This window comes from Panthera leo, chromosome E2, assembly GCF_018350215.1.
Source record: "Panthera leo isolate Ple1 chromosome E2, P.leo_Ple1_pat1.1, whole genome shotgun sequence".
NCBI classification, from domain to species: Eukaryota; Metazoa; Chordata; class Mammalia; order Carnivora; family Felidae; genus Panthera; species Panthera leo.
In genome coordinates, this window is record NC_056693.1 from 42402325 (window position 1) to 42613977 (window position 211653).

Below are 211653 nucleotides of genomic sequence, written 5' to 3' on the forward strand. Positions count from 1 at the left end.
ATCCTCTCTCTCTCTCTCTCTCTCTGCCTCACCTCCCCCACTTCTCCCTCTTCTCTCTTTCAAAATATAAACATTTTTAAACTTTATTTATTTTGAGAAAGAGAGAGATGAGAGAGCACGAGTGGGGGAAGGGCAGAGAGAGAGGGAGAGAGATTCCCAAGCAGGCTCCAAACAGCACAGAGCCCAATGCAGGGCTCAAACCCACAAACCCTGAGATCATGACCTGAGCCAAAGTCAGATGCTTAACCGAGCCTCTCAGGTGCCCCAATAAATAAGCATTTTTTAAAAAATGAAAAAAATAAAACTAAAAAAGGGGCACCAAGCTGCCTCAGTCAGTGGGGTATAAGTTTGAGCCCCTCATTGGGTGCAGAGATTACTTAAAAATAAAACCAATCAATCAATCAATAAAACTTAACAAGACCTTAAAACACTTTTATAAAGTGACTTCTCCACAGCATCTTATTGGCCAGAATCCAAGTCAGGCCAGATCCAAGTATACTAAGGGAGATGGCACCGGGTGAAGCTCTCTTTCAAATAACTCTTAGTCACTGTCACAGATCAAGTTCTCTAGAAAGTTTCGCTTGCAAGGTATTTATTAAAAAGTGCCCTTGGGATTAAATGTATTGCTAGCAAGGCCCGTGGGTGGTTCAGTCGGTTAGGCATCTGATCCTTGATTTTGGCTGAGGTCAAGATCTCATAGTCTGTGAGATTGAGCCCTGAGTTCAGTCTCCATGCTGGGCGTGGAGCCTGCTTAAGATTCTCTCTCTCGGGTGCCTGGCTGACTCAGTCTGTTGGCTCAGGTCATGATCTCACGAAAACCCCCGTCGGGCTCTGTGCTGGCAGGGTAGAGCCTGCTTGGAATTCTCTTTCCCTCTCTGCCCCTCTCTGACTTACTCTCATTCATGCACACTCTCTAGGTCTCTCTCAAAATAAATAAACACTAAAAAAAAAAAAAAAAAAAAAAAAGATTCTCTCTCTTCCTCTCCCTCTGCCCCTCCCCTCTCAAAAATAATTAACTAATTACTTATTTATTTAAAAAACCCAAAATGTGTTGATGGGAGAGGAAAAAAGTAGAATTGGGTAGAGGGAGAAGTCAAGCTACACTGCAGCCCAACAACAGCTTGAGGTGACTCCACAGAGAGCCCTGGAGCTCATGTGGCCCATCAGGATTGCTCTGCTGGGCCTTTATACTCCCATCACCAGTTATTGTTTTTTTGTTGTTGCTGTTTGTTTGTTTGTTAAAGTTTATTTATTTTGAGGAAGGAAGGGGCAGAGAGAGGGGGAAAGAGAGAACCTCAAGCAGGCTCCACAATGTCAGCACAGAGGCCCACCAGGGACTTGATCCCATGACCCTGGGATCATGACCTGAGCTGACATCAAGTCAGACACTTAACTGACTGAGCCACCCAGGCACCCCTCCCATCTCCAGTCATTGGATGTAAGCTGCCCAGAAAGGAAGACTTGAAGGTAGCTCTCTATAGCTCAGGGAACCCCAGAAAGGGGTGAGAGCAATCCCAGCTGCTAGGTAGCAGACCTTCAGTGAAGAGGGATCTAGGTGGCTCATCTGTGTCCATCTCAATCACCAACACTACTTAAGCTTCAAGGCATCCTGGGAGCTCCCCTGGGGCAGAAGGAGCAAGCTTTCCTAGCATCAGGTGGGCTAGGGAAGCTACTAACTGTGGGGCACCTTTGAGGAGGCTAGGTCTGGTCTCCAGGTCAGGCATTGGTGTGGAGCAGTCATTCTCCCAGCAGTTCTCAGAGGCCTCTGAGCCCATGTTTAGTGAAAGAGCATGAATTTGCCTGGCTGAGAATGGGGAAAGAAGCAAGTTAGACAGCGGAGGTTAACCAGGGCTAGAACAGTCTGAAGCTGAGCTCCTTGCCTATTCACTCAGAAGTATCATCTAGAAGAAGAGAATTATTGTCTGCTTTATTAATTGCTCCGTTTGTGTTCCTAGAGGAAAGGCAGTCTGATGAGGAGGCTGTGGGCTAGTAATTCTGTCTGCCTACTTGCAAGACAAGTCAGGGAAACCCTGACTGTCAGGATGGTTTAGAGCTTGGGAAATTTGGGAAAGAACCCAAGAACAGTGCATGGTATCAAGGCATCATCAACATGGAGCAAAAAGGAGAGAAGGTAAAAGAGGATGCATTTGGATTCAAGAGTCAATAATGAGCCAGAAGTGAATGTTGAATTATTCAACCTCCTTTATTGATCCATTGATCTCTATCTGCAGGTCTTGGTTTATTCTTGGTTGGCATTTCCTGTGTCTGAGACACTGAGAAGAAAAATGGGGGGAGGAAGGATTTTTAAGACTCAGGAAGAGAGAAGAGGCAGTGCCAAAGAGAAATTTGACCAGCAACAAATATCAAGAATCTTAAAATACCCATACTTTTTGATATAGGGGTTCTGCTTCTGGATATTGACCCTAAAATCACTATCAAAAACATTAAGAAAAATCCTTAAGCACCACAATGTTCACAGAAGCCTATTTTATAACAGTAAATAATGGGAAACAACCTGAATAAATGCCCAACAATAGGAGATCAGCCAGGATGTCATTAGTTTTATATAATTACATGGGAAAATACTTATGCCATAGGTTAGGTAATAAAGGCCATTCAAAACTGTACCATAGAACATCATAACTATGTGCAGGGCACCTGGGTGGCTCAGTTGGTTTCGTTAGGTGTCTGACTCTTTTTTTTTTTAATGTTTATTTATTTTTGAGATAGAGAGAGATAGAGCATGAACGGAAGAGGGTCAGAGAGAGAGGGAGACACAGAATCCGAAGCAGGCTCCAGGCTCTGAGCTGTCAGCACAGAGCCCAACGTAGGGCTCGAACTCACAGACTGCGAGATCATGACCTGAGCTGGAGTTGGAAGCTCAACCGACTGAGCCACCCAGGAGCCCCAAGGTGTCCGACTCTTGATATGGGTTCAGGTCCTGATCTCGTCATGAGATCAAGGCTCGAGTTGGGCTCCGCACTGATTCTCTCTCTCCCTCTCTCTCTGCCCCTCCCCTGCTCACGCTCCCTGTCTCGCTCTCAAAATAAATAACTAAAAAAAAAACCAAAAAAACCAGCATAGTTATGTGAAGAAACACAGCTGGAGAAAGGCCAAAGAAAATATACTTAAATGCATGTTTAATTATTAAAAAAATTAAAAAAATTTTTTTTTTTTTTGAGAGAGAGAGGCAGACAGACAGAACATGAGCAGGGGACGGGCAGAGAGAGAGGGAGACACAGAATCTGAAGCAGGCTCCAGGCTCTGAGCTGTCAGCACAGAGCTCGATGCAGGGCTCGAACTTGAGAACCGTGAGATCATGACCTGAGCCGAAGTCGGACGCTTAACTGACTGAGCCACCCAGGCACCCTACTGTATATTTAATTATAATTAAATTACTGTTTTGAGGTGGTAAGACTATCTTCTTTTCCTATATTCCTATATTTCCTCAGTTTTCTACAAAAAATATGCACGAGTTTTAAATAATTAAAAAAATGTAAGGGTGAGGCAAAAGACACTCATATGAAGACTGCACAGTAGTAAAACGAACACAAATTAGTGGGGAGCCAAATCCTCCCAGGATGCTACTATGTCCTAGGTGTACTGGCCATCTCCTTGATGCATCATCGTATGGCCCAAATGATAGAGTAAGGGACACTGTGGAGTGGTCTATGGAGGACAATCAAAGGCCCCTGAACTTATATTCAAAGAAAAAATGTGAGTTATTGCAGCAGAGAAAGGGGAGGAAGTCATGCTAGATAGAGGGTATATACAGTAAAAGCAAAGGCACTGAGGCATGTGGGAAATGTAACAGGTCAGTATGGCTGGATTGCCACATACCACAGGGAGAAATGATGAGAGATGGGATTGGAAAGGAAAGGGAGTCATGAATGCTGGGCTGACAGTCCTTGCCTCTCTGCCATAGGCAAATGAGAGACTTGAGGGAGGGGCTCGGGGGAGGGGTGGTGCGGTTAGAGCTCACCACTGCCATTCTCTAGTCCCCTAGTCTCGTCTGTTTCCCATCACCCGCCAGAAACTTGGGAGAGCAGGGGAGGAGAAGGGGAGCAGTCCCAAACAGCCCTCCAAGACTGGTCAGCTAGGCCTCCTGACCCCAGCCTGGCCCTCTTCCCAGTACACAAGGCTCGGTCCCCATCCTCAGGCACCCAGACAAACCCCTACGCCTCCCATGACAAAGAGGCTCCTTAGGCCCGGGCAAGATTTGCAAACGTCAAACTTGTAATTATAAGGATGAAATCATCTGGTTCCTTTTAAGCAAACGGGTTTATTGATCCCAACACTGAAGAAATGCTATTCTGGGGAAACTTACTCCTCTCAGTTTTCCTCTCCCAGTGGGATGGCTGAGCTGGTGGGGGAGGGTGGCAGGGGAGCTAAGAAGGGGAAGAACCTCCTGGGAGGGGAAATTCTTAAGGACCTAGGGGAGAGTTTTATGGTGTACTTAAATTATATCTCAAAAAAAAATTCTTTAGGGCCCAGAAAACTGCCTCAATTAGGCAGATGACACACTCACCCCAGACTTAGGCACATCTCCATCCCCAGACTAGAAGCTAGGTAGAGCTGGGGCTTTAGGAACTGTGCCAACCATTAATTTCCCTTCTCTCTCACCCCCATCAAGTCTCATTTGTGACTCCAGATCCTATTTGTTTCAAGATGGCACAATATTTCCCTAGTAACTGAAGGGAAACTGTTTCCTTAGAAAAAAATACACTAGAGGCTCAGGGGTGTGGGAAGACCCCACCCTCTCTTTGAGGAGACGCAGATGTGGGGAGCTGCTGACACCATACCTAGATAAAGCCATACTTTCTGCTGGACTTAGGGAGAAAGGATGTCTAGGCCTTGACCTTCCAAGCCAAGGAAAGACAAACAATTGGGCTCAGGGGCAGGAATGTAAAACCATCAAGGGCAAGGAACTGATTCTGCCATAAGGCCCATGATAGGATTCCTTCATTCTACCTGTTGGGGACCCTTTGGAGCATGGCAGGGTGCTTGAGAAGGAAGGGCCTTGGCCGCAACTCTGCATGAGCTGGCAGTTCAGCTAGAGAGACAAGCAGAGCTTTTGGCATCTTCACCAGCAGATGCCTTAGGCTGGAATAGTTAAGAGCACAGACCTGGGATTGCCAGCACCCCTCTGCCCCCTCCCCCCCGTGCCTCAGTTTTTCTTCATCTGTAGAATAGAGTCAATAATACCAAACTTGCAGGATTATAGTAAGGAGTAAATGAAGATGATATACCCCAATGCCATTTTGTTATCTCTGATGGGTCAAGGTCTTGTCATTGTCCTGTGGTCACTTATTTACATTTTCAGACTTTCTATTTCTTCATCTGTCAGATTGGGACAAGAAGACTTGTCTTGGAAAGTGGTTCTCTGAATGAACTTTGAGATAAGGGTCATAAAAACACCTAGCTCACAGCTTCGCAGTTGGGTCGAACAATTGAGGGTTCCCATCCCCTGCTCAGTGTTACTATGCATTTTCTGTCCACCCATTCAAGATTGGTCAGGGAGTCCTATAGGAGCAGCTGCTCCAGGAAGACAGGGAAGAAGAGGCCCTAGGCTGGCTGAATCCTCAGGAAAGGAAGACTCCAAGCAGCAGGGCTTCAGAGAGAATTCAGCTAGGTTTGGGGAGTGGGAAGGGTGTTTCTAGGCAAAGAACAGATACACACAGTCCACAGTTGGATCCTATTAGAGCTGGTTCTTAGCAAACATCTCCATGGGGTAGTGCCTGGACCAATCCATACCGAGCTGGACAGAAACACAGAGTTAAACATACCTAAATTTCACATGGGTGAAATTTGCCTTTATTAATTTCCTTTAATGTAACTTTTTTAAATAAGTGAAAATTTTTTTCACAAGAAAAAAAGGCATACAGAGGTCAGCCGAGGAGATGGCCTCCTTCAGCCTGCGGCTTGTTTCCCAGGCGTCCTGGCTGGTTGGATGCCAGACAATGCCGAGTGGGTTATCCTGTGGCCTGGAGTTGCCAAAGGCTGTCTGTGGTGCTGCTGTTCTGGATCTGCCTCGCAGGCTTTCTCATCCCTTTCCCTCAAGACATCACTCCCTACCCCCATGAGGCTGACAATTTGTGTACTCTGTCCTGCTCTGTACTCCCACCCTCCGCCAAGATCAGCTGTAGGTCTATGAGCCCTACCTGGACCCATTGTGGAGTAAGAGTGCTGCCTTGTGGATCATTCTTTAGAGACAGAAATGGAAAGTTTTATACTAAAGTATACCTAAATGACTATGATGGCGCTGAATGGTGCAACATGGGATATACTCTTTTCCTACCGTAGAGGCTGACCCCCAAAACTCTGCTCCCCTGACCACTGGCCTTCAGACAGTCCTGTTGACTGGTACCAAAGTCATCGTTTGCCTCTCATTTAGACAATGGCTGCATTGTCCTAGCGTCCGAAGGTCTTTGCTGGACTGGAAAGACTTAAAGCAGAGGCGGCAGATGGATGAAAGCTTCTGTTTCTTGTGGCTTAATTCTACTTCTACCTTGGTGCCTTGGAGTGGATGCTGCCTCAACCACCTCTCAACATAAGATGCAGATGTTTTAAGGCTGGTTTTGTCTACACTTTTCCTATGATGATTTGGAGCTCCCCCTCCAGTTTCACCAGAACCTTTAGGCAGCAAAATAAAAATGGCAACCTTGGGGCACCTGGGTGGCTCAGTTGGTTAAGTGTCTGACTCTTGATTTCAGCTCAGGTCATGATCTCATGGTTTGTGAGATTAAGCCCCTGAGTCAGCCTCTGCGCTGACAGCGAGGAGCCTGCTTGGAGTTCTCTCTCTGCCCCTCCCGAGCTCTCTCTTTCTTTCCCTTTCAAAACAATAAACATTTTTAAAAATGGCATCTTTTGCCAGCTGTAGCTGATACAAACTGCTCAGTAGGCCCACAATGCACTTTCACTCCTTCCTTTTGGAGAAACTGCTCTTCCCTTCTTTCAACTCATCAGGGTCTATCTGAAGCTGCCCATTCCAGGCCTCTAACAGTCCTGATGGGAAAGCCCATGTAATAAGCTGACCAATGTCATCATGTCAGCCTGGACATGGTGATTTGGTAGAGGGGAGAGTATGTGACTCAGACTGGGCCAAAGTCCTTCCCAGAAATATGACTTAGAAATGGAGAAGTAGCTGCTCCCATCCTTTGCCAGGAAATGAATGGCATTGAAGAGAGCATGAGAAAGTTAAACAGTGACAAGAAATGGAGAAATAGAAAAGAAAAAGAGACTATCTATCCCTCTCTTTGATTTATTTACTTAAAATAAAACGGTCCCTTTGTACCTTTAAGTTTACTTGAATTGGGTTTTTGTCACTTGCAACTGAAAGAGACTTGAGGGAAGAATCTGAGATAGATGGAGGCCCATCTGTATCTATACCCTTTCTATTTGTGCACACTCATATATTCACACAGGTTTGCTGTGGGCCAGGGAAGCATGCCCTTGGAAAGAGTTGATTCTATGTTTGCTATTCAGAAAGTGTGTTTGTTAAAACCACTAACCTACAGGTTCCACTCTACTGAAAACTCCCTTCCTGACCTTGGGAAATTGATTAATCTCTGGACCTCAGTTAGGGTGACCTACCATCCTTGTTTGCCAGGGACAGAGTGGTCTCCTAGGACATGGAACTTTCATTGTTAAAACCAGGATCGTGTCTGGAAAAGCTGGACAGTTGGTTACCCTAGCTCACTTCCATATCTGTAAAACTGAGATTAAACTAGACAGGGTTAGGAAATTCTGCCCCACCCTGCATTCAGGTCTACATTGCCAATTGCCCTCAACACTTATTCTTGCGAGTTTTAAATTTGCAATATGGCCAGCTACTATCAATCAGAGTTGGCACCTATTTGCCATCTTTTTTTCCCCTTTATTTATTTTGAGAGAGAGAGAGAGAGAGAGAGAGAGAATCCCAAGCAGGTTCCAGGCTGACAGCTTGAAGCCCAAACTCACCAACTTTAAGATCGTTACCTGAGCAGAAATCAAGAGTCGGACGCTTAACTGACTGAGCCACTCAGGCACCCTGTATTTGCAATCTCTGCACTGAATTTTTGGCTAGCTGGAATTTTAAGGATCAGAATTTATCGAGGACCAACTCTGAGTCAGGCTCTGCTATAAATCCCATGTAAGACTCTCTCCAGCTTGGGCTAAATAACTTGCCTATAACTTGTGAATCTTTTTTAGGGCTTGACTGCACATTTGCGTAAATATATGGGCTGGCCTTAGGTTATATAATTCAACTTTTCTTCTTTAGAAACTTAAATTTACTGGGTGCTCATTATGTGTTAGACCTACATAAAGACTCTCAACGCCAACACTGAGAGCTTGTGAGTGTCTGCATTTTGCGAACAGGCAAACTGAGGCTTAGCATCCAGTGCTTGTGTAAGGTTTGTGTAAGCAGTGGAGTGAAATCCCAGCTAAGGCCTGACTCCCACCAGCTCAGACCTTTCCACCATGATGCGGATTCAGCGAGATTCTCTGCTTTGTTTCCACCTTTAATCTTTGATAGGCACAGCCTACACCCCTCCCTGTCGGTTTTCGGACACAAAGTCCCCAAGGACTTAAGTTTCCTCACTCACGTTCAGGTGACAATCTGGGGTCACTCCAAGCAGCTGAGAAGCCCCAAAGTTTCATACAGTCGACAGAAAGGAACCGCGCGAGCGGCTCCCTCTCTCCAAGGTCCGGGCAGATGTCCGCAGAGCAGTTCCACACAGAGGAAACCGCGGGCCCGCAAGGGTGAGAAGGCCGCACCTCTGGCTCGCTGCAGTCCAGCCGCCCCGCAAGCGGGTGGGCGGCGCATGCGCGGCTCCGGTCGCAGAGTTGTGAATGGTGCGTTTTGTTTGCCGGAGTTTGGGGCGGGCGGGCGCACGAGGAGGAGGGGTGGGGCCGACCGGGGCGGGGCGGACGGGCGGGCTTGCGAGGTGGGCGGCGAGAGGAAGTGGCGGCGGCGGCGGCCAGGGGCGGCGAGTGCTGGGTCGGCGCGGGCGGTAGGCAACGGCTAAGGCGGCGGCGGCGTGGGCTGGGCTCGAGCGGGCGGCGGCACCTCAGACTCCCGGGAGCTGGAGCCCACGCGGGCGGGCGCCTGAAACAAAGGGAAGCGAGAGTCAGGGCGCCGCGGGTGGGCGGTCAGTCGGTCAGCGCGGAGCCGGCCAGCGGGTGCCGCGCAAGTCCGGAGCCCGGCCGGCCGGCGCGGCCTCAGGGCGGGAAGATGCCGCGCGTCGTGCCTGACCAGAGAAGCAAGTTCGAGAACGAGGAGTTCTTCAGGAAGCTGAGCCGCGAATGCGAGGTGAGGCAGACAGGCGGCGCGGAGGCCGCGGCGCGCCCCGAGTGGGCCCGGGCAGAGAAAAGTTTGGGTGGCGCGCCCGCAGAGGGGCAATCTCGCCCGGGCAGCCGCCTGCCCGCAGACTCTGCTTGTCCTTATCTGCGCCGCGCGGGGCGGGCGGGCGCGTAGGCGGCGGTCGCGGATTTGGCTCCTGATTTCGGGTCGTCTCTGCCTTGCAGATTAAGTACACGGGCTTCAGGGACCGGCCCCACGAGGAGCGCCAGGCGCGCTTCCAGAACGCCTGCCGCGACGGCCGCTCGGAAATCGTAAGTCGGCGGGGCAAGGGAACGGGGGGCTCAGGGCGCGGGGACCGAGGCGCGCGCGGGTCACTTGTTGCGCGGGGGCCGCCGCGGCCCAGGCCGGTTCCGGACGGCGCCGCGGACGCCGCGGCTCCCGGAACTGAGCGGGCGCCGTCTCACTTCCTACTCGGGATTCAAAATGAGAAACAAGACACTGGCGGGCCGCGTCCTCGCGGGGAGACGCTTCCCTGTGGCCCTCTGCGGGTCGGTTATGTTTCCCAGGCACGACTCGACAGTTTGCCGCGTGTGGAACTCACACCGGAGCCCAACTGTACAAGGAAAGCTCATTGTACAGGCTGTGACACTGATAAAGGGTTTGGCGTGTTTGTACGGAAGAAAACACCCATTCGGAAAAAGAATAAGGCTTCATTCAAAGATCTGATTCCTGGACGATAGTTTGTTTCTAAGACGCGGGATTTGTTGGTAAATCTGTAGGTGAAGCTGTTTCACTCCCATTATAGCTTACAATAAATCTTTATGCCAGTTATCTATTGTCTTAGTAGAGGGGGAAAAGCCCTAAAGAATGAGCCATCTTAGAATGAATGTTAAGCCTCGGGAGAATCAGAAAGAAACCATTGTCTTTCTTCAAACCTGAAAAACATACCCTGTTTAGTGCTGGAGTTCCCAAAGAATTGCATGGATTTGCGAAACCCACAGTTGATTTGAGGCCATGTTTTAGGTGGTAGATTTAGTGCTTCGCGTCCACCAAACCTTCAAGTGTCTCATGTTTTGGGTTGTCCTATTGGAGGTGCTAATGAGGAGGCAGTGAAGAAGCCAAAGAGTAAGTAGGAAGAAGCTAAAAAAAAGAGATAGATAATTAATTAAAAAAATTAAAAAGTTGAAATACTGTGTAATGGAATCCAGTTATCTACTCTGAACTGGACCCATTTGCATTTGCAGAGACTTGAAGCCAGGGTGCAGTTTGAATTCGGGTTAACAATAGGAAGACATGTTGAAACATTAACTTCTCCCCTCTCCTTTAGACGATATACTTTATTGAGATACAATTCACATGCCATGAAATTCACCATTTTCATCACCTAAATCAACTTTGTTTTTAAAGAATATTTAAAATGAATATTTTGCTATTTAAAATGAAGGCTTTTTCGAATTCTGTTACAGGTAATGTGAAAGGTACTGGCTAAATTTATTAGGAGCTCTAGAATATTTGGTCATTAGTCAATGTTATGAAAGAAAATCTCTAGCTTTTAGCCCACTTCCAAGTTTCTTGAGTAGTTATAATAATTATGTGATTAAAATGCCTAAGACATATTTTCGGTTTTGGCACTGAGTAGTAGAAGAATCATTCATTAGTTGGTCCGGTGATTGTATCATCCTTTGTCTGGGTTTCCTTTTGCAAAAGGTGGATGGTATACCTAACCAGTGGATTTCCTGGAGTTAATTGATGTAAGTGTGAAAGATAAGGCACAAAGTACTGTCATGATTTTTTAGAGCTGAGGGGTTTTTTTTTTTTTTTGGAAACCTAGTGAAGCATAGCTATTAGGGTGTTTTCTGTCATATCAGAGACTTTGCTGTATTTAATTATGAATTGGGAGTATAATTTAACCCACAGTATATCTGAATTGCTGTATTGTAGTATTATAAATAGTTGCTTGTATTTACCATATATTTCTTCCAGGGATAAATCAGACAAACATTCTAGGCCTTCTTCTCTTCCAAATATCTGGTCTGCAAATTTTAATAAGTTCTTAATATCTGACAAGTATTAAAAGTTAAAGGGTAGATTGAATTCTGTATAAGATGTACACTTAAGGTAGCATGCATGTCTTAATTCATTGAATAATGTAACTATTTGTATTTGGGAAGGAATTTCACATTCCCCCTCTGTATAGTTCCCCCCCGCCCCAGCCTTAATTCAGTATTCTCCACGTTTAAGTAATGAGGTCCCTAGCTCCTAGAGGGTGGAGACCACATTAATTCTGTGGTGTATGCATTAATATACTCCCCCCTAAACAGGTACTTGGCATAATGCCTTTTGTATCATTGGTACTTGATTAATTGAATTTAGAGGTTACCTAATATAATGTCTAAAATTTATTTTTTTTATTTAGGAAATGTGTGGCTTTTATTTATTTGGTTGTGGAAAGTAGGTGTGGAAAAGGCATTATTTTGCCTGTGTTTTGACAGCAGCTATGTATAGTATATAGGCATAGTTTCCAAAACTATTACCAACCTTCCCTCTCCTCTTATTCTTTTAATTTTGAACATTTCCTTAGTGTGTCACTGAAGTTAATGAATTTATTTTGTATTTAGATAGATGTGATTATAACTATAAAACTTACTAGACTCCATATCATAGCATGAATAAAAATGATTATGGGTGAGGGGTAGAATCTGTTGGGTAAAGTCTGATTTATTCCTGGTAAGTTCTTATTGTGGTAAGAGTGTTGGAGAAGTCTTCAACGCCAATGATTAATAAAAGAGAAGAATACTTAGGACAGGTATGGTGACTACTCTGACAGCAGTAAAAATTATATTTTTAATCCTGATGATGGCAGGATAAAGGTATGTTGGATCAACACAAGGGGTGTTATTTTCTAATTTGTGAAATCTGTAAAATAATCGCCGGGACAACCTGGAAATCTTATATATAGTCAGTGATAACATTGTAGCATTTTTATGTTTTTGAACCAATTTTCCCAGTTATGTGTGCATAGATATTCCATTAAAAAAGAGTTCTGTGGTCAAATAAATTCGTGAAATGCTATTCTAGAATGATCTGTTTTTTACCACTTCTCTCTGAAAGAGGGATCTTGATGAGATAATGGGCATGAAGTGATGAAGCAGGAAATCTCTTCTGAGGTTGGTCTTCAGACAGGAGGTGAGGTAATAAGATCTGTAGACTGTCTTTACTTAGCACTGAGCTGATTTGGGGTACACTGCGGGTGGAAGGATTTGTTTACTAGGTGAATACTAAAGAAACACGCCTGGAGATTTGGACACAAGGCATTCATTGATGGGCTGCATCGCTTATCTGCCTGCCACCACTCCACTCTGAGAATTTATTATCTGAGGCTGAAAAAGTTAGCTCTCTTATCCGGTTCCAAATGATTTCTCTTAGGTTATTTAGTAAATACTTAAATAGCATTTACTTGGTACTATTGTAAGTATTTTACAAATATTAATTACTGGAGAAACCGAGGTACAGCTAAGTCACTTACTTCAGCCTAGGCAGTTTGCCTTCTAGAGTCTGCTTTTCTTTTGAACCCTAGGTTCGTTTCACTCCATTTGATTGTTTTTTTAAACTTGGTTTTATTAATGGGGGAAGATTTTTATTTTAAGGTTAATGTTGTAATATTGTTGTTTGTTCAGTCCCTATTCACATAAAATATTTGCCACAAGAAAGAGTATCCAGATGATTAGGGAAATACTATCAAAAATATCTGTAGAGATTTAGTAATTATGTTGACAGTTGTACCTGAAATACCAATAATAGAAATAGGGAATAAATTTTTACCTCTAAAGAATCTAAGCTATAAATTCTCAGGGGTACTAGCAGGTAGCTGACTCAGCCAGTGGCTTTAAACATATTACCCCAGATGTGAACCCCTTGCTTTTTCAGATGAAGATTCCTTGATGGGAAACACAAAGTATGTTGTAGAACTTTAATTAGTAAAATAAAACAAAAACGTTCTCTCGTTTCAACAAAGAAAGAAGAGTTTACATTGAGATGATTAAAAATGTTTGTTTTTTTTTCAAAATGTTTTTTACTTATTTCTTTCTCTCTGAATTTCCCTTGGGAAGAGGGACGCCGTTATTTCCATTTTTTACTTGGAGGAAATATAAATCGCTTAGGGGCTACACAGAATACTTTATTGAAATGGTTTTAGATTGTTCCATATGTTGAACCATGCATCCAAATCTTATTATAAATATTAGATGAGTGCTCGTTTGTATAGTCATATCCAGTTCTCCTAAAATTAAATTTTAGAAAATGCATATTTTTTAAATCACCTAAGGTTGTAGCCAGATGAGAAGTTCATCACATCATATGCTAATGTATTTATCCGAAGAGACAGTCGCGAGCATTTTTAACCTGAGCTTTAAAGCATAGTGTTTCATTGAGCAAGGGAAATCAAGAGAAATTAAAATGTCTCCATTTATACAACTTTAAATTGTGGTATGCTTTAAAATTCAAAATGTTTAGATCTTCAGTGTTTTTCACATTTAAAAATAGAAGTTTTTAAATTCAAGGAGATGGCTTCTGGTTAGACATTAGCAATGCAAGATCCTAACGTCAGCAAAAAATGACCTGAAAGAAAGTATTGATTCCATGTCTGATTTTATATTTAAGCAGCCAATGGCAAATGTCCTCAAAATGGAATCAGATGTTTGTAACTTAATACTTAAGAAAAATGATGAGTGTGTGTTTTTTACTTTTAAGTATTCTCGGTGCTGCCTGGCTTAAGACAGAAACTGATGTAAAAATAAATGACTGCCTGCATAATTTATGTAATGTCCTGCTCCTGATCCTGTTTGTATTGATTTTTCTAAAAGGCTTTTGTGGCCACAGGAACCAATCTATCTCTCCAGTTTTTTCCGGCCAGCTGGCAGGGAGAACAACGACAGACACCTAGCCGGGAGTATGTGGACTTAGAAAGAGAAGCAGGCAAGGTAGGAAACATTTCTTTGCAATTTGAAATACTGTGGATTGTTGTATTAGAGATTATCGGAAGATTTACAGTTTAATGAAGAGATCACAGGTGTGATTATATAGGCATATGGTTAGATTTGTTTTCATGTTATAAGAATGTAGTACAATTTTAAAAATTGCTGTCAAATTTTTTATGTGATTTTATAACTAATTTCATGTACATGATATTCATCATAGAAACTTCTAGCCCTTAAAGATGAGTAGTGTGCTTTCTTACGTGTAACATATAACACTTAATTCCTTTAAAAGTGTTAACAGGAATTTTTTGTTTTACTAACCTAGGTGACTACCATGCTATAAAAAAATAAAAAGAAGAGAAAAATGGGAAAAGCCATAAAATGTAATAATATTTAGAAATACCTCATGGGTAACTTTCTACTTCTGTTACTACTTCAAATTTAATTTTGATAAGAACAGTGAAAACTTTAACCTGGAAATAATGTTTTTATTTTGAGGAAAAGCTGGGAAAATAAATCAATGCCTTAAATTTTTTATGGTGGAAGTTTAGTTTGAAGCTGTAAAATGTGTAAGCTGAGAGCTCTATTAAATTCTGGTTTAAATGTATGACATTTTGTTGAAATTTTATTGAATAATATCTCGGATTGCTTCATCTTTTTATGTAGAAGTTGACTCTTATTGAAATAAAATATTTAAAGAGAAATATTTTTTGGCTTCATTTTATACTCAGTATTTCTTGGATTTCCTTTACAGTGTGTTTCCATACCTGTTTTTATCAACTTGCTCAATTTTTTAAGTGTCGTCATGAATAGCATATCCTGTCACTTTATTTGCAAAACACAATACATATTGTAATTCAAAGATCTTTGTATTAGCTTGTATTAGGAAAAAGATTTCTGGTTTTGTGTATGTATAATGAAGAATTTTTTTGTTTTAATCTTATGAAATAAGGTTTGATTTTTTTGTGGGTGATGAACCAACTAGTCTTTGGAAAGTGAGAGGGAAAATAGATTACAGAATTTTTAGAATGAGTAATAAGTAATTTGCTTTCCTATGTATTAGCTTGCTTGCTTGCAAGATTACAAGCATATGATCCAAGTTTTACTATCTTGTAATTCTTGTATATAAGGAAGAAGTTGGGAAGTCATTGTAGGATTATTGCTTTTTTGGTCTGTTTTTGTGTGTGTAAGTGTAACTCAATGAAGAAGTTATTTTTTTCTTGTTCAAAACACTTTTTTTAAAAAAAAAATTTTTTTTAACGTTTTTTATTTATTTTTGAGACAGAGAGAGACAGAGCATGAACGGGAGAGGGGCAGAGAGAGAGGGAGACACAGAATCGGAAGCAGGCTCCAGGCTCTGAGCCATCAGCCCAGAGCCCGACGCGGGGCTCGAACTCACCGCGAGATCGTGACCTGAGCTGAAGTCGGACGCTTAACCGACTGAGCCACCCAGGCGCCCCTCAAAACGCTTTTTTTAATGCTAATTTATTTTGAGAGAGAGACAGAACACAAGCAGGGGAGGGGCAGAGAGAGAGAGGGAGAGAGAAAATCCCAAGCAGGCTCCACACTCAGTGTGGAGCCCGATGTTGGGCTCAATCTCAGGACTGTGTGATCATGACCTGAGCCGAAATCAAGAGTCAGGCACTTAACTGACTGGGCCACTCAGGTACCCCCAAAACACTTTTTTTTTTTTTTTTTTTTTTAAATTTTTTTTTTCAATGTTTTTTATTTATTTTTGGGACAGAGAGAGAGCATGAACGGGGGAGGGGCAGAGAGAGAGGGAGACACAGAATCGGAAACAGGCTCCAGGCTCCGAGCCATCAGCCCAGAGCCTGACGCGGGGCTCGAACTCACAGACCGCGAGATCGTGACCTGGCTGAAGTCGGACGCTTAACCGACTGCGCCACCCAGGCGCCCCCCAAAACACTTTTTTAATGTTTGTTTAACATGGTAGCTCAGATACTACAGATGGAAACCAAAAAAAGCTTTTTATTCACCTTTGATGCTAAACTTCAGAATGGACATCTCACAGTTACCCAAGTCTTCCTGTATTTAATAACTAATAAATGGGTGTTAACTCTACTAGAAAGTATGTTTGCTTAAATTAATTTAATGGTAACTGTTTACCAGATTGAAGTCCACATTCTTGGACTTAAGCCATTGATATGTTTTCAGTTACATGACCAATAGTAACAAAAATGTCGTATGGCTATTGTAGCATTTGGGGGATGTGTTTTCAGATATACCTGGAAAATTGATAGAACTGATGCAAGTTATCAGGAAACTTATATTTTATTAACATTTGTTTTAGAAGTTTTTTTCTGTTAAAGGGCACATATCAAATATTTTCAATTTTGCAAGCATATGGACTCTATTGCAGCTGCTCAAGTCAGTTGTTATAGTGGAAAAGGAGCCATAGACAATATGTAAACAAATGAGTGTGGCTGTATCCCAAGAGTAGTAACAGTGGCAAATTCAGTATCTTTCCCACAGATTTAAATCTATAAATGTTTATACGTAGATCATGTACTTTTTAAATATACTTTTCAACACCTGTAGTGTACCAATAGAATCCAGAAGGAAAAAACATGTTAAGGCACAAAAAACAAAAGTAAGAAACTACTACTATATTGCTCCATTCCAGTGGGATAAAGTATACCAGTGAATTTAGAGAAAAGATACTGACCCATGTTTTCTCAACCATGGAGCTCAAACTATGGGGTCTCTTATTTTTCTTATTCCTTTTTTATGGTCTCCTGATAACCATTAGCTTTTAAATCTGTCCCCATAGGATTAGGACTAGGACTAGAAGCAAAGAAAAATGGAAGTAATTTCCCCCCATGTTAATTATTTGCCTCTGCTTTTTATATTGGACCGCAGATCAGTGTCTTCTACAAATTCTCAGCCTAGTCACCTCCTCAAGCAGCTTAGTTCTCTTCCCATTCACACCCAACTTTGAGAAAACTATGGTCAAGGCTTTGGAGTTAGGCATACTTGAGGAGTTAAGTCCTGGCTTCATTTAGAAATGTGTATCTTTGCACAATTTATTTAACCTTTATGGTCCTCAATTATAACATGAGGTTAATGCGTACTTCCCAAGGTTGCCCTAGTGATTAAATAAAATAGTGTATATAAAGTACTTAGCCCGGTACCTGACAGAGGAGTTCATTCATTCAGAATGTACTTGTTTTACATCTGTTGTGTATACTAGGCACTGTCCTAGGCGCTTAAGATGCATCAGTGAACAAAATAAAGATCCTGCCCTGGGTGTTGTTTTATGGAAGGAGTGGAGAATAGACAGTATACGTAATAAGTAAGTTATATAATATGTCACAAAGTGGTAAGTGCTCTGGAAAAAAAGGAAAAGTCAAATAGAATAAGGATGATCAATGAGAATGTTAAATGGAATGATCTGGATAAAGAAAGTCATATATTTGAGCAGAGACCTGAAGGAGGTTAGGGAATGATGAGCCATGCAGGTATCAGGGGAAAGATATTCAAGACAGAGGAGACACCCACTGTAAGGGTCGTAGAGTGGGAGCATGTGTTTGATAAACAGCAGACAACCCAGTGTGCCCGGAGTAGACTGTGCAAGGAGGAGAGTAATAGGAGATGAGGTCAGGGAGATAACAAGGAGTCAGTTTATGTGACCTTGAAACAACATGGACTTTTATTCTGAATGAAATGGGGGAGCAGTTTCAGGTTTTTGAGCAGATGAACAATGGGATCTGCCTTAGGTTTTGAAAGGATCTAAGTTAATAGACTGTAGAGGACCAGGAGTGAGGCAGGGAGACCATCTTGGCTGTTGCAGTGATCTTGGCGAGAGGCTAGAGTAGCAGCAGTGGAGGTGGTGAGAAGTGATCATAGTCTGAATGTATGTGTGATGTGAGAGTCAAGAAGGACTCCAGCGTTTTTGGCAAGAGCAACTGGGAGTATGGGATTGCTGCCATCTGAGATAGGAAAGGCTGTGGGTGGAGCAATTTTGGGGAGCAGTTTAGGACATGTGTGTTTGTGGTGGTCACTTGTTAATGCACTTATTTTCTTACCGCCCACCCTTTACTTACTAAGTTATGGCACAGCTTTTTCATAAGTGACCCTTCATTTGCTTATCCCAAGGATTCAGTGATCTGTTAAAAACAATCAGCTTTAGCGATGTATACTTTCCATACAATAGAATGCACCCCTTTTAATTGTATATATAGATTTGAGTTTTGACAAACGTATACATCCATGCCAACACTATCCACATTCGAGATAGAGTTTCAGTCACTGGCTCAGGCCGGGGGCTGTGCAGTCTCTGAAGATGACTGGAGCTGAGGCATCCACTTTCAAGCTCACTCACGTGACTGTTAGTAGGTGGCTTCACTTCCCTGTCATGTGTGCCTCTCCATAGAGAGAAAAAGAATGAAGTCACCCTGCTTTTTATGACCTGTTCTCCAGTTGTATCTTATTCTGTTCATTAGAAGGGAGTCACTAAGTCTAGCCCACACTCAGCAGGGAAGGAGGAGTATTTATTCATGTACATGGGTGTGAATACCAGGAGACTGGGATCATTGGGGCTATCTTAGAGGCTGGCTACCCCAATAATTTACTTTAATTTCGTGAATTCTGAAAATATTAGAATGTTAATAGGAAATGGAAGCTATGTATTTTCTTTGATTTGAAACACGGCTTTCTTAGAAGAGATTTAAAATAATATAGTATAATATAGTATACACTATATATACCATACTGATATGCTATAATGAAAAGAGCTGATTTAAGTCAAAAGATAACCGTAACTTTTTTACCAGTTAATGGGAACCAAAATGTCTGTCCTATTCATATACCTTATGTCAGGATTAAATGAGGTACCAGAATATGTGAAAATGCTTTTAAAATTGTAAAGCACTATGTAAAATGAGGCTATCTGATGATTTTGTAGGGTGAAATTATGGATAATTTAATTATGGAGTTTCAGTGCTATCCTGTGCCTTAGGTAAGCTTCACTTGTAGCTGTACAGTTTTGGAACACCACATTTTTCCCAAGTGGTCCATCCTGGTGTATTATAAACCCAGATAGCGAAAATGTTTGTAATTCTTCCTTAATCTAAACTGCTTTTCTCTAATTTCAGTTTAAGAAGACAAAGGAAAGCAACCAATCAGAATTTAAGTTATTCTTAGTTAAATTTTTGTATGCCAAGCAAATTCCAATTCCTCTGATCTTTCCTCTTAAGACCCATTTTCAATTACTCTTTATTTCAAACAAATGCAAATGATTATGGTTCACCGTAAGTTATTAGTCTTGAATGGTCAGATTAATGGTTTTTCATGCATTCTGTATTTTGTAAAGCCTCATTGGGGTTTCAAGTTAATTATTGTATATGCTTACTACATGATCCTAGTTTTTGAGTAGAAAGATAAAGGGTATGAAAAATATTTTATAGGAGCGCCTGGGTGGCTCAGTCGGTTAAGCGTCCGACTTCAGCTCAGGTCACGATCTCGCGGTCCGTGAGTTCGAGCCCCGCGTCGGGCTCTGGGCTGATGGCTCAGAGCCTGGAGCCTGCTTCCGATTCTGTGTCTCCCTCTCTCTCTGACCCTCCCCGTTCATGCTCTGTCTCTCTCTGTCACAAAAATAAATAAACATTAAAAAAAAAAATTAAAAAAAAAAAAGAAAAATATTTTATAAACTGAAAAAAAAATGAACTTTACAGCGCTACTGTTTGTTTTCTATGGAAATTGAATATACTATCTAGTGTTACTACACTCACCCAATACAGTTGTTGTATTTCTATTTATAACTTCTGATTTTATTTGATAGTCAAATAACATTACTAGCAGACATTGAGAAGTAGTTATGAAGTATGTCATTAGAGCAGATGCTTTAAGAAATTTTGGTTCTCTTTTTTCTCCTCTGAACTTTTGTACTTAAAACAAAAATCTTTTATCTTTCATTTTCATGAGCATAAGTAAAACAAAATTTAACAGCATTTGATTTAATGAATGAGGACAGATTCTTCTTTTAAATGCTTTTTCCAAAGTTCTGTGATTCTGCTGCTTCTGGAGTATTTTGCTTACTTGCCTGCAAGATCTTTGTCCCAAAATAAATATTGTGTCTGTTTATATACCATCCACAATTTGGCAGGGTTTAGAGGACTCCTTGATGTTAGCTTTGAGAAATCCCTATTCAAGCTCAACAAGTTCCTTCTCCTCCTCAGGCAGCCCAGTCACTCCAAATAAAAGATAGCTGTGGTAAAGCTTTGGAATGTGATTTTCCCCAAGAGAAATTTACACAACTTTTTCAACTAGTTTGTCAAATCCAGATTTTAAGTATGTATTTCTATTTAATTAAAACATGAAGTATATTTTCTAGCATTTAGTTATCAGGAATTTAGTGCATCGGAATAAGTAATCTGTTTTAAAGCTGACTTCCAGGGCGCCTGAGTGGCTCAACTGGTTAAGCGTCTGACTTCTTCAGCTCAGGTCATGATCTCTCGGCTTGTGAGTTTGAGCCCCGCATCCAGCTCTGTGCTGACAGCTAAGAGCCTGGAGCCTGCTTCGGATTCTGTGTCTCCCCCTCTCTCTGCCCGTCCCATGCTCATGCTCTGTTTCTCTCTGTCTCTCAATAATAAATAAACGTTAAAAAATTCTTTTCTAAAAAGCTGACTTCCATGTAATTATTTTTATTATTTTATGTTTTTCATCATAAGTATACCCTTTAATCCCCATCATCTATTTCACCCATTCCCCTCACCCTCTCCCCTCTGATAACCATCAGTTTGTTTTCTATAGTTAAGAGTTTGTTTCTTGGTTTGTCTGGTTTTTTAAAGTATATTTTAAGCATACTATAATATTTTAATAACTGAATTATAAAATTTAGAATTGACAGCCTTATGCTTATATTTTTAAAGACAAGTTTTCATTTTAATAATTTTTAAATCTAGGAGAGTTGACTGACTTCATGCATAAACAAGATGGTTTAAAAATTAGGATGTCTGGGGCACCTGGGTGGCTCAGTCAGTTAAGCGTCCAAGTCTTCATTTCAGCTCAGGTCATGATCTCACAGTTTGTGGGATCGAGCCTCCCATCGAGTTCTGCACTGACAGTGTAGAGCCTGCTTGGGATTCTCTGCCTCTCTCTCTGACCCTTCCCCTCTCATGCTCTTTTTCTCTCTCTTTTTCTCTCAAAGTAAATAAATACATTTCAAAAAAAAAATTTAAATTTAGGATGTCCTAGTACCTTCCAGTTAGAGTTACATTAATTTGCATATATGGTAAATGTTCCTCCAGAGTATTTGAAGATTGTATATTCTCTTTCTCTTCTCTTGAATTGTATCATTTGCATGGATTTACCTTTAGTGTAAGGGTAAAATTTTAGTTGTGGCCTTATCTGAATTATATATTCCAAGTTAAAGAAGACAGTAGGTCTGAGGGGACCTCTGTAGGCTGCTACATCCTAATTTTTCTGCTCATTTTCTTTCATAATTTTTTTTTCAAATATTTCTATTTATGAGACAAAATTTACCTACCTTAAGTGTACAATTCAGTAAAGAAATGTATACAGTCAGTGGTGTAACCACCACCACAATCAAGATGTAGAACATTTCCATAACCTCAAAAAGTTTCCTCATGTCCTTTTGCAGTCAATCCTCTCACCCCCTGGACCAGGCAATCACTGATCTGCTTTCTATTACTATAGTTTTGTCTTTTCTAGAATTTCATATAAACGTAGTCACACAGTATATAGACTTTTGTGTCTAGCTGTCACTTAGCAACATGCTTTTGAAATTCATCCATGTTGTGTGTATAGTAGTAGTCCATTTCTTTTTATTACTGAGTAGTATTCCATTGTGTGGATATGCTACATTTTGTTTATCCAGTAATATTCGTCTGTGTGTGTGTATGTGTGTACACACACACCACATCTTTTTTATCCATTCATCATCGATACACACACCACATCTTTATCCATTCATCAGTTGATTGACATTTGAGCTCTTTCCATACTTTGGCTATCACCAGTAGTGCTACTATAAACATTGGGGTGCATGTGCCCCTTCAAATCCGCATTTTTGTATCCTTTGGATAAATACCTAGTAGTGCAATTGCTGGGTCATAGGGTAGTTCTATTTTTAATATTTTGAGGAACCGCCATACAATTTTCCAAAGTGGCTGCACCAGTTGGCATTCCTACCAGCACTGCACAATGGTTCCTCTTTCTCCGTGTCCTCGCCAACATCTGTTGTTGCCTCAGTGTTCATTTTAGTCATTCTGACAGGTGTGAGGTAGTATCTCATTGTGCTTTTGATTTGTATTTCATTGATGATGAGTGATGTTGAGCATCTTTTCATATGTCAGTTGGCCATTTGGATGTCTTTAGAAAAGTGTCTATTCATGTCTTTTTCCCATTTCTCCACTGGATTGTTTTTTGGGTATTGAATTTGATAAGTTCTTTATAGATTTTGGATACTAACCCTTTATCTGGTATGTCATTTGCAAATATCTTCTCCTATTTCTTCAGTTGCCTTTTAGTTTTGCTGATTGTTTTCTTTGCTGTGCAGAAGCTTTTTATCTTGATGAGGTTCCAATAGTTCATTTTTGCTTTTGTTTCCCTTGCCTGCCACATTTTTTTAAATGTGTGAGAACACTCATGAGTTGGGGTAGGAGCAGAGAGAGAGGAGTGAGAGAATCCTAAGCAGGCGGGGCTTGATCCCACAAACCTGTGAGATCATGACCTGAACTGAAATCAAGAGTTGGACTCTCAACTGACTCAGCTACCCAGGCACCCCTACACCGCATCTTCTTTATCTGTTTGTCAATTGATGGACATTTCGGCCATTTCCATAATTTGGCTATTGTAGGTAATGCTGCTATAAACATCAGAGTTCATGTACTCCTTTGAATTAATATTTTTGTGTTATTTGGGTAAATACCTAGTAGTGAAATTGCTGGATCTTAGGGTAGTTCTATTTTTAACTTTTTGAAAAACCTCGGTACTATTTTCCAGAGTGACTACATGAGTTTGCATTCCCACCAACAGTGCAAGAGGGTTCACCTTTCTCCACATCCTCACCAATACTTGTTGTTTCTTGTGTTTATTTTATTTTATTTTTTAATGTTTATTCAGTTTTTTTAGAGAGAGTGTGTGCGCGTGCGTGCAAGCAGGGGAGAGACAGAGAAAGAGGGAGGGAGACACCGAATCCAAAGCTGGCTCCAGGCTTTGAGCTGTCAGCCCAAAGCCTGATGCCAGGCTGGAACTCACAGACCTTGAGATAATGACCTGAGCTGAAGTTGGACCCAGGTGCCCCATTGTGTTGTTGGTTTTAGCAGAGGGGAGGTGGATGGGGGGGGATTGGTTAAATTGGTGATGGGGATTAAGGAGGGCATTTGTTGTGATGAGAACCAGGTATTTTATGGAAGTGTTGAATCATATTGTACAACTGAAAGTAATAACACACTGTATGCTAACAAACTGAAATTAAAATTAAAACTTAAAAAAAAAAAAAAAAGAATTATGGGGCACCTGGATGGCTCAGTCAGTTAAGGGTCTGACTCTTGATTTTGGCTCAGGTCATGATCTCACAGTTCATGAGATTGAGCTCTGCGCTGATGATGCAGAGCCTGCTTGGGATTCTCTCTCTCTCTGTATCCCTTCAGTTCTCTCTCTCTCTCTCTCTCTCTCTCTCTCTCTCAAAATAAATAAATAAACTTAAAGTATGCCAGGAGCTGTTTTAATTGATACATAAATAACATACACTGATACTTGCATAATTTCCATTTTACTGGTAAGAAAACATTTGTAAGTTTTAATACTTGTAGCTTGAGCAAGCTCAGAGACTTTTTATTTCTTTGATAACACTTCTCAGATACTTAGTTTTCTACAGAGGATTAGAAGCCATAGCCTGGCTAACAAGTTCTTCATGTTATAGACTGTGCTATGGTAAGGAGTTTAATTAATGTTACTTTCTTTTATGAAAGTATACAATATGAACAGTTGGAAATTATTATCCATCATAAACTTTTCACTTTGAAAATTGATATGTACTTAGGAACCAAGAATTTAAAATAACACTTAAAATGTGCCTTCTGCTAGTGTAACTGTGCTTTTAGGACTCATACTGTCCTATACTGTGTGTCCTGAGAAGGAGAGGGCCAAGTCTGGGAATGTTTGCCAGGTTGTTTTTGTGGATGAAAACCTTTCTTCCACAAATACAACCAATACGGAGCCCTTTTGTGTTTTAAAATTTCAGATGTTAAATAAATAAATAAATAAAATTTCAGATGTAAAGTCAGGTTGATCTTCAGATTAAAACAAAAGGATAGCTCAGAACATGTGACTTCAACATTTCCATTAGGAAAATATAGGTGTTTTTCAAGCAAACAAAATATTCTACACATATTAAACCGTAATTTTTAATAAATGTCTGGCCTCACTTACAAAATATTGCTTTAAAAATAATGGCCCTTTGAGGTGCCTGGGTGGCTCAGTCGGTTGAGCGTCCAACTTTGGCTCGGGTCATGATCTCACGGTTCGTGAGTTCGAGCCCCACATCGGTCTCTGTGCTGACAGCTCAGAGCCTGGAGCCTGCTTCAGATTCCGTGTCTCCCTCTCTCTCTGCCCCTCCCCTGCTTATACTCTGTTTCTCTCTCACTCTCTCTCTCTCTCAAAAATAAATAAACATTAAAATTTTTTTAAAAAAATCAATGGCCCTTTGGGAGAACCCTCCGCATTTTTTGAGGGTATTGCTTATTCATGGCAGCCTTTCAGTCCTTGCTGTTCCTTTGCTATCCAGAACATTTCTGGGCCATTTTTAAAAATTGAAGTAAAACGCACATAACAAAATTTGCCATCTTACCCATTTTAAAGTATACGATTCATTGGTTTTTAATATATTCGTCACATCCATCCTTCCCCCATCTAATTCTGGAATATTTTCAGAACTTGAGACCGTTTTAAATACGTTTTGAAAATCTGTAGACCAGTTTTATGGTGATCATTGCCAGGCCCTGTGGTAGACGATTTACATTATCATGGATTCTCTGAAACCTGCACTATGTAGTGAAGTCTTCTGTTGGATTTTAGAACACATTTGGTGATAGCTAGGTTTTACAGCTAAGGAGCCTGGGGCCCAGAGAGGTCAGAAAAATCTTCAGAAATCATGTAATCTACTTCCTAGGGAGAGCCAGGATCCAGACTCAAGTTTTGTTTTGTTTTTTTTTTCCCCAGAATCTGTGTTGTTTGCAACACACCACACTGTTGCTAATAAATAATCATTAGGTAAGTTGCCAGGAATTCCACATACCACCTCATATTATTTTAGCCTACTAAGTTACTCTTTCCATTACACTGGATAATCACTGATATTTTAATGTGGTCTTTTTACATCTCATTTTGATGTCTTCAAAACAACCTTATCCCTCATCTTTTTCTTTTTAACCTTTTAACTTTACTTGACTTGTTTTTCTAACTTGTAGGGCAAGTGATGTTCCATATGACAATTGAGCTGCTAGATAACTGCACATAATTCTTCCATGTTAATAGTATGTTAATAATAATAATGTTAGTAAAAGTAGTTCTGATGTTTTAAAAAGTAATTGTCACAGAGTTGACCGGGGAATGGGCTACAGTAAACAGCATCTACCTCTTTTATTACTTTTTTTTCCTAAGAAGCAAATAATTCTGTCATTTAATTTTAGAAGGTTTTCACTTGAAATTGTACCTCTTTAGTACAGTTCAAGACTGTCTTAAACATGCATTGTTTACTTTGAATCATAGAATGAAGATAGCAGAACTAGTAAGATATTTTGGGGTGGGGGGAAGTATTCATATATATTCTGTAGTCATATAAAGAGTTCATAATATTAACTGTTGTAAATGCTGTGGAGTTAAGCATTAAATTGACTGTCCAGCCTCTTATTTATTCTTTAGGAAAATTGTCTGTTTTCACACTTCCTGAAATACTTTGAAAACATTAATAATGCAGTTCATTAATGCCACTGTGGTTTAAGTGAATATATAGAGTTAGGAGTTCTGAGTGCCAACTTCTGCCTCCTAACTAACTTTGCAACCTTCTGCAAATGAATTATTTAATATCTCTCACTTTTATGTATGTATGTGTGTAATCTCTGCACTCAGTGTGGGGCTCAAACTCATAACCCCAAGATCAAGAGTCACATGCTCTACTGAGCTAGCCAGACGCACCAATATCTCTCACTTTTAATTTCTTTGTTTTAAAATTTTACCTGTTGGATGGTTATAAAGGTCAGATAGGACTTGGAAAAGTTTTGAAAGCTGTAGAGAATTTATATGAACTTAAGGTGGCAACTTGAGTGAAAAAGTGTTAGGAAAAGAGAATTAAGAAATGAAGGAAGGTATATAGAGCTGTTTGGGACTGGGGTGAGGATTTCTTTAAGTAAAGTGAGTTCAAAGTAGAGGCATGGAGGCGCACCTGGGTGGCTCTGTCGATTGACCATCCAACTCTTTTTTTTTTTTTTTTCCAAAAATTTTTTATGTTTTTATTTTATTTTTGAGAGAGAGAGAGACAGACAGACAGTGTGAGCAGGGGAAGGGCAGGGAGAGAGGGAGACACAGAATCTGAAGCAGGCTCCAGGCTCCGAGCTGACAGCACAGAACCTGACTCGGGGCTAGAACTCACGAACCGTGAGATCATGATCTGAGCTGATGTCGTTGCTTAACCACCTGAGCCACCCAGGTGCCCCTGACCATCCAACTCTTGATTTCAGCTGAGGTCATGATCCCAGGGTCATGGGAGTCGCCCCCATGCTGAGCCTGGAGCCTGCTTGGGATTCTCTCTCTCCTTCTGTTCCTCTCCCATGTCACTCGTGTGCACATGCATACGTGCTTTTTCTCTCTCAAAATGAAGGAAAAGAAAAAAACAAAGTAGAGGCATGGAGTTGCAGAGTCTAGAAATAGCATTCGTGGTCTTAGCAGTGTTCAAGTTTTTGGTGGTTTGTGATGCTTAGGCTAATGTTACTTTTTTATGCAGTAAGAAAGCAGGTATTTTAAATATATACCTCCATGAAGAAAAAAATTATGTAAGAATATAATCATATTATAAATTTCTAAGTTTTAGATTAGACTAGACATGTTTTCTCCTTAATCTCAGAGTATGAGTATTATTGGGATGTAAGAATCTTTTCAGATTGCTCACCAAAAGGAATGGCTTTTCCAGACGTTGGACCATCAGTGTTTCTAGGTGGAACATTCTTCTGAAAAATGACGTTTAGAGGAAATTTTCAACACTTGACATTAACTTTGTGTGGCATGGTACAATAAAACCAGTGTAATGTTTCAGCATGCTTTTTCTGCTGTAGAGTTTACTGCAGTGTGATTTTTAAGTACCGTAAAATACCTTACAAGAGGTTCCAAATTAGGTGGGCTAGTTCTACATATAATTCTATATAGTTTTTTAAATATGTTCATTAATGCATTTTTCCCTTAAATGCCAGTCATCTTTGCATTTGTTAAGTTTATCTTACAAATAAAAGAGTGGATAAAAATGTATGTACAGTTTTAGAAATAACAAAACGAGTGTCCATGTACTTGTTACTAAAGATAACAGTATATCTACACTAGAACTGTGATGTCTAGCATGGTAGCCACTGGCCACATGTGACTATTGAGCACTTGAAATGTGATTGGTCTGATTGACATTTGCTGTTTGTGAAAGAGTACGCACTGGATTTTGAAAACTTGGTACAAAAAAAAGAATGTAAGATTTCTCAATTTTTATATTATGTATTGAAATAATGTTTTAGATACATTTGGTTAAATAACAGTATTATAATTAATTTCGCCTGTTTCTTTTTAATTTTTTTTTTTAATGTTTATTTATTTTTGAGACAGAGAGAGACAGAACATGAACGGGGGAGGGTCAGAGAGAGAGGGAGACACAGAATGTGAAACAGGCTCCAGGCTCTGAGCAGTCAGCACTGAGCCCGACGCAGGGCTTGAACTCACAGACCGCGAGATCATGACCTGAGCCGAAGTCGGACGCTTAACCGACTGAGCCACCCAGGCGCCCCTCTTTTTAATTTTTTGAATATGTCCTAGAAAGTTTACATTTACCTCTGTGACTTGCATTTGTGGTTCCCGCTATATTTCTATTGGACACTGATGCCTTAGAAAACTCCACAGTCCTCTACCCCTCTTCACAAAAACAAAACAAAAACAACACAAAAAACAACCCACTATCCTGACTGATATATTTATTCCCTTGCTTTCCTTTGTCATTTTATTCTTATGCACATGTTTCTAGACAATGCATTGTTTAGTTTTGAAACTGAACATAGCAAGCACAGACTTCATGGCAGTATCAGTGAAAGACTGTAATGTAGTTTTTAACGTGAAAGCTCCTAGGAGATAAGCTGAACAGAGTCTCAGAGTCAAGTCTGGATTTTCAGCTTCTTTGCAAATTTGAAAAGCCCGTCTGGGGAAGTTTGTGAGCAGAGTCATGAGTAGGTTGTAGAAAACCTAAGGCTCACACTGGAATTGGGATGTGTGCATAATGTGAGCCAATATTCACAGCATGCTAGAGATCCGGAGGAAATAATGGTCAGAGGGAGTGGGCTACTCTGTATTTTCTGATTCTGTTTTTTGATTCTACCTCCTTTTCACAGGAGTTTCTCCATAAATCTTTTCATTTTATAAAACTGAAACTGGAAACCCATTAAATAATAACTTCCCATTCTTTTTTCCCCAAGCCCTTGGCATCCACCATTCTTTTTTTTTTTTTTTTTTTTAAGTTTTATTTATTTATTTTGAGAGAGAGAGAGAGCGAGCAAGCGCATGAGCAGGGGAGATGTGGAGAGAGGGAGAGAGAGAATCCCAAGCAGGCTCCACACCGTCCACGCAGAGCCCAACACGGGGTTTGGATTCACAAACTGAGATCTTGACCTGAGCCAAAAATGAGTCAGATGCTTAACTGACTGAGCCACCCAGGCACCCCTGGCATCTACCATTCTACTTTTTATGATATTGACTAAGTACCTCATGTAAGTGAAATCATATAGTATTTGTCTTTTTATTACTGGCTTATTTCACTTAGTATAATGTTCTGAAGATTCATCCGTCGTGTAGCATATTGTAAAATTTTCTTAAAAGGCTCAATAATACTACTTTGTATGTTTTATACCACATTTTGCTTATCCATTCGTCAGTGGACACTTGGATGGTTTCCATGTTTTAGATGTTGTGAATTATGCTGCAATGAACATAAATATACATATATGTCTTTGAGATCCTTGCTTTCAGTTCTTCTGAATGTTTACCCAGAATTGGAATTGCTGGATCATAATTTTTAAAAATGTTTTTTTAATGTTTATTTTTGAGAGAGAGAGAGACAGAGCGTGAGCAGGGGAGAGGCAGAGAGGGAGAAGGAGACACAGAATCCGAAGCAGGCTCCAGGCTCTGAGGTGTCAGCACAGAGCCCTGACACAAGGCTCGAACGCATGAACCATGAGATCATGACCCGAGCTGAAGTTGGATGCCTAACCAACTGTGCCACCCAGGTGCCCCTCTGGATAATAATTTTTTTTTTTAATTTTTTTTTTTTAACGTTTATTTATTTTTGAGACAGAGAGAGACCGAGCATGAACGGGGGAGGGTCAGAGAGAGGGAGACACAGAATCTGAAACAGGCTCCAGGCCCTGAGCTGTTAGCACAGAACCCGACGCGGGGCTCGAACTCACGGACCATGAGATCATGACCCGAGCCGAAGTCGGCCGCTCAACCGACTGAGCCACCCAGGCGCCCCATGGATCATAATTTTTTGAGGAACCACCATACTGTTTTCCACCGCAGATGAATGTTCTTTCTGTGTTCCCACCAGCACTGCACCAGGGTTCCAGTTTCTCATTCTTAACCAACACATGCTTTCTATTTTTGTGACAGTAACCATGCTAATGTGGGGTAGTATCTGTCATTATAGTTTTGATTTGTGTTTCCCTAATGATTAGTGATGTTGAGCATCTTTTCATGTACTGATTGGCTATTTGTGTATCTTCAGAGAAATGCCTGTTCAGGTTCTTTGCCCATTTTTTAATTGAATTTTTTGTTGTTGAGTTTTAGGAATTCTCTATATTAATTTTGGATATGAATCCCTTAACATATATATCTTTTGCACATACTTTCTTCCATTCTGTGGGTTGCCTTTTTACTCTGTTGATAGTGTCTTTAGATGCACAAAAGTTTTTAATGTTCATTGAGTCCTGTCTGTGTTTTTTTTGTTATCTGTGTCTTTGGTGTCATCTGCAAGAAATCATTGTCAGATCCAGTGTCATGAAGCTTTTATGCTATGTTTACTTCTAAAAGTTTTATAATTTCAGGTCTTACATTTAAGGGTTTGATCTGTTTTGAGTTAGTTTTTGTATATAGTGTTAGGTAAGGGTCCAGCTTCATTCTTTGCATGTGGATATCCATTTTCCCAGCACCGTTTGTTGAAAAAGACTGTTCTTTCCCTGTTGGATGGTCTTGACACTCTTGTCAGAGATCATCTGACCATATACAAGATGGTTTATTCCTTGGCTTTCTATTCTATTCCATCAGTCTGTATGTTTGTCTTTGTGTCAGAACTATACTTTTTTTGATTATACTGTAGCTTTGTAGTAAATTTTGAAATCAGGAACTATGAGTCCTCACATTTTTTTCTTTTTCAAGATTGTTTTGGCTATCCATGGTCCCTTGAGATTCCATGTAAATTTTAAGATGGGTTTTTCTGTTTGGTTAACGCCTGCATTTATTGAATATGTACACACATACAATCTCAGTTCCAGGTACATTCTGAATTAAATTGTATTATGATTTCTCTTTTGAATTATAAGGAGTAGATGGTAAATTAAATTAAATCACTACAGAAGAAGCTATTTTTTACAGTTACATCCAACCCAATTATGATTCAGAGGCAAGTGAAATTGAATGACTGTCTTGGTGATTATCCAACAGGTAAGCAGTTGACTGCATTTATGAACAGGGAGGAGCATGTGGCTAAAGGAAGATGAGTCAGAACCGAGTATCTTCCAAAGGAATCTGTTAAATAGACTACAGAAACAATTGAAATTAAAAGGCAGGGTACATACTTCATTAGCAGAATATCTTGTTTTCCTTGGTGTCTGTGCCATCCTGGTATTACTGCATATCTGTTGATTCATTGGTGAGAACATTTGTTCAGTTCTCTCAAAAAAAAAAAAAAAAAAAAGGCTTTTTTCCCTTGGAAAGAAATCGCTGTGTAAAACATTGGTGGTAATGTGCATGCACGCAGTCAGTATGTTTGTGGTGCTCTATGTGTCTCATGTTTTATGAATGTTTATGTCTTAACTAATTTTTACTCTCACCTGTGAAAGAGGTATTATTTAGCTCTGATTTTATATGTAAGGAATCTAAGGCTTATTAGCAAACTTAAATTTGTCTCAGACACACTGATAAAGCTAGAATTTAAATCCAGGTTTTATCTGATTCCAAAGCACATTTTATCACTCTTCCTATTATAGTGATAATATTCCTTTTCTTTTACCAATATTTACAGTTGGACCCCCTCGATGGCTCAGTGTGTAGAGCTTGTGCCTCTTTGTTTTTGTTTTTGTTTTGTTTTTTATGTTTGTTTATTTTTGAGAGAGAGAGTGCTCGAGCCCATGAGCGGGGGAGGGCAAAGACAGGGAGAAAAAATCTCAAGCAGGCTCCACACTGTCAGCTCAGAGCCTGACATCACGCTCAAACTCACAAACTGAGATCATGACCTGAGCCGAAATCAAGAAATAAAGAGTTGCACACTCAACCAACTGAGCCACCCAGGCACCCCTGTAGAGCACATGCTTCTTGATCTCGGGGTCATGAGTGCAAGCCCCACATTGGGCATAGAGCTTACTTAAAAAATAAATACATTAATTCATTAAAAATAAATAAAAATAATTACAGTTGATTTTCATTATATGGTAGTTATCTTCTATAGTGGCTGCAGACACTGAATTAATACTAAACAGCTGCTTGCCGGGATGTTACAGAGTTAGGTTCCGGCAAGCCCCGGGTCATAACATTTTCCTCGATCAATACATAAACTTGTTTTATGTGTGTTTCTGTTTAAGGAAAACTTGTTTAATATATATTGTTTATTCATTAACACTGAACAATGGTAAAATGTTAGGCATCTAGGTCACTTATAATCTTTTGCCATTTTGAAAAAAAAAAAAAACCTTACAGGTGAACATCCTTATAATCAAATATTTTGTGTACATCTTTGATTAAACTTTAGGATATAGTCATAGGGCATGACATTATTTGATCAAAGGAAAATTCACACTGCTAAAAAAAAATGCCTTCCCAAAATTGTTAACCAGTTTATACTCCTGACAATATAGTAGAACCTGGTTTCTCGTCTTGTAGACTTGAAGTTCTTTCTTATTTTTTACATTTGTTTAGAAATAGATACAGTTATCTTGTTTTAATTTCATAGATTTGGTTATCGTTAGTGAATTTTTTTCAGGTCTTTGGCCATTTTATTTATTTTCTTTTAAACTTATTTTTTTCATATGGTTAGCCATTTTTCCTATTTCCACTAGTTAAATAAAATATCCTTTTACCATTGATTTGAAATGTTGCCTTTTTCATTTATTAAATACTTGGTTTCATTTCTGATTTTTTCTTTATTCTAGTAAGTTTCTTCTGACTTCCGTAGCACTGGTACCTATGTACTGGTTGCATTGTTACATATTTTAATATCTGAAAGGGCAGAAAAATACTTTCTAATATTTTCTTGGATAGTCTGATTCTTTTTTATGAACTATAGACTTCTCAAATTCCAGAAAACATTATTTTGAGATTTCATTGGAATTTTGTTAGAATAAGGATTACTTTGGGATAAATTGGCATTTGTAGTCTTATCATTAGAGAATATCACACCTCACCAGTTATTAAAATCATTTTCTTTGTTTCAGAAATTAGCTATTTTCTTTTTATAAAGTCTACATGTTCCTTCTTAAATTCACTCTTAGTAGTTGATACTTTTATTGATATTTTAAAATAAGGTGTTTTTTTTCCATCTTATTTTCTAAAGAGTTACTATTGTAATATAGGAAAGTTGTTGGTTTTTGCATATTATTTTTATCAGCAGCCACTTTATTTTTTTTTTTTTTAATTAATTTATTTATTCTGAGAGAGACAGAGACAGCACGAGTTGGGGAGAGGCAGAGAGAGAGAGAGAAGAGAGAATCCCAAGCAGGCTCTGAGCCTCCAGCACAAGGCCCAGCGCGGGGCTTCAACTCAGGAAACCTCAAGATCATGACCTGAGCTGAAACCAAGAGTCAGATGCTTAACTGGCTGAGCCACCCAGGTGCCCCATCCAGCCACTTTATTGAATTCATTAATTCACTTGGTTTTTTAGTTGAATATTCTGGATTTTTCAGGTAGATAATCTTCAGTCTTATTTATGTACAAGTTTGCTAGAACTGTAGTCTTTCTAAATTTTTATTTATTTATTTATTTAGAGAGCACAAGCAGGAGAAAGGGGCAGAGAGAGAGAATCTTTAAGCAAACTCCATGTGGAGCCTGATGAGGGGGCTTGATCCGAAGACCCTGGGATCATGACCTGAGCCAAAATCAAGAGTTAGCTCAACCTTCTGAGCCACCCAGGTGCCCCAGAACTGTAGTCTGGGAACATTGGAAAGCTGAGTTTTACTATCATTGGTACATTCCGTTAACCTTAAGAGTTAAGTGAGTCCTACTTAATGTAAGGGGTGAATTCAGTTTTGATTCTTACAGTTCTTTATTTATGTAGTCAGCTCTTCCTCCTTAAAGACTTTAAGTTGACTGGTGTTGGAATCTTTTTTGGATGGTAGGATGTACATCTTTTTTAAATGCCTGGTATATTCACACTGCCCTGGATAATCATACCCTGCACAAAATGATAGGTAGTAAACGTTTGTTGAATAGGTGGATCTTTTCATATTGAAATTAGAGAGAAGCTACAAGAAACCATTTCTAATTCCAGCTCTGTTTCTGCTCTTCTATTAATCATTGTTTAAATATTTACCGAATACCTAAGGGGCTGATCATTCCCTCTTACTATTTTCTCTAATAACTCCATTTCTAGATTTTCGTTAACAAGTGTTTTAAGTTCTAGCAGTTTATTATAGAGAAGTGAACTATTCTTTCTGATTGAAATGGTTTTTTTGACAATAAAGTTTTCTCTTTGTTTTTGGCAATAGCTTTGACACTTAGTTTCTGTCTCTAGATGTATCTTTTTCTATTTTCTCTTTTTCTTTTTTATTTTTCCTTTGAGAGAGAGAGAGCACTAGTGAGCAAGGGGCAGAGAGGGAGAGAGAGATTCCCACAAGGGGCAGAGAGAGAGAGAGAGAGAGAAGTGGGCCTCAACCAGGGCTCCTGTTTTACCCAAAGTGGGGCTTGAGCTCACCTGATACGGGGCTCAAGCTCACCCAGTGTGGGGAGTTTCTGTTTATATTGATTTTGTGGCTTAGTACTGGTGTGGTGGGAGTCTTCTTTGCAAATCTACCGTTTTTCTATTTTAATTATCTTGAAATTATTTTCTTTAGAACTTCTCAGAAGAGACCACTCTTTCTGCTGTCCTGTTGTACCCTCAATTTCTATTCTTAGTGCAGCTACCCAGGAGCTAGAAACACTAAATAAACTTCTATAAATATATAGTATTTTAGAAGGGCAATTGAGGATGCCACTGCTTATTCCAAATTTAGATATTCTCAGAATAAGTAGAGTCCAGACTCTCAGAGATAGCACTGTTTGTACAGGTTGATAAATGAGAAGTTGACTAGGTTCTCTTATATGTCTCTTATGTCTTTCCTTTGACATTTATGTGGCAAAACACAGAATAATTTTTAGCCATTTAGGAAGTTTGGTCAATTTAAGTGAAGACTTTATCATCTTTCTGGCTCTCTGCTACAAAGATCTTGGTGCCTATGAGGGAAGAGGAAGAATGAAGTTTTTACTGTCATGATTGAATCTTTTTGCCTTGTACAGTCTTGAGAATGTGGTGAAAGTAGTGGACTCACAAAAAAAAAAATGCACATGGTCTCAGTCAAACACACACATTTTTACATAGAATTTCAAGGTGTTTCTGGTCTTTTTGAAACTTCCATAAACCCAAACTCCTGTAGGTTCTCTGAACTCCAGACTAAGAACTCCTACCTTAAATAAAAGCAATCCTAAAAGTTATGAGTGACCTAAGATCCTGTAAGATAATACTTAGGTATCTAATGCATCCAACAAAGGGGAAATTTTTCCGTGGGGTCCTATAACTTAACCTTTAACCACTAGGTTCCTTATGTGTTTTTCTTTCTCTTCACTGGCTGTTTATAGCTTGCTCTGATGGGTTCTTTTCTTTTATCCAGCACCTAGACATTGGATGTCCTCAGAGTTCTTCCTGGCCCCTTTTCTTTTCTCCTTCTACTTATTGCTTGGCCAATATCTGCCTCTCCCTTGGATTTAAATACCACTGTATTGTTGATGGCTGCTAGATTTATATCACCGACCCATATCTTCTCAGAGTGCTAGTATCCGATATGCAACTGCAAAGTTATTATAAGTATTTTTATAATTGTTTTATTGAGATAAAATTCATATACCATAAAATTCATGCTTTAAGAATGTACAATTCAGGGATTTTTAGTATATTCGCAGAATTATGCAACCATTACCACTGTCTAATTCCAAAACATTTTCATCATCCAGAAAGAAACCCTGTACCTATTAGCAATCACTTATCCCTCCCCCCACTTCCCTCGCCATCAGCCCCTGGCAACCACTAATCTCCTTTCTGTCTCTCTCTGTAATTGCACATTTGTATGTGCCAATGTATATTCACATCTCAAATAAATGGATTCATGTAATATGTGGCCCTTTTCTGATTTCTTTCACTTAGCATAATGTTTTCAAAATTGAACAGGGGCGCCTGGGTGGCTCAGTCGGTTAAGCGTCCGACTTCGGCTCGGGTCATGATCTCACGGTTCGTGAGTTCGAGCCCCGCGTCGGGTTCTGTGCTGACAGCTCAGAGCCTGGAGCCTGTTTCAGATTCTGTGTCTCCCTCTCTCTCTGACCCTCCCCCATTCATGCTCTGTCTCTCTCTGTCTCAAAAGTAAATGTTAAAAAAAAAAAAATTATTTATTTATTTATTTTTTAAATTGAATATTGTAGCATGGGGCACCTGGGTGGTTCAGTCAGTTAGGTGGCCGACTTTGGCTCAGGTCATGATCTTGCGGTCCGTGAGTTCGAGCCTGCATCAGGCTCTGTGCTGACAGCTAGAGCCTGGAGCCTGCTTTGGATTCTGTGACTCCCTCTCTGTCTGCCCCTCTCCCACTCATGCTCTGTCTCTCTTGCTCTCAAAACTAAATAAACATAAAAAAAAATTTTTTTTAAAAACAATATTGTAGCATGTATCAATACTTTATTCCTTTTTGTGGGTGAATTGTATCCCAGTATGTGGATAATGCCAAGCTGACAGTGCATACCTGTTTTTGCTGAAGCTCTTCTGCTACAGTGATGCGGTATTTAAAGCTACAGAAGGTGACAGTAAGGTCATATTATGCATAATTTGGATTGAATGTAATGTCACACCTGATATTTAGAGATTGATTTTATTGAAAATTACATAATACTATTACCTTATTTCCAGAAGAATACAATGTGAGGCTGTAGTCATTTTGAACTTTCTGTGAAGTCTCACATTGCCTGCTACTTTACTTTTGGAAAAATAAGCAGGCTATTTTGTTGTTTCTGTGTGTGATTAGCTGAATCTGTTTAATACTTTTTTTAAAAGTTTATTTATTTAATCTCTATACCCAACATGGGGCTTGAACTCATGACCCCAAAATCAAGAATACATGCTTTTCCAACTGAGCCAACCAGGCACCCCTGAATTGATTGTTTTTTACTTTTAAAGACTTTATAGAATACATTTCGTATAAAATATTTAATTGTTCTAGGACAATAGATTTAATCCCTAGGTCACATTCTAATACATTTTCTTTTCACAGTTTGAAATAAGTCCTCATTATCTTCAGTGAAAAATATCTTAGTGTTTAAATTGTATTATTAGATTATACTACGAAATGCTGAACTGTTAAGAGACAGAATTTTATTTTCTTCATACTTTGAGGTTTGGTATTCATGAAATGTATGAAAGTGCCAAACATTTGAAGATCTAAATGTAAAACTGTATTTTTGAATGTGAACATCTAAATAAATCACCAGAGTCATCTAAATATTATTTTACATTATGATTCTAGGCACTAGCCTTGACTAAGAAATATAGTCTTTTTCCGAATCCACTTAGGACTTTCCCGAAACAGATTGGTGGTTTTCTTTGTCGTGAGAGAACATTTATAAAGAAGTAATGAATGGGCTTTTTAAAAATTCAGTAATTTCATAAGGAAAATAATTTTGATTATAGAGTTAATATGAATAAGCTAGATTATGGAATCTTTGATTCTAAATGATGTAAATCATGTGATGAAGAACATAGAATCTAATCATGAAGTTGACCTTTCTCTCCTGTTAGAAGAGGAGAATTCTGTGCATGATTAGTGTGAGAATTTAATGAGGTACTTTGATAGGTGAAATGTTACAGTCCTCACTGTGTGGCACCCTCCCATGTGAGAAAGAGTAGGTGGAGATCTTGATTAGAAGATATGTTAAGTCAAGTTACATTGATAGGCAGTGAGGAGGGCTATTGTTTTTAGGTTTTGAGGTGTTGAAAGTGAGGTTGTCTTAGTCACTTGTCTGACGAGGTGCACTTTAGTGGAGTTTTAAATTCACAATGTAGAAGAGAATGAGCACTTATCAGAACAGAAGGAAATATGTGGTTAAACGGTTTCAGCTATAACTGTAGACTACTTCCCTTGGTCCAAATGGGAGGAGAAATGGAACCTTATGTTTTGGACTTTTTTTCCCAATATAAATAGAAGTTAGTTCAGGGTGGTTTATTGGAGCCCTTAACAAGAAAAAAGGTTGTGTTTAATAGTAGAGGGGAATGACAAAAATAAGATGGCATAAATCCTGTAGGTTTTATTTTACAGGTGTCTCAGTTGTAATTTTTTGAGCATATTTGTAATTGTTGACAGTCAGTTATTCTTATTAAACCTTTCTAAAAACAAGAATGCCCCAAAATTTTTGAAGAAACTGCTGAACTGAGAAAAGAAAAAGTTGATGTTTACAGCTTTTTACTTAAAATGAAGACTGTCTTAACCAATTTTATATAATTACAAGTAATAAATAATGCTAATTTAAGCTCACAAAAGCACTTGGATTATTTAAATAAAATATATCTGGTGTAGACAAATGAAGACCTTATTTGTAAATGTATATTTGATAACCTGGAGTTTTGAAAAGTCATTGAAGTCCTGCTTCTTCTTCATTTAAGAAATCTTATTAAGGCATTAAATGATAAACATCCATGCTGATTTTTATTCTGAAGCCCATGTTTTCTTTTTGTTTTAATTTTTTTTAAGTTCACTTATTTACTTAGAGCATGCATGCAAGTCAGGGAGGGACAGAGAGGGAGAGGGAGAGAGAGAGAGAGAGAGAGAAAGAGAGAGAGAGAAAGAGAATCCCAAGCAGGCTCCATACTGTTAGTGCAGAGCCTGGTGTGGGGCTCAAACTCATGAACTGTGAGATCATAACCTGAGCCAAAATCAAGGGTCAGAGGCTTAACCAACTAAGCCACCCAGGTGCCCCTGAAGCCCATGTTAAATGAGGTAGAAAAGATCTAAAATAACAATGTTTGTTTGTTTGTTTTTTCCTAAAGTCACTATTAGGATAGTGTGATATTAGGATGGGGGAAGAGTGTGGGAATTATAATAAATTTTTTATATTTCTTACTGTTTCACAATAAAATTTTCACCTTAAGATGACAGTATTAGCACCTTTCCTTTCTTGGTGGATCCTTAATTGTTCTTGAACACAGTTATATTTTCAGGCAGTATCAGAATTTGGTGGTTGAAAATGAAACTGGTCTGAATTTTGAAATCATACCTAAAGTGTCTTTTAATCTAGAATCATTTATATTTACTTGAAAAATAATGGTGAATAAATAAATGTTGTATCAGTTAAGTTTCTTTGGTTAAAAGTAGACTAACTGGCTAACTGAAGTTAGAAAAAAAGGAAAAAAGCTGCATTACTTCATAGGAAGCAATGAGGTAGCTTATAAAACTGAAGGGAAGTATGAAGAGCCCGACTCTGGGTGGCTCCAGGTTTCCAAATAGAGGGAAACTGTGTGTGCTGTCTTTAGGGGCTGGTGAATTCCAGTTGTTTTCCATCTTTATAGCTTTTTACCCAAGGTTCAAAAATCAAGGCAAAGTACCTATTGTCCTAGCTTCAGCTTCAACTATGTCTATTTCAAGTATCATTTTATTATAGTTTTTATAAAATTTGTATCACTTTTTTTAAAAAACAATTTGAGAGAATTGTGACTAGAAATAAAATCCTGGTAAACCAGATTAACTTAACTTCTAGAATTTGGTCAGAGCTATGGTTTATATACCTTCCTATAATTCTTAATTTTATAATTGTATTCATCTTTTTCTCCCCCAAGAAAACCACAGGTTTCCTTAAAGTTTATTCTTCGTTTTTCATGTATCTGATGGCTTATCATTGGTTTTCATGTGTCTTTTCTGTGTCTTAGGTGTATTTGAAGGCTCCCATGATTCTGAATGGAGTCTGTGTTATCTGGAAAGGCTGGATTGACCTCCAGAGACTGGATGGTATGGGCTGCCTGGAGTTTGATGAGGAGCGAGCCCAGGTAGGGTGACTTCAGGCTCTACTGAACATGGTCCCTTTCTGTACCCCTAATCTTCAACTAGACATCTATTTTACCCCATCTCTAAGAGTAAGTATAAAAAGTCTCATGTTGAAGTGATGTTGAGGAATCTTTAAGATGTGCAGACTCATTTCGGTCCTGGTTTTGGGGAAAGTTTTTCCTTCAGTGGTTCTAAATTTCATTGGATTATTCCTGTCTGCTCAGTGGGGGCACTTCAAAGTCCAGTAAATGGTTCTGTTTAATATTTGTTCTTGATCTTTAGAACATTAGATCGGGTAGAAGAGTTCAAAATAAAATGTAGCGTTTCTGAAATGGAGCAGCACTTCTGGAATGACTTGGTGAGGAGTTTGGTAAATCCTCTCCCCAAAAAGCAGTGCTTAAACTGGACAAATTGTTTAAAACACACACTCGTGCACGCACGCGCACACACACACACACACACACACACACACACACACACACATATTTAAGGTCTCTGGAAATTAACCAAGGGACATGCATTGAGAGGTATTTATTCAAAAAAAGCTACTGAATTTCAATAAGGACAGTGATAACTTGTGTCAGTAGCTGCTTCCATTAGTTCCCTCAGCTCTGTGGTCCCTCAGGTTAGACAGGCAGGTGGGACAAGCCAGAGGACTGGCAACTCTACTGTCCTGTCAGAAGGAGCTGACCTTATTTAGAGCAGTGCATGAAAAAATCCATACCCAGGAATGTCATCAAAAACCATAGAGGTCTCTGTGGCAAATGTTCTGGGAAGGCTAATGATGTGGGAAGCAACAAAATGACCAACTAGGCAGAAATTTATCAGAAATCTAGGGAAAGAGTTTGCTAATGTGGGCCCTATTAAAATCACACTTATTTCTCAGTTCATGGGTTTGAACCCCGCATGAGGCTCTGTGCTGATGGCTCAGAGCCTGGAGCCTGCTTCAGATTCTGTGTCTCCCTCTGTCTCTCTCTCTGCCCCTCCCCTGCTGATGCTCTGTCTCTCTCTCCTTCAAAAATAAACGTTAAAAAATTTTTTTTTTTTTAAATCACACTTACTTCTCATGTTCTAGAAGACTATGCATATATAAAGCTGCACTGGCTCAGGAGAGGACAAAGAGGGCCCTTCCAAGCTACCAGTCTACCAGGGTAGAGTGATGAACTCCCTGTACTTTGAAAGTATCCCTCAAGCTGCACACAGATCTGGTGGCAAAAGAACGAAGTGCTGATTCAAGGTGTTTAAGCTAAACCTCTCAACAGTCATTGGCTGACTATTAAGTTATGCTGACCTAGGGCAGCCCCCTAGAAAGCTAGACTTAAAAAGAAAACAAAACAAAACTAAGCAGGGACATGCAGAGGCTACACATTACTGGAGAAGCAAACTACAGAATTAGTCCAGGTAAGTCACTAAACAGATAAAAACAGCAACAACACAGTGGAGGCAGGGGTCAGAATTCAGAGTTGCTACAAAATATTGTCTAAAATGTCCAATTTTAAACCAAAAAATTAAAGAGACATGTAAATAGACATGAAAGTATTACTGATACTCAGGGAAAAAAACAGCCAATAGACACTATCTTTGAGGGATCCCAAATGTTGCTTCTTAGTGACAAAGGCTTAAAAGCAGTTATTTATCAGTATGTTCAAAGAATTCAAGGAAGATTCTTCTTTAAAGGATTAAAGGCAAATTACAATGACAGTGACTCATCAAACAGAGCATATCAGTAGAGATCACTCAACAGCAAATTTGAGTTGGTGAAAGAAAGATGTAGTGAATATGAACATAGATTAATAGAAATTATCCAGTCTGAAGAACAAAAAGAAAAACACCAAAAACAGTCTCAGAGAGTATGGGACTCCAGCATGTGTACCAATGTGTACATGTCGTGAAAGTTCTAGGAAAAGAGAGAAAGGGGCAGAAAGTTTAAGAATTAATAGCAGATGAAAACTTCCAAATTCATTAAAAATAGTTATCTTCATATCCAAGAAATTCAATAAACTTCAAATTGTATAAACACAAAGCAATCTACAGCTAGATGTATCACAGTCAGATTTTGAAAAAACAAAGAATCTCAAGAGCAGCAATAAAACGGACTCATCACATGCAAGGGAGCCACAATAAGTTTAACAACCGACTTGTCTTTTGAAATTATGGAAACCAGAAGGTAATGGGATGGCAGTGACATTCAAAATGCTAAAAAGAACATGTAAAAATGTCCATTTATTAGTAGGTGTTGATTTCTTTTGATTGTTTTTATATTCTTTCTTTCTTTTTTTTTTTTTTTTTTTTAATATTTACTTATTTTTGAGAGAGACAGAGACAGAATGTGAGTGGGTTAGGGGCAGAGAGAGAGGGAGACACAGAATCCGAAGCAGGCACCAGGCTCTGAGCTGTCAGCACAGAGCCCGATGCGGAGCTCGAACCCACAAGCTGTGATATCATGACCTGAGCCAAAATCAAGTGTCATACGCTTAACCAACTGAGCCACCCAGGCTCCCCTATATTAATCCTCATAATAAAGTTAAAATAATGACAGGAATAAAAAAGAATCCTTTTTTGTTGTTGTTGTTTCCCTCTATTGTCTGTTTCTGTGTTCTCCATATATGGAAATGTGAGAATTTTCCTATCAAGAGATAAAAAGCCAAAACCTTTCTAGTAAAAAATTAAGGTTCATAGTTAAAATTCTTGGGATGCCTGGCTGGCTCAATCAGTAGAGCATGCAACTCTTGATCTTGGGGTCATATGTTCAAGCCCCACATTAGGTGTAGAGATTGCCTTAAAAACAAATAAGTAAGTAAATAAGTAAATTTAAAATTTTTAAATTAATTGATTTTGAGAGAGAGAGAGCGCACAAGTGGGGGGAGGGGCACAAAGAGAGAAAGAATCTCATGTGGGGCTCAAACTTATGAACCTGTGCGTGAGATCATGACCTGGGCCGAAATCAAGAGTCAGACACTTAACCGACTGAGCCACCCAGGTGCCCCCCAAATTAAAATTCTTTTTTTTTTTTTTTTTTTTTTTTTTAATTTTTTAACGTTTACTTATTTTTGATAGAGAGACACAGTGTGAGCAGAGGAGGTGCAGAGAGGGGGACATAGAATCCGAAGTAGGCTCTGAGCTATCAACACAGAGCCTGATGCCGGGCTCCCAGCTCACAGACCCCAAGATCATGACCGAAGCCAAACTTGGACCTTAACTGACTGAGCCACCCAGCTGCCCCGAAAATTAAAATTCTTAAGAAGGAATCCCTGCTACCTTGATTTCCACAGGGATAAGGAGTGACCAACTGTTTCAGAGAAATAGTAAATAATCAGCAATTTACAAGGCTGTTTCTATAAGAAGTGATACAGCAGATTGAATTTATATGAGGTAAAATTTCAGATTTAGTTGACTTTTAAAACTGAAATATTTTATTGAATGATAGATAAAAATTTTAAGTTTAACCCATAGCATTTTCCATACTTAGAATTTTCCAAGTTTTCCGGTCTATAAATTGAGCTTTATAACTACAAAGTAAGTACCACCTGTTGTGATAGCAAACTAATACAATAATTGGTCTTATATAATGTAAAAACTTTAAAGCAGGGGATTCCAAACATTCAATGTACAGTAAGCACTTTTCTATAACCTTCCCTATCCCAAAATCATCTGTACAATATGTAGTAGTTAGGATTAGGGGCTTCATTGTCATATAATTGTGTGAATCCTAATCCTACTGCTTACATCTGTTATGGACTGAATGTTTCTGTTCCCCTAAAATTAATTTGTTAAAACCTCAACACCCAATGTGACTGCATTTGGAGATAAGGTCTTTATGGGGGTAATTAAAATTATATGAGGTCATGAGAGTGGGGCCCTGATATGATAGGAGTAGTGTCCTGATAAGAGATACACAAGAGAGCTTGCTTATTCTCTCTCTCTGCTGTATGAGGACAGTATTCTCTCTCTCTCTCTCTCTCTCTCTCTCTCTCTCTTTAAATTGGGAAAATTTTAATTCTACTCAAGGGGATGAGGACAATATTCTCTAACAGATGCTGAGATAAGGCACCTGGTAAGCTAAGACAGTAAAGAGTATGGTCACAATTCATTTTAATTAAAGTTTGTTGAGTGTTTCAGCTGAAATATTTTCACAGGTATTTTCTCCGTTCAGAGTACCTTTGACAAATGTTGGCAAGGATATGAAACAACAGTTGGTATATTGGTTATGTAAAATTGACACAACATTTGAAAAACTGGCAATACATGCTAAAACTGCAAATTACATATACCTGTGATCCAGCAATTCTACTCTTAAGTTTCATGGTATGCAAGAGGAATAAATACATATATTCATCAAAATATATGTACTGGACATTTATGGCAGCATTATTAGTAATATCCAGAAACTGCAAACTGCCCAAATGCCCATTAACAGTAGAATGGGTAAATTGCTTATCCACACAAAGAAATACAGTGATAATGAAAATCTACAACTAGCACACCAGTATGGGTGGATTTCATAAATATATTGAGTGTACCCAAAAAGCACATGTTGTATGAATCCCTTCATATGAAAGTACAGAAATGGGCAAAACTGATAATATGTGTTGTTAGCAATAAGGATAGTGGTTTATCCTTGAGAGAGGAGAGGAGGTTAGTTATTGGAATGGAGCTGAAGGAAACTCCCAAGGTGTTATTACTGCTCTCTTTCTTCCAATGGATTCTAGTTACATGGAAAGTTCAGTTTGTGGAAATTCATTGAGCTGTAATTTAGGACAGTGCTGTCCGGTATAATTCAAATGTGAACCACATAATGTAATTTAAGTTTTTCTAGAAGCCACATTAAAAAAGATAAAAAGAAGCAATTGTATTTAATTTTTATATTGTATTTTGTTTGACCCGGTATATCTAAAATATCATACTTGAACATAAAATTAATATAAAAAATTTATTGAGATGTCCCACATTTTTTTTCTTTGAAACAAGTTCTTGAAATTTGGTGTGTATTTCAAGTGTTCACTGGCCACATGTGGTTCCCATATTGGACAGTAAAGCCTTACTGTAAGTGTACTTTTTTGTATGTATAATATAATACAATAAAATGTTTTAAAAGCTCCCCGCAAATTAATATCATTCTTAGTATAATTATAGAAACAAATCACATTTGCTCATTGTATTTTCATCTTTCTATTTATTTTCTGTAATTTGTAGGGATAAAATTCAACATCCTCTTTATGCATTTGGTTTTCAATAATTGTAACTCTTTAAAAGCTTAAAAATCAAATTTTGGGGGGCATCAGTGTGGCTTAGTTGGTGAACCCTCCAATTCTTGGTTTCGGCTCAGGTCATGATCTCACTGTTCGAAGGATCGAACCCGGCATTGTTCTCCACACTGACAGCACAAAGCTTGCTTGGGATTCTCTCCCCTGCCCCCGTGCGTGCATGCGTGTGCATGTGTGTGTGAGTGTGTGCACAAAATAAATAAACTGTTTTTAAAAAGTCAAATTTTTGGCATTTCACCTTTGGATACTTTAATCAGAGATTTCCAACTAATTTTGAGCAAAGCATAACTATGAGGACTCATTTACCTTAAAAAAAGTTCAGTGCCATTGTAGGAACTATTTTGATTTAGAGTAGTTCTTCAAAAGCTCAAAGTGTGGGGGTACTGTCTTGATGTATTTTTTATATTCGGCATCAGCTTTGTCACATTTTATAGTTCAGTTACTTCGTAGATAAATATATTTCTAATTTATGCAACTATAAACTAAGTGATTGGCAGACCAGTTATGAGTTATATGTGCCACAACTAGTTTCTAATACATTTCTAAACTTTTTTTTTAATGTTTTTATTTATTTTTGAGAGACAGAAAGAGAGCACAAGCGGGGAAGGGGAAGAGAGAGAGGGAGACACAGAATCTGAAGCAGGCTCCAGGCTCTGAACTGTTAGCACAGAGCCCGACGCGGGGCTCGAACTCACAAACCGTGAGATCATGATCTGAGCTGAGGTTGGATACTTAACCGACTGAGCCACCCAGGCACCCCCTAATAAATTTCTATTTCATAGTTTTTAGAAATTCACTGAGAATGTTATTCTTTATACAGTGTGCTCCACCAGCATCTATATTTGTATTATCAGTATAAGAGCCAATAGTTTTATCTTCACTGTTGTACTTTTTTACTTTGCATGTTTCAGCTTCAATGTAGTACCCTTTCAGAAGTTTAATTTTGGTTCTATGATCAGGTTAGAAAGACTGAACCATTATTTGAATTAACAGATACTCTATACCTGATGACACTGATGTAAAACTGGTGTCCTTTAGTTATTTGCAAGGTTTTTGTTAATGATATCAGCATATGAATAGCTTTGCTTTTTACATGTGCATGATAATGTGAATTGAATCATTTGTCATTTGTCAGTGAATTAAATCACTTGATTTAAATGAAGTTATTTGCAGGGTGGTGTTAAATGTACCGTTTGCAGCTGCACGTGTTAAATTGTCGCCCTTGAAGTATATATTGAAGCTTCTTCAGCAGTTTTATTTCTTTTGGCTTTCATGTGATCAGTGATACCATTCTGGTCCCCACAGAGAATAGTAAATGTCGTTATTTTGTGCAAATTACATCTTCATCATCAACTTTCTTGGAAATGAATTAACTTTTCATTAAACATGCACTTCCAGTTTTTAAATTCATAATTGCAGAAAGGTATTACCAAACCATAAAATAAGTATCATTGTAGATTTAGGCAGTACAATAAAGACAAAATCACCGTAGCAAGAATGGTCAGAATATTCTATGTATTCTCTATGAGAGAACTGCAAAGCCTTTATTTGCCACATGGGTTTCACATGCACCCACCTTTTATGATGACCCCACCTGGCTACTTTGTGCAGATCATGGTTAAGACCACGGAGTAACAAACTAGTATAACATGGAGCTGGTGGGGACCAAAGTATTGAAAGCTGCTCCCACTACCATCTGAGATTGGATAGAGTTAGTTGTCCCTAGCTCATTTGACCACACTTTATGGATGAGTATGTAGTTTTATCAGGAGTTGCCCTTTATGCTGCCCTTGAAGCGGATAGGTGTTAGTTAAGGTTGCAACAGGAAAGGATCAAGACAATGCTGGTAATTGCCAGTTGTCTTTCAAATTAAAGTACAAACTCTTATCTCTGCACATATGTTTCACACCTTGCTAGAAAAGACCAAAACAGAAGCTGGAATTAGAAAGCAGAGGGCTACCAAATCCCTCCTGGCTTCTTTTACTACAACTATTAGTAATAATATTATTTTTTCTTTTAATGAAATAAAAATCTGACCATTGCTAGAATACACATTAATGGCTGTTAACTTCCTTAGGGAATTAGATCACATCTCCTGTCATGTGCTCTCATTTCATCATGTAATATTCCTTTACTGTACTTAATCACAGTTGACATATATTTTTTTTGGTAATTATTTGTTCATCATCTACTTGCCCCACTAGACCAGAAACTGTGAGGAAAAGCACCATTTGTTTCTCATATTGTATTCATGGTACCTTAACACAGTGACTTGGACATATTAAAAACTCAAACATTTGTGGAATAAATGAAAACGTGAATGAATGCACAGGACAGAAGGAGTATCCTGTTACCAGATGTGTCCCAGTTGATCATTAGCTAAATAATAGAAAACCCTTGGCAGTTGGAAACAGCGTTCTTTTGCAGGTACCTCTAGCTTATATGGTACATTCTGAGAATACAGTAGGAACGTGTAATGATATTTAGTCAGATGTGTAAATTTGATATGTCTGTAAATGCTTGTAAGATACCAGCACTTATTGAAGATTGTCAAGTATGCTTAAGCACATTTTATATGTTACCTCATTTAATCTTCACAGTAATCTTGTGAAGTATTATTACTGTGCCCATTTTACATGTGAGTTTGCAGAAGCTTACAGAAATGAAATGCCTTCCTCCGGGTCATAAAGCTAGTAAATGTATCGTAAGAATGGAAATTTGATTACATCTTTCAATTTTGTTTAGGTTATAGACATTGTGTCAGTGAAAATTGTAAGTATTAAACAGCCTTACTAATAGTGACAAATAAAAGATTTCTCACAGAGAACAAGATACCAAGCAGTGTAGGTATAGTCCAGGTCTGGTGTAGCACTTAATTATATTACAGGGGCTCTGGGTCTTTTCATCTTCCTGCTGTGCTATGCTCAGTGTGTGACTGCATCCCCACTATTATGTTTGCATGATGACTACTGTATCTCTAGGCATTGCATCAGTTCATAGGAAGGAGAAAAATTGAAATACCTCTTAAAGGACTTTCTTAGAACCCCAGTTAGGTGACTTATCCTTCTGTCTCATTGGTTTGAATTGAGTTACTGGCCACCCCTTGCTGCAATGAATCTAGGAAGGTGAATATTGATGACTTTTTTGGTATTTTTATCTTTTAGTTTCTTCAAGTGTACCATCAGAAATCCTCGTATTGAGAAGTGTGTGACTGCAAAAGTTGAGCATCCAGTGCTATGTACCATGAGGAAGCTTTTTTAAGTTGGGGGTGTTTTGGTCAGATTGTGCCTAAGGCATGCTCTGATGGCTGGGTGGTAGACTGGGGATGACAGAATGGAAGCAGGAAGAGACTGTTTAGGAGACCTTTGTAGTAATTTTAGTAAGAGATCTTAGAAGCCCAAACTGGAAAAATGTAGGAAATAAAAGGAGACTAAGATTCCAAAAATATTTAGGAGGTCGGGTGGTTAGGACTTGGTGATTGATTGGCTCTGTGGAGAAAAGAGGAGAGCAAAGAGTCAAAGGTGTCTCAGGTTTCTGTCAGAAATGAATGAGGGATGCCATGAATGGAGACTAGAGAAGAATAAAGGAGAAAGTTTCAATCGGTTGCCCCTTTAGACACGATAAGTTTGAGGTATCTGGGTTTTCTTCATGTGCAGATCTTTATTAATTGGGAAAATTCAGATAAATTTGTTATATGTTACAAATATTTTTCCTTGGTGACATCCTTTGGACTTTTATTTACTTTCTGTTTTTCAGCAGTTTCAAACATTTTTATCATTAATTCTGTTAATATTCTCTTTTCTATTTCTGGCTTTAGTGTCCTAATTTGAGGGCCTGGCCTGTCTTAATAGCAAATTATAGAAGTATATACCAAATTTTTTTCTTGATCTTCTGTGGTTTAAGTATTGACTTGTACAGGATTTTATTTTGGTGAATAGATGAGGTAAGGAAAGGAAAGATCATGAACACAGTTACTGTTTCCAAAGTGTGATGTAAAACATGAACAAACTGAAGTTTTCTTTTAAAAGTAGCTTCAGTGTTAGCTTTTTTAAATGGTTTTGATATTTGAAGATATACTCTGCTGTTCATTTCCTCCAAAAAACAACAGATTAAAAATTTTTATTATAGGGGCGCCTGGGTGGCGCAGTCGGTTAAGCGTCCGACTTCAGCCAGGTCACGATCTCGCGGTCTGTGAGTTCGAGCCCTGCGTCAGGCTCTGGGCTGATGGCTCGGAGCCTGGAGCCTGTTTCCGATTCTGTGTCTCCCTCTCTCTCTGCCCCTCCCCCGTTCATGCTCTGTCTCTCTCTGTCCCAAAAATAAATAAAAAACGTTGAAAAAAAAAATTAAAAAAAAAATTTTTTTTTATTATAGATCAAAATTGAAATATCCCTTTCATGTATTCTGACAGCAGGAGGATGCATTAGCACAACAGGCCTTTGAAGAGGCCCGGAGAAGGACGCGTGAATTTGAAGACAGAGACAGGTCTCATCGGGAGGAAATGGAGGTGAGAGTTTCACAGCTGCTGGCAGTAACTGGTTAGTACTTTCCCCCAAACTCTCAGGCTCTCTTTGTCATGTTTGTGTATAATGTTTTTAAATAGTTTAATTTTGTCTTTCATTTTTCAAAAGTTGTACTGTGTCTTTGTATTTATTAAATGTAATTGCTATAAAGAAACTTGGTCTTAATTTTAAGGTTGTACATGAATTCCTCATTCATTGATCCTCATAAAAATCATTTACTGTCATGTATATATTCTCTTAATTCATTGATCCAAATATCTTACCTCTTTTTTGTCTCAATTATTTGTCAGGTTATTTGTAAAAATTACCTTATGTTATCCTAGAATACATACTAACTCTTCGGGAATAATATTACTTTACATTTTTTTATGAATGTCTTGATTTTGTAACTAATTTTTAGCCATTTGTGTATTCTCCTTACTAAAGGGAAAATTTAATATTTTCAAACTACTCAAAGAATTGAATTAAGTAGCCCACTTTTAACTTTTTTATGGTACAGATATAGAAATCTACACAAAAGAAATATGTAGCTTACTTATTACAAGGCTAACACCCTAATCACTACCATCCAGATCAAAAATATCAAACGTTCACAGCTCTCCCAGCAGCACCCCCTCCACATATGTATCTAATTATGACCTTGTCCCTCCCCTCAAAAGTACTCATTACTTCAGTTTTTATAGCAATCACTGCCTTGTGTCTCTTTTACTCCTGTCACTTCAGTCTTCAACGAAAGACTGAGGTTTAGTCTTAAGCATTATTTAAATTTGATATGACTTTTAATTTACATGGATTTTTTTCTATATAAAATTGTACCCTGCTTTAAGCAGACTTTAATTATGATACTACTATTTAAAGTATCTATACATTGTTCAAAAATCCAATTTCTATAAAAAGTATACTCAAACAAAAACAATCAAGATGAGAACTAATGTGTTTGAAAAAGAATATTGTCAAATGTTAACATCCTATGCTTCAAGTTTATAAGCTTACTTACTGATGTATGCATTTCACACAAAAAGAAATAGGAAGTTAGCACACATTCACCTTTGATAATCAAAAGAAATAGAATTAAAATATATTACATGAACTAAATAGAATAATTTCTGGGCATTAAAAAGAGTTCTACAGATTGGTTGCTCAACAAAATAAAGGTACTTAATACTTAGCACTTCTGAACTGTGCACTTAAAAATGGCTAAGATGGTAATTTTTATGTTCTATGTATTTTAGCACATTAAAAAAATGTTTTAATCAGTGTTACATACAGAAAATTTGTGGGGTTTCCATACACAAAATTATATGTGCACTGTTATTTAAATTAACATGAAAATTTAATGTTAAACATTATGCAATGCATTTGTTTTTGGTTTTTTTGAAGCTTTTCAATTCCTGTGATCAGACTTCCCATGCCATTTTCTTTTGGAGTGCTTGTATCTGTAATAGTAAGAAGGTTTTAAACATATAATATGCATTTACCTTATACTTCTGAACTTTTTTGCTCATACTGTTTATTCCGTGCCTAGTAATATACCTTTCTACTCATTCATTAAAACCCAACTTAAATGTTATCTGTCGGTCTCTTCTTTAGCCTTCTTAATTATAACTGGCCCTTCCACTTTGTAGAATCCAGAGCACTTACTTCTGTTATTGTTCTTACTGAACAATATGTTGAAACAATTAAAAAGTGTCTTCTACTGTATTGTAGATTCCCAATGAGATGGGGCCCTGATATTTTAACCCTCACATTACCCATTACAGTGGTTTTTTTTGTACATTGTGTTTAGTTGTCAAATGGAGATCTTCAGAAAACAGTTTCTATCCTGCCTGTCTGAAAACTAGAGTTACAGGATAGCGTAGAAGTTAGTTGAAGTCGAATAATACATGTTAATGATCTCTGGAAAGATTTTAAATGTTTATAATTTGTTGGTTTATATTAGGTAAGTACTAAGTAATGAACCCCAACTATGTTGTGCAGGATTCTGCATTAGGGACTGGGAAATATATAGATGAAAATGCACGGTTTCTGTCCTTCAGCAACTGTCAGTCTTGAGGGAAAATAGATACATAAACACACAATTGGAGACTACTTTAGCAGCAGGCATTCATAATGGAGGTTCAGAAGGGGAACAGTGGCACTGTAGAGGAATGAGTGTTTATGTCTGCCTCTGTCTGGGGAATTCACAGGGGAATACCCTTGCAGGGGTTTGAAGGAAGAGTGGGAGTTTGCTCACTGGACAAGCTAGGGAAAGCATCCGGGGCAGAAAGAGCAGTGTATGCAAAGGCATTAAAGTAGTAAGAGATCTTGTCATGTCTGAGAACATGATTGGTCAGTCTTTCTGGAATAAGCCAATATGTCTTTAAATGACTGTAAGAAAAAAAATGTTTTATAAAAGGTGCTCTTCGGCTAGGGGCACCTGGGTGGCGTAGTCGGTTACGCGTCCGACTCTTGATCTCGGCTCAGGTCATGATCTCACAGTTCTTGAGTTCGAGCCCCACGTCGGGCTCTGTGCTGACAGCTTGGAGCCTGGAACCTGGTTCGGATTCTGTCTCCCCCTCTCTCTGCCCCTCCTCCCCCCCACGCGCGCACACACACACACACACACACACACACAATACACACTCTCTCTGTCTCTCTGTCTCTGTCTCAAAAATAAATAAACATTTTTAAGAAGTGCTGTTCAGGTACACTATATATGAAGAATAATTATTTGAGGGGTGCCTAGGTGGTTCAATCGGTTAAGCATCCGACTTTGACTTGGGTCATGGTCTCACATGCATGAATTTGATCCCCTCATCAGACTGCTCTGACAGTGTGTAGCCTGCTTGGGATTCTCTCTTTCTCCCTCTCTCTCTGTGCCCCTTACCTACTCGCACACTCTCTCTCAAAATAAACAAACTTTAAAAAACATAAGTGAAGGGGCGCCTGGGTTACTCAGTTAAGCGACCAACTTTGGCTCAGGTCATGATCTCAAGGTTCTCGAGTTCGAGCCCCATGTCGGGTTCTGTGCTGACAGCTCAGAGCCTGGAGCCTCCTTCAGATTCTGTGACTCCCTCTCTCCCTTACCCTTCCCTGCTCATGCTCTGTCTCTCTTTCTCTCTCAAAAATAAATAAACATTAAAAAAAATTTTTTTTTAAACATAAGTGAAGAATATTTGATAATTAATGGAACAGTTATTTAGGAAGTTTTTGTATATATTTTGCTTTAAATAAAATTCTAGATTAGTTAATACTAAGGGTTGTCTTTTCTTAAATGCTAGTTTGATTATTCTTATAAATAATGCTACTTGAAGGGGTGCCTGGGTGGCTCAGTTGGTTACACATCCGACTCTTGATCGCAGGGTCGTGGGTTCAAGTCCCACCTTGGGTTTCACACTGGGCATGGAGCCTACTTAAAAAATGAATAAATAAAAAATAACGCTACTTGAAGAAAATCATTCTGGTGTATGAATTTTATATGTATGTGTTTATATTTGTGTATGAATAAAAACATATTCTGTTGACAGAGGTATTAAATAACTTGTTGCTTGGATAGATTGTTTTTTAGTTGGTTTTATGTCTGTGATTTGAGAACATGGACTTTGTAATCAGGCCTAGTTGAGATTCCTGTTCATTGCTGGCCAATCTCTCTTAAGCTTGTTTTCTCATAGAAAGAAATCATTGTGAGAATTAAATGGGGGAAATGCTTGTAAAAGCACTTAGTATGGTGGTTGGCTTGTGTATGCCTACAGTAAATAATAGCTCTACAGTACTTCTTTAGCACTAAGAGCTTGACAACTGTGCTGGTTCCAGTTAATTGAATGATCTGGCGAAGAACATCCTTTTAGCTCTCTAAAAGTATATCAGGGCACTTTCCCTGCATTATGACCTGGAGCATAGCAAAAATGGTTAGATTGTCATCAATGATTTAAGATCCTGTAGTCTCTTATGGCAAAAATTAAACCATCCGTTCTTGTAGAGAACTTTCATCTACAAAGCTGGACTGAAATCTGTCTCCAGAGCTTGCAGTACTGGCAGTCACTTAGGGGAGTTTTGGGTATGTGTGTCTTTTGGTACTTTGTGCATATGTATTTAAAAAAAAAAAAATCCATAACAGATTCCTAGTATCAGCTTGTTTCCTTACAGTTTACCTTCTTTTTCCTAAAAGGAGAACATTAGGGAAAATTACTGTTTCCCCCTTTTAATTTGAACATCCATAGGGGACATTATGCCGTGTAGTCTAAAATTCTTATTACAGTTGAAACTGATACTGAGAAAAATTGACTTGCTCTTTCAAGTAGTTGGTTAATGGAAGGAGGAGTGAAGACTTAAACCAGATTCCTAACCAGAAGGTCTCTACAAATACAGCCTACCACTGGGAAATTAATTTCCACATCACCCATAAAGATGATTAAGTTGAAAAATAAAACCTGCCAGGAGAGGTTACAAACCATTTTGTCTGGAAAAGAAAAGGCTGAGGCAAAAAAAGAATAATAATAGTTCCAGTGGGTGGTCCTGATGCCTGACTAGAGGCAAGGGCCAAGGAGCAGTGGTAACTCGTGGGTGGCAGTAACCCAGTAAATGGTCCTTGGAAGTTTGAGATCCTGGCAGTACAGAGGCTTAGGGATGTCCCAGCCCTGTTTGGATAACCTCTGAGGCGTCTAGCCCTGCAGTGCTAAATTTGTAATGGTGGTGCTCATGAACATTTAATATATGTCTAAGGTTAAGATTACAAAGGGTTTCGCTATGTGTTAGTGTCTTTTAACCTGTATTCAGTTATAAAACTCCTTGGGCAGGTTTCTCTTTTACTGTCTGTAAAATTTAGAAAGTTTTCTTTTTTTTTTTTTTTTAAGTTTATTTATTTTTGAGAGAGAAGGAGCACACATGAGTGGAAGGAGGGAGAGAGAGAGCGAGAGGGGGGGGGGGGATATCCCAAGCAGGCTCCACATTGAGCCCAGCATGGGGCTCAAACCCACAAACCGTGAGATCATGATGTCAGTCAAAATCAAGAGTTGGACACTTAACCAACTGAGCCACCCAGGTGCCCCTAGAAATTTTTCAATCCATCATTCATGGTAGGATTTAGTATTTTCTTTTTCTGGTTTTCTGGAAAAAGATATTTTAGTAGTATGATATTTTCTTGTTCCTTTTTTTTTTTTTTTTAATGTTTATTTATTTTGAGAGAGAGAGACAGAGTGCAAGCAGGGGAGGGGCAGAGAAAGAGGGAGACACAGAATCCGAAGCAGGCTCCAGGCTCTGAGCTGTTAGCACAGATCCCGACGCGGGGCTTGAACTCACGAACTGTGAGATTGTGACCGAGCTGAAGTCGGACGCTTAACCCACTGAGCCACCCAGGTGCCCCAGTATATGATATTTTCTTTACCTTTCAGAGGTCATAGCAGATTATTACTAATTTGGCAAATGAAAAACTATAGTAAAATGAAGAAACATTGTTTATGTTAGTAACCTTATCCAAATACTGTTAAATCTTTGGTGTACAATAAAATGGTATGCAAAAGGTACATAACATCTTTTACCGTTTGGGTATTTTTAAAAAAAGAGTACATACACATATTTGCTTGAATATATACATAGTCTCTCTTTAGTAGGATATGTAGGCAACTAATTGAAAACTGGGGGCCACATGGGAGGGTGATTCCTTTTCACTGTTTATCTTGTATACCTTTTGAATTTTGTATCATGTGCATCTATTACCTCTTTAGGAAAGAAAGGGTTTTTTTTTGGGGGGGGGAGGTGTTGTTTTTAGTGTTAACACAAAATGATGCAACTAGAAGAGTCTAGAACTTGCTATATGTATTCTCTGGCATATGGGTTTTTTCTAAAAATGTGAAATCCTTCCTTCATTTGAAATTTTATAGAGAACCCCAAATAATAGATAAAAGAGGCATTGTTCTGGATGAAATGGGGGTAGGGATTATTCTGTTTTCCTTCTGTAGTCCCAGGGTGTTTTCATGGAACCCAGTAGCTTGCAGAATATAACTTCAAAACCTTTGATGTAGTAGAATGAGCATGAGGTTTGTAATAGATTGCTCTGATTTTGAATCCTGGCTCCACTATTTGTTGCCTTGTGACATTAGAAAAGTTACTTATCCTTGTGAGTCTCATCTGTAAAACAGCTAACGTCCTACTTCCCAGTTTGCTGCCTAGCTCAGTATCTGACATTTAAAATGGGCTCACTTCCTCACTTTGGTTCACAGTGTTTCTGGAGTAGCAGTAAAAGCAGGCATATCCTGTCTTTAAACTGTGAAAGTCAGATCTTTTGCCGAGCTATTTTATATTCTGGTGTTGGTTGTTTGGTTTTTAACAGTAGTAAAGGGCTTTAAACTTTTCTGGGTTCTGTTGGAGGTCAAGATAGCAGTTACCTTGATTGAGTAGTGACTAGGGGGTTGTGGGGGGAGCACAAGAGGAACTTCCCAAGTTTGGGTAATACTGTATTTCTTGATCTGGGTGCTAGTTACATGGGTGTGTTCACTTAGTGGGAAATTCATCAAGTTACATATTTATGATCTGTGCACTCTCTTGTATTTTAATAAAAATTAGATGTTAAAAAAAGAAAAAATAATCACAGGCATTTCTTCTGTGAAATGCCTCTCATTCCTGTCTGTTGCCACATGAAAGGAGGCAAGTACTTTGTTATCTGAGAATCCTTCCATGATTTGAAAATGTTGATGTGTTACTGATGACGGTTCTCTTCAGGTCACATATCTGTACAGCTGGAATTCAAATGCCTTACTTTGGGATTTTTGTGAAATAAGATTGAGATTCATAAAGGACAGAATTAGTGCTTTGGTCATAAATAAATTGGAAAGATGCCTCCATTATCTGTTTGGTAGCAGCTCGTGTATACTCCCTGTCTAGAGACTGCCTTCAAGTTGATTGGCCTCTTAACTTTCTAAAGCTGTTGGTTCTTAATTTGGCTGCATGGTGACAGGGTGCTGAAAGATTTTCTCTGTCGTTATGTAGAAAATGCTTTCATCTGGTTGGTTTATAAAGTGTTAGCAAATAAATTCTTGTCTTTAATGTCAGAGAATGAGTAAATAATTATTGCTTATTTTACTATAGGCAGTTTTAATACAATTCAAATCACAGGAGAATTTTAGGTGGAAACTATTTGGAAATAAAAACAGGCAAAAGGCTTTATGTGGTTTTTATATTTGTTTTGTATGTTTTTGGAGCCTTCGATTCTGTGTGGTCCAAGAAGAAAAATCTCAGCCACTATTTTAAATTCCCACAGACTTGAGTGTTCAAATCACTTTAACTGCACCAACACTCTTTTTTGTGTGAGGACAAACTAACATAAAAATCTGTCTACCCTAGGCCTTCCTGACGTGTCTTCTGGTAAAGGCAGTAAGTAGGTGAGAGTAAAGTGGGAATATGAACTCAGACTGAGAATGAGAATCAGAAGGGGATTGACAAGGAGGAAGAGGGTGCTAGATCAGTGGTCTCCCACACTGAGACAGAAAGACAGTCTTGGTTTGCTCTCTAGCATAGGAGATGCAAAACTCCGTTAAGATTTATTTTGTTCCAACCTTATTTATTTCTTAAAAATTACTCTTATCTGCAGGATATACAGGGTTGTTGTGTTTTTTTTTAACATTGCAAATGTTCCTATAGATAAATTGGGAAGTGATGAGCAGCTTTGTTGTGATAATGACAGCGTGAGTACTTACTGCATGCCAGGCAGTATACACCACAATATTTGTTTTACACTTGGTTCTTAAAGCACTCTTACAAGGTGTGTCTCCATTTTGAGGAACTGAGGCTGAAAGAGAATAAGAAACTTGTCTAAGATCACATAGCTAAAGTGGCAGAGCCATCCCAGTCCACGCTCAGAAATGTAGATTATTTCTACTATCTCTTTTATATTGAACACTTTATTTGTAAAGTTTTCCTAAAGTTGTATACTTTATAAGAAGTATATATACACATATGTATATGTATACATACATACTTTAAGTAGGCTTCACCCCACCATGGAGCTAAACATGGGTCTTGAACTCGTGACCCTGAGATCAAGACCTGAGCTGAGAGGGGCACCTGGGTGGCTCAGTCAGTTGGGCATCCAACTTCAGCTCAGGTCATGATCTCACGATTTGTGGGTTTGAGCTCCACATTGGGCTGTGTGCTGACAGCTCAGAACCTGGAGCCTGCTGCGGATTCTGTCTCCCTTTCCCTCTGCCCCTCCCCTGCTCATACTCTGTCTCTCAAAAATAAACTTTTTTTTCCTTAATTAAAAAAATAAATAAGTTGGGGCGCCTGGGTGGCTCAGTCAGCTAAGTGTCCAATTCTAGGTTTCAGCTCAGGTCATGATCTCCTGGTTCGTGAGTTCGAGCTCCACATCAGGTTCCGTGCCGATAGTGTGGAGCCTGCTTGGGATTCTCTCTTTCTCTCTCTGCCCCTCCTCCACTTGCTCTCTCTGTCTCTCTCTCTCAAAAAAATAAATAAACTTAAAAAATAAAAGACCTGAGTTGAGATTAACAGTCAGATGCTTAACGAACTGAGCCACCCAGGCACCCCAGAACTATATTTTTTTACATGCCCATTAGATCAGCTCTTGCATTCTCCTTACCTGACAAGTGTTTATGATTGTCTGCTGACTTGGTTTTTACCTTTTTAATGAGTTTGGAGAAAGTACACTCCCTTCTGTCATATTACTAGCACTTAAAATTTCTCCTTTATGTCTCATCCAGCTTTAGCAGTTGGAAGAAATAGCCATGACTTAGGTTGACATTAATGCTGATTGTGAGTTTAAAGTTCTGACTGCCACCAGCTAACTGTGAAATCTTGGGGAATCACTTAACCTTCCTGGTCATAGGCTTACCATCTGTCAGATAAGAGTTGAACTAAAAATCTCTGACATACTTTGACACTTTAAAATTCTGTGATTCTGTGTTCTGACGTTGAGTCAAGTGTCAGACATATAAAATAGTAAGCACAGTGTGTGAACACAGTATATACTCAGTAAGTTGAAGCTATTTTGAAATATTAGGGCATTTTCTCACGAGTTTTCAGGATTTTGATGATCTTGATAATAAAAGAGTGGAAATCATGCAAGAAGTTTTATTCATTTTTATTTGGGTATCCCTGCTCTTGGCTACTTCTGCACAGCCCTGGCCAGTAGGGAAAACTCCAGTGCCTGGTGACTATTCTTTTTCTCTACATTTTGGACTCATCTCATGACTGCCTCCTCAAAACTGTTTGGGCAATAGCATGTTGAAAGAAAGAAAACAGGAGCAACTGGTAGTAGGAGGTCTGTAGTAAAGTGTCTAGATTACTTCTTTATAAATATTAAAAACATATTTGTATCCTGAACAGGCTGCTTTATATTAAAACTATTCTGAAATAGTTGTTAATAAAAAGTTAGAATCAAGTGCACATGTGGATTGACAGAGGAAAAAGAAACTAGAAATTATGGACTTGATGCTGGTAGAATAATAGAGTTCAGAGAGTTTCTTAGCCACCATCTAGTCTAACTGATTACTCATAGAATTCCTTCTAAAACATTGAGCTCTCATTACAAAACTGTCACAGTAGGGGCGCCTGGGTGGTTAAGCGTCCAATTTTGGCTCAGGTCATGATCTCATGGTTTGTGGGTTTGAGCCCCGCATCAGGCTCTGTGCTGACAGCTCAGAGCCTAAAGCCTGTTTCGGGTTCTGTGTCTCCCTCTCTCTCTGCCCCTACCCCACCCACACTCTCTCTTTCTCAAAAATAAACATTAAAAAAAAGTTTTAAAAACTACGACAATAGAAAGCACTGCTTCTCAAGGCAGTTCATCCAATTGTTGAATTCCGGTCTTATGGAAGCTATTTCACTGAACATAAATCTGTTTTTCTGTGCTTATTTCCTTCATGTGACAGCCCATACCTCTTCCCTGCGAGCATTAAATTTCATTCCAGTCTCCAGCTCTTACTCCTCTCCTGCTCTCCCGCTATTGACTTCCCCCGCTGTCTGTATTTATCTTATTTTTGCTTTTCCCTCACAGTGTCTTCCCTTACATCTTTCTGACTCCATCTTCACAATGTAAATGGAAACCGCGAACACAAATAAGTAGCAAAACAACTTTACTCCTCTCATGCCTTTACCAAAATATATTTTAAACAAACAAATCCCTGGCAACTTCTGCACAGCCATGACCAGAAAGGAGAACTCCAGCTGCTGATGACTGCTGCTGACATGCTGTCACTCATTTGAAGTCATCCCATTATTAAGATAACTACTCTTATCTCAAGACCAAAGCTGAAATATCCTTTTCACAAAGTATTATTGGTAGGTTAATAGTGATTTGTAAATATATAATTAGGATTGATTTTTCTCAGTGTTTCTTCACTGCTCAGCCCCTTTCTAACCTTCATTGACTGAAACCAGATGCTTAAATCACCATCTCTGATTTTGCAGAATCGATCCATCCTTACACTACATTTAACATTGATTCTTCATGGAAACTCAAATTGGTTTTGTTTTTGTTTTTGGTGAATATGCATTCCATTGGTTTTTCAGTCTGTACCATGCAGTGTAACTTTAACCTGACTAGTTAATTGAAAGAAATAGGCTAAAATTCAGTCAGTGAGCAGTATGCTAATAAAAAATAGTTAAAATCTCCTATCAATATTTATAAGAAGGACTACAGAAGTTAGTGTTGGGTTTTATTTGATTTGTTTGAAAGTAACAAGGAAGGTTCGTTTCTGTCTAAACAGAACCCTCTTGAGAAATGACACAGCTGGAGCTTCTGACTAAAACTTGATCATACAGTACAAGTATGATTTGTTTAGATGCTTGTTTGAAGGTCAAGGATGCTCTTTCTGTAACAACTGTTTTAGATCTTAAGAACTGAAATGAGACTGTTTCAACTTTTGGTTAGATTTTGGTTAGATTTGTTGCCAAAAACAGACAATGAAGAATCAGTTGGCGATAATAGTACAGTATTCCATTTAGCTAAAGATTGCATAGGTAATTTGAAGAAGTCTCAGCTACTGGCATATATCAGAGGTGACTCCAGAGAAGATCCAGATTAAGAATGGTGATGGCATAGACTGGGGTGAGAGAGGTGGGGGCAGTTAGAAGTGGTCACATGCAGAATATGGTTAATGTAGAGCTGTTAGAATCTAAAGGTGAGTGTGAGAGAAAGAGGTGTTAGGGTGACCTCAGGCTTTTGTGCCTGAACTACTGGTAAAATGGAGTTGCCTGTGTATAATATCATCTAACCATGGTTGCTGAAGGAAACAGGTTCTGTATACAGTCAGACATTTGTGCTCCACTGACATTTGTAGTCCCTGAAGAAAGCTTATGTAGGAAACACACATTGGAATTTGTGAAAGACACTGAGAGTTAATGTTGTATGTAAACCACAGGGGTACTAGGTTCCATAAAAACTTAATAGTGGCAGAGAGTGTCATGCAGGACCTGTTAGTTGTTAGATGTGCTCTATTAAGTAATTCGCCATCAGTTTAACTAGAAATGTTTATTCTAAAGTGAAACTTGAAAACCTCAGTGTTTATAATTGTCTAACCTCTTAGTTGTTAATACTGTTATAAAAATACTTCTGTGTATGTAAATGGATCAGGGACTGTAATTTTTTCCCTATTTTGTTTTGTTTTGAATTTTATTCAATTTATTTTATTATTTTTTTAATGTTTATTTATTTTTGAGAGAGAGCATGAGCAGGGAGGGGCAGAGAGAGGGGGATAGGATACAAAGCGGGCTCTGCATTGACAGCAGACAGTCTGATGCAGGGCTCAAACTCATAAACCATGAGATCATGACCTGAGCTGAAGTTGGGGGTTAACCAACTGAGATACCCAGGCACTCCTAGATTTTATTAAAAAAAAAATTATATTTTTAGAGAGAGCACGAGTCAGAGAGAGAATCTTTTGTAGGCTCCATGCTAAACACAGAGTCCCACACAGGGCTCAATCCCATAACCCTGGTACTATGCCCTGAGCCAATATCAAGAGTTGGACATTCAACCATCTGAGCCACCCAGGTGCCTGGCCCTTACTCAAATTTATTCATTAAGAATTGCATTTGGTTTTTTTTTTTTGGGGGGGGGGGATAGGTTATTTTTTAAGAATTGCACTTATTAAATAACAAATTTTCGTGTTGTACTCCTTTCTTTCCTCCATATTTATGCAATCATATAAAGGTATTTGTAAATACAGTCATGTCCATTATTTCTACATTGGAAAAATAGAACCTGGCCTTTCAATTTTGATGTATATAACCAAAGGAGTTAAAATTCTGTTTACTTGTACTCTTAGATTGTGACCTCTTTGAAGCAATTCTTCTTAGTGGAAGCTCTAAGAGTATCCATTTTTGCTTTTAAGCCAATTCTTTATCCATAGTAATGATTTTATTATTGGAGGTAGAGATTTTTAGTTACAGCTTGGTTGGCAGAGATGGCATTGTGTAAGATGAAATTCACTACTACATTATTCAATCATACAGTTGGTAGACTCTATACTTTTGTGTGACTATAAAATAGATAAACAGTAGCACCTATGTTATAGGTTGCTGACAGGGTTTTAATCAGTTCATCTATGAAAAGTGCTTAGAACAGTGCCCCGGATATAGTTCGTGTTCAATAAGTGTCAGCTATTATTCAAAGGGGAAGTTTGATTCTAAGGTAAATGGATGATGTGTTTAACTCTGTAGTCCAAAAACTATAAACATGGATTTGTTGTTCTTTTATACATAGTACATATTTTGATAATGTTCTTTTGAATATAATGAGATTTTTATTCTTGGTTTTTTGGAAACTTTAGCAAAATATTTAATACATAATTTAAATTGTTCTTTTTCCTCTTACATGTAAAGATGGTTGTAAACATTTTTTAAATGCTACTGTGTCTTATACTGTATTTATCTAGCACTTTGATTTTCAAAACATGTTTTGACCCCAAATTATAATTTTGTCATTGCAGGCAAGAAGACAACAAGACCCTAGTCCTGGTTCCAATTTAGGTGGTGGTGATGACCTCAAACTTCGTTAATTAGCACAGTAGATGTGCCCACCTATCTTTACATTTACATTGTTTCTAGTCAGCAGAAATAATCATTAAAAGACCAGAAACTGTGATAACTGGAGGTACCGCAGTCTATTTCTCAACCTTAGGCAGTAACAAGACATCACAAACTGCCATGGTTTTGCACTATGATTATAATACCTGCATTTCTAATTTTGTATGCATGTAGCCAGTAATTTGACATTTTTTTCTATGCAAGCTTACCTTGTTGGCATTATTTTAAATGAGTTGAAACTATCCACTTGTAAAGCTCTTTTCCTCCATTTTAATTTAAAAGTTTATGTCATTTAAAAACAAGTCAAGAAATTAAAATTTTTTCAGAGGGTTTTTCCCCCTAATTGGTTGTTCTAATTATTTTTGGAATTTTAGATGTGTTGGTTACACAGCTTCATTTTAGATAGACATTCTTGGTTATTTGTTTTGTTTCTGTGTTTTTATAGTCTATGGCATTTTAAAACTGCTGATGTGTTTGCATTATTTACAAGCTAAAGACCTAGTAGCATAGAGCTGTCTGCCACAGCCTTTTAACACAAAGTTTACAGTTGTTAAAGTTGCAGTATCCTTTTAAATGTTGATAATCAGCTCCTTTTTTTTTTCCTCCTTAAACATAAAAAATTTTAATTGGTATTAACTCTAATCTGCCCCGGATCTGTTTTACATTCTGTTCTGTAATCATGAGTTTGTGTGGAGATACTCTCCATAGATGGTAATACTCTACTGAAATGCCTAAAGAAGTCACAGGCTGGCTTCTGTTTTATTCAGGGATTTTTTTTTAAGTCAATCAGAAAAGGGATACTGGAGCTCCTTCATGTATGTAACAGCATATTAAACTGGAGACAGTGATGAATCAGCTACCAAGGTAATATTGTATTAAAATCATGTTTAAGATAGCTGCTTTTATGTGTATTTTATAATGCATGCTTTTGTAAAAACAATGCTGGGTGATGAAAGATTAGTCTTAGAGAGAAAATGTTCATCTGTGCAGAGGATACATTTTCTTCATTAATTATTCTGGGAAAAACCTCACAGGTTATATATATGGTATTTTCCAGAAGAACTATTAATAGAACCTTTTGAGATGAATTAGTATAAGAATATTTTTAAAATAGGCTCACTATCAAATTGAATGCAACTTTTTTTTTTTTTTTAATACAAGACTGGAAAAAAGTGCTAAGTCATTTGGAACCTCCTTACAAATATTTTTCATGGTCATGTTCATTAAATGTTACTACATTTCTGAATTTTTGCAAAAATATATTTTATCGTAATAGAATGGCATTATTTTAAAGAGTGAAAAACTGACATGGTCAATTCAGAAAAGGAACTGAAGTATAAATAAGGTCATCGCATTTAAAACACACACACACACACACACACACACACACACACGATTGATGAGGGAGGTGTGACTTTCATTGTATATAGGTCTTATGATTCATAAACATATCCTGTATCTCAGAATAAAAATATTTGTTATATATTTGAAGTCATGCATGGTAAGGAGTGTGTTTAAATTGTTATAAACAATAATGCATCATAACAGACCATGCTGATCTTGTGTAACTAAGTACTATGAATGAATTTGGTTGGTATTTGTTGTTGTGCAGTTCACATGTTTACACACTCAGTGCCCTAATTTCCCCTGAGGGAATCACCTTTTAAGTGGCCCTTAAAGTGGTGTTTTAAGGTTACTTTATCACAGAGCTCCTTGGTTTTTTGACTTCTGCACTTAATTTTTTTAATAACATGATGGTGATGGTACATTTTCCTCTACTGCTTCTAGCTAAGGGCTTTCATTCCACCGGTAACTAAGATCAAATGTTATTAAATGTTCATATTGCCACCCTTCTGTAAATATTCGACTCTTCCTGTCATTTAGCACAGTGCTGTTTCCATCTGTCTTAATGCTGGCATTAAGATCATAAGCCCTTTTTCTCCAGTAGTGCAGGCTTTGAAAACTTTTATTAAGTTATTGATGCAATTTGATATTTTTCCATGATCTATATTTAAGCAAAATTACATCATTGCATCATCTTTTCTAAATTCATCTCCATTAAAACTTGCCTTAAGCTGCCAGATTGCTTTTGCCACCATTAGCCATATTGTATGTTTGTATGTTTAATTTACTTTCACAATAAACTTATGTGTAGTGAAAAAAGTTCTTGGCTCTTCATTGACATCATCCAACAATTTCTGTTCTGGTGCTCATTATGACATGAAAATTGACTTAGGTTGTTTCTGAAATGTTCTTTCATCCCTTTTTTTTTTTTTTTTTTTTTTAAACCTTAACAACAGTGGCATCTAGTGGTCATTTCCACTGATTTCAAACAAAGCCTTTAATAGAACTATCACGAAGAATACAAGTGCCCAATGTATATTATGGTTTTTTAAAAATCTGGTTTGATATACCCATCCTATGAGATACAACTATGAAGTACTGACCTTGCAGGAGAGGAAGAATTTCAAAAATTACACATTCAGATTAGTACCATTATTCAAGGTAGTCATTTTAGGAATACACACTTAGTTTGATTGTGCTGGTGTTATATCAACCATACTTAGGACTTTTTTTTTTTTTTTTTAATGTTTTTTTTTGAGAGAGAGCGTGAGCCAGGGAGGGCCAGGGAGAGAGAGGGAGACACAGAATCCAAAGTGGGCTCCAAGCACCAAGCTGTCAAGCACAGAGCCCGATGTGGAGCTCATACCCACAAACTGAGATGATGATCTGAACTGAAGTCAGACACTTAACCAACTGAACCACACAGGCGCCCCAGCTTAGGACTTTTCTTGGCATTTTTTCCTACACCAGCCTTTCACTTTAGAAGCATGCCTTAAGCTTGATTCATAATGAAACAATTCATTATTCACCACCAGATTTACTGCGAATAACAAATACAAATGGTGAACTGGTACCATTAAGGAAAATTCCAAAGAATAATGAGGGTTAATTTCAAAAATTGAGCAGTAGCATCATGGTTTTAGTAAGTATATCGTCTCTAGAACTGGGTATTTGGGTACGCCAGTTTTGGGTTACTTGGGAAAATAAGTATCTTAATTGATTTATGTTTTATTTGGCAATGGGGAACATTTTCAAGTTATAAGCCCTTGTATGAATTATCCATTGCTGCATAACACATTACTCCAAATCCTAGCAGCCTAAAACAATAACCATCATCTCCGTTTCTATGGGTTAGAAATCTGAAAGAAGCAGGGGAGCCTGGGGGGCTCAGTTGGTTGAGCATCTGACTCTTGATTTTGGCTCAGGTCATGAATCTAGGGTTGTGGGATTGAGCCTCCCCACCCCCCCATGCTCAGCATAGAGCCTGTTTAGGATTTTCTATCTTTCTATATCTCTCTCTCCCTCTGCCCTTCTTTCCCACTTGTGTACTCTCAAAAAAAAAAAAAAAAAAAAAAATGCTGGAAGAAGCGAAGTTCAGTGGTCTGATCTCTGGTCTCTTCTGAGGTTAGAGTCAAGTTTTCAGCCCAGGCTACAGTCATCTCCAGGCTTGCCTGTGGCTGAAGGATCCCCTTCCAAGCCCACTCATTGTCTGGCCTCAGTTTCTGAGACACCATTGGGTGAAAGCCCTTGATTTCTTGCTAGGTTTTAGAATGGAGACCTCCTTCCGTTCCTTGCCATGTGAGTGTCTCCATAGGACAGCTCACAGCTTAGCAGCTTGATTTCCATGGAGCTAGTGATTCAACATGAAAGCCAGTCTTTAATAACCTAATCTTGGAGTGCCATATTCTATGTTAGAAGTGAGTCACTAGGTCAGGCCCACAACTCAAATGGAGGAGTATTAAGCTTCATCTCTCTTCAAATGTGGTATAGTGAGAGTTTGTGGACATATTTTTAAACCACCACAGCCACACTGCCACGTGTGTGTGTGTGTGTGTGTGTGTGTGTGTGTGTGTGTGTGTATAATTGGGTATTACAAGACAACATTGGTGTTTTGATCTCCCAAATATTTCAGTCTTGCAAGCAGATTTCAAGGCATGATTAACTCTAGATAGCAATAGTTCTCTTTCTTAGAGCACTACCACATATACATATATAGCATTCCAAAAATGTGTCTAGGCTAAAAAATTACAAATGGGGGATGGGATTGTGGATGAAAATGGTAGTTTGGCTTTTTTTTTTTTTTTTTTTTTTTTTTATGTTTTTAATTTAGACAGAGTGTGTGTGAGCAGGGGAGGGGCAGAGAGAGAGGGAGACACCAAATCTGAAGCAGACTCCATGCTCTGAGCTGTCATCACAGAGCCTGACACGGGGCTTGAACTCGTAAACTGCAAGATAATGACCTGAGCCGAAGTCAGATGCTCAACAGACTGAGCTACCCAGGGGCCCCATAGTTTGGCTTTTTAAAATATAGGATACTTTTTAAACAGTTGCTGTATTAGTTAACTCTCAGAATTAATTTCAGCAACTTAGGGTCATCAGTGGCCTTATTCAGGTTTCAGAAACATTAGGAAATGTGAGTAGAAAAGACAAAGAGAAATCTTTGATTAGAGAATATAATCTCTATCCACAGTGTCTCCAGTATGGTAGCTACTAGCCACGTGTGGCTATAGAACGGCTGAAACGGGGCTAGTACAACCAAGGAACTTATTTTTTAATGTTTATTTTTTTTTTATTTGACAAGTATTTATTGTAAGCCAACTATGTGCCAGGCAGTTTTCTAGAGATGAATAAAATGGACAAAGTTCCTCTTTAATGAAGTTTACATCTGCTGGAGCAGAGGAACAATTAGTAATTAGTTAAATGGTAAGGTGATAGATGGCTGTGAATAAACTAAAATAGCATCATGGTATAAATGGTGATTAGGTCATACAAAGGCAGAATTAGGGTAGGAAGAGAAGATGTGTCAGGAAGTAACATTTTTGCTGGGACCTAAATAAGGGAGCCAATCAGGGAAAGTTTTGAGGGAAGGGGGTTTTAAGTGGGAGAGCTAAGGTGATGCTTTATCTTGTAGCTGGAACTCCTGGATGTGTTTTTGTTTTTAATGTTTATTGAGAGAGAGGGAGTATGAGTGGGGGAGGGGCAGAGAGAATCCCAAGCACGTCCCATGCTGTCAGCACAAAGCCGGATGAAGGGCTCTATCCCACAAAGTAAGATCATGACCTGAGCCAAAACCAAGAGTCACTTATCTGACTGAGTCACTCAAGTGCCCCTGGATCTGATTTTAATTTTTTATTTAAATTTAAAAACTGAGGCAATATAAAATATTTTTTCTCTTAAAACTTTGTTTTAGGGGACTATTACACTTTAGCCTTTGAAAATTTAGTGTCTGAGTTGATATGCGCTGCTAACAATACCAGATAGCAAAGATCTAGTACCAAAAAAAATAAGATATTTCACTAATTTTTTTTTAATTTTGATTACATATAAATGATCATGCTTTTGTATGCGGGGTATATTGATATTTGATGTATTGGGCTAAAGATAGTAATTTTATCTTTTTTTAATGTGGCTACTAGGAGGTTTTTAATTGCATATATTGGTTCACATCAATATAAAAATTGTGAGATGGACATAGATCATACAACCAAAAAAAGTCAGTTTAATATAAAAAAGGAAAATGTTGAGGCTTACTATTACTGTTTTTAAAAAAAAAAATATTAAAGTATGACTACTTGCTAGGATTATTGGGGGGAAAATGAGTATCTAGTGCCTAAAACGTATCATAGTTCCCTTCGAAAACCTACAGCAAAGCTCAAAACTGACCAAAAGCGGTAACTTTTTTTTTTTAATGTTTACTTATTTTGAGAAAGAGAACTCGTGAGCACAAGTAGAGAGAGGGAGAAACAGAATCTCAAGCAGGCTTCACTCTGTCACACAGAGCTGATGTGGGGCTTGAACTCACAAACCATGAGATCATGACCTGAGCTAAGATCAACAAGAGTCAGACATGTAACCGACTGAGCCATTCAGATGCCCCCAAAAGCAGTAACATTTAAGTTACACTGCAAGCACTGACTGTTAGGTGGTACATCGAACCTGGTCTAGGAGGTCAAAAAAGGTTTCCTTTAGACTTAGACCTGAAATCTCAAGAATGGAAGACATTACATTAGCAAAGAGGTGACAAAAGTATTACAGGCAGCGAGGCATGAGTATGGTAAGTTTGAGAAACTAAGAGCAGTTGAGTATTGCTGAAACATGGAAATGAAGGAGGCTGCAGCCATGAGATAAATCTGAAAGGGTCAGTTTAGGCCAGGGGGAGGATCACAAGCAGTGCTGAATGGACCTTTAAGCCATGTTAAAACACTGAGGCTGTTCCCACAGGCAAACAGGAAACCACTAAGAGGTTGTGAGCTTGAGAGAATGGACTCTTAAAAAAGCTCATTTTGGTTGATTGGAGAGAAGACTAGAAGCACGAAGTCCTATTGATCATGTAGTGACCCAGTAGAGAGTTTAGGGGTAGCTTAGTGGGCGTGGAGACATTTCAAACCTGAGAAAATGTACAGTTCTGACAATTTTCCCAGTTTTTCTTATCAGGCTGGTTGTGTTGCCCTAAAATTCCTAAAATTTCATTAGTTGTGACAGTTTCTTATTGGCTAGGCTATTGCCCAGAGAGGAGGAAACCTTTCTTCTACCTGCTTGGTTAGTAAAATAGTAAAGTAATGTGGATTTACAAGGTCCGCCTGGTCTCCTTGGGTCTGCATTTGACCCTCAGGGGTTGGATGTGAGAGCTCCCCCTGCTGGCCCCCTGTCTCCATTCTAAACAAGTTTCCTTTTATTAATTTTCACATCCATTTTCTAAGCTGAGAAGGTCCCTGCTTGCCCAGCTTAAACTGTTGAAATACCACCTGTGCTCCCTCTTAGTGGTCCACCAGCAGCCAGTTCAATATATCTGAACATCCTCACCCTCAGTGATGGGAATGGCAGTTGCTGACATTCTCCCAAGTTGGCCTACTCCCCTGAGGCCCCTCATACTTCCGAGCCGTGTACCAGGCTCTGAACAATGGCCTCCTCCCAGATCACCATCCCAGAACTGTCACTCCCACCCCTGACAAAAACCTAGGTAGATCGCACTTAAGCCAAAGGTTTGGGGATAACACAATGAGCAAAGATAATCATTTGTTGTTGACTGACATTGTTCACAGAAACCTATCTGCCTATCACCCCGATAGGAAATTTCTTAGGGGCTTCCCTGCCCTTGTTCTTCCTGTAACTTGGATTTTCCAGACTAAAAATCTTTTTCATGTTGTCATCCATGTGGCTTTCTCTGCCTCTGTCTTTCCCACACCCCTCACGACCTGCCCCACCCCTCTTTGTTCACCAAAAATAAATCCCTCCAAGTATTTTTTTAATCTAAGAACAAGTCTTAGTCGGGTTGGATTTTATTTCAATTCAAACATTTTAGATTGACTAAGATTAATCCTCACCAATGCCAGAAGTTTTTTCTAGGTCTATTCCCATGCTATTCTAGGCCAGCCACCCAACTAACCTTTCCTAAACCTATCCTATCCACATATAATCCAAACTATCTACATCTTTTTTAAAAAAAATAGTTATTTATTTTGAGAGAGAGAGCTGGGGAGGAGCAGAGAATCCCAAGCAGGCTCCATGCCATCAGCCCATACTCTGGGCCCGAACTCACAAACTGTGAGAGCATGGCCTGAGCCAAAATTAAGAGTCAGACACTTAACCGAGCCACCAAGGTGCCTCATAGCCTATCTACATCTTTAATGTTTGCCATGCATGGTAAGAAGTAAATGTCCCCCTTAACCCTGAGCCTCTCCCTGTATTAGGTATTATTGATAATTTTTGTTTATCTTTCCAGGAATGTTCTTTTCAGTATGACCAATGTTTCTTTTATTTGTTTTTACATACTAGTACAGTTTACACCTGCCTTTTTTCTCTTACAGCTCCTTCTAAATCAGCATACAGGGATATAACGTACTTCTGATTTTTAAACGCATTCTTTTATATATATGTGTGTATATATATATATATATGTATATATATATATATATACATATATATGTATATATATATATATATACATATATATGTATATATATGTATATATTTATATCACAGTTTAGTTAGCCACTTCCCTACTGATGTACATCTCAATGACTCAGTTATATTGTTTTGGCATATGATGCTGCAATGGACATCCTTCTCCGTGTTGTTTTAATGCCAGCAGCAGTGACTTCAAGTTTTGATGGAGCCTCCCAAGTTACATTCCTACCAAGCCAGTTTGAGAATTTAGCATGTCATTCTCTACTCTGCTAAAATTCTTCCTCGAAGGGCAGTGTAATGTAAAGAACTCGGGTTCTACCGCCTAGCATCACAAGGCCATTGACTTCTCTGTGCCTCATTTTTTTCGCTTGTAAAGTGAGGTATATAATCTGACATCTCAGGGTGGTTGTGAGAATCCAGAATCTGCTTCCATGAAGATTTAGCTTTACAAGAGGTCGTGATTGCCTTGTAGTTTTTGAGTGCCCCAGGTCATGGACCAAAAGCTCAGGTTCAACAGGCTAGAGGAGCCCCTCCTCCGACCTATAGATGAGGAGAATGAAGCAAAAAGGGCACCAGAGGTTTGGTCAAGACCACACAGCATTGGCGGCAAAGCTGGCTCTGGCTAGAGTCTGAGCTGCTGCCAACGACCTCTGGATACCGGCCCCAGGAGGCTGTGTACATCTGCACTAGGTCAATGGGAGGTCTGGCCTAGCTCCTCCCTCCTCAACCCTCTACCCCACCTCCCTGCCCCTACCCAAACACTCAAGCACACTACGCACTCACTTTGAAGTCCGTGTCCTCCCTCCCCGCTGGGCCTCAGACGTTGCACCCTCAGAAGTCGCCTTTTGCGCCCAGTGAGTATCAGTAGGACATACGTGTAGACAGCAGACAGATGTCGTATAACCACGTCACATTTGTGTGTTGCCTGGCGTGCACATCTTTGTGCAGACATGTAAAACGTGTATGGTGTGGTGTGCAGATGTGGGGGTTCACGGAGTACGGGGTCCCTCGTTATGCAAGCGCCCACCCTTCCGCGTCGTACTGTCTGGCCTCCCTCACGCCACTATGCGACTTTCACAGCATTTTGCGCCTGCGCGACTCCGCCTTGGGCTCCTTCCCCCCACCCCGCGATTGAAATCTCGCCTTAGCCCCGCCCCCGTCACGCTTTACGGCTCGGCACGCCAGTTTTGCCGCAGACGCTCCGGCTACCGCCGCTGCCCCTGCCGCCGCGGCTGCTGCCGGTGAGCCGAGCTGAGCTGAGCTGAGCTGAGGTGTAGTATTGGGTTAGTGCCGCCGGCGGTCGAGGAGCAGGTAGAGAGCCACGCCGGCGGAGCCGGCGGGTTAGTCGCTGCTTTGTCTCCTCAGTTTCGGTCCCGTCTGCGTTGCTGCAGGGAGGCCGCCTCGGCCCGGCGAACTGAACCAATGCTGGATCTGGAGGTGGTGCCGGAGCGCTCTCTGGGAAACGAGCAATGGGAATTCACGCTGGGTGAGTGTGGGGTTCTACCTCAGGACTATGCTTCTTTCTTCTCTCCAGGCCCTTCCTGCCTCTGGTCTCTGCCTCTTATTCCCCTGCGCCCGCGGCTCCTCGTCTTTTCCGTCCTCACAGCTCTTTGGGTTCCAGGCACTAACTTACCTGCTCCTACCGGCCAGACCCACCCGTCTGTCGCTCAGCCTGGCCTAGATGCCCTCGCCTCAGGCCTCAGCAGGGCTCCTCCTGGGGCAGTGGTAAGGTAGTAATAATAACAATGGTGGACACGCCCCAAACACTTACCCAAGGCCAGGCCCTCCTTCCCTGTGCGTAGTTACCTCAAGTATGCCTCCTTGGGATCTGAGGGTCCATACTTTTGTTTTTCCTATTTCTATTTTGCACCCTTAATAGCTAAGAAGTTACACTCTAAAACGCCACAGTAGTCTGTCTCCCTTTGCTTTTCTGGGCTGTGAGTTGCCTTGTCGGAAGGGGAAACCTAGGCTTAGATCCCATAATCACGTGTTAGGGATCTAGTCAAGGGAGGTGAGAAGAGTTTGTATCTTAAAGGAAATTGTGACTTGTTTCTTGTTTTTAATGTGGTCGATGTGTGATTTAATCCTAAACCCAGACCTTAGCAGAGAGAGTTGAAGGTTGAATGACATAAGAGTTCAGGGAAAGTAACGTTCAGTTTGTATAAAATGCAGTTTGGCCATTTTTGGGGGTTGGGGCCAGTTTTAACTACCCCCAATGTCGCTGCTTTTATGTGTAGAAGTATGTGCATTCAGTAAGTCCACTGTGTGTTTACACTTATCCAGCACTAGGAAAAAGGGGTGTGGACCAGGTGTTGGTGCTGTTTGTGTAGATCTGAACTTTTGTCCCACTAATTTGGGCTATTGGGCTGAGTCACCTACTCCTTTGGGCTATAGCTTATCCTTGAATCTGGAATACTCATCTATGGAGATAGCATAAATGAGGAACTGGAGGATAGATGCTGGTAGGACCCTACTGTGCTCAGTGTTTCCAAGAACTAACTGAACTACAAGCCTCTGGGTTTGAGCCAGTTTTATTGAGTGGTCGTAGCCAACTTCTCTCATAACTTAAACCACACCTGCAGAGTTATTCCCCAAATTTTAGCTGGTGTGAAACACTCTGGCCTGTTGTGAAGCACCAAGAATTTGACTGGGAGGCCAGTGATATATTTACCTCCAGATCCATTCGTCATGCTGTTGCTGTTTGTCTTCTAGTTAAGAAAGAACCTCCCTCACAGCTTCTCATACCAGTACTTCATAGGGCAGAGTGAGAACCACAACCATAGCTTCAAACTGTACTTGATGGTGTGACTAGGTTGTGGATCTCTGTGGTAGTCTCTTGGCCAAAAGTTGAGGGGTGCCTGGTTGGCTCAATGAGTAGAGCATGCAACTCTTAACCTCAGGAGTTGTGAGTTCGAGCCCCATGTTGGGGCCAGAGTTTACTCGAAGTAAAATAAAGGTATTATTTGAAACCAGGATTTCAAAAAAAAAAAAAGCTGGGTGGAAGGGCAAAGTTTCTTCTGTCAACTATTTAGATACCTTAACCCTTACTCCTAACTTTGCCAGTTCCCAGAAATCAAGGGTTAGGGTAGTTCTTTCAAATTGTCTAAATAACAACAGTGAGAAGAGAATTTCTTCCTTTTTTTTTTTTTTTTTTTAATGTTTATTTATTTTGAGAGAGAGAGTGCTCAGACGAGTGGGGGAAGGGGCAGAGAGAGAAGAGAGGGAGAATTCCAAGCAGGCTCTGTGCTGTCAGCACAGAGCCCAGCACTGGGCTCGATGTCGTGAATTGTGAGATCATGACCTGAGCTGAAATCAAGAGTCAGACACTTAACTGACTGAGCCACCACCCAGGTGCCCCCAAAACAGCATTTCTGTACGGTGGGCCCAGAATTGAACTTTGAGGGAAACCTCATAGAGGCAGCTTGGCCTTGATGATTCTTTTGTGGATCTTAAAAATCCACATTTTTAAATCATGTCTGCCTGAGAGATGATGATCATTTTTAACTTCCTGAAGCTTAAAAAAAAAAAAAAAAAAAAAAGATTTTTCTCTCTCTCAGTCTTCTTCCCAGCCCTCAACACATCTAAGCTGCTGTTGTGGCTGATAGGTAGGGATAGGTCTAAGGTGGATCTATGCTTTAGAATTACATTCCTAGAGAACCAGGCAGTGCTTAACTAAAGTTACCACAGCCCTGTAAGGTAATCTTCATTTCCCAGATGAGGAGCAGGCTCAGAAAGGTAGAGATGATGAAAAGTAGGTAGCTGAACAGGGATTCCCTGCTTCCCACCACTCTGCCCTTCTGAGGATGGACTCAGCTTTGTCTCTAGGTTTCTTTTTGGAATCTCTGCAAATGCAGATGCATCAAGCCCTTGCCATCATCTGCCTGGCATCACAGTGGGGATCTACATCCAGCTTCTTGGCTGCCTTCCTGGCCTTTGTGTAATGTTGGGAGATTAGGGAAATGCCAACAACATAGGGAAAGGCAAACCTAGGCAAAGAGGACTCTCTGGTAATGCCACTGATGGCTTGACTAATGGTGAAGTAAAGGCAGTGCAAACTTGAAATGTTTTCAGTGAGACTTGGAGAATGTATTGGTGTAGAAGCATATCTCTGAATTGTTCTAGAGAGACTGAAGGCTTACTCTGTTGAAGGCAACATATGTACCCCTGCGGACTCTGCTTACTAACATCAAAAGTTGAATAAGAAATGCTCCTGTGCCCTGAAGAAGTTAATCTCATGTGGGTTAAGGGATAAAGAAATAGTTCATTTTATTAAAATGAGGGAGAGGTCATGTAGGGTGGTTTGGAAGGGGAGAAGGGACTTGACCTGATGGGATTCAGGGAGGGCTTCCTATCAAACTACAGAAGTCAATATCATTCCTGGAGCCAGTGAGCACCAGGAAAGCCCTATCAGAAATCTGTCATGGGGCACCTGGGTGGCTCAGTCGGTTAAGTGGCTGACTTTGGCTCAGGTCATGCTTTCATGGTTTGTTTTTTATTTTTGTTTTTGTTTTTTATTTTTTTTAATGCTTATTTATTTTTGAAGGAGAGAGAGATAGAGCATGAGCAGGGGAGAGGGAGAGAAAGAGGGAGACACAGAATCCGAAGCAGGCTCTAGGCTCTGAGCTGTAAGCACAGAGCCTGATGTGGGACTTGAGCTCACTAGCCATGAGAACATGACCCAACCGACTGAACCACCCAGGTGCCCCATGATCTCATCATTTTTGAGTTCAAGCCCCATATCGGGCTCTGCACTGGCAGTACAGAGCCTGCCTGGGATTCTCTCTCTTTCCCTCTCTCTCTGCCCCTCTCCCACTTGCACGCACACGCTCTCTCTCTCTCTCTGTCTTTCAGTAAACAAACAAACAAACAAACTTAAAAGTAGGAAATTCTAGGGGCGCCTGGGTGGCTCAACGGACTGAGTGTCCGACTTTGGCTCGGGTCATGATCTCACAGTTGGTGAGTTCAAGCCCCACGTCGGGCTCTGTGCGGACAGCTCAGAGCCTGGAGCCTCCTTTGGATTCTGTGTCTCCCTCTCTGTCTGCTTCTCCCCCACTTGCACTCTGTATCTCTCTCTCTCTCTCTCTCTCTCTCTCTCTCTCTCTCTCACTCTCTCTTTCAAAAATAAAGATTAAAAAAATTTTTTTCTTTTAAATAGGAAATTCTACCGCCAGATTTCTCTTCTACGGTGTCTCCATAAACATAAATCTTACAGTCAAATTCAAAACAAAACACTGGGAAAGATGGTGTGTGTAGGGAACTATAAGCAGTTTGGTATTATAATGAGAGTGTGATGTACTGGTGGAAGAAGAAAATGGGTTCTCCAAATTCCCAATTCTTTCTCGTGATAGCTGCCTGGGACACTGTCAAGGAGCTTTTGGGTCCATTGGAAAAGAGGGTATCTATTAGTGAAATGTGTTGCAGACACAGGTTTAGGAAGAAAGTTAGAGGCTAGATTTGGGGAGGTGGAGAAGGAGAAGGAATCTAGAGGTTTCTGGCTTGAGTGGTTGGGTAGATATCAGAGGTATGGAGACCCAGAATACAGAGGAGAACTCAGATTGAAAAGAAGGTGAAAAAGTCTCTTTTAATCTGTTAACTTTTTATTTGCCTTTTTTTTTTTTTTTAATGTTTATTTTTGAGAGAGAGAGAGCACACAAGCAGGGAAGGGGCAGAGAGAGAGGGAGACACTGAATCTGAAGCAGGCTTCAGGCTCTGAGCTGTCACCACAGAGCCCGATGCAGCCTCAGACTCAGGAACTGCAAGATCATGACCAGAGCCGAAGTCAAATGCTTAACCAACTGAGCCACCCAGGTGGCCCTATTTGCCTGTAGATGTCTATGTACATATATAGATATATAGATATATATATAGAAAGCAGAATAAGATATGAATCAGAAACTAGGTGGTTGGTTGGATGAGTGTATGAAGGATGGGCAGAAGGAAACATTGCCCATCATAGAGACCTGGGGAAGTTAGAGGAACAGCAAGAAAGAATGGTGTTAGTAGAGACAAGATGAGGGTGCTCAGAGTGAGACAGTGGTCACCAGGGTCTATGGTACAGGACCTACATGTCCTATAATAGCTTTTTTTCACTTAGAGTTCAGCAGATATGTAGGACCACCTACTGTTGTGCCAGGCATGGTGATTGGGTGCTAGGTGTATGACAGTGAGTAAAACAGGCAGTGTTTCTATCCTCAAGGTATAGGGGAGACTAACAGAAATAAACAGGGGGCATCTGGGTGGCTCAGTTGGTTGAGCATCTAACTTCTGCTCAGGTCATGATCTGGTTTGTGTGTTCAAGCCCCACGTTGTGCTCTGTGCTGACGGTGCGGACCCTAGAGCCTGCTTTGAGTTCTATGTCTCCCTCTCTTTCTGCCCCTCCCCTGCTCACACTCTGTCTCTCTCTCTGTCTCAAAATTAAATAAACATTAAAAATTAAAAAAAAAATAAATAGGATGGGAGGCTTCATTAGATAAGGCAGTTGGGGAAGTGAGATGTGAGTCAAGACCTGAAGAATGAGAAGGAACCAACCATGGAAAGGACATTCCAGCAGAATCTGAGCTAGCACAGAGGCCTAAGTTAGCAAAGAGCTTAACAAATGTGCTGGGAACAAAGGGAGGCATGATGAGCAGTGGAAAGAAAGATGGAGGTAGATAAGATCGAGAATATTCAGGGACTTTAGGTGGTGACATGCTGTTTGGGTTTTATAACCCCGTAGTGGGAAATCATTGAAGGGTTGTAAGCAGACAAATGATGAGATCTGTAATACATAGGATGTATATAGTTTAGAAAGCTGACATACACTCCATACCCTTTTCTGGGTCTAGGTAACTCTGTTCGGACTGGACAGTGCTCTAGTGTCTTTGTCATACATATGTTTGGTTCCCTTTAGAGGCCTTTTGTAGCCTTCCTTTATCAGCAGCTGTGTGACAACTGGTCATTGTAGCTGCTTTGTCTCCTCCAGATGGGGTTTCTCCCCAGATGACTCAAGACCTGAGGATCTGAAGATTCCAAGGCCAGGGATTTGATGTAGTTAGGTGGAGAAGAAGCCTCTCTTGAGAAACTGATTTGTGCCATGTAGGTGAGAGAAACCATGTGGCCTTCTGTTTCTCAGCACATAACCAAGCTTATCTGTCTTCTCCACATGATGTTTGCCCATTCCTTCTGGGAGAGTATAGATGCTTCTCCATTTCAGGAATGGCAAAGCTGAGTGATGCATCCAACTTGTTCATATTCTCAACAAACATTTATTAAGCTTCTACTATGTATCAAGCCCTATGTTACCAAAGGCTGGAAAGAGCCTGTGTTAAGGTGTGGTGTCCTCCAACTTTCTTCAAATTATAGAATGGACCATCAAATGAAGGCAAGTTTAGATCATTGTTTAAATGTAGATAGACCATGCATTTTTATAACCTTCTTTTTCTTTGTATGCAAGCTCTTTTCTGCACATCTGTCCGAAGATCAGAGGTAAACTGACCTTGAATGTGAGCCACTGTGTGCTTCCCTGAGGTCATACGGTGGTCCCTCTTTCTCCCTTTCTTTTATTACCTACTCCATAATCCTTCAGCTTTGCTGAATAAATATTTATTCAACAGCCACTGTGTGGTCAGCCCTGTACTGGGTACTGGGGATCCAGAGAGTGGTGAATAGCACAATACTGTCCTTGGATTCAGAAAGCTGTGAGTCTTTGGATTTTGTCTGAGACTTTGTTTTGGATTGTCTCTCTTTGAGTTTCTTCTTGTTTGAAATATAATGGACTCTGAAAACATACTTTTTGGTATTCCCTGGGAGTCCTGGGATCTTAGAGATATTGTTGGCATTTGGATTTCTTAAACTGGGTGCATACATAAATTTGTTTACAATGGGCCATGAGTTCAACAATCAGGTATTAAGATTTAGAGGATTTGTGGGTTGATAAGTAAGGATCCAGTGAAATCTTTAGTAAAATGAATTGATTCTGGTAGATGTGATGTTTTAAGTTTATTTATTTATTTTGAGAGAGAGAGAAAGTGAGCAGGTGAGGGGCAGAGAAGAGAGGGAGAGAATCCTAAGCAGGAGCCTGCAGAGCTGGAAGCAGCCTCAGTCTCATGAACCTTGGGATCATGACCTGAGCCAAAACCCAAGAGTTAGACAGTTAACCAACTGAGCCACCCAGGTGCTCCTCTAAGGGCTCATTTAAAAAGTTAAATAAAAGTAAATTGGGGCACCTGGGTGGCTCAGTCGCTTAGGTGTCTGACTTCAGCTCAGGTCATGATCTCGCAGTCCATGAGTTGGAGCCCTGCATTGGGCTGTGTGCGGACAGCTCAGAGCCTGGAGTCTGCTTTGGATTATGTGTCTCCCTCTCTCTGGTCCTCCCCCATTCTCCCAAACTCCCTCCCTCCCTGCCTCCCTCCATCTTTCTCTCTTTCTCTCTCTCTCTCTCTCAAAAATAAACATTAAAAAATTAATTATTTTAGAAATAAAAAGTTAAAAATCACACATCCAGGGGCACCTGGATGGTTCAGTCGGTAAAGCGCCTGACTCTTGGTTTTAGCTCAGGTCGTGATCTCACAGTTTGTGAGATTGAGCCCTGCATTGGATTCTGTGCTGACAGTGCAGAACCTGCTTAGAATTCTCGCTCTCTTCTCAATAAACAAAAAAAAATTTTTTAATGAGCTCTTACAAGTCATGTGCTCCTGCAGAATCTCATTTGAGAGATGAGGAGACATGCCAGAAAGAAAGAGAGGAAGGAACCTACCCTAGGTTATATGTAATTCACGGAAGAGTGAGAACCAGAACCTTGGTCTCCATATCCAGAGTCATGCAGTCAGTGCTTTTCCCACTGTTTTTTGGTTCATGCTGACTTTGCCTTCTCTGAGTCCCTTTTCTGCTTGGGATCAGCATAGTAGTTCCCATTTCCAGAAATCTTTTTTGTGTATTCACTCCCTTCCCTTATACAACCCAACTGTTCCCTTAGTACTTGCTGCTGACTTTATTCTAGCTTTTGCTGCTTACTGAACTTTTATTTACTCATATGTTTGTAGACCTTAATGGCCCCTGTTCCCACCCCAGGTTTTACTGCAGGGTCTAATGTCTAGTACAAAGATAGATGTCAGTAAATGGATAGCCCAGGTAACCACACAGTTGTTCTTGCTTTATTTCAGGAATGCCTCTGGCTCAAGCAGTAGCCATTCTTCAGAAGCACTGTCGCATCATCAAAAATGTCCAGGTTCTCTACAGTGAACAGGTGAGTGGTAGCTGATTTGTTTACTGAAATAGCATTCCTAATCGTTGAGTCACTCCAGAGGTTGATGCTCTGGGAGAGGCAGACTGGCAGGAATTGCTGGGTCAGTGTGTTTGAATGGGAGAATCTCCAGCACTGGTCAGTTACCAAGTACATTTTGACTCTGAAACTTTTGGGCTTGATAATGTAGTGCTGTCAGGTTTGGAAAGGCAATAATAACTGAACTTGTTTTTTGATGTGTTTGACTTAGCTGATCCTTAGGGACATTTCAGTGGGAAGTCACCTCAGGGACTATCTTGTCTTCTAGAGTGCTTGCCTCTTCTACTTTTGTGTTTAAAATGGTCTTTTCTGCTTTGTTGATTGCTTTCATTTGTGTTCAGAGTTGTTGCAGTGCAGAGCACTCCAGACTTGAAAAGAAACAGGTGTAGCTCATTCCTTTGGTGAGAATGAACTGATACATAAGATCATATATCAAAATATTGGCTCCAAATTAATGGACATATTTTACTCTTTTTTTTTTTATCTGACTTATGGTGGTCTCTATTAAATGTTGGTCAGTTGTGCCAGGAATTAACACCTATAATATAATGTTGCATGTGCTTACAAAGAACTTTTCTGTTTCCAGAAAGAGTGTATATGTTAGCACTAGAGAACTTTCTGAACATCAGGATTTTTTGTATTTGGTTTTATAAGCAGAGTTGGGGACTGTTTTATTATGGGCTTTTAGAAATAAGATGCTTCTTGTCTCTTTAAAAATGCAATCTCCCTTCTGAACTCTGAAATCTATGATTCTTTTGTGACACAGACCATGTGTTGCTGTGTGTAGCAACTTTTATGGTGTCCTATGTGTCACAAACCTCAGGGAATAGTTTTGAGCCTATCTAGGCTACAGGATGTTCTCACTGTCTTTTCTGATACCTTATAAGTACCATTTTGATTATTTTAGTTCCATTTGTCCCATTTAGTTTCAAATCCTAAAGCAAATGACTGTTTATTTTCGACATGAAAAAATGTTGTGGATTAGAGGAAGGTGAGATTTCTGTGAGTCTTTCCAGTTTGCCTAGTGTCAAAGTTGAGCCTCTTATCTATGTCCAGACATTACTTTCTGCAGTGCAATACCCCTCTGCCAGCCTACTGAAAGAGTTCCCATGTGAAGAGTCCTCATGAGACAGGGAATGCATAATCTCCAAGCAAGTTCTTGGATATTTTTGTGGTACCTAACACGGAACAAGGGACTTCTAGGAGTAGGACAAAGGTGCCTTGAGCCACAGTGCCAAAGTACTTCCTCGTTTATAAAGTGAAGAATGGTGACTTTTCCACTTTGTTGCACTCAGATCATCCCTAACCTACTCTGACTTTCAGTGTTAGACCATGAGGGAATTACTCATGACAATTAGCAACTATCAAAATAGGGATAATGGGTTTGCTTCTTGAGCTTTTAGGTTCCTGCACATTCATTTAAATCAGATTTGGGTACCCCAAGAGTAGATAAAATTGAACATAGGTTTTAAACTTGTAATTTTTTTAAAAGTGTTTTTAATGTTTATTTTTGAGAGAGAGACAGAGCATGAGAAGGGGAGGAGCAGAGAGAGAGGGAGACACAGACTCTGAAGCAGGCTTCAGGCTCTGAGCCGTCAGCACAAAGCCCAACACAGAGCTCGAACTCATGAACCATGAGATCATGACCTGAGCCGAAGTCGGATGTTTAACTGACTGAGCCACCCAGGTGCCTCTTAATTTTTTTTTTAACGTTTATTTATTTATTTATTTTCTAGAGAGAAAGAGAGCATGAGTGGGGGAGGGTCAGAGAGAGAGAGAGAGAGAGAGACACACACCCAGAATCCAAAGTAGGCTCTAGGCTCTGTCCGCACAGATCCCCATGTAGGGCTCGAACCATTGAACCAAGAGATCATGACCTGAGCTGAAGTTGGACGTTTAACCACCTGAGCCACCCAGGTGCCCCTTTAATTCTTTTTTTAATGTTTTTTTATTTATTTTTGAGACAGAGAGAGACAGAACAAGAGCAGGGGAGGGGCAGAGAGAGAGGGAGACACAGAATCTGAAGCAGGCTCCAGGCTCTGAGCTGTCAGCACAGAGCCCAACATGGGGCTCGAACTCACAGACTGTGACATCATGACCTGAGCTGGAGTTGGACGCGCAACTGACTGAGCCACCCAGGCGCCCCTTTAATTTTTTTTTTTTAATGTTTAGTTTTATTTTGAGAGAGCAAAGAGTGTGGATGGGGGAGGGGCAGAGAGAGAGGGAGACACAGAATCCCAAGCAGGCTTCAGGCTCTGAGCTGTCAGCACAGAGCCCAATGTGGGGCTCAAATTCAGGAGCTGCAAGATCATGACCTGAGCCGAGGTCAGATGCTTAACCACCTGAGCCACCCAGGTGCCCCGGCTTTAAATTTTTTAAACAAATTTTTAAGAATGAAGTTTATATCTTCCATCACTACTTTTGTTGTCTGTTGTCCCGACCTTTGGGTACAAATAGTTTTAGCATTAAGCTCATTTTCCCTTATGTCTTCTAAGGAGCTGGAATCAGTTGGAAAACATGGATTTTTGAGCCCAGATCTTGGTTCAGATCCTTGTTCTTCCCATTTTTTAGCTATGCAACTTTTGACAAGTTAATAACCAGTCTGGTTCTCCTTCTGTAATATGGTTATTGTTTCCTTGTAATAGAATAATCTTTTGAAGAGGATCAAGAGGAGATGGTCTCTCAGAGCTCTGAGCTCTGATATAGTGCTTCTTAAATGTGGGTCCTGTCCTCTTCTGCCTTCCTTTCCATTTCTTCCCATTTGTCTTCTTGCTTCCCATCAAGTGCAAAGAATAGTCTGGCCCCATTAAATGTTTCAGAAATATCTTCTTATCTCTAGCAAATCACACCTTGGAGGTTAAATGTGCATGTCAAGTGGGTCCCATCTTTCTTAGAGGGAAAAGTATGAATGACTAGGAGCAAACAGCTTTACTAAACTATTTCATATGGAGAACTGTGTAATTCTGGGATCACTGGAAGAGCCTGCTTAAACACCATATAGTACATGTATATTTTGACTCCAGAGATACTTAGGATTTACTAGTAAAATATTGATTGTGAGGATAATTTACTTGCTTTTGAAAATTATCTAGTTATGTCCTGAATTGTAACAGTGCCGGGAGAAAAATGATCAGATCTTGGGAGAGTGTAAGAAAATTCCAATCCTCCCATTGTTCCTACTCCAAACAAGGATCTTGAAGGATGCTAAAAGGTTGCTTCATCCTGCTTAATGCTGTGGAATAGCCCTCTTAGAAATGTGTTCTGGGTTGAGAATAAGTGACCTAAGGTCAGAGTTCATCATTCTATTATCTTGCTTGAGACCTGATGGTTTTAGACATTCATACAGACCTACTGGAAAATTACAACATTCTTTCTTCTAGTGTTTGCCAGGCATGGTGGTACCTCCTAGGCCTGCTACCTTGTGAAGATCAGTGGGGTAGGAGGGAGGAGATAGTCTTAGCTAATCCCAGAAGGCTCTGGAGAGAATTTTTCCACTGAGGCCCACACCAATGGCACCTGGCCTTCCAGCCTACAGTTCTGTCTCTGACAGCCACACTTCTTTGATTCACTGTGCCTGCCTTGGGAAGCTCTATAAAGAAACTTCTCTAAACATTTGAGAGCTTTGTGCCAGTTTCAAGGAGTGGCAGGGTTTTGGATGTTGGTGTTTTTCTTCTGTGGGGCAGCTTGGTTTAGGGCTGTGGAGTGTCTTCAGATGTCGAGTCCTTGAATTGATTGCACTGGAACAGAAGCAGGCAAGTGAGACAAATGTGACGAAACAGTGTTGTATGCTCAGTGCTATGCTTGGTGCCTTCTACCTTACTATCTAGACCTACTATCTCCGTTCCCACAACAACCCTAGAGGGAAGAGATGATGTTATTCCCATGAAGAAACTACAGCTCAGAGAAGTTTTGAGAGTCAGTTAAGGTCACCAGCTCACTCGTACCCAAGCCCAGCTCTGTTCACTGCTTTGTGCTGCTGCTCCCTTCCCCCAGGACTTAGAAGGGGCAAATGTAGAAATACGACTCCTTAGATCTTAGATTTGGGCTTTACAGAAAGAAACACATGTGATATGGGATGGTGAGGGGAAGGAAGGAAGGAAGGAGTAAGAGTATCATCTCATACATAAACATCACAAAGTATTTCTTTGTCCTGGAATATGGCCTGAAGCAGTCAAAGTATAGGATATGTTTTCTGTAGATGGTACAGACAACCTTGGGAACAAATGGACATAGGTTCAGCTGACATGCATTGAATATTACTTGCCAAGTTTGGGTCCTGACTAGACCTTTTTACATGGCCTGCGTTCCTCATTGACTGCTCTCTAGGTTTGACAGGGAAACCCATGCTGTAGATGTGGACCCTGACCCTCAAAAGAAAATGGCCTACATACTCACATAATTTTGGCCCTTTCCCCCAGGTATTATTTCTCAAAGCCTAGAAGAAGGACTCTCTTTTCAGCCAGTGTTAGGAAGCAGCAGCTTCAGGCTGGAAGTAGCAGACACTGCATTCACACAACAGTTTGTTAGTTGGGCCAGGGAGGGGCTGTCTGCACTTACATATTCTCTGTGCATTGCATTTAGACTTGTGAGTTTTTGGTAGGTGCTGTTGAGTAAGTTGTTGAGTGTTTTATTTTTGTTTTGCAGTCTCCTCTAAGCCATGACCTCATCCTTAACCTGACTCAGGACGGGATCAAACTGCTGTTTGATGCTTTCAATCAGAGGCTTAAGGTAACTGTGAATGACAACTAAAGTTTCATGTCAGGCGGATTACTACGTGCTATTGTGAGATGTTTCTGAAACTCATAAGTGGGGGTAGACTCCTGTGATTCGGTGTACGACAGTACTGGGGACTGGAAGCTGTGCCTGTTCCTCTAAAAAGAGGGAAGCTTGGGATGGGGTGGTTGGAAAGTGGCTGGGAGGGACTCCAATCATAGGCTACAGAGGTGGAGGGGAAAGAGTGTTAAAAGCTTTGGGGAATATTATGGGGAGGGGGATTCTAAGTCCTTCAACTTAAGGAAAGCAAGAGAAGAGCTAACTATTGGCACAGATTATCCCAGATCTTAACAGGTGTACTAAAAATGGGGCCTAACTGCAGAATAGGATCAAAAGACTTTAGTCAGGTTTTTGTATCTTGCTTTACTTCATTCTTAGGTCAAGCAATATGACTTGGAAGGTGAAAAACGCAACTGTTCTTCCTAAAATGCTGGAATTTACAGCTTAACACCACCAGTGATGAATTGATTCTTTAACCCCATTGAGGATATGTAAACAAACAACTTGATGGTGTATAGGGTTGTCTTAAGTTCAAGTGCAATTTACTAACACCTGTTTCACTCCAGGATGTTTTTAATACACTATTTACAAATGCCTGGGCTTCACAGATTAGTCATGTGACACCAGACTCATGCCTCAGAGTCACAAGGTTGAATGTGGCTCTGGGCATTGGCATACCAGAGTGCTTATCCTGGTTAGGTTATGGAGTAGCCTTTCCAAAAGACTTGGGTACTTCCTAGTTCTCATCATCCCATCACAAGTGAGCTCCTAAGAAGACAAGATAGAACATGTAAAAGGAATCTGTACACAGAATGGGAATTCTTCATTCATGATGGTTTTTCAAAAGCAAATGTGAACATTCTTAGCCCCACAGTTACCTTGCCTCTCCTTGTGGACTCAGTCATCCTGTCTTCACTGACCAGAAGTTTCACAGTGGGAAAAGGGAGAGAATGGTCATCAGTGTGGCTTCATTACAAATCAGGGAAAATTAATCTGGAAACACCTTTACAAAGAGTTATTTGTTTTAGCTAGGTACGTCCACTTTAGGAGACATAACCCCAGAAGATTATAAGGAAGGTAATGTTGGCAGATACGTATAGCAGGGCTTTTCATAGTAATGAAAAGCTGGAAATAACCTACATGGACAGCAAAAGGGGATGGCCAGGCAGCCCATCATAGAATCACAGCATGATGAGGACAGTATCAAATATTAAGTGAGTACTTGGTACAGATTAGGCACATCACTGAATGCTTCCCGTGCATTTCCCAACTTAACAAGCCTGTGAGCTGTACTGTTTCCCAGTGAGACAAAGGAAGGACAGAGGATGAGTGGTCTGCCAAGCTTTTAACCCTGAATTACCAGTGTGTGATAGCCACTGGAGTAGAAATGACAGCTTCTGTTGATGTATATGGGAAATAAATGTCATAAAAGCTGAAGAAAATTGTGTGAGCACACTCTGGAGAAATGTGAAGAATGAGAAGTACAATTTGAATGAGAAAGGAAGTAATTAGAACCTTCTCTTCTGCTTTCTGTGGGGTCCCTATGAAGAGGAGGGTCTGGGACCCTGCTGGAGCCTCTGGAAACTGAGGAAGTGATTCTCAGGTGCCCTTGGTCAGCATCAGGTTTGACCTGACCCATGTGCCTGCCCCTCCATCCAAGCACTTAAGAATACTCTTCTCAGGGTGCCTGGGTGTCTCAGTCGGTTAAGCATCTGACTCTTGATTTCAGCTCAGGTCGTGGTCTTACATGACTTCGAGCCCTGCGTCGGGTTCTTTCCTGGCAGCGTGGAGCCTGCTTGGCATTCTTTCTCTCTCTCCCTCTCTCTCTCTGCCCTCTCCTCCTTGTGCACTCTCTCTCAAAATAAATAAAGAAACATAAAAAAATAAAAAGAATCCACTTTTCCCTGATGCTGTCTTCTGCAGTTTCCTCATCCCCTCACTCCCTGCCTATGAGAAAGCCCTAAAGAATGAGGCTTCACAAATTTCAACCTTCACAGCTACCTGTCTTTTCCTTTCCTATCTTGGCTGCTGCCATGGCTTCTCCTCTGGGGAAATCAAGGTCTTTTCCAGCCCAGTGGGTGGTAAATCATGAAGTTCAGACTTACCCAGCTGCTTGTCCCTGTGGCCCAGCAAGCTCCATGGGCCAGATCTGCTTGTTGATTATCCTGGTGACATGAAGGACTCCAAGATGGTTGGTACTCTGGGTCTCTTGCCACAAGTGCCATCCTACATATGCCCTGTGGTTAACTCTGGTCCATTGTTTTCCCATTAGGCAGGCAGGGTTGAAACACCCATAAATGTTGGTCGGGGTTATTGGCAGGTGGGTGACAGCGACACAGAAGGAACATCCTGGAGGCCCACCGCCACAGGGTGAGTGGTGGGAAGCCCTTGGGTGGTCATTGGCCAGCTGTAGGGGTGGCAATAAGGGAGGCAGAGTGCCTGTTCCTGCTATACAAGCAAGGCTTCTGGCTAAAGGGTGAGGCTGTCTACCAGCATGGGGCCCTGGCCTTGGTGAAATGATATACCAGTTTGGCATGATATACTGCCATGCCGGAGCTTTCTGAAGGGACACTGAGTATCTTATTATGAATCACAGCTGTTCCCCTGTTCTTCCTTTAATGACCTCTCTTGGTACCTCCTTTCATGTTTTCTAGTTTCACATTGCCCTTAGCTGACTTCGTAACAGTCAGACTTGTCTGATGTTTTGAGTACCTTTCCTGTGCAAACTAATGAGCCAGACCTTAAAAAGGGCTTAACTTAGTGTGGTACTGGTGAATGGCATACACAAATAGTATAGGAAAGAGTTGATTGAAGTGCTGTGTCTGCCCAGCAGAGGGAGTTACTCTTAGCAAGTAGGATTAGAAGAGCTGCATTATAATTCAGAGGTGCCCAATTTGTGGTTCAGTGTTATGACCACTAAACAAAGTTAAAGATAAGGTCTGGCCAAGAGTAAACTAATATGTCTCATTTTCTTTGGTAGTTCCAGATGCTTCTGCATGCAGGGCCCCACAGCTCCTTCTAGGATGAGGCCCATATTGTCAGGGCAAACAGACACTGAACCAGCTCTGCTTATTCCTCTACAGTAAGGGCCAGAACTCCCAACTGGAGGGTAGTAGCTGGTTCTTCAGGCCTTGGCCAGCCATGTTTCTTGCGTAGAAGACTTCATAGTGCTCATTATTTGGCACCACTAGTAGCTGAGTGTTTTAGCAATACCTTTGTCTTTGCCCTGAGTTCTTGGCATTTAATTAAAGACTGAACCCCTTGAAACTACACAAGGGCACTGATGTTCTCCAGGTACCCTTCAATAGAGATATGTATACATATTTGAATATTGTCACACTTGTCCTAAACTAATATGACTTGTTTTCTAGCAGGATAGACCTCCCCCCATCTTTTTTGTTTTGTAAACCACAGTATTTTAAAGCTGATTTTGAAAGTGACTGGGTCTGGGGTCTTTTTAATGCAGCAAAGTGTGCAATAGCAGGAAGGGGGCTCAGTATCCAAGGTTTTGTCCATAGTTTTAACCTTTATACTATGTGAATTTGTTTCTGTGGAGGTTTCCACTGTTCTGTATGTACAGTCTTCTATATGACCCAGCAGTAGATTAGATAAAGGATCTTTGACCCACAGCCTCCATGGGCATCTGTTCAACAATCTGGATGAAGGGAAAGGAGAGGTTATGCTGTGTGGTATCAGTTTTTCCTTCAGATTTAAAATGAGAATAAAATGTAATATGCAGTGCTTCAGGAGAATTTTGGCTAGTGATAGATTTTTTTTCTTCACTATTCTATAAATGTCTTTTTTATTAAGATTTTATTTTTAAGTAATCTTTACACCCAATGAGTAGCTAGAGCTCACAACCCTGAGATCAAGAGTTGTGTATTCTATCAACTGAGCCAGCCAGGTGCCCCACTATAAGTGTCTTTTCTTTTCTTTCTTTCTTTTTTTTTTTTTTTTTTTTTTAATTTTATTTTAGAGAGATACCTTACATGAGTTGGGGAGAGGGGCAGAGGAGGATAGAGAGAGTGAATCTCAAGTAGGCTCCACATCGAGCACAGAGCCCGATGAGGGACTCAGTCCCACGACCCCGGGATTGTGACCTGAGCCAAAATCCAGAGTCGGACACTCAACTGACTGAGCCTCTCAGGCACCCCTATAAATGTCTTTTTAATCCATCTCTTTCAACTGCAGAGCATTACCAATGCTTAAAATTTGATTTTTTTTTCTTTTAGGTGATTGAAGTATATGACTTGACTAAAGTAAAGTTAAAATATTGGTAAGTTTTCTCCCCTGTTGCTCTATGTCACAGGATTGGTACAAATGGACTTTATTACCCTCATTAAGTTAATAAAGAATTCCCATTCCTAGCAGTTCCAGGATTACAACCTGGTACCATGATTTCCTCAGGCAGCCTCCAAACCTACTTAGCTTCCCAAGGAAGAGAAGGAAGTGTTGTTAAGAACATGCTCTGTGTAAAACACCTCTCATATATGTCAGTTCATTTAATCCTTACAGCAAAGCAGGACCTCAGCTTAGGGGTGGTGACGTGACTGTCTTCTGGGTCATAGCTGCCCTCCCCAAATAGGTCTGACCCCAAAGCCTCTATGCTAAAGGGAATGCCAAAGGGACCTCTATTTGGGGGCCAAAATCTACTTCTTTTTTAAAAGTTTTTTTTTTTTTTTTAATGTTTATTTTTCAGACAGAGAGAAACAGAGCATGAACGGGGGGAGGGTCAGAGAGAGGGAGACACAGAATCTGAAACAGGCTCCAGGCGGTCAGCACAGAGCCTGACACAGGACTCGAACTCGTTACCACAAGATCATGACCTGAGCCGAAGCCGGATGCCCAACCGACTGAGCCACCCAGGCGCCCCAAAATCTACTTCTTAGAATGAAAATGGGGGTGGCCTATATCATGAACTAATATTTGAGCACCCTTTATGGCAAGGTGCTGTGCTACTATCTAGAATACTCCGTTTAGTAAGCTTCCTTAACAGGCTTCCCTTTCCCTTTGTGAGGGTGTGAAAGGGTCCAATTCCTGGGGCTGGCTCGAGCAGCATTTGCCAATAGAGAAGTGGATAAAGCAAATGTGTAATAGTACTGGCCCCTTGCAGATTTCTTTTTGTCTTTTAGTTTTGTTGGAGCCTTTCTTTGTCTTTTCCCTCTTAAGAGTTAGTGGTAGGTACCTATGACCCACAATAGCACTACTAGGAATTTACCCAAGGGATACAGGAGTGCTGATGCATAGGGGCATATGTACCCCAATGTTTATAGCAGTGCTTTCAACAATAGCCAAATTATGGAAAGAGCCTAAATGTCCATTGACTGATGACTGGATAAAGGAGATGTCGTTTATATATACAATGAATACTACTTGGCAATGAGAAAGAATGAAATCATGCCATTTGTAGTAACGTGGATGGAACTGGAGGGGATTATGCTGAGTGAAATAAGTCCGTTAGAGAAGAACAGATATCATATGTTTTCACTCCTATGTGGATCTTGACAAAGTTAACAGAAGTCCATGGGAGAAAGGAAGGGGGAAAAAATAGTTACAAACAGAGGGAGGGAGGCAAACCACAAGAGACTCTCAAATACAGAGAACAAACTGAGGGTGGATGTGGGGGTTGGGGAGAGGGGGAAATGGATGATAGGCATTGAGGAGGGCACTTGTTGGGATGAGCCCTGGGTGTTGTATGTAAGCCAATTTGACAATAAATTATATTAAAAAAAAAAAAAACTACAATGAGATACCACCTCATACTTGTTTTTTTTTTTTTTTTTTAAGGTGGTAGGTAAAATTAAATAAATAACAAGAATTAGTGGTGGGTAAAATCATGAGGTCCTGGGTTAGACTGCCCTGTGTTCATCATTCTGTTACCTCTGTGACCTTGGGCAAGTCACTTAACCTCTCTAGGCTTGTTTTTCCATCAGAGAAATGAAGCCAGTACGTGGCTACTAGGTTAGGAAGATGACATGAGATACTGCTGGCAAAGCACTTGTCACCATGCCTGGTTAAAAAAAGAGGTGTTCCATGAATTATACTAATTTTTAAATTAACCTTTAAGCATTCTCCTTACATGCTCATCATCTGAAATCATGTGTTGCTCTTCATTCCCAAGCCCCTGCCCCTTGGGTTTTTCCTCTTTGCATGGGATCTGCCCCTCATCCCCAACCTACCTATTCACCTAGTCCATGGGTGCTGGCTGGTTCTTCTGCCTAGTAAGAAAGCAAGCTGCTTTGCTTGGTTATACACTATTCTCTTAAGATGTTCATCCCTTTTTAAGAAAGTTCCTTTTCAAGCCAAACTGCTAATAGGCATCCTGGGAAAACACATTCACACTCTCTATTCCTGGGGCCCTTCTTTATCCAAGTCCAAATGCCATAGGGCTGAGACTGAATTTATTTCCTTCTAAATTGTGCCTGGTGACCACACGTGTCTTGGGAGGCCCTAGAGGATCAATTCAATATGTCAGTCTCAGGAGACTTGACTTATTCTGACCCCATTAATTATCCTTCACTTAAAAGTTCTTTAATTAGGGGTGCCTGGGTGGCTCAGTCGGTTGAGCGTCCGACCTCGGCTCAGGTCGTGATCTCGTGGTCTGTGGGTTCGAGCCCCGCGTCGGGCTCTGTGCTGACAGCTCAGAGCCTGGAGCCTGTGCCTGTTTTGGATTCTGTGTCTCCGTCTCTCTCTGACCCTTCCCCATTCATGCTCTGTCTCTCTCTGTCTCAAAAATAAACATTAAAAAAAAAAAAGTTCTTTAATTAAACTTGTGTTTTGACATATTTGTAGGCTCACCTGCCTGTGTTTTAAGAATAACTCTTCCAGCCACCATCTTCAGTGATCTGAAAAGCATCTTTGTTTTTCAGTGGAGTGCATTTTAACTCTCAGGCCATAGCTCCCACCATTGAGCAGATTGACCAGTCTTTTGGTGCGACCCATCCTGGAGGTAAGCCAAGTCTTATCTGTTTCCTCTGTCACAGCCTATAATGATAAGCCTGGCAAGTGGCACCATCCCAGCCCTAGTGCCCCTTCCTACAGGAAGCCAGGTTCTGGTAGAATTTGTGGGTTGATACTTGGGTGTGAGGGAAAGCTTCTCCCTCTTGTTTTCACCCTAGTAAGTCAGTTCAAGAATCAGGCACAAGGAAGGTGTTACCAGGCTAGTGTGTGTTCTCATCTCTGGTACCATTCAACCATGTCATTTTCTCCTCCCCACTCTTACAGTGTACAACTCCGCTGAGCAGCTCTTCCACCTCAACTTCAGAGGACTGTCTTTCTCTTTTCAGTTAGACTCGTGGACTGAGGCTCCCAAGTACGAGGTTAGCCCTTCCCTTCCCACGGTATTTGTCACCCAGTACCCAGGTGATATGGGCCCAGCAGACAGTGCCACTGGGGAGGTTGGATAGGTACCCTTTTTTGGTTTCCTCATCTCTGAGGTCTTTAGGGGCCAACATGGATAGGACTGATAGCAAGAACAAAGCCTGAGCCAGCATTCCCAGGGGGAGGGCACTTCCCACTGCAGAGTGAGGATTGTCAGAGATAAATCCAGTTTGCCTTGCTTTAAAACTAAATCACTGTGTTTTTTTCAGTAACCTAGAGTTTGAGATAATTCATTCTGGATTTTCAGTTATTTATTGCTTTTAGCAAAATGTTTCATTCATCCTTAGGTAGCAGCGTCCTTAGGGTCGTGAAATGATAGATGTTTGTAAGGCTTACATTTTATTAAAGGAACCATTCCTGCATGTTTTTCTTGATGAAGGAAAGAAAAACTGAGTAAAATGAAAGATGAACTTGAATGGATGGGGTGAGTTTATTGATCTGGAGCCAGGTTTAACTGTTGTTTAGGTTTGACCTGGCCAGTTCTTGAAGACCATGAGTGCTGGAGAAATGCCAGAGCCTGGGCCATATGGCCTGCAGTGGGCTCTCAGTAAAACTTTTGTCCTGTGTTTGCAGCCCAATTTTGCCCATGGTCTAGCTTCTCTCCAGATACCCCACGGAGCAACTGTGAAACGAATGTACATCTACAGTGGAAACAGCCTACAGGATACCAAGTGCGTTTGGGGAGCACAAGTTTCATGGGCCATGGACTCCCTGGGAGGGAGGGTGAAGCCTCTGCTCATTTTGTGCCTGCCTCCAGGGCTCCCGTGATGCCCCTGAGCTGTTTCCTTGGCAATGTGTATGCTGAGAGTGTAGATGTTCTTCGAGATGGAACTGGACCCTCAGGTTTACGACTTCGGCTACTTGCTGCAGGTCAGTTACTGGCCTTGGGGTGGTGGATTATATTCATGTTGAGACGGTCTAAAATCCCACATGCTTAGAGGTAGTTGGTACAAGATAATGTAGATGCTTATGGTTAAAGCTTTCATTTAAATTTAATGAAAAAGGACAAGACACAGTTTTGTCATTAGTAAATCTTAATAAGTAACAGTAGCATTGCTTCTCCTAGCATGTATATAGCCTTCTGTGTGCTTATGTGGATTTTCAGTTGTTCCCAGGCTGTTTACTAGAGATGCATGTTATGAGCTTCGATATTGGAGTGTTCTGCCCTTTTCTACCCCTTATGCCCAGTTCTCAGGAGGCTGGCAGAAGGGACTTGAATTCTGGTTTGGCCACATCCACTGAGAGTTTTGCTGACTATGAACAAAAAAAGAGCTGCTGTCTTCAATGGCTGGTCTCTCTAGGATCCATGTCTCATTTGTGATTTCCTTGTGTGGCATGGCCAATCTCAGCTACTTTGGACCTTGGGTCATGCTTCGTATTAGTAGTACGGGGATCTCCTATGTCGAGTTTGCCTCCGTGCCTTTGGCCTGGGTGCCAGCATAGGGGCTATGCCTAGCCAGTGTTTGTTCATAAATTGGGGTCTTGCATTCGTTTCTAAGGCACTAGTTCTTAACTATGAAGAATCTGGTGTATGAACTCTGAAGTCACTCCCCTGAGCAGTTAGATAGTTCCCCACCTCCAGGTTAGAAATTTCTAAAAGTGTGGTTTTCTAGCCAAGCAGAAAACTAATGTTACACTTGAGCTATACTGTTTGAGAGAATTGAGCTGTAGCAACAAGGTCAATCTAGGGTCTTTCTTGTCAGAAGGATCACTCCTTGAAACACTGAGGTAGTCAAGGATGGCACAGTTATCCGAAGTGACAGCAGGAGGAGTCTGTTGGGAGCGGGGACTCTCCAGTTCTGACTTCCACCTTGTATAGCACACTCCCAGCAGTCACATCTCACTGCTTGCCGGATGAGTTGGGGAGACACTTTAAGTCAGGGACTCACCCAAGTTACTGTGCAATCTAGTACTCGTTGAGAGTTTCCTTTGGCAAGCGTAACTTGTCTCAGCCAACCCATTTCTCACATGTTTCCTGTGGAGTGCAGCTACAGTGATGTTTTTAAGATAAGAAGACAGTTCCATCTATCTTGGTCCTCACAATAATTTATAGGAAGATTCACTCCAGGGAATCAGAAGCTAAAATAGGCTCCTAAAAATAAAGGTACTTTTACCTGGGTAGGCTTCAGGTAGAGTGAGACGAGAGAGAAGACCCACCTGTGAAGAGTGCCTTCCTAGTAGCCCCATCTGCATATTCACACGTGTACCTGGGGACTTTGGGCTCAGAGTATAGGACTTTTGGTGGTCAGCCAGGATTGCCAAAACTGCAAGATATATAGACCGAGGTTAATGTTGACTATGGTTTTCCCAGGACCTAGTTAATTTATTTATTTATTTTTTGTAATGATTTTTTTTTTAACGTTTATTTATTTTTGAGACAGAGACAGAGCATGAACGGGGGAGGGTCAGAGAGAGGGAGACACAGAATCCGAAACAGGCTCCAGGCTCTGAGCTGTCAGCACAGAGCCTGATGCGGGGCTCGAACTCACAAACTGTGAGATCATGACCTGACCCGAAGTCGGCCACTTAACCGACTGAGCCACCCAGGCGCCCCTGGACCTAGTTAATTTAAACACAACCTTATTTGCCACTCATTGTATATGTGCTGTGACTGAAGATTCCTGGATTAGTTGAAGAACTCGGTACCAACTTATTTCAGATTGTGGATTCCTGAAGTCTTCCCTATATAACAAATGGATTATTATAAAGAGCCTTGTCAATTATAAAGTTCTGTGCAGAGTAAGGTGATGGTGGTTATCATGGACCAGGAAATTCAGTCTTCCTCAGGTTCTTGCCTTTTACAAAAGAAAAAAAAAAGTTTGTTTATTTTGAGAAAAAGAACATGAGCAGGGTAGGGGCAGAGAGGGAGAGAATCCCAAGCAGGCTCTGTGATGTCAGCGCCAAGCCCAACACAGGGCTCAGTCCCATGAACAGGGAAATCATAACCTGAGCCAAGATCAAGAGTCAGAAGCTTAACCAACTGAGCCACCCAGGTACCTCCCCCACCTTTTTTTTTTTCCCCCCCCGGTGGAGGAGACAGAAAATACTTTGTCTTTCCATCCACAGAATGGGGAAAATCTTCCTGTTAGGAGTGTCTGTTGCTATTCCACAGCTGCTGCTATGTGTGTGTTTAACTGGAACTGTTTCTGAAATGTATTAGAGTCAGGGTTTAAAGATTCTTCCCAAAGAAGAAACTCATGGCAAATCGGGTTTTCTTATCCTCCCACTTCTCTGGTTTTCGTTTTTGAGTGTTAGTGGGTCTATCAGTGTTTGTAGAATTAGGGATGAGTTAATGGATGTTTCACTCTTGGCTTTTTTATAGAGTGCTTTTTTTCTTTAGGTCCAGTCTCTGGTTGGAGGTTACCATTGAGAAGCCCCTCTTAACATAAATTCTTGTATCTTGTCAGGACCTAGAAAATGGCAAGAGATAGAACCTCATTCTATACTTCCATAGCACCTATGCTGCTGTTTATTGTACCACAGTTGTGTGGTGTGGGATTGGGATCTTCACACCATAAGCTCCAATAAGGACAGAGACTACACTTGTTTTGCCCAGCATGTTTCCTCAATATCTAACAAAGTGTCTATCCCATCGTAGTTAATAAGTAAATATTTGGTGACTGAATAAAGTTTCCAGAGCTCCACATCACTTTTGTGGGATTGAATGAGTCTCTGGGATTATTTCAAGTAGATGGTGATCTCTCATAACATCACAAGCTGTATGACTTGGTATTTCCCCTTATATGCAGTCTTGCCCCTCAGCCAGAGCTAATAATGCAGCATGCAGCAAGTGGCCTCTCTGGGAGCCCCTGGGCCTTAGGCTGCAGCATCTCAGGCCCTGGCTGGGAACCTGACCACCTCCCCCTTCTCCTCTGCAGGTTGTGGACCTGGCCTATTAGCAGATGCCAAGATGCGGGTATTTGAACGTTCAGTGTATTTTGGTGATTCCTGCCAAGATGTTCTTAGCATGCTTGGCTCTCCACACAAGGTCTTCTATAAGTCAGAAGACAAGGTAGGGGAAATGTGTTTATAAAGTCAAAAAGGCAGTCTCTCTCTTTTTTTAAGTACACACTACTCCCAACATGGGGCTCTAACTTGCACCCCCAATGTCAAGAGTCACATGCTCTACCTACTGACCGAGCCAGCTCCACTTTTCTTTTTTAATCAATATTAAGTTAATATCAAGTAAATATAAATTGTTATTTTTCCATAGTACCTGTTCTATTACAGTTGACAAAGAATTAAATTGAAAGCTCTTGTCTGATCCTGTTGATCAGATTGTCCTGCCTTTTCTTGGACACCAGGGCTTAGTCTGTAGTCAACCAAAGCTCAGTGTTATTCAGCACTAGCAGCAGGGACTCTGACAGTCTTGCTCACCTGATAGCTTAATGTTACACACAAAGCACAATTTGTAGACTTTCAGTTAATCCAAGAACTGTATTAAGGGGTTGGATTTTATTTTATTTTTTTCCTAACAGATGAAAATTCATTCTCCTTCCCCTCATAAACAAGTTCCATCCAAGTGCAATGACTACTTTTTTAACTACTTCACTCTTGGAGTGGTAAGTTCTGATTCCTGAGAGAAATGTTGGATTTCTGTGGTGGTGGACCATGCACCTGGGCATACCTTTGTGTACACGGGAGCTCGTAACCATGCCTGGCAGCAGGAAAACTAGCCCCAGCTGGCTTTGCCCAGTGCTGCCTTGCATTGGTACCCCAAAGTGGACCTTCTCTGCCACCAAGATTGCTTAGAAACACAGGTTCCCTGGTATGTCTTGGCTTCTTTATTGAGGGAAGCGTGCTGCACAGGTGGCAGCTGTGGGAGTCATCCCAATTAACCTATTTTGGGATCTGCCTGTTTGTAGAACACAGGACCCTCTTCTGGGGTCACAAAATAGGGAGACTAAAAAGTAGGGGTGTGCTTATGTATTTGCAGGGGATCACCCCAGAGGCATTGCTGTGGCCCTGTGTTCTAGATGTAGGATGCTGAACAGAGCTTGTGGCCACTGTCAGTGCTGACAGTCCTGCTAGTAGATGGGATGTGTGTGAGAGAAGTTGTGTAAACCCTGCCCTAGCAGGATACATCTCTTAGGGCAGGGTTGGCCTGGACCTTGATTCTTCTAACCTTTGAGCCTTCTAGGGCCTGAGTTCCTGAAACAGCAAAGAAAGGGTAGATTCTGGAGAGGGAGAGAGGAGATACTGGGTCTGCCTATGTGGATAAAGACCAAAGGAGCCAGGGGTAGTAGGGGCACGGCAGCAGGCTCATAAACTCTTGAGGTAGGACAGTGGCAGAGGGAATGGTGCTTTGTAAACTGAACCTCTTGAGGTCAAGGACCAGTGATGATAAGTGACAAGAAAGATGGAACAAATGGCCCAGCCCTAATAGGACTTAATGTAGGAATGGAATCAGAGGGAAATCTGGGGTCACAGGCCTGAACAGCTGTCAGAGTGTGAAACTGGGAAGGGTGTGGTGAATAGGAGAGAGTGTTCGATAGGCAGCATCAACTCCAAGTCTGAGTCCTGGTCAGAGGCTGGATTTTCATTTCCCAGGGTCACTGATTCTCACAGAGAGGGCCTAATGGAAGCCAGAAGGGTCTTGCGGTCATGGCATTCAGAGTAATTAGATGCCTTGAGCCTCTGAAAAGTCAGGTGGTCGCTAAATCTTCTTAGTGACCTTTAAGCCAAGAGTTTTTTTTTTTTTTTTTGTTTTTTGTTTTTTTTAAACGTTTATTTATTTTTGAGACAGAGAGAGACAGAGCATGAACGGGGAGGGTCAGAGAGAGGGAGACACAGAATCTGAAACAGGCTCCAGGCTCTGAGCTGTCAGCACAGAGCCCGATGCGGGCGGGGCTCGAACTCATGGACCGCGAGATCATGACCTGAGCCGAAGTCGGCCGCTTAACCAACTGAGCCACCCAGGCGCCCCTAAGCCAAGAGTTTTTAATCGAGTGCTTGTTAGGCAAGATCTCCATGATAGGTTTGAGTTCCCAAGCAGTGGCAGCTGTAGCCCACAAACCTGCTTGGCCTGCTGCTACCAGGTTTGGAATGGGAGACCCACAGATGATTGGGTCCCCCCCCTTTACTGAAAAGTCCAGTTAAGGCTGCTTGCCTCAGCTGCTCCCTTGACTGTTGTTTGGCAGAAGGCTGTTGTCCAGAGGCATCTCTATTATGAAGTGGCCGTCTCTGAGTTGGACATGTCCTTTCCCAACCTCAGTAACTTTCCCTACTTGGAAATCCTTGTTTTCTATCCCAGGATATCCTCTTTGACGCAAATACACACAAAGTGAAGAAGTTTGTCCTACACACCAATTACCCTGGGCATTATAATTTTAACATGTGAGTATACCTATACCTGCCCCTCCAAAACTGAGCTTTGAACTAAAAATCCCCAGTAAAAGAGAGCTGTGGCTTTGAATGCTCACTAATTTGTACCTAAATTCTTAGTTTTATGGGAAGCAAACATTTCTTGAGTGTTTGTTCTGTTCCTGGTACAGTGTCCAATACCTTTTATCTCTCCATTTGTACCCATTTTACAAATAGGGAAATAGGTTCAGAGAGCTTGGTATCTTATCCAAGATGATAGGGTCTTTAGACCCCAGAGCCAGGGCTTTGGGGGACAGATTCATTATGTTTTTCCTGGGTTGCAGGGTTGAGATGCACAGGGGGTCAGGCCTCTCATGGGGCCCAGCCTTTACCTATCTGACTTCTCTCTCTAGTTATCATCGCTGTGAGTTCAAGATCCCACTAGCCATAAAGAAAGGTAAGTAGTGAATATCTTCAGAGTAAAGAAACTGTTTTGGAGAGTTAGTCTCTCATGATGAGAAGAGACCGTGATCCAAACAGAAATGCTAATGGTTGGGTTTATGGAGCCTTTGCCCTTAGCCTCAGCTCCTCTGGGTTGGGCTCTTTGTTCTGGGGCTGTATTGTTCTGGTCTGTAGTCTCCTGAAGGTTCTAAAGGTCTTTTCCTTTGACCATGGGATTGATGAGTGGGGATTGGTTGTCTCTGACGGGGAGTTTCCTATACATGATTATCCAGGTGCTTCCAGGTCAGTCTTGTGACTGCTGTCCATCTGCTGGTTCACTACCCTCTTCCATTCAAGAACTCTGAAATAGCCCATCTGCCTTGCCTCTGTACTCCAACCCCAATGCACAGGGTGGCCAGGTTTGGATTCCGCCTAGGGCTGGGGTCACAGGTGTGCTGGGCCAGCTACCAACCCACCCTATGTTTCTTTTCAGAAAATGCAGATGGTCAGACAGAAACATGCACAACCTACAGCAAGGTGAGCCCATATTTTCCCACCTGATGTAGCCCCAAAATGAAGTGGGTGTGAGCCCACCAGCAGTCTGGGGCCCACATCCTATGGGCCAGCCACTGGTCACAGGCATGGTTAGGTCTCTGCTAAGCTCTTGCCACCCCCATCCCTTTTGCAGTGGGACAGTATCCAAGAGCTCCTGGGCCACCCTGTGGAGAAGCCTGTTGTCCTACACAGGTGAGCGGGAGGCTGCTGTCTCTGGTGACCCCATCCTGCTCCTCACAGCCCAGATGGGGTAGGGAAGCCTAGCAATGCCTATGGCTTAGAAATGACAGAAGTTGCTAGTGTTGCCACAGACATTATTTCCTGCCCCCACCCTGCACATTACAACAGGGCCAGCTATTCTGCATGTTTACCTGTACCAGAGAGGTTGCCCCCTGTGATAGCCCCCCTCCAGCTACCTCCAGATAGAGGGACCCTTTCACCCCTAGTTATTCAGAAAGTAAAGCACTTTTCATTGGCTTCCCTGGACTCTTTTTTCCCATCAGAGTTTCACAGGCTGCAGCCCACAGCTTTGTACTCAGTTGCCATGCTGCATGTGTCTCCTCCTTCCTAACTTCTTGCCACGCCACTCTAACTTCGTAATAACCTTCTGTGTACCACTAGACTGTGTAGGATTCAGAGCTTGAATAAGACCTGTCACCACCCTTGGGACCTCAAGGGCCTTTGTGGGAAACAGATAAAGCCATGAGAGACCAGTGGACAATAGCCCCCATCCCAAAAGGGACTGGATGCCCTGCCTGGCCTCGGCTTTTGTCTGCCCCTCTAATTCTGGCTTCCCTGGCCTCAGGTCCTCCTCCCCAAACAACACCAACCCATTTGGCTCCACATTCTGCTTTGGTCTTCAGCGGATGATCTTTGAGGTAAGCCCTGGGGGTTAAGGGGCTGGTGGCCATGCCAGGGATGGGCAAGTGATGGAGAAAGGTTGGGGAGGGCCTCACGGCTCTGCTGGGTGAGTTAATCCTTCCACAGTAACCCTGTCTGCTAAGAATCTGACCTACCCACATTCAACAGTAAGGGTTCAGAAACTATGTTGGGGAAATTTGGGATGATGGAGGCTAAAGCAGTGATCTATATCCAACAAGGTGAGAGGTGAGGCTATCCCACATATTTGAGAATGTAAATACAGTAGGAGAGGAAACGCCAGGGGGCAAGTGGGGCTCACCACAAGAGTGTTGGGTACCTTTGCATGCCATATGAAAGAATGTGCTATGGGTAATATAGAGGCCCCACTGGCTTGGGAGAGGAATGGGCTGTCCCTGTTTTCTCTTTTGGTTGCTACACCCAAATAACTTCAGTAGGCCCCAAGCAGTTCCAGAAGGACTGGATAAATAGGTATAGTGAAGTTGATGTATTCCATGAAGAGCAGGCAGTTTCTGGGCCAGAGATGAGCTCTAACATGAGTTGGGGGCGTTTAGGGATCAGCCCACCCCTGTGTGCAGGTGTTTTGTACATGGAACAATCCACTGTGCACAGGAGCTGCTTCAAATCCTTTCTCTGCAGTCACAGCTCCAGTACTAGCCTCACTGGTGGCTTTTATGGATGATTGCCTGCCCTGCCTACATCCCTTCTTCTCCTTCCCTTTGATTCCTTGTCCTCTACTCACACCAGGTCATGCAGAATAACCATATTGCCTCGGTGACCCTGTATGGCCCCCCCAGGCCTGGTGCCCACCTGAGAACAGCGGAGCTCCCCTAAGGACATCACCGCCCATGCCCCTCTGCCCTGTGGAGATGTGCATCGCATCCTATTCAGCAGGCTTCCATGTGCCACCCTGTGGGTTTTCTTGGACACCCTACCAGTGTTGAAGGGCTGTTGTGATGTTCTGAGGTGGGGCTCAGACTGGGTGCTCTGCCATGGAGTGAGAGGCCCAGATATTCCTCTGTCTGTCCTCGGCTTGCTGGTGCCAACAGAGGACACCGACTGCAAAGAGAAGCACAAACTCTGAGCCTTGATACCTGGACCCAGGAGACCTCGACTAACACATAAGGAGGCAGGGTTCTTTCTCCTCTGCCCCACACACATTGGGAAAAGGTGGGACTCTTTCTGTGGCTGAGGTCACAGGCACCGAGGACGAGGATGAGGTCCTGCCTTTGGCCCATTGTTGCCACGTGACCCTTAAGGCAAGCAGGTAGCATGTCCATAGTACTTGGTTGCAACTTTTGCACTACATCTACTTTAGTTACTTGATGAGCTGGCTGTGGCCAACGTGGCCCACCTGCCCTTCCCTGTCCCTTCCTTGCACGCGCTCCCTACCAGGCCCAGTAGGCACGCCCAACTGGTTGAAACACAACTTTTTACCATCTAGGTATGTGCCCAGGCCTTGTTCCTACCCCTCTTGGAGCCAGCCTTCAAGGTCACCTGTGCCCCCACTCTTCCCCAACATGGCTGGCAGGCTGCATGTTTCCATCCTGTTTGCCTCTTTTATTTAATGCCAAAGTTTTAGCCAAAGACATCTTCCTCCTTTTGTTGTTTCAGCATTCTGTTCTGCACTGAGGGCTGGCTCTCTTGCCCCAACCCTGGGCAGTGTCCCCTGGCCAGGCCCATTCATGGTTCAAGGCCTCTGGGGGCTCAAGGAAAGCTGGGCTGCTCAGTCTTTACATGGGTCTTACTAAGGAAAGTAGCATATGTGCTTTAAAAATAATCCTTTTGAAAAGAATTGAGAAGAGAAATGTATAATTTTATCCCATTTTTAATATTTTGGTCTAGCAACTTGTGATACATAGATGACAATTTTGTGAGTTTTTCAAATGTGTGTACATATTTTTGTAAATATGACTCTTTTGTAATTAACTCATGTACAGCCTCATCCTGTAGAGTTTAACAATGAATGTGCAGGGGACCTGCCCCAGGCTCCTAAGTGGTTCCTGGGTTACAGCCAGGCTTGTGTGGCGCTCCCATAACTTTGTGACTGACTGGTGTCTTCCTATTTGGACTGTGGCCTGGCCGGAGGACCCCCCTCCCCCCAGCCCACATTACATCCCACTGTTGGGGCAGCCAGGACTATTCCCATCCTCCTAGAATAGGGGAACCTTCCTCATGCCCTGCCCATACCCCTCCAATAAAGGCCTATGCCCTCAGCAGCGGCTTACCACGTGCTGTTGCTGGGATGTTTGTACTAAAATAAACATGGGGTGTTGATTTTTGAGAAACTGGGTGGTTGAAGAATATGGGTACTTTTATGATGGTAGCTTTATCTTAGGTTCTTTGGCTCCTCTGAGTGGGGCAGCATAGCCTCTAGTAGGAGACTGGCATTGTTGTATGGGTGAAAGTTCTGCAGTGGGGAGACTCTAGGTGGGACCATGCACTCAGCTGTCCCTGTGTGCCTCTGTCCCTAGTGTTCCAGCCAGACCAGGGCCCAGGAGGGGTTGGCTTCAGGATAGACCTCAGAAGATTTAAAGATCTGCCCAGGGCTGAAAATCTGATTTGGAGGCGCAGGTGGGAAGCCAAATGCCTGCCTGGAGGACCGAGGCCAGGCCCCCACACCTCCTCCAGCCTTGGAGTAAAAAAACAAAAAACTGCATCTGCAGCATTCTAGGGCCTCCAAACCAAGGACTAGGGTCAGATTACGTGAGCCTCTTACCACCACCCATCCCAGCTCCCCAAAACCTATTTGGTAGTAGGAGGACCAAACATGTCCCTGTTTGGCAGAGCCTGGTGCTCTATGGCCTCAGCCCTGGCTGTCTCAAAGGACTACTTTTCGAATGGTTCCAGGCCAGCAGGAGCCAAGCACAATCTTAGTTCCTTGGGGCCCCGTAGAGGCCAATTCCTGGTGAAATGGGGCTAGAGTTTGAACTCTTCAGCCTCCGGGAGAGAATTACATACACGGCAATAATTATCCTGGGTCTGAATGAAGGGGATCTTGGGGCCATGAAGTTACCTAGGAGTCCCACCGGAAAGAGCCAGCAGCAGCAGGCCAAGGACGCGCACAGGCTGGGCCATGGGGCCCGTTCAGCAGGCGCCACATAAGCCAGATGTCGGCCGCCGAGAGCCCGTGCACTACAACTAGCTCTCGGTAAAAGCAGGGGTCAAAGGTGCGCAGGTGCGGCGCCGCTGAAGGACGAGGGATGCCAAAGGTGCGGAAAGCAGGGTGAGGTTCCGGTGTGAGCCGAAGGCGCTGTAGACACATGCCCAGAAAGACGTCGTCAATGGGGAAAAGCTCAACCTGTGCACAGGCGCCGGCCAGGCGACGCAGCGTAACCCCTGAAAGCACAAAGCCACCACCACCCGCGTAGGCCGGGTAGGCGGGCAAGCCATACACAGCCTCTGGGATGTAGTATTTGCTAGCCCGCGCGCGGATTGGCCGAGCCTGCACAATCACGTCACCCGCAAGCAGGTCCTGCGCCGGGTCCCGCGGCGCCAGGAACTCCAGCAGGTTTCCCACGTGCACAAACACATCTGCGTCGCCCTTAAAAACGAAGCGCACCTCGGGACAGTAGGCCGAGGCCCAGGCCAGAAAGTGGATCTCCTTGAGCGTTAGGTTGAAGAAAGTGTCGTCAAAAGCCCAGAGCAGGATGTCCGCGTATGCACGGCTTTCGGCACGCAGCAGGGCTGGCCAGTGGGTTCGCGTGCCCTCCCCTTCGGCGTCTGTCCTGTCAGTGCCCGTGCTCCTGGGCACGCCCAGCAAGAACACGCGGCGCACGAGCGCCCCCTGCACACGGCCCTCAGCACCCCACGTCTGGCGCACGGCCTGGCGCCGCTCGAAGTCCGCCGCCACTGACTTGACGGCGATGAGCAAGTCGGGTCCACCTTCAGGTGCGCCATCTCCTCGGCATTTGTGCGGCTGATTAATGAGCAAGGGGAAGCGCCGCTGGTCCTTGGCGCGTAGGTAGCGGCCAAAGTCAAAGGGTCCCGTGGGTGTGGGCGGCTCCGGTGTGTCCCCTTCGTAGACCAGAGGGGCTGGGGCTGGGGCTGCGTCCGCGTCCGCGTCCCGTGCCTGGAAGACTCGGAGTCCCGGAGTAGGCGCTGCCTCTACCTTCCCTTGCGCTCGGGGTGCGTTGGTCGTCGGGGTCGCGCCCTCGCGCTGTGTGTAGAGCAGGAGGCCGAGGGCGGTGCCAAGGAGAAGCGTGATCGACGCGTCCCCGCGTAGGCGCAGCCTCCGCCTCATGTCCGCGTGGCTCACGCCCCCGCCCCCTGCGGAGAAACTCAGTCAGGGGCCCCTGCCGCGAAAGCCAGCGGCTGGTAGGGGCTCCCAGCCCCACTCTCCCCAGGGGGAGGGGGCTGAGGCCACAAGCCGAGGGTCTCCGCTACCAGCCATTCGTCCTCCGGCGTTTTCTTCTCCGGGCCGTGGCACCCCACCCCACCCCCACCAACACTGGGATGGGCACCCTGAAGGGGCTGGAAGTTCCTCCTAGTAGCCAATTCCCACCCCTCAACCCCGGCCCAGGACGGTTCCTCAAGGCCGGGAGCCTCGGAGCCTCGGCCCGATTCCCAACCCGCCCTTCCCGCGCTGTAGCCGAATCCCTTCCACCCCTCCCTACCCACCACGTCCTTGGGATCCCGACACTCACTCTCGTCCCTTGGGAGCGGCGCGGCCCCGGACGCCAGGGCTCCGGGGCTCAGCGCAGGGTCCCAAGGGCAGCCATGAACCGAGCCTGGGCCAAATGCAGCGTTGGCAGGAAGGGGGGCCGGGGCCGCTGCCACGTGACCCTCCAGCTGTGCGCGCCGGGACATCTGGAGCTCAGCTCCGCCCTGGCGCCTCAGGGAGCGCTGTCTCCAAGTGGGGACTAATCTCTGAGAAGAATCCCCACAGGCAACTCTCTGGGAAGGTCTGAGAAGGTGGGTTCTAGTCTCGGTGTGGGCTCAAATGCCCCAAATCTGCCTTTCCGTGAGGGCAGGAAGAAACATTAGCCTTTCTGGTTAATCTCCACACCCCCACCTCTTCGGAGTGGGACAGGGTCTTGGCTGGCAGGAGCCTGGGGCAGGCGGGTCCCAAATCCCTGAGGCCCAGCGTCTTAGACATCTACTTGGCCACTGTCCCAGACTATCTTGGAAGAGCCTCTCCTCAGCTCACCAGCAGCCCTGGTTCTACCAGGCAGGACCTATAAATTATAAATGGCCCCGGACACGTGGCTGCCTCCCTACTCCTAGTTCTATGCTCCCCCACTCCCACCCTCCAGCGCGCGCGCGCGAGCACACACACACACACACACACACACACACACACACACCAAAGACAGGTCATTCAATTCTCACAACGTTGGTAGCAGCTTTCATTGCTCATGTCTAGGTGGGGACAGTGCCTTTCAGGGAGTTAAGTGACTTGCCCAGCATCATATAAGCAGAAAGTAAGAGCACTGCCCCAGGTCTTCTGGAACTCAGTCTGGAACTCTTCCCTCTGTCCTCCTTTGCCCCCTCTCTCCATCTATCCACTAGGACACAGGACAGGGGGTCAACCCCCTCTGCTTTAACTTCACAGCAAGCACTTAAGTCTGTTTCCCCAGAGGCACCTCTTGGGCCCCCTGGTCCCTAGTGCCCCAAATCAGCATAGCCTCCTGCAGGCCTGGGCCACTGCAGGCCAGATTGGACGGACAGGGATGGTTCAGCTAGGGGATTCCTGAAGCATGCCGTGAGCAAAGGGTTTGATCCGGGACCCAGGTGGACAGAGAGTTGTTCTGGAGATTGAGGGCCCCCATCTCAGCAGGCAACCCCACCCTCCATCCAGCTGACAAAAGCTGAAACCCTGAGGTCCTCCTTCACTCTCACTCCTCATCCAGTGTCATTAGGCCTGCTATCTTTCATCCTAAACTGCTCCTGGTGTTCATCCCTTCCCTCCATCTCTGCTGCCACTGCCCTAGCCTAGACCCTCTCCTCCCCTCCCCTCTCTCCATCCTCCTCCCTCCCCATCTCCCTCCTCACCAGCCTCCCAACCTTAACTCCCCAAACCCTCTAAATGCTTCTCACTGGCCTCAGTATAAAATCCAAACTCTATAAAATGGCTCACCAGTCCCCAAGCTATCTGCCTCCCATACTCACCAACTGGTCTGGTCTCTCTACAAACCCACCCACCCCTAGATGCAGCCATTCCAAACTTCCTGTTCTTCTAACATTCCCCAAGACCTCACCTGAGGCTGGCTATGCCCAGAGTGTTGCCATTCTCTCAAACCCCCACCGTCTCCCCTATTCACACTATCTCTCCCCAGAAGCCTAACCCCTATTTTTCACATCAAAAAAACAGGTGATCTTTTATTACAGTTGCTTAATATCTGCAGTCCGACACTGAGTATGAACTGGGGGCGGGCAGTTTCATGTATCTTGTTCACCACAGTATTTACAGCACCAGGATGATAACTAGGACACAGCAAGTGCTTAATGAGCAGTTACCTGTTCAGTGAGTGAAGAGGTAAGGGCTGGCCAGAAGCCCTTCATTTGGGGTGGGCAGACTGCTGCAGCAGGTCACCCATGCACTCTGTCTCTGTGATAGTATCTGGAGCCAAATCCCCAGTGGCACCCCAGTAGGCATGGTGGGTGCTTGCCCAACTCTTGAAGAAGGCAATCAACACTGCCCAGCAGCTCCAACAGTTCGGCTAAGTGGGGTTATAAGTGTGGTCTCAGAGTCCCATGGATGGACAGAGCTCAGCAGTAGCAGCAGAAGGGACTCTAGGGTCATCCAAGTGCTCCAAACCTGGGCTGGACAACTGGCCGATCGTCCCTTTCTCTGGTACCCAGCCTAGGCCAGGCCGCCATCGGGATTCGCCAGGCCCAGCAAGTCCTCTGCCAGGCTGGTGAGCTCGTTCTCCTCTAGTGCCTCTACCAGGCGCTGCAGCGTGGCGCGGCGACCCTCGGCCTGCACGAAGCGCCGCAATAGCTGGAAGGCCTGCTCATACAGCCCGTCGCGCTCGTACTCATAGGCCAGTGAGTCGAGCGCCGGGTCCCGCAGCGCACGACAGCCTCGCTGCAAGGAGCGCCCCACTTTGCGCCACTTGAGGCCTACTGAGCGCGCGAACGTCTGTTGGTCCTGCAGGCTCAGCGGCCGGTTCACTGCGGGGGGAGCGGGAAGCAGAATGAGCTCGGGAAGCCAGGAGCGGTACCCTCCATTCCCACCCAGGTACTACCCGGCCCAGACCTTGCTCCTCCCCAAACTCCATCTTCCCAGTGACCCTGCCTGCGCCTCTGAGCGCGCCTCACCTATGGGCTGACCCTGGAACAGAAAAGTCTGGCCAGATGGCGGCGGCGGCGGCTTCTCGTCTGAGAGAGAGGCATCCAGGGACTGTGAGGGCACCGGAGCGACCTCCACGTCGCTACCCTGGCCCCCCGAGCCGCATGTCAGATTCCGGAGCGCATCCTCTAACTCAGAGAGCTCGTCGTCCCGGAGCCGGTCAGGCTAGGGAGGGCAGTGGGGGGTCGTCGGTAGGTGTGTTAGCTGCGGATCCCCGCCCCACCCCAACCTGGCCCTGGCCCTGGCCCTGGCCCAGCCGCACCTTCTGGGCGAAGATGCAACTCAAACAGCGCTCTTCATCCGTCAGCAAGGTATCCAGTCGCTCCACGCCAGCGCGCAGCTCCAGTTCCAACGGCACCGAATGCTGGGCGAGTGCTGCTGCCAAGCACCCTTGCAGCGCGGCGCGCAGCGCCCCCTCGCGGTAAGCTCGCAGGAAGCGGCTGCAGGGCTGGCGTCCGCAGAAACGCACCTGCACAATCAGCTGCGGTTCACTGCGGTGGATCTTGAGCATCTGCAGCACCTCCGGACTCCCAACACTCTCTGCGGAGGCGGACAGTCAGGCGACAGGCGGTCCCCATGCGGGGCCGTTCTCCAAGCGACCGTAGTGGGGTGAAGCCCGCGCAGACTCCCTCCCTGTTCCTAGCTCCCAGCTGGGAAACAAAACTGGCATGCACACAGCAACAACCCAAAATGAAAGCCAGAACCTATCACAGGGAGCACCGTAAGACGGAATGGGTGCCACCCCAGCCCCATCGTTGAAGCCTCAAATGAGGGTGGGCAAAAGGGACATAGGGAGAGGCTTTGCAGCACAGAGAGGGGTGTATGCCCAGGGCAGCCAAGCCTTCTGGGTGGGCACCCGTCAGGACAGTGGAGGGAGAGGTCTCAGGTCTTCAGGCTCCACCAACTGTGGCTCCCACTGCCCGGGAAGGAAGCGGATCCCCCAAACGGCTTCAGCTTCCTGTGGCCTCTGCCCCGAGAAGGGAAAGGGGGGCTCCCCCGAAAGGTAGGTACTAGGGAGGGGTCTTGGGCAAGGAGTGCTGCAGTGAGAGAGGAAAAGAAGAGAGAGATGGGCGATTAGTAGAAAGCAGAGAGCTGGCTGGTCTGGTGAGTAGAGGGCATCAAGCAGGTGGGGGGGCGTTAGTGCACATATAGGTAGATCATACACAGAGACGGGGACACATGTCTACACCCAAGGGCATACATGCATAAACAGAGAAGACAGACTTATGAAACCAAGCACCCCTCTCCCCTCCTCCCCACCCCATCATATCTTTTCCTTAACACGGTGGTTAAGCAAGGGGCCCACAGAGTTCAGGAGGTGGGGCCTCAGCCCCTGGCCCCGCCCACAAAGGCCCAAGTTCCCCTCCCTCTTCAAGTACCCCCCCCACCCACGCACCTGCCAGTGCAGTCCGCAGAGCCCTGTACACCGCTACCTTCTGCTGGGGGTGAGCGTAGGCATCAGACAGGACCACTTTATCCAGCGAGGACTCCACAAACAGGTATGCGCTGCCCACCCACTCCTCGAGCCCATTTGGCCCACTCGCCATCTTGCCTCCTGGAGACATAGACAGGCATCCAGATCACCCCAACCCAGCCCTGGAGACAAGTGTCCAGTCCTGCATGGCCCAGCTGTCCCCACCCAGCTGGCACACTTGTGAGGGGAAGTTTATCATCCCACAGGCAGCCCCTTGTGCTTCTGTCTCTGCACAGCCCAGCCCAGCTCAGCTCAGCCCAGACTTGGAGTGAGTACTGTCCATCCACTATCTTCTCAGAGAAAGCCCAGGGTCACAGTGGAAGAAAAAGAGAGATACTATACTGCAGTGGAGGCAGAGAAGTTCTGCTCCCCACCCCCCACCCCTCCCTCAGGCCAGGATGTCTCCCTTATGAAAGCTGATAGGAGACATCCTTATCCTGGGCAGTGTCCATGCCCCACAGCCAACCGAACCCATGTCCTGGTATGCCTTCAGCTTAAACTTGAGCCCCGAGTACCCCTTTGGGACCAGAGCCCCCCCCCCCCCCCCCAGTAGGTTTTCTCACCTGCATTCCTACCATACCTCCTGGCTTCACTTCCAAGGATACCTGTTAGTGTTGACCTGTGCCCAGATTCCCTTCCCCAATCCTGGCTGAACTTTGGGGCCTTCCCTCTTCTACCCATGTGCCTGTTGGGGGCGCTAACCCCACTCCCTAGCTCCAGGTGTGAGCGAGAGAAATAGGCCTGGCCAATCTTCATATTCCACTCCTCTTCCTGAAATAATTAGTTCAGAGTTGGGTATAGGATTCAGGTGAATCATAATCAACCTGCAACCTTGGCTGTACCAATAAGAAAGAGACATTAGTTTCCCTTCCCACGGGGCTGAGCTGGAAGGAAGGATAAGGACTCCTTTGCCACTGCCTGGAAAGAGCCTGGCTGAGAATAAAACTGACACAGAAGGAGACAGAGCCAAGGGATGAAGAGATGCATGCCTAACCATACTATGCCCCTGGCTCTAGCTGCACCCTGAACTTCTCAGTTATGTGACCTAAATCATTCCTTTTTTGTTTTAAAGTCCTTGGAGCTGGGCTCTTGTCTTACACAACTCAAATTGTTCTATTACAGATTCCCTCCTTGTCCAGACAGAGCCAGGGCCCCTTGGTGCTAGTATCTCCTCCATCTATCTTCTGACCAAACCCTAGCCCTAGACCGGGGGGGGGGGGGGGGGGGTAGAATTCCCATGAGGCAGCATGGTGCAGCATGATTCTTCCTCCCCACCTTCCCTGGGACAACATCTTACGCTTTTCCTAGAAACATTGGCTCAAGACCCCACCTCCTGCCTCACCAGTCACACTTCTTTATCTCTGATCATCTGTATTTATATACAGTGGGCTAGGAGGGGGTGCTGAGCCCCAGCTGTAAGCACCCAGGATGTCTTTGCTGTAGGCAGAACAGATGGGATGGCCCCAGCTGGCATCCATTTACATGAGGAACAGGGAGCCTCAGCAGTGTGTGTGTGTGGAGGGGGGGGGGGGGGGGGGGGGCCAGAGGGTCCCTTGGACTTTGTTGGTTAGGGAGTAGGAATCCTGACCTCAAAACAGAGGTTGCATTTCAGATCTGCCCCCAGATCGTAACCCGAGAGCCACAGCTGGGACAGTAACTAGCCAGGCAGGGACCCTCCAACATCACCCAGACCTGATGATGGTCCGTCCCACCCTCAGTATGAGCACAGGGGACATGCCTTTTGAGCCTCCCTCCCCCATAACCTTTTGGTAGAAAACATATTAATACTTGTGTATTTATCCAAAGCAATAGTCTGGAAATTAACAGGAAGCTAGCTAGCAGTATTTACCTCTGCAGGGGGTGGAGAAGGAGATTGGGGGGGCGGGTATTTTCATTGTATTTAGCAACATTCTAATTTATGTAAAATAGACATATTTGCTTTGTATTAAAAAGCAACATAAATTGGAAGCAAAAAAAAAAAACAAAAAAAAAAAACAACGGGGTGAGACTCTATAGGTGATAAGTGGGACCAAGAGCAGTACAAGACAAGTGACAAAAAAGTGAGGAGCCCAGGGGGAGTGGCCCAGAGGGCAGGGAACCTGCCCTGAAACGTTTCTTCTTCCATGTCTTCTTAGCCCCCTGACTTGAGGGTGCTGACCTCATGAATGTGGAAGTTGCAGTGGTGGGGGGCTGGGACCGGGCCAGAGTCTGCCCATCAGGACTGTCAGGGCGGGCGGGCCCTGGAAACCTGAAGGAAGCTGGGGGGGGGGGGGGGGGGGGAATGTTCTATCACACTCACTAGTGGACAAATGGGAGAATTCAAACAGGTTGGGCTGGAGGTCTGGAGGGTCAGATAATAGGATTGAGACGAGGACGGGGACCCTTGGCTCGAGTTATCCACTGAGGAACCTCTTCCTGCGTGTCGTTCTACAGAAGCCCCTCCTCGGGAAGCCCCGCGCGCGTCATCCACCCGCAGTCCGCCTCTCTGAGGGCGGGGCCGGGTTGGGTCAAGAAGACTCTTCACTGAGCTGAGACTGAGAGGGACACGCGGGTACCAACTAAAGAAAATAGGCCCCTACTACCAGAGGCCAACCAGGCACAGGGTTCCATTAATATAGCCTAACTGTCCTGGGGCAGCTCCACCTCCGGTTGGGTGGACAGCAAAGGCCCGCGGCCAGAGCCTCTCAAGAACTGCATCCATCCTGGCGCGTCCCCCTACTCAGCTGCCCCTCTGCCCAGCCTCCAGTTGCGCCCACCCTCGTGCTGCGGTTTCGCAAGTGCAATTGGCTAGGGCGGGAACAGGTCTCTGCTCACAGACAAAGTCAGAACGAGCCCCGCCCCGCCTTCCCACCAGTAGGAACTTGACCACCCGCCCCCCGCCGCCACCGAAAGACCCTAGCTGGGATGAGGAACGCTAGTGCCAACGTCCGTACGCTCTCTTTCGCCTGCCAGGAAACACCCCAATAGGCCACCGCCACCAGCTGGCCCGGGCAGCAGCGGGTGACAACCGCGCTGCACCCACGCTCCTGAGCCGGGATCCGCCTCTGTTCCTGCCGGCACCCGGGAAAGCCCACCCATCCTCTGCACTAACCTGGCGGCCTGGGCCCAGCCCGGATTCCCACGCCCGCCCTGCTCCACTGGACTAGGCTGCTTCCGGGTGTGCGCGGAGCGCAGGGGCGGCGCCCCAGCCGGAGCAGCCCCGTCAGCCCGGGCGTCCCGCCCCCCGTGCTCCCTGTGACTCCTTCCCTCCCACTGTCCTCAGGCGCCAGTCCACAGCCTCTGGGCAAAGCCCCCTTGGTCCGTTGAGCAGGTAAGACACTGGCGCCCAGGGTTAGACGGCGGGAAGAACTGCCCACAGCAAGAGACTTTGGGCACTTGCGGCATTTACGCGCCCAGGGGACCCCAAGGGAGAGCGCTGCCTCGCTTTCTCAGGCAGGAAACAGATCAACAAAGAGGCACCCCCTGGGCACCATAATTTTCTAGTGCCGCCTGGAGGCTTGAGCTCGATGATCTCTGACCTCTCCTACTCCTTGACACTCAGAACGGGGTGCCGGTGGGTCCAAGTTCAAGCCTGGCCGAGGGTATCTGAAGCCCTAAGGATAACGAGGCGCAAATTGCAGCAGGGACAGTTAACCTGGAGAATATGGGAAAACAGAAAACTAGCAAGTGGTGTGAAACGTGTAGGAAAACCTTCAAGCACTCTAAAATAAATTGTCAACTTCGAAGAGGATGCACACTTTCCAACAAAGGCCGCGCTCTGGGATGGGTCTGCGGAATTCCTGCTGAACCTAAATCGCCCAACCTGAGCCTGTACTGCTCCGGGATCAGGATTGAAACTTGAACCCAGGGCCCCTCAGGTCTCAAAGCCCGAAGCTTTTCTCCGCCCCTCCGGCCTTTCTCAGGAAGCACCCGGGACTTTTCCCCGGGGGGGGGGGGGGGAAGGAAGGAGCCTTCCCTCAGAGCCGGTTCAGCAGTGCCCCACCCGCGCCCCCGCTTCCTGATTGGCTGGTGGTCCCTGCCAATTAAAAGTATTCTCCAATGCTTTCGCCCTATTAACCCTATCGTCACTCTCTAGTGACTGGCACGGCTAGGACGTGGTTTCTCAATTGGGACCGGTGGAGTCAACTGGCACTTCTTAAAATTCAGATTCCTGGGTCCTACTCTTTCCAGAGAGCCTGATTTAGTATGTGGGCAGTGGGATCTGTATTGTGAACAAGTGTGCGGGTGATTCTACTGCCCCTGCCATCTGAGAAGCCCTCATTTCAAGGGCCCTTGAGGCGAGTCTTGGGCCCAGTCCTTCCCTGGAACTTAGAGTTCAGGGAAGGAAGCAGTTCTGGAAGATGTCTGGGAGACTAGTCTGGGTGGTCCGGGTGGGGAGTGTGTGTACGGGGAGGCAGAGGCGAGAGGAGCTCTTTGAGCTGGGGAGGGGGTGGGCAGGGAGGGAAGGACGATTTGTCCCAGGTCATGTACAGTGCAGCCCTCCACCTTCCCCAGGGTAAACCTTAGTAACTAGGAGAAAGACCCGATAGCATTTTCCAAATCTACATGTTCGGCTTTATCAACTTCGCACATAGGTCGTAGCTGTATTTCTTCTGGTATAGCATAAAATGCAGATTTGTTCAACAAGTGAGGATGTAGTGTGAAAGAATCTTTAAGCATCCAGGGCCAACCTCATGGTTCTGAGGCCTGTTCAGTGAGAGGCACAGGGTCTCATGCTTAGTTTAACACCTTGGTCAAATGCTCTGCTGTCACTGTCTTGAGATTATTAATATTTTCAGCAAAGAGTCCTGTATTTTCATTTTGCACTGGGTTCTGCAAATTATGTAGCAATTCCTGGGCCACAAGCATTTCTACACATAGGTTCTGGTGGTCCCCTCAACATTTTGGCTTTCTTGAGCCCAGAGACGCCCTTCTCTCCAGGCAAGAACCGCTGTTAGCACGGAGCTCCCACCCCGCCCACGGTCATGACAGAGCCTGGAGAGCAACTGCCAGAGGAGGTGCTGGCGCTTATTTTTCGCCACCTGCCCCTGCGGGACCGTGCCACTGCCTCCAGGGTCTGCAGAGCCTGGGCTGCTGCTGCTACCTGCAGCGCGGTGTGGCACGACACGATCATCAGGTGAGCGGGCCCCTCCCTCTCCCTCCTCCGCGCCGCCCTCCTGCCTTCTCCCTTTCTCCATGGAGTTGGGGGTCAGGGATATTAAAAAGCACAATCGTTACTAACATTTATTGGCCACCTATTATGTACTAACTGGTGTTCTAAGTGCCTTATGTATATTAATTTATTTAATCCCCACGAAAACCTTATGTGGTAGATAGGTAGTATTATTATGTCCATTGCACAGATAAGAAATTGAGGCAGAGATTTAATCACTTTCTACAGGTCACTCAGGTAAGGAGTAGCTGAGTCAGAATGGGAACCTGACAGTTCAGAAGCCATGCCAGGCCTCTGTAGAGACCTCGGAGAAAGCTCAGTTTCTAAAATATCATTGGCTCTCGCTGCCAGAGTTTCAACTAGTGACAGGCGTATCGCATCTTAAGTCTTCTAAAGGGATAGGGTGGGAGGTCCCCCTAGAATCAGCGTCTACTTTGGGGCAACCAGGAATGATCAGGACTGGGAGGTGTATTGTAGGGGGCAGGGTGGGGACAGTAGGGTGAGGGACAGGCATTGGCCTCTCGAGGCCAATGCCTTTTCTTCACCGTTCTAACCACAAGTTACGACTGTGAGCGAGAAGGTACGCTGCTACCATATCTGTCCGCCTGCCTGGACCACGTTCACAATCTACGGCTGGAATTTGAGCCGTCGAGGGAGCCGAGCCGCAGGGCGGCCACTGAGTTGCTGACGGCACTGGCGGGTCGTACCCCAGGGCTTCGAAGCCTGCTCCTGAATTGCCACGGAGAAAAGCCCCTCTTCGACGCAGGCCGCGACATCCTGGACGCCGTGCACGCCATCTGTCGGGCCTCCTGCGCGCTGCGTCACCTCGACCTTCGGCGCTTGCCTTTCACACTGGACGACGCACTGGTGCTGCAGGCGTCACGCGGCTGTCCCGAGCTCCGAAGCCTTTTCCTAAACAACTGTACGCTGGTGGGCAGCGTGAGGCCAGACTCCGTGCTAGAGCTACTGAAGGCCTGCCCGCGTCTGCGCGCCCTTGGGCTGCACCTGGCCAGCCTGTCGGGCACCGCCCTCCAGGTGTTAGCGGCGCCAGACCGCGCGCCTTTCGCTCACTTGGCCCTACGGTGCGCGTGCCCCGAGGACGCACGCGCGCCCCCCTTGCCCGAGGAAGCCTGGGCCGCAGTGCGCCGCCGCCACCCAAGACTGGTCGTGGAGCTGGAGCTGGAGCCAGCGCTGCCTGACGAGAGCGTGACGCGGGTCCTGCAGCCTGCCGTGCCAGTGGCTGCGCTGCGCCTCAGTCTCTCTGGGGACACCGTAGGTCCTGTGCGCTTTGCTGCGCGCCACTATGCCTCAACCTTGCGCGCGCTGGAGGTGCGCGCCGCTGCCTCAGCGGAGTTGGACGCCGCGCTGGAGTTGCTGGCTGTGCGCTGCTCGGACCTGCGCGAAGTACACTGCTTCTGCGTCGTGCGACCCTCCGTGCTGCACGCCTTCCGCGCGCACTGTCCGCGCCTGCGCAGCTACACGCTCAAACTAACCCGGGAGCCACATCCCTGGCTGCCCACTCTTGTGGCGTGATGGCGTAGCCGCCTCCCCAGCAGATATGTGGCCACTGAGATGCTGGATGCATTTGCCTAGGCGTGCACCTACTACTAGCCCGCTCCTTCAGGACTCTGTTGCCTCGGGACCAGCCCCTGCGTCCTGAGTCCACTGGGTGTATTTCCGTAGTGGGATCACCCTCCTTCAACCCCACTTCCCTATGGAAGCTACGCTAGCTCCGCGTCCCTGGCATGGGGAGCGGGGCGGTGGGGAGACAGGACACAGGCTCAGGCGGCGCCTCTGGGGAGAGTGTGAAATAAAAAAAAAATCCTGCAGCAACACTGCGTCCTGTGCAAAGGCGGCGCTGGCTCTTAACAGGGAGAGCAGGGAACCCGCAGAGGCCAGAGGACCCCACCAGGTAGGCGTAGGAGAGATCATTTGTACTGATAAGCTACGGCTGCGGCTGCGGCGGTCAGGGACCGGGCACTCCGCATCCTTGGAAAGACCATGTCTCAGAGTTCTTCGGGAGGGTGCCAGCTTCTCCTCTCCGCATCCCAACCCCTTCACTTCTATCTGCCCTCTCTATCCAGGCCATGGCCATCACCTTCTAGACTTTTTCAGCCCACACCAGGCCGCGCACGGGCGATTTCTCCCTAAGAACAAAGGGTGACACTCGAACCCAGGTCTCCGTCCCCACCGCACCCTCCACTCACATCGGATCCCAGCCTTCCCTTTCTGTCCGCTGTTGCTGCGGCCGCGGCCTGAGCCCCGCCCCGTGGGTTCGCACGTGGCCCCCGCCTGACCCGGCGCCCGGAGGCGGAGTAGGGAGGGGCGGGCGGCAAACGCAGCACTTTCCGCGGCTTTGACAAGCCCGCGGCGCCCGGGCCCGAGCGCTTAGCCGGGCCGAGACTGCGCCATGCAGGAAGCGCCAGCAGCGCTGCCCACGGAGCCGGGCCCCAGCCCCGTGCCTGCCTTCCTCGGCAAGCTGTGGGCGCTGGTGGGTGACCCGGGGACCGACCATCTGATCCGCTGGAGCCCGGTGAGGGCTGGGGCCCCTTGATTTCCCCAGTGGTCCCCGGGATCCTTCCACGTCAGTGAACATCCACGGCCACCCAACCCCCGCCTGGGATAGGGCTGTGGGTCCCCCGATTCAGCTGTCCTGGGTAGTTTACCTTGGAGGGGGTGTGCGAGATGGAGGTGAGGCTACTTCCTACAGACCGAGGAAAGGGTAGGTAGGAGCCTTCTGGAGACCCAGAGCCTGAGGGATCTTTGAGGTCAGTTAGTTCCCACCCCACCCCAGCAGACAGATCGGAAAACAGAGACCAGAAGAGGGAGGGAAGGGCTGGGGCTGGTTCTAGCTCAAAGTAACATCTTGGGTCTGGGACCCGTCCAGGGCTGGAACCCAAAAACCCTGGCCTTTGCTCCTCCTTTCCGAGAACCCAGTAGAGATTTTTGGGTTGGGCTAGGGTAAGAATACACTGTGGTGGCCCCAGGCTAGGCCTCATAGCTGGTGCAGTTCTGGCCTCGTCCCATGTCTCCAGGAGTGGCCGGTCCCCAGCGGAGTGAGAGTGTGTGTGTGTGTGTGTGTGTGTGTGTGTGTGCGTGCGTGCGCGCGCGCGCGCGCGCCAGAGCGCGGGCCTGGCCGTGGGCGGGCACGCCTCACTGTGTCGTCCCGTCTCCGCCCGCACGGTGGGTGGGCGGGAGGCGTTCTTGGCAGAGCGGGACCAGTTTCCTCGTAAGCGACCAGAGCCGCTTCGCCAAGGAAGTGCTGCCCCAATACTTCAAACACAGCAACATGGCGAGCTTTGTGCGGCAACTCAACATGTGTGAGTCCTTAGGGCAAGACGGGAATTGGGTGTGAGTGACTTGGTGCGCGGGGATGGGGCAGTTCACTCCCCCACGCCCCACTCCCTAGACGGTTTTCGGAAGGTGGTGAGCATCGAACAGGGCGGCCTGCTGAGGCCAGAGCGCGACCACGTCGAATTCCAGCACCCGAGCTTCGTACGCGGCCGAGAGCAACTACTGGAACGCGTGCGGCGCAAGGTGGGTACGGCATGCAGGAACCAGCACCCCCGATAGAGGTGTTGAGACGGCTGGCCGTGTTCTAGATGACTCTGATCCGATGGTGCTTCCCACCTACAGGTGCCTGCGCTGCGCAGCGACGACGGCCGCTGGCGCCCCGAGGACTTGGGCCGGCTGCTGGGCGAGGTGCAGGCTTTGCGGGGAGTGCAGGAGAGCACCGAGGCGCGGCTGCGGGAGCTCAGGCAGTGCGGGGGGGAGGGGGCATAGGAGGGGGGAAGGGGGGAAGGGGAGTCTGGACGAGAGAACACTAGCTACCAGGCTGTTCTTCTGCACAGCTCCTTCCTCTCTCGTGTCTTGGTGCCTCCATCCAGACAAATGGGCTGAACTGTGGAACTCTATTCTCTATGGATGGACGATCGTCTGAGTGGTCGTGGGTTCAGGCCTGCCATTCTGTGGGGGGTGGTGACTGGGCGGACTCTCAGGTGCCTCAGCACCCCTCCCCCACGCCTTCCCGCAGGCAGAACGAGATCTTATGGAGGGAGGTGGTGACTTTACGGCAGAGCCATGGTCAGCAGCACCGGGTCATTGGCAAGGTGTTCTTCTCCCCCTACCCCACTTCTCTCTTCCACTCCTGAACACACCCACCTCCTCTGCCGGGGCGGCGAATCCACCTGGAAGTGCCTTGGGTTGGGGCAAGGTCCGAAGTATGAATTAACCCTTTGCTTCCTCTTTAGCTGATCCAGTGCCTCTTCGGGCCACTTCAGACAGGGCCCAGCAACGCAGGAGCTAAGAGAAAGCTGTGAGTGAGAAAGTCCGGGATGACGCCCCCCTTCCACACTCACTTCCAGGAGCCTCTCTGTCAGAGGACCCATGCCTGAACTCCATCTCCTCCAGTAGACCCCTCACTGGGAATCCTCATTCTTCTTCCCTGCAATACCGTTTTTCTTCACTCCATGGCAATGTCCCCAAGGGCCCACCTCCAGGGCTTTCCCCCTTTCTCCCCAACTCTACCACCAAGTACCCCCATTCCCAGATCCCTATGTTCCAGGACCTTCTCCCCCAATTCCACCACCCCCAGCAATCCCTTCCCCCTCACTCCAAAGCATCCCAACAGCAGAGGGTCTGGGGCTGAAACCATGCTCCCTCCCTCCCCTCTCCACCCCCAAAGGGCCCCCATCTCTGGGTGGAGCCCCTTCGGCCTCCAGCATGTGACTGATGCCCTGGCAACAGGCCTCAGCTCTGCTGACTTGGCTGCTGGGGCCTGAGGGAGGGAGGTGCAGGCTGAGAGGCATGGGGGATGAACCTGCCCCGCCCCCCTGCACAGGTCCCTGATGCTGGATGAGGGGAGCTCATGCCCAACAGCAGCCAAATTCAGTGCCTGCCCCCTACCTGGTGCCCTCCTTCAGGATCCCTACTTTATCCAGTCGGTAGGTTTTTGCTCCTCCTCCCTTCCCTAGGGCATAGCTGGGATTATGGAGAGCCTATTCTTTTCCTCCATTCCCAAAAAGGAAGAGAAGGTGGAGTCCAGCTTCTCCTCTCCATGGCCCAAGACCCAGGTTCCCCAGCATGGACTGAGCCTACCCCCTCAAACCTTACTCCGTAGACCTGGTCCATGTGGGTACTGGTTGGGTTCTGACTCTTCCTGTGACTTGAAGGACTGGGCCTAGCTGTCTTCTTACAGCCCCTCCCAGAGACCACCTTGGGCCTCACCAGCTCTCACAGGGCCAGGGGCCCTATCATTTCTGACATCCATGAAGACTCTCCATCCCCTGATGGGACCAGGCTTTCTCCTTCCAGTGGTGGCAGGAGGTAAGACAGACAGGGCTGCCCACTGGGGAGCCTGTGGGGGATGACCCGGCAGCCCAGATGGCTATGGGGGAATGGAGGGAAGTCAGTGCAAGGGTCTGGTTGAAGCTTTTCTCTGGTGCAGGGAGAAGGGCCTGGCACTGCTCAAAGAAGAGCCGGCCAGTCCAGGGGGGGAAGGCGAGGCCGGGCTGGCTCTGGCCCCAAACGAGTGTGACTTCTGCGTGACAGCACCCCCACCGCTGCCTGTGGCTGTGGTGCAGGCCATCCTGGAAGGGAAAGGGAGCTTCAGCCCTGACGGGCCCAGGAATGCCCAACAGCCTGAACCAAGAGGTCTCAGGGAGGTACCTGACAGGTGAGCAAAAGAGTCCATTCTTGACTGTGAGCCCTGTGGGCTACTTTTCCAGACAGACCACCACTAACTAACTTCCCAGCCCTGTCTGCTCCTTGGTGGCTGAGGGGGAGGTCTGGCACTATGATCTGAACTAATTTCCCAGAGTTGCTCTAAAGAGTACCTGCATCACAGTTCCCTGAAAAATAGAAATTCCCATCAGGTCAATCAGCATATCTATGGTAGGGTTCAGGAACCCAGGAACACTTATTGTGAAGGAATTCATTGGGGTGAATGGAAACATTGTAAAGTACACAATAGCTTAAGAACCATTGATGTTGACAACTGCAAAGAGAGGGTATATATCCCATGACCCTACCTCCATAACCCAAACCTCAGGTCAAAGGTAGGAGGCAGAGGCACTCTTTAAGTATACTCTAGGTGGGGAGTCCTCTCCTACCATTTTGTAGATGTCAGATTTTGATCCTGATGTATCCAGAATCCTTGGGAATCTAATGGGGGTGAACACTGCAGGCCGACAGCAGTTGTCTGTGCACAGGGGAACTCTGGGCCTGGACAGGGGGATGCGGAGCCCAGAGAATCTTCTGCCTCCCATGCTGCTTCGGGCCCCCCCTGAAAGTGTGGAGCCTGCGGGGCCCCTGGATGTGAGTACACCTTCAGCAGGGCAGGGGCATGGGGCTTGGTGGGGTTTGTGTAGTCGGGAAGGCACCACTGACCCAGAGCTTCCCCCAGGTGCTAGGCCCCAGCCACCAAGGGCGAGAGTGGACCCTGATGGACTTGGACATGGAGCTGTCCCTGGTAAGGTGAAGGTGGGGAGGGCAGGGGTTAGGGTTGCTGAGCCAAGCCCTTAGCCAGTGCCCGAGAGCTCCCCTTCTCAGTTCTCTTGGTTGGCCAGCTGCTTCCTGGGTTTTCCTATGCAGATGCAGCCATTGGTTCCAGAGAGGAGTGAGAATGAGCTGGCAGTCAAGGGGTTAAATTCTCCAGGGCCAGGTAACAGTTGTGGTGACTCAGGACTAGGGGGGAGGCCCTAACTGGTCTGAGCTACCAGGATTGGGTAGGCTGGGCAGTTTGTGTTTTGGAGGGAAATCCCCAGAGTTCTGGCAGCCCTCTGAGAGCCACCCACCCTCTTGCTGTTGGGTGAAAGCAGGGAGGTTAAGAATGGATGTTTCATCCTAACTGACCAGAGGTAGGGCAGGCAAGGCTCTCCTTCCTCAAAGATAGAAGGAAGAGCTGTTTCTCCCTGCTGAGCACAGTCCAATTCTCCTAGGGAAGGACTCCACACTTGGGGCACCACTCCTGCTGGATGTCCAAGCGGCTTTGGGAAGCCCAGCTCTCAGCCTTCCTGGAGCTTTAACGATTTACAGCGCCCCTGAGAGCCGAGCCTCCTACCTGGGCCCAGGGGCCAATCCCTCCCCCTGAAACCCGCTCTGCTCTGAAGTCAGCCCTTCTCAGCTTCCTCGTGCCCCCCTAGAAGAGGCTGATTGAAGACCCTGTTACTTCTCCATTACTGAACCCTGCACATAAACTGCATTTTTTTTTTCTGTGTTTCTGGTCTCTTTTCTCTACCGACCAGGGAGCATAGAACTCACGGTGGGGGTGGGGGTGGGGGTGGGGGACTTTGCATTTACAGAAATTTCCAGCTCCTAAGGCTTTAATAGTGGAACCCCTGGAGAGTGGAGGTTAGCTCCACTCCCTGCTTAGCTCCCATCCTCTGGCCTCATCCAGGGCTAGCATGTGGCCACTGCAACCTCCAGAACTCAGGGGCTTTTGGGGTCACATCCAGCCTTCTAATGCATCTGCTCTGTGATCGTGGGTAAGCTGGTCCCCTTCTCTGAGCCTTATCTGCGACAAGCAGAGAGAATTCAAGGAGAAGATGGATGTAAAGCATCTGGTAATTGCCAGGCCAAGAGGCTGGGCGCTGGATATTTGGGGCCGCAGGCCGAACCACCCGCTCGCTGACTCAGCCGATGCACCCTGGGTGGAGAGGGAAAACGGACTACGTGTGTGAGCCCAGGCGGTGCTCGGCCTCTGCGGCCTGCTTCCCGGTGTCCTAAGAAGAACGCCCCCCTCTTCTCCACCCCTTCCCAGTTCCCGGCAGCCCTGGCCGCCCCGCCCCCTCAGCAGCTGCTGCTCCCACCCCCTCCCTGCCCAGCCCTTTCTGCCTTGTCATCTACTGCCCCGCGGAGGCTCGACTCTTGAGTGGGGCCGCCCGGAACGCACAGAACCGGGACCCCCCCCCCCCCCCCCGCCACCTGGCTGGAGGAGGGAAGAGAAACTGATTGGGCAGAATCTGCGCCCCCTCATCACCAGCCGCGCTCGAAGGAGGTCTGTGAACCCCGCCCCTCCGCCGGACTCTAGCTCTGGGACTGGGTGGAGGGGAGGTAAGGGGAGCCTTGTGATCTCACTTTCGCAAAAGCTCCCGCAGTTTCCCACAACCCTTGCTCCCTAGCGTAAGAGCCTGCGCAGCGAGGTGGGAAGGAGACCCAGACCCCTCTGGATGCGTGGCACCTGTAACCTCCTGAAGCTCCGGGAAGAATTTGGTCTGTGACCCTTGAAGGACTAGCCACGACAAAACTTTGGTATTCACTTCTGAGCATTGGGTCGCAGGGGGAGACCCAGACCAGCTAGGGTCTCTGCACCTCAGACTGAGGTGCACAAAGTACAGGACTTGGCATAATGTGGGGAGGAGGTTAACATGAAAATAAGTTGGGGAGCAATGAGGGAAAAGGAGGGGCCAGTTCAACCTGTCCCCCCACCCCCCAATTCTCTGCACTTGTACAGAGTAGGTCCTGCACCTGTGACTGGGGGCACAGTCTTTGGAGGTCTCTGCCAAAGAGGGCAGAGGGTCCGTGTACACAGTGCAGTGATGTCCACGCAGTTGTGACGGTGTATGCTGTTCACTGGTTCCACAAGAGAAGGAACCAGTCTGCTTTTGGGACATTCTGGCACTGGGGTGGAAAAGGGGACATTTGAGTCACGGAGGATGGGTCCACAGCATGGAGGTAAGGAAAGGGTATTCCAGGCTTAGGGAACAGCATCTGCATCTGATTCAGATGTGCCAGGGGCTTACAGGGTTCTCCCAGCACTGTGTGGTGGAGGGAAGTGGGAGAAACCCCAGCTGTCCAGGTTAGGAGGTGGCCTAGAGCAGCCAGGCCAGATAATCTTGATTCTCTCTGATGGGCAGTGGGGGGAAACAGACAGGCCATTAAGGCTGATGTTCTGCTTCGCAGGAGATCTTGTTGTAGTTCAAGTTAGAGCAAATCAGATCCCAGTTCTGCCACTTGGTCTCTCTGAACCTGTCTCCTCACCTGTAAAATGGGGACAATAAATCCTGTCCCAGGGGCTTGTCAAAGTCACTATGTGGTGGGAGTGATGGGATGGGACTGAGATGTACTTAGAAAGACTGTCATAGGAGATGAGGTGACCATGGTGGGGTTGAGGGGATACTAATAGAGAACACTGAGAGGTAGAGGAGCAGCATTTGTCAGAGATGTGACATGAAGGGAGAGGGAGGGGTGGGGGTAGTTCTGGTCTCTGGTCAGTGGCTGGGGGAAGGGCTGACACTTCAGTATGGCTAGGAGGGTGAAATGGCCAGGGAGGCATAGCTTGACACCAGGCGGTAGTGAGAGAGACCTGGGAGGCAGGATGGGGGCTAGGACCAAAGGCGCTCACCCAGACCTGGAGCCAGGTAGGGAGGTAGCAGAGTGACCCCAAAAGGAGGATGAGACCCGGGAGGGTGCTGTGTGAACAAAGCCAAGGCTGGTGTAGGTGGGCTGAAGGAGGGAGTGCTTCAGGGCCTGACCTATTTTGCCCCTTAATGCCAGGGGCTTTGCTGCCTGGGTCAGGCCACTCCAAAAGTGATGGACCTTTATCCTTGGTTGTTAATAAATGGACACAGCAGATTAATTTCTGCCTAAGACCTGCTGCTTGCGAGAGACAGTCTCTCAAAATGGGAGGATCCATGGAGGAAAACAGAAAAGTTCAGCAAGCATTTGTTGGTGGCTTTTATGAGTTGGGTCTGTGGTACCTAAAGATGAAGCATTCCCTGGGAAGATTCCCAGGGAATCAGGGAGACGTTGGGTCTCAAGTAATGTCAGGAGGTCTTGGTCAGAGCTAGGTCTCAAGAGGATTCAGGCATCCCTGCTCAGGTATTAGGGAGCCAGGAAGCACCATCAGACCAATGTCAGGGTTACAACATAGTGGTGGTATTGGTGAGGGACTGGAGGGGTGGAGCCTCCGCCAGAAAGATGGGCCTCAGGATCAGGATAGGAGCCTAGACTTCCTTCAGTTGGTGAGGGAAGGCTCTCAGCACTTGTGCTCTGGGTGCAGAGGGGATTCAGCACTCAGCAGAGTCTAAGCTGTACATGAAAGGCTAGACTAAGTAAGAGGTTAGGATGACAGAGAAATACTCAGCAGATAGACTGAAAAGGACCTGACTGCAAACTGGGTGTTGAGTATCCAGGTCAATTGTAGGTCTTTCTGCTTGTTAAGGTGGGGAAGCAGGCTGGGAAAAAGAATTTAGTTTGGATAAACGGTCTGAATCAAATGCAGGATCTGCAGGCAGCGGGGACACAGGAGGGACGTCCTGACTGGGGAGAGTGGTCGAGAGTAAATAAGGGCCCAGGGATAGCATAGAGGAGAGGGGAGGCACAGCTGACGTTTAGGAACCCAAGGAGAAGCCTGAGGAGGAGACTGGACAGAAACAGCCTGAAAGGCAGGAGGTACAAGTCCTGTGCTGAGGAGCTGTCCGGCTGCCCGGGTCAAGGTGAACTTAAATCCCAGCCACGAGTGTTCACGGAGACCCTGGGAGAGAGGTCAAGGGCGGGGGAGTCCTTGCCCTATTACCTCTCTCCCCTCCCCCATGCAGCCCCCACCATGGGCAATGCGCAGGAGCGGCCCTCAGAGACGATCGATCGCGAGCGGAAACGCCTAGTGGAGACGCTGCAGGACGACTCCGGGCTGCTGCTGGATGCACTGCTGGCGCGCGGCGTGCTCACCGGGCCTGAGTATGAGGCGTTGGACGCGCTGCCTGATGCCGAGCGCAGGGTGCGTCGCCTGCTGCTGCTGGTACAAAGCAAGGGCGAGGCCGCCTGCCAGGAGCTGCTGCACTGCGCCCAGCGTACTACGCGCGCGCCAGACCCGGCCTGGGACTGGCAGCACGTGGGCACTGGTGAGCGCGAGAGGGGCGGGGCCTGGGCCAGAGCACGGGGCTTGGCGGGAAGGGTAGAGTGTGGAGCGGAGTTGTAGATGGCCGTGTGTCAAGGATACCGCTGAGGCCTTAAAATGAGATACTCCAATCCAGGCTACCGGGAACGCAGCTACGACCCTTCATGCCCTGGCCACTGGACGCCTGAAGCACCTGACTTGAGGACCGCTTGTCCCGAACCGCCCAGAGCTTCAGACTGCGACGAGGCTGGGGTTTCAGGGGGCTCGGAGGCAGTATCCGGAACCCTCGAGGAACTTGATCCGGAAGTGGAAGCTGAAGTCTCTGAAGGGGCTGAGCCAGAGTTGGAACCCCAAATGGATCCGGAACCAGAGCCAGCACCCGAACTAGTGTCAGAGCCAGAGCCAGAGCCAGAGCCAGAGCCCGACTTTGAGGCGGGTGACGAGTCTGAAGGTGTGAGGCTACCCAAACCTGGTGTCGGATTGGCGGGAGGGTCCCCCCCCCCCCCCCCCCCCCCCCGCAACTACTTTTTTCCCCCCATCATTTCTAGATTCCTGAATGTCAGAGTGCTGATAGGCTGCTGCTCTCTGCCCAAAGCAGACAGGACCTGGGATTCTGCTCTGGCATTGGGGAGGATGCCACCAAGTCTCCACCTGACCCAGTACCACTGGAAGTGAATAAACTCCGGTGGGTCACCTTGGGCCCTCTCTGTGACTCTGACTTTTTGCCCAGGAACTAGGGTGAAGATCCATACCCCTGAGTCTTAGCAACCTGGGAAGCCCTGTGCCCCACTGCCTTGTCCTTAGCCCCTTTTCATCCTCAATAGCCCAAGCCACACTCCCCTGGAGCCCTCAGTTCCAGGCCCCCAGTGGGATGACGGCCATACCCCAGGGCCCTGCCCTACAGCCCTTTTCCTCTCATGAACCAATTGGGGGGGTGGGGTGCTGTGTAGTCACCAGTCCCACTTCAGGGAAACCGTTGGGCCTGGTGCAGAGAGCCAGAGGAAGGGAGATTTCTCTCCACTTAGGACAGGCTAGAGCTCACAGCCCTGGGAAGTGAGATTAGAAGTGAGAGAGGAAGAGGAAGGGATCTTGGGTAGACAGAGCCCACACACTTCATTGTGATTGTTGTTTTAATTGTCTGGTTTCTCTCTGGACCGGGAGCTCTGTGAGGGTTCTGACGATTAACTGGCACACAGAAGGTGATCTACACGTATTCACTGACTAAATGAATAAGGACTTTCCAACTGCATTTCTGAATTTTACAGGTGGGAAAACCAAGGGCAAGGTCGGGGTGGGAACAGGTCAATGTCACACAGTCGAGTGAGGTGAAAATGGAAGCAACAACCACCTCTACACCTCTCCTGGTCCAAGAGGGGCTCGGACTTAGGACGATGGCTAGGGGCCTGCCCCTCAGGCTTGAGTGTGACTGCTGCCAGGCAATGCCACCCTCTGCCAGAGACCAGCTGTGAGGGTATGGGCAAAGACAGGAATAGCACAGGCCAATGCTGGGGGGGAGGGGCAGGGCCAGGTGAACTCTTGGGCTTGACTCACAAGGCCTGAAGAACTGTGTGTGTGTGTGTGTGTGTGTGTGTGTGAGAGAGAGAGAGAGAGGGAGGGAGATGAGAGTGGGGCTAGGAACAGTTGGTGCCTTCCAGAGGAGCTCTGTTCCCTCCACCAAACCTTCAGAAGCTGCTGCCTCCCAAGACCCAGGATGCAGAGCACATAAATAGGGAATAAATACATGACCAGTGGGAGAGGCAAAATGCTGGAAAGCACACCCCAGCCCAGCTGGGTCTCTACCACCAGGATCCCTGCCCCTTGAGTCTGTGTGAAAGCCAGGCCCTCAGGCTCAGGCAGTCACCCCAGGAGAAGGGAGATCCCCACCAGGACCCAGTGAGAGGTAGACAGCATGAAAGCTGAAGGAGCACCAAGGGGCCAAGTGGGGGAAGGGAGAGACTGGAGTATGCAGACACTCAAAGCCATCTCATGCAAGAACAAGTTTCTACCCCCAAACCACCCCCCATTCCCATCATGCTCAGCTTCCCTCCTGCCCTCAGGCTTACCTTCTGCTCAAGAGAGAACTAGAGGTAGGAGGGCAGACTCAGTTTGCCTGACATGCTGCTACTGGTCCCTAGGCCCCAGCGAGGCTACCAAGGGACACAAACCCTCTGATGCCATCCCTACCTCCTGGGATGCTCCTGCCCTCCCAGTTCCCCAAGAAACATCTAGGCCATGGAAGCACAGAACAGTCAGCTTCATGTTCGGGGAGCTGATCTGGGGCCCTCTGTCCAGGGCCTCTGCCTACAGCCCTTAACCAGCATCAGTCAGGCAGCAGGCGGCCCAGTTCTGCTTCATCCAGCCGGTTGGTGGCCATGATGTGCTCCAGCTGCTGCCGGTAGCGTGCCAAGTCCTGCATGAAGTGGGGCACCCGGGTATTGTCCAGTACCCCATGGGGCCGCAGATGGTCTACATCCTCATAGGACACCTGCAGGAAGGAAGCTGGGCCTCAGGGGTAGCCAGAGCGATGTGGCTTTCAGGTAGCTGGTCCTAGCTCTCTATGAATTGCTCATTGCCCTCTGCTCCTGGAATGCCTCCTTCTACCCTCTGGATCCACTCCAAGGTTACATACCCTGAGGCTCAGTCCTGGATGTGTTTGTTCTCTCTTCGAATACTTGGTATCGTCCGTGCCCCACAGCCCCACTCTTGTCTCCAGCCCAGCTTTTCCCCTCACCTCCAAATGCAGGTATCAAGCTGACTCCTCAGCACCTTCCCCTGGATCTCCCTCAGACACCTCAGATCCCACACCCAATGCTGAACTGGGTGCCAACTTATGCCAGCCCCACCTTCCGCAAAGTTCTCTAGGCCAGCTCAAGGGAAAGAACCTGGAATATGTCACCCTCCAACTCAGGGTGGTCTTTGAGTTAGAGGGATTCCATTCTCTGAAGAGTGTTCCCCAGCTTGCTCCTCCCTCTGTATGGCTACTGTCCAGTTAGGCCAGACCACCAATTCTTCAGGAGTGATTGGAGAGGTGGCTTCCTCCTCCCCCCACACTCCCTTCCCTAGGCCTCTCTCTCCAATCCACCTTCCACTTAACATCCACAGGGAGCCTTCTAAAGTAAAAATGACATTTCTCTGCTTAAAGCTCTACTGATTTCCCATTGCTTCAGATGGAAGTCCATCTTCCTCAGCCTGGCACAAAAACCCAGAGCCAGAGACTTGGTCTCTGGCCACTTCTCCAGCCTCCTTCCCTAGCCTTTCCTGACTGCTCCCCTGGCCTGAATGCTCACCTCCTTTGAAATGCAGTATCCACCCACACACCTGAAGTCTAGGTCAGGTACCTACTTTTGCTGCCAGGTTGTCACTTCACTTTTGTTCACCTCCACCCAGGTTCCCCCCACCAGAGGAGCTTGGCACCCAGTCCTTAGTCGAGCACCCCTCAGAGGCTCAGGGAACACTGCAGTGACAAGGAGAGCTGACTGGGATCTCTCAGAGGTCCGTGGCCCCCTACCTTGCCCAGTGAAGTCAGCAGTGGGAAATCGATGGTCTGGCGGTGCCGGAGAATGCGCACGATGCCATCCAGGTACACCTGATCCTTGCTGAAGCAGCCTGTGGGCACGGGAGGGCCGTGAGCCCCTGGCCGGAAGCCCACCCTCCTCGCCCCTGCTCAGGGCACTGCCCCCCACCCCGCACCCCCAGGTTTCCTTCAGGGCAACCCTCCCAACACAGCACGGGTGCCCACCCGGCAGCGAGGTGTCAGTCTGCCCGCGCTTGGCGCGCACACAGTACTCCCAGCGCACGTCAGCATCCTGTACGTAGCGCGCCAGGTCCTGGAAGAGCTGGCGGAAGGACATGCGCGAGGCGCGGTGGATGGTATAGTAGAGCAGTGCGGCACGCCACAGAAATGGCTGCTTGCGGAACAGCACGCTGTGCAGGCTGGCCAAGCCCTCCTCCGTGGGGTTCGCTGGCCGCAGACCGTACTGCAGCCGGCCCTCGGCGCTATGCCATGGCTGCCGGGCGTTGTTCACTCCCCGCAGGTAGTGAGTGCCTGCAGGGAAGGCGAGGGGAAGGCGACACTGGGTGGGGCATCCAGGGGACCAACCTGTGTCCTGCTACATCCTGCAGGACCTCTAGCGGGTGAAGGTGACTCACGTACACTCCAGCCCCTAAACTCAGGCTCTCGTGCAAGTTCTCCCCACCCCCATTCCCTGCCCCAGACAAATGCATACTCACCCAACCCCAGGCAGCGGGAAGACCCTCCTCAGGTGAACTTGCACCCAAAGACTCAGAGTCCCACACACAAGAATCCTCCCCACCTATCCAGGGCTACACACACAAACAACTCTCCCAAACTCACACTGCCTCCCTATGTTGCCCCCTCTACCCCCTGAGAAGCAGGAACTCACAAACCACCCCAGGCCCCACATCCTGCATGCCCATATCATGTTGAAAGTCATGCTGATGACCCCCAGTGATAAACACCTTTTGCCCAGAGCTACAGAATTCTTGATGAGGAGACACAGACAGAAAGGAATAGTAATTAGTGTCCCATGTTCTCCATTTCAGCTCAGCCTATCCCCTCCTAAAACCTGGCTTTGAGTCCTCAACCAATTCCATTACTAGGATCTGGCCTTCCACCCACCCTGGAGGGCCTCCATGTTGGCTGGGCTAGTGCAACCCTCAGGGTACTCCCTCTGGCCTGTCCAGGCCTCAGCAACCTTGTCCCCACTGTCAAGGGAAATCAGAAAGGAAGCAGAGGGACAAAAGATACCCAAAGGGAGCAAGAGATGAGGGTGAGCCCAGAGAGTGGGCAGGCATGTTCTGGCCTACCTCTGTGAGCCAGAGGGAGTAGGTAGCTGCTCACGAAGGGAAAGGGCCCGTCCTCCGGAAGGAAGGGGAAGAAAGAGAGGGGGTGGGGTTACTGGGGCCCCTCACTGCCCACCACCCCATCCCAGCCCCCTCTCATCCTACCCACCCACCCACCTACCCACACCCTGACCTATCTCGTGCCGCAGCATGCCCTCCAACCAATACTGGCGGGCTCCAGTCAGGTTGATGGCCAATGTTGGTCGGCTGTTCTCCACCATCATCACTGCCTGGGACAGCAGGTCCTCACTCAGCTGCACAACAACCTGCAGGTGGTAGTGACCTAAGCCATGGCCACCAGCCCTGGGGCCAGTATGCAGGTGGACATGCTGATGCCAAAGGGTAGCCAGGCCACACACCTGGCCAGGGCACCCACACTTTACCACCTTTGCTCAGAGCCAGCTCCCACCTTACTGGGGCAGGGATAGGGGCTTGGCTGGGGTCACTATCTGGCCACGTGTAGGGCTGGGCCTGGTATCAGCAGCCTGGTTTGGGGCACATAGAAAAGGGGCCCGGAAGACCGGGCTGGCTCACCTCCCCAGCGCAGCCCTCCTTCTGCATGTATTTGCGCACAATAGACCAGATCTGGCACTTGGTCAGCAGCTGGCCCCCAGTTGCAGCTTCAAAGTGTTCATAGGTACCAAATTTCTCCAGGACAGCCTCAATGATGCCTACTGCCTGCACATAGGGTTGCAATGGCTGGTCAGACCAGGCCTCTTGGGTGGTCAGGCCAGGGTGAGGTGGGCAGGCTAGACTGACCTGATGGATGAACTGTCCAGAAGCCTCACAGTACTTCTCCAGCACAGCCGTGGGCATGGGCTCCTGGTATTCGAACTGTGGGTTGTAGGTATAGTGGGACTGGAAGAACTTGTCCCGCTCACGGTCCATGTTAGTTGGCCGCAAAGCCACCAACATGCAAGGGCTCTTGCTGGCACCACGGCCTGCATCCTTTCGACTCTTAGCAATATGAGGAAGAGAGGCTGCAGACCTCAGGGTGCCCCCACCTGGGTCCCGTCCCCGTCCAGGTGGGGCCCGACCCTGGGTGCCACCCCCCCGCCGTCCAGTACTATTTACAGTATAGGTGCTCTCACTGCGACGCATGTGGCCACGGTGGCCCAAGTGCAGCTCTGAGAAGGGCTGCAGCTCAGGCTGGGGCCGCAGGGCTGAGGGGATTGACAGAGCCAGGGGCAAGGCCAGGGACCGAGGCCAGGGGTACAGCAGTGTCCCATCTCGGTCTGAGGGCTTCAGCCTATGGCGCAAGGACGAGGGACTGGCTGGTGGGCTGGGGGGTGCCTGCTCATACACCTGAGCCCCTGAGTCCAGCACCATTCTGTCCTGGGGGTCACATCCAGCCGAGTCACTCCAACTCCCCACACTGTCGACTTCTGGGGACAAAGAAGGGCATGTGGAGGCCAGTATGAGTGGCTGTGGCCTGAGAATCAGCAGGCCTGTGCTCCATACTGTCCATGCTGGGTGGGTGCTTAGTGGGCTCAGGGTCTGCCACCAAGGGTCTGGGGAGCTGCCCCCTCCCTCACCTCCACCCCAGTGTCCATGCCTTCCAGCAGGCTCACCCAAGGAAGCTGGACTGGGGGAAAGCAGGAGGCAGAACTTATACACCCACCTCGACAGCGGTTACTGGAATCCCCTTAGCCTATGAGCTGCTGAGAACAAGGCCTGAGCCCCTACTCATGGTTTTATCTCCTGTGCTCAGCACCCACACAGGCTGGGAGCTGGGACAGTATAGCCTCAGTTGCTGGGGTGATCAGTGAGGGGCTCTCACCACCTTCTACCTGCCTTCCATCTATGGCCCTTTGTCAGTCTCATCCCTCCCCTCCCACCTGCTCCACCACTCCTCCAGCCCAGTTGGCCTCAGTCAGTTTGAATGCCTGCATGCTCCTTGCTTATGTTAGTCTCTCCACCTGGAATGCTCTCTTTCCTCTGGATCATCTGTGCAAATCCAAATTAGAATCAGCTTTTGGGGAGCAGAGGGAGACTTTAGCAAACTCAAGCCAATCCCTAGTCTGTCTCCTCTCAGAGGCCTCTTTCTAGTGGTCATCCAAGGCCAGTGTTTGGACCTTTACTCCTGACTCTGTACTAGGGCTCAGAACAATCCAGTCTCTCCCCGAAAGTCTGACTGAAGTCTCCAGATTCTGAACTCTCTTGCCTATTCAGGGATACAATTCCAGCATTTCTCCAACATCGTCAATCTCTTCCTCTACTAGATTCTTTCCATCAGCATAAACACTTGCTGTTATTTCTGTCTTAAAAAATCCAAAGCAAACCCTCACTTGACCCCACACTCTCCCAGGCCCACCGCATTTCCCTCCAGCTGCTCCTTATTGCAGCACAACACCCCAAGTCATCTGCATGTAGTCGCTGACTCCTTCTTTCCTATTCTCTCTTACATTTCACTCCAGCTAGGCTTTTGCCCCACTCTCCATCGAAACTGATCTGACCAAGGTCATCAATGATCACATATTGATCAGCGCACTCAACATAATCATTTCATCTTGGAAACATGTTCTATACTTGGCTTCCCAAATACACTCAAACATATTCTCCTACCTCACTGGCTGTTCATTCTTGGTCTTCATTGTTCATCATTACTATCTTTCTGATCTCTTAATGTTGTCAGGCCTCAGGGCTTGGAAACTTCTATGGAAACTTCTCTCCTCTTCTCCATTTATGCTTACTTCCAAGGGTGATCTCATTCACTTTCATGGTTTCAAAAACATCAGCCCAAACTTCTATAAACTTCAAGCTGGTGTTGCCAGTTCTCAAGTCAACATCTTTACTTGAATTTACAACAGGCATCTCAAACTGAACATGTCCCCTGTCTGGAATGCTTCCCCCTCATATTAACTGCAGGGCTCACTCTCCCACTTTCCTCAGATCTCTGCACAAATATGTTATTAGACAAGTTTCCCTAACACACTCTCTGTAAAATAGTAAACCTCCCCCTCTTTCCTCTCTGCCACAATCTTCCCTTCCCCACGTTATTTTCTGAAGCAGTTATCGCCATCTGAAGTACAGTATATGTCATTACTAGTTACCTCCCTTCTCCTTTTGAATGTTCACAGCTGTGTCCTCAGAACCCAGAATAGTATCTGACCCAGAGCGGTTACTCAATAAATGGGATGAACCCAAGAGCCCTGCTCCTTTGCAGAACTGGAATCATTCCTTCCACACACTCTGTTTCCCTGTATAGATCTGATCCCCCATCCCTACCTCCCTCCGTTCTGCCTAGTAACCACCTGTTTGAAAAAATTTCAGGCCTCAGGCTTCATTCTTCTCAACTAACTGTACACTTTTCTGGACTCCTCACTGATATCTGGGCCTCTCCCTAGACCAGTCCCCTTCATCTCCCCCACCCCTTCTTTCATTCGACCTAGCTCTTCATTCGACCAAGAATACGCCTGCTTCTCTCATGTCTCAGTTCTTTTGCCAAGAATGCCCTCCCAATGTCTCCCTGTAGCAAACTCCTAACCATTTTTCAGGGTTCGGGTTAGGCCTCACCTCCTCCCGGAAGCCTTCCTGGCGTCTTGGAGGCTCCCAGTGTCTAGGCGGCTTCTTTACCACTGTGTCACTGTCGGAGCCTAGGTCTGTGTCTCCCCACCTCCCCCTTAACTCCTTGAGGGCAGGGACGGGTCTGACTGACCCCCATGTCTCAAGCACCCAGCACTACAAGCAGAATGAATGAAAGATGGCTGGGGAGGAGCCCAGACAGAAGGCGGAGTCCAGTGACAAATAAGAGGGTGTGGCCTGCGCCAATAAAAAACTCCGGGAGAGGGTAACGTGGAAGAGGAGCCAATGGGGACGGAGAGATGGAGGAGGGGCGTGACCTGTAGCCAATAAGTGGCGGAGGATGGGACAAAGGGCGTGGCCAATAGAGGGCGGAGCCAGAGGACAATGGAGCGGGGGGAGGGGGGGTACCCGCTCCGATGAGTAGGGGTCGCGCCGCAGGCCTTCGCGGCCTCTCGGAGGTGGAGGGTTCCGTCCGCGTACCGCGCCCCCACCTGTTCGTTCCTCTTCTCGCCACCACCGTTCCCGCTCCGCAACACCAATCGCCAGCCGCCCACCCCGCGGAAGCCGACGCTGGTGACGCACGCACTTGGGTGCGCGCACGCTCACACGAAGGCGCGCGTTTTCGCGTCAATCTCGGCGGCGGCGCGCACCCAAGAACACAGCTGGGGGTGGGACCAGTCAAAGCAGAGGGGGCGGTGTCCGCCACTAGGTCCCGCCCCTGGGCGCGGCGATGTCCTAAGCCCGCCCCCTCTACGAGGGCTGGGGGAGTTTCAGGGCTTCAGGTGCTACTCAGCTTCAGAGTCAGGGCCTGGAGACCCGAGCTCACTGCCCTGGTGCGGATAGGTGGGTCTGTAGTCTGCGTACAGCGGCAGAAGCTCCCGTACTTGAGAATGCGGTCCATACAGGGCTGATGCCGGGATAGGTGAGGCACAGCCCATATCAGGACTGGAGCCAGGATACCTTAGGCGTATTCACTGAGCGTGGACCCCCTAGTCTTTACACTTTTATTTCATCCCCCTTCCCCAATACACAATTCAGACATCCAGGAGCTGTGGCTGTATTCCAGGGGCAGCTGGGCGTCAGGCACAGGGCCCGGAGGGAAGGCAGGAGGACAGCGCAGGAGTAGGTACTGGTACGAGGCTAAAGAGTGCGCGGTGACCCGCAGAGAGAGAGGGCTGTGGGCCGGCCTGCAGGGAGCTGAGTGCGGCCAGGCGCTGCTCTCGGGACACATCCCCGCGCAGGTCCAGGAGGGCAGAGACATGATCCTCGCTATGGGGACCCCAAAGAGGTGTGTGTCAGCTCCGCCCCGTTCCTCCTCCCCATCCCCCCACCAACACCAGTCTTCACACCTCACGTCGGGAAATTTTTGTCGTAGGCCTGCCACCTCGAGGCCGAGCAGCATGGGGTCACGGAGGTTCAGTAGATCCCGCAGAGAGAGGAGCACCGGTGCGCACTGAACACTCTCCTCCAGGCCCTGAGCACCCCAGAGTAGGTCTCGAGCCCGCCCTCGACTCCCACCCAACCACTGAGACTCCCGCCCATCTGCTCGCCTAAGGAGCTCTCACCAAACCAAGGAAAAGCTCCCGAAGCTGGGCCGCATCGTTCTGCAGGCGCTGCGCTGCCTGGATCCTCTCGTCGGCTCCTCGGCACACTAGGCGGCCCTGCATCAACGCACGTAGGTACTGCAGTACCACCGTGCGCTCCGCCTCAGCCAGGAGAAGCTGCAGAGAACGCAATGAGTCCAAGACGCCTTTCCTATGGGCGCTTCCCTGCTTCCCAGCTTCTCCCTTAAGCGCACCTGGACTGCAGGATTCCGCACTCGCCTGAAATCCTGGCAGAAGCGCACCGTCCGCTCGCATACATCGTCCAGCAGCTCTGGGCTCGACAGCCACCGGCGCGAGGGCAGAGCTTCGAACAGGGGCTGGGGGGTGGGGTTGGGCAGAGACGGGGCTGGAGGAACGTTCAGACCTAGCATTTCCCCAGCAGAGACCCATACATATATATGCTGTATCTCCTCCTCCCACCCCCATCCCCACCTGAAGACTTACCTGGAGCTCCGCCAGCAGCGCCTCCAACACCAGGCGGCAGATCCTCCTCTGCAACTCGTCCAGCCCTGCCTCCACCAGAGCCAAGTCTCCTGAACCCGCCCCGTCGGGCTGCAGGACGGACAAGGAGGAGCTGGACCGACCAAAAGTTATGGCTTCAGGACCAAGGCCAAGGCCCTCACGGCCCTCTGTTGTCTAGCCACGCTGACGCCACCTACTGGCGTAAGTTTGTGGAGGGAGGGGGCACTACCAAAGATCTGGGCCTTGGATTGAAGCTGGGAGTGATAGGCTCCGACAGCTAGAAGAAACCCAGCCAGAACTGCCTCTAATTTGCAGTGTAACTTTGCGCAAATCATGTCTTTTGGTTTCTGTTTGGGTAAGGGAAGCCTTAGGAGTGAATAAAAAATCATCATTAACTTGTTTGTCCTCTCTGCCCCCACCTCAAAGAACATAAGACCTAAAAGGAAGGGAATTTTTTTTCTGTTTTGCTCACAATTGCAACCACAGCCATTATTATGTGGCACAGAGTAGGACTTTGATATGATACTATGTGCCAGGTAGGCACTGTGGTAGGTACTTCACATCTATTTTCTTATGTGATTTTCAGAACGTACCATTATTACCCACATGATACTTATGAAAACAAGATTCAGAGAGATTAGGTAACTCACTCAAGGTCACACAGCAATTAGTAGAACTAGGATTGGACTCCCAGGGTTAAGTGAGTCCAAAATTTCTAATGGTCTAGTGTGGACTGCGTCCATACCTAATTGGGGTTCAATCAGCGGTTGTGTGGGGGCCTCCTAGTACCTGAGTGCTGACTGGTAGTTGAGGGTGGCCAGTAGGTAGGGCACGTAATGAGGAGCCATTGCTTCCCCCCTGATGTGGTCTCGGGAGAATCGGATCAGAGCATCACTAAAGCTGCAAAGGGCAGAGATAGTTCCTGTACCTGTCACTCTGGTGCCCCCACAACCTGAGTCCCTGGTACTCCAGCCCCACCTCCAAGAGACTCAAGACCTTGTTTTGAAGGATCCCCTTCCCACTGGTGTGCCTTATTCACTCAGAGACCCTTAAGGCAACCCCAGGAGCCGGGCTAGGGGTTGGGAGTGGGTCAACGCCTTGGCAGACCTCCTCAGGAATGTGCCCAGTTCTGACAGCGCCATGCCATGCACCCGCCGCTGGAGTGACTCACTGACCAGGCTGGTCACGCGAATGTTCTCTTCCAGGATCTACAGGAAGAAATGGGTGGCCCTCAGCAGAGTCCTAGTCCTTCTCTCCTCCCCTTTCCCCATGGGGGCTTCCCACCTGCCTGGTCTCTTCCCACCCACCTGGAGCACTATGGCCGGCAAAGGTGAGTGATAGAAGCCAGAGGAGTCTGTGCCAGGTTCCTGCTCTCGGTTCCACTCAGCTACCTCCCCATCCAGTGCCTTCTGAAGCCACTGGGCCACATTAACCTGGGGGAAGGGGCAAAGGGCAGCAGGATACTGCTGTAGCAAGGCACTGCTGCTGCTAGAGACAGGGAGACCTGTAACTCTACAGATACAGGCCCACAGCTGGTGGCAGAGCTTCTCTGTGCCTGGGCCCCAACTACTCACCTGGATTTGGGTCACAAACATTGCCTCCAGCTGTTCAATGTTCTCCGGAGTCAGGAGGGGCTCCAGCTGAGACACATCAGCCTCAGGCCCCAACTCCAGGCTCCCCATCATTTCTGGCCTGGAGGTGGGTAGCCCAGTGTCACTCTGAGCCCCAGCCTCTGATCCACCCACTTCTCATTGCCCCAAGGGTACTGACCCCAGGTACACATGCAGTGTCCAATGCAGTAAGGCGAAGGCGTCAGCAGCTCCTAGCTTAGGCCCTTCCAGCAGTTGCTGCAGGCAGCGACGCAGTCCACTGTGCAGGGTGTGGGCCCAGAGCCGCACCACCTTGTAGTGTGGTGGGCAGCAGGGTGCCACTAGTGCTTCAGCTGTGGCCAACTCAGCTGGTAGAGCCACCCGCAGAGCCTCCAACCACCCTGCCAAGGCCCCTGGCTCAAGCAGCAGAGGTGTCCCAAAGTGGGTCCTCTCCAGGCCCTCCTGCAGTGCCTGCAGACAGCGCCGCCGCCAGTCCCGGGGGGGCAGCTCCAGGGAGGTTGTGTGCCTAGCATCCACCTCTGCCACACGCACAGCAGCCACCAGCAAGGCTGGGTCCTCCCGTGCCAGCTGCCCTGCCACCCCCGCAGCCGCCTCCACAGCCTGGCCCAATGCCTCAGCTAGAGGGCCCAACCCCTCGAAGACTGGCAACTCCAGGCCCCCCAGAGGTGCCCACGTCTCCTCTTGCAGCTGCTCCAGCTCCCGAAGGCACACATATGCCTCCAAGAGCCGCTGGGCACCAATCAGGGTCCGTGTGTGGGCCACTGCAGCTGGCACTAAGAGGGGAGAAGATGAAACAGCCCTGAGTCTCAACCCTCCCACCTGTGCAATGGGTACAACAGTGGATGCTGAAGCCCTAGGGCTGGAATGATGTGTAAAATGTTTGACAACCAGTACAGCAGAGCACTGACCAATCTGAAAGGACCCAGGGAAGGGCCTAGAGGCCTGGTAGGCCAGGTGTAAATCCCTGAGCTGATGAAACAAGAGGAAGTGAGGGATCCTGGAGGCAAGGCAGGGAGGAACTGGGGGGGGGGGGGCATGCTAATGGCTATTTACTCACTCTGTTAGGGAAGTATTTCAAAAAATTAGCAACCAGGGTGGCCAGAGCCACTTGATTGGGTCTCAGTCCTGACTCACACAACCTATGCTTGAGAATCCCAGAATAAGCTAATTTGTATCCTGCTTCATATGCCATTTGAGGCCTGAGTTACTCTCTCGGAGGTCCCTGCTGTGTCCCTCCATGCTATCTCCCACTAGTGCCCCAGCCCCTTGATCAGTGATGGGTGTTTACTGACTGTTAGTGGGCTGAGGCCCAGGGCCCCCACATACTCACCTGCCCGCAGCCGGGGCAGCAGCTGAGACAGGACCTGCAGCTGCTTGTGCTGTGCAACTTGTTCTCGCAGTGGTTTTAGGGTCTCTGTGGCCTCCACCATACCCTGGAGCAACCCATGGGCCTGGTCTAGGGCCTCACGGGTTCCCTGCACAGCCTCAAAAGCCTGGGCCAGCTGCCACACACCAGTCTTCACGCCCTCCAGGTAGGACTGCACCACCGACTGTAGTGGGGAGACAGCTAGTGAGGCCTAGCCAGTCCTGCAGCCCATCCCCAGCTCTCCTACCCCCTGACCGATTGACCAATGCCCACCTTAATGCGTGCTTCCAGGGAACAGGTACGTTGAACTTCACGGCTGCGGTACTGGCCCAGCCTGGCCAGCTGCTCTGGCCGGTAGAAGATGCCCGAGGCCCATTTGAGTGCTGCTCCTCTGGCCAGCTGCTCCGCCCTCTCTTGCTCTGGCCACTCAGGCCCTGGGCAGGAAGACCCTGGGCAGCCTCATCAGCTGGGCAGGGCCTACAGGAAACGGCCCAAACCTGCTCCCCTTCCTACTTCTCAGACTGTCCCCCTAGGGCAGTCTGATCCATTCCTCTTGCTGCCCCATGGAGCTCCAGCCAGACCTGGCAAGGAGGCTCCAACCCCGACATTCCCATCTTTCTTGCCACCGTCCCTCCCTGAGCCCACCCAGGACTCATACCAGGGGGAAGTGAGGGCTGCATTTCATCCTTGGTTGCTGAGTCCATGGCACTCCCTGGAAGCACTGGAGATGAGGTAGGAGTGGGAGCAAGAGTCTGGGTTAGAGCAGGCAGAGTGGATTCTCTGAGCTGCAGCCTTGGTCTAGGCCCCTCTGAGAAGGAGGAAGGAGGTTCTTGCCCAGCCCCTCAGAAAATGGGAGGGAGGTGGGTGTGATGGGGAGGCAGCTGAGAAGCTTTTGCCTGCTCAGTTTCTCAGTTTTGCCCCTGCAGATGCCAAGCAAGGCAGGGAAGGCACAGGCCTCTGCTGGCCCCAGCTCCTGCTCTGAATTGCAGAGGACAGTTTGGTATGGAACTCACCAGGCTTGACCAGGCATCCAGTTCTTTCTCCTTTGAAAATAGTCTTGGCCTTGAAGATGGCCCTCTCCCCAGTCCTCAGAGCAAAGCTAGGTATTCTCTTCACTGTCTCAAGAGGCCTTGGTGGCTCCAGCCCACATCTTGGCACGCAGCAAAATTCCTCTCTCCAAGGAAACCTCTGTCCCACTCTGGGCCCAGGAGCACCCTCCTCCTTCCAAGGCCCCTCCCTCCCCAAGGCCAAATGCCTGAAAGGAAGGAAGCTGAGTCTGGCCCTTTATTCCCAACAGGAAAGAGCATCTGCATTGTGGGATGGTGTAGGGAGGGCTGGGCACCACTTCCTTGGGGGGAGGGGGTGTACTCCCTGTAACCATTGAGTCCTGACCAGCCCAAATAGGACCCCTTAGTGCTCAGGACACAGACGTGAACTAGAGGGCCCCAAACAGGGGTGGAGAGCAGGGTGTGCAAATACGGCTGCAGACAACATCACAGTAGGGAAACTGTGCCAATGGCCCCTCAGAGGAGGGTTGCACCTCTGCAGAGGACTGAGAGGCTACAGGCTATTGTGAGGAAGGTGTATGATGGGTGGTAGTGACAGAGAGGTAGAAGGGCTATGAAACCTATGTTTGTCTTGAGAGTTAAAGGGGGCCATGGAGAGAACCACAGGGTAGTAATAACATAGTGGAAGCTGGTTACCACCCAAATCCACCCTTCAGGACAAAGCCACCTGTTGCCCTAGCTGCCAGGAGTGTAGGTTGCTGAGGTGTCACAGCTGAGTCTCTCTGGTACCCTTGCCTCGACAGAGACCACCTTGGAAGAGCCACCCCAGTCTCAGTGCTCCTAGTCAGATAGTCTGAGGCCTCTATATAACTGTATCACAGTTTAATTCCCCCCTCTGCCCAGTTCTGCATGTCTTACTCTAAGCTTCCCTGTAGGCCTGGCTCAAAGTCAGCTTCCCAAAGATCTTGACTTAAAATAAATGAAAATAGATAATGATGATATCAAGCATAACAAAATGGTGTCGGCCAACACATAATCCTTCCTACCTGCCAGGAGCTGCTCTAAGTGTTTTACATATATGTATGCATAGGTAAGCATGTTTGCATTGGCAGAAAAATGGTTATAATTTCAGGGCCTAGGAGCACTGCAGTGTGGAGACAAGAGAAAGATGAGGCTGGGATCAGGGATGGGGAGTGGGAATGGAGACAAGTGGGCAAGCTACATGTAGTTACTGCTTGCTGTTTGGCAGGAAGTGAGGGACAGGAATAGGGTGAGTAAACCCACATACTTGGGCAGCTTCCAGGAGCAGGTTTGGGGAAACACATTGGGTTCATCAGGCAGCATGGTCTCCTCTCCTGAAATGGGGACAGGGTGGCCACCAGGAAAGTTCCGGTGGCTCTCCATTCTCTACTGCCAGGGCTGCCCACCGACTTTTTCCACCTCCCTCTGCCCCCTGTCCTCTCATCCGGGATCCCGGGGTTGTTTTCGTCCTCTTCGGCGGCTGGATATTTGTTGATAGTCCCCGAAGTTTTGCTGCCGTGTCCACCGAGAGGAATTGCGCCGGATTCCCTGGGAGGGCGCGGAGCGGAAGCGGAAACAGCGACGCTGGCGCCGGCGGCCTGGTGGCCAGGAACGGAAGCGGAAGTGGCGGCGGCGCCGGCCTGGCCTGGCCTGGCTGAAGGGAGGCGGCGGGCGGGCGCGATGGCGGAGGCCGGGCCGCAAGCGCCGCCTCCCCCGGGCACCCCAAGCCGGCACGAGAAGAGCTTGGGACTTCTCACCACCAAGTTCGTGTCGCTTCTCCAGGAGGCCAAGGATGGTGTGCTTGACCTCAAGCTGGTGCGGCCTGGGCTAAGGGGCGACCGGGAGGATAGTGGACCAGGCAGGCCTGGACCGGTAGCGGGAATCCCTGGGACGGCCCAGCTGAGCTCTCAGAGAGCAGGCAGCCATCCGTGCGCTTTCTCACAGGAGGGAGGCTGGGACCTGTTCCATTCAGTCAGTCGAGGCCATTGGGTGTCAGCTATGTGCCAGGCTCAGGGCTGCAAGTGCTAGTCCTCGTGGCCCTCCTCGGCTGATGGGAGAAGAGCATCAGAACATCAGTTCAGGCTGCACCAGGCCTTTTCCTGCCCCGCGGTCTTGAGCCGGTTTAGTGCCTGGAAAGAGGGTTGGGACTCAGGCCACCCTTTTTTCAGATCCTTTCCAGACCAAGTCTCAAAGTAGCTGGGGATACACCTGAGAGCAGGGATAAGTATCCTTCACTCTTTTCTGTCTGCCAGGCAGCTGACACCCTTGCCGTGCGCCAGAAGCGGCGGATTTACGACATTACTAACGTGCTGGAAGGTATCGGGCTGATCGAGAAAAAATCCAAGAATAGCATCCAGTGGAAGTGAGTGGGGGTATCTGGGAGGGCAGTGGCATCTCCTACCCAGAAGTGTCAGGGGTGTGGGGAGAAGGATGCAGGAGAGAGCATGGGCCATGGGACCCAGAGTTCCTGGTGGCTCCTCTCAGCCCTACTCCCTGGGCTCAGGGGCGTGGGGCCTGGCTGCAATACCCGGGAGATTGCGGACAAGCTGATTGAGCTCAAGGCTGAGATCGAGGAGCTGCAACAGCGGGAGCAAGAATTGGACAAGCACAAAGTGTGGGTGCAGCAGAGCATCCGGAACGTCACAGAGGACGTGCAGAACAGCTGATATCCTCCTGGCGGTCCCTGCTCCCAGGGAGTGGGTGAGGGGCCCTTTAGTCCAGCTGGGTTTGTTCTGTGGTGCCCAAGGCACTATCCACCTTGGGAGGATGATCCTGCAGTTCCTCACCAGGTCCCTGCTTCAGCCTCCCTCCTCAAAGCCCCTCCCCAACCAGTCTTGTCCTGTGATCCTTCCCCATGTAGACCCGAGGACTTTCTCTTGAGAGCTTGTATGTCAGATCTCTGCTAAAGAGCTGGGTTTTCTCTGTGGTCTGCCATTTATCACCATAGGCAGGGCATCAGCCGTTCTCCTTAACCCCCACACCTTGGCCTACGTGACTCATGAGGACATCTGCAGATGCTTTGCTGGTGAGCAGAGCCTGGGTAGGGGGAATTGGGGGTGGGGCTGGGCTGAACCACAGCCCTGAGCAGTGGGTTCAGTGCCAAAGGAGAGTTTTGTCTCTTAAGAGGGTTCCTTGGGCCTGCCCAAAGAGGAATCAGGCAGGGTAAGTCCTGGGTTTGAGGGTCACTGGGACCCCATGGAGGCCAACTGTATTGAAAGTGTACATGAATTCTGGGCTGAGTCCCTGGGTCAGTCCCCCTCTCCACTGTTCCCTGGGTTTGTCTTCTCAGGCATGACAGAAACATAAGGGGGAGAGAGAATGGGTATGCTCTTGCATTCTTGTATCCAGGGGACAGTGGTGTTCACTTTCAGCCTGTAGTTAGTTGCATTATGGGTACAGGAACTGTTCCTTCTCCATTTTGCATTCCCCAGACTGATTTGGGGAAGGAACACTGGCCTTGGCCAGAACTTCTAGGGAACAGTCCCATCAATAAGGGAGTGAGATGCCCATGGCCAGCAATCCTTTGATCCACATGTTTGAACCCAGATTTTGTGGTTACTGACCCTTGGGCTCTTGGGAGGAGAAAAGCTTTAGTTCTCTGCCCCAGCCACTGTGGGGGTTGGGTGAAGCCTGCTGTCCCTAAGAGACCATGATTTCCTTTCTTGATCCAAGGGATAGCCACCCCTATTCTCAGATTAGATTGAGCCCACGGACCCTGACCTATTCTCCTTGTCATTCTAGGAGATACTCTACTGGCCATCCGGGCCCCATCGGGCACCAGCCTCGAGGTGCCCATCCCAGAGGTGGGTGCTCAGCCTGGGCAGGCGGGGTTGATTGAGGGTGGGTGCTGGCTGTGGAGCTTGATAAGTGCCGGGTGGGGCAAGTAGGGGGAAGCCTGGGTTTTAGGGTTATCTAGAAGAACGGGCAGCCTAGGGTGGAAGAGGACACTGGCCCTGGCCCAGGGTCAGGCAGGAGCCAAGTGTGCTTCTAATTCTACCTGTCCCCCATCCCCCACCTCCAGGGCCTCAATGGGCAGAAGAAGTACCAGATTCACCTGAAGAGTGTAAGCGGCCCCATTGAGGTGCTGCTGGTGAACAAGGAGGCATGGAGCTCACCGCCTGTGGCAGTGCCTGTGCCGCCACCTGAAGATCTGCTCCAGAGCCCACCTGCGGTCCCTACCCCTCCACCTCTGCCCAAGCCTACCCTGGCCCAGCCCCAGGATACCTCACGCCCAAGCAGTCCCCATGTGACCAGCCCCACCCCTGTTCCTGGCATCATCGAAGCCCAGGGGGTGCCTGGTCCAGCAACTGAGATCACAGGTGAGGTGTAACGGGCAGCTGGTGATGGGATGATTTTGGGGGCCCGAATGGCAACATCTCTGTTGTGAAATGTGTACTCAGAGTTGGAAAAGACTTCGTGGGGGTTGTCCTTTTCCTGGTCTCTAGTTGGCCTCCCTTTGCTATGGTTATGAGTCGTTTTTAATAGGGAAGCTCTGACTGTGAAAGGGTATATCAGTGGTGACAATTTTCCCCTAGATCCGTCTACGTCTCACTTTCCCTGGTCACTTCTCTTAAAGAGTAGTCACAGCAGCCATGTCTTCTGGGAGTCTTCCTCTTGGAGGTCTCAAGCTCCTGTCTCTTTTCGTGGCTCATTTCTAAGTTACCTCTTCAGGAACCTTGACAGTTCCTATCTCTCCTTGGGCTATCATCATCCTGACTGGGTTCTAGCACAAAGCTTCAATGTCTCACTTCCTGCTCCCAAGTGACTGGGTTCTGGGGATCTGATTGCAGTGAGTGGTGGCCCTGGAACCAATAGCAAGGACAGTGGTGAGCTTAGCTCCCTCCCACTGGGCCTGACAGCACTGGACACCCGGCCGCTACAGTCCTCTGCCCTGCTGGACAGTAGCAGCAGCAGCAGCAGCAGCAATAGCAGCTCATCTGGACCCAACCCTTCTACCTCCTTTGAGCCCATCAAGGCAGACCCCACAGGAGGTAAGTGCTTGTCTCCTGAGGAGTAGGGGGAACCCAGCCTCAGCCAGTCCTAGGTCAGAAACAGTACGGGGGCTGGAACCAGCTCATCTGTCTCCTCAGCCAGAGCTGGCCAGCCCAAGGGTCAGCCCTGGCATCAACTCTTGCCTTGACACCAGGGCTCTGCCAGGTTGGGTGAGGAGCCTGGCCTTCAGCTTGGCAATGGTGCCCCTTTGCTCCCCTTCCTGGGTTACATGGAACTCCTGGGTCCCTCTCAAGCCCTGCCTGTCACCCCTTGCACTCAGGTGTCACAAAGGCATTACTGCTGTCCTGGAGAAGGGGCTGTGGTAAGGCCCTCAGTCTCCAAAGGTGGGCAGTGCCTTCCCAGGGGAGGTGATGTCATCTGCCTGGAGTCTTCTCTCCATCTTTTGATGTGAGTGTTTGCTTCCTCCAGGACTTTGTCTTCTTGGCCCACAAACACTGCTAAGTTTCTTCTCGCTAAATGACACTTTATCCTTTGTGTTTCCTCTGTCCCCTTCACTGTCTCCTCTCTGGACTCCTTGAACAAGTGATCTCTATTCCATTCTGTATCTTGGTCCCCTAGTCCCCCTTCAGGTTGCAGCAGTCAAGATCCCTGTATGCCAACCCCACGGTATGCCAGTGCTACTTCTGAGAAATTTCCTAGCCTTGACTACTGGCTCCAGCAGGTTTCTGGGCTAATTTATTCAGGTGCTTCTTTACTCCATGTTGATGCTTTTTACGTCTTTTGGCATTTATGATGCCAATTCTGGCTCTTATCTCTTGCTGGCTTCTGACCTCTCCCTGGCACTCCTATAAACCTTGGTGCTTCCCAGATCTCTGTCCTATTCTACAGCTGTGGAGGGCACCTATTCAGGGTAGATGAGTCCCCAACTTTCAGCTTGCCTAGTTCTTTTGCCTGAACTCCACACCTGTGCCCATGTGCCTTCCTGTGCACATCCAATGGGCATTTCGTTCCTGTGTCCTCAACTGAAACTTGCTTTTGCTTTTTTGCTTTTTCTGTTTGTTTGTTTTTTTAATATTTATTTTTGAGAGACAGAAAGACAGAGCACAAGTGGGGGAGGGGCAGAGAGAGAGGGAGACACAGAATCCAAAGCAGGCTCCAGGCTCCAACCTGTCAGCCCAGAGCCCAATGCGGGGCTCAAACTCACAGACTGCGAGATCACGACCAGAGCCGAAGTCAGACGCTTAACTGACTCAGCCATCCAGGCTCCCCGAAACTTGCTTTTTCTACTTCTGTGTCTACCCTACCGTTGACCCTGGTCCCCCAGGCCTGACACCTGCATGTCACTCCTTTTCTATCTCCTTCTGCTCCCCATCTTGCATTAGCTGAGTTTTGTTCCAGACATCTCCCATCACTGGCTTCTATTTATCCTCAACACTCAGGGTCACTACTGGCTATCTCTATTCTAAACTCTTCAGCATCCTCCTTTTACTGTGACATTTCTGTCTTTACAGAGTACTTCTAATGGCTTCTTAAGCCCTGCTGGATAAAACCAGAATCCCTACACCTAGCATATGAAATCCTCATGAACCAGCCCCAGCACTCCTCTCTGGTGTCATTTTCCTCTGCTTCCCACGTGCATCCTCCCAGTCAGACCTTTGTAGCAGATTTGTCACCCTGTAGCACCAGCCCCCCTATAAGTATCTGCTTCCTGCCCTGCCCAGTGACCTGGTCCCCAGGGTGTGATCTCTGAGCCTGGCATTGAGCAGGTGCTCAGCAAGGGCAGGGGTGAATGGGGCATCTTCCATCAGACAGGGCATACCTGCTGAACCCATAAAGGGAGGAAGTCTGCTGCCATTCTGCAGCAGTTCTGAGTTAGGAGGGCTATACCAGTTACCCACAATGGGCCTTTATTACCCTGAGCCCAGCACTGAGGAATTCACGTCTAGGAGGGCAGACTGACAATGCCAGCTTTGCCTGGGGCAGGGCCTCCATCTCCTCAGTTGTGTGGAGCCCCAAGATGGGTGATAGAAGATCTGAGGATGAAGGTTAGGGTGGGACCAGAATGGATCTCTGTGCTCTTGAGCATGGCTTTCTTGTCTTTCAGTTCTGGAACTCCCCAAAGAACTGTCAGAAATCTTCGATCCCACACGAGGTAGGGCTGCATTCTTCCATGGGGTAAAGGGTAGCTCATTCAGTCTTACGGCTGTTTGCTTGCGCTTCTGAGGATCTTTGATTGTGCTTGGTCCCTGGGCAAAGCGTAAAGTTCCTAAGGAATGGCTAGGGGGGTCCCCTTCATGGGCTTTGGTGGGTAGAGAGGCAGGAGCCAGAATGTAACTGAACTCTCCCTTTCTCCCCAGAATGCATGAGCTCAGAGCTGCTGGAGGAGCTGATGTCTTCAGAAGGTGGGTGGCCCAGGAAGGTGGGGAGCGGCGGTTGGCAGGGGGTGGGCAGCTGCTGGGAGGGGCCTTGGCCCAGAGTCTCAGCCTGATGCTCTCTGCAGTGTTTGCCCCTCTCCTCCGCCTTTCTCCACCCCCTGGAGACCACGATTACATCTACAACCTGGACGAGAGTGAAGGTGTCTGTGACCTCTTCGACGTGCCTGTTCTGAATCTCTGACTGACAGAGACATGCTCTGTGTGGCTCGGACACAGACTGTGTGACCTGGGGGCTGCCTGAGGACATCCCCCATTCTACCCCTACACAGCTTGAGAGCCACAGACTCCTGGCTTCCCCAGCTTTCCCTCACTGCAGTTCTGAACACAACTCCCACTCCTGCACGAGCACCTGTACCGTGCTAGGAAAGTAGGGGAAAGGGGCTCAGCCCCCTTCACCGTGGAGCCAACGTTTGCCTCTTCTTTTCTGGGGCTTTCCTCCACTTCATGCCCTCTCAGAGCCCAGGCTCAGCTACCACTCAGTGGCACAGAACCGAAGACCTGCCATCACCCCAATAGGGCAGCTTGTCCAACCCTACTGCCCTGTTCCAGCCAACCGCCACTCCCCCCCCCCACTCTGAGGTGGGGAGCCTAGGGTGGAGCCTGATGCTCTCCAGCACCACCCCAGCCTCCTTCACTTTTCCCCACCCCCTGAACCTGCAGCTCCCCTTGGACCTCTGTATGTATCCCCCATCTGCCTGGCCCTTAGCCCTGAGAACCTATAGGTAGGGTTGGGGTGGGGGGAGTGCTAACAGGAAAGAACAGAGAGGTCTTTAGCTAGAAATCTGGGCAAGTGAGTCCCTAAGGATTGGTCCAATCTCCTGCTGCCCTGTAGGTCTCCCTCTCCTCTGCCTGCCCCACCCTTGTTTATTCATTTATCCTCATTTAGAGCCATTTCCAGAGATTTAGAAAGATTTGCAGTAACGAATGGATTCCTATATAAAGATTATTTTTATACTTTTTGCAGCAAAAGGAAATTGTAATATTTGTACAGTGTGCGAGTGAATAAAGACCGTGCCTAAGGCTGTATCTGATCTGGTTTTTTCTGGGCCCCTCCCTGGAATTCTGCTGGATAGGTGGTGGGACCGGGTGGGTCACCTTGCCGGAAAGGGAGGTGTGGCTGCTCTGGCAACCCATCCTCCCCGCCCCCACCTGCCGCACCTTGGGGCGGGGCGGGGCCGCCTCTTGGGGCGGGGCAGGCGCCTACCCCCGGGACTCCAACCCGGAACTAGTCTGGCTCCCTTGGGAAGGCCGCGGCGCTTGTCCTGGAGCGAGCCTGACCGTTGAGTGCGGGCCACGGGGTCCAGGCCTTGGACAGGGAGACGCCCTCGTTCTCGGAGGCACCAGACCAGGCACGCCCTCGGCCGGAGGTTGGACGGTCTGGAAACTACAGGCGTCCCCGCCCAGCTGGACCATGGCGCCCCCGAGGAACGTGGTGAAGATCGCGGTCCAGATGCGTGACGCCATCCCGCAACTCATCCGGCTGGACCAGGTCACTAGGCCTGTCTGGCCTCCATTCACCCCACCACTCACCTCTGGGCCGCCCCCCTTCCCCTCGGAACTCCCAGGTTCCTTCCCAACTCCTCCCCACACCTGCCCCATAAGTGACCTCTTCATTTGCAGGCAAAGCCTCTGGCTGCTGTGCTGAAGGAGGTGTGCGACGCGTAAGTGCAGGCTAGCCAGGCGGGGGAGGGGATTGGGAGATGGGAGGGCAGAAGGGAGGGGCGCCCCCTACCTGCCTCACTGAGTCTCTGCTGCCCGCAGGTGGAGCTTGGTTCACTCTGAACGCTATGCCCTGCAGTTTGCTGATGGACATAGGAAATACATCACTGAGAACGTGAGTCTTCCACTCCCCGCCAGGCCCATATTCCACTGTGTGACATCCCCACCTCCTGCAAGCACACCTGGTCTTGATTACTCAGACTCATCCCACTGTCTGGAATGTGATCTTTTCCTGACTCCCAAACCCTCCCTCACCGAGAACCCCAATTGACCAGTTCTCAGAGCCCTTTTTGACTTCTCTTTCTTTCCATCTTCTCCAGAACCGTACAGAGATCAAGAATGGCAGCATCCTGTGCCTCAGCACTGCCCCAGTAATGCCCTTACTGATCCCACCCTCTTTTCCTGCTCTTCTTCTATGCCTCCTTCCTGCCCACCTTCCTCTCTGCCCCAGATCTGGAGGCCGGGACTCCAACTCCGCAGTGCCCCACCTAGTGGACATCTGAGTCCCCACACCTCAGTTCTTCTACCCAACCTCCTCACCTCTCCCACCCCTGCCAGGACCTTGAGGCTGAGCGACTGTTGGGTGGGCTGCAGTGTGGGAGCCGTGAAAGGCGCCGGGAAACTCTGCAGCACCTCGTCTTGCTGGCCCCAGACATGACCTTTGCCCAGGAGGTCATCAGCCGTGATGGGCTTCAGAGACTAGGCACCATCATTGAGGATGGAGATGAGTGAGCACAGGACTGTGGTGGGTGGTGGACATGGTGGGGCTGGGGGTCCTGGTCTGGTCCTGCTCAGCCCCATATGTCCCCCCAGCTTAGGGGAATTGCTGGCCCTTGCACTGAGGGCCTTCTTGGAGCTCATGGAACATGGCATGGTGTCTTGGGAGACGCTCAGCATCCCTTTTGTTAGGAAGGTGGGTTGCCTCTTCTAGGGGCAGCAGGGGTGGGGTCAGGATATGGCCTTCCATGGTGGTGAAATGCTAACATTCCCCTTCCCCTGTTACAGGTGGTATGCTATGTGAACATGAACTTGATGGATGCATCTGTGCAGCCCCTGGCTCTCAGGCTGTTGGAGAGTGTGACTTTGAGCAGCCCTGCCCTGGGCCAGCTGGTCAAAAGTGAGGTGCCACTGGATAGGCTGTTGGTACACCTACAGGTGTAAGTGTCTGGGGGTGGGGATGGAATACAGATGAGGGGTGTGGACCGAGACCCTGGATAGCCAGCTGAGCCCTCCTTTTCTTGCCCCAGGATGAACCAGCAGCTACAAACCAAGGCTATGGCCTTGCTGACAGCCTTGCTGCAGGGGGCCAGCTCTACTGAACGCAAGGTGAGTGTCCCATCTGGTGGCTGGCTGTGGGGGCAGGAGCTGGTGGGTACTGTGCTCTGTCCTGGGACTGCAGGGTGGGTGCTCATGGTGGGGCTAAATCATCTAAGTCCCTTTCCCACCCAACTCAGCACATGCTTGACTACCTGTGGCAGAGAAACCTTCGCCAGTTCATCTATAAGGTAGGAAGGACTGGGCTAGGCAGACCCCTCCCCACTTTCCCTCTCCCAGTAAGCTGACACTCACACCCGTGGGCTGGCTGTTCTGCAGAACATCATCCACAGTGCAGCACCACTGGGCGATGAGATGGCTCATCATTTGTACGTACTGCAGGCCCTTATGTTGGGGCTGTTGGAGCCACGTATGCGGACACCACTGGACCCCTACAGCCAGGTGGGTGCTTTTGGAGTGCACAAGGCTGGGGCCAGCTAGAGAATGGCCTTGAATCTATGATCCTGATACTCCCTTACTCCACAACAATGACCCCAGGAACAGCGGGAGCAGCTGCAGGCCCTGCGCCAGGCTGCCTTTGATCCTGAAGGGGAGTCTTTGGGCACCGGGCTGAGTGCTGACCGTCGCCGTTCCCTCTGTGCCCGCGAGTTTCGAAAACTGGGCTTCTCCGTGAGCAACCCCTCCCTAGCTCCCCACCCCTGCCTCAACCAGGGCTGCTTTGTTCCAGAGGCCTGGAGTCCTTACTGAGCTACCTGTCCCTCTTTCCCCAGAACAGCAACCCTGCACAGGATCTAGAGCGAGTGCCCCCTGGCCTGTTGGCCCTGGACAACATGCTTTACTTCTCCAGACATGCACCTAGTGCTTACAGCCGGGTCAGTGATATGGTGGAAGGGATACAGTAGGATGCCACCTAAGCAGAGTCTGTATTGCCTTAGCTGCGACTTCTATCCCATTCTCTGTTTCCACCACCCCAGTTTGTGTTGGAGAACAGCAGCCGTGAGGACAAGCATGAGTGCCCCTTTGCCCGGAGCAGCATCCAGCTGACTGTGCTGCTGTGTGAGCTGCTCCGCATTGGGGAGCCCTGTGAGTGGACTGGGCACAGCGTGTCCAGGAACGGGGGACGGAAGGGCAGAGAGGGCCAGGGGCTGCACACACTTTCTCCCTGAGCCCCTCCTGCCCCCCTGCTCCAGGCTCCGAAACAGCCCAGGATTTTTCACCCATGTTCTTCAGCCAAGACCAGAGTTTCCATGAGCTCTTCTGTGTGAGCATCCAGCTGCTTAATAAGACCTGGAAGGAGATGCGGGCCACCCAGGAGGACTTTGACAAGGTGGGTGGGGTGGAAGCTAGGAGACCTGAGCCAGGGCAGGGGCTCTTCTGAGTAGGGGTCCAGAGCATAGTACTGAGCTGAATTGGTGACTCCAGGTCATGCAAGTGGTGCGGGAGCAGCTGGCCCGCACGCTGGCCTTGAAGCCCAGCTCCCTGGAGCTTTTCCGAACCAAGGTGAACGCGCTCCCCTACGGGGAGGTCCTGCGGCTGAGACAGACAGAGCGGCTGCATCAGGAGGGCACACTGGCCCCTCCCATACTGTGAGTAGATGGGAGTGGATCCCCGTCCTGGCTCCACCTTCCTTAGTGCCCATGGGCCTTGCCCCAGTCCCAGTCACCAAGCACGGCCTCCCCACCCCTGCCCCACCAGGGAGCTGCGGGAGAAGCTGAAGCCGGAACTCATGGGCCTGATCCGCCAGCAGCGTTTGCTCCGCCTCTGTGAGGGGACACTCTTCCGCAAGATCAGCAGCCGGCGACGCCAGGGTGGTTGAGGGGAGGGTGGGCAGAGAGTGGCTGGGTGGCTGGGTGGCTGGGTGGCTGGGTTGGGGTCAGGGCCCCTCTTGTCACTCCTTCCATCTTCCCTTTCTACCCACAGACAAGTTGTGGTTCTGCTGCCTGTCCCCTAACCACAAGGTGCTGCAGTATGGGGACGTGGAGGAGGGTTCCAGCCCACCCACCCCTGAGAGCCTACCTGAGCAGCGTAAGAATGGGGCAAGGGTCAGGATCAGCCACCTGCTCTCCCCAGACCATGTCGCAGGACCACCTGGGTCCCAGTGATCAGCCTAGCCTTCTTCCTGCAGTCCCTGTGGCTGATATCAAGGCACTGCTAACAGGCAAAGACTGCCCCCACGTCCGGGAGAAAGGCTCAGGGAAGCAGAACAAGGTGAGTGTAGTGGAAGACAGGGGCTCCTTCCCACCCACATCTGCCCTGCCCTGTTCCCTGCTCAGTGCTCTCAGCTCCCTGGCTTCCCCAGGATCTCTATGAGTTAGCCTTCTCAGTCAGCTATGACCATGGGGAGGAGGAGGCATACCTCAACTTCATCGCCCCATCCAAACGGGAGGTAAGTGTCTGGGCCAGGCTGAGCTGAGTTGGGCAGATGGACCGGGGAAGAGATGGGCAGGCCCTCACGGAGCTGGCCCTGTCCCCAGTTCCACCTGTGGACAGATGGGCTGAGCGCCCTGCTGGGAAGTCCCATGGGTAGTGAGCAGACTCGGCTGGACCTGGAACAGCTGTTGACGATGGAGACCAAGCTGCGGTTGTTGGAGCTGGAGAATGTGCCCATTCCTGAGCAGCCACCTCCCATCCCCCCGCCCCCCACCAATTTCAACTTCTGCTATGACTGCAGCATCCCCGAACCTTGACAGTGAGGTTGGCCGTGGGCCACAGCTGCTGGCACTGCGGCAACCATGAAGGGTGGAGGGTGGAAAAGCCCAGACATCCGGACAAACAGAGGCTGCAGCAGAAATAAAGTCTGCTTGGCTCTTATGTATGTGTCGAGCCAGTTCTGAACCTGTGGGCCAAGCCTGCCTTCAAGCTTAGCTGGCAAATGAGATGGGGCATCGGGTCAAGGTCACTGCTTGGGGCCACAAACCTGGGGAGCCGTAGCTGAGGGTATTCTGCAGGAGGCTGGAGACAAGCTGGACCTATTGTCCTTCCACAAGATGAGTCCTCAGCCTTCCTGAGTGCTGGGCCTGCAGAGAGGGATGGCCTATGGTCTGGAGGGTCAGTTGAGGGACCTGTGGCAAGGCAGAAGGTGTTGTCCTAAGTGGATACCTTCCTGGGCAACATGAACAGGGGCCTAGTCTGAAAGCCATGTTTCTAAAAGGCTCCTAACAGTTTGAACTCAGTCCTCAGCTCTGGTTGGCCCTGCTCTTTGTCCTTTTCGAGGCCCTCTGGTGAGAGGCATGAAGGAATAGATGTGAAGCTGGGTCTGCTTTGTGCTGAAGGGCAAACTCAAGATTCCAAACCTGTCCCCTGGTGGTGGAAGGATGTGTTGATTCTGATGAGGGAATTCAGTGCAAGCCTTGCATTCTGAGTCAAATCCACTGCAGCAGCAGGGTGTGGTGGTGGCCACGGACAGGCAAGACCACTGGGGACAGAAAGTGGCGAGGAGTATTGGGCCCAGCTGGAGGTCAATCTCAGAGGCTAGCACACCAACCCACAGGGCAGGCTGAAAGCTGCCACCACTCTGACCTTCTCCGTGCCTCTCACTACCGCTATTTCTCAACACCATCTCAGTACCTTTTTAACGGTATTGACCATCAACATGTTACCTTGAAAACTGATGAAATGGCATCTCTTTGGAGAATGTGCTGGGAGAGCACCTGTTTCTGACTCAGGCCTCCAGGGCCCAACATGCCCACTCCTACATTCAGAGACTTCCCACCACAGTTGGAATAGTTCAACTTGCTATTGAGTTCAAAATGGAAATTGAGGTCAGGATCCCAGATGCAGTTAAGCCTTCTAATAGCATCAGTTCCTCCTCCCCAATGTCTCCACTCCTTGGTCCAGGCCACCAACATCTTGGCAAGAATCTCCTGACTTCCTGCCTTGCTCCTCTGGTCCTCAATACCCCAGGTCTTTCTCAAACATGAAGATCTGATTATACACTCACATGCACGCTACCCCCAACCTGTATTTTTCAGTGCCTCCCTGTTGTCCACGGGATGATGGTCACAGTTTCCCAACTGAGCAGAGTTGAGCTAAGATGGGTTGCAGACACGTGGTTTATGCCATCTAATAAAAGGCCTGTGGCTTGCAGAGTTCTCTGTGCTTGATCCAAGCTGGCATCCTCCCTGCATCCTGTGAGACCCGCCCTTTCCTCCCCAGTGCCAGCTCTGGCCTGCACTGTGCATTTCCCTGGTCCTTTCTGATTGCCCTCTTCCTTCCCTTCTGCTCACTTTTCACTGCCTTGAGTCTTTCCTTGATCTCCCAGGGTATGTTCATTGCTCCCCTGGGCTCCCAGTTCCAGGTGCTTCTCTATTCATGCCGTGCACACTGGACTGTCCCTGTCTGTTGGCTAATTTGCCTCCCCAAATGACCGGGGTGCTGGGAAAGCTTTGGCACCTCTGAATCCCCACATAAAGTACAGTGCTGCAGGCACTCAGGCAGCCATGCTAGCTGTTCCTAGAACTGATGGATAGATGGACAAAGTGTGGGTGGACACATGAAAGGTCAAGTGGCTTCTCAGAGCTGCTGTTGAGAAGTCACTGGCACTGTTTAGGAGGTTGGACTAGATGCCCTCTAATGACCCCTCCAAGTCAGAGATCCTGTCCTCTTTTTTTCTTTCTGAAGACCACTGCATCCTTAATCATTGCGCTCCTCGGGTCTGTCTGGGATGTGCCTTTCCTGCAAGACATGCTTGGAGGCTCATGCTGGGGGAGGCCTCAAAGCTTCTAGTCTCCAACCATGTTGGGGAAGAAGTTAGGACTTGCTGGTGGTGCCTGTGGTGCTTTGGGTCAGGTGTAAGGAAGAAATTGTCTATGTGCCTCTGGTGTTTTGTCTACGTTGTCCCTGGGCTAGGCTGGGCTGCTTCAACTGAGGTAGGGAGAGGAGGGAGCCCTTTAGCCTGAGAACTTCAGACAAGGAGGTAAGATCTGGAATTTTTAATCTTGTTTGAGTTTACAACAAAGTCTGTGGCTTGGCTGCTAAAACTCCGTGCTGGTAAGGGCTGGGAGAGCTCCTTATAGGGAACAAGGTGAGGCACAGGTCTTAGGTGTGAGAAGTGGGCAGGGCAAGCAGCACAAGGTCGGCTCCTCCCCAACATCAGATGCATCCCACCTGTGGGCCTGGCCTCCGGACCTAGGCCTGGTCAGGAGAGCAGGAGCTGGCATTTCTATGGGCCTGTGGCAGCAGCCTATAGCTGGAAGAGGCGCTTGCTGGGCTGTAGGGCAGACTGGAGCAGGAAACCCCTTGTGATGCCCTGGATTAGTTCTATCCCCAGTCCTAGAAAAGGAGTTTGTAGCTTGGGGTATGCGGCAGAGGAGGGTAGGAGGCACTCGGTCAAACTCCAGGTCAAGAGGCCAGGGCTGGGGACTCAGGGCAATGGAGGCTGAGCCAAAGGGTTGGTTACTGACCTGGCCCTAGAGCGTCAAGGTCAGGTCAGCCCCTCCCACGAAGCGGGACTGGATGCAGGCCACCTGGGGCAGTTGGGCTTGGAAGTGCCTGATGGCAGCCATGCTGATACCAGGGCACATGGACACATCTAACATCCGGAGCTGCTTGCACGCCTGCCCAATGGTATCCAGAGTTCTGTGGGGAGGCCTCCAGTGAGTGCCTGACCTGGCATGGGGACCCAGCCCAGCCCCTGTACTGACTTGTGGTATCATCAGACAACTCACTGCTCTGTGAGCTGACTGCAGCTGGATAGGTTGAGGTGCCGCAGCCTCGGCCAGGAGCTGGCTGCCTGGGCCCAGCCCTCATCGCTGAGGAGGCTGCAGTGACTCAGCACCAAGTCCTCCAGGCTGGGGCAGCCCTTGGCCACAGCCACCAAACCCTTGTCTGTGAGTGCTGGCAACAGGCTCAGTGACAGTTGCCTCAGCTGGGGGAACCGGAGCACCTGCAAGGATGGGGGTGAGGAGTGGGAGGGTATGATAGGGCACTGGAGCCCAGGGCTCTTCCAGGTTCCCCCACCCCCAGCCAGAGGTAGCAGAAGCCAAAGAGAATGGAACTTCTTCCAAGCAAAGAGTGGGTTGGCCTGGGCCTGGCTCTAGTGCCGGGATCATCAGCCTATCCACACCTCCAGTCCCAATCCCACACCTTGGCCAAACTGGCATCAGTTAGCTTGCTGCAGGCTGTGAGGTCCAACTCCTGCAAGGCCCGCAGCATGAGTAGGGAAGGGCCCTGTGGCTGGGGAGGCTCCTTGGGGCCTGAGGCCTGATGCTCCAACTCTTGATGTAGCTGTGGGAAGAGGCTCCTGCTTCTCAGGTTCCTCCTGAGTTTGGCCCTCAAATGGTCCTAGAGAGACATTCAGGAGGGGCAGGGGGTGGGGGTGGGTAGCTGAATCCAGGGACCGCCCCTGCCTTCCATGACCTGCACCTGGGGCTCCTGTGTAGGCTCTTCACTTGGTTCCCCCAGCCCCAGAAGTCCCCAGTCTCGGAGCTCCTTGCACCAGGCCAGGCGCAGGACTGAGAGGTGGGTTAGGTAGGCACAGATGGCCTGCAGGGTCCTGTTGGTGAGGGCCACACAGGAAGATAAGTCTAGCACCCTGAGGCTTGGGCTCAGCACTGAGATCAGGGAGAGCACTGAGGCATCCTAGGAGGGAAGTGGAGAAGGGAGAGAGCAATGAGCAGGTGACTTCCGCAAGGGTCCCTATGCAGGTTCTACTCAAGATTCCAGCCCCACAGGCAACAGAGAGCTACCAGTGGGTCCATAGAGGGAAGCAACAATGTCCCTGTGTTGGTGAAAGGTAGGGACACCAGGAGGAGTTTGCTGGAGGACAAAGGCCTAGATTGTCTGGGGCACCAAGGATGCAGGTGGAAGTTTCTAAAGTATCTGCCCTGCCTGTACTCCAGGCCCCTCCTGAAGGTGTGGGCTGAGGCAGCCCTCTGACCACAGCTTATTGGACTCTCATTGGACATCTGACCCTAGCTGAGCCAGTCAGGTATGCTCCCTCTAGAATGTGAAGCAGAACTCTGAGGTCACTGTGGGGGTAGGGCTGCCACCTGCCAGAAGCAGGAGCTAAGGGCAGAGTAGAGGAAGCTGGTTTGTAAAGAGATGCAGAGATAAGTGGGAGAGCTGATAAAGAGACACATGGCGGTAACAGGAAGACAGAGTGGGGCAGGGCAAGAGAAGCACTTGTGGGGGAAAGGAGACGGTGTTCAGGTTGGAATGCCCTGGGTACATTGACAGTTTGAAGGAATGATTCACTAAAGAGGGAGAGACTGATATTGCCAAGTTAGGGATGCCACCCAGAGGGACAGGGCTGAGTCCTAATGAACTGGCTGCAGCCAAGAAATGACCCTGTGACACATCATATTACCTCTGTCAGGCCCTGCCTGAGCAACCTCCCTGTGTAACCTCGGTGCCCATTCCCTGCAGACCCCTTCTTTCATCTTTCCTGCCTCCAGAACGAACACCTGCACTCAGTACCCCTACCCAGACTGCCCGGGTCACCGAGCACTTTGCATACGAGGTGTGTGCCACCTTGTGGGCTGGGCCAGCCTGGTGTCCTGGACCTCCCTCCATGCAGGCACACGGTAGGGGCTGAGCGGGGGAGTGCTGGCAGCAGCACTGTCTGTCCAGGCTCCTTTCCCCTTGTGTCCTAAGTTCTGTTCTCACTACTGTTCCTTGGACATAAACATTGGGCAGTTCCTCCCTGCTGCCACATGTGCAACTCCCCCAGCCACAGCCCTGGAGAGGAAGGAAGGAGATGGTGTGCTCACCTTGAGTGAGGCGCAGTAGGCCAGGCTGAGTGAGGCCACTGGGGCTGGAGCTCTGTGCCCTGAACCCAGGGCCTGAGCCAGGCCCCACCCACTCACCAGGCAGCACTCTGCCAGGTCCAAGCTCTGCAGCTCCTGCAGGCCCCCCAGGGCCGTACATCCTGCGTCTGTCAGCCGCTGCAACTTCCTCAGGCTGAGGCACTGCAAGTGTCCCAGGCCCCGGCTTATGGCCACGAGTGCCCCGTCAGCCAGTCCTGAGCAGCCGCCGAGGTCCAGGGAGATCAGGCCCGATTGCAGGCGGCAAAGGGCAGCCACAGCCTCTGTGGAGAGGTCCTGGCAGCCATGCAGGCTCAGTTCCTGCAGCTGCAGCCCGGCCACCTGACCCAGGGCCTGCAGGGCCTCAGGGAGCAAGCCAGTGCCACTCAGGTCCAGGGCATGCAGCCTACCAGCCCTTTCCTTCACGAACCGCAGCAGGTTGTGGAAGGAGAGTTGGGAGGGGGAGGAGTCTTGGGGGCCAAGGGAACCCCAGGCTGGGCCTAATTCAAAGGTGAGGTGACAGTAGGCCAAGGAGAGGCGCTCCAAGCTGGGGGCACAGCTGCTGAGCCGGTTGAAGCTGAGGTCGGTCAGGTCCCACAGGCCAGCCAAGTTGAGCTCACAGAGGCCACTCAACACCTGCTGGACACGCTGTGCCGTCTCGGGCTGAGCTAGTAGCATGCCCGATGTGAAGAGGCTGTTGCAGCCACTGAGGTCAAGGATACGCAGGGCTGGGCAGCCTAGGATCAGGGCCACAAAGGCGGCCTCCGAGGGGCTGCCCCCACTGAGGCACAAGCTCTGCAGATGCGGGCCCAAGTGGTAGGCAACACACTCCAGCACCTCATGCGAAGCTGGTGAGTCATCCAGGTTGGTCAGGCTGACGCAGGTGACGCCCCTGAGGCCCAGGCTCTTGATGGCCGGGAGGGAGGCAGAGGACACAGGGATGTTGTACTGCACATTGGTCTAAGGGGCAGCAATAGGACTGGGGTTAGCCCTCTGGCTTCAGAGAGGGTTGGCCATCAGGTCTCTGAAGCCAGAGATCAGGGAAGGACCCTGTCACAATGGAGACCGCTGTGCTGTGTGGTGTCATGTGTGGTCGAAGGGGACAAGTCACTCTGGGGCTCAAAGGGGATGACTTGAGGGGAGGGCAGGAAGGTTTGTGATGGATGGGACTGGATGCCTACAGAGGGGTGGGGCATTGGCATGCTGGGCACAGGGTGCTGGGGGTGGCCTAGAGGAGAGCCAGTGAAGCCCCCAGGAGGCAGAAGGAGGAAGTATGATAGATCCCAAACTTTGGGCCTTTCAGAAGGTGGCCCTGAGACCCACAGACTCAGCTCCTACTCCAGAGAGTCAGAGCTCAGCATTAGCTAAGCAACCAGCCTCCTTCGCTTTCTCAAGACCATATAAATAGCCCTCAGAACAGCCGAAGGCAGTAAGAAGCAAAGCAATTGTCACCACCACGCCCTGGGTGGCCTGGGTGCCAGAGGTCTAGGGCAGGCAGTGAGGCCTTGGTCCCCTGGTGGCTTCAGTATCTCAGCCACATGAATGTTTGCAAAAATGGGTTTTGTGTGTAAGCAAAAATGTGTGCATACACGTGTGCATATGTGTGTGTGTGCACCAACATGTGTGGGCCCTGCAGGCTCCAGAGTTCAAGATGTGCTTGAGATCCCTGGGGTTCATCTCTGGAGTGTCCATCTTCTTTGTCCAGGTAAGGAAGGAGAAGTCTCCTATTTCTGTGGGCAGAAGCTAAGAGAATGAATCTTGTGGTGCCAAGAAAGTGGGGCTGGCCCTGCTGTGGAGGAACAGGGGAGAGTGGAGAGTCCATGGCTGGTGTGGGGTGGAGCTCAGAGGCGAGCTCAGGGTTAAGTCAGGAGAACAGGCTGGCTTGCGTAGACATTTGGGGAGTCCCAGTTTTCACAGAAACTTCCCTGATTTTGTGCCAAAGGGAAGTTGGGACAGGTCTGTGAGGAACAGGTATGGGGGAGGTTTTTTCTACCTTTGATGGATGCCCAGGGTGCAGGCAAGCAGTACTCAAAAGCTCTTGCTTTAATCCATCAACGTGATCCCAATGCAAGAAAGCAAGCTCTCTAAAAAACCTGTCCTGTAAGTTACTGCAAGAACAAATGATGTTTCCCACTTCTACCCCACAGAACATCATCAAAGGGAAGTCAGAAAGGTAGAAATGACACATAATACACACTCCTACAAGACACTTATTATAGGATTCTCCCAGGAAGACACATGAAACTCATTCCCGGGTAGAGAAACTAGGCTGGCTTCTGTCACAGAGAGAAACAGATACCTATGGCTGTCATCATGGGAAGGAGTGTGTGGTGAGAAATGGGGGCCTGGGGCACCTGGCTGGCTCAATCGGCAGAGCATGTGACTCTGGATCTCAGGGTCATGAGTTCAAGCCCCACTTTGGGCATGGAGCCTAAAAGGAAGGGAAGGGAAGAAATGGGGGCTGGCTCCTGACTACTTCCACGGGAATCAGGGGTCAAACTGGGCTCCCTGTCCAGATCCCATTCCAGGAATGTAGGGATTGTGGGCCAGAGGATCACTTCCCACAGCCCCCTCTCGTGGACACTGGGAGACAGTGGAGTAGTGGGAACCCCAAGGGCCTGCGTTCCTCTCTAAGATTTAAGGAGAGTGGGAAGATCCCACTGGGTGGGGAAGGTGATACAAAATGATGAAAAGAGCAGGGAGAAAAGGTTCTAGAAAAGAATGGTAAAGCAGACCTCCAGCCATTTGAAAGCCCTGCCTGACAGAGGAAGCAGTCTGATGATGAAGAGTATGCTGTGGCTGCCAAGCGCAGAGCAGGGCTGGCTGCTGAGGCAGTACTACCTCCACCTTCCCATCCTGTGCCCCCACCCCCCCACCCCCAGGGGCCCGCCGTAGTCCTTGTTTCTCTTGCTTCCTGAGCCTTGGCAGCCAGGAATGTTCTCCTGTTCTTCCCTCTCCCACAACCTCCCTATGAACAGGTAGATGAACAGCTGAGGGGGGGCAATGGTAGTCAGCCTAGAGTCCAAGTCCAGGGTTGGTTGGTGGCAATAAAACCCATCAAATAAAGGCACAGGACCTGATGTAAAGCAGGTCTTAGCAGCTACTGGGAGAGGTGTGTGTGTGTGTGTGTGTGTGTGTGTGTGTGTGTGTTGAGATTTAAGACCGCCTCCTTGCTCCCCACTGTTTTTCTTGGTGGTGTGGGGGCAGCCTCTAAGCCATCACCCAGGTGGTCTGCCTTAGACTCAAAGCGCAGGTGCCCAGGAGCAGCCTTTTAGTGATATTTTTCATTTGTGGGGAGCAGAGCAACAGACAGAAGAAGCAGGCTCCTGGATTCTGGTCTTTAGCCCCAGTGTAGGAAGGTACCCTTCCTAGGCCCTAGGAAGATGCTTCTAGAGGTCCAAAGGAGGACTGCAAGCATATCTGCTCTAGTTCCAGCTGCCTCATCCACAAAGGAGCCAACTAAGCCCCATGTCCTTTTTTCACAATGCTGGCATCTTAACAGTAAATGCCAAGTCATTTGGAAAATGCCCTAAATCTGCTAAAAGGGGCACATACCCCTTGACTGTGAGAGGCCAAGACTTCATTGTACCTAATGAAGCCCTGAGCTGAAACTGCAGGCTTGTGGGCAAGATTGGAAACCCATCTGATAGAGAAATGGCTCTCCCATCTGCTGGCATAGGGATCCCAAACAGCATGCTGTTCTCCAGAAGAAAGTGTATGCTCTGGCACCCAGGGGCTTTGGTGTATAGAGAGGAGCTAGACCTTGGGGGTCATTTCCAGAGGCTCCGGGAGGCCTTTATAAACACCCCAAGCAAGAGAAGGCAGTGGGGGGCAGAAGCTGAGCTGTCCTGAGTTCTTCACAGAGACCAACCCAGTGGCAGGCAACCAGGCTCTCACCGGAATGGGCAGATCCCGTGTTGGGGGGAGGGCAGGGGGGCACGGCCTTTGTCTACCTTCTTATTTGAGAAAAACTGGGATTAAGTGGGGGTAGGTCAGGGAGAATAACAAGTCATCAATCCAGCATCCTAGCTTGGCCTGGTGAGGCATGAACCCCAGTCATGCTTTGGTGAACCAGTATCTTTGGTAGCACATACTAGCAGGGGGCGCTGCTTCCTTATCAACCTGCCCACAAGTGAGCCCTGGAAGATGGTTCCTGACAATGAATTCTGAAAATTGCTCTCTGGGACATGGTTGTGGTGGGATGTCAGCAGAACCCTAGATGCCATGTACCTGTGGCCTGGCCCTCCAGTGCTCCCAGCCCGGGTGGGGCTGAGTTTTGCAGAGCCACCAAACAGGTCTTTGTCAGCATCCCATCTAGGCCTCACAGTTAGCTGGAGGAGCCCCAGTGCTGAGATGGTGGATTCTACGATCTCAAACTCTGCCCTGGCCTCTTTCTCCTCACTCCCTTATCCTATTCGAATCTATTCCTTCCTGACTGCCCACTTTTCTTCTCCTGCCCTCTCCTTATTTGCTGGACTCAAAGAACCTCTGCCCTGATTACTTCCCCTTGGGGTCCTGTGGCCCTGCCTGCCATGCTGCCGTGCCCATTCTTCTTGCCCCCAGCCCTGCCAGGGACTATGAGACCGCTGCCTCCTCTGGGTCTATGCTGGGAGTACAGAATTCTGCCTGTGGGAGCCACAGTCTCCCCTCTTGCCTCCCCCACTGCCACCTCCTCCCTACCTTCTGGCTCTTTTCTCATCCCTCTCAAGGTTTCTCTCCATGCCCACCATTCTCTCCAGCCCCTGACACAAGTGCACCACCCTCCCCTCACTCCAACCTTCCCAGAGATGACCTGTTGTGTTTCAGAGAGAAGCCAAAGCCATCAGGTGGGAAGGCCCTCCCTTTGCCCTGTTCATATTCACCAGTTGTCAGGACCCATCCTAATCTCCTTCCCTCTCTTGCTCCTAATCCCCTTCTCTGGGCCTACTGGGCCTGCCCCACCTTCTTCCATAGTAACCCGCAGTCCACTGCTCCTTCCTCAGTTTACAAATACCCCAGAGTCACAAAAAAGGCCTCCCTTGATCCTGCCTCCCTCTCCTCATTACTCCTGCTTCTCCCCTTTCCTCTGACGTCAGGTCTCTTGGAAGCATGTGGGCACACCTATACCTGAGCTAGCCGCCTTTTTACCCCTTGCCTCACCCACTTACCCCTCCCATCCAGCAAGGTCATCAACACCTGGGGGCTCCTCTCAGACCTCCTACAAGTGTCCTTTCTGCCATGCCACCTGCTGTGGATGGCCAGTTTCCTCCATGCTATGTCCCACTGGGGGCTCTGTGGCTCTGCCTGCTTGGCTCTCCTCCTACTGTCTAGCCTGTTTCCCATCAGCCTCTTTTGGGGTCACCAAAGAAGAGAGAGAGTGAGTTCCTCATGGTATGTTCCACCCCACCACACACACACACACGTACATGCACACACTCTCTGCTGTCCTCCCTGTGCGCCCTGGCAGACTGCACTTCATCCCAGTCCAACGATTTTATCTGCGGACCCTGGGAATTAGTTACCCGATGGAACTCGCCAGATACACAGGTGTAACACGACCACGTCTGAATTCACTGTCTTATCCCCCACTGATGCCCCTTTTTCTTAACTCTTAGTGCCCTCTACCAAGTCACCCAAGGCAGAGATCTGGGAGCCATTCTAGACCCTTCTCTCACACTCTACATTCATGGTGACCAAAGTCCCTTCCATCTCATCTCTCTGACACACTGTAGCATGCATGTCCCTCTGTTCCTGCCTCATAGCTTGTGCCCTAGATCAGGTTCCTGTATTGTCTCTCAGAAATACATTACAGCAGTTGTCCCCTTTTGAAGGTCCTGGCCCTCAGTCTTTCTGGCTCCATTCTAGCCTTGGTACTGTCACCAGGTGATCCTTACAAAAGGCAAATTGACCATGCTCTTCAGACCCCTTGAAGGTTCTCTACTCCATGCGATGGAGGCTGAGCTTCTCTGCCAGCACTGGAGCCCTGCCTACTTCTTTGGGCCCAGCTTTCCCACACCTGCCCCCGCTCCCCCTCCCTCCCGCCCCCAGCCCTGGCTCTGGGAATGGCACTTCTATTGGTGCCTCATGGTGCCATGCCTCCACTTGGCTGCTTTTTCTGTTTGGTTGTAGTGATGGGTGTGAGGGTTGTCTCACCTCTCACCTACTCCTATTTGTCTATTTGGCAAATATTTATTCCCCTCTCTAGCCTCATCCCAGGCATGCCCTTCTCCATGAAGTCTTTTCTGAATCTTCTCTGATCCCCTGTGTCCCACACAAGACTCCAAATGCAGCACTACTACTACCTACCCACTCCTTTGGCTTGTGCTTGCTACCAACTCACAAGTGCTGTGCCTCCCCCAGCCCTGCAGCCCCAGGGCCCAGCATAGGGCTAGGCACAGACAGGCAGCATCAGTATCTGAGTGAGTGAGGGCTCTCTGAGCAGCTCTGGTAACTCTCCCACTTCCTTCTGCCCTGGAAGATTCCAAGCCTTTGTGCTGAGGCCCCTGCCTCTACCTCTCTTTTTACTTTCCTATGACAATGTGGCCCCCAGATTCACCCAGCAAAGAGGCCACTAGCTTCAGAGGAGCTTCCTCAGCAAACTGCTCCACACTGCCACTTCCTGAGCAGAAGCGACATCCTCCCCACCCTATCGAAGACCAGGCCTGTATCACCTCAGGTGGCATCGGACCATTTCTCACCTCTCTTCTTCATTCATTCACATTCACCCCTCCTTTATTACTCTCCGCAGCATAAGAACACATTTGAGATTTCTCCCAATGAAAATCCTTTTGTCAAGTCCCCTCAACCTCTCATTATTGCCCCATTTATTTCCTTCCTTTCGTGGGGAAATTTCTTGCAAAGGAGGTCAACTGTCTACACTGTCCTTCTTATCTCATTCATTCCTCCACACACCTGGCTTTTCCTCCAGATGCCAAGTGTTGCTGAAGTCACTGGGGACCTCTCTGGACATTGGACATCACAGACACTATCTGCTCTTTATTTTCTCGACTCTTCACGGGATATGACACTGTTAGTCATCCACTCAACACTGTAAATGCTCTCCACTTATGACTTCTGCCCGCTCTTCTCACTGTAATCTCCTCTATGCCTCACTGGTGCCTCCTCCATACCATGCCCTTAGACTGGTGTACTCCCCCTCGGGATTCTGTGGCCTGCTCTTCCTATGGATCGTCATGTGCTCCCTGGGGCAAGTTACTTAGATCCATGTTTCAACCTCTACCCATTCTGTAATGATACCCAACTCTGTATTTATTACTGAGACACTTCTCTTGAACTCCTCATTCAGAAATTCAACAACCAACTGCATCTCACCATCTAGATGTCTCATACTTCAATTTTCCACAAGTCCAACTATCTTTACACACTAACTAAGCTCAATGATACAGGATAGATTACATGACAACAGACCCTCTGTGTATACACACATTTAATGTGTGACAGAGGAGAAGTCCAACCCAGAAAGGAAGGGGAAGATTATATATAAATGGTATGAGGGCTATTTGAAAACTAATTAGTTTAGTTTCTTATCTGACAGCATAAATCAAAAGAAATTTCGCCAATTAAAAAAATTACTATAGAAACTAAAACCATAAAATAGAAGAAAAAATTGTGTTGTGAACCTAAAACCTCTCTAAAAAATAGAGTCTAATAAAAAAAAGGAGAGAAATATGAGGGACATCAAATCACTGAGGAGGCAAGGGGTCTCCAAATTTAAAAAGCAAGAAAACAAAAGATGTTCAGGATCCACAACATAGAAATTTAACCTCTGTATCTCATAAATAAGCACATACCTACAAATCAAATTCAAAGGCAAATATGTTAGGAATATATTTCAATGAATATGTAAAAGATTAATCTCTTTAATATATAAAAGGTTCATACAAATGGATAAGGAAAATACTACGATGCTAATGATTAAATGGATAAAGAACATGAATAGACAAGAGAAGAAAATAGAAATGGTCAGCTAATGAGAAAACTGTTCAACCTCAGGAATATTCAAAGAAGTCAAAGTTAAAACAAACAAGGAGCTTTCACTGCTTGCCTTTCAAACTGTCACAGATGTCTGCACGCACTTCTGAGCTGGGCTGTCTCCCCACCCCCCGACTCACCCTCTCCAGTCCACTCTGCACTGCAGAGATCTAAGACACATCACACCTTGTCACTCCCCTGCCTTAACATTCCTTTAAAGGCTCCGTGATGGTAATCAGGATGGAACCCCAGCAATAGTGCCAGTTTGCAGCCTGACCTCTCTTTAGCTTCATCTCCCACCACTTCTATCTAAGTTCTAGTCACATGGAACTTGTGTGGTCATTTCCAGAACTATTTCACACCTTGGCGCCTTCACCTGTGCTGTTACCAGTATGGAAGACCAACCTTCACCCTTATCCTATTCCATGAGGAAACTTTCCCTGATGCTGCTGCTCTCCTTTGGATGCCCTTCTTCCTGTTCTTGTTGCACCCTTCATTCCAATGTCATAGCACCCAACACACGACATCACGATCACTAACGTACTTGTCTTTCTCCTTCACTGGACTATGAGCTCCTCTGGGCAGGGGACTATGTCTTATTCATCTGTAAAGTCCCAGCACTGTACCCAGAGCCAAGTATGTATGAATGTAACATATGTGTGAACAAGTGTGCATGGATGGATGGATGGATGGATGGATGATGTATGAGCAGGGCCACAAGCAAACTGAAGTGACAGACAACTGAGAATGGGCCAGATGAGGGTGGCCACCTTACCTCCCGAAGAGCATTCTGGGCTGCACAGTACCAAGCCCGACTCACGAGGGAGGCCTCTTTCTGATCTGACAGAGTCAGGAAGCTCAGAATATATGTGAGCATCTGAGGGAAAAAGACAGGACATTGGAAACTGTAAGAACTGGGGGCCTTTGGAACCTTCTCCACCTGGTAGAATAGTAGGTCTGAGGGGACTGGAATACTGGCTTCTAGTTCATCTTTAATCCTAAGCTTCATGGGGTCTTCACTTCCCCTCTCTAGCCTCTAAGGATCTTTCCTGTGAACAAACCATTCCTGAGCCCCGCCTGGATGCAGGTTTGTACTGATTGATAAAAAGCAAACTTCCCACTCAGTGTGGTAAAAAGAGCCTGGGCACTGGGACTAGATAAACCTAGTTCAATTGCTTATCTATCACCTGACCTCTCTGAGTCTTGTTTTTCTCATCTGTAAAATGGCAAATGTAGTGAGATCTAAATGGGTTATGGTGAGCATCAAGTAACATAGTAAAGGGTCTGGCATAGGACCTCAGACACAGCAAGTCAGGTCTCTTCCTCTGATCTTCAGAAGCCACACCCCATCCACCTGCCATCACAGGTCAGGCTCTGGGTCTTCCCTCTTTCCCCATCTTCTCCACTGCCAACTCGCTTTCTCAGCTGGCTGTTAAGCTATGATCCCAGCAGGACCCAGCCCAGGTGCTCAGGCCGTCACTCCACACATGCTCTGTGAGGCTGGAGGCCCTATAAGGGACTGGGAATGGAGTCGCCTGTGAGGCCAGGAATGATCTAATATTAACTATTCTTTTCTTCTGGAATCTTCTCTCCTGGACTATTGTGACACTGTGTTTTCCAGGGTTCCACTCACCACTCCAATTGCCCTGTTTCTGGATTCTTCTGTGGAACCCAGGGTTCAGACCTGGGTCTTTCAATCTGAGGTTTACTTCCGAGGATAATAAATTTGTTGCATGGCTTCAACAGTTACCTCTACAGGAACAACCAACAATTCAATATTCCCCTATTGTCTCATCATTCATGTGCTGGTCCAGTGTTGCCAATTGTCCACAGGATCCTTCATCTAAATGTTTTACTATCACCTTTATCTCAACCAAAATTCATATTCTCAGTCTAAAGCATCTCTTATTCCCAACTTTCCAGTATCTGAACTTCAATGCCAACAGTGCATCTCACCTGAAGATCCTGATACTTTGAACTCTTCCTGCTCTTCTGTCCCTTGCTGTCAGATACAGGTGTACAGCACAAGCTTTAGGCCAGGCTAACTTAGACTCATTCAAATCCCCACTCTACTGCTTCTGAGCTCTGTGACTTATGTGGCCTCAGGCAAGGTAATTGACCTCTCTCAGCTTCAGTTTCCATACCATATACATATATACGGGTACATGTACATATATTTAATAGATATAATGTGCTTGACAACTAGTAAATGTTCCATAAATGGTTGCTGGATTGCTGCTACTAATATTTTTACCACTGAAACTTTAGAACCTCAGCAGCCCAGATCTTCATTACCCCAGACGTGGGGCGCTTCTACAATCTCCCACCTGCCTCCAGGCTCATCCTTGCTAGTCATTCTGCACACTGCAACAAGGTTAACTTTCCTAAAAAAAAACCCCAGCATTCAGTCTTAGGATATCCCTGATGAAAACCTGCAGGGTACCCTAATGCCCTGAGGACAAAATCTCCACTCTTGGGTCAGCACTGCCAGGCCCTATGCCTGACTGGATCCCTAATCCCAGAGCTTCCCCAGTTCAGTCTCCCCACTGTCCTATAAACATAGCATGCCTATTACTTTTTGCCTATGTGGGTCTCTTTCCTGGAATGCCCTTCCTTAACCTTGACCTCACCAGTGCATTCTAATCTCTTCTTCCTTTCTTTGATTCCTAGCACCAGAAGGTACTCAGCCAATACTTACTGGATTGAACTAAAGATGGACAGTCCTATATCTCTATTTTCACCAAAGCCCTCTACCTCTATTTTCACCAAAGGTTTGCTAAGGGAAGGGATCACTTTACCTGAGAGAAGTACTGGGGACTGGGGAGAACAGCCTTCTAGGCCAGGAAGGCTAGGCATGGGGAAGAGAACACTGATGAGATTGGGACTGACTAAGCCCCCAATCCCAGGGGAAGGCAGGGAAGCCTATCTGAGCCAAGTTAAGACAGTGGCCATCCTGTCTTCTGGGGCTCAGAAGACAACCCAAAAAACAAACCAACCCAAAAACCAACCCAAAAAGCAAAGGGAGAGGGCAGTACACCTGTCCTCTCTGAGGGGAGGGAGCATGATTCTTTGAACTGAGAAGGGGGTAGCTTTTCTAGAGGGAAGAAGAGGCAGTGATAAGGATGAAGAGGCCATCCCATGAACCCCATCCTAAGGGGCTACTAGAGATAAAACTGGTCATTCCTAGGATCTATGGAGATGGAACAAACATCCTCTGGAGCCCAGGAGATAAAGGATGCCATGGCAGGGGAGTCAGCGGAGTGGGAGCTGTCTTATTCTTGCTAAGGAGAAGGAGCACCGTTCCAGGGCCAATGAGTAAAGGGTGACTTGCCTCTCACGGACAGCAGGAGGGGGCTGCCAACTCTCAAGGCAAAAGGGATGGAGAGACCATCCCAGGAGACCACTGGCAACAAAACCTGTTATCTGTCTCTGGCCAATGGCGACAGAGTGCTCTTGCTCCAGGCTAAGGAAAAGGCGCAAACATCCCGTGGGGTGAAGGAGGTAGGGGCAGCCATCACTAGGGGCCTAGGGAGTGGGGAGCAGGCCTGTCTTCGGTGAAGTAATTCAGCGACTGTGCCTGGAATTGATTGAAGGGGGCAGTCTGCTTCCCACCGCCAGGGGGAGGGGCAAAGGGAATGAAGTGATCACCCCAAAGAGACCAACGAGGATAAGGCCGGTTACCCTTCGGGGACGATTGTATGAAACGGACATCTTCCAGAACTGAGGGGGAAGGGGCGGCCATCTCTAGAGAGGTGGGTAGGCTGAGACCCTGCCCTGGTTGAGGTGACAAGGCAACCAAATCGTGGGGCCGATGGGGGTGGAGAGAATGGTTCCCCCAAGCTAAGGTGATAGGGTGGCCCAAAGGCGGGGCCGTTACCCATAGCCAGCAGATCCTGGGATCTCCCCGGCGGGTCGTTTCAGCCAGGCGGGCAGAGCCGGGCGAGCTGTCTGACAGCCCCTCCCCACAGCCCGGGACCCCGAGGGCGGAGCCTGTCCCAAGCTAAGTCTGAGGGCGGACTCCTCTCACCTCCTGGGGCAGCGACTCCGCCATCGCATCCCAGCCGCCACCGCCCCCGTGCAAGCCTTTCTGGGAAATGTAGTCTTACCGACTTTCGGGGGGAGGGTCTTGGGAAGGAAGTGGATCCCCCACTTCCGTCACAGTTGTGACGATTTGGGTCTGCACCGGAAGTGCCTGTGCTGCCGATGTGGTACCTTTTGACCGCGGTTTCGGTCGCTCTGCCTTGTTTTCCTTGCTGGGTGTTTGCGTCGCGCCATGGCGGTAAGGAGGGCGGGTAGGGCGGGGTTCGCAATGGCCGAACCTTCCCGGGGTCGGGAGACTGAAAACAGAGGAAGGACATCAAGGGAAGCGGGTCAGCCAGAGGGGGGCGCCGTGAGGTGGCCCTACCGTACTAGAGCTAGCGGGAGGAATGGAGCCGCGCACGACCATGGGAGAAGTGGTCCGGGAGGGGAGTGAGCGTCAGTACCACGCTGTCCCAGACCTGGCCGGAGATCTTAGGGGCCTGAAAGGGGGTGGGCGTCAGCCAAGATCTGGACTACTCCAGCAAAGGCCGGAAGGGCGCACCATTCAGCGCCCCTCAGGAGTCCCCCATGAAGGGGTTGTCAGCCCAAAGCTGGACCTTACCAGGGGAACCAGAACATACCAGCCTAGTGTTGGAATTTTCCAGGGTGAGCAAGAGGTGATCGTAGCTAAGGGGTGCAGCACAGATGGTGTCAGCTCTAACCAGGATGGAATGGAGGAGGGGTGTACATCCCTAGGATTGTGCTAGATTGAGCACCATGGGGATCTGGGTTAGGTGCAGGAGTAATTCTGTAGCTAATCAGAGTGGTGGGCAGGGTGAGGAGGACCCTGGCTGAGGAGGGCTCTGACAGCATCTTACCATCCCTCTGCAGCCCAAGGGCAAAGTGGGCACGAGAGGGAAGAAGCAGATATTTGAAGAGAACAGAGAAACTCTGAAGTTCTATTTGCGGATCATACTGGGGGCAAATGTAAGTGCCTTCCTCCTTTCTTCTGTGCCCACCCAAGGTCCCATTGTCCTCATTTCTGGGTGTGTGTGTGTGAGTGAGTGAGGGGGTGGTATGTGACAGCCATGTGTAGTTTTCCAGAAGAAAACTACAATTAAAGAAAGGAGAATGGGCCCTGGCACAAAGAAAGTGCTGAGTAGTCAAAACAAAACAAAACCAAAAAAAACAAATGAGGGTTTGAGTCTCAGATGAACTTGAGCCCATTCTTCTGATCCCAAATACACATGGCCTTCTTTCCTGGACTGACACATCAGAGGGGAGCCGGGGTACTCAGGACACGGGAAACAGACCCCTTTACCCCACAACCCTATGAGAAACAACTTGTCTCTTTCCACAGCCTGGCCTAACTTTTGGTCAGAGTCGAGGGAGACCCGTGGTTTAGGGTAGGTTTTGATTCCAGCCTGACCATGTATCTGCTTACAGGCCATTTACTGTCTTGTGACCTTGGTGTTCTTCTACTCATCTGCCTCATTTTGGGCCTGGGTAAGTGTCCCCTTTCCTGGGGAGTGGGTGAGTGTGTAGGGTTAGTGGCTGGCCTTTGATACCATTCTTATTCTGCAGATGGCCCTGGGCTTTAGCCTGGCAGTATATGGGGCCAGCTACCACTCTATGAGCTCAATGGCACGGGCAGCCTTTTCTGAGGATGGGGCCCTGATGGATGGTGGAATGGACCTCAACATGGAACAGGGCATGGCAGAGTGAGTGTCCCCCGCTGCCAGCCCAGGTGAGCGGCCCCAGGGCTGGGGTTTTGGGGCCCAGATAGCCCAAGACCCACAATTGCCCACAACTTGAAAGGGTAGAAGGGAGGTGAACTGGGGCCCATCTCCTGTTTTTGGCCCTTGCAGCCTCCTTTCTATTCACAGGCACCTTAAGGATGTGATTCTACTGACAGCCATCGTGCAAGTGCTCAGCTGCTTCTCCCTCTACATCTGGTCCTTCTGGCTTCTGGTGCGTGGGTTGTAGGGCTCCCAAGAAGTGAATGGGGCATCTAAACTTTCTATTCTTTCATTTCTTGCACCAGGCTTCAAGTTAACTTTTCTGTCCTAGGCTCCGGGCCGGGCCCTGTACCTTCTGTGGGTGAATGTGTTGGGCCCTTGGTTCACAGCAGACAGTGGCACCCCAGCACCAGAGCACAATGAGAAACGGCAACGCCGACAGGAGCGGCGGCAGATGAAGCGGTTATAACCACTGACATTGTGGCCACAGGCTGCACGGCCCCCATGCCAGGAGCAAGGAGGGCCTCGTCCAGGGCCCAAAAGCAGTCTAAGGTATAGGATTGTTGAATAAATGGCTCAGAATGTGGCTAATGGCTGTGTGGGTGATAATGAGGCGAGACAGGAAGAGCCAGTCGTTTGGTATTAGCCTCCTGCTACAGACTGAGTGTGGTACCTTCAAAGAAGGAAGAGAGTCTTGGATTGGCTAGGAAAACTTTATTATATTCCATGCATTCAGGGAGCTCATACAAGTACATATACACACACAAACACACAATTGCATACAGGCACACACAGCTAATACTGCTCAAGGCACTGTCCACTGGGCACACAGTGGCCTTAGGGTTGAGAAAAGGCCCAGAATTCTGCTTTGATTCCTCCTCATTCTCTAGTCTCTTACATTGCAGGCTGGGGCCCGTCCATGTCCTAGAAGCAGTACCTTCACACCTCCAGGCCAGGACCCTTGCTCAGTCCCAGTGCCTGCACCAGGTCCTCTCCGAGCCCGCTCTTCAACGTCCGTCTCACTGCAGGAACAGAGCAGGGTTAGAGAGGGTTGATGCGGTTAAGGCGGGTAGTGGGCATTTGGGGAGTACTCACAAGACTTGCGGTTGCCACGGGACCGCTTGCGCTCCCGAGCAGCTAAGGCACGAGGACTGCTCTTGGTCACTGACTGTACCAGCAGGTCCATGATCTCATCTGAAGTGTCACTGGGTAAATTGGAGACTGGGGGTTCTTCTGGGGGTGCATTGGAGGGCCCCATTGCTGTAGGCATGACTGGGGAGGTGCTCTGGACCATTCCTGAGAGACGCCAGATAGAGAAGTCAGGACAAGGTGACCCCAAAGCCCATTGCCCCCAGTGGCCATAGGTCCCACCTCTGCTGCGGCGGCCATGTGTGGTGTCCTCCGGCTTGCTGGTCAGCAGACTCTTCATGCTGGCATGACTGTCAGCATCACCCCGCCCTGGCCCACTGCCCACGGCCACTGGGACAGATGGGTTGCTGGGGACTTCCCCAGCCACACCTGAGAACTTTTCTGTCTGTAGAGGGGAGAAGGGTGAGCTGGGAGCAGGGGAAGGAAACCATGGGGGTGGCAGTCCAAACCTGGAAAAGGTACCTACCTCAGTGATCATGCGGCCCCGTGTCTTGTTGCGCTCACGGTACGTGGCCCGCTTTTGCTGCTGCTGTAGCACCCGTTCCCGGCAAGTCCGATACTCCAGTGCAAACTCACGCAGCGTGTGGCAGAACTGCATGATGCGCACTTCCCGGGCTGCCTGGGCCGTGTACCCCAGGTACAACAGGAAGGCATGGAACCTAGGCAGGTTGGGGTGGGGAGGGATGGTGAGTCCTGCTTAGGGTGTGAGGGATGGTGATAGCAGTCCTGCCCTCTGCCCATGTCCCCACCTGTTGCAGACACGGCGGTGTACTACCCGCAGCATGGCAACACGGCGGCCACACTGGGCCAGGAAGTGGGTGAGGCGGGCACGCAGGGCTGGGGCCAGCTCGTGTTTGGCCAAGTTCCGTAGACTCTCCTCAGCTGCCCGGCTCCGACGCTCCAGCTGCCCCAGGTTCTCAGTCAGCTGCTCAAAGTCCACCTGGAAAGGCAGGGGGTATGCATGTTGTCCCCCCAAAGACAGGCACCACCTGAGGCTGCCTCTGTCAGGCTAGCCAGTCTGGTCCCTAGAGATATAGAGAGCCAAAAAGCCTCCGCCTGCCCTCCAAAAGCTCACAGTCTAATCCAGGGAAGAGACAAGTCCATTTGATCTAATGGGGAATGGAAAAGCTCTCTTGAGGGAAGTAGTGGCTAAATGAAGACCCAAAGACAGTAGGTGTAGCCAGGCCAATAGAGGAAAGAATGTTTCTGGCAGAGGATACAGCCCACACAACACCTGTAGCCGAGCACACTCTGGCACAGTAGCCCAAACATGGAGGAAAAGCCAGCCCCAGAAAGCAGCACTCCCTTTTGCCATGGCTGGCCTTAGTCAAGCCTCTGGCTGGTGCTAACCTTGGCACAGCGAGTCAGGGCAGGTATTTCTGAGTAGAGGTCAGAGGAATCAGGCCGGGTCTGGAGAACCAAGGAACAGAGATGGTGCAGCAGTGACTGTCGGCGCACTGTGTCCTTCACCTCTGACACCTTCTCCAGGTAGCTCAGCTCAAAGCCGCTGCTCTGAAAGGACCCCATCTGAGCCTGGGCCTAGCAGGCTCCAGAGCCCTGGCCCCCAGCCCTCATGCACTCCCACTAACCTGGGAACCGTTGAGGAAGTTGCCCACAGCCAACAGGGTGGCCAGGATACAGCGGAAGGTGGCATTTTGTACCAGCTGTTCCATGCCCACTTTCAGGTCAAATAGTGGCTCTGCGATTTCCTGGAGTGGGAGACAAGGGACTCTCAAACTACCTGGTCCTTGTGCTCACCTGCCCCACTTCCTGCCACATGCCATGACCTAAGTACCCGTTCCATGCTGTCATAGTCCAGCTTGAAGGCCCAGAGTTGTAGACGTGCGGCCAGGCCCCCAATGGAGGCAAGGGTCATCAGGAAATTCTCAGCTGGGCCCAGGGGTATGTCAGGATTGGCCAGCTGGGCCTCCTCAATCTTCTGCCGCTCCTCTTCCGTGGGCATCATAGTCAGCAGTTTCTGAGGATGCAACCACCACCCCACACGAAGTCCCCTCAGTGCTGGCCTGAGGCCTCAGATGTTGGTCTTGACTCATCCCCAGGTCATTTGGTCATTTGGGGTATCCCCAGGGCCTGGGGAACTGCTCTGTAGAAATGCTAAGCCCATGCCCACCATTGGAGGGACAGGAAATGCCCACTGACCAAAGGAGAGGGCCAGACCTCCCACTTCCCTGTCACACCCTTAGCTGGTATCCCTACCTCAATACCATCCTTGCTGACGGCAAACTCATCAAAGTTGAGCAGGGCAGCTTTAATGACATGCACAGGTGGCAGGGTGGTTAGGCCAATGTTGATAGCGTTGCTGCGCTTGGGGTCCAGCACTGTGGTCATTGTCCGGCGGCCCTCACCAGCTTTCTTTAAAGTTGGCAAGAGGGCAGTGTAAGACTGGGAAAGGGACTAGCTGGGGCAACAATCTACAAGGGCACTCTAAATAGCCCCTCTAAATAGCCAGATGGTGGGGGCACCCCACAACCAGGGATCTGGGATATGTAAGGCCTTGGGATGAGCTTAGATTCTAGTTAGGGCTAGACTCTGCTGATTCCTTGTTGAGAAACCTCAGACAAGACTCAATGCCTTTCTTTGCCTTGGTTTCCCCATGTGGGAAATGAGTGGCTGTGCCTGGCAGTTCAGACCCTTCAGTTCTGATTCCCTCCTCTTTCCGCTGGGGTTACCTTGCAGATGAGGGTGGGTTTACCTTGGAAGGCAGCACATCTTTGGCACGGGACTCAAACAGGTGTTCCAGCCGGGCTGTGTCCACCGAGACAGGTTCCAGTGAGGCCCACAGGGTGGGGCAGGGCCCAAAGCGGCTCCCAGAGCCTTCATGACCCCCAGCCAGCTTTAGCTCCCGCCAGAAGAGTTTTACTGTCTTCCTCTTGGTGGGGAGGGCTAGACCATCGGGTGCTGAGGGAGGAAGGGGAGTGGTGGGAGGTGGAGGTGGTGGGAGTGAGCCTTTGATGGGTGGGGGAGGTGGGGGTGGAGGAGGTGGGCCACCTCCAGAGAGCACAGGCAGCGGGGGCGGTGGGGGTGGGACCCCTTTCCCAGCCTCCACAGCCTCCATGTTCAGCATGTCCTCGTCTTCATCCTCCCCCAAATCTGAGAAGTCCAGGTCTCCAATGCAGAGCTTAGGTACACGGATAGGGAATTCCTGAATGGGCTCAGCCTTGGGGCTTGGTGGGGCCAGTGGCTCCTTGGGCTCTGGCTCAAGGCTCCGCTGGGCCCGGAGCAGACTTCGGGGGGCAGGGCTCTGGGGTGTTCTGGGTGCAGGGCCTGGTTCTGGGGAGCCCCATAGTTCCCGGGTATCTAGAGAAGAGAAGCAGCTGTCAGTGTCACGCCCTCTGGAGCAATAGGGCAACATGAGTGGATTCTGCCCACCCACCTACTCACCTGGGTGTCCATCAGCCTCATCAAGCATGGCCTCAGCCAGTGTCTCTGCTCGGCCCTGGGCCAGTGCAGCCTGCTTCTCTGTTTCTGCTGCTGCCACATTCTCCAGGAACCGGGCTCTGAGGGGAGGTACTTGTCAGTGAGGGTGTCTGACACATCCCAGCCCAGGGTGGTGTACATGCCTTGCTGGGCCCCTGGGCACTACCCCAAATTGCAGGCACACACAGACATACAGAGAACAGTCCATGCGCTGAGCAGACCCAGGACTTGCCCTCCCAAGGCAGCCCCTGTTCATTCCTCCACATCTGGGGAGGGTCACTGCCAACCCAGCATTCCCAGGTCAACATATGGGGAGAAGTTCTATTTAACAGCCAACTTGCAACCTTGCTGCTGTTCACATTCACTGTCTGATTCTAGACCCTTAGAGCAGGGGAAGGAGATAGCTGTTCCAATGGGCACACCAGGCTGTCCCATGTCTGGTAGCTTCTGAGAGCTATGACCCATGTCTAGAAAAGGGCCTGGGAAGCAAGCATTCAGCTCAAGAGTCCCATGCTTTACTGACTGAGCTACCACAACAGGCATTCAATTTATGTTGGAATAATGAATGTGATCCAGTGTCTATTTTTGAGCCCCTCTAGCCTTTGTTGGCCTTCAGTCCCTGCCCTTCTTCCCTCAGCCCTAGGTTGCTCCTCCACCCCTATACCACACATCACCCTAGATCCTAGCCCCCTTCCCTATTCCTGGGCTGAGGACATGGAAGAATGGGCTCCAGATTGGGAGTCCGTGTCTTCATTTCTGGTTGAAGCTTGTTAAGGTGTCACTATTGAACACTATGACCCCAGTGAACTGCTTCCCAGTGCTTGGTCCTTGGGTAACAAAGGAGGGCTATGTATGGGAGAGGATGGGCCTGAGAGTCCCCCAGCTCTGGCTGCATGAGGCACATGGAACCCCCGCTGGGGGAAGCAATGCTGAAGCCCTGAGCAAATGGCAGGCCTGGCAGGCTGGCCTCTGTACTTACTCCAGCACTGCCTGCTCAGTAGGGGACTGAGAGACAGGTGGGCTCTCAGGGGCCCTGGGTAGGGGGACGAGAGGAAGAGATGGTAATTATGGTGCCTGCTCCACTCCAAAGCCCAGTTGCTTGTACCCACACACAGCTGGGCAGTAATATCAGGGATTCCTTCCCAGCCCCAGTGGAAAGAGGAGGGGTGGGGGTGACAGGACATGAAGAAACTGGAAATGGAGGGGAGAGACTGACATGAAGCAGGACAGGGCATAGTAAGAGACAAAGAACAAGAGAGTCAAGAGACAGTGACAGAGAAATAAAGAAGGGGGGCAAGGAGATAGATGACAAAGGGCAAAGACAGGCAGAATGCCAGAAAGAGATGAGGAGACAAGCAGGAGGAGTAAGAGGTCCAGTCAGGGCTGAACCCCACTCCCCAGCAGTCACTTACCAAACAGGAGCAGTTTGGTGAAGTCTGGAAAGAAAGAGAAAGCATGCGTTTGGGCAGAGGAGTTTGGGCAGAGGAGGCGGAGGGCCTGTGGAGGGGCTCAGTGGAGGGACAGCTGGAGAGAGGACTCTAGGGGTGGCCTCCACTATCTTCCTACTTACTTATAGATGCTCCTCTCGCTGGAGCTGTCGGCTGATGGCCCCACAGAGATGGCAGGAAAGAGGTTCACCGAAGTAAGGAGGCCAGAAGCAGGGTCCACGAGGCTGGAGTTCAGGCTTGTCGACAGGGCAGGGCCAGTGGAGTAGGTGGAGATTACCGTTGAGGCCAGGTCTGAGGGGCTGGAGGTGGGGCCTGTCTGTGAGGCGGGGCCTGCGCGGCTAGAGACAGGGCCTGTGGGGCTGGAGGCGGGGCTTATCAACAGACAAGGCCTCGGCAGGCAGATCCACCCCTCCCCAAGTGCTAGGGCAAGTTCTATCTTACCCAGGCTCGGTGGAGCGCAAAGGGCAGCTCCCGCCTTCTAGAGATCGGCGGCTCCTCTTGCCCTCCTCTGAAGAGGGCTTTCTGCGTTCCCGCCTTCCACCTGCAGCGGCTTCATCGATGTCTCCATCCTCCAACCGCAGGGCATTCTAGTGGAGGTAGACCCAGATGTGAGCCGCTGGCGAACTGCACCTCCTTCTTCCCCGCCAGTTGTGCCCAGGTGACCCAGCCCACCTCATAGAGCACCAGCTGTGTGCGCAGGTCCACATCAGTACCCGAGGTGCCCAAATGGCGCTGGACCAGGGCCTCCATGCCTTGCTGCTCCAGTGCATCTGTCACATCATAGAAGGTGTCCTGGTCTGGGAGTGCTGCCAGTGTCTAGAGGGTGGGGATGGGAGGGCAAGACTAAGGCTGATGGAGACTGGAAGTCAGGAGCCTAAGGGGCCCAGAATTGGCACCTGGTTCCCCCCTATTCGGCCATACCCACCTTGTTGATGAGGGTGACTGTGTACACCAACAACTCAGGGTCAGCGCCATTCTTCTCCTCCAGGATGGACACCAGATTGGCCCAAGGAAGAGAGCCTGACACAGAAAGGGGAGCAGTCATGCGGGGACAGGTAGGAGAGAGGGCTCTGAGTGGGGGTTGAGGGGGGAGGAGGAACAGTCTCTCACCTGTAGAGCTGGCCACAGAACTGACAGCATGGATAAGCAGCGGTGCATTGTTCTCAGAGTATTCCACAAACACCAGCAGCAGCTTCAGGGCTGTCTTCACCACCAAGCGGGACTAGGGGGAGGGGTCACCACATATGAGTGGGGCTTGGGCCAGACTTGTATCAGCTCCTGGTGGGGAGGGGTAAGGGCTTCTGGGGCTGGACTCAAAGAGGAGAGTCTAGGCAGAAAGACCCTGGCCCCAGAACCAGGTGTTGGAGTACGTTCTAGACTTAGACGAGCCTCAGACTCATTCAATTCCAGCCCACTTTGCAGAATAGGAGACTGAGGTCCAGAGAGAGGCAGTGGGAAAAGGGTGCATGGCTGTGTGGAGGGCCACTTACCATGCTGGCACACAGTGTGTACAGCCACTGTACAGTCTCACTGTGGGCCACCACCCCTAGCATCCCATCCACAAAAAGCATCAGCTGGCCTAGTGCTGGGGACACAGAGACAAGAAGAGGTCAGTAAGGGGTCACTGAAGGCAGGGGTCATGGGGGAGGAGTTGGACTTACCTCGGAGGATGTAGGTCTGGTAGTTGTGGTCGGCAGCAGCACCCACACGGATCAGGCAACTCAGCCCCTCTGAGTGTACGAATTCAGGCACCAGGTCCTTGTCCTCCTGGGGGCACCATGGGGAAATTTAAGCAGGGCTCAGGCTGGACACCCACCCCCAGCCCACTTCTGGGCCTCACCTGGAAGATCTGCTTTAGTGAGAAGAGGGAACGGCGGAGCTCAGGGCCACTGGAGCCATACAACTTTTCTGCAAGGGGTAGGTGGGCATGGAAACCTCAAGGGGACACAACCCCCCACCAAAGAATATTCTAGTGCCTGAGCCCCCTACCTCCTCCTCCACTCCCTGACTCTGGGCAACCCCCAATCCGGTTTAGTTGCAGCATCAGCCCTGGCCCTGAAAGGAGAGGTCAGGATAGGAGTGGGAAGGGGCCACACATCCTGTCTCCCATGTGCTTTGTCCACTGTCCAGCACAGGCCTGAAAGAAACTGAGCCAGCAGCGCTGGGGAGGGGCATTCTTGGACACTAATGTCCTCATACACTCACCCAAGATGGCATTGACCCTCACGGAGAGTTGAGTACGCAGGATAAGTGTAGGCTTTCGCCCTTTGCTGGAATTAAGCAGCCTAGTCAGCAGTTTTCAGGCCATTCCTCAGGGTTCCTGCCCCCCACACCAAGGCAGCTAAACACCACCCCACATGCCACTCCTGGCCCAACTCCCTCCTCCTCAACAGGAGGGTTTGTGCAAACATAGGTATCTCAGGTATGTGGGAGATCACACACATCCCGCCTCCTCCCCCCCCCCCCCCCCCCCCCCCCCCCCGCCATCCCAGGCATCAGGTAACACTGGCCAGGGATTCCCCTGGCACAGTCATGTGGGGTGGCATGGCAGGAGGTGACCCTCAGCCTAGGCTAGAGATCAGGTGTCTTGGCTGCTGACACCTGAGTCAGCCCCTGGTGGAGGCAAGGGTAGGGGTCAGCCTTGCCTTCCTGGTCCCATGAGCTCTGACCTGATCTCTTCATAGAAGCCCTCCAGCATCTCCCGCTGCTCTTCCAGAGAAAGCTCAGGGTCCAGGTAGTATCCAGAGGGAGACACTTGTAGAGCACAGTCCTCCAGCTGGGGGCAAAGGGAATAGTTGTCAGGGCTGGGAAAGGGGTGGTAGAGATATGTATGGAGACCCCATGACCTTCTACTTCCACTCAGAGAGCCAGCAGAGCGGCATACCACAGGGTGTATGCTGCAGCCATGCATTCTTTCAGCAGTCATTTCTCATGGGCCTACCGTGCACGAAGCCCATCTACCTCAGATGCCAGGCTTTCTTGCCCTTTGAATGTGCTGTGTCTTCTGGCTAACACCTACCATTCTGCATGTTTCAGATTAGGTAATACTTTTTTGGAACACTTTCCTGAACTCCTGTAGCCAGTGCTATGCAACCTGTTCCACCCCATGTGTGAGGCCTTCCATACAGCATTATAATATCCTAGACACTAGTCTCCTTCCCCACTAACCATGAGATCTCTGTGTTCAGGCAGCATGTCTGTCTTGCCCCATGCTATATCTGCAGAGCCTAGCACAGCCCTATGGCTCACAGTAAGTGCTCACTAAACATGTTGAGCTCATGAACATGAATAAGGAAAGGGAATAGAATATGGGACGAAGTTCCTGCCTTCAAGGAAGTTCACAGCCCTGGGGGTGATAAGCTGCATCCACAAAGCATTCAAGCCCAGGGAGAAAGTGTTAAGAATATTGGTGCAAACCCAGCTGGAAGGAGTGTGTGTGTGTGTGTGTGTGTGTGTGTGTGTGTGTGTGTGTGGTATGTGTGTCTCCCTGAATTGAGACAGCGAGGAACAGTGAGTAATCCATAGGCTATCAGTCCCTTCAGGCCTCAGGGTCTTTGCCCTGCCCCAAGTGAGCTAGACCTCAGAGGCCTCCAAGGGGCCTGTTAAAAACTAGGTTTTAGGGTCTGACTCTATCAGTCTATAGCAGGTCCCTGAAACCTGCATTGTACGAGGCACACATTCTATCCGTGTGTGTGCTTCCCAAGTATCTCTATCATGCCCCCTGCCCGGCTCCCCTCTACTACCACCAGGCATGACACTTGGCCTCTTGAGAAGTACCTGTAGAGAAGTGACTCCCAAGAGTCTGAGGGCAGCACTGTGCCTCTCCCAGACACTTCCCCCATAGCACAGAGCCAGTATGCAGGGCTCAGCAAAGTCCCCTTATATTGAGTGGCCCTGCTCCTTGGGTTGCTATGGCCCAGGGAGAGCCCACCTCTGGAGAAGCAGAGTATTTTCTGGTTTCCATCTTACTGGGAAAGTCAGTCCCAACATCTGTCCCACTGTTCTGTCAGCACTGCCCTGCTCTGGGCCCAGTCCAAGGACTTACAGCTGCTGTTGGTCCCCTGGGAGAAAGGGAGCCCAGCTCCTACCCCTACCCGTTTCTGCTTTATACTCTGCTCATGTCTGAGAGACTGACCTACCTCCTTCCTGGCAGTTCAGCCTGTGAGGCCCTTGGGTGACACCCCCTCTCCTTCCCCCACTCCCCCCACCCCCACCTTGCCTGGGACATGGGACATAGGACAAACACTCTAGCCTGTTCTCTGTCCCACTTCCTGCCTGGCTGCCTGCCCTCCCTTGGGCGCCTTGGGCGGGCCTGGCCTCTCTCCCCTCCCTGAGAGCAGAGTCATCTTCTCCAGGGCCTAGTGGGAACAGGCCTGAGATGGGGTGGCAAGGCCCCAGGCCTGGGGTACTTTATCTTGGGCCAGCTCAGCTGAGGGCAGCCCCACATTCCTCCTGATCCCTCTTCCCACATGGTGACTCAGCAGCCTACCCACTCCACCCCCATCCAGGCATAGCTGCATCTCCTTCTACCTTGGACTAGAGGATTCTAGGACCCTAGAGAAACATATCCACACAGCCTGGCACAGCCCCAGAGAAACAAACCCCTTCAGGGATCCCCCAAATCACACATATATGGAATAGCTCATTCATGCAAACATTCGTGAACCCGGCTGTTTTTAGGTGCTAAAGACATAGTGGGGAGCCCAGCTGGGGAGGGCCAGCAGCCTTACCTCAGAAAAAGGCCACAAGTGGCTGCCTGGGTGGCTCAGTTGGTTAAGTGTCCAATTTGATTTCAGCTCAGGTCATGATCTCATGGTTTGTGGGATTGAGCCCCCATCAGGCTCTGCACTGACAGTGGGAAGCCTACTTGGGATTCTCTCTCTCCCCCTCTCTCTGTCCCTTCCCCATGCTTGTGCTATCTCTCTCAAAATAAATAAATAAACATTAAAAAAAAAAAAAAGACCACAGGGGCGCCTGGGTGGCTCAGTCGGTTAAGCGTCCGACTTTGGCTCAGGTCATGATCTCGTGGTCTGTGAGTTCGAGCCCCGCATCGGGCTCTGTGCTGACAGCTCAGAGCCTGGAGCCTGCTTCGGATTCTGTGTCTTCCTCTCTCTCTGACCCTCCCCCGTTCATGCTCTGTCTCTCTCTGTCTCAAAAATAAATAAACGTTTAAAAAAAATAAAAAAATTAAAAAAGACCACAAATAAATATAGAAGCACAACTGCCATGAGTGCTAAGAAAGGAGAGGGGCAGAGTGCCATAAAGGTAAACACTGGAGGGTGATTATATTATACCTGGTATGTACTTCCACACCCAGGTTTACGATCTGGTGTGTGTGTGTGTGTGTGTGTGTGTGTGTGTGTGTGTACATACACGCTCTGGAGGAGCACAAGCCCAAGAAGCACACGTACAGAAAGCTCAGATCAAGCAGGATGTCTTCCCCTCCTGCAAGCACACTTACATGCTATTTACATGCTATAATCCCAAGTAAGCAGAGAATGGCCCTCTCCTTCCAGGATACTTGCATCTATTTGGGGTAGAGTCCTGAAGGCCAAGTGCTCTATCACCCAGCCTCCTCAGATGAGCAGATTTAAACCCTTTCCCTCCATGGTGGCAGCAGTGGCCTCCCTAGCCATTTTGTCTTATTCTTCTAGGGCCCCATTTCTAGGAAGAAGTCCAGAGGTAACAGCCAGCCCAGAGCCTCCAGGTTGGTGCCCCTCTCCCCTAACCTAGTTGCCTGTCCTGGGTAGAGATGGGGGGTGATAGGCTAGGATAGCAAAGAACAGAGACTTCCTGTCAGCTGGATGGTGCTTGTCCCTCACACCCCTGCCCCCTTCCTTGGGTCACCCTTCTGAGAGCCAAACCTCTGGTGCTTGTTTCTCACACCATGGGGCTGGGCCAGGCCAGAGTAAGCCTGAACACTGGTCCCTGCTGACAGCACTTAGGGTCAGCACAGGGCCAGCGTGGGCTCATATCCTTGACTCCCTCCTGGCTCTTGTCTTTCATGCTTCTCTGTGTCTTAGAGTGGAGTCCTCTCCATTCTTCCCAGGCTCAGACCCTCCCTTCAGCATCCAGCCCACTTTTTCTTGGTTCTCTGGGCTCAAGCTTTTCTGGCAGCCGAAACCAACTTGTTACATATGATTTTAAATGCAGGGCCAAACTGAGGAGACCATGGTGTCTACTCCCCAGTATTTTTCATAACTGCAAATCAGGCAAGAATGGCCACGCCAGGGGCAGGGAAAGAAGATGGAGAAGAAGGCAGAATTATATGCTGAAGGACTCCTATTTTAGGAAATGATTTTGTTGCTTTTTTCTTCTGCTTTCCTATAAACACAAGACCCTTGGGGCACCTGGCTGGCTCAATCGGAGGAACTCTAGATTTCAGGGTCATGATTTGAGCCCCATGTTGGGTATAGAGATCGCTTAAATAATAACTAACGAAATAAATAAATAAATAAATTTTAAACACGAGAGAGACCCTGTGCTCTAACAACCCTCCTTCTCCTGTTATCTTGGGTTTCCAATTAGACCATGACTTCCTAGATGAGACACTATGGATGGGCCTTGAGGAGGGAAATCCATATTAGTTATGCCTCCTCTGTGTCACATACCAGCTTGCCTAGTTGTTTGAATCTCCTGATAATCCTTTTTTTAATGTTTATTTATTTATTTTGAGAGAGAGGGAGTGCACGTGTGCACATGTGTGAGCACAGGCACACGCAGGGGAGTGGCAGAGAGGAGAGGGAGAATCCTAAGTAGGCTCCACTGTTAGCACAGAGCCTGACACAGGGCTAGATCAGGAATTGTGAGATCATGACCTGAGCCAAGTCAAGAGGCAGATGCCTGGGGCACCTGGGTGGCTCAGTCGGGTAAGCATCAACTTCAGCTCAGGTCATGATCTCATGATTTGTGAATTTAAGACCCATGTCAGGCTCTGAGCTAGCTCAGAGCCTGGAGCCTGCTTCCAACTGTGTCTCCCTCTCTCTCTGTCCCTCCCCTGCTCATGCTCTGTCTCTGTGTGTGTGTCTCTTTCTCTCAAAAATAAATAAACACTTAGGAAAAAAAAAAAGAGTTGGATGCTTAACTGACTAAGCAATCCAGGTGTCCCAGACAATTTTTTTTTTTTAACTTTTATTTACTTAAGTAATCTCTGCACTCACCATGGGGCTCCAATTCATGACCCTGAGATCAAGAGTCACATGCTCTTCCAACTGAGCCAGCCAAGCCCCCTTCTCCTGATAATCCTTTTACAGGTGAGGAAACCAAAGCTCAGAACCTCAGTGAATATGCCCTAGGCTGCACAACCAGGATTGGAACCAGGGCTAACTGAGGCTAGATCTTGAATGGATGGACTTTGGAAGTGCTCCAGGAAACCCTGGAGGGGAGGTGGAGGGAGGGTTGGAGCCTCTAGTGTTGTCAAGGGCTAAAGACCACTCCTCAGCTTTCTGGACTCTGCAAATACCCCAAACTGGTCCTCAAATTTGTAGCAAGCAAAGGAACACCAGTGAACACACACACATCATACACACCAAGGTAATAGTGCCTAAATCTGCAAGGATCTAAGTCCTGAGGTTGCTCACCAGGCTGCAGCCCAGGCTCCCTACCCCAGAATGACCAGTAAATTGGACATGGTGGTCCCAGGAAAAGCTGGAAGAAGGCCATGATCCATGCCCACATCCCAATCTTCTAGTATCCCCCAAAGACCTCCATATCAGGAGAATAAATGGCTCAATTCATCACCAGAGCACCTCATCTTACCCTTAAGAATCCTCTGGGACCCCTCCAGTTGGTCCCTGTCCAAGCAGGTCAGGTTCACACTTTAGCCCCCTTGCAACAACTGCTTCTGAGGGGTAAACTGAGGCTGGAGTAGGGACGGTGCAAGGTCAGGAAACATTCCAGGACAGTGCCACTCCTGTCCTTCTCTAATGTTTAGCCACAGCTGGGGAAACAGAGTTACTGGTGACAGAAAGTTTTCTAGGGTTATCCCTGCTGCTAGAAGTAGGGGGCTCCTCTGGCCTTTGCATCAGGGACCGAGCAGCATTTGGGTCTCTCTGCCCAGAGTCAACGGAGAAGTCAGTGCTATCTCAGATGTGTCAGGGTTTATAGGTGTCTGAGAGGGGCTCCTGAGGCATTGCCCAGAAGAGCAAAAGGTAGCAGAACTCTGGGTAAAGAGATAAAATGCAGGGCCAGAGGGCCAGGTCTCCTCTGGGCAAGAGCAGGTCCCTGGACTGGGAGAGGCTTGAAACAGAGGGAAGACAGATACTTCTAAATTCCCCTGGGGACACCAGGCATGGCCCAAGGCATTGCCAGGACCCTCTCCACCCCCTTCCACCGGCCCCCTTCCCAAGGCCAGGAGATGAGTCAGAGGCTGTGGCTAGGAGCTTCCTCCTAGACTAGGAGGAAATGAGCAAGGCCTTCTCAGACCTGAAAGCTCTAAACAGTTTAAAAAGGAAGCCCCCAGGGGAACTCTAGTGGCTGGGCCCAGCCCAATGGGGTGCATGGGGTGGAGCCCCAGAGAGAAAGTGGGCTGGGCCTTTGTGCTTTCCCAGGGTCTGCAGGGATGATGGTCAGTGCCCAGAATGGGAGGGTAGATGTCCACTTGGCTGTGTCCTGTTCCCCTACTAGACAAATGTACAGAGGATAAAGCATTAAGTAGAGACCCCCTCCCTCTTATTTCTGCTCTCAGCCTAGAATGGGAATGCCTGGGTTTCTGGGCCACCTTTCCTCTCTATAGGGCTATCTAGGCAGGCTTGAGTCGTGTCTGTGCCCCTGGGGCACACCCTTATAGGACTCGGGGAGGAACCAGCTGTTGACATTTCCTGCAAGGAGGAGCCCTGCTCCCCCTCTCAGCTCTCTGATGTTCCTCCCCCTACCCTATTCTCAGCCCTTCTTCCTTCAGCCTTCTATTCTGGGGCTGTGGTCACAGTTTATATTTGGGATGAACACATCACAGTGTATCTGACCATTCCTGGCAGAACTGCCAGCCCCAGGGAGTCCTGGCTACAGGCACAGTAGTAACCCAGTGTGCCCACCAGCATATCCTGCCTGTGTCCTCAGGTACACCAAGTGGGATATCCTAAAAGTGAGGAGCCCAGGAATGTCTGAGCTGAGGGGTACTTAACACATTCTCAATCTGAGCTCAGTGGTGTCCTTAGCTAGGGAGCACAGAACAGAGGGCAGAACACCTGGTGCAGTAGGGAGATGGATCCCTAAATGAGAGGAAGAAGCAAGGGGTGGTTTCTTCCTGTCCCTGTCCTCCTAAATCTGCCCCTAATTGGGAAGAGGCGTGTTAGGGCTAAGTCCTGTCCTAGAGTGGCAGTAGAAGGAATACTATGTTCTCTGTAATGCTCCAGGCTTATTTCAGCACCAAGAGTTTCATGAGCCTGAAGGCAGGAATCTGGCCTCAGTTTAGCAGCCCTCTCTCTCCAGTGCCTATCCTGAATTGAAAGTGGCCTCGGGCTGGATGTGCTTCTTCCAGGCGCACCTCAGTTTCCCCCTTTGAACAGGGCAGCACAAAAAGGGTTGCATCAAAATTCTAAAGTGGGCAGTGTGCTGCAACCTTCAAGCCGTGGCCTTGAAGCTCGGGCTCTGCCCGGACACGGGCCGCTCCCCGGGGCCAATAATCTCACCAGCTCTCCCGCCCGCGCTCAGAGGCGGGGCGGGCCTGCAGAGCAAGGAATGCAGGCTGGGGGCCCGGCGCCCGGGGCACATTCCAGGGGAGACCCCGGGCCCAGGGGGCAAGTTTGCGCAATTCGCCCCCCAGCTAAGGCTGAGAGCAAGGGAGGGCACCCCCACCAACTCCCTCTCCTTTTTCTCGCCACTCGGTGAGGACTGGCCGCGGGGAACCCTGGGGGGTGGTAGCGCACCTCCCAGAGTCCTGGCCCGGAAACCCAGAGCGCCGGAAAGGGCTGCCTGCGGGGGACTGAGCTCAGGGAGCCGGAGGGGAGGTAGGGCCAACCATCTGGAAAAGGGCCTCTCCCAGCACTGTGCACTAGTCGGCTCTGGTACGCAGGCAAACTAGGGCAGGCCGGCGGTTTAAAATTAGCCGGGCTCGCCCCCACCCTTCTAGCCGTGGGCTGGTGGAGGCTGGAGTACGGGATGGTGGGGGCCGTGACTCAAAGGGCTTTTCCACCAGTGCAGCCACTGGCTCTCTGCGTGTCCCGGGCCAGGTCGCTTCCCGGGGACTCCCCTCACCCCGTGAAGTCTCTCTTCTACTCTCACTCCCTACCCAGGCCCCCACCTACAGGGGCAACGCTCTATGGGGCAGGACCCAATCCAGCCAACAGAAACCGCTCCAAGCTTTTGCCACCCCCAGTGGCCCGCCCCGGTCCGCCCCTCCTCCTGGTCCCGCCCCACCTCACCTGAAGCAGGTGGAAGCTGGTCCTTCCCCAGCTCCGAACTCCTTGTCCGCTACCACCCAAACATCTACCGTCACCTTATCCAGATCGGTTACCCAAGCAGACAGGCAGCGAATGGACCCCAAACACCTCCCCAGATGGGCCTCACTTTGAGGGGGCAGCCAAAGTGGCGCAGACAACAAGCTCCCACCTCCCTTCTTGAGCTTCCCTCAACTTGAGAGGCGTCCCGCGAAAGCGAGGCAGCTTGGACCGTAGGTCCCCAGCCCAAGACTTTCCCGCAGGAACGCACCCACTCCCGCCTCTCCCCGAGGGGTACCTCCCAAAGGCTTTCATGGCGCCGACCATGAACCTTTGATCGCCCCCAACCTTTCTTTGGGCCCCCTCACCTTCAGCGGCGCCGCCAACAGGCGATGCAGCGCGGGTATCTGCGTACTCAGGGGCAGCGCCCCGTCCAGGCTACAGGTGGGGGCTCGGCGCGGCTCCGGGAAGTTGGCACATGCGAAGGGGTCGGTGTCCTCCAAGTACTGCACCCGCACGGTCACCGCTGATACCGGGTCCCCATCTCCGCGGTCTTCCTCGCCCGCCATGGTTCTGTCAGGGGCTCGCGCCGCGCGCCTCCGGGAGGATCCCGGCTACGCCGCGGCGTCTACTCCACTAGCTCGGCTGTCTGGGCCCGGCCGGACCGGACGCTGCTGAGGGGAGGAGCCAGACGGAGGCGGGGCCGAGGAAGGAGGTGGAGCTAAGAGTAGTCCCTGAACACGCAGTGGGGAGCTACCACTGCTGGAGGCGAGGCTTGTCGCCAGCCAGTCAGAGGGCGCGATCGTGATTCCGTTAGTTCACTGGCTCGGCGGGCGGGAAAACCCAAGCTCGCGCCCCGCCTTCAAGAGCTCACCCATGTCAGGGAGGCTTTCTTTGGGCTTGGGGGCGATGAGGCTGCGCTCTGGTCAAGGAATTCTTCGGGCAGGTGGCGCGGATATTTCTTCAGATAGTGGCCAGCCAGGTCTCCCTGGGTTTAGGGATGAGATGGCCCCGATTCCTTCAGTTTGAGGGATGAAGTGGATGGGATTACATCATTTGGGGAAAGCATGCAGATGGGTCCCTTTAAGTTTGGAGCAAGAGGTGAAAATACATTCCACTCAGTATGAAGGAAGAGGTGGGATGATTTCCCTTTAGTTGGGGTAAGAAGATGCCCCTCAGCTCTGGGAAAATGATGTGATGACTCAGTTTGAGTGGGGAGGTAGAACATATTTTTCCTCAGTTTGGGCGAAGAAGTGGGGTGGTTGCTTCTCAGCTTGAATGAAAAATGGAGTCGGTCCTCCTCAGTTTGGGGCGAGATTAGCCGAATGCCTCCTCAGGTTTGGGGGAAAAGGTGAGTGGATCCCTCTTAGTTTGAAGGGAATTGATAGGCTGGGTTTTCCATAGTTTAGGGAAAGAAGATACGTTCCCTTCAGTTTCAAGAAAAAGGTGAGGAGACTTCCTTGTAGTTTGATGGAAAGTGTGGCCGGGTGCTCCTCGGTTTGGGAGATAAAGAGGAACAGCTTTCTTTTCAGCCTGGGGAGAGCCGGGCCTAATCTAGGCCTTGGAGTTTCTGGGGACTTGGAGGACAGCGTTGTCCCTCACGGCTTTCTGGGCGCGCCCAATGCGCGTGCGCAGCTCTGGTCTGGGCGGGGGCCCGTAGGGGGTCCTAGGCTCCGGAGGGCGGCGGCGCACTGCCACCTGCAGTCTGCACGGGGCAGCGTCGGGGCCCGAGCTTTTGGTAACAGCAGTGGGCAGCTCGCCGCGGGTCTGCACTAGCTGTGGAGACGCGCCCCTCGGGCCTGGACCCCGCCCCTCCCCCCTCCCCCCCCGCAGGCTGCAGCCTTGGGCGGGTGGGACAGTAGTGCCTCTGGAAGGCTGTGGGGGCTTACAGTTCTGAAACCGGGTCGGGGGAGCTTTGAGGAAGGTTTGGAGGAGCGGACTCGAAGGAATAGGTTTCGGGACTTGGGGGAGAGCTGCACTGGGGGATTTCCAGAGCTGAGAATGGTTTAGTGGGGGAGGAGCAGGGGTCCAGAGTCCGGGCGCCCGGAGCACGGTCTAGGAGTCCGGACCCGGCTTGGGGGTTTCGGAGCCAGGATTGGGGGGAGCGGGCCCCACGTGCTCGTGACGCGGGGGCGGCCGGTAGGCGCGGCGGCGACGCGAGGCCGGCGGCCGTGCGGTGCCGGGAGGGCGGCTAGGCAGTCGGCAGGATGCTGTGCGCAGCACTACCGCTGCTCTGGCTGCCCCTGGCGGGGGCGGCCGCAACCGAAGAGCCCACCCGGGAGCCGGGGTCGCCCGGCGAGCCTCCTCCAGGGCTGGCGCTCTTCCGCTGGCAGTGGCACGAGGTGGAGGCGCCCTACCTGGTAGCCCTGTGGATCCTGGTGGCCAGCCTGGCCAAAATAGGTGAGTGCGTCTGTGGGAAAGCCAGGCCGGTGGCTGGCAGCGGACCCACCCCCACCCCCTAGTCGCCAGATCTGGGCCGGCTTCTTGCACAGTGCCAGGACTCAGGCTCCGATTCCACAAATCCGGGCTCTCACAGAGTTCCTGCGCCCTCTCTTGTGGCTCTGCCTCCTCCCCTTCGCGCGGGGGAGGTCTGAGGCTTTGCCTTCCCTAAGGGCTGCCTTTGCTCTCTCCAGCCTCATCCCTAGACTCCTTTGCCCTCTCTGCTCCCCTCTTACCCTTGCAGTAAACCCTTCGGTCTGGCCCCTCCTCCAGCAATCTCCAGCCTCCTAGAACCCTCTGTCAGCGACGAGGATGAGTGGGGACATTGAAGGGATAGCGTTCTCCGGAAAGCTCAGGCATCTTGGTCCTGAAGAAGCAGTCTTCCCAGGAGACCACGTCCAAGTGTCCACTTTCTTGGGATACTAGACTGTCAGTTTTTCTCTAGTCCCCTTCTGCTCCCCTATAGATGCACTATTCTTTAGGTGTGCTTAGCGGCACCCCCCCCCCCCCCCCCCCCCCCCCCGCCCATAATTCAGATCTACATTCTTCCCACTTCAGGGGTAAAACAAACAAACAAAACAACAACAACAACAACAACAAAAACCCACCTTATTTATCAGGGCCTTGCTTACTATATGCTGCCTACACTAGGTGGTTTCGTACAGCCGACCTCCTTCTGTCTGCACAACTTGTGCTTCACATTGCTTACCTTGAATAGAGCTGCTTTTCCTTACTTCTGCCTCTGCCTCCCCACTTCTGAGCAGCCAGTGGCCCCTCCTCCCACCAGAGACCCTCCTCCCTCTCCCTGTTCTGCAGGCTCTGCTCTGGGGGTGACTAATTATAGCTGAGCGTTGCTACTCACTCCCCAGCTATGCTGGCACAGCCTGTACTCCAGTCTCACCAATACAGTCTTCATGTAGGAATTACATAGCTTAGAATTTGCCCCTCTACTGCCCACCACCCCCCTACCAAGGGACTCTGTTGGTGGGGAGGAGTTGCTGGGCAGGGGCAGAAGAACTTTCCACTCTGTTCTGTCAGCCCATTAATAATGGAAAGTGGGGGCTGAAATGCCTTCAGGGAGCCTACTTCTGCCTGAGAGCAGACTTTGGTGATGGGTTTTGGATTGCATTGTGGGGGCTGATGCATGCTGTGGAGGTGAGGATGGAATAGAGTCCCTGAAGGAGAGGAGAGGGAAACTAAAAGTAGGGAGGGATGTGTATGGGCAGATCTATGACTGAATTTGCCTTAGGGTCTGTCAGCAGTGAGAGTAAGGTGGGAGAAGCCTCAGATTTGGGAACCAAGAATTGGGTTTATTGAGGATCTATGGGTTGTAGGAAAGTTCTTGTCTTATTTAGGGTTTATAGTAATGACTGTAGTTTCCCCCATAATTGGATGCCAACTCCTCTGGGGGTAGGCAAAGATAGCCTCTTCAACAGCTACACACACACACACACACACACACACACACACACCACAAAAAACAAAAAACCTTCTCACAGAGGAGGGGAGAGATTGGAATACCTTCCCTCAGCTTTATTACTAGAAGGTTTGTTTTCTTTTGTTTTCCTTTTTATTCAACAAATATTTATATAGATCCCACTATGTACCAGGAACTGCCTGAAGCCCTTTGGATACGACTTCCAAAGGGCACTGTCTTGGCATTGGGTCTCACATAGGCTAACATGAGGCTTCTTCACTACCTGCCACTCCAAGTATGGGGAGAGTTGTTCACTTGAGATCTCAGGGCCCAAGGGAGAGACAAAATGACTTATTTTAGTGGGGAAAGGTAGGAGTGGCGATAGTGCTAGAAACCCATTACATGCTTCGTCTTCTTTTCCTGGGGGACAAGTCTGTCATTATTTTCCCCCGGTCATTTTTTTTTTAAGATTTTTTATTAAAAAATTATTTTTAATGTTTATTTACCATTGAGACAGAGACAGAGTGCGAGCGGAGGAGGGGTAGAGAGAGAGGGAGACACAGAATCCGAAGCAGGCTCCAGGCTACGAGCTGTCAGAACAGAGCCCACCGCGGGGCTCGAACCCACGAGCCGTGAGATCATGACTTGAGCCGAAGTTGGCCGCCCAACCAACTGAGCCACCAAGACACCCCTAAAGATTTTTTATTTTTAAGTAATCTCTGTACCCAACTTGAACTCACAACCCCAAGATTAAGAGTCACATGCTCCACCTACTCAACTGACCAGGTGTCCCTTCCTCAGAGTCATTTTTAATTAATATTTGTTGAGAACCTACTATATGTGTGATATCCTGGTGGGCACATTCACACTGTATCATTTTATACCCACCTTGTGTAATAGGTAGTTTTCTCATATTATAGGAGAAGAGATTGAAGTTCAGGTAAATTAGTTCGTGATCATACAATTAGAAAGCGACAGAGCCTGAAGAATGAGGGATCGTCTTACCGCTAAACCCAATGTTTTTCAACTACTGTTTCCTTAGTTGAGGCATTATAATGAAAAGCACATTGGGCTAGGAGGTCTACAGTGCTGTTAGGATGTATAATATGCATTATGGTCTAGTTAGGGAGGCAGGACTCAATAATATATTAGGTAACATTTATTGAGTGATTATGATAAAGCATTGGGCTAAGTGCTATTGAGTAGATTGCTTTATTTAAACATCACAACAATCCTATGAGATCACTACTGTTTTTATTCCTATTTTGCTGATGAGAAAACTGAAAGAGAGGTGAAGTTATGTGCTCTGAGGTCACAGAACTAGTAAATAGGGGAGGTAGTCTTCAAACCCAGGCAGCCTGGATCTAGAGGCCCTGATTTTTACAGCTATGTTATACACAGAAATATACCAAATAACATTTGCTGAGGCTCAAATAATGGTTACGGATAAGGGAGATCAGAGAAAGGTGAGATGCCCTGAGGATGAGAGTAGAGAGGAGGGGGCATTGCCAGAAATGGAAATAGCAAGCAAAGGCCTAGGTTACCATGACAGGAACACCAAGAAACAGACAACTCTAGCTGCAGTGGAGGGTTTATGGGCATGGAGGTTGGAGATTCTAGTAGTCCTGCATTTCTTTTCTCTTTCCTTGGTCTCGGGGTCAGGGTTCCTGTCCTTGGATAACCTTCTAAGAGTGGGAGGTTATAGGCCAGTGTATATGTGTTGTGCGCACGTGTGTGTATGTGTGTGTGTGTGTGTGTGTCCAATAAGCTGATGCATCCTGCCCTCTTCTTGCATTGTAGTGTTTCACTTGTCTCGGAAGGTGACATCACTGGTCCCTGAGAGCTGCCTGCTGATTTTGCTGGGACTGGTGCTTGGAGGCATTGTCTTGGCTGTGGCCAAGAAAGCTGAGTACCAGCTGGAGCCAGGCACGTTCTTCCTCTTCCTGCTGCCTCCTATTGTGCTGGACTCAGGCTATTTCATGCCTAGCCGGCTGTTCTTTGATAATTTGGGTGCCATCCTCACCTATGCTGTGGTGGGCACACTCTGGAATGCCTTCACAACAGGTGCTGCCCTCTGGGGCCTGCAGCAGGCTGGACTTGTGGGTGAGTGACCCTAGAACCTGGACCAACCCCCTTCTTCACCTCTGGAGCCATGCCCTGAGAGTTCTTAGGTCCTTCCCACCTGGAGTGCAAGGCAATACTCCAGATGGGCCTACAGCCTTCATTTAGGTCTCTGCCAGTTGAGTCTGGGCTTCTGCAGCATGACAGCTGAGCAGAGGCCTGGCTCCCAGCTGTGTGTGGGCTGCTGAGGCTGAGAAGCCTGCATTACTACTGCTGCCTCCTGCCCTCTGTTACCACACTGCCATTTGCCAGCCTTGCTCCCTTGAGGCACAATTCACCATTCCTGCGAGGGCCAGCCATCCTGGCTCTGCCCAGGCCACATTAGGGTGGTTTTCTGTTATTATTATTTTTTTTATTAAGATCTATTTATTTATTATAATAATTTTTTAAGATTTTAGTTTTAAGTAATCTCTATATGCAACGTGGGGCTTGAACGTACAACCCCAAGATCAAGGGTTGCATGCTTTTCTGACTGAGCCAGCCAGACACCCCTTTAGATTTTTTTAAAAGTAATCTCTACACCCAGCATGGGGCTCAAACTCACAACCCTGAGATCAAGAGTCACATGCTCTTCTGATTGAGCCAGCCAGGTGCCTTTATTATTTTTGATAAATCCATATTATACATCCACAGAATGCAATACATTACCCTGGATATTATATCTTTACTTATCACATGGACTCTTTATAGCTACTCTATTGGGGTATAATTTGTCCCATTTAATAGATGAAGAAATAGAGGCCCTTAAACTCATTTGATAAAGGTTAGCAGGAGAGGTCTGTTTTACTGAGGTTCTTTGCCCTCAGACTGCCTTTCCTGCTCCCTTCTTCCTTATTTCCTGCACCAAAATCCATTCAACTCGGAATGTTGATAATTCAGACTTCTTCCAAGGTACAAAGAGAGGTTTGCAATTTCTACTTGAGGCCTCCTACCTGGTTTTCCTAATGGGTGAGTGAACTCTTTGGGGCAGGAAGGGAAGGGAGGACATCAGACCATAATAATAGTACCAATAATAGTAATAATAATAATCCTAATAATAGGTAATATCTATTAGGTACTTACTTTGTGTTAGACTCTGGCTAAATAAAGGACTTTTTGAGGTAGATACTGTTATTATTCACAATATATACATGAGGAAACAGGCTAACAGAGATTTTATGACATGTTCAAGATCTCCCAACGGTGGGTGCTTTTCCTACCATACTTAGCCCTCACAGATCGACAGCCCCTACCCCTTCTGCTGAGTATTCTGAGTGTCATATCCTTTAGGCTGAGAACCACAAGGGTGGGAGAAAGCACTATCTCCCTAATAAAGCCAGTCAGCAGCCAATTTCCACCTGCTGGTGGTTCTTATTACTGTAGCTGCAGATTTTATTGTCAGTGCCACCTTAACTTTTCAGGTTATGTAGAGCTTTCTTAGCCATCTCCTGGGTTGATTTTGCAGCAATCTCGTGAGGTAGGCAGATGAGGAGGCATGGCTTAAGAGAAGTCATGTGACAGTGACAGCACCAACATCACAGAGCTGGTAAGTGGCAAAGCCAGGCCCTAGGCTCAAGTGTCCTGACCTGCGGGCTGATGCTGTGTTCACCATCCCAAGTCCTCTCTGGGTATCCTTGTTTCCACAGTGGGGGTGGAGCCAGGGCTTGTCACAGGGAATGCTGTGGGAAACTGGATACCTCGCCAACTGCTGTCCCCCATCTATCCCTCAAAAGCCCCTCGAGTGCAGGCCAGCTTGCTGGACTTTCTGCTATTTGGGAGCCTCATCTCAGCGGTGGACCCTGTGGCTGTGCTGGCTGTCTTTGAGGAGGTGCATGTCAACGACACTCTCTTTATCATCGTCTTTGGCGAGTCCCTGCTCAATGATGCTGTCACCGTGGTGAGAGTGCTCAGCTGGCTGCCATTCCCTGACCCCTGTTGCCATGCTCTGACTATTTGGGTGTCTGAGCATGCTCAGACCCTTCCCTGGGTTCCCTGGGTAAGAAATACAATCTCAGATTTCACCCTCTCCCAGTAGTCCCAGTTGAACCTTCCCCCTCCTTTCTCCTGACTCTCATCTTCTCACTCAGGTGCTGTACAAGGTCTGCAACTCCTTTGTGGAGATGGGCTCTGCCAATGTGCAGGCCACTGACTACCTGAAAGGAGTCGGTCAGTATTTTCCCGCTTTGGCTGGGTTGCTGAGTCCTGCCCCCTACTGCATCAGGACAGAGGAGGCTGTTGGGTTGCCTCATTCTCCTCTATAGAGAAATGGGGCCCTGAGAACCTGAGAAGGAGGGGCTTTCCTGGGATCCTGGCTCTGGGATCCTGACCCCTGGGAGTACAGTGGGCATTGTCCTCTACTCCCTGCCAGGCAGCAGTCTTATCCGCCCGGGTGGGGTCCAGGCCAGGGGTCACGCTGACAACCCACTCCTCCCCCAGCCTCCCTGTTTGTGGTCAGTCTGGGCGGGGCAGCCGTGGGCTTAGTCTTTGCCTTCCTCCTGGCCCTGACCACACGCTTCACCAAGCGGGTCCGCATCATCGAGCCGCTGCTGGTCTTCCTCCTCGCCTATGCAGCCTACCTCACTGCTGAAATGGCCTCTCTCTCTGCTATTCTTGCGTGAGTCCTGGGGGCCTTGCATGCAGGCAGCTGGGAGGGGGCATTGGAGATGGTTGCCCCTCACATGGACAGAAGCAAGACCCTAAGGAGGCAATAGGTTTCCCTGTGCCCTTGTGGTAGTGGGAGCCTCAAATTCCCCTGGGAAGACAGTAAACCTCACGTCATATTTCAGGATCTACCTCTAGAATTGCCCTGGGCACTGCAGAACCTAGTCTTCCTCTTCCTGAAGTGCTCTCTGGGGTATAGGCTGAGCTAGAAGTGGATCTCAAGGCCTGGTGCCACGGGCTCTAGTGGCTACAGTACTGCAAAAGGTGCCTAGAAAGGATGCTAGTCAGAGCATGTTTCTCCCACCTGCCTCTCCAGGAGGCACTGAATGGGAACTTGGAGACTTGGACCCTTATCCTAAGAGCCCCACTAGTTGTTCTGAGACTGTCTCCATGCCTCCTTGGGCTTCAGCCCTGATGGTCTGACATCCTGTGATGGGCAACACCCCTCCTGCAGCACGCTTGAACCCCAGAGGCTGTGCTTCTGCAACCCCTCCTCACTTGTCCTGTCTGTCAATTCCTCTTCCAGGGTGACTATGTGTGGCCTAGGCTGTAAGAAGTACGTGGAGGCCAACATCTCCCATAAGTCACGCACGGCTGTCAAATACACAATGAAGACTCTAGCCAGCTGTGCTGAGACAGTCATCTTCATGCTGCTTGGCATCTCGGCTGTGGACTCTTCTAAGTGGGCCTGGGATTCTGGGCTGGTGCTGGGCACCCTCTTCTTCATCCTGTTCTTCCGAGCCCTCGGTATTGCCAGCACCCTCTGCTTTCCCACTCTACTTCCTGCCCTGCCCCAGCTCATCTCCTAGTCTGAGTCCATATCCTTGTCAATTCCTAAGCCTCCCCACTATTGTTCATCCTTCCTAGCCCCTGTCAGACCTTAGCCCAGATACTTGGTACCATCCACTCCTGGGTCCTCCACTACCAAAGCCCTGCTCCCACTGGCCTCCCTCCTGCTGTAGGCGTAGTCCTGCAGACGTGGGTGCTGAATCAGTTCCGGCTGGTCCCTCTGGACAAGATTGACCAGGTGGTGATGTCCTATGGGGGCCTGCGTGGGGCTGTGGCCTTCGCTCTCGTCATCCTACTGGACAAGACCAAGGTCCCTGCCAAGGACTACTTTGTGGCCACCACTATTGTGGTGGTCTTCTTCACAGTCATTGTGCAGGTGGGAGAGCCCATGAGGCTGGGTAGGGAGAAGGTCCAACAGGCCCTGGGGGAGGCATGGAGCCTTTGGGACAGGGGCTCTTCTTTCTATTGGGGGATACAGGGGCCTGACTTCTCAGACCTTGAGTGCAGTGAGGTGGAGGTACTGAAGCTGAGGCCTAATTATGGGGAAAGAAAGGCAGGGAACTGGATAGGGCAGGGCTCACCTGCTGCCTGTCCATAGGGCTTAACCATCAAGCCACTGGTCAAGTGGCTGAAGGTGAAGAGGAGTGAGCATCACAAACCCACCCTGAACCAGGAGCTGCATGAGCACGTGGGTACCAGAACCCCATCCCTCCACCTATACCTCTCTTCCTTCTATTTTAAGCAGAGTCCTGATCCAGTCCCCCTACCCACCCCCCTTCTAGACTTTTGACCACATTCTGGCTGCAGTGGAGGACGTTGTGGGGCACCATGGCTATCACTACTGGAGGGACAGGTGAGGGAGCTCCCCCAAGGCTCCTTCAGCAGCAGCAGACCCACCAGCCAGGGCAGCACTGGGGATGTGCCACACTTCTGAGAAGGGACACAGCCAGGCTTGGGCTGGGTGACCTCTGCCAGGAGCCCTTTCAGTGGCATCCCAGTACTCTCAGGATAAGACAAGTCTTCGCAGTGAGGCCTGCCTGGCCCTGTGTGGTCTGGCACCTTCCAGACTCCAGCCTCATCATGCTGTGCTCTGTCCTTGACTGTCTGCCTGCTAATTACATGGACCCTGGTTTAGAACCTCAGGACTCATTGTGCTCCCCTACCCTGCCATTGGGACCTTTGCACATATTCTGTGTATTAGAACATTTTCTTACCTTCTCACCTTCTTAACCACTGTTTCTCCTTCAGATCTCACTATAGGCATAAAGTCCCTAGGGAGGCATTCCCTGGCCTCGCTGACTAGGACGAATCCCTATCATACTCTATAATTATCCTTTGTAGTTCTTGTTATTGTTGCAATTCTGGTTATTTGTAATAACTTCAATTTAATGTCAGGCTTTCCTATAATGCTGTAAGTTCCATAAGGGTGGGGACTAGCTTCAATATTCTCCCTGGCTGAGAGGCCTATACCAAGAGAGCCAGGCTGATGCTGGCAGTGCCCCTATCTCATCTGAGGAAGGGCCAGCCAGCTGGGCCTTGGGGATGGGACTCAGGCCTGGGCCTGACATCTTCTGTAGGTGGGAACAGTTTGACAAGAAGTACCTGAGTCAGCTGCTGATGCGACGGTCAGCCTACCGCATCCGGGACCAGATCTGGGATGTGTACTATCGACTCAACATCCGGGATGCCATCAGCTTCGTGGACCAGGTGGGCCAGCAGCCAGTGGTGGGTAGCCAGCAGAGCAGGGCAGGAGGGAGTGACAAGCAGGTAGGACCTGAGCGGGGAGTTGGGAATTCCTAGCAGACTGGTAAAGTGGCACCTGCAGAAACCAGCCTGACCTGATGCTGAATTCAGAGTCTGGCAAGGAGTAGAGAAAGTTGAGAAACAGCTAGACTCTAGAGTCAGGAGATGCAGTTCAAGTCTTATCACTTACAGACTTGTGACCTTGGTTAAGTCCCTTATCCTCTCTCAGCCTGTTTCCTCTGTTGTAAGAAAGCAGGAATAAGAATACATATGTCACAGAATTTTGTGGATTCAATATGTAAAGTGCATAGCATAGTACCTAGATGATCAAAAGAACAGAATAAGTGTTAACTCTTGTTGTTTTTATTACCCTTTGACTGTCTGGGGTACCCTCAATCTGCTTGCTTTCTGACCTCTGTCTTGGCCCCAGCAGGGAGGCCATATCTTGTCCTCCACAGGTCTCACTCTGCCCTCTATGCCCAGCCGCAATTCTATGGCAGAGACATCTGTCACGAACCTGTTGTAAGTCCTTGAACCCCCCTCCAATTCCTCAAGCTCCTCTCTCTTGGGCCCTCTCTCTGCATCCCTTCTGGGAAAGATTTGTGGGCACTTTTGCTTTTTGCCCTTCCCCTGGCCTGTGCCTCCTGGCCCCTCCTTAGCACACATGTTCCCTGCTTCCTGCAGGAGGGAGAGTGGCAGTGGAGCGTGTCTGGATCTGCAGGTGATTGACACAGTGCGCAGCGGCCGGGACCGTGAGGATGCTGTGATGCACCATCTGCTCTGTGGAGGCCTCTACAAGCCACGCCGCAGGGTGAGAGCAGGGAGGGTGTAAGAGTTCCAAAGGGGAGTGGAGGTGGGGGGCATTTGGGGGAGTGGTCTGGGGAGACCATGACTGCAGGCTCAAGAGGCAATTGGCACCAGCTAGTGAAGAGCTATAAGTGCCCAGTGGAAGAGCATGGGCATTATCTTGTAATAACATTTAGCTTTTTTTTTTTTTTTTTTTTTTTTTTTGGGAAAGGGTTGGGCTGATATAAGCACTGTTTAAAGATATCTTCTTCTGGTAGCAGAGCATAGACCAAATTGGAGGGGCGAGGTGCGAGGCTGGGAGAGCCAGTTGGGAGGCTGGAGTGAAACACTGGATCAGAGTTGGGTGGTGGTAAAGGAGAGGAGCACATAGGATTGAGTGGTTGTCTTGAGGGGGAGAGGAGGGGATGGACTACAGAAGGCTTGATGGGGTCACAGGCAGAAACAGAAGTGCTGAGGAAGCCTGTGGGACCAGCTTAGTATGGGGAAGGCAGACATCTCTTGTAGGTAGTGTTAGTCTAATGCAGGTCAGGAAGCTCAGGCTGGAATGGTCCAACCCATTCAGGAAGGAATCTGTTGCAACCCCACAAGGGGGCAGCATGCCATTACCTTGAACTTTTCAGAAATGGGAAGGCAGCTCTTACCATTCCTGGCAGTTTTAACAGTCAAGATTGTTTCTACGGTTGAGACAGAACTGGCTTCCTTTAACTTGCTGGCACGGGTTATAATTTGACTCTCTGCAGCTCTGCAGAATAAGCCTTCAAAGGTTTCAAGACAGTTCATTTTCACACAGTCCTTCTTGCCCTCAGGCCAGCATCCCCTCTCCCTTGTCTCCCTATGTCTTCTCTGGTCATAAGAAACAAGGCCCTGAATGCAGCTCTAGATGTGGTTGACCACAGCAGGGCATAGAGGCTTTCTTACCTTTTTAGTTCTAGAACTTGCAAGTCTCTTCCCGATGTTCTGAATCCCTCCAGCTTTGTCTTACCACTCTGAGGCCCCAAAATGTCCTTACAATCAGGCATACTCCCATGTCTTCCTCAGTTAATGGCTATTCAACTCTGTCTCATCCAACCTGTGGGGGGTTTTGTTTCATTTTGTTTACTTTTTTCTTAAGGCACATCTCACTCACAAAACTAGACAGAATAAAATTACTGATTTATGCATTACTCAGCTCCCCTAATTATCAATGCATGGTTGATCTTGTTATATTCTGTACCTCTACCTCATCCCATCCACACTTTTTTATCTTAAAGCAAACTCCAGACATAGCATATCACCTCTAAATATTTCTTTTTTTTTTCTTTTTTTTTTCACCTCTAAATATTTCAATATGTATCTCTATGTGGCAAGAAGTCTACGTATACAATGTATGTATAAAATAGTAGTGTGATTATCGCTTATAACAAATAACAATAATTTCTTCTCACATGAAATATCCAGTCAGTATTCATAATCATCTTTTTTCCAGGTGGTTTGTTTAAATCAGGATCCAAATAAAGCCCACATTTTGCATTTGGTAAATATTTCTCTTTATTAAAGAAAAAAATCTCTAATACTTCCTTCTCCTTTCTCCCACTTGCTATTTATTTATTGAAAAAACTGGATACTTTGTCTCAGGGAATTTCCCATTTTGTAGATTTTGCTAATTATATTCCAGTGGCGATGTTTAACATGTTCCTCCATCCCCTGTATTTCCTGGTACTTAAATCTAGAGGCCTGGTCAGATTCAGGAACATTCAGTAGGTGTGCTTTGTATTATGTATTGTATCACATCAGGTTGTACATAACGATTGGTTGTCTATGGATGTGTGTGCATAAGATTGGTCAATGGGTGCAGTTCAACCAGTTCTTATGTAATCAATTAGAAAACAAAACAAAACAAAACTGGAGTAAGACTATGCTTATCCCCGTTAAATGTCATTTTATTTGATTTAGCCCATCAGTGCATCGTTTGGATCCCATGTTTGGCACCAAATATCTGTTCAGATTCACATCATGTGAAAATTTGCTAAGCCTGTTAACTTTATATTTATCCAAATCAACATAAAAAGTTGAATAGGGTAGAGCTGAGGACAGAGCCCTGTGGCATGCTACTAAAGACTTTCCTCTAGACTGCCATGGATCAAGCATTTTTGGGTATGGTTACTCAACTAGTTCTGCCATAATTCTTCATGTTCTTCACAGAAATGTTATCCGAGAGAGAGAGACAGATTGTTTAGTATGGAGTTACAAATATGAGATTATAGTTTCAGAGATAAGGGCTGGAAATAAACATAAACAGTCTTTATTGTCAGAGATTTCCTCACCTGGAAACATCAGAATCCCTTGGGGGAGCTTGCTAGACTACATATTCCTGGCTTTACCTCCTGGAGATTCTGATTTTGTAGTGTGGAATGGGACTAAGAATCTATGGCCTTAATAAATCGCCCAGGTGATTCATGCAGCTGGTGTGATGGCTGCATGATGTCTGTGACTGGGCTAGCTGAAGCTGGGGGAATGGAGAGTTCACTGCAGAGAGCTTTTGGAGGTGAGACATGAAGGCCAAGGACAACACTGTGAGAAATGCACATGGGAGAAAAGGAATGGGAACCAGCAAAGGAGAGGAGATGCGCAGTAGCAGATGGTGTCTTGGAGGCCTGGGCCAGAAGGACGGCTGGATGCTGCACAGAAGTCAGACCAGTGCCTAACCAGAGATCATGCCATGGCATTGGTGACCAGGGAGAAAGCACTGTGGACTTGTGGACCCTGGAGTTGTATTTCTGGTATTTAAGAAAGTAATGGGTATAAGGGAAAGTATCAGAATCAAAGTATAAAAGTTTGGCAGCAAAAGGGAAGCAGTGGCCTTAATGAAAAGGCTTTCTTCAGGGGAGAATGGGCCAGGGGCATGCTTAAAAGCAGGGTGGTGGGCTGGTTGGCATGATGAGAGAAGGAGTGAAGGTGCTGGAGGGCCGGGAAATGGGAGGGAGCAGGGAGCTGATGGAGGCAGGGAGGAATGGGCTGAGCAAAGTGGAGGCCAGGGTTCAGGGTACGCCTGTGAGGGAGCTGGATTCCTGCACCCCCAGCAAAGAGGGATCCCTCTCGGTGATTAGGTGGGGGAAGGCAGATGGAAAACTTGAAGGGAGCTCTTAGAACTGGATTGGGGCAGCAGAAAATACAAGTTGTAAGAAAGGGTCGTGCTAGGGAGGTGAGCCCAGATAAGGTGATTTGGACCAGATGGCAGTACTTCTTTTTGGCAGTCTAGGTCGGTATGTAATGGGCTTGGTGTTTGTGAGAAAGAGTGGGAAGGAATAGATGATGGGAGTGGTCCTAAATTGGGTGCAGGTGGCTTTTGGGATCAAAAGAGTCCAGGGTGTCAGGAGAGATAGTTCTGGAAGTCCAAGGTTGTTGCAGAAATGGCTGGCTGGAGAGTTTCTCGTAGAGGGAGAATCCTATATAGCTGGATAGGGGTGTGTGGGCCAGGCACAGGGACCAGGCTCCTTAAATGGAAGGGCAAAGAAGGAAATGTCCCCCACAGTCTCATTGCAGCCCCAAGGGACAAGATACAGGGTCCCCTGCCTCTTGTTACCTCATATCAGAGAAAATTGGGGAAGGGTAGTGTGGAGGATAGGGACAGCCAGATTTGGGGGGATAGGTTAAGTGATAAAGGGAAGTTATTCCCCCAGTGAACTGAGAATGCAGAGTGTCTGGCTGGGTTCCTTTTGTACTTTTTGTTTTTTTAATCCATGGCTAGTTCTGGAAAAATGGGGCTGGGAGGGTCTATCGTGCACATGGTGCTATGGCCTGGTCTCCTGTGGGAGGCCAAGGCTCCTGGCCTCATGGCAGGGTGGGCCTGTCATTGCCAGTACAAAGCCAGCTGCAGCCGCCACTTCATCTCAGAGGATGCACAGGAACGGCAGGACAAGGAGGTCTTCCAGCAGAACATGAAACGGCGGCTGGAGTCCTTTAAGTCCACCAAGCACAACATCTGCTTCACCAAGAGCAAGCCACGACCTCGCAAGACCAGTCGCAAGAAGGCATGTGCTTTCTCTGGGACTTCTGTTTGGGGCTGGAGGCTGATGACACATAGTTTTGAGCTCTCAAGTATTGGAATCCAGCCCAGGGGAACCCCTAGTTGGTTAACCCTCAGGGTCTTGGTGGCTGCAATAGTTTGGGTTCCCTTTTGTATCTTCCTAGAGTCCCAGAAGGGTAAGGTGAGCCCTTTTGAGGGAGATCTGCGTCTTGCTTTGTGGTCACATCCTGGGAGGCAGCAGGACCTCCTACCAGAAGTGACCCAGCATGAGAAAGGCAGGTTCCTGAGGTCAGGGGGAGGGGGCGCTCCAAGAGTGCCTAATGCAGCCCAGGCTGAGGCATCCAGAGCCCTTGCTGGGGCATAGGTTACTTAGACTCTACAGTTGGCTGGGGGGCCAAGGGCTGATGGAACCACTGGGATTGATATAGATTCCCTCCCCAACTGTGTCAGGAAGACCCTACCAGACAACAGGGTTGGGATTTTGAGCCAGGGCCAGAGACTTAGGGTTTTTTTTTCTTGGTCCTCAGAAGGATGGTTTAGCTAACACTGAGGCCACAAATGGGAAACCTCCTCGAAACCTGAGCGTTCAGGACACAGGCAAGCAGGGAGTGGGGGTGGGGGGAGCTGAGGATGGGGTGGGGGGCAGAGGCCCATCAGCCAAAACCTGGAGGATCTCCTCTGTGCTACATTCAGTGCCATGGACTGAGACTCCTTCCCTCAGGGACCTCTTGGGCTTACCTGATTTCAAAGCTGGACATGTTCTAAGCAGTTCTTAATTTGTGACAGGAGGTATCTAGTATATAACTACAGGTTAGAGGCCTTAAGGACAGGGAGAAGGTGTCATGGAGAAGGGGGGAGCTTGAAGGATGGGTCACCCATGGGGCCCAGTGTCCTGCCTACAAAACCAGGAGTTTTTTGGATGAGCTGAGCATTGATGGGTCTTCCAGCTCTCCTGATGCTCATGTTTTCAGTTGATGATGGGGCTTCAGGGCTGAGAGAAGATGATGGAGGAGCTAGAAAGTATGACTTCCCTCCTGGCTTCCTCTGAGGACTCTGCTGTCTCTGGTGGCCTCCTAGGGCTCTGTAGCCCCACTTAGCTTCCTCTTCAGCCCCAACCCACTAGTCCAGTGCTGAAAGAGCCAGAAGATAAGGTGGGGAGGCTCTGCCAGCCGTGGGCTCTGCCTGGGTGGACAGGGAGCTGGTTTGGCGTCATGCAGTACCAAGAGGCAGCTGCTGGGCTGGCCACCCCCACTCAGCTCTTGTCCCTGTCCAGCTGCTGTGATCTTAACTGTGGAGTCTGAGGAGGAGGAAGAGAGTGACAGTTCGGAGACAGAGAAGGAGGACGACGAGGGGATCATCTTTGTGGCTCGGGCCACCAGTGAGGTTCTCCAAGAGGTCAAGGTCTCAGGTAATGGCTTCCTCCCAGCCCCCCACCCCCACCTGGGGCAAGCGGGAGCTGTGCAGCTGCCTTCTTCCCTCTTCACGCATGGCCTTTCCTCCAGACAACTCCCTTTTCCTACTCATTTCTTTACCAACCAGCATTTCCTGAGCATCTCCTTTATATCAGGAATCTGACATACCTGATCTAATTCAATCCTCACAATAACCAAGGTGGGGAAACTGAGTTCGTAGAGAAAAAAGGGACTTAGGATTTGTCCAGCAACCCACAGCAGAACTGGAATTTGAACCTGACCCATCTGACTCCCAAAACCTACACCTTTTTCACTGCCTCATTGCCTCCCTTTACAGTCTAGCTAGGAATATGAGGTGACAAGCAAACCTAACACCAGGCTCTGTTGTGACTCATGCTCAGCACACCTGCCCTCAGGTAGAGAGCATCTGGTGAAAGTGGCCGCCTGACCTGGGGGAGGAGCCTGAATTCATCAAAATGGCATTACAGCAGATAAAAAACAATACATACATTTTTCCATATGTGGAGACCTAACTTACTCATATCATTGCTAGTTGGCTCCAGCATCCTCAAGTGTCGTTTTAAAATGTCTTCTTATAGAAAATAACAAAATATATAATAGACAGAATCACAAAGTTAACTGCCTATTACCCTGCTTCAATAATTACCTACTCCTAACCAATCTTATTTCATCTCTCCCCTCACCTTTGCCCCTCTCTTCACTGGGTTCTTTTGAAGCAAATCTCAAATATATCACCTTGTCAATAAATACTTAAGCATGCATCTTTAAAAGATAGGGATTCTTCTTAAAAAATACAACTGCAGTACTATTATTATATCTAAAGTCCCTGTCGTCAAATATCCAGTGTTCAAATTTCCCTGATTGTCTTAATATTCTTTTTTTTACAGTAGGTTTGTTAAAATAAAAATCCAGATAAGGCCCTCACATGACATTTGGTTGATAAGTCTCTTTTAACCTACAGCAATGGTTCTCAAGGGGGTGGTAGTGGAGTGATTTTGCCCACAGGGGACATCTGGCAATATCTGGAGACATTTTTGGTTGCCACAGCTGAAGAGGTGCACTTGCATGTAGTGGGTAGAAGCCAGGGATGCTGCTACATACCCTGTGATACACAGGACAGCCCTACAACAAAGTATCTGTGTTCCATCTTGTCAGTGGTGTCAAGGTTGAAAAGCCCTGATTTACAGGTCCCATACCTCCTTTTTCCCCTTCCAATGTATTTATTCATTATTACCTTTTTTTTTTAATTTTTTTTTAACGTTTATTTATTTTTGAGACAGAGAGAGATGGAGCATGAACAGGGGAGGGTCAGAGAGAGAGGGAGACACAGAATCTGAAACAGGCTCCAGGCTCTGAACTGTCAGCACGGAGCCTGAGGCGGGGCTCGAACCCACGAACTGCGAGATCTTGACCTGAGCTGAGGTCGGACGCTTAGCCGACTGAGCCACCCAGGCGCCCCATTATTACCTTTTTAAAAGCTCTTCTTAAAAAATATTTATTTATTTATTTATTTATTTATTTATTTATTTACTTATTTTGAGAGAGACAATATGCACGCACGTGAGCAGTGGAGGGGCAGAGAGAGAGAGAAAGGGAGAGGCAGAATCCAAGACAGGCTCTGCGTTACAGCACAGACCCCATCACAGGGATTGGTCCCACAACTGTGAGATCATGACCTGAGCCAAAATCAAGAGTCAGATGCTCAACCGACGAGCCACCTAGGTGTCCCTCCAATGTATTTATTGAAATAATCTGGTTATTTGTCCCACAGTCTTTCCTTGTCTGGATTTTGCTGATTGCATCCCCAAAGCATCATTTAATATGTTCCACCATGCCTTTTATTTCCTTTAAACCAGCAATTAAATCTAGATCAGATTTCAGTTTAGATGTTTTGGTAAGAATACTTACTTGAGAGGTAGCAATGGTGTAGTTTGTATCACATCAGGAAACACATCCTATATCACTGTTTCTCTTTTGTGAGGTTAATATTGATCATTGGGTTCAGATGTTAGCCCCGTCCATTATGAAGTTCGCCATCAGTGTTTCACCAGTCTTAGCAGTCACTGATGATCATTGCTAGATCCAACATTTCATCCAGGGTTGTACAGTGGTCATTTTCTACATTGTTTTTTCGTCTGCGTTACTAGCAATTCTTCTATTAAAAAAACTTCTCGTCAATGACTTTGTTACTTTGAGGTACAGTTCATACTGGAATAGATAAATGCTTGATTTTATTCCTTTCACTAATCGGTTTTCAAACCAGTGAAGCATCCTCCAAAGGTGAAGACTGAATTCTTTTGCTGTTTTAGTTTGGTCGTTGTTGTGAAAATGTAATATTCCAGGTCTTTTAAGAGAGGTAGTTTTACTTCCAATCACAGCATCAATACATTTCATACTGTACTTGACTGCTCAGGACTTTATCAATGAGCAGGTATGTATGTGCACCTGTTATACGCAAGGCATCGTGCTTGACTTGGAGAGCAGGGGGCGGTAGGTGTCCAGGGGTTTCTCTTTCCCAGGTTTCCTCTTTCAGAACCTCCAACTTCCTGCCATGCAGTGGCCCAGTCTTCCATCCTGGCTGCCAGCAGTCCTGGGACTCCTGGCTCAGGTCCCCTTTGTGGCACAGTGTTAGCCTACTATTGGGTTTGCATGAGCTCACACTCCTGGGCTCTGTCCCGCCAAAGGGCTGTTATGGGTGCTCAGGCAGGGTGTCCAGCACCAAAGCCTTTGGTGTAGAGCCTTGAGATATTCCTCACCCTCACTGCTGTCTCCTCTGGGATGGGCCTGGCAGGATATGGTTTCTTATGCCAGTGCTGCAAGTCGGTGAGGGCTGATCGCAGATGGGCTTTTTTCCTGCCTGGCTCTTGCTTTCTCTTGCTTTAGTTATTTTCATTTGTTTAGTCAGTATTTGCCAAGAAACTACTATGTGCCTAGGCCTGTTCTAGGTGCTGAGGATACCATGAGAGCAAAACCAGCTGTAGTGCTTTCCCTCGGCAAGGCATTCATCAACTAATTACACAAATGGATGTAATAGGGCAAATGTGGAATGAATTTATTTATGAAAATGCAGTTATACTTGAGAAGGATTCCAATGTGTTACTAATGAGTTCGTGTGTATTCTCTGTCCCTAGGGAGCCTTGAGGTGTGCCCAAGCCCACGCATCATCCCCCCCTCCCCAACCTGTGCAGAGAAGGAGCTACCCTGGAAGAGTGGGCAGGGAGATCTGGCAGTCTACGTGTCCTCGGAAACCACCAAGATTGTGCCTGTGGACATGCAGACAGGCTGGAACCAAAGCATCTCATCCCTGGAGAGCCTGGCATCCCCACCCTGTACCCAAGCCCCAACTGTGACCCGCTTGCCTCCTTGCCCACTGGCTGCTGAAGAGCCTCAGCACCCTTTCAACCTGCCGTATGATTCACGCCCTAGCTTCGCCTTTCCCCCAAGCCTAGCCAAAGCTGGCCGCTCTCGCAGTGAAAGCAGCGCTGACATCCCCCAGCAGCAGGAGCTACAGCCCCTCATGGGATATGAGGACCGCACCCATCTTAGTCCAGGCACAGCCAACTCCCACTGGTGCATCCAGTTCAACAAAGGTAGCCGGCTGTAGCCCAAGACTCAAGGAGGAGTAGGAGGCTGGATCCCCCATGGGAAGTCTTCCCTGGGCAATAGGCAGAGGCAGAGGAGCCCACTTAGCCTGACAGGGGGCCAGAGGAGCCTGAACTAGCAACTGGGCTTCCTTGTGGCAGGTCAGAAGGGTGTTGGGCTGGTCCTCACAGGGGCACTTTCACTATCCTCCCTGCTCCTAATTCCTGCCATCTTCCCTTTCACTAAGGCCCTTACCCTGGCTAAAGACCCAGTCCAGAGCTTCTAGGAGCTAGGCCCACCCACTTGGGAAGCTGATGCTCTTTCCCCAGTGGACCCCCCGGGAGTCACTCTAGGCAGCTGTTCCTGCCCCCAAAGCAAGGCATCATTCCACAGCTAATGCTGGCCTTTCCTGCCCTTCACTCACCCCAGCACCAGCTCAAGGACAGCACCCTGGCAATGAGGCTCCTTGAGGGGCTGGTCCTCAGAGGCACTGGGGTGGGAGGTGGAGCAGGTCTCAACCTTAGGCTTTGTTACCTGTTGGGTCAGCTACCTATAGCCAATTTTTGAGGGGCAGTGGGAATCTGTGTCCAATTCTTGCTTTATCTCCTATACTTTGCTGACATTTATTGGGGCCATAGTTCTTTCTTTTACAGGATCAAGGCCACAGGGCTGGGCCTCGCTTCAGATCAGGGCTGTTTCTTGGCAGGGGTCACTCTGAAGATATGCTGCTCTGCATCCAAGTCTGGAACTTTCAGATCCCTGGGTCTATATTTTCTAAGGAGGGGAGATAGTGGCCTCTGGGACACTACCACCTTGACATTCCCCAAATAGGAAAGAAGCCAGGTATTCCAGGGCCACCACTCCACTGCTCTGGGGGCTGGGATGCCTGGCTGAAGTAATAAGGGGGCTGTCTGGGTGGCAGGTAACTTTCCTGGGGTTAGTACCTGCTTTGTGTCTTGTATCTTGAACCTGAGACACATTAAATATCTCTCAGATGGATGGGTGTCCTGTGTCCATGGGGGGGTGGCTCTAGGGGTGGGGGTGGGAGCAACTGGGGTATCTAGTGAGGGAAGCAGAAACTTGCAACTGCCTGCCTTGGGGCTTCTAGGATAGAGCATGGAGGGGGATCCTGGGAAGGACTGTTAGGCGTGCTGGCCCTCTTCCTTTTTCCTTCCTCCCTTCCCAATATGGTCCCCTGAGCAGGGGGCCTGCAGTAGTAGTCCAGGGATCACTGTATGGGCACAGGGTCACAGAAAATGGGGAGACCAGCAGGGAAAGAGACCCCAGAAGATAGATCCCCAGGTACCCAAAGATGCAGCCACTACATACTGGGACCAGATAAGCCTTCCTTGAAAACCTGGAGGCAGGTGTAGGACAAATAAACAGAAATACTCTGCACATGGCAGATGGGAGGCCAATATCCAGGGAGGTGGTTACTCTATGAGTTTACACTACAAATTAGGTAGTGTGGGGTCCAGAAACATCTAGGAACAAAAAGGAGACCCTTAGGTAGTATCAGTCCCAAATTTAATTTCCACTGTGTCTGAAGAACTTTTAAGAAAATAACTGACTATATTAAGATATAACATATGCTATATATATAAAACATATATAACATATGGTATATAATATACTATAAAACTCACCCATTTAAAATATACAGATTGGTGGTTTTTAATATATTTACGAGTTGTGCAACCCTCATCACAATCTAAGTTTGGAACATTTTAATTATCCCCAGAAAACCCTGTGCCTATTGGCAACCACTCCTCATCCCCTACTGCCCAGCCCTAGGTAATCACTAACCTACTTTCTGTTTCTATAGATCTGAAGGACTCTGGATGCTGTGAAGGTTACATATTTAGTCAACAAGCATTTACTTTTTCTGTGTTATGAATGGGAAAATGGGAGGAGGAGTGACTTGAGCTTTGCCCTCACATTGTTTATACTTGGCAGTGATAGGGCCTGGTAGTTAAACAGTCCATTGTCACTTACCAGTTATGTCAGCTTAGGCATGCTACATATACTCTGTGAGCCTCAGTGTCCTCATCTCTAAGACAGAATAACAGTTATTTTATAAGTTTGCTGTCAGGATGAAATGACAAAATAAGAATCTAGTACACAGCATGGCCCACAATAAGGGATCATAAATGTTTGCCATTACAGGTCTTTTTTTTTAAGTTTATTTTGAGAGAACATGCTCAGGAGGGGCAGAGAGAAAGGGAGAGAGAATCTCAAGCAGGCTCTATGCTGCCAGCACAGAGCCCGATGCAAAGCTCCATCTCACAAACCATGAGATCATGACCTGAGCTGAAATCAGCCAACAGCCACCCAGGTACCCCAAGAAGTATTTTGAGCCACCTGGGCACCCCATGCCACTACAGGTCTTATATCGCAAGGCAAGGAGCAAGGAAAGTGCTGTGGGGCCCTGAGGAGATTTGAGAAGGCTTTGGGAGGAGCTAGTGTGGGTGAGAGTGTGTGTAGGGATTCAGACAATATAGGCAAAGTTGGGTGGGTGCATTCCAGGTAGAACAGTATAAACAAAGGATGCCCAGAGCACACATGGCAAAAACCTAGGAGCAGTGGGTGTTGTACTCTGGAGAGACCAGCCAGGGACACAAAGGCTTGAGGGGTGACACTGCTGAGTTTTGGAGGTGGCAGAAAGTTGGTCTGGGAGAATTGTGATCTGGAGTGCGGTGTGGGCAGTAATGTGCTTTTGGGAGCTCAAACGCAATTGGTATCAGATGGAATGAATGAAACCCCAGGTGGAGGATGGACTGGTAGAAAAGAAGGCTGGGGATGGGAGGCCTGTATCTGTTCAAGC

General features: G+C 47.9%; 15 protein-coding genes and 2 long non-coding RNA genes across 47 annotated transcripts; 10 read left to right on the top strand and 7 right to left on the bottom strand.

Moving 5' to 3' along the window:
• Positions 1-2184: 2184 nt before the first annotated feature.
• LOC122209130 lies at positions 2185-8940 on the bottom strand. The gene is made up of 2 exons (XR_006197460.1): positions 8586-8940; positions 2185-2273 (listed from the first exon to the last, which is right to left on the bottom strand). It is a non-coding gene; the product is annotated as an uncharacterized LOC122209130 (long non-coding RNA).
• A 47-nt stretch (positions 8941-8987) lies between these two features.
• Positions 8988-62869, top strand: CBFB (core-binding factor subunit beta). Of its 2 annotated transcripts, none has more exons than XM_042920805.1 (6): positions 8988-9292; positions 9508-9594; positions 14146-14262; positions 39899-40015; positions 49686-49812; positions 62715-62869. In XM_042920805.1, exons 1-6 carry the CDS (start codon positions 9215-9217, stop codon positions 62735-62737), a joined length of 549 nt encoding a protein of 182 aa, XP_042776739.1. In that variant the 5' UTR covers positions 8988-9214; the 3' UTR covers positions 62738-62869. The 2 variants fall into 2 exon arrangements, with proteins under 2 accessions (XP_042776739.1, XP_042776738.1); XM_042920804.1 differs by having other exon boundaries at positions 49686-49781.
• A 9128-nt stretch (positions 62870-71997) lies between these two features.
• On the top strand, positions 71998-102636 carry PHAF1 (phagosome assembly factor 1). Of its 3 annotated transcripts, none has more exons than XM_042918720.1 (17): positions 72002-72053; positions 72148-72268; positions 79923-80005; positions 84686-84769; positions 89047-89090; positions 91684-91763; positions 92039-92133; positions 92768-92865; positions 92952-93064; positions 96073-96206; positions 96673-96756; positions 98448-98530; positions 98911-98954; positions 99432-99475; positions 99627-99685; positions 100299-100371; positions 101120-102636. In XM_042918720.1, exons 2-17 carry the CDS (start codon positions 72205-72207, stop codon positions 101204-101206), a joined length of 1269 nt encoding a protein of 422 aa, XP_042774654.1. In that variant the 5' UTR covers positions 72002-72053; positions 72148-72204; the 3' UTR covers positions 101207-102636. The 3 variants fall into 3 exon arrangements, with proteins under 3 accessions (XP_042774656.1, XP_042774654.1, XP_042774655.1); XM_042918721.1 differs by having other exon boundaries at positions 72051-72065; positions 72174-72268; XM_042918722.1 differs by lacking the exon at positions 99627-99685 and having other exon boundaries at positions 71998-72268; positions 101120-101207.
• B3GNT9 (UDP-GlcNAc:betaGal beta-1,3-N-acetylglucosaminyltransferase 9) lies at positions 102185-106311 on the bottom strand. Of its 2 annotated transcripts, none has more exons than XM_042918717.1 (2): positions 105019-106311; positions 102185-104641 (listed from the first exon to the last, which is right to left on the bottom strand). In XM_042918717.1, the coding sequence occupies exons 1-2, from the start codon at positions 105179-105181 to the stop codon at positions 103389-103391; spliced, it is 1416 nt and encodes a 471-aa protein (XP_042774651.1). In that variant the 5' UTR covers positions 105182-106311; the 3' UTR covers positions 102185-103388. The 2 variants fall into 2 exon arrangements, with proteins under 2 accessions (XP_042774651.1, XP_042774652.1); XM_042918718.1 differs by having other exon boundaries at positions 104993-105061.
• Positions 106312-106680: 369 nt separating this feature from the next.
• On the bottom strand, positions 106681-112320 carry TRADD (TNFRSF1A associated via death domain). Its single transcript, XM_042918360.1, has 5 exons — positions 112232-112320; positions 109063-109221; positions 107929-108206; positions 107636-107831; positions 106681-107488 (listed from the first exon to the last, which is right to left on the bottom strand). Exons 2-5 carry the CDS (start codon positions 109211-109213, stop codon positions 107178-107180), a joined length of 936 nt encoding a protein of 311 aa, XP_042774294.1. The 5' UTR covers positions 109214-109221; positions 112232-112320; the 3' UTR covers positions 106681-107177.
• On the top strand, positions 107477-115825 carry FBXL8 (F-box and leucine rich repeat protein 8). Of its 3 annotated transcripts, none has more exons than XM_042918354.1 (3): positions 107477-107555; positions 114061-114256; positions 114853-115825. In XM_042918354.1, the coding sequence occupies exons 2-3, from the start codon at positions 114105-114107 to the stop codon at positions 115823-115825; spliced, it is 1125 nt and encodes a 374-aa protein (XP_042774288.1). In that variant the 5' UTR covers positions 107477-107555; positions 114061-114104. The 3 variants fall into 3 exon arrangements, with proteins under 3 accessions (XP_042774288.1, XP_042774287.1, XP_042774285.1); XM_042918353.1 differs by lacking the exon at positions 107477-107555 and adding an exon at positions 108121-108669; XM_042918351.1 differs by lacking the exon at positions 107477-107555 and adding an exon at positions 112368-112450.
• Positions 115826-116702: 877 nt separating this feature from the next.
• HSF4 (heat shock transcription factor 4) lies at positions 116703-121508 on the top strand. Of its 2 annotated transcripts, none has more exons than XM_042918339.1 (13): positions 116703-116825; positions 117504-117612; positions 117702-117829; positions 117929-118053; positions 118326-118401; positions 118543-118607; positions 119133-119235; positions 119476-119617; positions 119843-119966; positions 120502-120607; positions 120696-120761; positions 120884-120953; positions 121231-121508. In XM_042918339.1, exons 1-13 carry the CDS (start codon positions 116703-116705, stop codon positions 121380-121382), a joined length of 1389 nt encoding a protein of 462 aa, XP_042774273.1. In that variant the 3' UTR covers positions 121383-121508. The 2 variants fall into 2 exon arrangements, with proteins under 2 accessions (XP_042774273.1, XP_042774272.1); XM_042918338.1 differs by having other exon boundaries at positions 119490-119617; positions 119739-119966.
• Positions 121509-122092: 584 nt separating this feature from the next.
• NOL3 (nucleolar protein 3) lies at positions 122093-125827 on the top strand. Of its 5 annotated transcripts, none has more exons than XM_042918356.1 (7): positions 122093-122288; positions 122389-122542; positions 122745-123235; positions 123608-123651; positions 124831-125133; positions 125266-125580; positions 125678-125827. In XM_042918356.1, the coding sequence occupies exons 4-7, from the start codon at positions 123609-123611 to the stop codon at positions 125683-125685; spliced, it is 669 nt and encodes a 222-aa protein (XP_042774290.1). In that variant the 5' UTR covers positions 122093-122288; positions 122389-122542; positions 122745-123235; position 123608; the 3' UTR covers positions 125686-125827. The 5 variants fall into 5 exon arrangements, with proteins under 5 accessions (XP_042774290.1, XP_042774289.1, XP_042774291.1 ...); XM_042918355.1 differs by having other exon boundaries at positions 122413-122542; XM_042918357.1 differs by having other exon boundaries at positions 122413-122542; positions 123194-123235.
• A 418-nt stretch (positions 125828-126245) lies between these two features.
• KIAA0895L (KIAA0895 like) lies at positions 126246-134095 on the bottom strand. Of its 8 annotated transcripts, none has more exons than XM_042918346.1 (8): positions 133509-133799; positions 131067-131377; positions 130752-130826; positions 130527-130670; positions 130126-130258; positions 128869-129174; positions 128638-128735; positions 126246-127614 (listed from the first exon to the last, which is right to left on the bottom strand). In XM_042918346.1, exons 2-8 carry the CDS (start codon positions 131319-131321, stop codon positions 127450-127452), a joined length of 1176 nt encoding a protein of 391 aa, XP_042774280.1. In that variant the 5' UTR covers positions 131322-131377; positions 133509-133799; the 3' UTR covers positions 126246-127449. The 8 variants fall into 8 exon arrangements, with proteins under 8 accessions (XP_042774280.1, XP_042774279.1, XP_042774277.1 ...); XM_042918345.1 differs by having other exon boundaries at positions 130752-130949; XM_042918343.1 differs by adding an exon at positions 132558-132706 and having other exon boundaries at positions 130752-131377.
• Positions 134096-134510: 415 nt separating this feature from the next.
• Positions 134511-141099, bottom strand: EXOC3L1 (exocyst complex component 3 like 1). Of its 3 annotated transcripts, XM_042918326.1 has the most exons (14): positions 139573-141032; positions 139218-139280; positions 138833-139008; positions 138524-138743; positions 137354-137966; positions 137158-137275; positions 136891-137016; positions 136691-136791; positions 136373-136483; positions 135566-135695; positions 135316-135438; positions 135083-135238; positions 134867-134991; positions 134511-134786 (listed from the first exon to the last, which is right to left on the bottom strand). In XM_042918326.1, exons 2-14 carry the CDS (start codon positions 139261-139263, stop codon positions 134597-134599), a joined length of 2235 nt encoding a protein of 744 aa, XP_042774260.1. In that variant the 5' UTR covers positions 139264-139280; positions 139573-141032; the 3' UTR covers positions 134511-134596. The 3 variants fall into 3 exon arrangements, with proteins under 3 accessions (XP_042774260.1, XP_042774261.1, XP_042774262.1); XM_042918327.1 differs by lacking the exon at positions 136891-137016 and having other exon boundaries at positions 139573-141099; XM_042918328.1 differs by lacking the exon at positions 134867-134991 and having other exon boundaries at positions 139573-141099.
• LOC122207944 lies at positions 134714-135978 on the top strand. Its single transcript, XR_006197063.1, has 2 exons — positions 134714-134805; positions 134893-135978. It is a non-coding gene; the product is annotated as an uncharacterized LOC122207944 (long non-coding RNA).
• Positions 141100-141188: 89 nt separating the features above from the next.
• E2F4 (E2F transcription factor 4) lies at positions 141189-148001 on the top strand. 2 transcript variants are annotated; one of them, XM_042918349.1, is made up of 10 exons: positions 141189-141402; positions 141840-141949; positions 142091-142252; positions 142569-142612; positions 143329-143390; positions 143609-143906; positions 144378-144578; positions 146645-146692; positions 146898-146942; positions 147041-148001. In XM_042918349.1, exons 1-10 carry the CDS (start codon positions 141268-141270, stop codon positions 147154-147156), a joined length of 1221 nt encoding a protein of 406 aa, XP_042774283.1. In that variant the 5' UTR covers positions 141189-141267; the 3' UTR covers positions 147157-148001. The 2 variants fall into 2 exon arrangements, with proteins under 2 accessions (XP_042774283.1, XP_042774284.1); XM_042918350.1 differs by lacking the exon at positions 146645-146692.
• Positions 148002-148149: 148 nt separating this feature from the next.
• On the top strand, positions 148150-152780 carry ELMO3 (engulfment and cell motility 3). 4 transcript variants are annotated; one of them, XM_042918329.1, is made up of 20 exons: positions 148155-148464; positions 148596-148636; positions 148737-148809; positions 149015-149065; positions 149253-149422; positions 149508-149607; positions 149700-149851; positions 149942-150020; positions 150149-150199; positions 150288-150410; positions 150507-150638; positions 150740-150841; positions 150944-151052; positions 151160-151296; positions 151392-151555; positions 151665-151777; positions 151890-151994; positions 152095-152177; positions 152269-152355; positions 152444-152780. In XM_042918329.1, exons 1-20 carry the CDS (start codon positions 148387-148389, stop codon positions 152654-152656), a joined length of 2163 nt encoding a protein of 720 aa, XP_042774263.1. In that variant the 5' UTR covers positions 148155-148386; the 3' UTR covers positions 152657-152780. The 4 variants fall into 4 exon arrangements, with proteins under 4 accessions (XP_042774265.1, XP_042774263.1, XP_042774264.1 ...); XM_042918331.1 differs by lacking the exon at positions 152269-152355 and having other exon boundaries at positions 148150-148464; XM_042918330.1 differs by lacking the exon at positions 149015-149065.
• Positions 152781-154885: 2105 nt separating this feature from the next.
• Positions 154886-169784, bottom strand: LRRC29 (leucine rich repeat containing 29). 2 transcript variants are annotated; one of them, XM_042918337.1, is made up of 7 exons: positions 169710-169784; positions 166458-166559; positions 157679-158671; positions 156333-156548; positions 156054-156194; positions 155636-155853; positions 154886-155546 (listed from the first exon to the last, which is right to left on the bottom strand). In XM_042918337.1, the coding sequence occupies exons 1-7, from the start codon at positions 169731-169733 to the stop codon at positions 155378-155380; spliced, it is 1863 nt and encodes a 620-aa protein (XP_042774271.1). In that variant the 5' UTR covers positions 169734-169784; the 3' UTR covers positions 154886-155377. The 2 variants fall into 2 exon arrangements, with proteins under 2 accessions (XP_042774271.1, XP_042774270.1); XM_042918336.1 differs by lacking the exon at positions 169710-169784 and adding an exon at positions 166979-167278 and having other exon boundaries at positions 156054-156251.
• Positions 169785-169809: 25 nt separating this feature from the next.
• On the top strand, positions 169810-172027 carry TMEM208 (transmembrane protein 208). Of its 2 annotated transcripts, none has more exons than XM_042918361.1 (6): positions 169810-169961; positions 170594-170689; positions 171149-171208; positions 171287-171423; positions 171571-171673; positions 171773-172027. In XM_042918361.1, the coding sequence occupies exons 1-6, from the start codon at positions 169956-169958 to the stop codon at positions 171908-171910; spliced, it is 540 nt and encodes a 179-aa protein (XP_042774295.1). In that variant the 5' UTR covers positions 169810-169955; the 3' UTR covers positions 171911-172027. The 2 variants fall into 2 exon arrangements, with proteins under 2 accessions (XP_042774295.1, XP_042774297.1); XM_042918363.1 differs by having other exon boundaries at positions 169823-169961; positions 171589-171673.
• Positions 172028-172140: 113 nt separating this feature from the next.
• On the bottom strand, positions 172141-188527 carry FHOD1 (formin homology 2 domain containing 1). 2 transcript variants are annotated; one of them, XM_042918319.1, is made up of 22 exons: positions 188221-188527; positions 180146-180252; positions 179682-179746; positions 179317-179384; positions 179138-179243; positions 178967-179061; positions 178587-178698; positions 178402-178496; positions 178149-178292; positions 177918-178063; positions 177599-177835; positions 175993-176108; positions 175304-175908; positions 174808-174963; positions 174386-174568; positions 174180-174299; positions 173941-174102; positions 173340-173530; positions 173057-173249; positions 172813-172975; positions 172537-172737; positions 172141-172463 (listed from the first exon to the last, which is right to left on the bottom strand). In XM_042918319.1, the coding sequence occupies exons 1-22, from the start codon at positions 188419-188421 to the stop codon at positions 172381-172383; spliced, it is 3549 nt and encodes a 1182-aa protein (XP_042774253.1). In that variant the 5' UTR covers positions 188422-188527; the 3' UTR covers positions 172141-172380. The 2 variants fall into 2 exon arrangements, with proteins under 2 accessions (XP_042774253.1, XP_042774254.1); XM_042918320.1 differs by lacking the exons at positions 179317-179384; positions 188221-188527 and having other exon boundaries at positions 180146-180234.
• A 1532-nt stretch (positions 188528-190059) lies between these two features.
• On the top strand, positions 190060-209616 carry SLC9A5 (solute carrier family 9 member A5). Of its 4 annotated transcripts, XM_042918334.1 has the most exons (17): positions 190060-190252; positions 193509-193811; positions 195542-195705; positions 195896-195974; positions 196245-196422; positions 196996-197216; positions 197432-197634; positions 197857-197946; positions 198041-198111; positions 198836-198965; positions 199435-199523; positions 199686-199812; positions 201274-201321; positions 203648-203818; positions 204342-204411; positions 205088-205222; positions 208379-209560. In XM_042918334.1, exons 1-17 carry the CDS (start codon positions 190060-190062, stop codon positions 208849-208851), a joined length of 2745 nt encoding a protein of 914 aa, XP_042774268.1. In that variant the 3' UTR covers positions 208852-209560. The 4 variants fall into 4 exon arrangements, 3 of the variants coding, with proteins under 3 accessions (XP_042774268.1, XP_042774269.1, XP_042774267.1); XM_042918335.1 differs by lacking the exon at positions 201274-201321; XR_006197061.1 differs by lacking the exons at positions 190060-190252; positions 193509-193811 and having other exon boundaries at positions 195629-195705; positions 208379-208990; positions 209536-209616.
• The last annotated feature ends 2037 nt before the right edge of the window (positions 209617-211653 follow it).

What these genes read in the sequence shown, in the direction of transcription:
- NOL3 (XM_042918356.1), top strand. Translation starts at nt 123,609, where the DNA reads ATGGGGGCTAGGACCAAAGGCGCTCACCCAGACCTGGAGCCAG. An exon ending in TCACCCAGACCTGGAGCCAG is followed by an intron (nt 123,652 to 124,830) that starts GTAGGGAGGTAG and finishes TCCCCCATGCAG; the next exon opens with CCCCCACCATGGGCAATGCG. An exon ending in CTGGCAGCACGTGGGCACTG is followed by an intron (nt 125,134 to 125,265) that starts GTGAGCGCGAGA and finishes ACTCCAATCCAG; the next exon opens with GCTACCGGGAACGCAGCTAC.
- HSF4 (XM_042918338.1), top strand. Translation starts at nt 116,703, where the DNA reads ATGCAGGAAGCGCCAGCAGCGCTGCCCACGGAGCCGGGCCCCAGCCCC. An exon ending in TGGAACGCGTGCGGCGCAAG is followed by an intron (nt 117,830 to 117,928) that starts GTGGGTACGGCA and finishes TCCCACCTACAG; the next exon opens with GTGCCTGCGCTGCGCAGCGA. An exon ending in ATCCCTACTTTATCCAGTCG is followed by an intron (nt 119,236 to 119,489) that starts GTAGGTTTTTGC and finishes GTCTTCTTACAG; the next exon opens with CCCCTCCCAGAGACCACCTT.
- TRADD (XM_042918360.1), bottom strand. Translation starts at nt 109,213, where the DNA reads ATGGCGAGTGGGCCAAATGGGCTCGAGGAGTGGGTGGGCAGCGCATAC. An exon ending in TCTGCGGACTGCACTGGCAG is followed by an intron (nt 108,207 to 109,062) that starts GTGCGTGGGTGG and finishes CCGCCTCCGCAG; the next exon opens with AGAGTGTTGGGAGTCCGGAG. An exon ending in GTTGCATCTTCGCCCAGAAG is followed by an intron (nt 107,832 to 107,928) that starts GTGCGGCTGGGC and finishes TGCCCTCCCTAG; the next exon opens with CCTGACCGGCTCCGGGACGA.
- FBXL8 (XM_042918354.1), top strand. Translation starts at nt 114,105, where the DNA reads ATGACAGAGCCTGGAGAGCAACTGCCAGAGGAGGTGCTGGCGCTTATT. An exon ending in TGGCACGACACGATCATCAG is followed by an intron (nt 114,257 to 114,852) that starts GTGAGCGGGCCC and finishes TCTAACCACAAG; the next exon opens with TTACGACTGTGAGCGAGAAG.
- B3GNT9 (XM_042918717.1), bottom strand. Translation starts at nt 105,181, where the DNA reads ATGTCCCGGCGCGCACAGCTGGAGGGTCACGTGGCAGCGGCCCCGGCC. An exon ending in GCCGCTCCCAAGGGACGAGA is followed by an intron (nt 104,642 to 105,018) that starts GTGAGTGTCGGG and finishes GTTTCTCCGCAG; the next exon opens with GGGGCGGGGGCGTGAGCCAC.
- EXOC3L1 (XM_042918326.1), bottom strand. Translation starts at nt 139,263, where the DNA reads ATGGACTCAGCAACCAAGGATGAAATGCAGCCCTCACTTCCCCCTG. An exon ending in GCTGCCCCGGCTGCGGGCAG is followed by an intron (nt 137,967 to 138,523) that starts GTGAGTATGTGG and finishes CTCCCCTCTTAG; the next exon opens with TGCCAGCTGCAGTGGCCCAC. An exon ending in TGCGGAATCCTGCAGTCCAG is followed by an intron (nt 135,239 to 135,315) that starts GTGCGCTTAAGG and finishes CGTTCTCTGCAG; the next exon opens with CTTCTCCTGGCTGAGGCGGA.
- PHAF1 (XM_042918720.1), top strand. Translation starts at nt 72,205, where the DNA reads ATGCTGGATCTGGAGGTGGTGCCGGAGCGCTCTCTGGGAAACGAGCAA. An exon ending in TCTATAAGTCAGAAGACAAG is followed by an intron (nt 96,207 to 96,672) that starts GTAGGGGAAATG and finishes TTTTCCTAACAG; the next exon opens with ATGAAAATTCATTCTCCTTC. An exon ending in CATGCACAACCTACAGCAAG is followed by an intron (nt 99,476 to 99,626) that starts GTGAGCCCATAT and finishes TCCCTTTTGCAG; the next exon opens with TGGGACAGTATCCAAGAGCT.
- FHOD1 (XM_042918319.1), bottom strand. Translation starts at nt 188,421, where the DNA reads ATGGCGGGCGAGGAAGACCGCGGAGATGGGGACCCGGTATCAGCGGTG. An exon ending in GGCTTCTATGAAGAGATCAG is followed by an intron (nt 179,747 to 180,145) that starts GTCAGAGCTCAT and finishes GCTTAATTCCAG; the next exon opens with CAAAGGGCGAAAGCCTACAC. An exon ending in GAGGGTCAATGCCATCTTGG is followed by an intron (nt 179,385 to 179,681) that starts GTGAGTGTATGA and finishes TACCCCTTGCAG; the next exon opens with AAAAGTTGTATGGCTCCAGT.
- E2F4 (XM_042918349.1), top strand. Translation starts at nt 141,268, where the DNA reads ATGGCGGAGGCCGGGCCGCAAGCGCCGCCTCCCCCGGGCACCCCAAGC. An exon ending in CATCTGCAGATGCTTTGCTG is followed by an intron (nt 142,613 to 143,328) that starts GTGAGCAGAGCC and finishes TTGTCATTCTAG; the next exon opens with GAGATACTCTACTGGCCATC. An exon ending in CAAGGCAGACCCCACAGGAG is followed by an intron (nt 144,579 to 146,644) that starts GTAAGTGCTTGT and finishes CTTGTCTTTCAG; the next exon opens with TTCTGGAACTCCCCAAAGAA.
- ELMO3 (XM_042918329.1), top strand. Translation starts at nt 148,387, where the DNA reads ATGGCGCCCCCGAGGAACGTGGTGAAGATCGCGGTCCAGATGCGTGAC. An exon ending in GCATCCCTTTTGTTAGGAAG is followed by an intron (nt 149,608 to 149,699) that starts GTGGGTTGCCTC and finishes CCCCTGTTACAG; the next exon opens with GTGGTATGCTATGTGAACAT. An exon ending in CACTGGACCCCTACAGCCAG is followed by an intron (nt 150,411 to 150,506) that starts GTGGGTGCTTTT and finishes CAATGACCCCAG; the next exon opens with GAACAGCGGGAGCAGCTGCA.
- LRRC29 (XM_042918336.1), bottom strand. Translation starts at nt 166,559, where the DNA reads ATGCTCACATATATTCTGAGCTTCCTGACTCTGTCAGATCAGAAAGAG. An exon ending in CCCAGAATGCTCTTCGGGAG is followed by an intron (nt 158,672 to 166,457) that starts GTAAGGTGGCCA and finishes GCTGCCCCTTAG; the next exon opens with ACCAATGTGCAGTACAACAT. An exon ending in CCTACTGCGCCTCACTCAAG is followed by an intron (nt 156,549 to 157,678) that starts GTGAGCACACCA and finishes CTTCCCTCCTAG; the next exon opens with GATGCCTCAGTGCTCTCCCT.
- SLC9A5 (XM_042918334.1), top strand. Translation starts at nt 190,060, where the DNA reads ATGCTGTGCGCAGCACTACCGCTGCTCTGGCTGCCCCTGGCGGGGGCG. An exon ending in TCTTCACAGTCATTGTGCAG is followed by an intron (nt 197,635 to 197,856) that starts GTGGGAGAGCCC and finishes GCCTGTCCATAG; the next exon opens with GGCTTAACCATCAAGCCACT. An exon ending in CCAAGAGGTCAAGGTCTCAG is followed by an intron (nt 205,223 to 208,378) that starts GTAATGGCTTCC and finishes CTCTGTCCCTAG; the next exon opens with GGAGCCTTGAGGTGTGCCCA.
- CBFB (XM_042920804.1), top strand. Translation starts at nt 9,215, where the DNA reads ATGCCGCGCGTCGTGCCTGACCAGAGAAGCAAGTTCGAGAACGAGGAG. An exon ending in GCGACGGCCGCTCGGAAATC is followed by an intron (nt 9,595 to 14,145) that starts GTAAGTCGGCGG and finishes TTTTTCTAAAAG; the next exon opens with GCTTTTGTGGCCACAGGAAC. An exon ending in TTGATGAGGAGCGAGCCCAG is followed by an intron (nt 40,016 to 49,685) that starts GTAGGGTGACTT and finishes GTATTCTGACAG; the next exon opens with CAGGAGGATGCATTAGCACA.
- KIAA0895L (XM_042918344.1), bottom strand. Translation starts at nt 131,321, where the DNA reads ATGGTGCTGGACTCAGGGGCTCAGGTGTATGAGCAGGCACCCCCCAGC. An exon ending in CTGGACAGTTCATCCATCAG is followed by an intron (nt 130,671 to 130,751) that starts GTCAGTCTAGCC and finishes CCCTATGTGCAG; the next exon opens with GCAGTAGGCATCATTGAGGC. An exon ending in TGCTGACTTCACTGGGCAAG is followed by an intron (nt 127,615 to 128,637) that starts GTAGGGGGCCAC and finishes TCCTTCCTGCAG; the next exon opens with GTGTCCTATGAGGATGTAGA.
- TMEM208 (XM_042918361.1), top strand. An exon ending in GGATCATACTGGGGGCAAAT is followed by an intron (nt 170,690 to 171,148) that starts GTAAGTGCCTTC and finishes ATCTGCTTACAG; the next exon opens with GCCATTTACTGTCTTGTGAC. An exon ending in ATGGAACAGGGCATGGCAGA is followed by an intron (nt 171,424 to 171,570) that starts GTGAGTGTCCCC and finishes TGGCCCTTGCAG; the next exon opens with CCTCCTTTCTATTCACAGGC.